This window comes from Trachypithecus francoisi, unplaced genomic scaffold (assembly GCF_009764315.1).
Source record: "Trachypithecus francoisi isolate TF-2019V2 unplaced genomic scaffold, Tfra_2.0 Lachesis_group15, whole genome shotgun sequence".
NCBI lineage: Eukaryota > Metazoa > Chordata > Mammalia > Primates > Cercopithecidae > Trachypithecus > Trachypithecus francoisi.
In genome coordinates this window covers 111,165,954-111,409,746 of record NW_022681460.1, presented here as the reverse complement: position 1 = coordinate 111,409,746, position 243,793 = coordinate 111,165,954, and the positions used below count along the sequence as shown (strand labels likewise).

Here is a 243,793-nt window from a genome sequence, read left to right as displayed (position 1 = left end):
CTCCTTAATGAAAAGGTGTTTTTCATTTTTTAAAAGTTTATTTTGCCATGTAATGCTCAAAGCATGTTTTAGTTCAAATACAATTTTTTATTCCATTTTATAGTAATCAAAAGGACCGGGCATGGTTGCTCATGCCTGTAATCCCAGAACTTTGGGAGGCCAAAGCAGGTGGATCACTTGAGGTCGGGAGTTCAAGACCCAGCCTGGCCAACATGGCGAAACCCTGACTCTACTAAAAATACAAAAATTAGCTGGGCATAGTGGCACATGCCTCTAGTCTCAGTTATTTGGGAGGCTGAGATAGGAGAATCACTTGAACCCGGAAGGCAGAGGTTGCAGTGAGCCGAGATCATGCCACTCCACTCCAGCCAGGGTGACGGAGGGAGACACTGTCTCAAAAAGAAAAAAGGAAGACAGTTAACATGTTTGCAACATGAGATTTTTTTTTTTTTTTTTTGAGTTGGAGTCTTGCTCTGTCACCCAGGCTGGAGTGCAGTGGCCAGCTCTCAGCTCACTGCAACCTCCGCCTCCCAGGTTCAAGCAATTCTCCTGCCTCAGCCTCCCGAGTAGCTGGGACTACAGGCGCTCGCTGCCACGCCCGGCTAAGTTTTTGTATTTTAGTAGACGGGGTTTCACCGTGTTGCCCAGGGTGACTGTGAACTCCTGAGCTCTGGTAGTCTGCCCACCTTGGCCTCCCAAAGTGTTGGGATTACAGGCGTGAGCTACTGTGCTCAGCCCAACTTGAGATCTTAGAAGCAGAAACCTCTCCGTGGCACATTATCCAGGGACAGCTCATTCTATGGTAACATGCTAGAATTTCAGAGATAGCATCAAACACATGCTCTGTGGAGAAAAACTCCACTAAGCAACTGCAATTTTTTTTTTTTTTTTTTTTTTGAGACGAAGTCTTACTCTGTTGCCCAGGATGGAGTGCAATGGCATGATCTTGGCTCACTGTAACCTCCACCTCCTGGGTTTAACTGATTTTCCTGCCTTAGCTCCCTTAGTAGCTAGGACTACAGGTGGGTACCACCACGCCCAGCTAAGTTTTTCTTTTCTTTTCGTTTGAGACAGTGTTTCGCTCTGTTGCCCAGGCCGGAGTGCAGTGGTGCAATTTGGCTCACTGCAACCTCTGCCTCCTGGGTTTAAGTGGTTCTCCTGCCTCAGCCTCCTGAGTAGCTGGGATTACAGGGGTGCGCTATCACGCCCAGCTAATTTTTGTATTTTTAGAAGAGACAGGGTTTCACCAAGCTGGTCAGACTGGTCTCAAACTCCTGACCTCGTGATCCGCCTGCCTTGGCCTCCCGAAATGCTGGGATTACAGGCGTGAGCCACCGCACCCCAGTCAATTTTTTGTAGTTTTTTACTAGGGACAGGGTTTCACCATATTGGCCAGGCTCATCTCAAACTCCTGACCATGTGATCCACCCGCCTCAGCCTCCCAAAGTGCTGGGATTATAGGCATGAGCCACCAAGCTCAACCAGCACCTACAATCTTTTTTTTTTTTTTTTTTTGAGATGAAGTCTCGCTGCCGCCCAGGCTGTAGTGCAGTGGTGCGATCTCGGCCCACTGTCACTGTAACCTCCGCCTCCTGGGTTCAAGCGATTCTCTACCTCAGCCTCCTGAGTAGCTACGATTCTAGGCGCCCACCACCACGCCCGGCTAATTTTTTTGTATTTTAATAAAGACCGGGTTTCACCACCTTGGCCAGGCTGGTCTTGAACTCCTGACTTCACGATCCACCCGCCTTGGCCTCCCAAAGTGCTGGGATTACAGGCGTGAGCCACCGCGCCCGGCCCGCATCTGCAATCCTATAATGACGAGCTGTTGAGCTAACTCTAAGTCATTAGCCAATCTGAACCATCTTTGAATCCAAGTAGTTTTACCATCTTTTATTATAAACACCATCACATTCCAAGTTTCCTCTTTTTGATCACAAATATAGGACTTTTTCTTCTCCTCTTAAGTATACAGCATGAGACACAGCGTTGGGGCTTTCCAGCTTTCTTACAGAAATTTCCTTACGACAAGCTTAGGGTTAGCATCCACAGACCATGCTCTCGGTCACATCCTTCGACATCTGGATTGCCCAAGACGGTTGCACAGGATGCAGACTCCAAAGAGGATGAGGTTGGTACATAAAGTTTTGAATGCCAGGATAACCTGAAACAGAGGCCCCTCCACTGCCCACATTAAAAGGCTGCACAACCAGGAGGGTGCCACTTTCTGGGCGTGAGCTTAGAGCTACTGCTCCCAGGCTCTAGCCCCACCTCGTTTGAACACATGGCTCAAGGCTTCCCTATGGCTGGAAAAGGTGAAGAGGACGGTGGAGGTGTAAGAACCCAGCAGGCCGAGCAGGGGCAGCAATCACGGGAGGCCCGGCCTGTGCTTCCCCTCCTGGGATGGGGTGAACCGGGGGCTGGTCGGGGGTGCCAGATGGTGGTCTTATTTTCACTTCGCTTAATTATTCTACATTTTATAACTCAAGGTTCAAAGCTCTGTGCTAAAACTAGATTGGATGTTTCCAATTTCTCAGACCGTTTCCTCGAATTTAGATTCCCAAACCAAGTATTCAAGTATTTAAAAAAAATACCTGAGAATGTAAAGGGCCCAAATGGAAGCTATTTGGGCCATGATTTCTAAATTTACCATCACCCCCCACCAAGACCAGCCTTTGCTGGAGGACTAGGGATAAAGTGATTCTCTGGGTATTGGGGGCGGTAGGCTAGGGGATGAACTTCAGCTCCCCCACCGATGGTCCTCCTCTGCTTTTATGATTTTTGTGAACTTGTCTCACCCACTCAGTAAGGGAGCCTGGAACTGGACTCCAAGGGAGGCAGACCATGTGCCTAAATGCAAGTATCCTCCGAAGTGGGGGCCTTTCTCACTGCAACAGGGACTGGAGCCAGTGCTCCAAGGTGTCTGTCCCTCAGCATTTCCTCAAAGGCCACACGGGACATGCTGTGTGGCAGCCGCAGGATGTGGGGGGAAGTCAGGAAGCACCTCGCGAGCCTGGAGCACCCTTTGCCTCAGATTCTGGGAGCTGTGTATGTGGGGAGCCACCTGAACACGGGAAGCGGCCCTGCCTCTGGGGGTGGCAGCTGTGCTGGACAGGGAGGATGGAGGAGTGGGCCACGTGCAGTTCCAGACCAACTGACGACCCTAACTGTGTGAGCAACATCCACCTGTGAGCCTCGAATGTGTGGGGCCAACGCTGAGCCACCCACCTCAGTCTCTGGGAAGAAAAGCCTCCAGGCAGCCACTAAGTCTGGGCCACAGTTCCCAGCCACCACCCACGCCGCCACAACCACAACCGCAGCCCCGGCCTCTCCGCTATGAGCGAACAACCAGAACCATATCTTACAAAGAACAGACTCAAAAAATATATATAAATAAATAAAAACCTTAAACATTCTTACAGGGATCTTAAAGAACAGAATACATGTTAAAAACCTCAGTAATTTATATCAATTTTAAGCGGTACTTTATATACAATGGGGAGAAAAACACATGCATAGTCCAAATACAATGTTGAAAACAGCATTTTCATAACAAAAAACCCCGAACACTAAGTGTTAATACCATGTACATGAATTCAAGAAGGACCACCCTTTTTGTCTGTTGCACACAGTTTATTTAACAATATGATATAAGAAATGAGTTGGTATTTTACCATTCTATACAGTGATTGAATCTTCTCGAGTTTCGTATTTATAGTAATTAGAGCGCTTGCATGATTTACACTAGAATTGCTTTTCCTCATTTCAAGTTTCACATAGAAGAAAGAAAAGAAGGCTTCTTCTCTAGTAACATTAGCATGGTCTAAGAGTGATCATCCCTATTTTTTGTCTAAAACCAGTTTTATCAGAGAAACAAAGCAACAATTTCTACATCTGCAAGACAAGAGTTTGGCTTCAGCCATTATGTATAGATAGATGTGTGTGGGTGTGTGTACGTGTGTGTGCACGCCGGAGTCAATTCCTATCGTCCAGGGGTAATACTGGGAGACGCCCACAGAGTTCACTATAGAAAAAAATCTTCCCGAAACATTAGAAAGTTAACGGGATACATTATAAGCTTGCATTATTTCAGGAATCAGTTCTGAATATTATTTTTCTTCTTACTTTTAAACATAAATGTTTAAAGTCTTGAAAATACAAATAAAAAATATGAATATAATGAACTTGTTTTTCTCGTTAAAAAAAGGCATGAGTCACCAGTAATGACGACAAAAAGAATCCAAACAAAACCCCCCTCCCCCCAAACAAAAACAAAACGGAAAAAAAAGAACCCCCCCCAAAAAAAAAGCAAAAAGAGAGAGAGAGACCAGATATTTAAATCAACTGGTTTTTAACAAAAAAATATATTCTTTGTATTGTCTCTTTAAACATCAATCCACCCTTCCATGGCTTGGAAGTCGCAGTTCCATCTAGGAATAAAAAGAACCTAGATGCCTGGATTTTCAGTACAAAAGGTCCAAGAACATGAAAGGGAAAAAAAGTGATGCTCTCACAATGCTACAAGCCCTCCACAAACTTCTCTAGCGTGTCCCCCGTGGTGTCCCCGACCAGGGACAGTTCGCTGGACAGCGCACTCCTGCTGGGGGTGTTCAGCTGGGGGAGCATTGCACTCTGTTCGGGGTTCCCCAAGTGTCCCTGATCTATGGAGCTGGCCATGGTGACTGCGAGTCCGGGGTGGGGGGAACCAGTCTGGGGTGAGACGTGGTGTGGCGAAGGCTGGGGCTGTATCCGTGGTGATGGGCTGGAATGTGGAGGCTGGGACTGGGGCCGTGGAGACTGGACAGGGGCTGGAGACCGCACCTGGTTACTAAGGGATGTGGCGATCTGCTGGCCAGGGAGATGCGAGGCCTGTGGCTGTCCTGAGAGCATGTGTTGCTGGGGGCTCATGGGGTTTGGCTGGCCTGGGGACCCAATCTGCTGCTTCATCTGCTGTTGCTGCAGAATCCGCTGCTGCAGGGCTTGCTGGATGTTGGGGGTGCTGTCTGCCCCCAGCCCCGGCTGCCCCATCTGGCCAAGCTGTCCCATCTGAGCCGCCATCTGGCCCATGGAGCTGCCCTGGAGGGGCAGATGCTGCTGCATGCGCTGCTGCTGCTGCATGGCTGGTGGGTAGCCTCCGGGTCCTTGAGGCTGCTGGAACTGGCCGTGCCCCGCCATGCCCCCAGCCATGCCAGCACTCCCTTGCTGCTGCTGCTGCTGTTGCTGCTGTTGCTGCTGCTGTTGCTGCTGCTGCTGCAGCAGCTGCCTCCGTAGCATTTCTCGGTACTGTGGATTCATACTCGCCATGTTGGGGTTGTGTCCTGGGTTCATGATGTTCAAGGCCTGGCCCTGGGGGTTCAGGCCTCCCATCGCCTGCTGCTGTGGAGGCACACCAGGCCGCGGCACACCAGCCTGCATGGCATTCAGGTTCTGCAGGCTGGGCTGCTGGTGCATGCCAGGCTGGGGTTGCATGCCGGGCTGGGACTGGAGGCCAGGCTGGGGCTGCATGCCGGGCTGATTGGCCACGTACTTGGCTGTGCGCTGTTTAATGAAAGCTGCCATTAGCTGCGGGTTTGATTTGAGAATGTTCAGCACCTGCTGTTGCTGTTGAGGGGAGCTGGGCGACTTCAGGGTCCGCAGCAGGTCTTGGAGAGCGCTGGGTGAGATGCTCCTGGGCGGCTGCACGCTGGGCATCCGGGGCCCAGCCACGGCAGCCTGGGCCTGCATGGAGATCACAGGCCTGGGCAAGCCTGGCATGGGCTGCTGCTGGGGAAGGGGTGCCTGCTGCCACTGCCCGGGAGGCATGCTGGGCATGACGGGCCCGCTCACCTGGTTGGGTCGGGGCACATTCAGGCTCACGGGGGCCATCTGGCTCCCCGGGGTCCCCATGCCCGTGCGTCCTGGGGGCATGCCGTTGTTGATGTTCACCCGGTATAGGTGCTGCTGCTGCTGGGCCTCACGCTCGATCTGCCGAGCCGCTTCCACCGCTGCAGGAGGGGGCTGGGCCGGGGGCGGGGGGGCCGGCACCTGGCTGGTAGGCTTCCCTGTGGACACCGTGGTGGGGGGCTGAGTCCGGGCCACGCTGGGGAAGCCAGCTGGTGACATGCTCACGGGTGAGGGCTGGGGCTGGGCGGGGGGCTGCGGCGTCTGGGGCGTGCTGGGCTGCTGCGTGGGGGTCCCGGGCGGTGCTGAGGTAGGAGAAGGCAGACTCTGCTGAGGCACGTTGCGGGTGTTCATGGTGGCCATCCGCCGGCGCATGAGCTGGGCCTGCTGCAGGCGGTGCTGGATCTGCTGCTGGCGGAGCTTGTGTTTAATGTTGAGGCAGAAGGGCACGGGGCATTTGTTTTCTTGGCAGTGCTTGGCGTGGTAGCAGCAGAGGGCGATGAGTTGCTTGCACACCGGGCAGCCCCCGTTGGTCTTGCGCTTGCAGCCCTTGGTGTGCTGCACCACCCGCTTCATCTTCTGGCAGGATGGCAACGAGCAGTTGGCGTTGCGGCACTGGCACGCATGCACCAGTGACTGGATGCAGCGCTGGATGCTCAGCCGGCGCGACTCCTGGGGGCTCTTTGACTGTGGCTCACCCTGGCTGCTGCCCTCGTCGTCCAGGCCCAGCCCCCACTTCACCATCTTATGGGCATGGCTCTTCGTGTTATAGCAGTTGATGCAGAGGTCGTAGTCCTGCAAGCAAGGAAAGGGGACAGGCCGGTGTCAGCATGGGGCCCAGTCCCACCAGGCACCCTGGTTGCTTCCCTACACCTCTAAGTCTGGGTCTGTGCCAGGAGACCCAGGCAGGATAGGAGACCCAGACAGGATGGGAGCACGGAAAGGACGGGAGCATGGACAGGACAGGAGCAAGGACAGGATAGGAGACATGGACAAGATGGGAGCACAGACATGACGGAAGACCCGGACAGGACGGGAGCACAGACAGGTGGGAGACCCAGACAGGATGGGAGCGTGGACAGGTGAGCAACTCGGACAGGAAGGGAGCACGGACAGGACAGGAGCACTGACAGGTGGGAGACCCACACAGGAAGGGTGCATGGACAGGACGGGAATACAGACAGGATGGGAGCACGCAGGACGGGGCACAGTCAGGATGGGAGCGTGGACAGGACGGGGGCATGGACCATCTATGTGTTGCTCCCAAGGACCTTCACTCCTGGGAACAGCCCTGAAGGCTCAAAGATAACCTGACCTATGCCCTGAGAAGTCCCGGCCTGTGAGCTCATGGACAGTAGACCCCAGCCCCCGTTCCTTCTGACTTCCTCTGCCCTAGGAGTCACATCGGCCCCTGCCACAGCCTGTTCAGCTGCTGTACTCAAACTATGAAGCCTGACACTGAAAGGCTGAGGGAGGCCGGTCCCTCCCAAAGCGCCAATAGCTGCCAGGAAGTGCCTCTGGGAAGGCCTGGGCTATCCAGAGCGCATCAGTGGGCCTTCCCCAATGCGCAAGCCCAAGTTACTGAAAACTGCTTGCACCTAGCAACCTGATGGAGTCCTAGGACCAGGTACGATGACTGTGTTCACAGAAAGATATGAAAACTGCCGTATTCAGAAACTAGAAAGAGGACAAAGGAGACTGGAGAAAGGTGGAAAGCAGGAGAGGTATGTGAGGGTGGGGAGAGAAGAAAGGCTCTCACTCTGGTGAGGACCTGTTCTGCCTCCCTACAGACGCCACAGCAAGTAAGTGGGCTCCGGGTTGGCAAGTGATGGTGACTGTTCTGGGAGGGATGGTGGGATCTGTCACCTGCCTGCCCTGCACAGCCTGACTCAGCCCATGCAAGGGACACCCGCGCCATTTTGCAGTGGGGTTAAAATTCCTAGAGGGGAGTGAGGGAGCACGACGGTGGGGTCTGTCGGGAACAAGCGACCAGAGGGGCCCAAGCTGCCAACAGGACAGTGGGTGTTTCCAGTCGTTTAGCAAGACTGTAACTGGGCACAGCCAGGCCAGACTTCCCAGCAGAGCCTCCCTCTGGCTGTCCCCAGGGTCAGGCCTGTGGCTGTGGCTACACAGAGCAGGTTTAGGAAACACACACACACGGCAGCGCCTTCTGCCTTGTGACACCGTCCTACTTCTGGAGGAGTCAGTGCGACCGCCGTGTGGCACAGACACCAACCCTAGCACCCATGCAAAGGGATAGGATGCTTCGTCAGACCCCAGGCCAGCTTCGGGGGTGGGGAAGGGGGCGGCACAGGGCCTACCTCGCACACAGTGCAGTGCCAGCGCGTCTCCACGTGGTGCTTGCACTCGTTGCAGGTATAGACAAAGCGGTCCTGGCCCTGGGTGTGCAGCTCCACCAGCATGCAGAGCGTGGACCACTTGGAGCGGCGCAAGGAGGAGAACTCCCAGTGCTTGTCTCTGGCGAGGGTGAGGAAGGCATCGCGCCCATCCATGAGGTCACAGCTGAGCAGGGGGTCGGGGTCGACAATGGGGGGCAGGGTGTTGATGACAGGCCCGGCGTGCAGGTGGATCACAAAGAAGACCTGCAGGAGAGGAGGGGCTTTAGTCTCACACAAGGGATGTGGTACCTCCAGTGGTGGGCTCAGGGCAGGCGCAACCACCCAGCCTGCAGAAAAGGCAGGTGGCTGAGCCTGAGGGCCCTGATGCCTTGGGATGGAACGGAATTGGTGACATGTTGCATGATGTCACCCTAGTGGTACACTTGGCTTCCTGGAGACCAATTCCCTCTCGCCACGGACCTGCACAGGGGCCCTCGACCGCCAGCTGCAAGTCTTTCCCTCCTTTCGGCTGCAGCACGGCAGCCCACGCCTACCTCCTTGTGCTTCTCCATGGTGGCATACAGCTTCTGGGATAGGTCATTGGACACATTCGGCATGCTGGGCTTCTTCTTATTGGCGCGGCTGATGCTGCTTTTGTTCTTGTTGGTTTTCTTGTTGTTCTTCTTCTTGGCATTCTTGCTGTCGCCCTGACTGCCCTGCAACCACACACAAGGTTGTGAGACCAGGCAAGTGCCCCTCCACACTTGGTATGGATTCCCAGATCCCAGGCCGTGGGCATCAGGAAGCTGAGGCCAAAGCAGGTCACTGCCAGGCAGACCCCACACGTGCACAGCTACAGGTGGCTGTAGGTGCTGCTGCCTTTGGGACAGAGCGGGCCTGTCCTCGGCTAGGCTGGTGCCATTATCAGCTTTATGCCACGTCACCTCTAGAGCGGAAAACAGATGCAGAGTGCAAGTTCAGAAATTAACAAATTAGGGCAGTGGGCGCCGTTTCCACTGCGCCACAACCAGAGGCAGAAGATTCCACGTCACAGCTGTGGTCAGCGGCTGCCTATCTTGAGGAAGGCTCTACACACCTGAGAAAGCGTGAGCGCTCTCAGGAGACAAGAGAGCTGCTGATGGGAAAAGCAGCTGCCCCATCAAGAGCAGGGACTCCAAGGTTCCTGCAGGGTCTACCCAAGGCCTGCTGAGAGCAGGCTGGCTCCCTGCCGGGGCCCATTAGTGCTGCACCTGACTGGCTGAAGGTGGGCTTGCTCTCAGCCCACAGGCTCCTCCTCTGGAAAGAACGCAGGCTTGTCACTCATTTACACTTCAACAGAGAGCTTTATTTTTTTTGAGAGATGGAGTTTCCCTCTTGTTACCAAGCTGGAGTGCAGTGGTGCGATCTCGGGTTCAAGTGATTCTCCTGCCTCAGCCTCCTGAGTAGCTGGGATTACAGGCACCCCTCACCATACCCGGCTACTTATTATTTTTTTGAGACAGAGTCTCGTCCTTGTCACCCAAGCTGAAGTGCAATGGCGCGATCTCAGCTCACTGCAACCTCTGCCTCCAAGGTTCAAACGATTCTCCTGCCTCAGCCTCCCTAGTACCTGGGATTATAGGCGCAGCCCACTACACCCAGCTAATTTTTGTATTTTTAGTAGAGACAGGGTTTCACCATGTTGGCCAGGCTGGTCGTGAACTCCCGACCTCGGGTGATCCACCCGCCTGGGCCTCCCACAGTGCTGGGATTACAGGCGGGAGCCACCGCGCCCAGCCAGAGAGCTTAATTTTTAACAAGATGAGAGAGAGACTCTTGGTGTTCAGAGGGGTCAGTCCAGAGAGAATTCAACAATCCCGCCTCACTGACAAGGAGCCCAAGGAGCCCAAATGTCACGTGGGTCCTCCATGGGATTCGGGACAGAAAAGGGACATGAGGGGAAAACTGAGGAAATTGGAACAAAGTGTGAACTTTAGCTAGTAATAATGCATCAACATCAACAAATGGCTCAGCGTGGCAGCAAACGTGACACGCTAAGACATTAGTAACAGGAGAAACTGGCTGCTGGAATATACTGGAACTCTCTCCTCAATTTGTGTGTCAGCCTTAAAACAAAAGAAGCCTATTGTTTTTTGAGACGGAGTCTCGCTCTGTCACCAGGCTGGAGTGCAGTGGTGCAATCTTGGCTCACTGCAACCTGGGTTCAAGCGATTCTCCTGCCTCAGCCTCCCAAGTAGCTGGGACTACAGGCGTGCACCACCACACCCAGCTAATTTTTGTATTTTTAGTAGAGACAGGGTTTCACCATGTTGGCCAGGCTGGTTTCAGACTCCTGATCTCAAGTGATCTGCCTGCCTTGGCCTCCCAAAGTGCTGGGATTACAGGCACGAGCCACTGCATCGGCTGGTGTCAATTTTTTTTTTTTTTGAGTTGGAGTCTTGCTCTGTCACCAGGCCAGAGTGCAGTGGCATGATTTCAGTTCACTGCAATCTCCACCTCCCAGGTTCAAGCGAGTCTCCTGCCTCAGCCTCCTGAGTAGCTGGGACTACAGGCACGCGCCACCACACCCGGCTAATTTTTGTATTTTTAGTAGAGATAGGGTTTCACCATGTTGGCCAGGCTGGTTTCAGACTCCTGACTTCAAGTGATCCACCGTCTCGGCCTCCCAAAGTGCTGGGATTACAGGCGTGAGCCACCATGCCCAGCCTGGAAGTCTATTTTAACAAAATTGTAAAATAAATATGTTCATGAAATTAAGAAAATATAGACAAGTAATTTTAAAAAGTTTTGTTTTTCTGGTCTTCCCGGGCAGCAGTGTTCTGCGTTCTGGAGCTTTCCCTGGGTACGTTTGTGTCTGTGTTTGCGACATTCCTCATGAAGCTGGGAGTACATACAGGGAGCTGGTTCCGTTTCTCACCCCACCTGACACTATCGCGGGCCTTTCCCATTTCCCAGACTCGACAGCATGATTTTTAATGGCACAGCAGTGCTCCACCCCATGCACCGGCCCTCACTAAAGGAGACCCCCCAGACCGAGCTCCTGGGGTGTTGCTGATGAAGACATGTCCCTGCCCATTGTTGTCCATGAACCAAACACACACGGGACAGCAGGGTCTACATGCCGACACCTCAGCATCCTGCCCTCCCTAGTACATGCATGTCCCCGGTGCACAGGGAAAGCTGCCCCAGCAGAAGCCCCTTTCAGGCCTGTCTTCTGGACAGCCCCGCTGCTGCCATGCCACAGGCAGGTGCCCCCTCCTGGGGTGGGACTCAGCAGTGTTCTCCCTCAGAGTCCTCTCCCTGCAGCAGCAGAGGGTGTGTCTCTGTGCTGTCGAGTGCTTCTGGGAGCTTAGTGGTCAGGGCACTGGCTCTGATGGACACTAGAGGCTTCCACGCCTGGTGGCCCAGATTCCTTCTTCTGCAGTGACCCCCGCCACCCCGTACAGGACTGCAGTAGCTCTTATCAGGCCACCTCCTGCTGCAGCATCTGGGATGCAGAGCCTGGGTTCGCAAAACCAGCTGTCACTGTCATACTAAGCACAAGCATTGCCCTCTTCAAAGCCTGTCTTGGACGCGGTATCCTCCTGTGTCACCCTCAGGAGATGGAACTCAGGCATTAACTCATCAGACACCAGTGAGGCCAGCTACACTCCAGCGGGGGCAAATCAGAAAACAACAGGCCAGGAGCTCTGCTTAGGAACCACCTGGGACGTAAACACACGCCACCCCCTGCCCGTGCCTCCTCTGTCCTGTGAATGACTGTCTGGGGTGCCGTCCAGCAGGTGGCTGCCTCTCAACCACCTGTGCAGTGAGCACGAGTGTGCCTGCCGGAAGCGGCCCAGGCCCTGCACTGAGTCTGCAGCCCACCTGGCACCCACCTCACAGACCTGCTCTCATATGCGACAAGCACCAGAGTGGCAACACGTCCCCAGCCGGCACCCGGCTGCCTCACCCTTGGCAGCGGCTCAGTCCCATGCAGGAGGCACCTCCATTCATGGTTTTTCCTCACTGGTCACAATGGCCTGTCCTGAGTTCTGGGGCTGCAGCCTTCAACATTTGTCATCGCTCTCCCTGCACCTACAGCTACAGCCCAAACCCACACACCACCATCTCTTTCCCAGACAGCCGCACAAACCCGCACATGGCGCGCCTCCTCCCAATGCCTGGAAGGTCCTCTTCCAGCACCTTCCTGTGGTGGGCGGGTCTGGCCCACACAATACCTCCCCAAGGCTCCTTCCCCTTCACAGCTCCACCACGCTCAGAGCACACGATGCTCGGGTCTGGGTTCTTTTGGTTTCACATCCTACCAGGACACAGCCACTCCCTTGGGGGCAGGGATGCGGTTTTGTTCGTTTGTTCTGAAACAGAGTCTCGCACTGTCTCCTGGCCTGGAGTGCAATGGCGAGATCTCAGCTCACTGCAACCTCCGCCTCCCGGGTTCAAGTGTTTCTCCTGCCACAGCCTCCCTAGCAGCTGGGATTACAGGCATCCGCCACCACACCTGGCTAATTTTTTGTATTTTTAGTACAGATTTCACCACGTTAGGCAGGCTAGTTTTGATTTCCTGAACTTGAGATCCGCCCACCTCGGACTCCCAAAGCGCTGGGATTACAAACGTGAGCCAACACGCCCGGCCAGGGATGGGGTTTTGTCTGGCTCACTCTGCACTGCCTGGCACTCAGGGGCAGCGCCAAGGAGAGAGGGCAGCAGGGCATGAGCACCATTTGCGAAGTGGCCACCAAACACGGGGACAAGGCCTGGCAACTCTGTGCCTCCTGACTCACTTTTTACATCAGCGAGTTGTGTCCTGACTGCCACCATGTCCCATTTTCTGTCTTCCTCTCTCTCCTCTCTGAGTCTAAGTGGACCCCCAGCTCCCCAGAGCATCCACCACGCAGAGAGTGCAGAGCCCACGCTGCTGCCCACCAACGCCCTGGGCTGCAGATGGTGTCAATATGCGTGTGTGAACGGAGACACCACCACAGAAAGGACCTAACGGTCGACATGCGCCTCCCAGCCTGCCACCTTGCAGCTCTGGCGGGACACATGGGCAGTGGGGCTCAGAGAAGCGTCTGTACCTCAGTGGTTTCACTGGCCGCAGTGCTCTCTTCCTTTTTCCTCTCCTCTTCTTCTTGTTCTAGTTCCTTAATGCTCTCTTCTAACACATTGGGCCAGAAATCACCTTCAAAATAGGGCAGTTCCTTGGCACTGGTGAGCCTATCTTCAGTTGCTTGTTTGAAAATATCCTGAGTGGGCAAAGCACAACAGTGAGATGAGGGCCATGTACGCGCGCCCCCCCCCCCCCCATGGTGCGGCAGACCCCCACGCAAGCACACCCCTCACCACGGTATGGCAGAACCCCATGCACATGTGCCCCCCCCACCACAGTGCAGCAGACCCCCACACATGTGCACCCCCCACCGCGGTGCTGGAGCCCCTATGTGTGCAACAGTGATGCACAGGCCCCAATGCCCACTGATGGAAATAGCTTCAACTGTGCTGCTCTCAGATGGCCAGGGGAAGGCCTCAATCAGCTGAAGAAAATGCTTCTAAGTTCTCACTTTAGGCTTTTATTTTTCTGCTTTCTAATCCTCATAAGTGAAGGTAATTAACAAGTTTGTAAATGCAAGAAAAAGGCAAACATCCTTCATTCAGTTGTGACAAAAACCACCACCTTCCTTCAGCACCAAGTACCTTGTAGTCATGAATGATCCGCTCTGCGAACGCCTTGTCCAGCATCTTTTTGTACCACTCCTGCAGTCGTTTTGGCTTGGGTATTTTTTGATCAGGTGGGTGGCAATGGAAGATGTAATCGTCTCCTTCACTGGGAGGACAGGCCCAGATGTGCCCTGTCACATACCTGCAGGACCCATGCATACAGGTCAGATTAAAGTGTCAGTGAAATCGGCCCTGCCTTTAAGGAGTTATAGCAGAGGAGCAAGGACTAAAGCCAGAGCAGAAGTAACCTGAGAGACCAGAGAGAACGAATGCCCACAAGGCTGGGTGTGGTGGGGGCAAGGCTGGAACTTTATCTCAAGCAAATGCAAGCCTGCAAATTGGCCCGGAAACACTTCTCCCTCGGGGTGCACACACAAGGCCGGGCCAAGGCTGCAAAGGAAACCTGAGGCCTCATTAAAGAACCAGGGAATATGATGGCTCATGAATGCAATGCCATCCCCTTCCTCCTGTGCACTGTAAAGGCAGTTCAGTTATCTATTTCTCTCCAAGGGTCAGTATCAACATAAATCTCATTCATTCTGTTCAAGACACTTTGATCAAATGCCCCTAACCTTTTCAGGTTTCAGAAGGGAATGGGGCAGGTCTAGAATACAGAAACCAAGTGCTAGAGAAGGAAGCCAGACCCAAGACAGCACACACTGCAGGGTTCTGTTTGCACAAAGGGTTCACAAAAGACAAGTTCAGAGAGACAAAGTAGATTAGTGGTCGCCTGGGGCAGAGATGGATTAACAGCAAGGAGCAGGAGGAAATTTTCTTTCTTTTTTTCTTTTTGAGACGAAATTTCATTCTTGTTGCCCAGGGTGGAGTGCAATGGCATCATCTCGACTCACCGCAACCTTGTCAACCCGGTTCCAGCGATTCTCCTGCCCCCGCCTCCCGAGTAGCTGGGATTAGAGGTGCCTGCCACCACACCCGGCTAATTTTTTGTATTTTTAGTAGAGACAGGGTTTCACCATGTTGGTCAGGCTGGTCTTGAACTCCTGATCTCAGGTGATCTACCTGCCTTGGCCTCCCAAAGTGCTGGGATTACACACTGGGTGAGCCACCACACCCAGCCAATTTTTGTTTGTATTTTTCTTTTATTTCTTTTTTTTTTTTGGGATGGAGTCTTGCTCTGTCGCCCGGGCTGGAGTGCAGTGGCACAATCTCAGCTCACTGCAACCCCTACCTCCCGGGTTCAAGCAATTCTCCTGCCTCAGTCTCTTGAGTAGCTGGGATTACAGGCTCACGCCACTATGCCTGGCTATCTTTTGTATTTTTAATAGAGATGAGGTTTCACCATGTTGGTCAGGCCAGTCTCAAACTCCTGACCTCGTGATCCGCCCGCCTCGGCCTCCTAAAGTGCTGGAATTACAGGCGTGAGCCACTGCGCCTGGCCTTTTAAAAAATTTTTAGTAGAGGTGGGGTTTCACCATGTTGGTCACGTTGGTTTTAAACTCCTGACTTCAGGTGATCCACTGCAGCAGGAGGGATCTTATAGGCCAGTAACAATGTTCTGAAACTGACTTGTGATACTTGCACTAATGGGTAAAGTTACTAAAAAACCACTGAATCATACATCCGAAAAAGGGGAATTCTATGATATATAAATTCTGCCTCAATAAAGGTTAAAAAAAAAAAAAAAAAAAGGAATGAAAAGAAGGTAAAGGTAGGGAAAGAGCTTGCTACGTGCCCAGGAGCCAGATCTGTGAGGCTCCGGGAGCATCTGGAAAGGGGCGCTTTGGAGATTCTGAATTGATCTTAGGATGTAAAAATAAAAACATATAAAACTTAAAACACCCATTGTTCCACAGAATAAACATACAGCAAAAAATAGTTTTTACTAGTTCCAAATAATTTAATCCAAACTCACCCCAATTTCTTCACATACTCTAGATATCCAATAAGGATCTCATGGTAAACAGCTGTGCGGAGGCAACGTGGCCGGAAGAAATGAATACTATCCAGATAAGAAATGTACACACGCCTGTGGGAAGGAGGCACATGTTTAACTCAGGGTATCCCTCAAATTTGAAATCAAATACAAGCAACAAAAAACACCCTGGAAGTTTAATTTTTAGACAGGGTCTCACTCTGCCATTCAGGCTGCAATGCGGTGGTGCGGTCACAGCTCACTGCAGTGTCAACGTCACGGGCTCAAGCAATCCTCCTGCCTCAGACTCCCACGTAGTTAGGATGACAAAGTATGAACCACCATGCCCAGATAATTTATTTTTTGTAGAGATAGGGTCTCACTTTGTTGCCCAGACTTATCTCAAACTCCTGTGCTCCAGTGATCCTCCCACCTAGGCCTCCCACACTGCTGTGATTATAGGTGTGAGCCACTGCCCATGGCTAGTTTTTGTTTTGATGGTATTTACACTGGCCACAAAAAGGATGTGATAAACAAACAAAACAATAAAAAAAAAAACAAAAAAAACCAAAAACCAAACAAACAAAAAAAACTGGTCACCAACCCTGCTGCCAACGAGTTAAATGGAATTCAGTTTTCGTCACTGAACAAAAGGATGAATGGCATCACTCGGCACAGAGAGCCACAGTTGCGGCAAACTGAGAAAAGCTACTTTTAGTTCCCTCTTGCCCAGATTCCTGATGGCACATGAAGTCCCTCATGGCAGAGCTGCTTCCTCTCTGCAGGTGCCAGGCTGCCCCATCCCAACTCCCCACGTTTACCTGCCTTAGATAAGAGCGGGACTCACACAGACTTACCACACAAAACACGCTTATTGCAGTCATCTCAACAGTTCATTTCCCACTAGTTTGATGGCAAACAAAACTAACTACTTTAGTTAGTTAATTGTGGTTTGATTTACTTTAATCCCCTATGAAGGCTCACAGGCTCCTCTGGGACACTTAAGAGCCTTGGTCTATCCTAACACAGCTCACTGAATGACACGCCCCGGAAGGAGCTGGAAAACTACCTCGTGTTTGGAGGGGGGCAATCAGAGCCGTATTCTTGAACGTGCATTCCAAAAAAGCAGACATCCACGCCGTCAATTTCCTCAAAAGCAAACAGCGCTTTGGTTCGATATGGGAAAGATTCAGACATCTCCCCAGAATCCACAAACCTGAAACAAAAGTCAGAGTCCGACATTTACAAAGGCTGTTGCTGACAAAGTGCTTCTGCACACCAGGTCTGCTCCTCTAACTCTGGCCACTGCAGATGAGCGGAGGCATGTCTACCTCCTCAGACCGTGGCCTGGAGTCCTCGCTATGGGCCAGTCAGCCCTGGAGCGGGGAGTGCCTGCTTTCTGACCAGTTTCCCTCACTAGAGACTGCACCACTGTGAATGAAATACGGGATTCTGAGTAGGACTGGCTATATACAGCAGTCCCCCTTATCCATGGGGTGTATGTTCCAAGACCACCAGTGGATGCTGGATGCTGGAAACCATGGACAGTATCAACCTCTGTGTTTTTTCTTATGCATCTGTACTGGTGACAAAATTTTAATTTATAAATTAGGCACAGCAAGAGATTAATAAGTAATAATAAAACGACAATTATAAAAACAGTATACTGTAATATGCTATGTGGTCTCTCTCTCTTGAAAGAGCTTACTGCACTGTATCGCGTAACTGAAACCCAAACAGGACAACCGCGATTGAGGGAGCTACTACTGTACACGTTTGCTGCTGCAAAGTCTTTGAAGGATGACATCAAATTCAAGAGCTTTGCAGACAGCAGACTCTGGCATGCGGGAGTGGGGACTGCTCGCAGAGCACTGTAGAGAGCAGGCACACTGACCGTGACTTCATCCCGGGCTTGACCTCCACCGTCTTGTCTGAGCTGGCCACCACTCGGACAAAAACCTCCCCGGCTTCAGGGTGATTCTGGCGCCGCAAAAATTTGTTCACTCGGTCTTCCAAGTGGTTTCCCAGTCTCGTGGTCTGTAGCCCTAGGAAGTCCAGAAGGAGCAGGTGAGAAGGCTTCAGCAGCACTGCTGAGACAGTGACTGAGACTACAGAATCCATCCCACTTTGCAGCACAGGCTGATATTTTAAAGGACTAATGTTCTCCAAACATGGAAGAAATCTGATCTGGCCTGTGACAGGAGTGTTACAGAAGGGAAAGGTGGACTCTGGGATCTCAGGCACTTCACTCCTGAAAACTGTTTACGTGCCCAGGTAAGCTGCATCTTTTTCTAACAGTACGGGGCAGAAGAGCTACAGAGGTGGGCCCAAAACTGACAGGGGCTCTAGGGTGGTGCAGAGGGATGTTTCCCTATTGCTATTAGAACGACATGCTTCCTGCTTTTCCTGGAGGGCAGAGACGGCACACCCTCAGTGGGCTCCTCCTGCCCAGCTCTGAGGAGAAAGTCCCTACTACAGAGTCTGACATGAGCGTGGAATGTTCTAGGGCTGACAAATCAAGCTCTGGCCACAGCCTGCCTGGTACCTCAGGAGCCGGCAAAGTATTGGCCTCCAAGCCTGCCCTGAGCCACCGCCTCGTGCGGTGCAGGAATGAAGTTTCCGATCCTTGATGAGGGCAGCCTTTCCTGGGCTCCCCTCCCCGTTGCACCCCTCCTCACCCAGGGCCAACTCTGGGTGGCTACTGTCATAGGAGCTGCCCAGTGGCAGGACATTATTTCAGTACAGAGAACTCCTCATACACAGGTTAAAAAACTATAAGGGAAAGTTGCAAAAAGGTTCTTAGTGATTACTTCTAGACAATGAGATTTTAAAAGACGTTTCTTTATTTACTGGCTTTCAAATATTTCCTATGTTAGTGAGAAAGAGGAAAATTGGGAATTTTAGAAGATGCTTTAGTGAGCTGGAAAATTTAGAGCAAACTTTTAAATTTCATTTCGCTGCAATAAACAAATCAGTGGTGCTGCTTTTTGGGTATGTTGTACCTGAATAAAAATGATTTACAAAGAAAAGTGTGGTTGGGCACAGTGGTTCACGCCTGTAATCCCAGCACTTTGGGAAGCCGAGGCAGGCAGATCACCTGAGGTAGGGAGTTCAAGACCAGTCTGACCAACATGGAGAAATCCTGTTTCTACTAAAAATACAAAATTAAGCCAGGCATGGTGGCTCATGCCTGTAACCCTAGCACTTTGGGAGGCTGAGGCGAATGGATCACTTTAGGTCAGGAGTTCGAGACCAGCCTGGCCAACATGGTGAAACCCCATCACTGCTAAAAATGAAAATTAGACTGGACGTGATGGCTTACGACTGTAATACCAGCACTTTGGGAGGCCGAGGAAGGCGGATCACCTGAGGTCAGGAGTTTGAGACCAGCCTGACCAACACGGAGAAGCCCATCTCTACTAAAAATACAAAATTAAGCTGGGTGCAGTAATCCCAGCACTTTGGGAGGCTGAGGCGAATGGATCACCTGAGGTCAGGAGTTTCAGACCAGCCTGGCCAACATGGTGAAACCCCGTCTTCACTAAACATGTAAAATTAGGCCAGGCGCGATGGCTCACACCTTTAATTACAGCATTTTGGGAGGCTGAGACAGGCGGATCACCTGAGGTCGGGAGTTTAAGACCAGCCTGACCAACATGGAGAAACCCTGTCTCTACTAATAATACAAAATTAGCCGCGCGTGGTGGTGCATGCCTGTAATCCCAGCTACTTGGCAGGCTGAGGGAGAAGAATCGCTTGAACCAGGGAGGCGGAGGTTGCAGTGAGCAGAGATCGCACCACTGCACTCTACCCTGTGCAACAAGGGCAAAATTCTGTCTCTGTCTCAAAAAAAAAAAAAAAAAGTACAGTGGCAAAGAAATAAAAACTCTACAAAAATGTAAAAGTTGGCAAAACTATAAAAATAAGGGGAGGGTGGGCTGGGCGTGGTGGCTTGCGCCTGTAATCCCAACACTTTGGGAGGCTGAGGTGGGCGGATCATGAGGTAAGGAGATTGAGACCATCCTGGCTAACATGGTGAAACCCCGTCTCTACTAAAAATACCAAAAAACTAGCCGGGCGACGTGGCGGGCGCCTGTAGTCCCAGCTGCTCGGGAGGCTGAGGCAGGAGAATGGCGTGAACCCGGGAGGCGGAGCTTGCAGTGAGCTGAGATCCGGCCACTGCACTCCAGCCTGGGCGGCAGAGCGAGACTCCGTCTCAAAAAAAAAAAAAAAAAAAAAAAAAAAAAAAAAAAAAAAAAAAATACAAAGGAAAGGCCGGGCGCGGTGGCTCAAGCCTGTAATCCCAGCACTTTGGGAGGCCGAGACGGGTGGATCACGATGTCAGGAGATCGAGACCATCCTGGCTAACACGGTGAAACCCCGTCTCTACTAAAAAATACAAAAAACTAGCCGGGTGAGGTGGCGGGCACCTGTAGTCCCAGCTACTCGGGAGGGTGAGGCAGGAGAATGGCGTGAACCCGGGAGGCGGAGCTTGCAGTGAGCTGAGATCCGGCCGCTGCACTCCAGCCTGGGCGACAGAGCGAGACTCCGTCTCAAAAAAAAAAAAAAAAAAAAAAAAAAAAAAAAAAACAAAGGAAAAAAAAAGTTAGGTGTGGTGGCGGACGCCTGTAGTCCCAGCTACCTGGGAGGCTGAGGCAGGAGAATGGCGTGAACCCGGGAGGTGGAGCTTGCAGTGAGCCGAGATGGCGCCACTGCACTTCAGCCTGGGTGACAGAATGAGACTCCGTCTCAGAAAAAAAACAAAGGTGGGGGAGGGTGGACTGAGACGTTTCACACTCCACGAAGGTTGCGAGTCCTGCTCCGAGCTCTGTGCTCAGCAGTCCCGTGGCTGAGATGACCATTCTGAGAAACACAGACTTCAGGAACTCACAGCTGTGCTACCTATTCTCAGTGAAGCCCCTGAAGAACATTATTGCGTTCTTCTCCTTGTGCAACTGCTGACCAGTTTTGCTCCCAAACGAAGTGGCTTCCAGCTGAGAAAGTTAGACACGGCTAAGAAGGGCCACATTGCAGCAAAACACCAATATGTTGTCTCTTTCCCCATGTAAAAGGGTGGCCCCACACACTACCATTTTCAAACAGCAAACAGAAGGAATTGACCTTTTTTTTTTTTTTTTTTTTTTGAGACAGGGTCTTGTTCTGTCACCCAGGCTGGAGTGCAGTGACACGATCTTAGTTCACTGTAGCCTCGACATCCTGGGCTCCAGTGATCCTCTCGCCTCAGCCTCCCAAAGTGCTGGGATTATAGGCGTAAGCCACCATGCGTGGCCAGAATCAACCTTTTACATTAGGTCTTTACTTTTTTCTTCAAATCACCTAAATTAACTGTACTATATAAAGAGACATTTAAACGGCTGCCAAGAACCAACAACATGTTGTTTGCAGGAAGGCACACGTAGGGGGTAGAGGAGCCAGCACACTCAGAAATAAAAATTTTAACGATACACCTTCTCATGGGGAAAATACATATTTTCATATGTATATATATTAAAACAAAACACAGTCTGGCTGGTAATGGTGGCTCACACCTGTAAATCCCAGTACTTTGGGAGGCCGAGGTGGGCGGATTATGAGGTCAGGAGATCGAGACCATCCCGGCTACTATGGTGAAACCTCGCCTCTACTAAAAATACAAAAAAAAAAAAAAAAATTAGCCAGGTGTGTTGGTGGACGCCTGTAGTCCCAGCTACTCGGGAGGCTGAGGCAGGAGAATGGCGTGAACCCGGGAGGTAGAGCTTGCAGTGAACTGAGATCGCGCCACTGCACTCCAGTCTGTGCGACAGAGCGAGACTCTGTCTCAAAAAACAAACAAACACTCTTCCATAGTAACTTCGCTATTTGACACCTGTGATCCATATATGGCTGCATACTCCAGAGGTGGCCTCAGACAGCACAGGGGTCTAGGGGCAGGCCTGTGTACACCTGCAGTGCACACAGCGCCACCTTCCTCACGGTGCTACCTCCCTTTCTGTTATCACTTGATTTGGCCGCTGTCCTACTTTTTCATCACTCCTTGCCACTGCTGCAGTCATGTCCTTGTATGTGCCTTATTATGCATATGTGCAAATATTTTTATAGGATACATGTGTGAAAGCAGACTTGCTAAATCTAAAAATGAACACTTTAAATTCTGCCCCTCGCTTTCTGGCATTCAACTTACATTTTCATCCATGGCGCATGACGAGCCTTTTGTGCCTTTTCCTTTCTCATCTCTGGGTTGTATCTTTTTAAGGAAGGCTTTTCATAACTCAACACAGTAAAATTATTATCTTACTTTTATCCTGAATGCATGTGTAGTATGGTTTACTTTTCTCGCTTTTAATCTACCTGAATGTGATTTTGCATATGGTGTGTGCGAAGGAGGTGGTTTTCAATGCAAGATTAAGGAAGCATACCTTCACTCTGTGACCACACACAGCACAACCCCTGTGCTGACACAAGCCCACACCGACAGAGTAGAGCTACCTCTAGTCTCCTAGGCCCTTTTCTCCTGTAACGTTCCATTTCTAGATCTTGGGCTCATCCACCGAATGCCCATGGGTCTTTCTGGATGCTGGGGTGGGAGTGGGACCGGACCCACTCTGGGGCCACTTGTGTCATTCCCCCCAGTCACCTCCTGCCTCTTCCAGGCAATGACTGTTCTATGGAGGTCTAGCTCTCTGGGTAATTCTGTTTTGGCTACTGAGCCTCTGGTCCAGAGAAGAACTTCCAATGTGCTCAAATGCATTAGTGAACTCATTCAGAATGAATCCTCTGAAGCAGGGCCTCTCAAATGGAGGCAAGTGTGCTCTTCCTCCAGGGGACACCTGGCAACGTCTGGAGACATTTTTGACAGACATAATGAATTTGTTGGTCATTTCATTATGTGAGGAAGGTGTTACTGGCACTGAGTGAGTAGAGGCCAGAGATGCTGCTAAAATCCTATAATGCACAAAACATAGGATTGCCTGGCCTGAAATGTCAATAGTGGCTCAGTTGAGAAACTGAGCTAAGTATTACGATAGTTTATCAATGAGTGGTATTTCAAAAAATTTTAACAGAGGCAGTGTAAGCTATAGGATAACTTTGGATGTTGGTTAACAACAGAGTTTGAATTTTAATTAGGACTCAGTCTCAAGTCTACAGGTAGCTTCCTCCTCCCCTTCCCCCAGTGTATGGTCCATCCCAGCATTTCCATCTCTCTTCTACTCTGAGCTCCCCAAATGACCCTGGTTCTGTTGGGGATCTCCTGAGCAACATGCCAGTCACCTGTCCTGCCATAGAAAGGTGACAGCTGTAGGGAGCAGCAGGCAAGTGAACGTTAGAACGCTGCTGCAGGCCGGGCGCGGTGGCTCAAGCCTGTAATCCCAGCACTTTGGGAGGCCGAGACGGGTGGATCGCGAGGTCAGGAGATCGAGACCATCCTGGCTAACACGGCGAAACCCCGTCTCTACTAAAAAATAGAAAAAAAAAACTAGCCGGGCGAGTTGGCGGGCGCCTGTAGTCCCAGCTACTCGGGAGGCTGAGGCAGGAGAATGGCGTAAACCCGGGAGGCGGAGCTTGCAGTGAGCTGAGATCCGGCCACTGCACTCCAGCCTGGGCGACTGCGAGACTCCGTCTCAAAAAAAAAAAAAAAAAAAAAAAGAACGCTGCTGCAGTTGCCTTTCTTGTGTGGTTTTGCTGGTTAACTCAGCAAAAGGACAGCCTGGCACGTCAAGCTACAGAAGGCCATCCCAAGACTTGAGAACTGACTCTATTATAAAGATTAAATAATCATAAACTTTTGAAAACAATGCGGTCTTAAAAAAAAAAAAAAGCGAGCCGGGTACGGTAGCTAACGGCTGTAATCCCAGTACTTGGGGAGGCCGAGGCGGGCAGATCACAAGGTCAAGAGATTCAGACCATCCTGGCCAACCCAACATGGTGAAACTCCGTCTCTACTAAAAAATACAAAAAACTAGCCAGGCGAGGTGGCGGGCGCCTGTAGTCCCAGCTACTCGGGAGGCTGAGGTAGGAGAATCGCTTGAACCCGGGAGGCGGAAGTTGCAGTGAGCTGAGATTGCACCACTGCACTCCAGCCTGGCGACAGAGCAAGACTGTCTCAAATTAAAAAAATGAAAGTCTACTCATGCAAAGTTACTTCTAGCACTAACAGGTTGTTCTATTTCTGCACAGACACCACCAGCTGCAGTAACATGTCCAGCCAAGTCTACATGCAGGCCAGGATCCTACTCCCAGGGTGGCAGCTGGTTCCCAGGGGCCATGGCTCATGCTCCACTGTAGCAGAACCCAGCACCCACGGGACGGACCCATGACAGCCCACAAAGGGCCCAGGGTTAGAGAGTGCTGGCCAACACTACCCCAGTGTGTACACATGCACGCACGAGGGGTGAGGGGTCTTAGGTCTAAGCCACTTGAGAATCATCTGTTGACAAATTTTCTCTGAGAATTTACAAAGTTCACTGTACACCTAACCTTTCATCTAAAACATGCACTGGATCATAAAAGCTGAATAACAATCAGGCTAAAGATTCCCTTTAAGGGTGGACTGAGAGGTTTTACACTCGATGAAGATCCACAGCCCAAGGCTGCCAGTCCTGCTCCAAGCCCCGTGCTCAGCAGTCCCGTGGCTGAGATGACCATTCTGAGACACACAGACTTCAGGGACTCACAGCTGTGCTGCCTATTCTCAGTGAAGCCCCTGAAGAACATTCGTGCGTTCTCACCCTCATGACTGGCCTGGCTCTCCTTAAGGATGAGACAAGAAAACTACAAAGTACTGGGGAAAAAACTCACAAAAATCTTTGACAACCAAACGTCAAAACCATGTGTTGAGAGGAACCAAAGGACAATGGGGACAATTTCTACAAGTTTCTAAAATGTGTAGTCCAGGAAACAGAAAGCTTCCCCAAACTTACTCTTAGCACTGAATTTGTTTTCTTTTCGAGGTCTGCCAGTTTTCTTCAAGCAGTTGTCGCACACAAAACTGCAAAAATAATGGTGGTATGATGAGACTGTATATAATGATGTAAATTGTCAAACCAACAAAATGCAGCATTCAGATATTTTGTTGGCAGTTTAAATCACATTATTATTATAAAATTAAAGAGTGAAGAGGCAGACTGCTTTGATGCCACAATTCCTAAAGCAGACAAACACTTAGAACTTAAATTTAGAACCAACTGCCATCTCTCTTAATTGTTGAATTCTTGCTAACAACAATGAATGAGATGCAGTAGCGACCGCAACTGCCCCACCATTGGCTCTGTGTAGAACTGCCTTCTAGGCCAGGGGAAACTACGTACCCTGAAGGCCAAATGATGTCATAGTGCAGAACACAAATCTGATGCATCTTCCGGCCACACTCCTTGCAATCAACGAAACTAGGAGACAAAGAAGGCGCACTGTTAAAGCACATGGAACCACACGACCGGAGGCACTTGTAGATGTCTGTGTGTGCATCCACACCTTGTTCTCTGGGTTACTTTGAGTAATGCTGACATTAATGCATGTGCTGGCTGATTCAGCTATATTTTACAATGCATCCATATGATATCTTCTATAGGAAAAAGCTTTCTTCTTTTCTTTGTACAAGTGCTTCATTCCTCTTTTCTCCCAATCTCCCTTTGCAACCAGAAAGGAAACTATTTTTAAAAACTGCTGTGACAAATACGTGTATCTCACAGGCTGATATTTCTGACACTACTACACATTTTCAAGAACAATGCCTTCTCTAGGTGATTTCACATGCCTAAACTGACTTAAAAAATAGAGAACAATACTTTTACCGTTCTAAACACGTGCTCTTAAGTCTAAAATTGTTTAGGATACTAATGGGAAACATGGCCAGTTCAGAGCAGCCATGCTAGGCCGGAGGCACAAAAAAACACCAGTTCTGAGTCAGTTACAAAAGGTGGAACATGTCAGGCCTACGGGTAAGTTGACAGGGGTTTATTCAAGTAAACACTGGTGAACCGAGAGGATAGACCACCCATTCCCCACAAATCCTCCACACTGTTCTACGGCAGCCCACAACCACGGCTCACCGGAGCTCCGTCACCTCCAGGAACTGGCTTACCCAGGAATCTTCAATGCCAAGATGCCTTGAGGTCAAGGCCTTGGGTTTTTGTCAGCTCCCTCCCTTGCTGCCTCCACAATGCATACCTCCGAGGAGGGGCTGAAGGGACTGGTGAGTAATGTGACTCCCTGTGTGCTCCTGAGCTCTGAGCTATGGCTCCTCTACAGTGTGCCCCTGCCCTTGTCCCCTTAATCTGTCCATTGCATGTGCTATGCAAGCCCTCTACCCTCATCAAGCTTCTCTGCACAGTTTGCTAAAGGGAAAGAAAAGACACACACACAAAACTGTGAAACCATGGTGGCACCCGTTCACAGTCCCGTGGCACTCTCTGACAACCCAACTCCGTCTGGCTCCCTCTCCCTTCCACGTGGCAGCTGCTCTGAATCTGCACTCCTTTCCTCCAGTGCTGTCCTCCAAAAGCCCTGTCTCTGAAAACCCAGTCACTGAGCTCATCCCCTATGCTAAGAATTTCAAAGGTTGGGGCCAAGAACGTCGTCAATTCCTGTGCCGTCTCCAAAGGTCCCCTGCTCTCAACTATTCCCTCCCATGTCAGGGAAAAGGAGTGCCCCCCAAAACTACACTTGGGCCAGGTACAGTGGCTCACACCTGTAATTCTAGCATGTGGAGAGGCTGAGGTGGAAGGATTGTTTTACTGGGAGTTTAAGACTAGCCTGGGTAAAATATGGAGACCCCATCTTTACAAAAAATTAAAAAATTAGCTGGGCATGGTGGTATGTGCCTGTAGTCCCAGTAACTTAGGAGGCTGAGCTGGGAGGATGCTTGAGTCTGGGAGGTTGTGGCTGCAGTGAGCTATGATTGCACCACTGCACTCCAGCCTGGGTGACACAGCAAAACCCTGTTTCAAAAACAACAAACAAAATCCAAGCAAAACACTGCGTATTCTAGACATCCATTTTGAATTTCCCCCTTTCTCTCACTCCCAATTATTATTGGCCAACTAGGTGGCTCCCCTTCCCTCAGCCCAACAAGCCCCTCTGCCTGGCTCCAAAAGCTCTTGCTTTAATTGGGGTTTCAGTTTCTCCCTGCTGCTGCTTTGTGTCTCTTAACTAATTTCTCTACTAGAGAACAATGTCTTTCCTCTTCTGATCAATTCACCTCATAGACCAAGGGTGACCTTCCTACATTAGAACCAATGCTATTCTTCAAAACCTCCTCAGCACATTATAGGATAAAGTTTATTGTCAAGAGACAGTGAAATGGCCCTTCATGAAGTTAATCTCTGCCTACCAACCACCCACTCTAGGGGACTTGTAGTTTTATTGAGCAACCTGTGTTCTTTCATGCCTTTGTTTCTAGAATGCTCTGCAGTTTCAACACAAGTATCACCTTGTCCAGGAAACCAGGCCCAACTGTGATGATGCAGCTCTGCCCAGGCGGGGTCCCTTCTGTCCGGGACTCACTTGCACTGTCTCCTGCTGCAGGCTGTGCCATTACCCAGCTGTCTCTCTAGACTACAACCAGCATGAAGAAGGAGACCCCTTCACCCATCCATGTATTCCCTCTGCCTGGCACCTACTACTTGAATGTAATATATTTTGAAATTAAAAAGTAGATGTAAGTCGGCCAGGCACGGTGGCTTACGCCTGTAATCCCAGCACTCTGGCAGGCCGAGGTGGGTGGATCACGAGGTCAGGAGTTCAAGACCAGCCTGGTCAAGATGGTGAAACCCCGTCTCTACTAAAAGCACAAAAAAATTAGCTGGGCTGGTAATCCCAGCCACTCATGAGACCGAGGCAGAGAACTGCTTGAACCCGGGAGGCGGAGGTTGCAGTGAGCCGAGATCGTGCCACTGCTCTACAGCCTGGGGGAGAGAGCAAGACTCATCTTGGTGGGGGGGCGGGAGGGGGGAGGAGAAGTAGATATAAATCATAATGAAACTATAAAGCCACGGAGAGAAAGACACAATGTGAAAAGAAAGGTGGAAAGCCAGGAAAAACGATCTGCTGGTCACGAGAGGGGTGGGTGCTCTGCCCTACCATCTCGCCAAGACTACAGCTCTAAGATTTCACATCATCGTCCTGTCTGTGTACCAGGTGCTAGTAGAGATGAAATAACCTGCTGAAAGTCAAGCTAGGTTTCCAGAGGTGGCCTGGGTAGAAATCTGTGCCTGCCACTCTAGCCACTGGCTTCCCTGGAGTGAGAGGGTCAGGATAGGGAGAGCAGGATCTGTTTCTTGCTTTGGCTGAGTCACAGTCCACATTTCCCAAGCAGCCAATACTCCTGGAGCCTGTGCTCACTGTGGGGACAAAAAATAGCAGTATCACCATGCCAATTTGGAGTGCCCTCAGAACTTTACACTGGGGACCTGGGAAGAGGCTACCACACTGAAGAAATTCTGGCATCTCTTTAGGGGCTGTTATGAAGCAAGGTTAGCAAATGCAACCCTCTCATTCATCACTGTAGAAAGTGCTTAACAATGGCAAGAACATGCGCCAAACTTTACATTATTTGAGAAAGCAGTTTCCAACAGATTTTCTTTCTGGTATTTCCCTTTAAACGATACTACTAGTACTATCCCACCAAATACTCCTATCTTTGGTCTCTAAAGATTCATACTAAATGGCTTCTTAAAGACATCCATGACCAAATTATTAGAAAGGTTTTCATAGAACTGAAACATCCATTTAATTTTATCATTGTTAAAATCCAGTAATTAGAGAACACGTTACAGAGACATACATATTCTGTTTAAGTTTAAAAAGAATCTATATACAGGCCAGGCGCGGTGGCTCAAACCTGTAATCCCAGCACTTTGGGAGGCCGAGACGGGCGGATCACGAGGTCAGAAGATCAAGACCATCCTGGCTAACACGGTGAAACCCCGTCTCTACTAAAAAATACAAAAATCTAGCCGGGTGAGGTGGCGGGTGCCTGTAGTCCCAGCTACTCGGGAGGCTGAGGCAGGAGAATGGCGTGAACCCGGAAGGCGGAGCTTGCAGTGAGCTGAGATCCGGCCACTGCACTCCAGCCTGGGCGACAGAGTGAGACTCCGCCTCAAAAAAAAAAAAAAGAAAAAAAAAAAAAAGAAAAAAAAAATCTGTATCTAAAAGATAACCTCACACCAGAAATTCCACTTATTGCAACATATTTCCAATGTTTTTACCCACAACCCACTCCATAAGGAGTAACTTTACCAATTTCAAACCAAAATTAAAAATAAAAAAGAAATAGCTGTATACTTACGGTTCGGGGTCTAAGGTATCATTTTTCTTCTTTTCAAACTGATCCTTTGAAATTGTCCTTGTTTTAAAAAAAAGAAAACATGTTGTATTAACTAAAGTTTATCTGCTGAGTATAAACTATAGGGTCTCTGGAATGTGATTTTGTAACTAGTTCTTCAAACAAAAAGACATGATGGCCCTTTAAAATCTCAAGTACACGTAATAACGGAATGAACAGAAAATTTAATTTCGCAGAACACTACAATTTCTTTTTCCACATATTCCACTACCATTTCTTTTCTTTCTTTTTTTTCAGAGACAGGGTCTCGCTCTGCTGCTCAGGCTGGAGTGCAGTGGTGCGATCATGGCTCACTGCAGCCTTAACCTCCCAGGCTCAAGTGATCCCCCTGGGTAGCTGGGACTATGGGAATGCGCCACCACAACTGGCTAATTTTTTGATTTTTTGTGGAGATGGGGGTCTCATTATGTTGCCCAGGCTGAACTCAAACTCACCCCGGTTCTGAGTAGCTGGGACTACAGATACAAACCACCACGCCCTGTTAAGTTTTTTTCATTTTTTGTAGAGATGGGGGTCTCACTATGTTGCTCAAGCAACAGTCCAATTATTAATCACACAACTAAAGAGAATTAGGATGACAAGGGAAATAAATTGAAAATGTAGAATTTCAGTCACTTTGGTTTGTATGTCTTACAAGTTAGGTTTTTTTCTGCATTTGAACAAAGAAAATGGTAGAGCGTAAGTGCCTACACTGCTGGAAACCGCTCCTGTGGCAAAGCCTTCCTTTCTGTTGGGGGAAGTCACACTGTGGGTAGGGTGGTAGGAATCATGGAAGACTGGGGAACTCACTCTGACGAAAAGAGGGAACGGCAGACCTGGGCAGATGCGGTGGGTGGCTGGCAGGTTTTTAGATATTTCAAGCATAGAAATGAGTTGATAACACAATTTGTGCATTTGCTTTTTCTTGCCACACACTGGCCATTCTATCACTCGAAGGTAACTCTGCTGGATAATAAATACTGGAAATAAAAGTTTAACCCTGTGCAGGAATGAACTAACAAAGTCATACCTGTCCACTTTGGAGCTGATAAACAATAGGTAAAGCACTACTGAGGGAAGGAGACACATTTTGGCCACTTTAGGCCAAAAAATGGGGTACTGGAATCCATTAATCTGCATTAGAGCTCAGCAACTGCAAGGATGGAGGTTTAAGTGGAGATAAACTAAATGTAAAGGGCAGGGCATGTACACCAAACTCATTTTTAGCTACTGCCAGTTCTGTAAATGGGGCTACCTGGTTTCTCAGGCATAACTGAAAATTTACATGGTCGGGAATGGTGGTCCCAGCACTTTGGAAGGCCAAGGCAGGAGGACCGCTTGAGGCCAAGAGTTCGAGACCAGCCTGGGTAACACAGTGAGACGCCATTAAAAAAAAAAAAATTAAAATAAAGAAAATTTATAATTCCCCCAAATGGAAGTTAACAACAACTAGGGAAAAACCAATTATTTTAGAAGAAAAGACAGACCAAGGTCAAGAGAGAGCAGTGGTCTACAGTGGTAGGCCACAGTACCACCGCCTTGAATGATAAAGGCAGAGGTGGCACTGTGGTTCAGCCAAAAACACATTTTTCAGTGTAAATGTGTATGTGTACACATATTCAAATTAAACGTGAGCAAAATTAATAAGAAACAAACCCCACAACACTACACACTGTAATCTCAGCACTTTAGAAGGCCCAGGCAGGTGGACTGTGCTTCAGTCTAGCAGTTTGAGACCAGACTGGGCAACATGGCGAGACCTCGTCTCTACAAAAAATACAAAAAATTAGCTGTGTATAGTGGCGTGCCCCTGTAATCCCAGTTACTTGAGAGGCTGAGAAAGGAGGATCGCTTGAACGAGTCGAGATAGTGCCACTGCACACCACTCAGGTGACAGAATGAAAACCTGTCTCAAAAACAAAAAACCAAAAACCACTGCATGAAAGTCAAAATGGCAGTGGTACTTTCCTTACAGTCACTGGTAAGAGGAAAAAAGAATTTAAGGTCACCCTCCCTCACCCCAGAAAAAACGACAGGACGGTACTTACGTCTGGGGCTGTGAAGGGTCGTCACCCAGGGTCACATTCTCGCCCTGGATCTCTGTGAAACACTTCTCACAGAAATGATACCTGTCAGCAAGAAGGCCATACTTGGGTGAACTGGTCCATCATAACACACAGCCACCCAAGCAACGAAGCCACCAATCAGAGCAGGGCAGAGCACCACGACGAAGGGGGGGCGTTGTTGGTTGATTGATGGGTCAGTGAGGACAATGAAAGGAACAGGGGGCAGGTGGGGAAAGGTAGGATTAGAGAACAAGGAAGGGAACAAACAGCACAGACACAGAGGTAAGACGCAGACACCAAGACAACACAGAGCAGAAAGCCAAGGCAAAGCATTGATTAGCATTCGGTCTCATTGCACACATCACAGGCCATCATCACTAACAACGACAGGCTCGGTCCGGCTCCAAGAGGCAAATGTTTTCAAGGAGTTGTTAATACTAGAATTGCATGGAGCCCAAATTTAGGAATCTGAATTTTGTTCTTACTCAGAGAAAGTCAAATATAACTCTAGGGTTTGAGATGGAAAAATTTACTTGAACAAAACAGTCTGACAAAAGGCCTTAAAAAAGCAATTTAAACTGAAATAGCTTTATTTTTCAAAATGGAAAATTTATGCTTGACAGCAATTCAGAGATTTTATTTCCGGTATTAAGCCAGATCTTTAAATGCATGAAAATGCTGAGCACCCAGAACTGATTTTAATTTTTTCCTGTTTTTTTTTTTCATGTTAATCATTCAGTTAATTGCGTTACAATACAAATGAAACCAAATCCATATTCTAGACAAACATTTAACATAAATGCATTCAGGGTCAAAGACTTTCCACCCATTTATCAATATGAATATACAGAGTAAGAAATGTGATATATTGTATAAGAAATACAATATATGTAAATCCATGAACAATCTTTGAAAATTCAATTCTAAGCTTTGATGTGACATTTTTGGTACTGGGACCAATCATCCATCAATCGGAGAGACTTAGCCAATGACTGTTCTGACTTGGGGGCAATCCACGTTAAGTGAATTTAGAGTTAATCTTTAAAGAACAATCTGCATTTGAGAAATTATCCATCACCCCAATTTCTTGTAAGACAATCTAGAGCCTGGGCTCAAGCTATCAAATACGAACAATTAAAATAAAAACTACTAAATGTTTGGAAAGAACATAAATGAGAAATCAACAGAAATGCAGGCTGATGCTGCATAAAACGACACGAGTACACAAGAATACCGTAAAAATAAACAAGCGGGCGGAGGTGGGTCACACAAGCGAGAAGAATGAGTGTCAGGTAGCAACGGCAGCACGAATGCGGTTTAGTGCTCAAAACTATGTCTACGAGATGCCAGGAAGGATTAGTATTAAAAACAGTGCGACAGGACTCAAGCGCCAGGCTGAACCACCAAGTGCAGAATGGGACATGGCAGCTGCAGTCTCACTCACTTGCACACTCACATGGCTGCAGGAGACAGAGGTGTGGGCCATCGTGTGGCCAGTTCACTACCACTAGCACAGGTCCCCCACAAGTCCCAAATCTAATCTTAATTCAATACACTGAGCATTTTGTCTGCTGTATTTCACTAACCCCACACACCGAGCACATTTTAAAGCATACAACTTCAGAGCATGCACAACATCTCAAGATGAGCCATTTTTTTTGCGTTTGGTTGATGAGGAACATGACGGATTCACTGGATTAATGAAGGTTTCTTGCTGGGACTAATTTATGTGGGACTAACTCAATTAATAAATTATGTCAGGATTTAAAACTCTGACAGGGAACAGGCAAATTAATGTTTTTCTTTAAATATGTATTTTTTTTTTTCCTGAATGAACTACAGCAATATTCTGGCCATTCACTATTTTGTAAATATCCTAAAATTCTGTGTGGAGAAGAACTTCCATGTGCAGGAGGGCATGGTCATCACTGGCAAGAAGGAATTAAAGTACAGAAACTATAAACCAATTCAGTGGCAACCAAAACGATATGCAAAAAAGACATTCCCTCAATCCCCAATACTTCCCTTTTATAAGTAAAACGCCAAATTGAGTGCTCCATTCATGTTACAATCAAACACACAGCACTATGGCCAGCAAGAAGGGACCGTTCAAGACATTCTGAAATGAAACTCCCACCGTAATCACAGGTGAGTCTAAATGGTTTTAAAATCCTGGAGAAATTCTTTGCTTCTATTCAAGGACAGCAAGCCCAGCAACATCCAGGAAACAAGAACCATAAACCCATCTTTTCCCACCAAGGAAAGTGACACAGAGGGAGACACTGGTGGTGTAACAGCAACCCTTGCAGTGGCTGGGAAACTGAGGCTCCTCCTCTATGACTGACTCCCATCCTGGAAAATCCAAGGATCAGAACCGCGGAGGCAAAGCATGTCAACAGACTCCTTGTCTGACCCAAAACTGCTGGAGAAATGGACAATTTAGCCTGTTCATGTTTAAGAAGGGGAGGAAGAGGAGGCCGTGGCTTCACTTTATTACTGTTCTGAGAGATGAAGAAAGCACACAGAACAGACAGCAGTCACCCCCAACTAGTAAAATCAGCTAAAGCAACCCTGGCAGTCAGTGAATGCTAGATGTTATTGCCAGACTGCCCCTACCTTCTTACCTAGTCCACACTTCATTCTCCCTGGAAACACATAAAGCTTTAGAAATTTGCTTCTCAACTTAAGCACCCAGATGACATTTTGCCTGATGTGAAGGAAGTAGCTTGATGAATATGGAATTGCAAAGGAGAAATACTTCACATAATCCAGTAATGATGCATTTCAGGGTTGCTAAAGTTAGTACAATGTAACTGCATAGTTTATCTGTAAGGGTAATTTAATATATGGAGTAAGTTTTCAAATGCAGATTGTTTTCAGTACCGTATCAGTACATATGAATAACTGGGATATCTACAGATAATATTTTATTATCTATAGATACTAACTGGGAAAGCTAAAGAACAGTTTTTCCAACATGAGTTACTTTCAAATTTGCAAAGTATGAAAACAAGTGAAAACGTAACCATACGCTCACTTATATATTAGGGTTTCACTTGTTTAAATGGTCTGTAGGACTTTTTATTGTTCTAAGTGCCCAGTTTAGGACTACAAGTGCCAAGACAATTATTCTTGAGAACACTGCAGTGTTCATAAATAGTTAAAGTTGAAAATAAAAACATAAGCAGTTAAAGTATTTGTTACAGAATCAGGCCACTGCTTTCTTAGGATGGTAACATGCTAACCTACTCAGACACACTGTTCTAGCGAGCATGCCTGTGATTACCTGAGGAATGCTACGCCTACACTTTAAAAATTATTACTAATAACAAGGAACTCCTTTATTTGCATTTCCACTCTTCAAAATACATTACTTTTGTTTAGTCAAAATGAAGTTCTATACAGAAAAAAAATAAGACGTTTCAGAACTTTCAAGATGGTCCTATGTTTATACGCCATCAATGACTCTTCGATCCTACCAATTCCATTTAACTTTAATTGCTCTCAATGTAAAAGACCAAAATCTGTGCAAATCAGCAAAGGCAGGGTCCCAGCAGACCCAGGAACAGGCCCCATAACACTTTAGAGAGAGTGGTAAACAATCTACCTTCCTTACAGACCAAAACTCTGTTGGGCAACGTAGCAGGGGTGGCATTTTTCTGGGTACAGTTAATATTAACCTTTCTCTTAAGATATCATTAACTTTATTTTGCTTGGCACAAATGGTTTTTAAAGCACATTCCTATTCATTATTTCATCATTGGGGACTTGACAAAATGAGGCTGCGAGGGAAGACGCTATTGTCTGTATCACGGACAAAGCTAAGCTTAATACATTAATACATCATAGCGTGTGCTGAAGTCATGGTGCTAAAACTGTAAAAGGAGTGGCCAGAACTTCCAGAAGAGCATCAAGTCACTATGGGAGAGATTCCATTAGGAAGGGGCTATGGTATCATTTTAAACTTGATCACAAAATGTTTCTATTGATAAAGGGGAAGTTGAGATGGAAATCAGACTCCGAATGTTAAACTATTTTCAGCAGGACAATTGCACAGGCTGCACTTCCAGCAGAGATGCAGTTTAGGGTCTGTCCTTCCCCCTTGCACTGGTGTTTCCCTACACTGAACAGTATTAGGAATAAGCAGGCCAGGCCTATTCCTAATAGAAAAGGCTTAGGAACCTTTTTTCGAGACATTTTTGTGTCAAAAGGATTTTTTAAAATACAGGATTTTGATGGGAGTTATTACTTATCTTGAATATGGTTTTTTAAAAAACACAGAAGAATTAAAACAACCACAAAATTCCAAAATTTTCAGGCCTGTGAACAAATAACAAAAAGGCTTCTGTCTTCTTTGAAGTATAGGACATAATTACTGCATCCAAACGAGAGTGAAATAATAAAAAACGCCAAACTTCAGTGTTGACAGTTAATACTTGAACCTAAAGACAAAGAACAGGCACAAAGCTCTATGTTGGCCACGGAGAATCCAGCTGCTGGCTCATAAAATGGAGGCAACGTCACAGTTTCAGCAAGATTCCTGACCTGTGCCTCCACGCATGGTGTGCTTACACTGCAGCCGCACATGGACACTTACACGCTGCGGTACAGATAAGCTGACTTCTCAAACAACCTCAAAACTACGCAAGGTGTGTTTGTGTGGGAAACCACAACAAAAAATACTATTTTCACTCTCCATCTATTTTAAGACAGGAGATCTATTCTTTAGCCATCTTCATATTCCAAAAGAATGGCAAGTATTTCTTAAGCAGATCCACCACTTACAAAACCCTGAAATGGCCATCTTATAACAGGAGGGTGATTCTTGAACTCAATTAAAACACCAGATCTCATTTTGTATCATGCTGCTAGTGTCAAATTTAAAAATAAACATCATGGACCCTTTTCCTCTGCCTCAAAGGAAGTAGCACTCGTGCAAGTCTTTCCATGAGATTGACCTGGCCAAATTACCCAGGCAAATATTTGCAGGCAGAATAGTAAAATCCACATTTTCTACTCTATGAACATCTTAAAAAAGGCATGCCAACCTTTATCAGAGTTACTCTCAACTTCAGACGCTTGTTTCTAGGGTTGCGTTTTAGAACAGGCATGGCTGAAGAAAGAACGTACCTAATTAAGTAGTACGGCAAGACGTGACTCAGAGGTTACAGTTTTTATACTATAAAAGTATGCTTTATAACTAAGAGGCCATGGGCCTATCCGTGTGACTAACAAGACACTGAAATTGAGCTACTTTTCTTTTTCTCAAATAGAGATGGGGGTCTCACTATGTTGCCAAGGCTGATAATGTAACTCCTGGGCTCAAGCGATCCTCCCACCTCAGCCTCCCAAAGTGCTAGGATTACAGGCGTGAGCCACCACACCCGGCCTGAAATTGGGCCACTTTTTATTGGAACTTCAGGAAAGAAATAATGTACACAGACTATAACCAGATGAACATGCCTTGCCCTAAGACACAATGCAGGATGCTGCTTGACGCTTACCTATTCTGATAGCTGTAGTAGGCAGCATCGCGAGGAATGGTACACAGCTGCTTCCCATAGCAGCACAAAGTCTGTGGGGAAAACTCATACTGCAAAAATAAAGGAGAAATACTTTTATATAAAAATACATTCCATTTACTGTCCTATAACGTTCTAGTCTACTATAGAGACTAGTAAATTATCTCTGTGAGTATATTAGATAGTTTTCTAACAATTTTAGTAGCTTTAAAGACATTTTGGGATAGCATGTGATACAACTGGCTCTAAGAGACATTTATTACAGACAGGTACCATGGGCAGAGGGGCAGCCAGAAATGCTTCCTCATGGCCTCCCTCAGTAAGCGCCTGTACACCCAGCTCTGATCACCCATCACATCACTTTAGGCATCCACTGTGTCACCAGACAGCAGACTGCACATATGCACTCCCAGTACACAGGTGTGGTCTCGTATTAGCGTAACACCCCTCTGGCTGGATTAACTAGGAAAATTCACTTTCTGGAAAAACTTAAAACTGCACCTTGCGTCCACAGCAATATCCAAGGGACTGCATGACTGGGTCAATTTCCTGCTCAAAGACCTCTGCAAGCTTACTGCAGAACTTATAGACTCGGGATGTCTTGCGATTATAGAGCCAGGCATTGTTGAACATGAGCCAGACGTCGTCCACGTACTGCCAGGGCTCTTGGTATTGCCCTGTGTCCAGCTTCCGCTTGATGGTGGAGAGGTCCATGGGATTCTTTACGATGTCAAAATAATCCTTTTAAAAAAAACAATGGTCTCAGGGAATCCCCCAACATCCAAATGCCAGTCATATCTGGCAGCTTTGTTTTAAAATAATAGAAACAGAAGTACTAAAATAACTTCCATTCCCAACAGTAAGAAATGGGAAATGAAAAGAAAATAACCTCTGACGCAACTGATTTTACTCACTAAAAGCATAATTAGTATTTTCAGGTATGATCACATTATAATACTTCAAAGGCAAAGATAAAGAAAAATTGTTAAAAGATACTTCTAACAGAAAATTTTTAAAATAGATCTTTAATCCACGGAATTAAAATAGTGAGCCAGTTTATCAAACAGTGTGTATTTCTAGATATTCACTCTTGATCCTGGCAAGCAAAATGAAATTCCAAGATAAATATAAACACAAAGCTAGTAATTACTGCTACATAGAATCTGCTGGGTCCCCATGGCCTTTGCAAGACTCTCCAGGAATATAAAAGAGAGAAGCCTAAGTATTTTTTTACAGTTGATGTTCACAAATCCTTTCAGACAAAAGTGACACAAGGATCCAAATATAAAATGAAGTCTCAGGGGCGTGTGCTTCCCTTGCTTCAGTGCACCCCTCCAAGGACCGGGGCTTCATGAACAAGTGAAATCAAACAAAATAAACACTTTCATTGATAACTGTTAACAGACAACAGTTTTTTATATTACAAGGACAATCTTCAAGGCAGGGGGATTATTTAATCTAATTTCAAGAGATAAAACAATGGACACTCAAAAGTCACACCGGCAAAGTTATAATCTAATTTTATGAATTAACTTACTGGAATTCCAAGGAGCTGGGGATCTACAGGCTGCCGGAAAGGTAATGACTCTGGGTCCTGTCGATACAGTGCTTCTAGGGTCGGCATCAGGGCCTGGCGTAATTCCTCTGGTTTAAAGACTGCAGAGAAAACATCAAGAAAAGATACTCTGTAAAAGGTGCTCAGATCCCTCCTACCTCACATTTAAAACGGAATCCTGGTTGCTGTGACGTCCCAACCACGATGCTCCTAAGGCATTCGAGGGGCTCTCATCCACCACCATAAGGACTAAAGCTTCTGAAAACGCACTAGTGTCAGAACTGCGTTTAGGTTGAGAGGCAAAATATGAGAAGTATGCATCTTCTATGAAAGGTTTCCAACATTTAAAACCTTGCTGAAAAAGAAAGTAAAGCTAACTCTCAAATCTGTCTCATTCATCAAACTGGGTGGCAAATAAAGCCATTTCAAGCTGGGCATGGTGGCTCACATCTGTAATCCCAGCACTTTTGAGAGACTGAGGCGGGCAGATCACCTGAGGTCAGGAGTTCAAGACCAGCCTGACCAATGTAGTGAAACCCTGTATTTACTAAAAACACAAAATTAGCTGTGTGTGTGGGAGGGGCCTATAAGCCCAGCTACTCGAGAGGCTGAGACAGGAGAATCGCTTCAACCCAGGAGATGGAGGTTGCAGTGAGCTGAGATCGCGCCACTGTACTCCAGCCTGGGCAACGAGAGTAAAACTCTGTCTCAAAAAAAAAAAAAAAAAAAAAAAAAAAAGTCATTTCATTGGAAGGGACCTTAAAAGATCCTCTGAGGAAAGTTTTTTTATTCTTGGCTAAATTAAATTCAGGCCACTAGAGACAAATGGTTTTGAATTTCATAAATGTAAACAGTAATAGAGATACAAAAAAAAGCATTTTAATAAAAACTTCCATATTGCTTACTCCCACATTTACTAATGCCAATTTCTCCAACCCCTCAGCCACCTCACTGCCTACTACACTTTCTTTTTTTTTTTTGAGACAGAGTCTCGCTCTGTCGCCCAAGCTGGAGTGCAGTGGCCGGATCTCAGCTCACTGCAGTCTCCGCCACCCGGGTTCACGCCATTCTCCTGCCTCAGCCTCCCGAGTAGCTGGGACTACAGGCGCCCGCCACCTCGCCCGGCTAGTTTTTTGTACTTTTTAGTAGAGACGGGGTTTCACCGTGTTAGCCAGGATGGTCTCGATCTCCTGACCTTGTGATCCGCCCGCCTCGGCCTCCCAAAGTGCTGGGATTACAGGCTTGAGCCACCGCGCCCGGCCCCTACTACACTTTCTGTTGTCACTAATACAAACATAAATACTGGCTGCCAAATACATTCAAGATGGTACATTCATACAAACCCTCAGTGAGTATGGGAACAGGTGCTGGGGAAGCTGTTCGGTGTGGGAGACCGGCCAGTCAGCAGTCAGCGTGTCATGACCCCACCTGGCTCATGTTCACTCACACAGAGAAGAAACTGGAGGCAAAGTTGTCTCAAGCGTTCTGATGCCTTAGCTTATAAGTGACACGTATTTTTTTGTGTTCTTGTAATTTTTAATTTATTATTTTTGAGACAAAGTCTCACTCTGTTGCCCAGGTTGGGGGACACTGGCATCATCTCAGCTCACTGCAGCTTCAACCTCCCAGGTTCAAGTCATCCTCCTGCCTCAGTCTCAGGAGTAACTGGGACTACAGGTGTGTGCTACCATGCCTGACTCATTTTTAAATTTTTTTTTTTTTTTTTTTTTTTTTTTTTTGTTGAGACGGAGTCTCGCTCTGTCGCCCAGACTGGACTGCAGTGGCCAGATCTCAGCTCACTGCAAGCTCCGCCTCCCGGGTTTACGCCATTCTCCTGCCTCAGCCTCCTGAGTAGCTGGGACTACAGGCGCCCGCCACCTCACCCGGCTAGTTTTTGTATTTTTAGTAGAGACGGGGTTTCACCGTGTTAGCCAGGATGGTCTCGATCTCCTGACCTCGTGATCCGCTCGTCTCGGCCTCCCAAAGTGCTGGGATTACAGGTTTGAGCCACTGCGCCCGGCCTTTAAATTTTTTTTGTGGAGATGAGGTCTCACTATGTTGTCCAGGCTGGTCTTGAACTCCTGAGCTCAAGCATTTCCCCCTGCCTCAGCCTTCCAAAGTGCTGAGGTTACAGGCATTGAGCTATCACACCCAGGTTTTTTTGAGACAGAGTTTTGCTCTCTCACCCAGGCTGGAGTGCAGTGGTACGACCTTGGCTCACAGCAACCTCTGCCTCCTGGGTCCAAGTGATTCTCCTGCGTCAGCCTCCCGAGTAGCTGGAATTACAGGTGCCCACCACCACGCCCAGCTGATTTTTGTATTTTTAGTAGAGATGGGATTTCACCATGTTGGCCAGGCTGGTCTCAAACTCCTGACCTCAAATGATCCACCTGCCCTGGCCTTCTAAAGTGCTGGGATTACAGGCACGAGCCACTGTGCCTAGTCATCATGGCCAGCTCATTTTATATTTTCAGAGACAGAGTCCTGCTCCGTCGCCCAGGCTGGAGTGCAATGTGGCGCCATCATAGCCACTGCATCCACTAACTCCTGGGCTCAAGTGATCTCGTGGTATCACTATGTTGCCCAGGTTGGTGGTATTGAACTCTCAGCCTCAAGTGATTCCAGCCTCTCAAAGCAATAAGATTATAAGTGTGAGCCACTGGGGCCTGGTCTGTTTTTTGTATCTTGAAAAGACTTTTTAGGCCAGGTGCGGCGGCTCAAGCCTGTAATCCCAGCACTTTGGGAGGCCGAGGCGGGCGGATCACAAGGTCAGGAGATCGAGACCATCCTGGCTAACACCGTGAAACCCCGTCTCTACTAAAAAATACAAAAAAAAAACTAGCCGGGCGAGGTGGCGGGCGCCTGTAGTCCCAGCTACTCGGGAGGCCGAGGCAGGAGAATGGCGTAAACCCAGGAGGCAGAGCTTGCAGTGAGCAGAGATCTGGCCACCGCACTCCAGCCTGGGCGACAGAGCGAGACTCCGTCTCAAAAAAAAAAAAAAAAAAAAAAGAAAGGACTTTTTTTTTTTTTTTTTTTTTTTGAAATGGAGTTTTGCTCTTGTTGCCTAGGCTGGAATGCAATGGCGCGAACTCAGTTCACTGCAACCTCCGCCTCCCGGGTTCAAGCAATTCTCCTGCCTCGGCCTTCTGAGTAGTTGGCATTACAGGCGTGTGCCACCACACCCAGCTAATTTTGTATTTTTAGTAGAGACTGGGTTTCTCCATGTTGGTCAGCCTGGTCTCGAACTCCCGACCTCAGGTGATCTGCTCTCCTCAGCCTCCCAAAGTGCTGGGATTACAGGTGTGAGCCACCGCCCCTGGCTGAAAAGATTTCTTACAACAGGTAAGTGGGAAACTGTAATTTAAAAATCAGATTAAAATATGGTAAACATTTAAAGTTCCAGTTGGGAAGGGGCAAGTATCAGGTACATGGGTCTGCCATCAATTTTGTGTGGGGTGGAGATGGTCTAACTTGACAAATTCTGGAAAGCGCCATCTGATTCCTAACTGGTGAAAGCAAAAGTTAAAATTTGAAGGAAAAACCCATTTGTTTAACAGGCTCACTTTAGAGATGAAAACAGGCGCACCAAGAACGTGCCTCAGGGCTCATTCCCATCAGAGCCCAGGATCCAGACTCTTGACCAACCTCCGCAGACACCACCTCCTCTCTAGGGCACCTGGCTGCTTCAGACCTCCAACAGCGGCTTGAGGTCTGGGCAACCAGGTAAAAACCCCGAGATGCAGCACACCCCAAGCACACGGTCCCCAGCACTTGAAAGTGCAAAGGCCTGGTCGAGGGTGCAGATGTGCCCTTCAGAAGCAACAGAAACACACATCCTTGCTTTACACTAACTCCTTTCTTCTGTTTTACACAGAGATGAAGTAGCATTTGGTAGTCTTTGAATAACTCTTCATAAGAAAACAATTATGTAACGAATAGCCTTTTGATTTCTCTAAATGAGGGGTTGGCAAACTATGACCAACAGGCCAAATGTGGCCAGCTGCTTGCTTTTCTGTATGGCCCCAGAACTAACAATGGATTTCACATTCTTTAACGTTTGGCAGAAAAAAAAGAAAAGAATACTATTTCATGACATGTGAAAATCACACAAAATTCAAGTGTTAGTCTCCAAAAATACAGCTTTATTGGTGCATAGCTATGCTTATTTGTTCATATAGATCTGTAGCTGCCTCCGCGCCACAGTGGCAGCACTGAGGAGTGGTAACAGAGGCCTCAGGATGCACAAAGCCCACAGCATGGACCACTAGGCCTCTGCATGGAGAAGGCCTGCAGACCCTGTTCTAGACCCTATCACCGCCCCACTGGTAATCGGGAGTGATAGGGCCTGAAACAAGTGTCACTTTGGTTGACCATTTATTCATTCATTAAATAACCATTCAAATTCCCTGCAGAGGAGAACATTTTCTCTTTTTTTTTTTTTTTTTTTTTTTGAGACGGAGTCTGCCTCTGTCGCCTAGGCTGGAGTGCAGTGGCCGGATCTCAGCTCACTGCAAGCTCCGCCTCCCGGGTTTACGCCATTCTCCTGCCTCAGCCTCCTGAGTAGCTGGGACTACAGGTGCCCGCCACTTCGCCTGGCTAGTTTTTTGTATTTTTTAGTAGAGACGGGGTTTCACCGTGTTAGCCAGGATGGTCTCGATCTCCTGACCTCGTCATCCACCCGTCTCGGCCTCCCAAAGTGCTGGGATTACAGGCTTGAGCCACCGCACCCGGCCTCTTTTTTTTGAGACGGAGTCTCACCCTTGCCCAGGCTGGAGCACAGTGGTGCGATCTCGTACAGGCGTGAGCCACCGCACCCGGCCGAGGAGAGCATTTTCAAACTCCTGTCTTTACCACCACCTTTCTGTAAGAAGATCCCATATGTGCAGAAGTGAAGTCAGGAGTGTGTGTGAACTGCACCGCTCCCCTCCTCTAGCCCGAGGACCTGCTCCACGCGGCAGGGTTGCTGCAGCGCACCAGAAGCTCCCAAAAGCGCGTCTCTCAAGCACTTGGAGGCTGCTGTCTCATATCCCAGTCCCCAGCCCCTGTGACTACTGAAATTTCACCAAATGAGTAACATTACAGAAAATAAAAACTCAGTTCCTCGGTCGCTCTCGTCACTTTTTTTTTTTTTTGAGACAGAGTCTTGCTCTGTTGCCCAGGCTGGAGTGCAGTGGCACGATGTTGGCTCACTGCAACCTCTGCCTCCTAGGTTCGCGCCATTCTCCTGCCTCAGCCTCCCGAGTAGCTGGGACCACAAGCGCCCGCCACCACGCCTGGCTAATTTTTTGTATTTTTAGTAGAGACGGGGTTTCACCGTGTTAGCCAGGATGGTCTTGATATCCTGACCTCGGGATCCGCCTACCTTGGCCTCCCAAAGTGCTGGGATTATGGGCATGAGCCAACACGCCCGGCCACCCTGGTCACATTTTAGGTGCTCAAGTTATCTATGTACTGTAAGATGAAAATTATTTCATCAAAACTGAAACCACTTTTTTTTTTTTTTTGAGACGAGATTATATTGGACTACAGCAGTATAATCACAGCTCAATGCAACCTTGACCTTCTAGGCTCAAGTAACTCTCCTAACTTTACCTCATGAGTAGCAAGGACTATAAGCACGTACCACCACAACCAGCTATATTTTTATTTTTTCTCTAGACACAGGGTCTCACCATGTTGCCCAGGGTGGTCTTGAACTCTGGGCCTCAAGTGATCCTCCAAAAGTGCTGGAATTGCAGGTATGACCCCCAATGCCCAGCTTGAAACAATTTTGTTTTGTTTTGAGATGAAGTTTCTCTCTTGTTGCCCAGCCTGGAGTGCAATGGCACCATCTCGGCTCACTGCAACCTCCGCCTCCCGGGTTCAAGTGATTCTTCTGCCTCAGCCTCCCAAGTAGCTGGGATTACAGGCATGCGCCACCATGCCCAACTAATTTTTGTATTTTTAGTAGAGACAGGGTTTCGCCATGCTGGCCAGGCTGGTCTGGAATGCCTGAGCTCAGGTGATCTGCCCGCCTCGGCCTCCCAAAGTGCTGAGGTTACCGGTATGAGCCCTGCGCCCGGCCTGAAGCAACTTCTACAACACTAGATCATCATTTGCCTTTTGCACTACGTCAGACATCTGCACAGATGGGAAAAAGCAATCTTTTTTTTTTTTTGAGATGGAGTCTCACTCCACTGCCCAGGCTGCAGTGCAGTGGCGTGACCTCGGCTCACTGCAATCTCGGCCTCCTGGGTTCAAGTGGTTCTCCTGCCTCAGACTCCTGAGTAGCTGGGACTATAGGTGAATGCTGCCACACCCGGCTAAAAAGCAAAAGCAAAGGAAAACAAAGCCAACATCATCAAACTCTATTGTTATCATACACTGCTGCTGCTGTACAGTCCCAAGAAAAAAATACCAGCCATGCTTAAGAAAATTTGTTTAAAAAAAAATTTTTTTTTTTTGTAGAGATGGGTTCTTGCTATGTTGCCCAGGATGGTTTGAACTCCTGGCCTCAAGTATCCCTCCTGCCTTAGCCTCCCAAAGTCCTTGGATTATAGGCATGAGCCACTGCTTCCGGCCAAGAAAAAGTATTCTTTATTTTTGAGACAGGGTCTCACTCTCTCATCCAGGCTAGAATGCACTGGCACAATCATGGTTCACTGCAGCCTCAACCTCCTGGGCTCAAGCAATCCTCCCACCTCAGCCTCCTGAGCCACTGGGACCACAGGTGCACTACCACACCTGGCTAGTTTTTAAATTGTTTTATAGAGACAGGGTCTTACTACATTGCCCAGGCTGGTCTTGAACTCGTGGCTGTAAGTGATCCTCCTGTCTTGGCCTCCCAAAGAGCTGGGATTATAGGTGGGAGCCACTGTGCCCACTCATTTCTTAGTTAACTTATTTCTGAGATAGGGCCTTGCTCTGTTGTCCAGGTTGGAGTCCAACAGTGCCATCACAGTTTGCTGCAGCCTTGGATCCCTGAGCTCAAGTGATCCTGCTGCCTCAGCCTCCTAAGTAGCCAGGACTACAGGCATGCACCACCACACACTTGGCTAATTTTTAATTTTTTGCAGACACAGGGTCTTACTATGTTGCTCAGGCTGGTCTTGAACTCCTGGCTTCAAGTGATCCTCCCACTTTGGCCTTCCAAAGTGCTGAGATTACAGACGTGAGCTACCACACCTGGCCGAAAAAACATTCTTGATGAGGTGGTAAGAAGTATTCCTTGTATTAAAGCTCAGCCTTTGGTACATCTTTTTTTTTTTTTTTTTTTTGAAATGGAGTCTCACTCTGTAGCCCAGGCTGGAGTGCAGTGGCGCGATCTCGGCTCACCGCAAGCTCTGCCTCACGGTTTCACGCCATTCTCCTGCTTCAGTCTCCCGAGTAGCTGGGACTACAGGCGCCCGCCACCACACCTGGCTAATTTTTTGTATTTTGTTTAGTAGAGACGTGGTTACACCGTGTTAACCAGGATGGTCTTGATCTCCTGACCTCGTGATCCGCCCACCTTGGCCTCCCAAAATGCTGGCATTACAGGCGTGAGCCACCGCGCCCGGCCTCCTGGTACATGTCTTTTAGTCTGTGTGATGAAATATTCAGTGTATCTCATCATACAGAATAAAAGATGTCTGCTGCATATGCACAGTGGCCACATGAGGAGGCAGTACTTGTGCAAGTGTCGGAATTTACAGCTGAAGTAGCTGCTTGCCCTCGTGGACCCCTTAAAACTTTCAAGAATGACTGAGAGATAAGCTATAGTTACTAACTCTAGTTATATATCAGACATTTTCTCAGAAATGAAAAAAGAGGGCCAGTTACTTCAAGGACAACTGACAATATTCGATGCCAATGATAAAATTTGGACTCTCATTAAAAAATCAAATGTTTTGGAAAACTTGTACACGGGCTTGACATCGTCTCAAAATTTATTTTACTATTCCTTTTTGAGACAGGGCCTCACTCTGTCACCCAGGCTGCAGTACAGTGGCATGATCATGGCTCACTGCGTCTTTGACCTCCCAGGCTCAGGTGATTCTCCCACCTCAACATCTTGAGTAGCTGAAGCTACAGGCATGCACTACCCATGCCCAGCTAATTTTTTTTTTTTTTTTATAGAGATTAGGTTTCACCATGTTGCCTAGGCTGGTCTTGAACTCCTGAGCTCCAGGCTAGAGTGCAGTGGTGCAATCATAGACCCTGAATTCCTGGGCTCAAGCAAACTTTCCCCCTCAGCCTCCCAAAATGCTGAGATGACAAGCGTGAACCACCATGCACGCCCTGCTTTTCAAAGTTGGTAAGACTTGTTTGAAGAGACTGATGGTGGTATTAACAAATGTGACTGTTTTTTGACACTGTATAGTGAAATATGTTAACATATGGAAAATCTGCAGAACTTAGTGTCAATTGAAAAAAAAAATAATGCAAGCACAAACCATCCATTCCAAGTACAAAATGGATCAACGGATTCTAATGTCACAGAGTATGAAAAATCCAGTGCTACAGATTCTGGTTCAATGTCGTAACGAACCTTTAAGAACCTTTCACTGGCTTAATATGGTATAGTATCAAAGACTATCCATAATCAGCTGAAAGGCTATGAAAATACTTCTCCCTTTACCAACTACAGGATTTTCTTCATACACTTCAACCAAAATGACCAAACACAACACAGTAAATGCAAAGGCAGATGCCCTTAATAACATCATTATTCTTACTTATTTTTGTTTTGGAAAAATTATTTTTCATATAAATGTTTTCTATGGGTGCCATGTAACAGACTATTTTAAATGAACTAAATATTTAAAATTTTTTCTCTTTTTTTTGAGACAAGAATCTTACTTTGTCTCCTAGGCTAGAGTGCAGTGATATGATCTGGGCTCACTGCAGCCTCAAACTCATAGGCTCAGGTGATCCTGCCGCTTCCGCTTCTCAAGTAGCGTGCACCACCACACTTAGCTAATTTTATTTTATTTTTGTAGAGATGGAGTCTTGCTATGTTGTTCAGGCTGGTTTTGAATTCCCGGCAACAAGCAAACCTCCCATCAAGGCCTCCCAAAGTGCTGGGATTACAGGTGTGAGCCACTGTACTCAAATTTCTCAATTTTAATTTCCAATAGAGTAAGCAATGATAGATAAGCCACACAAACAACAGCTCTCTGGGGCCCTCAATTCTAAGAGCATAAAGAGCCCTCAGATTCACTGTACTCCACACTCTCGAGGGTCCCTTCCAGCTGCAGAGTGACATGGTCTCAGTCTCTACCAGTTCTCTGCAATCTTTCCCAAAAGTGTCATCTGCAGTCTTGGACTTGCTGAGTCCCAACTCCCATTTCTAAGGTTCACTTGACAATTTTCTGATACCTTGTTATCTCTTTACTTTGGATACATCTCAAATGGATTCCATCCAACTTCCACTGGGAGGCGGGCTTATCCCACACATCTCAGACCCCTAAAGTTGCCTAACCTACCCCTCCCCATGTCTCCCTACACAGGGTCCCTAGGCGCCACCCTGTCCCTCACTCTGCATGCTCAGCTTCCTCACTGCACCAGCAGAAAACTGCCTCCAGCTCACCCCTTTGCTGTCATAATGATCATTTTCCTTAAATTATAGCTTTTTTGGTTATTTTTCTACTCACATACATCACTGGTTCTTTATACCTTTATGAGTAAAGCCAAGCTCCTTAGCCTGCTCAAGGACCCAGACCCATTTCAACCCCGGCCACTGCCAGTACCATCTCAGAAGACAGCTCTGCAGCCAGGGTGGCCTCAGAGCCGTAGCTCATCTCTCACTCCTACCATGAACCCCACAGGCACAGGGCTGGGGTCCTGCTCAGCCTCAGTATTTCTGCAAGGGGAAGTCTGCGGAATGGCAGGCAAAAAAGGTAAAAGGGCAGACAGAATTATGTTTCTACTTTAGCTTCTAATCCTCCACGTGGAATCCCAAAACCGTGGAAAAGCAGCATGGTTTAATAAGGTAATGAATAAACAGCCTACTTTTTTTGCGTGGCTGCGAAGGAGATGTTGACTGAGAGGCTGTGCCGTTAGTGCTACTCTCTTCTTCCTCTTTAACTTCTACTTTCACTTCAGGTTTCTTTTCATCCACTTCCATTGATTCTGATTTCTGCTCTGCTGGGTCTGTTTCTTCTTTAACTTGGGAAGCTCCATGCAAATCCTCCTCCATTATCTTGAGAAAAACATTACAGATAACATAAGAATATTAAACACTTTTATGTTACCTCAGCCTCACTGGAAGGCTCTTACAAGCCTAAGATGGGTTTGTTAAAACTTTCCTCTAGTCAGAGTTGCATTTATGATTCCTCTTCTCTTTCAGAAGAAGAAATAAAGTACTTGGTGTTCATTAAGTCACTTCAATACAGAGTCAGTGCAATTATGGTCCTATATTTAAAAGTGATTTTTTTTTTTTTTTTTTTTGAGATGGAGTCTGACACCCAGGCTGGAGTGCAGTGGCATGATCTTGGCTCACTGCAACCTCCGCCTCCTGGCTTCAAGCAATTCTCCTGCCCCAGCGTCCCGAGTAGCTGGGATTACAGGTGCGTGTCAACACGCTTGGCTAATTTTTTGTATTTTTGGTAGAGATGGGGTTTCATCATGTTGTCCAGGCTGGTCTCAAACTCCTGACCTCAAGTGATCCACCCGCCTTGGCCTCCCAAAGTCCTGGGATTACAGGCGTGAGCCACAATGCCCAGTCTAATTTAAAAGTTTTTTTTTTTTTTTTGAGACGGAGTCTCGCTCTATCACCCAGGCTGGAGTGCAGTGCCAGGATCTCAGCGCACTGCAAGCTCCGCCTTCCAGGTTTACGCCATTCTCCTGCCTCAGCCTCCCGAGTAGCTGGGACTACAGGCGCCCGCCACCTCGCCCGGCTAGTTTTTTGTATTTTTTAGTAGAGACGGGGTTTCACGGTGTTAGCCAGGATGGTCTCGATCTCCTGACCTCGTGGTCCACCTGTCTCGGCCTCCCAAAGTGCTGGGATTACAGGCTTGAGCTACCGCGCCCGGCCTAATTTAAAAGTTTTTAAATGTAAAAGTGCTTTAAAAATTGCACATACTCAGATTTTTCACATACAGATATTTCTTAATTTGGAATAAGAATCTCCTTGAAAGCTGGGGCAGGGACCAAAAGTCCTTTTTAGAGGCAGGAGGTGTGGTATGAGACAGGAAGGAGCACTGGGGACTGTGGCTAACTGGAGAGCCCACCACGGTTGGTGTTTACAACCAGACTGTTGTCACACAGGGATGCAGGCACAATGCTGAAAGCATCTCATTTTTCAAGAAAAGCCAGAAATTTAGAGTTTTATTTGCAATTTCCTGATTTTTAAGGTATTGTGTGGGCCAAACACATTTACAGGCTGGATCCAGCCCACGGTCTGCCAGTTTTCAGCTTCTGCCATAGGTTAATTAGTAAATGAATCCACCACCCCTTCTGTAGTCTACCTCTGCAGAACTAGAAATGAACGGAGGACATCAAATAAAAGGCTGTTGGATGATTCAAATATTTCAAATATAGGCCAGTATTCTTCATTTCTGGCAAAATAAACCCACCTCTCACATTTAAAAATGAAAAAACCAAGCAGTTTTAAATCAGTTTCCTACATGCTGAACCCTGAACCCACATTCAACCAGAATATTTTAACTAAAGTCAGGGATACCCATGGCAGGCTCCAAGCCTCGCCCAAGGACACCTGGCGGCAGTTGCGACACACAGCCATCAACACATTCCTAGGGAGCGGCACCCACCTCAGACCTGGGCTCCCCTTTGGATTCACCAGGATCAGGTTCAGTGTCCTCCGTCTGGGTCTCCGCCTTCATTTCCAGCACAGGTACGTCAGGTCCTGGCTGCTGGGAATTGGTTTCTGCACTGGCCACCGAGGAGGGGGTAGGGACCCTGTTATCAATGCTGGCTGCTGCCTGGGAAAGCTGTGAAAAAACCAAAAGCACTGACTTCAGTAAGCAAGGCCATAAATGATCTTCAACTATGCTGCTCATGCAACCTACAATTTCCCGTGAAGACTTCTCAATACTGATCCAGCAGGTACCCTTCGGTGAAACCGAAGAACGGAGGTTAAAGTACGAACAAGTTCTAGAGGGAGGTAACAGCAGCCAGAGGCACAACTCAGGTCTTGCCACAAAGGCAGAGGAAACAGCAGAGCTTTTCAAACTTTGAGATAGAATTATTTTCACGAAGTTTTCTAGATAAATCATGAAACTTCATATTTTGAAATTAATTCCCTTCAATACGGTGGTTAACGTGTATGGTAAAAGGCTGAATTATGAATGTCTAAGCACATCTGAAGGGAGGGAAATCAAGCGCCTACCCAAAGCCAGAGTGTTACCCAACCTGTGTGAACGATAGAAACACGGGTGCTGGGGGAGTAAATGAACATTACAAGAAGGAACCACTAAAAGAATTCCTAACTTGCAAATTCTCACTCAATGGAGTTGTTTTTTTTTTTTGAGATGGAGTCTCACTCACTCTGTCATCTAGGCTGGAGTGCAATGGCATGATCTCGGCTCAATATAATTCCTGCCTCCTAGGCTCAGGCGATTCTCCCGCCTCAGCCTCCCGAGTAGCTGGGAATACAGGCACCCGCCATCATGCCTGGCTAATTTTTGTGGAGACAAGGTTTCACAATTTTGGCCAGGCTGGTCTCGAACTCCTGACCTCCGGTGATCCACCCGCCTCAACCTCCCAAAGTGGTGGGATTACAGGCGTGAACCACCGTGCCCAGCCTCAATGGAGTTTTAAGTAAACAAACAAAAAATGACAATGCCTCGCTCTGTAGCCCAGGCTGGAGTACAGTGGTGCGATCTTGGCTCACTGTAACCTGCACCTGCTAGGCTCAAGTGATCTTCCCACCCAAGCCTTCTGAGTGGCTAGGAATACAGGTACACACCACCATGCTTGTCTAGTTAAATTTTTTTTTTTTTTGTAGAGACAAGGTCTCACTATGTTGCCCAGGCTGGTCTTGAATTCATGGGCTCAAGCGATTCTCCCACCTTGTCCTCCCAAGGTGCTGAAATTGCAGGTGTGAACCACTGCACCTGGACTGACAGACAATTTTTATGGGAAAATTATCTTCTAAGAGTCTTGACCCAAAACCAGCAGACAGAGAGAGCCTTACCGGTGTGCCAGGAGGCTGGGCGTGCACAGGCGTCGGCTGTTGCTGCGACGACTGAGGGGTAGCCACAGACGGGGGCTGAACTGGGGTTTGAGGCTGCGGGGTCACCTGGGCCTGGGCTGCTGCTTGGACTGTAGGGGTGCTCTGCGTTTGGGTAGCACTGGGCACTGAGCCAGGAGTCGGGGTGGGAGTCTGCCCGGAAGACGACACAGGAGTTGATGGCTGAGTGGGAGCTGCTGGCTGGGGAGGAGTCATCCCAGGTGGTGTTGTGTGCTGGAGAGATGGCATGCCAGCAGCCGTGGAAGCAGGAGGCGGTGTTGGGTGCAATGGTGACTGTGTCACTGGAGGGCAAGGCAGCTGGCTGGCCTGAGGCCCCAGCATGTTGAGAGGGTTAGGAAGAGCAGCACCAGGCACCTGTCCCTACCAGAAATGGACAGAGTATGTTAAAGTTATTTCCCACGTTTGGAAATGTGACAAAACATTTGAAAACTTAAATGTATGACTTTTTTTTTGTTTTTTTTGAGACAGAGTTTCGTTCTTGTCACCAGGCTGGAATACAATGGTGCTATCTTGGCTCACTGCAGCCTCTATCTCCCAGTTTCAAGCAATTCTCCTTTCTCGGCTTTTTGAGTAGCAGGGATTACAGGTGCCCACCACCATGCCCAGCTAATTTTTGTATGTGTATTTTTATTTTAAAATATTTATTTATTTATTTATTTTTTGAGACTCCGCTCTGTCATCCAGGCTGGAGTGCAGTGGTGCAATCTCGGCTCACTGCAAGCTCCACCTCCTGGGTTCACGCCATTCTCCTGCCTCAGCCTCTCGAGTAGCTGGGACTACAGGCATCCGCCACCACACCCGGATAATTTTTTGTATTTTTAGTAGAGACGGGGTTTCCCATGTTAGCCAGGATGATCCTGATCTCCTGACCTCGTGATCCGCCCGCCTTGGCCTCCCAAAGTGCTGGGATTACAGGTGTGAGCCACTGCGCCCAGCCAAATGTATACGAATTTAATCACATTTTCTTGGGAGTATTCTGTTTGTGAAAATTCACTGAGCTATACACTTGTAACGTGCACTCCTCAACAATGATAAAACTATACACATTTCTTATAGTCTGATTTATATAATTAAAATAACCATTGAAACTTATGGCTTAAACAAATACATCTACAGCAGTCCCCTCATATCCACTTGGATACATTCCAAGACCTCCATTCTTGGAATGCCTGAAACTGCATATAGTACGGAACCCAGTATTTACCAAGATTTTTTGGATCTGACAACCAAGGTGGACACTCAGTGACTAACAGGCGGGTAGTGTCTACAGTGTGGAAATGCTGGACAAATAAATGATTCATATCTCTGGTAGCACAGAGTGGATGGTGAGGCAGTTCATCATGCAACTTAGAATGGCATTCAACTTAAAATCTTTTTTTTTTTTTTTTTTGAGACGGAGTCTCGCTCTGCCGCCCAGGCTGGAGTGCTGTGGCTGGATCTCAGCTCACTGCAAGCTCCGCCTCCCGGGTTCACGCCATTCTCCTGCCTCAGCCTCCCGAGTAGCTGGGACTACAGGTGCCCGCCACCTCGCCCGGCTAGTTTTTTGTATTTTTTAGTAGAGACGGGGTTTCACCGTGTTAGCCAGGATGGTCTCGATCTCCTGACCTCATGATCCGCCCGTCTCGGCCTCCCAAAGTGCTGGGATTACAGGCTTCAGCCACCGCGCCCGGCCCAAAATCTTTTTTTTTTAAAGACAGAATATCTCTCTGTCAGCCAGGCTGGAGTGCAATGGCATGATCTTGGCTCACTGCAACCTCCACCTTCCAGGTTCAAACGATTCTCCTGCCTCAGCCTCTTCAGCAGCTGGGATTATAGGCATGCACCATCATGCCTGGCTAATTAATTTAACACGTATGAATTATTTATTCCCAGAATTTTCTATTTAATATTTTTGGACCACAGTTGATCCCAGGTAACTGAAACCTCAGAAAGTGAAAAGGCAGATCAGGGGGCTACCGTACATTGACCCAGCCTGTAAGCTTCATGTTCTGTAACATGTACCAAGTATTCTTTAACATTTTCTAAGCTTAGCTTAGAAAAACGTATTTTTTTTTTAAGTTGCTTCTTCCCTGGGGACTATAAAATAAATAAAAATAAGAAAAAGTTATTGACCATAAATATATACATCCATAAGTACCCTTAACAATTAAAAATTAAAAAACATTCTCTCTGAAACACACAGACACACACACACACACGCACACACACACACACACACACTTAGTTACTGAAAGAGAACTGTTCCAGTGTAGTGGTTCTATACTGGGAAGACACTTCAGAATTATTTGTGAACATTTTAAAAACGATTCTGAATCACTGTTCTAGAGCAGGGGTTGGCAAAATACCAGGGCCAAACACACCGAGCTGTTTCTGTAAATAAAGCTTTATTGGCACACAGCCAGCTCATTTATGTACCATGGCAGCTTCTGCACTGCAAGAACAGAAGTAAATGAAAACCAAGACTGAATGGCCTGCAAAGCTGAAAATATTTAGTATCTGGCCCTTTACATGATGTTTGCTGATCCTTGTTCTAGAGCAATGAAATGTTACGGAAAATTAAGATTATTTAGTGAGGAAATCTAATATATAATAATGACTTATGCTGCATTATTTCACATTAAAAACTCAAAACAAGGCTGGGTGCAGCAGCTTACGCCTGTAATCCCAGCACTTTGGGAGGCAATTAGCTGGGTGTGGTGGCACGCGTCTGTAATCCCAGGCACTTGGCAGCCTTAGGCAGGAGAATCACTTGAACCTGCGGCTCTGAATCTGTGGAGATTGCAAAGCTGAGACCGCACCACTGCACCCCAGCCTGGACAACAGAGCGAGACCCTGTCTCAAACAAAACAAAACAAAACAAAACAACAAACTTAAAACAACAATTTTATCTTTTAGGGAGGATTTGGTCTGTTTTATTTATTTATTTATTTATTTTGAGACGGAGTCTTGCTCTGTGGCCCAGGCTGGAAGTGCAGTGGCCGGATCTCAGCTCACTGCAAGCTCCGCCTCCTGGGTTTACGCCATTCTCCTGCCTCAGCCTCCGGAGTAGCTGGGACTACAGGGGCCCGCCACCTCGCCCGGCTAGTTTTTTGTATTTTTTAGTAGAGACAGGGTTTCACCGTGTTAGCCAGGATGGTCTCATCTCCTGACCTCGTGATCCCCCCATCTCGGCCTCCCAAAGTGCTGGGATTACAGGCTTGAGCCACCGCGCCCAGCCTGGTCTGTTTTAAATATGTGTATATTTTGTATACAGTAGCAATCATATGCACTACAACAAAAAAGGAAAAAAAGGAATAAATGGAAAATCATTTTCTTCAGCTCTAGATTGAGAAATTTAAAACATTCAACAGGAAGAGAACTACTGAAATGATTCTATTAGCTTGACTTCACCTGGCAGTGGAGACAGGGCAAAAGATACGAAAGCCACATCACCAAAAGTGAATTCATGGATCCTTCTCACTCCCTTTTTAAAATTCTCATGTCGGCTGGGCGCGGTGGCTCAAGCCTGTAATCCCAGCACTTTGGGAGGCCGAGACGGGTGGATCATGAGGTCAGGAGATCGAGACCACCCTGGCTAACATGGTGAAACCCCGTCTCTACTAAAAAATACAAAAAACTAGCCGGGTGAGGTGGTGGGCGCCTGTAGTCCGAGCTACTTGGGAGGCTGAGGCAGGAGAATGGCGTAAACCCGGGAGGTGGAGCTTGCAGTGAGCTGAGATCCGGCCACTGCAGTCCAGCCTGGGTGACAGAGAGAGACTCTGTCTCAACAACAACAACAACACAAAAATCCTCATGTCTCTCAGAGTCACATTAAACTTAGAATTTAAAATACACAAACAAAAAATAGGAAAACAAAAACCCCAAGATCAAAACACAAAAGCATACAAACCAAAAAAAGTAAATCCATTACCACTTTTGCATATAGTTAACTCAGAGAGGATAAGAGAAAGTCCAAACAAGGTAAGGACTATAAGACAAAGGTGGGGAAAATAAAGAGATGCTGATACACAGAAATGAAATGTGCATTCTGGAATTTTAATTTCCCCGAAGGAAGACAGGAAAAAAAAAACAAAAAACAAAACAAAACAAAACAAAAAACCTTAAAACGAGAATTTTATCTTTTAGGGAGCACGGTTCCCAATGGGGCACAGTACCTGTGACACGCCTGTTTGGGCTGGCGGCTGCCCCATGCCCACACTCATCGCCCCGCTGGATGGCGGGAACTGGTTCTGTGGCAGAAACTGGCTCTGAGCAGGCGCCTGGGCCATCATGTTGTTGCTGTGTGCACCCATCATGTTTGGAGGCTGAGGCATTCGGGAAGGAGAAATGGCCATCTACAAGACAACAAGCACCACCAGAGCTGTAGTTCCAAAGCTAACAGCCAGAGTTTTCAAGGTGAGCCAGAATGATCCAAGGCCTCACAACCCCAGAGATGCCAAGCACAGGGCTCACATCCTGCCCTTCCTCATGGGAGGAGATCACCACTTGCTAAGAACTCCCGGGCTCCTGGGTACTTTACACACTTTCTCAGGCAATCTCTCAAATGAGCCAGCTTCAAAATGTCCTCTGAATAGAAATCAATAGCAGACTATAATTTAAAATTTAAGACATGCCTACGTATGAGTTCTCTAAAGTGTTTAGAAAGCAGCCTCGGAGGAGCGAGCTCTCAGTCAACAGATGCTGACAATTCCCTGCTGGCCACATATCTGAGGCTGCCTTCTCCAGCCTTGGAACTCCCACATTCTCACAAAGCCACACATTCCTATGAATTTGTTATTCCAATAAAATAACTAACAGTCGGCCGGGTGCGGTGGCTCAAGCCTGTAATCCCAGCACTTTGGGAGGCCGAGAAGGGTGGATCACGAGGTCAGGAGATCGAGACCATCCTGGCTAACACGGTGAAACCCCGTCTCTACTAAAAAAACACAAAAAACTAGCCGGGTGAGGTGGCGGGCGCCTGTAGTCCCAGCTACTCGGGAGGCTGAGGCAGGAGAATGGTGTAAACCTGGGAGGCGGAGCTTGCAGTGAGCTGAGATCCGGCCACTGCACTCCAGCCTGGGCGACAGAGCGAGCCTCCGTCTCAAAAAAAAAAAAAAAAAAAAAACAACAACAACAACAACAAACAAACAAAAAAACAGTCAAATAATTCTGTGTAGTAATGAAGATATTCTTTAAAGGAGAGATGAAAGAAATAAAGCAAAACCCAAATTCAAAGGAAGAACCACAGGATTCTCAACTGACATGGATTCTGCTGCTCAGATAATGTTCCATGTGAGAGGGAGGGCTATCTGCAGCACAGCTAAAGAGAACACTTACCCCTGGCACTGAGCCCATGCTGTTCATCTGGACAGAGTGGTTCATTGGGGAGGCTGCACGAGGTCCCATGGGTGCTTGTGGCAACTGGACGTTCCCCAAGGACATGGGGTTAAACGAATTCATCCCTGTAAATGTACCCACAATAGTTCATTAGGAAAAGCACCCACAGGAAAACAGAATTGCAACTTGCTAAATAAACTCTAAGTAAAATAAGATGGAACACATAGGCAACAGAAAACTGAAAAGAAATCACCCAATTAATCAATGAAGATGATGAAGGAACAAACTTCTCTACATCCAGAGAAAATGGCATCAATGTGGGTGTGGTGAGAGTGGCACAGTGAGGAGTTCGAGGGAAGGACAAGGACATGAAGGCATAAGGTTGGGTAAGACAGGAACAAGTAAGCGAGACATTAAATGAGGCTGAGGTAGAGCTGAGCCAGAGGGCAGAGGGCAGAGGGCAGAGTACCGAACAAAGTATCATAGCAACAAAGAGGGTGAGGAGGTGCCCTGAAACGACAGCACCCCCACAGTCTACAGAAGAGATGTTTCCAGAGGCCAGGGCAAGCTTCTGTGCACACCCATACCTAATGCCTGGGGCAGCTGGTGCCCATAACCGAGGCTTCCCAGCTCTCTGCTGGGTTTACATTCATTGTTTGAATCTGTGCTAAGACTCCAAACATTCTTTTAATTTTGCAAGCACTTTAAGCATTAAGAAGTGCCCAAGGGTCAGCCGTCCTCAACCCTAGCCTTGTGTAGTTTACAGGAGCACCACATCACTGAAAGACACTCCACAGCCAGTAAGTGTCTCCAGACTGTGGTATCTAGTTCCTTCCAATTTATAACAATACTCTGTAAACTCTGAGTCTAAAGAAGCACCAGTTCAAATGAGTCTTAGGACCAACACTAAAATCTGACAGAACCATTTAGAGAATTTCTGGAAGGTGTTACCTTAGCGCTGCTGTAGTCATAAGAAGGCCCAAAGGATGACTCTCACGGAACACTACCTTCAACGACTACCTAGAAATTGTACCTTCAAATAACTGAGTGCCAATGCAGACCAGGAAGACTTTCCAGGGAGTCTGTAATGTAAGCTTCCCCTCTCCTTGAGAATTTTTTTAAACAAAATGAAAAACAATTACTAAGGAACAGCATTTAAAGAAATCTGTATTTACCCAGATGTGCTGGTAGGGAGGTTGCTAAGTGCATAACCAGAAAACATCTATTCTAATATTCTGCTGGTAAACAGCAGGCTCATCATACCCCACACCAGCAGCATCCTCCTATTTAGGCCCAAGTCCTGGACCAATCCCCAATACAGCATCCAGCCACTTTCCTGAGACTCAATTTCTCTGACTCCTTGATTTCTTTCTTTTTTTTTTTGAGATGGGGTTTCACTCTTGTTGCTCTCGCTGGAGTGCAGTGATACAATCTCAACTCACTGCAGCCTCTGCCTTCTGGGTTCAAGTGATTCTCCTGCCTCAGCCTCCTGAGTAGCTGGGATTACAGATGTGCACCGCCATGACCAGCTAATTTTTGTATTTTTAATAGAGATGGGGTTTCACCATGTTGGCCAGGCTGGTCTCGAACTCCTGACCTCAAGTGATCCTCCTGCTTTGACCTCCAAAGTGCTGGGATTACAGGTGTGAGCCACTGCGCCTAGCCTGACTCCTTGATTTCTTTCACCCCTCAAATCTAGTCCATCAAAACAAGTCCCTGATAAATTTTTTTCCATATCAGCTTATCTACCATGTCTTTTCCAGGATGCAATACAAATACAACTTTTTTTTTTTTTTTTTTTTGAGACGGAGTCTCGCTCTGTCGCCCGGGATGGAGTTCAGTGGCCGGATCTCAGCTCACTGCAAGCTCCGCCTCCTGGGTTTACGCCATTCTCCTGCCTCAGCCTCCCGAGTAGCTGGGACTACAGGCGCCCGCCACCATGCCCGGCTAGTTTTTTGTATTTTTTAGTAGAGACGGGGTTTCACCGTGTTAGCCAGGATGGTCTCGATCTGCTGACCTCGTGATCCGCCTGTCTCGGCCTCCCAAAGTGCTGGGATTACAGGCTTGAGCCACCGCGCCCAGCCCGAATACAACTTTTAAAATGATCTCTTCTACCTTCCCTCCGAAACTACTCTGTAAACCACAATAAAGCCTCTTTCCTCAGAGTCTTCTGGAAAATGTCACCACCTTGTTTCACAACCTGGAAAAATGTCCTCCTCCTTGGGTCTCAGTAGTCAAGACCTACAAGGTTTTCAAATGCTCCCTGTCCCAAAATAAAAATCAGTGCTTCAATCAACCAAAAACCATAGGCTCTCTCCTTTTTTTTTTTTGGAGATGGAGTCTCGCTCTGTCGCCCAGGCTGGAGTACAATGGCCGGATCTCAGCTCACTGCAAGCTCCGACTCCCAGGTTCACGCCATTCTTCTGCCTCAGCCTCCTGAGCAGCTGGGACTACAGGTGTCCGTCACCTCGCCCGGCTAGTTTTTTTTTTTTTTTTTAGTAGAGACGGGGTTTCAGCGTGTTAGCCAGGATGGTCTCGATCTCCTGACCTCGTGATCCGCCCGTCTCGGCCACTCAAAGTGCTGGGATTACAGGCTTGAGCCACCGTACCCGGCCTAGGCTCTCTACTTAAGAAACTTTCAAGGTTGTTGAGACAGCTGCTGCCACCCCAACCTGGCACAGGACCTGTGTGTACACACTCTCCAGAAGGTGACATCCAGCCAGCTAGGCTTAACCCCTATGGCCAGGAGCAGCCTGTGATGTCCCCACGTCAGCCTCTGCAAGTGCTCAGCAGTCTAGGAGTGTCTTGCATGCCTCTCCTTCTCAGCATTTAGAAGCACTCCCTCCCCACATCTAGAGTGCTTCTTTCTCAGACTCTTCCTAAGAGTAATGTACCATGCCCCCTTCACCATCCATTAAAAAAATAAAAAGCTGGGCTGGGAGCAGTGGCTCACAACTGCAATCCCAGCACTTTGGGAGGCCGAGGCAGGCAGATCACAAGGTCAGGAGATCAAGACCATCCTGGCCAACACGGTGAAACCGTGTCTCTACTAAAAATACAAAAAATTAGCCGGACGTGGTGGCGGGCACCTATAGTCGTAGCTACTTGGGAGGCTGAGGCAGGAAAATGGCATGAACCCAGGAGGCAGAGCGTGCAGTGAGCTGAGATCGCGCCACTGCACTCCAGCCTGGGCAACAGAGTGAGACTCCATCTCAAAATAAAATAAAATATAAAATAAAATAAAATAAAATAAATAAATAAAATAAAAAGCTAAGGCTGGGTGCAGGGGCTCTCATGTCTGTAATCCCAGCACTGTGGGAGGCTGAGGCAGGTGGATCACGAGGTCAGGAGATCAAGACCATCCTGTCTAACACAGTGAAACGCCATCTCTATTACAAATACAAAAAATTAGCTGGGCATGGTGGCGGGTGCCTGTAGTCCCAGCTGCTGGGGAGGCTGAAGCAGGAGAATGGCGTGAACCCAGGAGGCAGAGCTTGCAGTGATCCAAGATCACATCACTGCACTCCAGCCTGGGCCACAGAGCAAGACTCCATCTCAAAAAAATAAAAATAAAAATAAACAAAATAAAATAAATAGCTAAATACTGCTTATCTCTTGGAAGATCTTTCCTATAATCTCCAAACTTCATACTATAAACAGATCCATACTACCTACAGAACTGAATTCTGCTCATCAGCAAAAAGGAATGGAAAGAAGAAAGGACTAGAAAGAAATATACAGGGGGAGAGGAAAAAAACAGTGAAAGTTATGGCTGTTGAATGTTAAACTAAAATATGATTCACAGCAAATAGTTCAATACCTTGAGAAACTTGCATGCGATTCACTGGCAGGGACAGAGGTCCATCTGTGGTGGCAAAACAAAAACAAAAACAAAACCACCCTAGTTATTTAATATAATCCTTGATTCAGGAATACGAAATTTCTTATTAGGACTTCAAACTTAAAAGGGAAAACAGCCAATAGGTCCAAAGGCACGTGTGTTCCAATGCCAGAGCACCCTGTAAAGGGCCTTCCCGAGAGAGAAACTCAGTGTCCCAACACGGCCTGAGGCAGGTGGTCAGGGCCACTGCCACATCAACAGCTTCTGCAGTGCACGCATCAGAGATTCTAATTCTCTGTTCTTAGAAATACACCCCAAACACGAAGGAAAACCAAGGAAACAGGCTAAGGGATGGCAGAAGGAAATAAAATGCTTACTTGGAGGTCTCACAGGTTGGGCCTGTGGAATCACAGGGGGCTGAGCCCCCGGGGCTGGTAAGGCTGGCTGGTTCCCCAAGATGCCTTGTTTATGTAAACGTGACCTCCGTTTTTCTTCTAGTTCTTTTTGTATCTTGTAGATTTTCTCTGCTAATAAGTGATAATATTCATCCTAAAAAGCAGTAATATTCAATATGAAACAGTTAAAACTGTAAAAAGCAACTGAATGATCTGTGTTGTAGGTTCTAACTAATGAACTTCTTCATTGAGTACACTGGCAAAAGTAAGTATGCAAACACTTGATATACCAGAAGCCCACATTCTTGCTAAATTCCCTATGACTTTATAGGACATACCAAATAGTAGGTACTAAATACACGTTCCATTTCATTCAAATGAACTTTTGAATATTCACTGATGCTAGCAATATTACACCACCACCTACTGTGAAAAATATATCCCACGGACATAATGTAAATTTATATATTCCATGCACTAATGTAACTAACCAAGAGAGCTCTGCAGGAAATTTGTGTCTTATCTGGGAAGTCTCCTTGGCCAGTGGCCTCAAGGTGAGGAGTTTCTCCCAACTACACAGACTCCACAATTTCTAGATAACAAAGCAGACAAATGCAATGCTGTCTAACTACAGATGCTGTAGAGGCCAGAGCACGGTAAGCAGCAACCTACCCTGCTGTTGGCAGACTCGTACATGTCCCCTTCCACTTTCTTAGCATAGGCTACCAGGTTTTCCATGCGGCGATCCTTTAGAGCTGCGGGATCAGGTGTTGGGAAGATGGCTTGGACGCTGAAAGGATAACACATCTATCAGACTACTTTTTTCTCCTTTCTTTTTTTAAAGACATGGGGTTTCGGCCAGGCGTGCTGGCTCATGCTTGTAATCTCAGCCGTTTGGGAGGTTGAGGCGGGAGAATCACCTGAGGTCAGGAGTTTGAGATCAGCCTGGCTAACGTGGTGAAATCCTGTCTCTACTAAAAATACAAAAATTACCTGGGCCTGGTGGTGGATGCCTGTAATCTCAGCTATTTGGGAGGCTGAGGCAAGAGAACTGCTTGAACCCGGGAGGCAGATGTTGCAGTGAGCTGAGTGCCATTGCACTCCAGCCTGGGCGATAGAGCGAGACTCCGTATCCAAAAAAAAAAAAAAAAGACATAGGGTCTCGCTCTGTCGCCCAACCTGGAGTACAGTGGCATGATCATAGCTCACTGCACCCTTGAACTCCTGGGCTCAAGTGATCTTCCCACCTCAGCCTCTCAAGAAGGGAGGTACAGGTGCACACCACCATGCCTGGTTAATTTTTAAATTTTCTGTAGAGATAGAGTTTTGTTATATTGCCCCGGCTGGCCTGAACTCCTGGGCTCAAGCAATCCTCCCGCCTCAGCCTCCCAACGCACTGGGATTATAGGGGGGAGCTGCTGCACCTGGCCTGAAGCTACTCCCAATGCTGTCAAATGAGCACTACAAAATCAGGATCATGTATCTCTGGTGGCAATACACTGTGGGAATGCCAAGCCTCTCTTGCCCAGCATATCAATACATGAATGAAGTAACTCCCTGGAGACAATCCTGACCTATCAACGTATCTACACATCAAACACATTAATATTTTGCTATTAACAAGTATGTGCTGGGTCATTCCAGAATAACACGATTTTTAAATTCCTGATTTTTAAACTACTTACTACTAAAAAAATTTGATCAAAATAGGAATGGAAAAAACTCAGGGAATATAAGTCTAGTTCATTTAAAATAACTAGCTCAACAAAGTTAGGCTTGGTGTGATGGCTCATGCCACCCAGCAGTTTGGGAGGCCAAGGCAAGAGGATTACTTTTTTTTTTTTTTTTTTTTGAGGCGGAGTCTCGCTCTGTCGCCCGGACTGGAGTGCAGTGGCCGGATCTCAGCTCACTGCAAGCTCCGCCTCCCGGGTTTTTACGCCATTCTCCTGCCTCAGCCTCCCGAGTAGCTGGGACTACAGACGCCCGCCACCTCGCCCGGCTAGTTTTTGTATTTTTTAGTAGAGACGGGGTTTCACTGTGTTAGCCAGGATGGTCTCGATCTCCTGACCTCGTGATCCGCCCGTCTCGGCCTAAGAGGATTACTTGAGGCCAGGAGTTTGAGACCAGCCTGGACAACATGGCAAGACTCTGTCTCTCTTTAAGTAAGAAAGAACGAAAAAAAAGAAAAAAGAAAAGAAGGGCCGGGTGCAGTGGCTCATAATCCCAGCACTTTGGGAGGCTGAGGTGGGCAGATCACTTGAGGTCAGGAGTTTGAGCCCAGCCTGGCCAACATGGTGAAACCCTGTCTCTACTAAAAATACAAAAACTAGCTAGGGGTGGTAGCACCCACTTGTAATCCCAGCTACTCGGGAGGCTGAGGCAGGATAATCGCTTGAACCTGGGAGGCAGAGGTTGCAGTGAGCTAAGATTGCGCTCTGCACTCCAGTCTAGAGGACAGAGCGAGACTCTGTCTCCCCCCCTCAAAAAAAGTTAACTTTCTATTACGTTAACTAACTGTAAGGTGATAATGACATGCCATCTATACTCTAAACTCATCCAATTTTGAGGGGTCTCCACAACTAGAATCTGGAACTACAAAATAAGGTGAGGTTCTTGAGCCAACCCCAGCCGCCTCATGCAGCATTAAGGCCAGGCTGCACTGAGGGTCTTTGCCTCTGTGACAGGGGCTGTAAGTCAGTGCCCCTCGGCAATATAGAGCCACCAATGCTCTCTGTCACCCCCGCTCACCGAGGACATGAAGTGCGGGAATCTCTGGCCTGCCGAGGGCTGCCAGGGTCCTACCAGCAGTGAGAGCGGCTCTCTAAGTAAGCACGTGACTTGCATAGGCTCCTAGGGTACTGTCATCTGGTAGCCAATGGGCAACGCAGCAACAAAATCAAACATCTATGAAACTGCAAAACTGTTACGTACAGTTTATGCACTAGATGGCTCCGCAGGTCCTGAGTGACATGTTCGTGCCAGCCTTTCCTTACACCAGTGCTGGAAGGAGGAGCTGCTGTTGGTATAGTGCTGAGGGTTCCAATGTTACCAGAGTTGGAGCCATCGTTCATCAGTGGGCTAAGGAGGAAATAAGGACACTTCAACCATCTACTGAAGCGACTCAAACATACTTTGTCTAATAAGGTTCTTCTACCACCACATGTGACTTCTAAAAGTTTACGTCAGGAGAGCCAAGTAATGTATATAAATAAAACTTAAACTATGTTTAATCTATTATCTGCTCTACACTTACAATTAAAGAAAAAAAGGAAAACAGCATTCACCCCTCACCACCCCATTTAAACTATTTTCTCTGCCACACATTTAGAAAGAATCAGTTTTGTGTGGTTCTCAGTCCACGCTCTTGTTGGACTGTCACTCAGAACTGAAACAGGGTCTTACTTTGTGGCTCCCAGGGAAGTCGGAAGAGCTGATTCTGAAATCAAGTTTGGGGGCTGCTGATCTGTTGTTATTCCTCCTGCTGGAATGTTCATTGGATTATTTCCTTTAAAGACAGAAAGAAATCAATCAACTCTTAAATTTTAATATATACTTCAAAGTTTTGACGACAGATAACCAACATGTCACCACATAAACAATTGGTGATTATTTAAACAAGTGATTCTGGTCAGTTATAATAAGCACTGAGGCAGGAACTCCAAGTGTCATATTTTCAGTAACGGTAATCAACGTGCACAAATAATCAGTAGACACCTCCCCACTCTACTATGTAACCAAAATAAGGTGTGTTTATGGAGATTAGCTGGTATCTAAGTTAAAAAGTTATAAATGACCCATATGGAGCCTCTGACTTTCATTCTGCTTCATTAGTATCATTCCTGAGTGACTCAGCTGCACTGACATATACCTCTGTGTCTCCACCTCCAATATCAGAAAATAAAATCATAAAATTAAGCTCATGAAAAAAATACAGAGGTCAATTTGTCTACAATCTTCGTATTAAAGGAAAGGAAGGCCGAGATTAATAAAGGTTAAGTTTGTCCTAAATCATACCGTCAACAGGAGAGGAGTTAGATTAAGACTTGGGTCTCAGGACTCTAACCCAGTCTCCTGGCCAGTATTAGTTAGACATTCATTGGGGCAGTTGTTTTCCAAAAAGCAACAAATAAGACGACTTTAGCTGGGCATATTTTAAGGAGTAATTTTTAACTGTAAAATACTTATTCTATTAGGAAAAGAACAAAACTAGCACAACCAGTCAGCTAGTTTCGACTTCACAGACATCACTGCTTAGCTTAAGCCTAAATGTAAAGGGACTGTGTCCACTTAAAGAAAAATATTAAGGAAACCTTACGCAGAAATGGCAAAAATCATGGGTATATGTGAGCAAATGACCAAAGGTTGGCAAATAATGGGCTGGGGTGACAAAAGAAATGCTGACATGGTGTCCAGCAGCCTGGGAAAAGAGTTTCCAGGGCTCCTGTCATTAACCTGCCGAAGTCCAGGCTGGTCACTTCCAATTGTGGGGTAGACCCTAACCAAGATGTGTGAGGAAGTGGCAAACGCAAGTTCTCCATCAAAGAAATGACAACAGTCAGAACGCGGGGTCCAGTCAGCATCCTGACTTGTGAGATCTGCATTCTGAGCCACATGGCACATTCTTTATGAAAACTGTCCAGAGAGAAATGGCACAGCAAGCAACAAAAACATTGCTTCATTTGCAAATGCTGCTCTTTTTATAAGCATATAACATTTTCCTTGCATTAGACACTTCAGCTTTTTCCTGGGAGATTTTAATTTCAACCACTGTAGTAAAAACACAAAACAAACTGAAAACTGTCTTGGGTTCCATCACTCCATTCTCTTTGCTACATTTGGACAAGTAAGAATGAAGTTGAGAGTTCCTTCACCTACCCAGGGGGTTGAGTGTCCTCATCTGCTGGTGGGTTTGAGGCTGTGCTGGTTGCTGGCCAGGAACCTGAGGCTGCAGCTGCGTCTGAGGCTGGTTCATGTAGGGGAGTCCGAGAGCAGCATAGGCTCGCTGCATGGAGCTGGGGTCTATGGGATTTGGGTTACTTAAAGAAGTGGCATTCTGTTGCCCTGTGCCAACAGAACCAATTGTGTTTTGAATTCCACTAGCTGGAGACCCCAGGATGGCTATAACGACAAACAGACAGACAAACAAGAAAGGTAAGTAAAAGGGAGAAGCCCACAAATGATTTAAAAACTATTGAGAAGCAAATACATTTCATCAAGATACTACACATGAATATCATAAAGCAGTAAAACAAGGCTAGGGAGAAAGGAACTGTGCTGAAGGACTCATGTATTCTGCCTAGCAGTAAGTGAGGAACAAAAAGTTAAAGAAAAGTCAAGTTTCTATCTTAGCATGCAACAGATCATAAAATCTCACAGATAACACCTGAAAAAAATTAGTATGTTTTAAAACCTAGAGACTCCTCAAGAAGTCAGTTCCAGGGAGTGGCAAATGTATGAAAGGGGAAACGTCTGATTCTCTGGTGGCCAGCAGACACCTCTGAGATACACAGAGGAGCCCCCGCCTGCTGTTGACCCCAACCCTGTCCTTCACTGCTCACCTGCACAGGTACAGAGGGCTTAAGAGAAGGAGCGGAGATGATACCTCGTTGGTCAGTTTTGATTAATAAATCTATGATGTGATCTTCTAAATCACATAATTGCAAGTCCTTGAAACTTACACAAGCAAAGACAGCATGAACACATCCTTCTGACGGGATTCCTATGCAGCAGAGCACCATGCTGAGCTCTCTGGCTATATGAAGCTGTTTAAGAAATACTCAACTTGATTGATTGATTGATTTGTTTGAAATTAAGGTTGGAGTGAGGCTTCGCAATTCTGCATGGGTCTTGTTATCCGGGGCCACCTCAGCACCTCTAATATTCAGGATGTGGCTCTGCCTCACATGGCCAACATGAGATTCTGCTACCCAGGCCCACTGCTGGCTGGCAGGGAAGCTGCCCCATTCAGCTAGCTAACCCCAGGAGACTAAAGGAAAAACTGGTGTCAACATAAGAAGCTCCATCCCAAAGGGCTTCCAAGGTAATGGAGAGACTACTCCAAACTTGCATCAACTTGGGCATTTCAAGGTCAATTCATCTACCCACCTACCTACCCACCTGCTTGCCTGCCCACTCATCCGTCCCAACAACCCAAATGTTGTGTGAAAATTTATCATATGGCAGAAGTTCTATATCATACTATTTATTCTTATTTTTGAGTTCCTTTCTAACTTCCACAAATTTTACAGTCATGTTAAAAATAGCATCTTATAATGTTGCTACTATAACACACCATTTTTTGATACATAAAACACAATCACAAAGCCTTTCTTTCAAATTTCAACCATTATGTGTAACAGTAATATTCTCACATTCAACCATCAGTGCACCTATAGTAACCCCAATACTTACCCAGAGCGACCTAATTAAACTAAAATGTGTGAAAAGAAAATTCCTGGTAATTATACATTCCATACTATTAACTTTTCTAATAAGGATACTCAGATCAACTCATTAACACTCATCAGACACAATTACACACACCAAGCACTCATTATCATAAATGAAAAGCAACTCCCAAGGTGCACTTTATGACAAGTGTGTAGCTGAAGTAAGTCATGCACAATACCTTTAAAAGTATTCTAATACTACTCCCCAAAACTTTAAACATGTGTCCACCATACTTCTGAAACCGACATCTTACATTTTTAAGAAGCACTATGGTATAGAAATCAAAGTTACCAGTGACAGGATAGTTTTATTTTTCTATGACCTTGCGATGTAAGGAAGAACAGGGCTACACTATATTTAACACACATGGTGATGCACTGTGGAGAGGAACTTAAAAGAAACAAAGTATGCAGTCTTCCACTTTCCAGTGAATGCTTTATTGACTTCTTCCTACAATATTTCCCTTTTATCGACACCTCCCCAAGTGCCACCTACTTAACTAAAATGCACCACCTTTCAGTGAATGCTACTCCTAAGCCCACAGCCACTTACAGGGCAGCCAATGCCTCATACTCACACAGGCCTCCCATGCAAGCTGCTGACATGGTCACTGCATTTTGTGTTAAAATCATTCATTTTCTAAAAGTAAAAATTATTATATTTTTATTTTAAAAGAAAATATACCCATGAGAAGCATTTGCAACTCACCATTTCTAAAGTTCAGAAGCAAAGGAAATTACGAACAAATAGAGAAGGTCTCTGCCATTTAAGCATGGCTGAATTCGAAGTCCAAATGATGCTATTAGATGAAATGACACAAATACTGAAGGGTAAGGGTGCTCAGGCATTCACTGTGGGGTGATGGCTGACTGAAAGGAGAGTCATTATGTACAAGCCACCATCAACCGTACTGTCACCTCAAGGTGCTCTGCGTGCTCCATGGTGGTATTCCCGATCCCTCTCTGAAATCCCACAGTGCCTCCTGTACCGCTGCTTGTCTTTCGACACTGACCCTTCGTGTATTCACTCACTCACATGACAGACTCAGTGAGTACACTCTGCCAGGCTCCCAGATATAGTGCGGGCACAATCTCTGCATTCCCTGAGCCTAGAATCTGTTGGGAGGGACAAAAGATTATCTAATAATCACCTAACGCACTCAAACTGCACCTTGGAACCCTGGGACAGGGAAAATCAGGCTCATCTCACGTTCCCTGTGCATCCCTGAAAGGTGGGATTAACGTGAAACTCGGTTTTACTCTTCACCACTTGCCACATGGGCCACGTAACCTGCTGTGCAGCGTCCAGAGGATGTGTGAGGTATAGCGCAGCGGTCAGCACACCGTGGGCCCTCCCAGCGCAACCCATGGAGCGCCTTGGAACTGAACACAAACGCAGGGAGAGCTACAGACAGCACTGCTCCATCTACCTGGCATCCCTAAGAATGAAGTTGCTCTCTACTCATCCTTTCCACATTATTGCCACTTACCTCTTCTAATGTCAAGGCCGTGTGCTCATTTGGCCATTTTTACATCTTTTTTCCTTGCTAGAGCATAAAGCTCTAACTTTTAGGAAGCCACAACACACCTGCAGTGCACTAACACACCGGCTGGACTCCCTCTTTAAAGCTCCCCAGCGCCCTCAGCCTCACCACCTTCTGATGTAGCCAAGAAGGAGCCTATGGCCTATGAAAAAAAGGCCAAGTTTTGTAGCAGGCTCTTTCTTGGACTCACCTGCCATTCTTCATGCACAAAGAATGTTCCACTAAGACGCCGGGTGCGGCCAGGTGCAGTGGTTCACGCCTGAAATTCCAACACTTTGGATCACTTGAGGTCAGGAGTTCGAGACCAGCCTGGCTAGTAACATGGTGAAACCCTGTCTCTATTAAAAATACAAAAATTAGCTGGACGTGGTGGTGCGCACCTGTAATCTAAGCTACTTGGGAAGCTGAGGCAGGAGAATTGCTTGAACCTAGGAGGTGGAAGCTGCAGTGAGCTGAGATCGCACCACTACACTCCAGCCTAGGCAAGACAGACTCTGTCTCAAAAAAAAAAAAAAAAAAAGAATGTTCCACTAAGAGGTTCCCTGTACAGTCTATGTCGCCGATGCAAAGCACTCAAGTTACTCAGACAACTTCAGCCCCTAATCATTCTTAATAAAACTGAACTCCATTTGGAAATTCAGTTAAAACGGACATGAATTAAATGTCCAAACTTTGTCAGGGTAGGGTGAGATACACCATGAAGCAGAGCAGTAGCTGCTATAGCTGATCTGTCAGCAGCACAACAGTGAGCCGAGGGGCCACCCAACGCAGGCCAGAAACACAGTGCTTGTGGAAGGCGAAACTTGCGTATGGGGAGGGCCAGCTGCGGGGCTTGAGTCCGCCTGGTTTCAGTGTACCTGGGGGGTCCTGGAACCAGTTTCCCGAGGATACCAACACACTTAGATTTCTACTAAAAAAGCAATGCTAGAATTTATTCAGGTGGCTCACACCTGTAATCCAATCACTTTGGGAGGCTGAGGTGGGGGAATCACCTGAGGTCAGGAGTTCAAGACCAGCTTGAACATGGTGAAAATCCATCTCTACTAAAACTACATAAAGTAGCCAAGAATCACTTGAACTAGGGAGACGGAGGCTGCAGTGAGCTGAGATCGCACCACTGCACTCCAGCCTGGGTGACAGAGTGAGACTTCGTCTCAAAAAAAAAAAAAAAAAGAGAGAGAGAATTTATCCAGACCTGCAGACATCTCTACAAAGTTGCTGGTGGCACCACCTTGTGTGGGGGCTGGAGACTCAGACTCCCATGAGGCACAGCCACAAGCCCTCAAGCAAAAGGCTTTCTTCAGACGCCAAGTGACATTGGCGCAGCGACATTCTCCTTGCTATCAAGGAGCAAAGTTGTTCAGATGTAACACATCACTCACGACCCTCTGGTACTTAAGTCAGGGTCAATCAAGGCCACTATTCTCTCTATAACCTTCAGATTCTGCTCCTTGCTGTTCCCCATCCCACCACAGTCTGTCAAAAGAGGTGAAAATCTCTGAAGGGCCCTCAAGTCAACAAAGGGCCTGCTCCACACACACTCACTGGGCACCTGATGGGCTATTCGATGAGTGGCAGTTCAAAGGAGGGAGATCTTGACTCCATATAATGAAAGGAGGTTTTTTTTGGTTTTGGTTTTGTTTTTTTGAGACGGAGTCTTGCTCTGTTGCCCAGGCTGCAGCGCACTGGTGCGATCTTGGCTCACTGCAACCTCTGCCTCCTGGGTTCATCAAATGATTCTCCTGCCTCAGCCTCCCGCCTCAGGATACCGAGTAGCTGGGACTACAGGTGCATGCCACCACATCCAGCTGATTATTCGTATTTTAGTAGAGACGGGGTTTCACTGTTGCTCAGGCTGGTCTTGAACCTGAGCTCAGGCAATCCGCCTGCCTCAGCCTCCCAAAGTGCAAGGATTACAGGTGTGATCCACCGAGCCTGGCCGAAAGGAGGTGTTTTAAACAATCTGAGGCACCTACAAATGCAACATGTTGCCAGATGAAGCAGTGGGTGCTACACTCATGGAGATGTCTGGCAGCAGCTGGGGCCATGGCTGACACAGCCGGGGCAGTGCATGCATTAGGCTGGCTCTGGGACCAACCCTGTGCACTTGCTTCAACAGTCCCTGGGGGCACTCTGGGTTGGAAAACCCGTGGTCTTTCTCAGAGAATGACTCAAACCCTCTCACCAGCACTGGCCCAGACACCTGGTCTTTCAAGGCATCCAGAGCAGTCCATCTTGGATTTTAATGTGCACACCAATCACCCGGGAATTTTGTAAAAATGTAGGTTTTAATATAAGAGGTCTGAAATAGGGCCCCAATTTCTTTACTGCTTACAAGCAACCTGGGAGTGCCTCTATAGCTTGCCTGAGGCCTACACTTTGAGCAGCCAGAACTTCACAAATGAGGCAACATGAGCCCCAAGAAGGGAACCTGGTCACAGGTCCCACAGCCCAGTCCTCTATGCCACTCTGTGCACTGAATTTACTGGAGGTCAGATGCCAGCACTGACATAAGGTACATATCTTGGAAAGTCCTAATAATTCAACAAAAACTAAATAATGCTATAAGGGATGGTTAATTCGAGATCAGTGATTATAGAATCTTTAAAAAACAATTCAAAGAAAAATTAAATGAGGCTAGGCGCAATGGCTCATGCCTGTAATCCCAGGACTTTTGGGAGGCCGAGGTGGGAAGATCACTTGAGCTGAGGAGTTCGAGACAAGCCTGGGCAACATGGTGAAACCCCATCTCCACAAAAAATACAAAAATTAGCCAGGTGTGGTGGCAGATGCCTGCAGTCCCAGGTACTCAGGAGGCTGAAGTGGAATGACTGCTTGAGCCCAAGAGGTTGAGGCTGCCATGAGACGTGGCTACGCCACTACAAGCCAGTCTGGGTGACAGAGCAAGACTCTGTCTCAAAACCAACCAACCAACCAAACAAAACTCAACATAGGCCAAAAAGGTAATCAATGGTCTCAGCTTCATTTCAAAGAACCTCAGATTAGCTCCACAGGTGATTCTGGAAGGTTCTCTCAGTAGAGACATTAATCACAGAAGTTAGAGAGTGCAGCATGTGCTAACCAAGGAAGTGTGCATCAGTTAAGACCAGCGCTGGCCTGTGGGAAACACTGCCTAAAAAGCAGAGTCCTGGGGCCCCTAAGGCGGTCGCCATAGAGCGAGCACAGGTGGGTCTTGGCAGAGTCCCTGAGGCTTCCAGCAGCTCACCACAGTCCACCTTTCGGCTCACCTTGTTTGCACAGGAACCCCAGTCCAGTCAAATGCATGCCTCACAACCTGTGCACTGTGCAGACACTGTCCCCACTGTCTGAAATGTTCTTCCTTCGTTATTTTGTTTGCACTGGGCTCCACCAAGTCTCACCTTTCTCTATAAAGTAGTCAGGTGCACTCCAATTCTCCTCAAAAAGAATGTTGATTGCACTGACTCCTGGGTTCATCAAATGATTCTCCTGCCTCAGCCTCCCGCCTCAGGATACCGAGTAGCTGGGACTACAGGTGCATGCCACCACATCCAGCTGATTATTCGTATTTTAAAACCTACATTTTTAGACTCTACCTCAGTCCTTTGAGGGAGGTCACTCTTACATTATTTTTAACATATATATTGTCTTCAAAACCCAACCTTAAGCCAAAGTAGGGTCAGATTCACATTTTCCTCTCTGGGTTCTTAACTCAAGAGTTCACACACCGTAAGCATAATTTGCTTTGGGAGAAGAGAAAAAAACAACAAAATGTACAGAAAGGATACTGCTGAAACCCCGTCAATCATACTTTTGTAAAAAACTACCAAAACCCTGCAGCAAGTTAATCTAAATCTTCCTTGTGACTTTATAAAATCATCCTGGTAATATCTTACATTATGACTAGTAGAAAACCTGTGGTTTACCACTTGAGAGAGCAGGCACACAATCAATTTTCACAACACTCCGGCAGTTATAAGGATGGTTAAAAAAAAAAAAAACCACATACACTTCTTTTTTCTTTTAAAACAAAAACCACATAAGCGTTTCTTAAAAAGAGAAATCACAAAAGTTTACAACTGTCATGGTAGTATGTACTAAAAACAAAAGATCCCCAAAAAGCCACACCCTCAGATTAAAAGTTAAGAATAAAATTCTAGCTCATTATTCATGGAATATTGTATAACTACAAACTTGACAACGAATATTTTGGTACTTAAAGAGCCTATTACTGAAATGTGCCCTAAAACACAAGAAATTTAGCCATCACAATATACTAAAGAAAAAAGTTTTACAGTAATGTGGGAGGAAAAACAGACTCTATTCCATTAGAACAACTGTCCCAAATAGCTGGTTCTAGAAGACCCAGGATTCCAGAATGTCACTTTATATAAGAGATGTCCAGGGAAATTGTTTATTAATTCAAATTTTAGTCAATCAAAGAATAATTTAATTGACTTTTAGGTACGTGGTTTTTTTTTTTGGAGACGGAGTTTTGCCCTTGTTGCCCAGGCTGGAGTGCACTGGCGAGATCTTGGCTCACCACAATCTCCGCCTCCCAGGTTCAAGCGATTCTCCTGCCTCAGCCTCCCAAGTAGCTGGAATTACAGGCATGCGCCACCATGCCTGGCTAATTTTGTGTTTTTAGTAGAGACTAGTCTCGAACTCCCGATCTCAGGTGATCTGCCCACCTCGCACCTGGTCAGGAAACTGGTTTTTAAAGGAAACTCGTTGTGGTTCTTCTGTAGGAAGGCAGATAACAGGCCCCATTACCCTGGCATTTCTCTTCTGTGTGACAGGGACACCCTGCTTTAAATGAAGCAGGGTCAGCGTCAGCTCGCTGCCTATTCCCTTGTCGCCAGAGGGAGGTGGGTTAGACTCAGTAAAAGGAAAACCACAGGGGCTGTCACTGGCACGCCACTCCACAGTACTCTTAGGAACAAAGCACTTTTTCTATCTTTACCTGGGCCACTCGGAAACAACCAGAAGGAAAAGCAGCACATATTCTCTAGGCAGCTGCGGGGTCTTAAGGAAGGATGATCAAGAAGAATGAGAGGAATGAACACAGAAAACACAAAACAGGGGAGGGTGGCAAGATGGCACAGACGAGATGGAGGAAGATGAGGAAGACTGTACTGTGCTGGAAGGGTCGCTAAGGGAGCACCTCCAGCCAGAGGGGACAGGAGATTGAAGGGCACTTCCTAGCTGTCCAAAACTGACGGACACACCCAAAGACCACGGTTTTACCTCTAAAATGACAGGAAGAGGGTTGAAAAACGGGAGGGAGGTTCATCCTTCTTACTGCCTGAAGCCTACAAATGGCAGGGAGCCCCAGAGCCCCAGGCAGGCCTCCCAACAAGCAGGGACTGCTGCATAAGCAGTCTTGCCAAGGGCTACAGACAACCTAGACAATGGCAAAACTACCGGGATGACCAGGATGCAGCAGCCCTAGGCAGAGGCTCTCACTGCCAAGCAGAGTGAATGGTTAGTTATACAAAGAGGTCTGGGGACCACAGATCCACGCAGAGGGAAACCTTCAAAAATGTTCGTGTGGGATTTTATACTGACCCAGCCTGACTGACGGAGCCTTCAAAATTTACTTCAGGATAAGGGCTTTCCAGTTCCAAAAGAAGTGCCCCTCTCCCCTCCCCAAGACGCCACCGCCATTATAGCGACATGGAATTTAAATTCTCACATATGGAGTAACTGTCAGGAAATACCATGTCTTCATGTGGGCTCAGTGAACAAAGTGACTCTGCCGTTCCATGCTGCTTCAAGTGCGTGTATGCAGGGGGCAGGGAGAGGGAGGGGCAGTGAGTGAGTCAGGGTCCAACATTATCACAGCAGTTCCTGACAGAGAGCCTGCCTGCCCTCTGAGCTTGGCTGCACCTTGGGCCACTGTCCGCCCTACCTCACCCTGCACTCCGTGGCTCATAACCCCTGCCCACTCCCTACCTACTCTCTGAATTTTCTTTAGAAACAACTTCTATTCTCATCTCCAAGCTTCTCTGCCCCCGTGCTCACTTACTTTGTTGGTTTCGCTTGTCACTGGCATTTTTCAAAGGGAGGCAAACAGGACAGTCATGTCGTGTGCAGTTCTTCCAATGAGAGATGATTTGTCGTGAAGATGCACAATGGGCAACTATGACCAGAAAAACAACGAGATGTTATTTTTCTATCCAAATCGTCACACTTTCAATTATACCTAAATTATAATGCCAGATTCCATAAGAAAATGGTAACAAGTGTAACCATAACACAGTATAGGCAGTCCTCAACTTACAAACAGGCTGTTTTCCAAAAAGTTTGTAAGTTGACTGTTGAGAAATCCAAACAAAACTTCCCCTAGAAGCAATGTTATGAAGGATGGGTGATTAAGGGCAGCCCACAAAACAAAACAAACACTATTCAATCTGGAATACCAAACAACTGCAATGAAAGGTAGAACATATAATAGTTCCGTGATGTAACTATTTAAAATAAAAATGTTCAATTACATTTCAAGATGAAACCACCTAAATACTACAGTGAAGAAATACAGACAGAGAAGCACATGAGAAGCCTGCAGAGATTCTGAAAGGGACTGTGGGCACCTGGTGAACAAGTACTCGAGAGGGTAACTGACCCTGGTTATTCCGGCTTCAGCTTCTAAAGGTCTAACCTTACCCTTCTCTGCTTCTCTGTTACGACAGGGTTACTCTGGGGACTCACAAATGTCACAACGAGAGACAGGGAGACCAGGGGGAGATTCCCCCAAGGTTTATGAGCATAAGAAGAGAAGGAAAGAGAATAAAGATTAAAGGAAAGTATAGCTGTTAATAGGAAACACTTCCTTCGGTAGAAAAGAGGTGTCTGCAGTAAAAGGGGAGACAGAGGGCACGTGAAGTGCCTAGTTCACCACCTCCCCTGGGATGATACAGTGCGTAGTTCCCCATGTCATTGCCAGTCACCCAGGACAACTTCACTGCCATCTGGACTTGCCTCAAGACACAGGACAGAGGAGCAAGGCCGCAGGCCACCAAGACAGATGCTGGGGTGCAGGAAGGGCGTGTGCCTGCACGTGCGTGTGCTATATTCATTGCCCAAAAGAAAACCACGATCTAGACATTCACAACAAAGACAGTGCTCAAGAAGTGACCAACATCTTCCATGACAGAGGAAGGAGGAAAAGAACAAATACGGGGCACAGCTTCAAGCAGCAGAAGTTCACAGAGTATCAGAAAACCAAATCGCCTTTCTCTTCAGCAGATAAGACTTCCTAGAGCACCTGACTTGTCATTGTGTGGGGAACGTGAGCGCAACATGTTTTGCCACACCAAATGGAAGGTAGCACTCAGGCTGCCAGAGCCTTATGAACCAGAGAGCTGCTGTAAGAACAACAGAGAAAAATTCTTCCTGACCTCTGCCACTAGGAGTTCCAAAAACAGCACTTACCTTGGCAGGCTTTCCCAGCCTGACAATGCGTCATGTGATTCAAAACGTTTTTCATGGTTCGACAATGTGGGAGCGAGCAGGCCCGAACCTCTCCGTTTGCTTGCTCTCGTCTCTGACACTTATGAGCATGAAGCAGTAGAACCAGCTGCTGCTGTATCAGTTTGCGTTTTTCAGGATCTGCAGTGGGGCCCGTTGCAATTGCTTGTGTGGGTACAATTCCCACTGATGTTTGCATCTGAGACTAAAATAAAGCAAAATAATAAAAATACTTTAACCTCTCAGAGTTCCAACTCATATTCATTAATTATTTCTCAAACAAAAGCAAAAGTTGATGGATAATACTGACCACAGAGACAAGAAGGCTGGTGTAGTTCTCTAATCCACTGACAACTTTAAGAAGATTCAGAACCACAGAAATCAACCCAACTCAGCAGCAAGACTGATTCAAGTTCACTTGTATACAATTATCATCCAAGCAAGACAATGGCTGGCTCTTCACTGCAGCAACCAAAACCCAACTCACTCTACGATGTACACAACTACAGGAAAAGCTGTGTATTATATCAGCTGGACCATATGAAACTGCTGTTTCTGTATGTCCCAAATGGCCAAACACCAGCAATTTCATAGGGTTCAACATAATTAAAAAGATTGCCAAGGCCCGGCCGGTGCGTTGGCTCACGCCTGTAAGCCCAGCACTTTGGCAGGCCAAGAGTGGATCACGAGGTCAGGAGATCGAGACCATCCTGGCTAACACGGTGAAACCCCATCTCTACTAAAAAATAGAAAAAATTAGCCAGGCGTGGTGGCAGGCGCCTGTAGTCTCAGCTACTCTGGAGGCTGAGGCAGAAGAAAATGGTGTGAACCTGGGAGGCAGAGCTTGCAGTGAGCTGAGATCGCGCAACTGCACTCCAGCCTGGGTGACAGAGACTCCGTTTCAAAAAAAAAAAAAGATTGCCAAGGCCTGACCAATTGCAGTGTACTGCAAACATCTGATGTAGCAAAAAGAATCAGAGCTACCTTTTGGATTTCATTATCACATGACTAGAAGGGCAATGCCTGCAGCTTGATTTCACAGCAAACATTACCTCTCCTAAAGACTAATGACACTTAGCCTTAATACAACCACCCAGTACAATGGGAAATGCATTCTTGTCCTATGCTTTGTTTCTCATTAAAATTTCCACTCAGACAGTTGATAATTTTTAAAGATTTGGTGATCTGCTAAAGGTACAGAAAGAGTTTGCTTTCAGTTGCCTGAAATAAGAAGCCAAACCAAACAAACCGTTTAATAGCAAGGAAAATGGAAAAGGGGACCCGCAGAGTCTTACTCTTCACAAACTACAAGCATTCTTCAGATGAACTTAATAAAAAAGACTTAGGCAATAAGAGAAGCGTTCCTAATGTGCAACAGTATCAACCACAGTTCCAGGACTTCCAATTTTCTCTAGTACTCTGATATTTCCAGCTTGCTTCCACAACCCTCATTACCTCCCCTAAAGTACGCCACTCTGATTTTTAAAAAATGTATGAATCAAAACTGCACATTCACGAAGAGAGAAAACTATGAAAATAATTTTTAATGAATCAAAGCTCATTTTTAAAAGGTTATAGAGTTTTGTTTCAGGTTTTACTGTTATGAGAACTAGAAAATAAGTGTGTAGAAAAGCTGGGTGGCTGGGCATGGTAGTAAAATCCTTGGAAGTTTGAGAAGGACCCAAAGCAATTCTGAGAAGGACCCAAAGCAAAATCAGCATCCTAGCTGAGAAGCAGAACACCATGAATGCAGGGCTCAACTCCTAAAAGAAAATAGCCTCTTTCCCTTACGTTTATTTTTTCTTGATTATGAAAGTATATATATACCCTGCAGGAATTTTGGAAAGCTAGAGAACTACTACAGAAATAATTAACAACAATTAAAATCCCATTATCCAGGAGTCCACTATTAAAGCATTGATAGGTTTTTTTCCCCTTCCTTTTTCTATATAAATGCTTATGTGGCCGGGCGCGGTGGCTCAAGCCTGTAATCCCAGCACTTTGGGAGGCCGAGACGGGCGGATCACGAGGTCAGGAGATCGAGACCATCCTGGCTAACATGGTGAAACCCCGTCTCTACTAAAAATACAAAAAACTAGCCGGGCGAGGTGGCGGGCGCCTGTAGTCCCAGCTACTCGGGAGGCTGAGGCAGGAGAATGGCGTGAACCCGGGAGGCGGAGCTTGCAGTGAGCCGAGGTTGCGCCACTGCACTCCAGTCTGGGCGACAGAGCGAGACTCCGCCTCAAAAAAAAAAAAAAAAAAAAATGCTTATGTATGAACCATAATCAATAAAGCCTCATATCTCCCCTGCTACACACATGTTTTGCTTAGTGTTTTTCCATGTTCTGCCCCATACCACTAAACTGTCTCAGACAGTGGCTGGGACGACTTGGAACGAACGGCATGTTACTCTACAACTTTACACTCATTGAACTAGTTCTTGTTATGGGGCATAAACTGGAATCCCCGGCCCCCTCCTTTAATTTTTATAATTGTAAATAAAGCTTCAGTAAGCAAACAGCCAGCCCTTAAGCTGCCCCTGCAAGCATGCAATACTGGCGTTAAGTCCAATGCTCGAGTGGCTTATTCCTGTGGATTGGAAGGTCCATCCAGAAATCAACAGGAATGGAGATACAGAAGAATGGGAGAAACACAAAATGAGCCTCATTTAGGTCTCTTTCTTTTACATTTATGAAAATTTCAAACATACAGAAAAATGGAAAGGAAAGGATATCATCATTAAACCTAAGAAAAAGAACAATCCTTCTTGGGTATCAGCTAATACCGAGTCATATCCCAATTTCTCTGGTTGTCCAAAACACATCTTTCACAGCTGGTTTGCACAAATCAGGACTCCATGAAGGCCCACATCCTGTATTTGGTTGTTCTTAAGGTTCTTAATCTATTACGTCTTCCATTCTTTTACTCCTGACACTACCTTTGCTGAAGAGACTACACAGTTGTCCTCGCACTGTTTCTTAAAGTACAGAAATATCACCAAAAAAATTACATAACAATTAGGCAAACATTTTAGCTCTACAAGTAAATTATAAGCAGGCTGTTCTTAATTCACCAAAAATTAACACACTGCTTTTCATTTGGGATTTAAAAAGATTTTTTTTTTTTTTTTAAATTTCAGAGACAAGGTCTTGCTATGTTGCCCAGGCTGGCTTCCAGGGCTCAAGTGATCTTCCCACTTCAGCCTCCCATGTAGCTGGGATCACAGACGTGTGGTGGCACCCAGCTGGCCTGTATTTATTTATTTATTTTTTGAGACAGAGTCTCACTCTGTTGCCTAGGCTGGAGTGCAGTGGCACCATCTCAGCTCACTGCAACCTCTGCCTCCTGGATTCAAGCGATTCTCCCGCCTCAGCTTCCCAAGTAGCTGGGATTACAGGTGCCCACCACACCTGCCTACTTTTTGTATTTTTAGTAGAGATGGGGTTTCACCATGTTGGCCAAGCTGGTCTCGAACTCCTGACCTCAAGTGACCGGCACGCCTCAGCCTCCCAAAAGGCTGGGATTACAGGCGTGAGCCACCATGCGAGGCCTGGAATGTATTTTTAATAGTGTCTTTTGCACTACACCTGACCATATGTCAAAATAGTATGGTTGGAAACTATATGTCAAATTTAAAACTTGGTCTGTTATTTGTCTACCTCTGGATGGAGGACAAATGTACAGTTTAATGAGCTCTACATACTGTTTACAACATGCATCTCAAAAGCCATTCTGAGGGTGAAGCTCAGTCAATGGTGGAATGGAAAATGTCTTATGACCCTGTGTCTGGCCCTCCCCATGGAATTCTGTGTATTTGTCTGGGACTAGCTTAGTTTTGCAAAGTAGTTACAAATACAGGGGCACACTTACTTTCCTCCTCTCCCAGACTGGTGTTCAATGAGCCATGAGAGTTAGATGTGAACTGCAGGTGGCCCCCAAATCTTTCAGAAGCATCCTTCAGACTTCCCCAACCTCCCTGCCCAGTTCCCACTGGCAAGCAGGCACTAAGGATGGAGGGAGAGTACTTCGAACCCCCTTTATAGCCCAGAACAAAGCCATCGTCGTGGAAGCTGCCCCAAAAGTAATCTACATTTTGTGTGATTTTGTTTTTCTAAGAGCCAAGAAAATTTTGAAAAACAGTAAAAATAAAGGGGCACTCTGTATTGCCAGATACTGAAACATACTATAAAGCTAATTTTTTTACATAAGTCCAGAAACAGACATATGTATACATCAAATTAGCATACAGAAGTCCCCGCTTATCCTCAGGGGACAGGTTGCAAGAACCCCAATGGGTGCCTGAAACTTCAGATAGTACTGAATCCTATATATACTGTATTACGTCCTATACACACACACCTATGCTAAAGTTTAATTTATAAATTAGGTATAGTAAGATTAACAGTAACTAATAATGAAATAGAACCATTATAACAATACACTGTAATAAAAGCTACATGAATGTGGTCTCTCTCTCTCTCTCAACACCTTATTGTACTGCACTCACTTATTTTGGGATTGCTGGTAAGAGAAACCCCAGAAAGTGAAACCCCCGATAAGAGAGGATGACTGCTCCTAAAGGTGGTGCTTTATATTCAAGAGTGGTGAGGCATCTTTGGATCCTTATCTTCTATTTAAAAAAAAAAAAACAAAAACACTTCATATGGACTAAAGTGAATAAAAAGGGATTAAAATGGAGACAAAAATTTAAAATACTTTTAGGACATGAGGATGAGAAAGCCTTCTTAACATAAACACATAATAAAGTTTAAAAAGTGAAAAACTGAGAGCAAATTTGTTGGTTTTCTTTTATGCACATAGTCTCAATAAAGAAAGGATACTATCCCACTAAAAAGTTGGGCAAAGAAAATGCACAGATACCTCACAAAACGCAAAGAAACAACAAATACAAAAATGTTCTACACCTTGGTGCCGAGGCAACACAAGGGAGAGAGGGATCATTTCCCAATGAAGAGGAGCGCAAGCACTGGACAGCCCAGGCAGAGGGCTGCAGGCAGACTCCTCTCTACCTCCTACTCAAAAATGAACTCAAGGTGGAGCAAAGACTTCAACGTAAGAGTGACAATCATACCATTCACAGAAGAAAACCAGGAATAAATCTTCACGACCTTGGATTAGGCAGTTTCTTAGTATGTCACCAAAAGCACAAGTGATAAAAGAAAAATAAACTGATTTCATAAAAAATTAGAAAGTTTTATGCTTCAAAGGATACCATTACAAAATAATGAACTGTGAAAACGGAAAGTGAAAGAGAAAATATTTGCAAATCACAGGTAAAGCACTTGCATCTAGAACATATTTTAAAAACTCTTACGACTCAGTTAATAAAAAGACAAATAGCCCAATTAAAAAATGAGTGGAAGCTCTGAATAGATATTTATCCAAAGAAGATACATGAATGGCCAATAAGCACATGAAAAGATGGTGAACCTTATTAGCCACTAGGGAAATGCAAGTTAAGACTATAGTGAGCTACCACTTCACACCCACCACATGGCTATAATAAAAAGCCAAACGCTAACCAATAGCAACAGGGTGGCCAGAACGTGGAGAACTTGGAATCCACATACACTGGTGTGGGAATGTAGAAGTCTGGCAATTCCTCAAAAGGTCAAACATAAAATTACCATATGACCTCTGCAATTCCTATTTTAGGTATATAACCAAAAGAACTGAAAATGCATGTTCACACAAAAACTGTAAAAAATGTTCACAACAGCCTTTTACAAATAACCAAAAAGTGGATACAATTCAAATGCCCATCAAGTGATGAAGGGAAAAACATGGTATATATCCAAAATGGAATATTATTCAACCATAAAAAGGGAAGTAACCACACATACCACAACGCGAACTCTGAAAACATGCTTCGTCAAAGAAGCCAGTCACAAAAGACCACATATTGTGTGCTTCAATTTCTAGGAAATGCCCAGAATAGACACAGCCATGGGGGTAGACAGACTAGTGGTTGGCTGGAGATGGGGGTTCAGGGGAAATGGGGAATAACTGCTAATGGTACTGGGTTTCTTTTTGGAGTGGAGAAATTGTTTCAGAATTGATTGTGGTGATGGTTACACAATACACCACCACTGAACTGCACACTTTAAAGCAAGGACTAGTTTTTTTTTTTTTTTTTTGAGACGGAGTCTCGCTCTGTCACCCAGGCTGGAGCACAGTGGCCGGATCTCAGCTCACTGCAAGCTCCGCCTCCCGAGTTCATGCCATTCTCCTGTCTCAGCCTCCCGGGTAGCTGGGACTACAGGCGCCCGCCACCTCGCTGGGCTAGTTTTTTGTATTTTTTAGTAGAGACGGGGTTTCACCGTGTTAGCCAGGATGGTCTCGATCTCCTGACCTCATGATCCGCCCGTCTCGGCCTCCCAAAGTGCTGGGATTACAGGCTTGAGCTGCCGCGCCCGGCCTAAAGCAAGGACTATATGGTACATGAATTATATCTTAAAAAGCTGTTTTTAAAAAGTTCTTACTAATCATTAAAGAAATAGAAATAAAACAATGAGGCATTTTTAATCTATCAATATGGCCAAGATTTTAAAACTGCTAAATGGTATTGATGAAGATATAAAGAAATGGCAATTCTCAAGTACTCTGGCAATTCAGTATAATTTTGGAAAGCAACATGTATCAAAAAGAAAAAGATGCATTTCTTTTGACAGTAATTCCACTTCTCATTATTTATTATTAAGGAAGTAACTGGACAAGTATGTTAAAATATGTGTGCAGGCCGGGCACGGTGGCTCAAGCCTGTAATCCCAGCACTTTGGGAGGCCGAGATGGGCGGATCACGAGGTCAGGAGATCGAGACCATCCTGGCTAATACGGTGAAACCCCGTCTCTACTAAAAAAATACAAAAAATTAGCCGGGCGAGATGGCGGGTGCCTGTAGTCCCAGCTACTCGGGAGGCTGAGGCGAGAGAATGGCGTAAACCCGGGAGGCGGAGCTTGCAGTGAGCTGAGATCCGGCCACTGCACTCCAGCCTGGGCGACAGAGCGAGACTCCGTCTCAACAACAACAACAAAAAAAATATGTGTGCAAAGATAATGCATCACATTCTGATTCAATATTAAAAACTGGAAAAATTATCAATGCCTATGAAAGGTGGACTAATTAAACATCCTATGGCTACAGACCTATAATGAAATAAGAGGCAGCCATGAAAAATAAGGCAGACCTCAAATAACCCCTGTCAAAGCCATGTGGAGCAGGGGAATGGGCCAACCAAGCCCTGCCTGAATTCGTGGGAGAGAACATCCAATGACTGTTATTTAAGGCAACAAGTTAGTAACAACAATAAGGTAGACCTTTATGCTTTAACAAAAAACTTTTTAAGTGACTACTATTTTTATACCAAAAAGCATTCCATTCTGGGGGAAAATTCCTGAGAAAACAAAATCAGAAGAATCAATAAGAAAATGATGAGGAATTAAATATAAAAAATTAAATTGTAAAAGTATTGGAAGGTAATTAAGGTGAGTGCTTTGTTATGCAAAGGTAGTAAAGGCTTTAGTCACAGAACATAAAGCAGTGTTCCTCACTATTTCCAGTAAAAATTATTTTTATTTTGGGAGACAGGGTCTCACTGTTACCCGGGCTGAAGTAAAGTAGTGCAGTCACGGCTCACACAGCCTCACCCTCCTGGGCTCAAGCGAACCTCTCACCTCAGCCTCCTGAGTAGCTGAGATCACAGAAGTGTGTATCACAACGCCCAGCTAAGTTTTAAAAGTTTTTGTAGAGGAGTCTTGCCATGTTGTTCGAGCTGGTCTTGAACTCCTGGGCAGAAGCAATTCTCTCGCCTTGGCCTCCCAAAGTGCTGGGATTATAGCTATGAGCCATTGTGCCCAGCCTTCCAGTAAAAATTCTCAAAATACAGATCCTCCCATTTTCCCCTAAGAGACAAGGCTGCCTTTTTTTTTTTTTTAATTTAGACTTTTCCCAATTTTTCTAAAACTAACATATATGTACCTTTACAATGAGAATAAAGACATTTAAGAAGCCAGGAGTGGTGGTACACCTGTAGTCCCAGCTACTCAGGAGGCGAAGGTGGGAGAACTGCTGGAGACCAGGAGATCAAGGCTATAGTGTTCCATGATTGTGTCTGTGAATTGCCACTGTACCCCAGCCTGGGCAACAAAGCAAGACCCTGTTGCTAAAAAAAGACAAAAACAATACCAAAACCATTGAGAAAAGAGAGAAAAAAGAACAAAAGCTCCAAGGGCAATTCCAATGCAGAAGACTGTATGTACCATTGAATAGGTGTGAGAGGCTAGATTACATAAAGACTGGCATTGTTTCTACGACTAAAACCACTAGGAACAAGTGTAAAGGCCATTGATGAACCAGGAAAAATTAAATCTGAAAGACACAAGACAAAACAAATCATGATGGAGCTATTATTTCTTCTTCTCCCAGTCCATCTTTATTCCTCACTCTGTGCCAGGCTCTGTGTTCAGGGTCCAAGGTACAGCAGCTCATTGAAGACACACACATCACCGAGGAAGGAGTGCTCTGGGAACTAGCCACACATGACAGGTGAAGTAACCGAGGCCCCAAGGAAAGGGCCTTTCCTGGGTGATGAGCCAGCCACTTAGCAGTAGAGCCACAATCCTGCAGCTCTCTGTGTTCCTCCTGCACAGAGGGCTGACCACCTTGCTTTATAAAGTGTTCTAAGATAATGTGACAGGAAAACTGGTGAAGAACAGGACCGAAGCAACTCAAATAAATGCCTATGTCTCTAAACATAAGCACTTCAAATCTTACTCGTGAGAGAAATGCTCATCAAAATAAGATGACATCATTTTCTCCTATTAAAGGATAAGGTGGGCTGGGAACAAGTGGCTCACGCCTGGAATCTCGGCACTTTAGGAGGCCGAGGTGGGCAGATCACCTGAGGTCAGCAGTTTGAGACCAGCCTAACTAACATGGTGAAACCCCATTTCTACTAAAAATAGAAAAAATTAGCCAGGTGTGGTGGCACACGCCTGTAATCCCAGCTACTCAGGAATTTGAGGCAAAAGAATAGCTAGAACCCAGGAAGCAGAGGTGTCAGTGAGCAGAGATTGCGCCATTGCACTCCAGCTTGCGCAACAAGTGCAACACTCCATCTAAAAAAAAAAAAAACAAAAGGACGGGGTGACAGTCCCTAGCCTTGAGAAGATGGTGTGATGCTGGTAACTGGGTACATGGCTTTTGTTGGAAGGCACTAGAAAGCTATCTGTCAAAAGCCTTAAAATATATGCAATGTATGTTTCTGGAGCAAGGATCATTTCACACGAAATTTGTAATGTGGAAGGAGGAGGTGAGTATGGTGTGAGAGCCATACTAGTTTAAACCTTAGTCTCCCCTTCCTATTATTTTGAGCCACTGAGTAACAGCAGGTAAACACAAAGTTCACTGAGCCCACTCACCCCACTCATCATCTGCACTGGGTTTAGCTACAGGCTCTTTGCATGTGTTGCTTATTACATAATTGGCAGCCTCAACCACTGTGTATACTCCACTGTCAAACTACCTTTTTTTTCCTCCCCCAAGACGGAGTCTCGCTCTGTCCCCCAGGCTGGAGTGCAGTGGCGCGATCTTGGCTCAGTGCAGGCTCCGCCTCCCGCGTTCACACCATTCTCCTGCCTCAGGCTCCTGAGTAGCTGGGACTATAGGCGCCCGCCACCTCGCCCAGCTAATTTTTTATATTTTTAGTAGAGATGGGGTTTCACCATGTTAGCCAGGACGGTCTCGATCTCCTGACCTTGTGATCCACCCGCCTCCGCCTCCCAAAGTGCTGGGATTACAGGTGTGAACCACTGCGCCCAGCTGTCAAACTACCTTTAAAAACAAACTCTTTACATTTATTCTGGTATTCCTTAAATTTTTTTTATTGTTTTATTTTTATTTTTTTTGTGATGGAGTCTCGCTCTGTCGCCCAGGCTGGAGTGCAATGGCATGATCTCGGCTCACTGCAACCTCTGCCTCTCTGATTCAAGCAATTCTCCTGTCTCACCCTCCCAAGTAGCTGGGCTTACAGACGTGTGCCACCACACCTGACTACTTTTTGTATTTTTAGTAGAGATGGGGCTTCACCGTGTTAACCAGACTGGTCTCGAACTCCTAACTTCAAGTGATCTGCCCGCCTCAGCCTCCCATAGTGCTGCGATTACAGGAGTGAGCCACAGTGCCCAGCCTATTCCTTAATTTTCAAAAGACTCTAACATGCATTTTTACTAGGATTGTTATTGCTACATAGGTTTTGGGTAATTTAGCCCCAATGCCATTTTTCCTATAGTGCCTGTATTCTATGCTAAGAACATAACAGAGATGTGCATACACAATGTGGATAATAACATTTATCCTCACATTCCTCACAGAAAAATAAGTCATTTTATACTGTGTGTCCAAGAGTAGGTTATCACGTCTTCAAAAGACCCTGTGTTCCAAACAGTGAGAGACTGACCGCGAAAGAACAAGGAAGGACAGCGTCACCCCTCTGTGCCACCACTGCCCCGGATCCACACCGGGCTGGGATTCCCGCTGCTCATCCCCAACCTTCCACATCCCAACAGGGTCCAAACCCATGCTCCTTGGATGCTCCCCCACCCAACTGGAAACCTGTCTCCTCCATAACCTCCACCTAGAATCAGAAAACGACACCAAAGTGAACATCAGGCAGAATGAAGGCTGGCTCTGCAATAACTGCTTCCTCAGGTTCCCTCATAAGGACCTACAACAGCTGGGTATGCAAAGCTGTGGCGCCATAAAACAAAGAAAATGCTCATTAAATGTACACGCTGCCAACCTGGGAAGAAGTGATGATCACCTCTGAGGTGATAAACTGGTAAGAAACACAACATAGCTATTTTCATAGACAAAACGTTTCTTGTGTTTTCTTCTTTTTGCTTTGTGTTTATTGATTTTTAAAAAATAAGATTATCTTAAAATTTAAGATCTAAATTCAGGCCGGGCACAGTGGCTCATGCCTATAATTCCAGCACTTTGGGAGGCTGAGGTGGGTGGATCACGAGGTCAGGAGTTCCAGACCAGCCTGGCCAACATGGTGAAACCCCATCTCCACTAAAAATACAAAAATTAGCCAGGTGCAGTGGCGGGTGCCTGTAATTCCAACTACTCAGAAGGCTGAGGCAGAAGAATAGCTTGAACCTGGGAGGCGGAGGTTGCAGTGAGCCAAGACAGCGCCACTGCAGTCTAGCCTGGGTGACAGATAGAGACTTTGTCTCAACAACAACAACAACAACAACAAAACGAAACGAAACAAAACATCTAAATTCAATAGGGGAATAATCCAGAATGATTTATAAGTAATCTTAAAGCTGTGATTTAAAGTAGAAAGCAAATGGCCAAGGGAAGCAAGAGAGCCCGAGCCCAAGGCCAAGGCTCGGTGTAAGAAATGCGGCCAAGCGCGGCGGACCTGCCACTCCCTCCCCACTCTCTTTCTGGACCCACAGCCACAGCCTTCAGAACCCAGCAGTCTACCTAGAAGGGGTGGGAGTTAGTTGTTACAGCACAAAGAAACCCTATAAGGTGGCCGGGAGAGGTGGCTCACACCTGTGATGCTAGCACTTTGGGAGGCCCAGGTGGGTGGATCTCCTGAGCTCAGGAATTTGAGACCAGCCTCAGCAACACGGCAAAACCTGTCTCTACCAAAAAATACAAAAAATTTGCTGTGTATGGTGGCACATGCCTGTGGTCCAAGCTACTCGGGAGGCTGAGGTGGGAAGATCGCTTGAGCCTGGGAGGAAGAGGTTGCAGTGAACTGAGACCACACCACTGCACTCCAACTGGGGTGACAGTGAGATCCCATCTCAAAAAAAACACCCAACCAACCAAAGAAACAACAAAAAAGACAACCTGCAAGGTAGAAGGCACTGGATCTATTCCTATGGTCAAAGGGACAGGTGGACCAGACTAGGAGCCGAATGACCAAGTTCAACAGAATTACCAATTTACTAAAAACATAAAGTTTTTAGAATACTCTTCTTCAATACTGTTGATATATATATTCTTCAAGAATACTTATGACATTGATAGGTTGTAAGGATTAGAGGAAAAAAGGAACACAAACAAAAATTTACACAATAATTTTTTGATAACTTGGCAAATTAGTTACTGGACAGACTGTCTTTTTGGTGACTTGAACCTCAGGGCCATCTCCAAAGGTTGTGGAAAAGGTAAAAGGAAGTTAGGGTGATTTGGGCTGTGTAGAGACTGATGTAGTTCACACCACTCCAGAGGAAGTGAGGTATTATATTCGCATTACTGCTAGCTACGACTCACCTCACCCAGACCCATGACCTGTGCTGCTTACTGAGTTGTTGCTTCTTGCAGGACTACTGTGGTGTATTTACTTGATTCTTCTAAAAGTCACTTCATTTCTCAGAAATGCCTGCTATCCTTATTATATACTTCCAGCAGGCAGGCAGAGGCTGCAATGCTGGTTGTTAGTAAGTATGCAGTACATCTTGTGTAGACAAAAAACAAAACAAAAAAACGTTCTGGGTGAGCCTCCACTTTACATGACTATCTCTGAGATGATTTATGCTTACACCTAGGAGGTTTTGTTGAAGAATGGGTTATGCTAATCAGACTCTAGAAAAGATACTGCTGGTTACTGGGAAACCCATACTGGAAAAGTTAAACGACCTTGATTGAGCACCCGTAACGTGGGGGCCTGATACCAAAGGACTGGCTACTTTTTCTCAATTTCTAGTTTCTTGCTATTTGTAACACATCACATATCATTATTTTGTGCTTAAATTATGTTTCCCAGCTGATTCTTATTGCCAAAACCAATGGGGATAAGTTTGAACGGAAGATTTATACTTGGTGGCATTTGAAGGCCCTCCATACATGTTTTCTCAGCGATCTTCAAGACACAGATGGAGGCAATAGATGTAAACTCTTAAGAATACACAAACACTTAAATCACTAATAATTATGGACAAGGGGTTACTTCCAAACCTTCCCCACGTTTTCCAATTCAGTTAGTGAAACACAATTCATAATCATGGTGTAATTTTTCTATAGACACTGTTATGGTGAAGAGATGACAAGACTATTCATTCACTTGCCGTCTCCAGAGAACTCTATATGGACTCTCGTTAGTCCTAGGCTAGAGGGAGGTATTAGACAAGCAGTGATTTTACAATTTCTACTTGTGCAGTGAAAGGAGCTTGTGCATAATGTCAGGGAACACAGGCATCCGTGCAAGGAAACCAAAACTCAGAGGAGTTCATCAAAGATGACAACAAAGAGAGAGACCCCGGCGCTCACAAAGCTTAACCCTTCAACTGTGCAGCCAGTTTAAGTCTTGCTCCTCAACGATCACAATCTAGACACAGGACAGAAAATTATGAAAATATGACAAACAAGGTTGGGGGGTGAAGGAAGATTAGTGAAGTCTTCCGAAGTACTAACGTGGACATGAAGACCAACAAAGGAAGTCCACTCCACAGTGGGACAGCTGGTCACGCCGCCAATGGCTCACGGTGTCAGTGGACAGTGGCTTTCACGGTCTTTATTCCAGATCAGAATCACTGGAGCAGCTCATGTAAAACCACGAGTTCCAGCAAAACACCAAGAACCGCAAGCCCATGTGTTCAGGAATTATCTCAGTTGTATCAGAGGGAATTAGGTGGTATTAATCGGGAAACTGAGAAAGAATAAAGCTGAACTTTCACAAGAGTGACTACAAAATACAGATTCTGCACCTTTGTCCTAAGAGATTGTGAATCAGGAGGACTGGGTGAGGCCCAGAAACTGCAAGTCACTCAGATGCAGGTGGGGCCATGGACAGGTGCTGAGACACAGCAATGGAATGAACCCCTGGACATAGGGGGCCCTGGAGGGCATCCCAGCACATGGCTTGCCACTCAGGAGCTACCAGTGTCACTGCCGCAGCTGTGATATTCTGGCAGGACACAGAAGACCACTCTCCCATCCTCCTGTCTACACAGTCTTCCAGCCGCACCGCCCTTCTGTTCAGAGATGTAAATCAGCAGCTGCTGTGGGCCCCGTCCACAACCTCAACTCCAAAATTCTGACACTCCATCACAACAAATAGTAATACCACTCTCATGAGCAATTTTAAATAAGCAGCACTCCTGATGAATCTCCTGCATCTCAACTTTAACAATGGTGAAGTTAAAATAAAATTAAAAAAAAAAAGAACGATGAAGTTTCCATAATGCAGTTCTTTAAAAAAAAAAAAAAAAAAAAAAAAACTCACATTAGAAATAACTCTTATAGGAGACCACGTGGGAGAACCTGAAGATGAGGCCCCTCTGGTCACTGAATGTTCTCAGTCCAAGACGTGTCCCACTTCTACACGGCGTTTTGTGAAAAATGTCAGAAAGCCCAATCCAAAGCTTAAGCAAGACGTCACTAAGAATCAGCTGGGTTCCGCTTCCAAAAGGACCGCCCTTGAACTTCTCCTCACTCAACTAAAGTGGCTTCAACTTCCTGCATCACAACCTACCCTGTAAGCCGATGGCCCACCTTCCCTCCAAGGCCTCCTGAACTGGTTCCCGCTCAGGCCCCAACTTCCACTCACGCCGTGCTCCCTTCCCTCATGGTGGCCTTTCTGGACTTCTACCAGTTCCTACACAAGCCAGTGCTCTCCCAGTACCATGGGGTCTCTATGGCTTCTTCTCAACTTTCCAGTCTTGCCTTTAAATCTCCTTCTTCAATGTGGCCTTCTCTGATGGCTCCATCTAAAGAGATCCCTGTGTCAATCTGAACCGCTGAGTGCTACTCAGACCTCTTGGAGCAGTTTGTAATGATATATTTTCCGTGGCCACTACACCCTCCATTTCATGAAAGTGGAGCGAGCTCTGGGCACTCCCAGTTGCCTTCTGGGGAGCCGACTCTAGCACGTGAGCCCACAAAAGGCTTTTAACACGTGACAAATTAATTGAATAATCATATCCTTCCCGTCTTCAATTCTACCCAATGATGCTGAACTCCTATAGAAATTAGGAGGGGAGAGGAACAAGAGCTCCCTGGCCCAAGACCACGTGGCTGAATCACTCCAGGAAAGAGCTGCAGAGGGCACCAGGTGACTGGGTACTGGAGTGCTGACTGGGATTGCTTGGGACACCAAATTTAGTTGGATACCCCCAAAGCATGACAATAAATGCAAATATGTTCGACACCTCTTATTTTTATTTTTTCACTAAATAGATCTAGATTTCTTTCTTTTTTTTTTTTTTGAGACGGAGTCTCGCTCTGTCACACGGGCTGGAGTGCAGTGGCCGGATCTCAGCTCACTGCAAGCTCCGCCTCCCGGGTTTACGCCATTCTCCTGCCTCAGCCTCCCAAGTAGCTGGGACTACAGGCGCCCACCACCTCGCCCGGCTAGTTTTTTTTGTATTTTTTTAGCAGAGATGGGGTTTCACTGTGTTAGCCAGGATGGTCTCGGTCTCCTGACCTCGTGATCTGCCCGTCTCGGCCTCCCAAAGTGCTGGGATTACAGGCTTGAGCCACCGCGCCCGGCCTCTAGATTTCTTTTTAAGTGTTTACCCTCAGTGTGCAAAAGTCTGTGGGTTTTGAGGCCAGATACAATTTTGAAAATTCAAAAAGACTACAACACGCATCTGAGGAACTGCAGACAAACTGTAAGCACGGGCTGGTGAAGCATTCCTGGCAGGCTCAGGGCTACAAAAACATGACCTCAGAACATAACTGAGGAGTTTTAGGCTTTGCAAACAGGAAGCTACATAGCTTTGAATAACCCAAACCACTCAGAGTCTCAACTTGCTCAGTTGTAAAATGGGACCTGGAATGATGTCTCTCAAGAGGCTATTGCAGGAATAGGGTAAAAATTACCTAGAAAGATGTCGGGGAGACCATGTGTGCTGGTACCCCACTTTTCCACCAGTTCCCTCTGGTTCCTACCACTATGTGGAGCACTGAAGGCTGTTCCTGGGTCAGGCTGCCTCACAAAGGCACATGTGGGCACAGCCCCATCTGTTCTGTGCCCTCCAGGATCAGTGGTGTCAGTTTATCCCCAAGAGGCATCTATCGATCTGTCTCAAAGTCCACAGGGGTTCCTGTGAGACAGTGGCCACCAGGCAAGCAATGCAGTTTCCATGGACAAAAATGCTTTCTCAGTTTACCCTGAGAAGACCAGAGAGAGAAGCACAAACAGAAGAGAGGGAGAGAGAAAGACAGGGGGTGGGGAGAGAAGGGGAGAAGGAGGGATGAAAGAAGGGAAAGGCAGGGCGGAGGGGAGAAAGAGAGACAGGCAGAGATGAAGAGAAGTGGTTCTACTTCTGTCAGACGACTCGAAGACAGGCAAAAGGATGAGATACTGTTGCTACTGCTTCTCCTAATTACTCTCCAGAGCAGGAGTTTTTACCTGGGGGAGACTATGCCCTGGGGAACATATGTCGGTGCCTAGAGCCATTTTTGATTGTCATGGCTTAGGGGAGAAGGTCATAAGCACCCAATGGGTAGGGACAGGGATGCTGCCCAACATCCTCTGGGGCAGAACCGGTTCACAGCAGAGAACTGCCATCAGTGCAGAGGCAGAGGGGGGCCTGCCCCGGGCCAAAGGGCTCCAGCCCTCCTGCAGGTGAAGCGAATGAGTAGCCTCTTCGCCTTCTCGGCCCAACCTGCCCTTGACAAGCATACCACATCTGCCAAGTTCAGCCCTCTGGAGCAGTAGTGGAGACAGCAGAGGGGCCCAGAGCACAGATTCTGTCACTAAGTTGTGGATCAAGGAGAGGGGATGAGGAAGTGGGGCTGGTGAATATTTTAAAAGAGAAAAGGGAGGAAAATGTTAGGTCAGCGTTTCCCTGACTGTAAAACACAGGAAGTCTTGGAAAAGCAAACGCTTTCACTATGAAGCCAAATGTGCTCCTGGTTACTGAGCAGGCATAATCGATGACAGCCAACCCCACAGTCCACACTGCTGTCCTTTCAGTGAAGACTGGAAAAGGAAGCCCAGGAGAGAAAAGGATTTGTGTGGAGACAGAGCCCAGCATTATGCAGGTCAGTACTGTTCCCTGAACTTGAGGGGCTGACCTAGGGTCCTCTGGGCTCTGTTTCGGGTTCTGGACCTGTACTATCAGGAACAGGGCAATCCTGGTAACAAAAAGTTGATTAGAAAGAAAGCAGCATATCAAGGAAAGTTACAAGGAGATGGTCAGAAGAAATAAAGAAGTCCTAAGAACTTCAGGTTGTTTTCATAGTTTTGAGAGCAAGTTTTGTTACTTACTCTCTTGCTCTCTAACCCAGGTTAGAGTGCAGTGGTGCGATCTCAGCTCACTACAACCTCCCCCTCCTGGGTCGAGCAATTCTCCCACCTCAGCCTCCTGAGTAACTGGGATTACAGGTGTCTGCCACCACACCCGGCTAATTTTTGTATTTTTAGTACACACGTGGTTTCATCATCTTGGCCAGCCTGGTCTCGAATTCCTGACCTCATGATCCACCCGCCTCAGCCTCCCAAAGTGCTGGGATTACAGGTGTGAGCCACCATGCCCAGCCTCAACCACCTTTTTAAATGGAGGTACCATACAGCAGGGAGCCAGCACCTGACAGGACACCCCATTATTCCCATTTCCTGATTTTATCAAACAAGAAGAGAAAGAGATCTGGCTCTCTCTGCTTCCCAATAGCCTCAAAACTTCTAAGCACTGTAAGCAATGTTAATTACTTAGTTTTGAGGAACGACCAAGGTTATATGAGACACATCAGAGGAAGCTGGGTGAGGTGAAAGATATACAGAAATTCTCTGTACTATCTTTACAACAAATACTTCAAAATAAAAAGTATAAAAACCTGAAAGACAAAAAGCAACTTTTTCTTTTTTTTTTTTTTTTGAGACGGAGTCTCGCTCTGTCGCCCAGGCTGAAGTGCAGTGGCCGGATCTCCACTCACTGCAAGCTCCGCCTCCCGGGTTCATGCCATTCTCCTGCCTCAGCCTCCCGTGCAGCTGGGACTACAGGCGCCCGCCACCGCGCCCGGCTAGTTTTTGTATTTTTTTAGTAGAGACGGGGTTTCAGCGTGTTAGCCAGGATGGTCTCGATCTCCTGACCTCGTGATCCGCCCGTCTCGGCCTCCCAAAATTTTTTGTATTTTTAGTAGAGACGGGGTTTCACCGTGTTAGCCAGGATGGTCTCGATCTCCTGACTTCGTGATCCGCCCGTCTCGGCCTCCCAAAGTGCTGGGATTACAGGCTTGAGCCACCGTGCCCGGCCAAAAAGCAACTTTTTCTAAACATAGTCCTCTCACTTTCTTGTGATCTTCCCAAATCACTACGGCAGCTGGGAAGGCCAGGCTCCCAGCAACAAGTACACGGGGGAGAGATGGCTGCTTGTGGTCTTCACCTACCACCAAGTGCACACCAGACATGCAGCAGCTGGGGTGAGCAAGACAGGCTGGACAAAAGAACGCACTACCCCTCAGTGTTTTGAAATAAAAGAGATTCTATTATTTTGTGGCACAAAAGGAGATATTTTCCCATTAATATCTTGATTCATCAGGTTGAGAAGAGATAAGGATAGTTCCTATTTCATAGATTTCCCAGCTATAAAATCCCTTCAAACCTCAGGGAGGATGAAGACACGTGGAACCATCTATCGTGTCGTATATAATACACAAGTCATCAACAGAGTATTGTCCTTGGAAGATAAATGCCCTTCATCTGACGGTAATACAAATCAGTGGGCTTCTACTGATACCATGAAGCCACTAACAAACAGGAAGTGTAAGAAAAGCCAGTCTCTCTGGTTCTCATGATTCTGGAGAGAAAGGTAAAGTGATTCGTGTACATGGATTTTCTCCATCAACAAAAGGAGCCTGGGAGGAGCGGCTGAATCATCCTCACCTCTCCTGTTGCTAGCTCATCACAGAAAATGTTAAAACTCATTTAGAGAGCTACTCATGAGAAATCTGGGTTCTCTTCCTATCACCTACTGACACACTTTTAGTTACAGATTTTCACTGTGAGCATGATAAAAATCCATAGATCACGGCACCCACTGGAGAGCCACAGCACTGAGAGCCAAGGGTAACTTACCATATTTGGCACATTGGTGACTGAAGTATTCTTGATGTCTGTAGGGAAGGTGGGTAAACTGTTGACCATGCTCTGTTTGCTGGCTAACTGGGGGTTCACTCCAGTGGCTCCCATTGGCTGCCCTCCAGCTTGACTAAAGGGCTGTCCAAACGGACTTGTGTTCCCAGTTATTCCCATCTGAAACAAAAAGAGGTAACATCAGCTGTGGTGACGCAGTCACATATAAAAGGAAGGGCCTGGGAAATGCTCACATGGTTTTCTATGAAATACTCATTGCAATCATAAATTCAAGGTTCATTATCAGGTTCACATGCTCCAAGCACAAGGCTCATGAAGCTGCTACTAGCAGCCACTCTCTCCTCACCCTACAACCCCATCCCAGAAGAAGCCTAGCTGTTTCCCCCCACCCTCAGCCGCTCTCCTCACTTAACCCCTCCTGCCCCAACAACGGCACCAACACCTGAAGAAAGTCATTTGGAAAACAAAACTTTCCGAAGTTGCTACCCAAGGGGAACTCTTTCAGTTTAATCCTTAATCACTCTATAAGTATCTAGTTTCTGTTAGGTTCCCCATCAAATTGGAACTAAGTTTCCATTAGTTCAAAACAGGCAGTGGAAATATTGCAATGAAATGATACAACACCTGAGATCTGCTTTAAAATACACTTGACCCATGAGCAACATGGGTCTGAACTGTGTGAGTCTACATATATGGACATAGTTTTTAATCTCTCCTGCTCCCCTTCAACCTCCTCAGCCTCTGCCACCCAAGAGATCAAGACCAGCCCCTCCTCACCCTCCTCAGCCTACTCAATGTGAAGACCACAAGGATGAAGACCGTGGTGATGACCCACTTTCACTTGGTGAATGGTACGTATTTTCTTTTCCTTAATGGCTTTTTCTTTCTTTTTTTTTTAATCGAGACGGCGTCTCGCTCTGTCACCTGTCGCCTAGGCTGGAGTGCAGTGGAACAGTCTCGGTTCACTGCCAACCTCTGCCGCCTGGGTTCAAGCGAGTCCTCTTGCCTCAGCCTCCTGAAAAGCTGGGACTACAGGAACACGCCACCACATTTGGCTAATTTTTTTGTATTTTTAGTAGAGACGCAGTTTCATCATGTCGGCCAGGCTGTTCTCAAACTCCTGACCTTAGGTGATCTGCCCACCTTGGCCTCCCAAAGTGCTCGAATTACAGGCATGAGCCACCGCGCCCAGCCCCTTACAGTTTTCCAGTAACATTTTCTTTTCTCTAGCTTACTTCACTGTAACAATACAGTATATAAGATATAAAACACGAAATTTGTGTTAAGCAACTGTGTATGTTATTGGTAAGGCTTCCGATCAACAGCAGGGGATTAGTAGTAGTTAAGCTTTTTTTTTTTTTTTTGAGACGGAGTCTCGCTCTGCCGCCCAGGCTGGAGTGCAGTGGCTGGATCTCAGCTCACTGCAAGCTCTGCCTCCCGGGTTTACGCCATTCTCCTGCCTCAGCCTCCCGAGTAGCTGGGACTACAGGCGCCCGCCACCTCCCCCGGCTAGTTTTTTTCTATTTTTTAGTAGAGATGGGGTTTCACCGTGTTAGCCAGGATGGTCTCGATCTCCTGACCTTGTGATCCGCCCGTCTCGGCCTCCCAAAGTGCTGGGATTACAGGCTTGAGCCACCGCGCCCAGCCAGTAGTTAAGCTTTTATGCAGTCAAAAGGTTATAAGCAGATTTTCGACTGGCAGGGTCAGCACCCTTAACCCCTGAGTTGCTCAAGGGTCACCTCTAATCCACTGGGCAGGTCCTCCAGCAGGAAAAGGGCACAGATGGAGAGAGCCTGATAAGGTACTGATCATCACTAACCAAGCAGTAGGCGATGGGTACACAGAGGTTATAGTATCCTACCACTGTACGTGTGTAAAATTTATTTATTTATTTATTTTTTCAGAGTGTCTCACTCTGTCACCTAGGCTGGAGTGCAGCGGCATGATCTTGGCTCACTGAAACCTCCACCTCCCAGGTTCAAGCAATTATCCTGCCCTAGCCTCCTGAGTAGCTGGGGTTATGGGCTCGTGCCACCACACCTAGCTAATTTTTGTATTTTTAGTAGAGACAAGGTTTCATCATGTTGGCCAGGTTGGCCTCGAACTCCTGACCTCAGGTGATGTGCCCACTTCGGCCTCCCAACATACTGGGATTACAGGTGTAAGCCACTGCACCCGGCCTAAAATTTTCCATAATAAAGTTTTTTATAAAATTAAAGTGAACTGAAATCAAATATATAGTAGATAAAGGCGGGACAGGGAAAGAGGAACCCTCAGCTATGCTTCCGTGAGGGCCAGCAACCAACTGGGATTCCTTCCATCAACAGACATGGGCCAAGTTCCCTGATGACCCCCAGCTCCAGCCTCCACAGGTCAATTCAGGAATTGCCATGGCAATATCCCAGTGCCTACCTTTCTCTCTGTGGAGGAACAAAGGCTAATTAAGAAACCAGATGCTTGGGCTGCCTGTCTTTGTTTTTTCGCAAAGCTCTAATATTCCACCTTCTGCACTATTGTGTGCTCTGCATTTCTGGTGTAGTGGTCAGTTTGATGGACTGCAAAAGGTCCCCACATACGGAAAACCTCCCAGGGGTGAGTTTCCAGTCAAGAAATCATTGCTTAGTTCTCTCGATCAGCCTCACCTGGTGACTGTCACACCAGCATGTCCACTCTGGGTAACTTACATTCCTTCTATGGACTTCAATCTCCTCGCCTGTAAGATGAGTGTCTTCAACAAGAAGGATCGCGTTATTTCTTTCAGCTCTAAAAGTCTAGGCTACAAACAAATCAACACTCAACACAACTGGCCGTTTCTGCTGAAATGCTCGTACAAAAACACAAATAAAAACTAAAGGAGTAAAACCAGAAAGTTCTAGCTCTATGCATTTTATACACAGGTGATTTCCTTCCACATGTAGTCCTCCTAGGTGACATTTCTCACCTTTTTGAAAGCAATCACATTCTAGCCACCACTAGGCACTCTACTTACGTGAACTGAGACACTAATTGTTCACCAAATCCACAAACCAGACTCAATTTCGAATTCAAGTGACTTAATCAAGGCAAGATGGTAGCTCAATAAATATTAAGCACATTTCTGATTTGCAAGAAGCTTCCTTCAACTGTCACCTGAAACTTAATTGAAGCAGGAATTTATATTTTCAGAAACTACTACACTAAATTAATTCCATGGGACAATTACTACTCTCAGAATTTGTCTTATTACATATAATAAAACTGCTGAAACATTGTTCTCAGAAGCCTAGAATTTGAATACAATAACACGAACAACAACAAAAAATACAGTTGTTGTTTTTTTCCACTTCCTAAATTTCTCACTTTGGACAAAATATGACAGAACACATGTACTCATCTTCCCTCAATCAATTCATCCTCAAAGTCAACTGGTATTCACCAAGTGCCTGCTATGAGCCAACCCCAGTTCTGAGGTTGTGTAGATGCATCTCCCACTTATCATGGAGCTTGCACCTTGTGTCCACCAATTTGACAAACAACAACAAAAAATCAACGTCTTTTGGAAGTTTCTAATTAATTAGGCCCAGCATTGACAAACCAAAGTGGGTGACAGCTGATGGGGTGGGGAAGAGGACAGGTAACCATCTTCTTTCCACACCAAATGCCCAGGTACCCTGGCTCCAGAGAAAAGGGGACAGTACCAAGAGGCCAGCGTGCTCTGAAAGGGGTCCCATGGACCTCAAACTTCACCTGACTTGCTTCAGAAAGTTTATTTCCAAAACTTCCCAGATATTTTGACAATTTTCCTAAGATAGCCCTGCCAGGGTGAGTATGAGGTGTATGTGTGTGATCAGGTGGGTAATACTTGCCTGGCCTGGGGCCCTTTTCTAGTTGGTCAATGTTGTTTATTTTGTGTGTGTGTGTTTTTGTTTTTGAGACACAAGTCTCGTTCTGTTGCCTAGGCTGGAGCGCAATGGCATGATTTCAGCTCACCGCAACCTCTGCCTCCCAGATTCAAGCAATTCTCGCGTCTCAGCCTCCTAAATAGTTGGGTTTACAGGCAGACGCAACTACATCCAGCAAATTTTTGTATGTTTTAGTAGAGACAGGGTTTTGCCATGTTGGCTCACACTGGCCTCGAACTCCTGGCCTCAAGTGATCCATGCACCTCAAGCCTCCCCAAGTGTTGGGATTACAGGCATAAGCCACCACCCCCGGCCATAACTGGTCAGTTTCAAAGGGCAACCCAGTATTTGGAAGAGCTCTGACAGATTTCATCAGGAAACGTGTTTGTACCTTTTCTTCTTGGCCATCAAATAAGACAGCCAAAGAAATAGTCTCACCAAGTTTTTACCTTGATTCTCACAAGGTAAAGAACATGGCTAGTCAAAGATCATGAACAGTATGTAAGGAATGTCCAGCCCAAAGGGATCTACACAATTCTCAAAAATAGGGGGAAAAAATCCCGTCCTTAGCCTATAATAAAAACAAACAAAACCCAGGTTATATGCAGGAGGTTAGGATTCAAATCTCTGGCACCAGGGCCAGCCCCAGCCTCTCCTTATCAGAGCAAGTTACTAACCAGGCTAAAGAGGTCAGTTCTCCCACAGGGTATCACTGCTCATTGCCCAGGCAAGGCTACCTCCTGGTGCCAAACCATCTCCTGGCAGAACTCAAGAGCCATGAACTGGTCCTAGGCTGCAGTTATGAATAAAAACCATTTGCTTCTAGAGATTCTAGATTTCTGAATTCCTAGTCTATATCTATTCTCCATTAATCAAACTGAGCACTGTGGTCCCCAAGCCTAGGCTAACATATACTTTTTAGGACCAATGCCCAAAATGAAATACTAACATCAAGATGTCTAACTCTAATTAATGAAAATCTACATTTCTTTAAATGTCCCAACAGGTACTTGATAATAATTTGGTAGGTCAGGTGCTCATGCCTGTAATTCCAGCACTTTGAGAGGCTCAGGCGGGCGGATCATTTGAGGTCAGCAGTTCGAGACCAGTCTGTTCAACATGGTGAAACCCCATCTCTACTAAAAATACAAAAATTAGGCCGGGCGCGGTGGCTCAAGCCTGTAATCCCAGCACTTTGGGAGGCCGAGACGGGCGGATCACAAGGTCAGGAGATCGAGACCATCCTGGCTAATACGGTGAAACCCTGTCTCTACTTAAAAATACAAAAAACTAGCCGGGCGACGAGACGGGCGCCTGTAGTCCCAGCTACTCGGGAGGCTGAGGCAGGAGAATGGCGTAAACCCGGGAGGCGGAGCTTGCAGTGAGCTGAGATCGGGCCACTGCACTCCAGCCTGGGTGGCAGAGCAAGACTCCGTCTCAAAAAAAAAAAAAAAAAAAAAAAAAAAATACAACAATTAGCTAGGCATCGTGGTGCATGCCTGTAATCCCAGGATGAGACAGAATAAACTGCTTGAACCCAGGAGGCAGAAAATGCAGTGAGTCGAGATCTTGCCAATGCACTCCAGCCTGGATGACAGCAGGAGACTTTGTCTCAAAACAAAAAAAAAAAAAAAATTTTTTTTTTGTAAAGTTGGCTTTTCAACAAGTTCATCAGGATTTGGTTTAATGCTGCTAGAGAACCTCTATATAATCTTTTAAAAAGTTTTTTCATTTTTAATTTTGGGAGGTACATAGTAGGTATATATACTTAGGGGTTACATGAGATTTTTTTACAGGCATGTACTGTGTAATAATCACATCCAGGTAAATGGGGTATCCATCACCTCAAGCATTTATCCTTTGTGTTATAAACAATCCAATTACAGTCTTTCAGTTATTTTAAAATGTACAATTAAATTACTTTTGAATAGTCACCCTGTTGTGCTAGCAAATACAAAGTCTTATTCATTCTTATTTTTTGTATTCCATATACTCTTTTAAATAAAATTCAAAAAGCAGAACAGAGCAGAATAGTCAACTGTTAATACTAAAATTTATATAATATATTAACAAATTAAAACCCATAAAGTATTTATATTCTGCCTCATTCAACAACAACCCATGCCCATACATATTAGAAGCTTCTTTCTTTTTTGTTTTTTTTGAGACGGAGTCTCACTCTGTCGCCCAGGCTGGACTGCAGGGGCACGATCTCGACTCACTGCAAGCTCCACCTTCTGGGTTCAAGCCATTCTCCTGTCTCAGCCTCCCAAGTAGCTGAGAATACAGGCACCCACCACGATGCCTGGCAAATTTTTTGTATTTTTAGTAGAGATGGGGTTTCACCATGTTAGCCAGGATGGTCTCGATCTCCTGACCTCGTGATCCACCCACCTCAGCCTCCCAAAGTGCTGGGATTACAGGCATGAGCCACCGTGCCCGGCAGAAATTTCTTTTACTCTATTCTTCCTAACAGAACCCCTTTAAGCATTTAATTCAACCTTAATCTCAGAAAAAAGGAGAAGTTAACTATAGTAGTACCCCAAAAAAAGAACAAGAGCTTCCACAATGAAACTAAGTTAAATAATGCCTCACAGCTCTCCCAGGTTTCTCATGAAAAACCATTGTGACCAAGCTTATCAATCAATTAACTGTTTGAGAACCTACTTCAGTTTTCTATCACTGCATTCAGAGAGTAAAAATATGTAATCCACAGTCCTTGTGTATGATAAGAAAAATATTGAAGCCAGTCCTGAGGTTTCCCCAACTCCAACCACTGCCCCCAAGAAAGAATGGGGGTGAAACTGGATTAGCCTTAACATGACTGCAGTGTGAGCTCTGATGAGGAAATTCCTCTTTAAGCTCAGCTCAAAACCCAAGAACAATACAAAGAGGCACCTGCAGCAAATCCTGGTGCTGAGCCCAGCCCATCCATCAAATCCTGCTGCTGCAGGCCTGAGTTGTGTGGCAAGTAGGTGAGTGACCATCATCAACAAAGAGGAGGGAAAAGGCAGAATGACTGTCTGTCTACTCCAGCAGACATGGCTACCATGGAAAGTACAAAGTACCACACAGCTCTAGAGGATTATCTGTCACATAAACGCTTATAATAATCTATCCTGAACCTGTTTTGGTCACAAAACTAGGATAAAACTTCTCACCTTCCTGGAACATTCTCTGTATCCCCTGCAACATACCAGGGATGCAGCAGAAGGACCCAAATGAATGAACACGCCACGCCACGCAGCCCCTAGGAGTAGAGCCAGGAAGGTGGTGGTCAAAGAACCACGAGCAAGTCACCAAAGTCAAGGTACAAAGAGAGTCAGCACTGGCTGGAGGGGGCGTCGGAAGAGGCGGCAGGAACAGTCCCTTTTCTATCTTCAAAACTGCCAAACAAGGATCTCAGCTACTAGTTGGAGTGGACAGCTACCTTCCCATGCTGAAAAGTCAGGCAGAACGAGAACAGGCCCCTGGAGTTGGTTTTCGGAACGGTGAAACGTGTGTGTGTGATATCACAGGAGATACACAAGTCTAGTCTGGCTATAAAATGGGCCCTCTGTGCTACATCTTTGGGCCAAGAAAACCCTGGCTTTGGTACAAGGCCCCACTGATGCTCTTACCCAGAGTTTCCACTTAGACACAGAATTACTGACCCACCAGCCTCCATGGTCACTTCTGGCTGCCAACAGCCTCCTCTGTTTACCTCAGAATGTGGGACAAATACTACCATTTTCTACTTGTAATGATATGACAGCTATCAAAACATTCATAAGAAAACAAGTTCCAGGCTCAGAAAGACCAGAAAGATTCTCTCCACTCACTACCCAGGAGAATTATCTCTACTATCACGTAACTCCCCTTCTCTCAAGTGAGATCTAGTCTCGTAAAAAAGTTAGTAAACAGAAATCCAAGAAGTAATTAAGGGGTTTAAGGAGACAGAAAAGTCAGGTCAAGTCCTTCAATATCAGCAGAAAAACTCCTGATACTGAAAAGGGGTTTAGACTGAAAGGTTATAGAAGAAATCATCAAAATAGAAGTATCTCCACAGAACAGGTCTCTACAATAGTAGCAAACCAGGATCCATTTTCTTGCTCTTCTGTCGAACAAGGTCAGAGAAACACATTCTTTGCAGTTAGGGCCAACACAGGTTATAGCTCCTCTCCTGCCATCCGCAGACCAAACTCCACTGAGAGGAGGCAATGGGCCAGGTAGTCCATGGGGGTAGGGGAGGGAGCACTTGGGTGGGCACCAGTCCACAATTTTGTGTGATGTTCATTTTTGAGGGACACTCTAAGAATACTTGTCCTTGGGGGAAGAAAACTTCCTTCATGTTCTTCATTTTCAGGGAAGGGCAAGCTGGTTCCTAATCTCATACAACCCCATGCCACGTATGGGAGCCTTTGCAAATAGCCCACTTCCAGAGACATCAACCACTCTGACAAACAAACTCCCCCAGTTTTCATCTCCTAATGTCCTTTTGAAGCGCACACTCACAAGAAGGGATTGACCATAACCACTTATGAGTACGCCCCTGAGGGGCCACCAGGTGACCAATGGGGGGTCGGGGAGGAGGATGGCCAGAAACGCACTGCGACGCAGAACTTGACCTAGAGTTGGCCAGGCCATCAGAAACTCTCAGTGCAGCAAGTGCCGAGGTTTGATGTTTGGGTTTTCTTTTTTTTTTTTAGATGGAGTCTCACTCTGTCACCCAGGCTGGAGAGTAGTGGCACCGTCCCAGCTCACTGTAACCTCTGCCTCCCTGGTTCAAGTGATTCTCCCATCTCAACCTCCTGAGTAGCTGAGACTACAGGCGCATGCCACCACGCCCGGCTAAGTTTTGTATTTTTAGTAGTGATGGGGTTTCACCGTGTTGGCCAGGCTGGTCTCGAACTCCTGACCTCAAGTGATCCACCCGCCTTGGCCTCCCAAAGGGCTGGGATTACAGGCGTGAGCCACCGCACCTGGCCTTGAGGTGGTTCTGAGGAGCCCAATAAATCCGTTTTTGCAGCAGCTGACTACTTCAGCAGTTTTCCTCGCGCCTCAAGACACGCCTCAAGCCACACTGCATAGCAGAGCACTCACAGGAAGTGGGCTTTGGCCCGGGGTGGGGGGGGAGGGGGGGAGGTCACTGATGCTGGTCAGAAACACACAGAAAGGAACCAAAATACGATGTTTTGCAAAGACAAGTGGAGAAGTAAGACTAGTTAAAATCTACCACTTCATAGGTGAGGAAAGGGTCCCCAGAAAAACACAGGGACACACTAAATCAGCCTGAGAACTCAGCAGGCACTCGCCACAGCCCCCACAGAGACTTCGCCCTTGCACGGGGACTCATCACCTCCCTGCTTAATGGAACTCTGTCTCCTTCAAGCTCACCAGCCTCACACCAGTACCTGGGACAGAGACAGGAACTGTCTATGAAAACAGGGTGGCAAACTGCGGGCTGTGGGCAGCCCAATGCCTCTTTATGAAAAAACAAAATTTTTCTTATTGGAATACAGCCACAAATACAATTTCATTCATAGAGACAGTATGCCACTGTGGTCAACTATGTGGGCTCTGGGGTATCTGAATGGTAGCTCCGCCACCTGCTAGGGATTTACTTATACCTCTCTGCACCCTGGTTTTATCACCTATAAAATGGAGATCACAGCACCTCCTCTAAGGGTTGTGTGAGAACTAAACAAGTTCCTATGTGCGAAGCACTAAGATGAGCAGCTGCCACAGTGAGTACCAGGGGTGAGGAGATGAGAGACAGGTTTGGGAGGAATCATTCTACACTACATATGATTTCTTTCCTGACCACGCTTAAGCAGTAATGAAATAAAGGAATGCTTCTCAGAGAACGTGTGATGGTGGAGAGTGGTTCCAACACATAGGGCGACAGGGAGAGACCAGCTGGGATTATTGGCATTTGATTATGAGATATTTTCAGAGAAACACTTGTGACAACAACAATCTTGTGCATTTGCTATTTGTAGAAATACTATGAAGAGGCCATTATTTTCCAATTGTCCTGGTAAATCACAAGCGTTTCCAGTTTTCATTCTACATTGTTTTATAACTTTAAAAACAATAAACTCAGGGTGTTTATTTCAAACTTAAAGTAAATCATAAGCAGTAATGACATATGATCAAAAGGCCCTAGCCTAACATTCTTGGGTTGAAAGTTAAACCAAAATATAGAAGAACTGAACATGAAAGAACACTCCCATGAAAAAAGAAACTGATGCAACTACCAGTCATAAGCCAGCCACGACACAGCAACAAACTTCCATTTGATGCGGCTTCAGCCTAACTTGACATATTTTTCAAGCTGGAGTTTTTAGCATCTTTCTCCACAAGCTGGTACACATGTAAAACCACAAATTCATATAAGGTGTAAAAAAACAACTCAGGGCCGGGCGCGGTGGCTCAAGCCTGTAATCCCAGCACTTTGGGAGGCCGAGACGGGCGGATCACGAGGTCAGGAGATCGAGACCATCCTGGCTAACATGGTGAAACCCCGTCTCTACTAAAAAATACAAAAAACTAGCCGGGCGACATGGCGGGCGCCTGTAGTCCCAGCTGCTTGGGAGGCTGAGGCAGGAGAATGGCGTAAACCCAGGAGGCGGAGCTTGCAGTGAGCTGAGACCCGGCCACTGCACTCCAGCCTGGGCGGCAGAGCGAGACTCCGTCTCAAAAAAAAAAAAAAAAAAAAAAAAAAAACAACTCAGTTCAGTACACCAAGAGCAAAAGTTTGCTAAATAATTTAATAGCCAGAAATATTTATTGTTTTCAATGACATAAAGAACCAGAACTAACCCAGACTACGGCCAGATCATTTGTAAAGCCAAAAGCATTTTCTCCTGGCAACCTACCATTGTTGGAAGAAAGCCAAGAAAAGCAGTTTTCATGGAAAGACATGACTGCATTCAGTTGTCTGCTGTCACCCGCTTGCTCCTGGAATCCTTCCAGTATATCAACTTGGCAAATATAGAGTAGGGAGAAATACACCACTGATTACAGTGCCATAGACAGCACTTGGCTGTCCAGGGTGAGCCTGGGACAGGAGAGCTTGGCTAAAGCACCTGGGCAGGTAAGCAGCCCACCTTCCCCCTCAATTGAACTCTTATGTGCCGCCAACTTTGAATGCATTCAAGAAAATGTGCAGCCCCCAGGTCTGAACATTTGCCCTGGAAGGATAAGTCCTAATTGGAAGACTAGTAACAAAATATGTAGCAACTCTCAGTGTATTTCATTTGAATAATGTCTTTCCAGAAGCATTCTTCCTCTTCTTGGGTTAAGATCCTCCCAGGCATGAGGATCGCTTGAGGCCAGGAGTCTGAGCCCAACCTGGGCAACAAAGCAAAACCCTCTTCTCTACAAAAAATAATTAGCCAGGTATGATGGCATGTGCTTGTAGTCCCAGCTATTTGGGAGGCTGAGGTGGGAGGACTGCTTGAACCCAGGAGGTCGAGGATGTAGTGATCCATAATTGAGCCACTGTGTACACAAACACACAGCCACGACCAGAATGTGACTTAGAAGAAGAGTGGAAATGCAGGCCTGTATCTTAGTTAGTCACCCAACTGCTCCAGAAACTGTTGGGTTAGTCACCCAACTGCTCCAGAAACTGCCAGCAGTGAAACTGGCACCCTAATACTATTGGTACACCCTGGCAGGTCTTTACAGTTAGAGATGCTGGCTCCCCAGGGTGCAGTCCACATGAATGGGTCAAGGTCACTGGACAAACTATTTCTAATCCTGTTTCTGTCCCAATCAGCCATGTAACTGGGACAAACCTCTTGGTCCCTTAGCTTTCCTCATCTATGTAATAGTAAGCATTTAGATTATCATTAGGTGATCTTCAAAGCAAGAGACCGGAACATGAGGGATGGACCTGAATGCATTTAGTTCCCAAGTTTCCAGGGCGAGGCACACTTCTAGTCAGACAGTGCCTATTTGAGCAGCAGACCTTTCCAGCAAGGAGACCACTAGGCAGCTATCACATCACCACCCATCCCTAGCTCTCTTCAGCAGTGATGCTCTTATCTTTAGGACACTGGAAGTTGAAAAGGCTACGGCAACACACACACACATACTTATCTAGGAATGCAAAGTGTGTTAAGGTCTTCCAGAAGGGAGATACTGTGCAGTGGTGACGCACACAGGGCCATCTTCTCCCAAGCCAAAGGTAAGCGACACAAGCCACAAGGAAATCAGACATGTGCTGTTAACAGGTGTCAGCAACATTGACTGCTAAATGGAGTTTGAAGAGGGAGAGGGGTCCTGACTGGGAGGCCAGCAAGAGGGTCAAGAGCTGGGCCTGCAAAGGCGAGCTAAATGGTAACAGCCACAGTCGATGGCGGCTATGCGTCTGCAACCTCGCCATGAACAGGAATGGGGTGAAACACCTCTGGGAGGGGCCTGGATAGCCATGAATCTTGCAGTTTCAAAGTTTATCTCTAACCAAATAATCTAAATGTCCACAAAAAAAATGGTAAGATGTGCAGCCATCTGGCTGGGGGTTAACTGACAGAGCTAATGTGTTAATTAAAATGAACATGGAAACTGGAAAGCTCAGGAGAGAGCTGGTTATTCATGCTGATGGTTAGTCACAAAAGGCAAGCACTGTCTCAGAAGAGCATCACTCATAACATCGACAGACAGGAACAAACACTGCTCTGATCTCTCCACTCAAATCCTGACGGACTCAAGTCAAGAGTGACTCCCACCTCCGGCCACTCCCATCCCCACACGCCTTTGCCTCACTTGAGTCCACACGCGGCGGCAGCACACCTAGGCTGAATCACACCTGGACAACTTGGAGACTGCAACTGCCAAGCAGGCCAGTGCCTCCCGGTGTAGAGTAACTCTCTAAGTAAAATGTCCCAGCTTTTTAGGGGAGAAAACACACTCTGTCCCCTCCCTGGACTGTCCCCAATCTCTATGCCCAGTCACTCCCTGTGCCTCAACAGTGTGCCCACTCATCACTAATATATACACTCCTGTTTGCCATTTACACAGGGCCACACTAACTTCCGGTTTCTTGCTTAAATGGGACAGCACATGGGAAAATGCTCTGAAAACCACAAAGCACTGCGCAATCTTCAGGTGGCTCTAAGATCTCTTTCCAAAAATAGAGCACATAAAGTCTCTAACATGTGATAGGACTCTATAAAATAAACAGATTTTGTACAGTACTGAAAACAGGAATGCATCCTTACTACAACAATTTAAAATCAATAACTGCAAGACAATGTATAAAGTTGGCATTTCTCAGTATTATCTATCTCTTGCTTTGTTCTAGGAAGGATTTCAGATGGCTTGTTTTCCATTTCATTCTTCATTACTTGAAATGAAAAACATGAAATGAATAATATGACTCACTGCTAAGGGCATTAAATTTTTATTTAGTAAATAAAAATGCAATCCCTGCAATCCCACTACTTCAGACCATGTGCCATTTTCTGAAAGCCACAAACCACAGTGCCACATTCTTGTCCAAAAATATGTAATAATTATAAAGATGTATATCTATGGAAGTATGGCCTTGGAATTACGATTAGTTGATAAGCATTTACACTTCCTGACAAGAAAATGTCACTGACATTCAGTTCCTAGCTCTAAGTGGAGGGATCTGGACACCTGCCTTAGTAGAGCACCCAGAAAAGCGGTTCAGTCCTCTTTGGACAACAAAAAAGAAAATGAGATCTACACACAGTTACAAGGCATTTTTTATCAAGTAATCAAAGATGATTAAAGATGCTTGGTGGAACCCTAATTTGTGAGTAACTTTGCCTTTATTTTAAAAATTATTAAGACAAAATCTCTTGTTTCTGAGATTCAGCCACACCATTTGAACCTCTTATAAGAGACAAAGTTTTCATTAAAATGTCATTGTGTATCTTCAAAAGCATAGAGAAAACTGTAATAGAAAAAACTACAGGGAAGAATTCATAATCATATGAACAGGTCAGAATAAATGAATCAAATCTATATGTAGGAATTTTAATATTGTTCTTAAAAAAGCAAGATGAGACCAGGCGTGGTGGCTTACGCCTGTCATCCTAGCACTTTGGGAGTCTGAGGCAGATGAATTGCTTGAGCTCAGGAGTTTGAGAACGGCCTAGGCCACATGGCAAAACCCCATCTCTACAAAAAAAAAAAAAAAAAAAAAAAGAAAGCCAGGTGCAGTAGCATGCACCTGTAGTCCCCTTGGGAGGCTAGGGTGGGAGGATTGCTTGTGCCCCGGAGGCAGAGGTTGCAGTGAGCCAAGATAATATCACTGCATTCCAGCCTGGGTGACAGAGCCAGACTCAGTCTCAGGATGGGGGATGGGGGAAGCAAGATGAATACCTATCATGTAAAAGACACTTTCATTTTTACTGTTAAAGTTGATTTCATTTAGTAAAAAACTATGAAGAGACAGATCTCCCACAATGAAGTCCAAATTAATTATGTAGACACTTTGCCTTAAAGAAGGTAGAGTATAAACCCCCTACCCTTAAACATAGTGACTCCTTCCAAAGAGGGTAGCATGGAGGAAGGAAAAGGAGCATTATGGTGGAGAAAACTGAGAGGCACGATCTCAGCCAAGTGGCTATGGGCAGCATCAACCATAATAGTAAGTCACCATGACAGGATGTGCCCTTAAAGTGACGTGAAAATGGCCCTTGGCTGCTATGATCTTCCTTTCAAAAGTCCACAAGCTCAGTCTCCCCATGAGAAAAACATCAGACAAATCTGTACAGAGGCGCATCCTATAACACACCTGACTGGTTCTCCTCAAAACTGTCAAGGTCATTAAAAACCAAGGAAAGTCTGAGAAAATGTCACAACCAAGAGGTGCCCTAGGAGACAGGATGATTAAAAGTAATGGGGTATCATGGATGGGATCCTAAGACAGAAGGACATTAGGGAAAATTTAAGGAAATCTGATTAAAGTGTGTGGACGTCAGTTAATCACAGGTATCAATATTGCTTCATTACTTGTGACAAACATAGGAAAGGTGAGAGGCTAACAATAGTAAAGTGCGTGGGCAGAGGGGAGGAGATATAGAACCCTGTTGTACTCTCTTTCAATTCTTCTGTAAATCTAAAACTGTTCTCAACATAGAGTCTACTCAGTCAGTTGCACTACCTGTAGTTTCATCTACTCAGAAAGTTGAGGTTTGAGGATCGCTTGAACCCAGGAATTCAAGGCTATAGTACACTATAATCACGCCTGTGAACGGTCACTGCTTGGGCAACATAATAGGAAGACCTATCTCTCTAAAAAAACTTAAGTCTACTTAAAAAATGAAAAGAAAAAAAAAAACTATGAAGGAAATGTGATAAATATCAACAGGCATTAATTCTAACAAAAACGCAGGTGTTGGTTATACTATCCTTTGTCCTTGTGTTGAAAACTTTAAAAACTCAGAACATAAAAATCAAACCTTTCTCTGCTACCATAATTTAAGAAAAATATTTTTCAAAAAGTGATCTTGCTTACTTTTTATTTTATTGATTGACTGATTGAGACGGAGTCTTGCTCTGTTGCCCGGGCTGGAGTGCAGTGGCACAATCTTGGCTCACTGCAACCTCCCCCTTCCAGGTACACAAGATTCTCCTGCACTACAGGTGCCCGCCACCACGCCCGGCTAATTTTTTGTATTTTTAGTAGAGATGGGGTTTCACCGTGTTAGCCAGGATGGTCTCAAACTCCTGACCTCATGATCTACCCACCTCGGCTTCCCAAAATGCTAGGATTACAGGCGTGAGCCACCATGCCCGGTTACTTTTTATTTTTTTAGAGACAGGGTCTCACACCATCGCCCAAGCTGGAGTACAGTGGTGCAATCACAGCTCACTACAGCCCTGGCCTCCTGAGCTCAAGCGATCTTCCTACCTCAGCCTCCCGAGTAGCTGGGACTACAGGCACGTGCCATCTCACCCAGCTAATTTTTTAAATGTTTTGTAGAGATGGAGTCTCACTGTGCTGCCCACACTGGTCTCAACTTCCTTGGCTCAAGCAACCCTCCTGCCTCAACCTCCCAAAGTGTTGGAATTGCAGGTGTTAGCCACTGCACCTGGCCAAGATCACTTTAAAAAATAATGTTTAAGAAAATTAATTATGCTGGCCTCTTGCACATAGGCCAAGGTACATCTTTCTAGCCAGAAAAGCTGACTTCTTTTTTGGTTTATTTTTGAGACAGAGTCTCTCACTCTGTCACCGATGCTGGAGTGCAGTGGCGCAACCTCAGCTCACCGCAACCTCCGCCTCCAAGGTTCAAGCTATTCTCCTGCCTCAGCCTCCCGAGTAGCTCAGATTACAGGCATGTGCCACCACACCTGGCTAATTTTTAATTTTTAGTAGAGACGAGGCTTCTCCATGTTGGTCAGGCTGGTCTCAAACTTGTGACCTCAGGTGATCCACCCGCCTCGGCCTCTCAAAGTGCTGGGATTATAGGTGTGAGCCACCGCGCTTGGCCGAAGCTGACTTCTTTATGGGTCTTACAAAAATTGTTTGGCTGAATTAGTATTTCGGATTAAGAGCCATAGCCCAATAAGACCACAGGCAAAGCTTACAGCATACAAGGGTATGTTTCTAGAAAGGAATAAGCGTACATTCTTTCATTTGACAAAAATAGTCCCAGGAAATTAGACTCACTCTCCAGGTTATCTTTCTATAAATTTTGTGTATGGGGGAAAACCTGATCCACATATAGAAAATAAGGTCTTATGTGTTTCCCCACCATAGTTTGAATACAGCTATATTACAAACAAAATGATGTAGTAGAAAAAAATGCAGACTTGGAGTCAATCATAGGTGGATTTTAAGTAAAAGTCTACCACTTTCAAACATGTGTCATCTTGAATAATTTTCTGGATAGGCAGGAAAGTGGTTCAGAATATTTTACTCCTTGTTATAAAAGACGTATGGCAACCAACTCACAGGATTATTAAAAATGAGATGAAGCAAGATCATGTTTGCAAAGCACCCAGCACAGTGCCCAGTACAATAGGCATGTCCTTTTCTGCTCTTCCTCTTACTATAATTCAGGAAGAATAAATATAGTAATTGTTATCCTTGCTCATACCGGGATCACACTGAAATTTTATGCTATAGTCATATATATAATTTTGAAAAATGCAAAAAAAAAATACATGGTAATCAAAATAAAAACCCTTAGATATTTTAACTTGGTGACAGATGGACAGCAAATTACTGTCTCTGGTAATTTGTATAAATGTAACTCTTTTTAAAATACAGCAAAAATATTTTGGAAAAGTTGATCCTTGAAGTTATGATTTGGACCCATTTACATTAAGAATGTTAGATGTGGCACTTCCCAAGTCTCTACACTGAACTTAATCCTCAGACGATTCAGAAGATGAGAGATAACGTTTAAAGTGTGAAATCCACAGTCACTACGGGATAACCGTTATATACCATAATGTTATGTTCACACCATTAAAATGGAGAGTATCTCCCAGTGCGACCACACACAACAATCACATCACCAACACCTCCTAGGGCTTACCGGAGGTGTGACTAAGCGTGCAGGACTACAAAGGAATTGTGAATTGAACAGATTCCAGAGGTGGCACAGTGCTAGAGACAAAGAAGTTCTGATCAGCTAGAGTTTCAAGATCTTGCTGAACACCCCAGGAATTAAACGGAGACCCCAAAAAAGACCATGTCTAAGGAACAGGGCTTCAAGACCTGTCCTAAGTAAGTATAAAAACAAGCTTTGAAAGAATCAAACTGATCTGAGTAATTAAGTGCCTGCCAGAACAAAACACACTATTAAAGGACAATAAAACCCATATTCAGCAATGTTATCCACCATGTCCACTGCACAGTGTAAAAGTACTGAATATGCCAAGGAGCAGGAAGATGTGACACATAACCAGGAATTCTATATTTAAACAAAGAAAGACTGCAAATGCAACAGATGGAGATGACAGAGATGTTGGAATTTGCCTGTAAAAGAAGAGCAGGAAGGGAGAAAAAAAAAAAGAACAAAACGTAGAAGGGGCGAACAGAAAACAAAAAAGATCAGAAACCTAAACCCAACAATTATCAACATTAAATATAAATAAACTCAACACTACAATTAAAAGACTACGGTTATCAGAATAAATTAAAACAATATCTAATGCTATGCTGTTTACAAGAGACATACTTTAAATGTAAAGACAAAGTTAAGAGTGTGGATGTGGTGACTCATGCCTGTAATCTCGGCACTTTGGGAGGCCAAGGTGGGCAGAATGCTTGAGCTCAGGAGTTTGAGACCAGCCTGGGCAACATGGCAAGACCCTGTCTCTACTAAAAACATAAAAGAATAGCCAGACGTGGTGGTGTGTGCCTGTGGTCCCAGCTACTCAGGAGGCTGAGGTGGGAGGATCGCTTGACCCGGGGTGGGGGGCACAGGTTGCAGTAAGCCCAGATTGCGCCACTGTACTCCAGCCTAGGTGAGAGTGAAATCCTGCATCAAAACAAAACAAAAAGAGTGGAAAAAAAAATTGTGAATGCTAATCATAAGGAGGCTACATTAAACATAAGAAAAAAGAGACAAAGAATATCAGCAAAAACAAATATTTCATAATGATAAAAGGCTAAATATACCAGAGGCATAACAATCCAAAATACATATTAACCTAATAAGAGTTTCAAATCACATGAAACAAGTAGCTACATTTTGTTCTGACTAAACGAAAAACTAGACAAACCTACAATTATAATTGTAGATTTTAACAATCCTCTCTTAGTAACCAACAGAACAAAAAAAATCAATGAGGATTTGAACACCATTAACCAATTCCTTTTTTTTTTTTTTTTTTTTTTTGAGACGGAGTCTCACTCTGTGCCCCAGGCCGGAGTGCAGTGGCGCAATCTCGGCTCACTGCAAGCTCCGCTTCCCGGGTTCATGCCATTCTCCTGCCTCAGCCTCCCGAGTAGCTGGACTACAGGCGCTCGCTACCGCGCCCGGCTAATTTTTTGTATTTTTAGTAGAGACGGGGTTTCACCACGTTAGCCAGGATGGTCTCGATCTCCTGACCTCGTGATCCACCCGTCTCGGCCTCCCAAAGTGCTGGAATTACAGGCTCGAGCCACCGTGCCCGGCCCAACCAATTTATTCTAATTGACAATTATGAAACATCACGTCCCACAACTGTAAGATACGCATTCTTTTTTTTTGAGACAGTTTTTGCTCCCTGCCCAGGCTGGAGTGCAGTGGCACAATCTCAGCTCACTGCAACTTCTGCCTCCTGGGGTGAAGTGATTTTCGTATCTCAGCCCCCTCCCCAAGCAGCTGGGACTACAGATGCGCACCGTCATGCCTGGCTACTAATTTTTTTTGTATCTTTTTTTTTTTTTTTTTTTTTGAGACGGAGTCTCGCTCTGTCGCCCAAGCTGGAGTGCAGTGGCCAGATATCAGCTCACTGCAAGCTCCGCCTCCCGGGTTCACGCCATTCTCCTGACTCAGCCTCCCGAGTAGCTGGGACTACAGGCGCCCGCCACCTCACCCGGATAGTTTTTTGTATTTTTTAGTAGAGACGGGGTTTCACCGTGTTAGCCAGGATGGTCTCGATCTCCTGACCTTGCAATCCGCCCGTCTCGGCCTCCCAAAGTGCTGGGATTACAGGCGTGAGCCACCGCACCCGGCCTTTTTTTGTATCTTTAGTAGAGACAGGTTTCACCACGTTGGCCAGGCTAGTCTCAAACTCAAGTGATCTGTCCGCCTTCGCCTCCCAAAGTGCTGGGATTACAGGCATGAGCCACTGCGCCTGGTCATTCTTTTCAAGTATAGACAGAATATTTGTCAAGAAAAACCATTTGCTGGGCCGTAAGACAAGTCTCCAGTTTCAAAGGACAACAATCATACAAAGCACATTCTCTCAACACAGTGGAGTTAGAAACCTGCAACAAATTATCTGCAAAATTCCTATGCTAAATACACTTCAGCATAATTCATGGGTCAAAGAATAAATCACATGCAAAATATAAACATTTTAAACTAATTTAAAAAATGTATTAAAGTTTGAGATGCAATTAACAACAGTATTTGGGGCACTTTTTTAGGTTTATGGATTTAAAGGATTCAAGGAAATGGGAAATGAAAAAGATGCACAGGGTTTAAGGAGAAATTTATTGCCCAAATGTTAATATTGGAAAAGTCTACAATCAGTGATACAAACTTCTACCCCAAAGTAAGCAGAAGAAAATAAAGACAGAAATAAATGACATAGAAAACAAACAAGAAAAGGCTGACAAAATCAAAAGCTGGCTCTTTGAAAATATCAATAAAATGGACAAACCCCAACCTAGATCAACGCGGAAAAAACAAGAGAGTACACCAGACATTATTATAAATTCTATCCACATTAAGAAAAGCATAGAGAGGCTGGGCATGGTGGCTCACGCCTGTAATCCCAGCACTTTGGGAAGCTGAGGCAGGTGGATCACTTGAGGTCAGGAGTTCGACACCAGCCTGGCCAACATGGCGAAACGCTTCCTCTACTAAAAATACAAAACTTAGCCAGGTGTGGTGGCACACGCCTGTAATCACAGCTACTTGGGAGGCTGAAGTGGGAGAAGTGTTTGAACCCAGGAGGTGGAGGTTGCAGTGAGTGGAGATGGTGCCACTGCACTCCAGCCTGGGAAACGGAGGGAGACTCCAACTCAGCTAAAAAAAAAAAAAAAAAAAAAAAGAAAAGGAAAAGGAAAAAAAGAAAACAGTGGAGAAATGTTATGAACACCTTTATGCCAAATCAATTCAAGAACTTAAATAAAATGGATATATTACTTAAAAGTACAAATTACCAAAATGAGGAACAAGCAGCAGAAAATCTGAATAACTAATACCTATTAAAGTAATTGAATCATAATTTTAAAAGCTTCCCACAAGGAAAACTCCAGACCTGGATCGCTTCACTGGTGAATTTTATCAAATATTTAAGGAATAAATAATACTGATCTTAGATGAACTTTCAGAAGAGAGGGAACAATTCCCAGGTAACTTCATGAAGCCACTATATTATTGTTACCAAAACCAAATAAGAACACTCCAAAAAACCAGAAAGTTATAGACCCATATCACTCATGAATATACCAATCATGTTTCATCCAAAGACAAGGATATCTTCCGAGAAAAGTGTCATCAGGTGATTCTGGTCACTGTGGGAACTCACACTGTGGGTGTACTTACATAAACCTAGCTGGTGCAGCCTACTACACACCTAGGCTGTACGGTATAGCCCTCTGCTCCCAGGCTACAAACCTGTACAGCTTGTTACTATGCTGAATACTGGAGGCAACTGTAACACAACTGTAAGTATTTGTGTATCTAAACATAGAAAAGGCACAGTAAAAATATATTATAGTCTTGTGGAACCACTGTTGTATATGCAGTACTGCTGTTGACCAAAATTCGTTATGTAGCACATTACTGTGGAAGCATAAATCCTGAACGATATTCTAATAAATCAGATCCAGTAATAAAAAAGATTAACACTCCACAATCAAGTGGGTTTATCTCATAGGAATATAAGGTTGATTCAACATTCAGAAAGATGTAATTCACATTCAAATTAAAAAAAAAAAACCCTATGATTCATCTCAATAAACGAAGAAAAGACATGACAAAATTCAGTAATCACTTATGATCAAAAGACTCAGCAAACTAGTAACAGAATTCCTCACCCTAATGAATGATACCTAAAGCCTACAATAACATTATACTTAACGAAAGGCTGAATGCTTTTTTCCCACAGGTCATGAATAAGACAAGGGAAGAACACTGTCACTGCTTTTATTAAACATTGTACTGGCGGGGCACAGTGGCTTGCATTCTATAATCCCAGCACTTTGGGAGGCCGAGGTGGGCGGACCACCTGAGGTCAGGAGTTCGAGACCAGCCTGACCAACATGGTGAAACCCCATCTCTACTAAAAATACAAAATTAGCTGGGTGTGGTGGTGCATGCCTGTAGTCCCAGTTACTCAGGAGGCTGAGGCACAAGAATCGCTTGAGCCCCAGAGGTGGAGGTTGCAGTGAGTCCAGACAGCGCCACTGCACTTCAGCTTGGGCTACAGAGTGAGACTCCATCTCAAAAGAAACCCAAAACAAACAAACAAAACATTGTACTAGAGGTCCTAGGCAGAACATTAAAGCCAGAAAAATGAATAAAATGCATACAGATGAAAAAGGAAGAAACAAGTTATTTTTATTCTCAGACATGTCCCAGAAAATTCTAAGACATCTTATAGAATTAATAAGTGAGTTCAGAAGGGTTACAAGATACAACATTAATACAGGAAAATTTATTATTATACTTCTCCACACTAGCAACAAATAATTATCTAAAATCTAGGAATCAAACAGAAATGAAAATGAGAAACTAAGCAACCTGACTTTAATACTTACTGTAAAACTAAAGTACATCTACGAAAGCTTCATCTATAAAAGAAATGATTGATAAAATGGACTTCACTAAAATTAAAACTGCCCCTTCAAAGATAATGTCAAGAGAATGAGAATACAAGCCACAGACTAGGAGAAAATATGTGCAAGAGACACATCTGATAAAGATCTATTTGCAAAAATATATAAAGAACTCTCAAAACTCAACAATAACAACCTGGTTTAAAAATGGGCCAAAGACCTTAACGCACACCTCATCAAAGAAGATACACAGACGGCAAATGTATGTATGAAAAGATGATCCACAGCTTACCAGAGAAATGCAAATTAAAGCAATGAGATACCACTATTTGCCTATTAGAATAGCCAAATCCAGAACACTGTCAACACCAAATGCCGGCGAGGATGTAGTGCAATAGGAACTCTCATTCTTCACTGGTGGGAATGCAAAATGATACAGACACTTTGGAAGACATTTTTGCAGTTTCTCACAAAACTAAGCATACTCTTACAATATGATCCAGCAATTGTGCTCACTGGCATCTACCCAAAACAGGTAAAAACTTACGTCCAGACAAAAAACTGCACATGGATGTTTATGGCAGCAACCATGAAGTCTTTCAGTAGGTAAAGGGATAATTGCCATGAAAAGACCCAAAAGAACCTTAAATACTATTATTAAATGAATGAGGCCAATCAGAAAAGGCTACACACTGTATGACGGTAACTTTACAAAAAGGCAAAACTATGGAGACAATCAGTGGTTGCCAGGGTTTCGGGGGAGGAGAGAGGGATGAAGAGGTGAAATACAGAGGACTTTTAGGGCAGTGAAAATACTCTGCATGACACTATAATGATGCACATCATTATACATTTGTCCAAGTCCACAGAATGTACACCACCAAGAGTGAACTCTAATGTAAATTACAGACTTTGGGTTGATCATGATATATCAATACCAGTTTATTGATTGTGACAACTATACCGTTCTAGACAGGGGAGTTGGGGAAGATGTTGATAATGGAGAAGACTATGAACTAGGAGAACAGGGGATAGATGGAAAATCTCTGTACCTTCATTTCATTGTGACGCTCAAACTACTCTAAAAAAAATTAAATCTTTAAAAGCTTTTCTTAAAAACAAACTAAATGAATAGAAAAATAGATCAACTGAATAGACTAGAACAGAGGTACAGTGATTTTTTTTTCTGTGAAGGGCCACCAGTTAATAAATAATTTAGTCTTTGCAGATGACCTATGGTTTCCATTCCAGATTGTTTTCTTTTTAAACAATCCTTAAAAACTATAAAACCCACTCCTACATGGCACGCCATATAAAAACAGGTCATGGGGCTGGATGTGGCCTGTGGGCTATAGTTTGCTCTTGGACTACAAAGTCCAGAAACAGACACCTCCTTATACAGTCAATTTCATTCCTATTTATCTAAAAGAAATGAAAACTTCTATGCCCACAAAAAAAGTTGCACAAAAATGTCCACAGAAGATTGATTGATTGATTGATTGATTTTGAGACGGAGTCTTGCTCTGTCACCCAGGCTGGAGTGCAGTGGCGCGATCTCGGCTCCCTGTAAGCTCCACCTCCCGGATTCACGCCATTCTCCTGCCTCAGCCTCCTGAGTGGCCGGGACCACAGGCACCTGCCACCACGTCCAGCTAATTTTTTGTTTTTTAGTAGAGATGGGGGTTTCACCGTGTTAGACAGAATGGTCTTGATCTCTTGACTGCGTGATCCGCCCACCTCGGTCTCCCAAAGTGCTGGGATTACAAGCGTGAGCCACCGCGCCCAGCAGATTTATTCTTAATAGCTTCAAACTGGAAACCACCCCAACGTCCATTAATGGGAGAATGGACATGCAAATTATGCTATAGTCACAAAATAGAATACCATTTAGCAATAAAAAATAACTAGTTCATGCCAACAACATGGATGAATCTCAAAAAACAAGTTGTGAGCAAAAGAAGCCTTATAAAAAAAGCACATACTGTAAGTCACCATACTACATGATTCCATTATATGAAGTCTGAGAACAGGCAAAGCAATTCATGGTTAAAGAAATTAGCAGCCGGGCGCAGTAGCTCATGCCTGTAATCCCAACACTTTGGGAGGCTGAGGTGGCGGATCACTAGGTCAGGAGTTCAAGACCAGCCTGGGCAACGTGGTGAAACCCTGTCTCTACTAAAAAGACAAAATCTAGGGGCATGGTGGTGCAAACCTGTAGTCCCAGCTACTCTGGAGGCTGGGGTAGGAGAATTGCTTGAACCTGGGAGGTGGAGGTTGCAGTGAGCCAAGATCGTGCCACTGCACTCCAGCCTGGGTGACAGAGTAAGACTCAGTCTCAAAAAAAAAAAAAAAGAAAGAAAGAAAGAAATGAGCAGTAATTGTGCGGGAATGAGTGGGGACAGAAAAACGGAGGCATACAAAGGAACTTTCTGGGCTAAGAGAAATGTCCTGAATCTTGATAGGGGTGTGGGCTACATGGGTAAAGGGTTTTGACAAATATAAGATCTGTGCATTTCATGCTATGTAAATTACAACTCCAAAAATAATAAAAGAATAAAAATATTTTAAAAATATACGTAGGTCTTTAACTTCAGATCTTAATAGCTACTTTTAGTTGATAAAGTAACGAAGATAATGGTTTTTCATACAAGTACAGTCATGTACTGCATAACAACATTTCAGACAACTACAGACCTCATATACAGTGGTCCCATAAGATTATCATGGAACTGAAAAATTCCAATGGCTTAGTGATGTAGTAGCTGTTGAAACTGTCATAGCATAAGGCATTACTCAGGTGTCTGTGAAGATGCTGGTGTAAACAAATCTATGCACTACCAGCTGTATAAAAGCATGGCTCAATTATGTATAGTACATAATACTTGATAATGATAATAAATGACTATGTTACTGGTTTATGTATTTACTACACTTATTAGAGTATAATCCTTCTACTTTTTCATAACTGTAAAATGGCCTCAAGGCAGGTCCTTCAGGAGGTATTCCAGAAGGCAGCATTGTCATTATAGGAGATGACAGTCTCCATACATGTTACTGCTTCTGAAGACCTTCCAGTGGGACACGATGTGGAGGTCATGATCCTGACCTTGTACAGGCCTAGGCTAGTGTGTGTGTGTGTGTGTGTGTGTACAGTTATGTTTTAGTTTTTAACAAAAAAGTTTAAAAAATTAAAGAATTGGCTGGGCGCAGTGGCTCACGCCTGTAATCCCAACACTTTGAGAGGCCAAGGCGGGCGCATTGCCTGAGCTCAGGAGTTTGCAACCAGCCTGGGAAACAAGGTAAAACCTTGTTTCTACTAAAACACAAAAAATCAGGGGGGCGTGGCAACATGCGCCTGTAATCCCAGCTACTCGGGAGGCTGAGGCACAAGAATTGCTTGAATCCGGGAGGCGGAGGTTGCAGTGAGCGGAGATTGCACCACTGCACTCCAGCCCAGTAAACAGAGCGAGACTCTGTCTCAAAAAAAATAAAAATAAAAATAAAAACTTTTAAAATGGAAAAAAGCTTATAGAATAAGCACAAATACTTTTGTATAGCAGTATAGTGCGTTTGTGTTTTAAGCTAAGTGTTAACACAAAAGAATAAAAAAGTTTTTAAAAAGCTGAAGTTTATAAAGTGAAAAGTTATAGTAAGCCAAGGTTAATTTATTACTGAAATTAAAAAAATAAATAAAAAGAGTGTGGCCTAAGTGTATAGTGTTTATAAAGCCTATAGCAGTGTTCAGCAATATTCTTGGCTGTCACATTCACTCACCACTCATTCACTCATCCACAGCAACTTCCAGTCCTGCAAACACCTTTCATAGTAAACACGCCTTATACAGGTGTGTTTTACACACACACCCGCCCACCCATGCCACACACACCAGGATCTATGCTGCCCAGGCTGGTCTTCAACTCATAGGCTCAAGTGATCCTCCTGCCTCAACCTCCTGAAGTGCTGGCATTGCAGGCATGGAACTGAGCGCCTGGTCATGTGTACTATTTTAAATCTTTTACACAGTATTTTTTACTATACCATTTCTATGTATAGAAATGTTTAGGTTTATAAATATTTAGCATTGTAGCACTGTGTTACAACTGTCCACAGTATTCATTACAGTAACATGATGTACAGATTTAGAGTCTAGGAGCAACAGGGTATACTATATAGCCTAGGTGTGTAATAGGCTATGCCATCTAGGTTTGTGTAACTACTCTATAATGTACCTACAATAACATAATCACTTAAGGATGCATTTCACCCCCATCATTAAGTGACGCATGTCTACGTTACTCTTCAAGACGGTCACCTGGGAGATACGTCAAATAAAAATCTTTACTGTTGTTATCATGCCAAACATTCATTCAGTTTGTGTTACAGAAAATAATCAGCCACAAAGTTAACTGGAAATATTACTCCAACTTTCACTTTAAAAAAGATACATGATTATAGATAAAAGACTGGTAGAGAAAACACCAGGAGTATTTTTTTTTTTTTTTTTGAGACAGAGTCTCGCTCTGTCGCCCAGGCTGGAGCGCGGTGGCCGGATCTCAGCTCACTGCAAGCTCTGCCTCCCGGGTTTACGCCGTTCTCCTGCCTCAGCCTCCCGAGTAGCTGGGACTACAGGCGCCCGCCTCGTCGCCCGGCTAGTTTTTTGTATTCTTTAGTAGAGACGGGGTTTCACCGTATTAGCCAGGATGGTCTCGATCTCCTGACCTTGTGATCCGCCCGTCTCGGCCTCCCAAAGTGCTGAGATTACAGGCTTGAGCCACAGCACCCGGCCGAATATGTTTTCTTTAGTGCTAAGTATGACTGGGTGATAGGCTTATAGGCAAGATTTTCTTTTCTAGACATTTCTGTGCTAATTTTGTGTAACAAACATCAACTTTTTAAAACTTGATACAGGATTTTGATCTGTTGCCCGGGCTGGTGTCAAATTCCTGGCCTAAAGCAGTAATTCCACCTCTGCCTCCCAAGTAGCTGGATCACAGGAATGAGCCACCAAGCTCAACAGCTATTTTTACTACCAAAAAATGTTGTCAGAAAACATTTGAAAAGCAGTCTCATTATCACTTCAAATGTTTTGTGGCTATCTCAAATATTTTATGTGGCAAAGCACCTCACCAGTTCACTACTCGATATTCTCTGGAAGGTTTTCAGTAAACCTATGCATATACTAAGAATGTTACATACATCATCTAATTGGCACGCAATTCTGTAAGATAGAGATTATCATCTATTTTTAACTGATAGAACAATTCTCAATGGCAGCTACTATTATCCTCATTTAAAAGCCAAGAAGCCAGGCGCGGTGGCTCACGCCTGTAATCCCAGCACTTTGGGAGGCCGAGGTGGGCGGATCATGAGGTCAGGAGATCGAGACCATCTTGGCTAACACGGTGAAACCCCATCTCTACTAAAAACACAAAAAATTAGCCGGGCATGGTGGCAGGTGCCTGTAGTCCCAGCTACTTGGGAGGTTGAGGCAGGAGAATGGCGTGAACCCGAGAGGCGGAGCTTGCAGTGAGCCGAGATTGTGCCACTGCACTCTAGCCTGGGTGACAGAGCAAGACTCCGTCTCAAAAAAAAAAAAAAAAAAAAAAAGCCAAAAAAACTAAAACCCAGAGAAATTAAACAAGTTTCCCATAGCTAATAATTAGTGAAGCCTGGATGTGAACTGAGGCAGCGTATTTCAGAGCCCACGCCAAGCTTGAAAGCAATTAGCCACTACATCTGCAGAAGGCAGTCTGAGCTGCTGCTGTTACTACTGCTGCTGCAGTAAGTATACTAAGTACTATGTGTGTGTCAATCCATTTAATATACATATGCAATCTTAATTAAAAAGTTTAAAAAAGAAATTCGTAAGGCCAAGTGAGGTGGCTCACATCTCTAACCCTAGCACTTTGGGAGGCCGAGGCAGGCGGATCACCTGAGGTCAGGAGTTCAAGACCAGCCTGGCCAACATGTTGAAACCCCGTCTCTACTAAAAACACAAAAATTAGCCAGGCTCTGAGATGCTGATGAAGAACCTTAGTAACTTGACTATCAACCCTAGTACCAAATTCTCTTCCCCTCTACCAGAAGGCTCACCCCAACAACAGTATACTGGAGCAATGATCCTCAGGGAAATCAGAGACGACTTGCTTGACAGGAGAAGATGAAGAACACTGCTGTCTATGCAAAAAGAAAGGATGGCAAAATTGAGATACCTGTTACTTGGCAGAGTTCCCAGGCTTGAAAGAGAACTAACAAACACTGGGCTTAAGGGAGTTCAGAATGAATCAAGAAGTGGACATTTCAGATGTTGCTGCAGTTTCTGCATGTGTAACAGATGGGGTACTTTTAAGAGTGCTAGAATAGGGAATTACAACACTGAGCCACTTCAGCCATAAACCTTATTCTTGTACTTTTTTTTCTTGCTGGTAATTTTATTTAGCAGGTTGAGAAAGCTACTCTATGCTACAACACACTATATACCAAAAATTTTGATGAGTTCTAGGATGTATTTTTCTTGTATCTTTTCCTTTCTACCATGATGCTAGTGACGTATAATGGGTCTGTGTAGTTTTTTTTTTTTTTTTTTTTTTTGAGACGGAGTCTCGCTCTGCCGCCCAGGCTGGAGTGCTGTGGCCGGATCTCAGCTCACTGCAAGCTCCGCCTCCCGGGTTCACACCATTCTCCTGCCTCAGCCTCCCGACTAGCTGGGACTACAGGCGCCTGCCACCTTGCCCGGCTAATTTTTTTGTATTTTTTAGTAGAGACGGGGTTTCACCGTGTTAGCCAGGATGGTCTCGATCTCCTGACCTCGTGATCTGCCCGTCTCGGCCTCCCAAAGTGCTGGGATTCCAGGCTTGAGCCACCGCGCCCGGCCGGGTCTGTATACTTTGACCGTATCTGAGTAACTTCAGTATACTTCAGCTCTACTGTTTGACTCAAAGAAGCCAAGAGGACGTAAGTATCCCCATGTAAGTTTTAGAAGCCCAAAGTCAGTGACATGAAACCCAACATCGAGAATTTGAAGCAAAGTCATTTGTGGGTAAAGAAAGCACCGGGTAGTTTGGCTAGAGTGTAATACTAAGAAAAATTTGGGTTGCAATAAGAGGAAACTTTGTGCTCTTCTTACAATTTTCAGTACAAATAAAGGTGTATATAAGAGAATCAATTTTTTTTTTTTTTTGAGACAGACTCTCGTTCTTTCACCCAGGCTGGAGAGGCTCACTGCAAGCTCTGCCTCCTGGGTTTACGCCATTCTCCTGCCTCAGCCTCCCGAGTAGCTCAGACTACTGGCGCCCGCCACCACACCTGGCTAGTTTTTTGTATTTTTAGTAGAGACGCGGTTTCACCATGTTAGCCAGGATGGTCTCGATCTCCTGACCTCGTGATCCACCCGCCTCGGCCTCCCAAAGTGCTGGGATTACAAGCTTGAGCCACCGCGCCCAGCCGAGAATCTATTAAAAAAAAAAAAAAAAAAAATTGGCCAGGCATGATGGTGCACACCTGTAGTACCAGCTACTTAGGAGGCTGAGGCTGGAGCACTGCTTGAGCCCAGGAGTTCGAGGCTGCAGGGAGCCATGATAATGCCACTGCACTCTAACCTGGGTGACAGTGAGTCCCTGTCTCAAAATAAATAAATAAAATTAGAGATTTTCAATAATCTACCCAAAACAGAGAAGGTAGATTAGTCATTTCTTAGTCAACTTGGTTCGACTATATTCTGCTAATCTATTCCTTTAGAGCACAGATTCTCAGAGTGTGGTCCCTGACCGCCACAATTAGGGTCACCTGTGAGCTGGTTAGAAATGTAAATTCTCAGGTCCTAGCCAAAATCTGCTGAATCAGAAACTTAGAAAGTTGGAGGCAGAAATCTGTCTTGACAAGCCTGCAGTGACTCTGCTGAATGTTCAAAGTTTGGGAACCACTGCTTTACAGTATCTGACCATAATGATGGCTGACTGAGTCCTGGGAGCTGATCTAATTTAAACCCTTTACTCCAGGAATACCTCTAGTCAAAAATCAAGCCCTGTGTTTTCTGACAACTTTCTAAAAAAGACGAATATTCCAAAAACTTTATTCAAAAAATAAGCCCTAATCTGACCCCCTGTGAAGATGGATTAGCATACAAACTATTTTGGACACATTTCAGATTTGTTAGTTAAAAGAAAGTACTTAAAAGATTTCTAAGGTCACAAAAGCAAATTCTTATCAACCTTAAAATTAGAATGCCTCCGGACCCCTTGACCCGAAATTACACCTTCCTCTTTCTACCAGCTTCTGACTTCCTTCTGTCATCTCTGTGCCGAGCAACATCTCTCAACACCTGTAGGCAGGAGAGAGAGTGTCTGTACGGCTTCTAAATCCCACCTAAATTGATCTTTTTTCCTTTCTTTCTAGAGGACAAGTGTATGAGTTATTCTTAGTAGAAAACGAGCACATGCTCCCCTCGTAAGACTACATGGTAAGTTTGGCTACTGTCGAAATAGAGCAATTGTTTCATTTTGTTTTTTTCTTTAAAAAACTCTTATCATGCCTTCTATCACAAGAGTAAGCAAAAGAAAAAAACAGGCCGGGCGCGGTGGCTCAAGCCTGTATCCCAGCACTTTGGGAGGCTGAGACGGGCGGATCATGAGGTCAGGAGATCGAGACCATCCTGGCTAACACAGTGAAACCCCGTCTCTACTAAAAAAATACAAAAAACTAGCCGGGCGTGGTGGCGGGCACCTGTAGTCCCAGCTACTCGGGAGGCTGAGGCAGGAGAATGGCGTAAACCCGGGAGGCGGAGCTTGCAGTGAGCTGAGATCCGGCCACTGCACTCCAGCCTGGGCGACAGAGCGAGACTCCGTCTCAAAAAAAAAAGAAAAAAACAGTAATATCATGTATTGTTAACAGTGCCATGTTGTCAACACGGGTCGTGTTTTTCCTACTGTAAATATTTTAAGAGTCACATAAAATTAGAAATGAGATGGCCGGGCGCGGTGGCTCAGGCCTGTAATCCCAGCACTTTGGGAGGCTGAGGTGGGCAGATCACCTGAGGTCAGGAGTTCAAAACCAGCCTGGCCAACGTGGTGAAACCCCGCCTCTACTAAAAATACAAAAAATTAGCCGGGCGTGGTGGCAGGCGCCTGTAATCCCAGCTACTCAGGAGGCCGAGGCAGAAGATTCACTTGAAGCTGGGAGGCGGAGACTGCAGTGAGCCGAGATCACGCCACTGCACTCCGGCCTGGGCAAAAAGAGCGAAACTCCATCTCAAAAAAAAAAAAAAAAAAAAAATTAGGAATGAGAAAAGGAGAAATCATCACAAACATCAACAATGACAAAGAGCTGCACACATTTTTGCACAGCTTTAAGTTAACAAATTTTAAAGACTAGATGAAAAGAATTTTCTACTAAAACAGAAACTGCAAACCTCACAAAAGAACAGACTGCACTGCGTTAGTGTTAGCAGTCCCCTGGCCAGACCGTGTAGATGCAAAAAAAAAAAAAAAAAAAATAGCCTGGTTCTGCCACTCACTGGCGGCCTCCACTTCTTAATCTGTAACATGGGACTTGCCTACCTCCTATTTTTTTTTTAAAAACAAAGATTAAAAGTTAAGTATCTTTTAGTTTTTCTCAAAATCAAAGCAAATTTAGACTTTACTACATAAAAACTATATTGACCTAAGAGACTACTAAAAGCCTAAAAGAGCCAATGCCAATATTTACAGAAAATAGCAATAAAGTTGTTGTCAAAGTTTTTTTTTTTTTTGAGTCAGAGTCTCACTCTGTTGGTATGCCTGAGTATAGTGGTACGATTCTGGTCCACTGCAGCTTTGCACTCTTGGGCTCAAGCGATCCACCTGCTTCAGCCTCCGGAGTAGCTGAGATCACAGACATGTGCCACCATGACCAGCAAATTAAAAATTTTTTTTTAAAGACAGGGTCTCCCTATGTTACCAGGATGGTCTTGAACTCCTGGGCTCAAGCAATCCTCCCACCTCAGCCTCCCAAAGTGTTGGAATTGCAGGTGTGAGCCACCACGACCAGCACTGTTGTCAAAGATCTTCAGTCACTTCCTAGAAAAAAAAAAGGCTTCAGACCCACATTACTGTAAGGATGAAGTCTCAATTCTTCATGGAATAGATAATTCCAAATTAATTTAAACTGCTTCAGAGAATAAATATGAAAGACTTGCAAACTCTTTTTGACCAAGTTAACATAACACTGATATAAAAATTGACAAAGCACAAAAAGAACTATGGATCAATTTCATCACTTATAAATGAGAAACAAAATTCTAAATGAAACACTAGCAATTAAAACTCAGCAATACATTAACTTTTGATTTTAAAATTACAGACATGGTTCAATTTGATATTATAAAACCTACACAGATGATATGTCACATAAATAAACGGAAAGTGAAAAATCACAGGGTTATCAACATAGGTAGGTATCAAAAAGAAATCTGATAAAACCTAACATTTAGATTTTATCATTTACTTTATGAGGAACAGATTATGCCCCAACTTTAAAAGAAATATACTACTGACTGCAAACCAAAGCTCACATTATTCTTAATAATAAAACACTAGATACACCTCCATTTAAGTAGGATACGAGACAGTGATGCCTAAGAGCATAAACACTGGTAAAGATATTGGCAAGGAGAAGACAAGAGTATCAATAATCCAAAAGATGACTATCTCCTTGGAAAACCCAAGAGAATCTCCTGAAAGCATATTAGAATAATTAAGATAATCCCACAAAGCAGCCAGATTATCAGAGTAGCATATACATAACATCTTTCCTATATTAAAATAGCCAGTTAGATAATGAAATATAACTCATCACCAACAGCAACAAAAACCCCATGCCTCCAGAAATAAACTTAGTGAGAAAGATTACACAGACAAAGAAAACCATACTATGCTTTCAAGCAACATAAGACCCCCAGAAAAGATAATTCGCACGTATAAGAAGACTCAGGAAGTCTCAGAACTGTTAAAATGTCACATCCCTCCTAAAATTACTTATAAAGTTGCACTGATTCTTCTAAATCCAAAATCCCAAAGATTTTTTGTTTTTAAAATTTGAAAAAAAAAAAAGTCCTAAATTTATCTAACACAATGGGGTTCTCAACCCTGGCTGCCATAAAAATCATCTGAGGAAATACACACTATATGAATGCTTCTATCATATCCCCCAGATTCTAACTAATTGCTCTGCAGTGGGGTTCAGGCATCATATGTTTAAAAGCTCTCCAGATAAATCTGATAAAGTATAGACAGAGTTGAGAACCACTTGTGTGAGAAATACCTAGTGTGGTCATATACTAAAATTCATCACACAGCTAAGTTAATACATTTCTGGCACAGGAACAAGCAAAGACCAATGGAACTAAAGAAAAGAGCTCAGAAATAAGACCCAAATCCTACATATCTGAAAAGAGAATAAGGTATATACCAAAAATAGCACATCGTTATCAGTGGGAGAAAAGATGGATTATCGATATGTAAATAAATGGTACTAAGATGATTATAACATGAAAAATATATACTGCTGGATCTCTGCGTCTCACTCCTTATGCCAACACAAATTGAGTTAAAGATTCAAGGAGGCCAGGCACGGTGGCTCAGGCCTGTAATCCCAGCACTTTGGGAGGCCAAGGTGAGTGGATTGCTTGAGCTCAGGAGTTCAGGACCAGCCTGGGCAACATGGCGAAACCCTGTCTCCACAAAAAAATACAAAAATTAGTCGGGTGTGGTGTTGCGTGCCTGTAGTCCCAGACACTGGCGAGGCTGAGGCAAGTGGATCACCTGAGCCCAGGAGACGGACGCTGCAGTGAGCCGAGATCATGCCACTGCACTCCAGCCCGGGCAACAAACTGAGACCCTATCTCCAAAAAAAAAAAAAGTCAAGTAATAAAGAGAAAAATAGAGGAAAATATTTCATAATTTTTTAATAAGAAAAGTACTTCTAAAATGTGACATAAAACCTAAAAGTCATGAAGGAAATAAATGGATAAATGTGTTTCTATACAAAATGAAAACATACACTAGGTAAAAACATTGTAAACCTATGTGACCATATTCCTGGTGAAACAGACTATGGTAAATAACAAAGGGGAAACACATGTTTTAAGAGACTTAAGAATATAAATTAATGAGAAAAAAATGACAAACAATTCAAGAGAAAAATGGACAAAGATTACGAACAATTAGTAAAATACAACTGTCAGTGACTTTATGAAAAGCCACACTTAATAAAGAAGACAATTTGCTTAACAGAATGTCAAGTAAGTAAAAGGATGGTAATATTCAGTGTTGGTCAAGATCTGGATAGAGACTCACCCACTCTTGGTGAAGGTGTACTTTGCACAATATTTCTGAGGAGTATCTGAGATTATCTACGCTTATTTAAAAATCTCAGTATCTTTTAATTCAGAAATTCCACGTCCAATAAATTATCTAGCAGATATGGTCACTCAGCTGTACAAACATGTATGTACAATGTGTTCAAAGTAAAATTGTGAAAACAGACAGACACTGAGAATAACCCACATGCTCAACCTACATGGCACAAGTCCTTAAATTATGATACACCCAAATCAGGAATTCCTATTTTACCTATGAAGAATGACTGACAGCTACACGCAGCATGGAAGAATTTCCAACTTGTATTGGTAAGCCACGGGTGGGGAGGGGAACATCTACACTCACAGGAAAATGTTCTGTAATGCTACTCTTTATGTCTGGGGAGATAGCACACACATGCCCACACGCCTCTCTCTACGCTTCTATATGCATACACCATCTCTAGCGGGACAGATAAGAAATAATAGTTGCCTTTGGTGAGAATTTGGGAGAACCAAAATTCAAGAATTAAGGATTAACTCTTTGGTTCTTACCCTTACAGTATTTTTATGGTTGTTTGTTGTTAAATCATGTGCATGTTTACTTTCTAAAAACAAAACTTTTAACAAGTCTGTGACCCATTAATTTTCCTTTTCAGAATCTAATCCATGACATATGTGGACAGGCACTGTTGTACTTGTGAAAAGTCAGAAACAATCCAAACGTTCATCCTCAGAGGATTAGATCAATAAATTATGATGCATCATATAATGGAATACTTTGCTATCACTAAGAAAAAAAAAATCTCTGTGCAGTGTCACGGAAAGCCATCTAAGGTACACTGTCAAATAAAACATCAAGGTGCTTATGTAGTCCGGTTTCATTATGTATTTTAAAACTTTATCTGTAAGGAGGATGCTGTTTTTTTCCTACTATTTTATTTCATAGGATGTACTTCCTGTGTAACAGTTCTTAAAACAAAATTATCTTTTTAAAAAAGCGCCTTTTCCCTGTGCATTTTAAAATCTAGTTGGCTCTGCTATCATAAGGTTCTAGAGAGGGAATAGGTTAAAATGGACTTGTCTCTTGTTCTTACTTTCTGCCCACCACCACTTGGTCCTTCACTCCACCCAAAGGCCATGACACATCTTTAAAAAATGCACTCTACCCACCTCTAGTGGGCTGCTTTGAGATACCTATAGGAAACAAGAGACAACTGTCTCCAGCATGCTAAAGTGAGGCTCACTTTCCAGTGACATCCACGAGTTCCTGTCTGAAAGAAAGACCACTCTGTGTAAAGGAACCCCAGGATGGAATGAAAAGCCTGGGTGGACAGAGGAGCATGAAATGTTACAGGTGTAATCAGCAAAGTCCAACCCCTGGAAGACACTCCCCAGCATAAATAGCAGACAACAACCAAAACATGTTTCTTCAATAAATAAACTGTAAGGATCCCACAGACCAACAGAGAACAGATTCTTAAGAGGCATATCAACTGACTGAAATGTAGATTTTGAGTAAAAATCTGTAGATTTTTGAGTAAAAAACTAGTAAAAACTAGTTACAGGGTAGGCGCAGTGGCTCATGCCTGTAATCCCAGCACTTTGAGAGGCCGAGGCAGGCAGTTTGCCTAAGGTCAGGAGTTCGAGACCAGCTTGGTCTCAACTCTACTAAAAATATAAAAAGCCGGGTGTGGTGGCAGGCGCCTGTAATCCCAGTTACTCGGGAGGCTGAGGCAGAAGGATCACTTGAACCCAGGAGGCAGAGGTTGCAGTGAGCCCAGATGGCGCCAATGCACTCCAGAGCCTGGGCAACAGTAGTGAAACTCCATCTCCAAAAAAAAAAAACAAATTACAACATATGAGACCACTGGAAACGTGGCTATTCTGTGTATACTGTATGACATGAAGTTACTGTTAAATTTGTTAATATGTGACAACGGCTTTGTGTTTAGGTCTACAAAGTCTAACTTCTACATACATGTTATCAAAAGCTCTTGAAGTTCAGTCCAGGGTCCCAGCCCTTTCAGGGGGACCATGATGTCAAAACTATTTCCATAAAATACTAAGACATGATTTGCCTTTTCCCTCTCATTCTCTCACAAGAACACAGTAGATCTAGTTTTCTAGTTACTTTGTGATGTGTGATGCCACTGAGCTGGACGGATAATGAAATGTGTTTCAAAATTCTGTTTTACTATTTAACACAGTAAATATTGAGAGGTATACTGCACATATTAAAGAAATCTCTTTGGGGTCCTCAGTAATTGTTAAGATTATTCAGGAGTCTTGACATTAAAAAAACGTTTGGGAATCACTGTTTTATACTATTATGTCGACTTCGTGTGATTTAAAACTCTCCAGAATAGACGGAGTTTTAAAAATGGGTAGTAAGGAGTAGAGTGATGACTGAATTAGGACGAGGAACAAGGATCAGATCATATCTCCAGGAACCATAAACCCATGAGAAATTCCTTCTCAATCGACTCTAAATGACACACTCATACAGACTCTTCTTCAAATGCCAGGTACAAGTAAAATTTAAGTTCACGTTCCCCTCTACTAACATTTCAAAAGACACAAATGCAATTTAAACACTGAGAATTACTCCATCTTCATTTCTTAAGTTAAAAAAAAAATCTTCTCCTTGTTTCCGACAGTCACAGGGCTTCGGACCCATCACCCAACGCTCTCATCCCTTGTGGGGAAACTGTGTTCTACTCTTATTTCTCCCTCACTCTTACTTGGGACTAAACAAATCCAAAGAACAACCCAAATTGATTTTCTGTTCTGGGATGTGCGGAATTCCACTGCCTGAAGGCGCGCCTGGCTGCTGCTGCTGAGAAGCCTCTGGCTGCAGAGCATCCACAGTGTTTGTCACTTCAGTGGGAACAGGCGGCGATGCATTCTCTGCACACCTCCCTGTCAGCCTTGGGCTTTTCCAGCTGTCTCGCATCTCTCTAGGCACATGCCTTCCCCCTTCTCCAAGTTCAGTTCCTACTCTAGAAGGCAGCTGCAAATCCCAGTCCAGGCCTTTTCCTACCCTAGCAGAGCTCTCGGCTGTGTGTGTGTGTGTGGTGTGTGTGTGTGTGTACTGGGGGGATGTGGGTGAGCTTGGAACCATCAGGAGGCTGCTGTTGCTGCCTTTTTTTTTTTTTTTTTTAAGAGGGTTTCGCTACAGTGCCCAAGCTGGTCTTGAACTCCTAGACTTGAGCTATCCACCCACCTCAGCCTCCCAAAGTACTGGGATCACAGGCATGAGTCACTGCGTCCAGCATCCATCTGGAGGCTTCTTAAAGCTCAGGCCCCACCCCGAGTTTCTGAGTCAATAAAGAAGTATGCATTTCTAACAAGCTTCTAGGGGATGCTGCTGCTGCTGCTGCTGGTCTAGAAGACCCCACTTCAAGCACCACTGCACTAGGGTTTCCTCTGGGACCCGAATGCCCGCGCCTCTCCCTGGCTCTGCCACCTCTTGCTTGTTAACACGGCAGAGAGTGAGCTGACAACCCTGGAACACAGCTTTCTCATTCAGTGAAATGGACACTGTGACAACAGATACTTCACGGGGTAGCCATAGAGGAGCACACAGACTAACGATCCCCTCCTCAGTGGGCAGTACAGAGGCGGGAAGCAATCTTTAACAGGTTCATGGACACATTAGGCCCTGTATTTTCCAACTGCCTGACCTGCAAGCTATCCTACTTCTTTAAGAATTCTCATTTTAAAGACAGAAATGGTGCAGAGATCTTTAACCTAGAAAGAAATCTGTCTCTTCCAAGTATGAGTGGCACGTGGAGAGCCCAAGAGGAGAAACAGGAGTGGGCCACATGGTCCCATTTTACGCATTACTCAGAGGGAAAGCCCGCGGTTAGGTAGGAAGTATTGAAAGTGCATCAGCTCACTTACCTTGGCCATGCCTCCTGCCTGTGCGGTGTTCAGTCCCGCGTGACCAGTCATTTGCGGGGAAACCTGCGTTAGGGTCTCGGCCAGCACGCTGCTCGTGGCGCCCTGCATGGCTGGAGTAGGGTATGGCATTCCAGCTCCCCTTCCTCTACCAGCAGCCCCAAGAGATCCATTCATGACTTGCGCCTGCCCTTGTGAAGCCTGATTCATTAAGCTATGGCCAGAGTTACTATTGAGCAGGCCTGGGTGGGTCTGGTTAAAGTTAGCATTCATGCAGATACCAGGTCCAGTCTGTGACGTGGCAGGGCTGCTAGTCGCCAGCCCCACTTGCTTTTGTGCTTGCGGATTCAGTGCTTGGGAGGCAGGGGGGGTGGGCCCAGAGGTGCTGGCTGCCTGTTTGGGCAGGCTGGGGGCTGAAGAATCTCCCTGGCTCAGAGGGCTCTTGCCCATGGCACTGAGGCTGGCCATGTTCGCACTGTTCGGCTGCCCTTGAGCCTGGCCACCCAGGCCCTGCTGCACGGGGCTGCTGGTGCTCACATTTCCTATTCCTGGGTTGATACTAGAGCCGCTGCCTCCTCGTAGAAGCTCCGACAGTTGTTTATGTTTGGAAGCAGCATCTGGAACAAGGTTCCCACTGTTTAAAAGGCCTAATTCTCCTCCATTGGGTATCAGCTCATCAGGAAGATCATTTTCCAAGTCAAACAATGATCCAAAATCTAGAAATTAAACAGAAATGGAAATGAGAAACTAGGCAATCTTAACAGCTCTCCAACTGCCATGTTTCTATGATCTTAACCTAATGGGGCATTCAGCACGAACACTAGCATGTCTTAAGAGTCATGTCATTAGCCGGGCATGGTAGCGCATGCCTGTAATCTCAGCTACTCCGGAGGCTAAGGCAGGAGAATAGCTTGACCCCGGGAGGCGGAGGTTGCAGTGGGCCAAGATCGCACCGTTGCACTCCAACCCGGGCAGCAAGAGCAACACTCCGTCTCAAAAAAAAAAAGAGTAATGCCAAAATGATTTACAAGTTTATTGGGGAAACTAAAAAAAGAAAAAAATATCCTTCACATTCTGAAGACAGAAAAGTTAAACAGATGAGGACAGCCCTACTAGATTTACCATAATAGTGTGGTGTGAGGGCAAACTCAGATATACAAATTAAAAGAAAACAATGGGAAGACCCCAAATTCACTGAATTATAATTTTAAAATGCTTTTAAGAAGGCATGTGTGGCCGGACGCAGTGGCTCACCCTATAATCCCAGCACCGTGGGAGGCCAAGGTGGACGGATCACAAGGTCAGGAGATCGAGACCATCCTGGCTTACACGGTAAAACCCAGTCTCTACTAAAAACACAAAAAATCAGCCAGGCGAGGTGGCGGGCGCCTGTAATCCCAGCTACTCAGGAGGCTGAGGCAGGAGAATGGCGTGAACCCGGGAGGCGGAGCTTGCAGTGAGCCGAGATCACACCACTGCACTCCAGCCTGGGTGACAGAGAGACTCCGTCCCCCAAAAACAAAACAAAACAAAACAAACAAAAGAAAAAACAATGTATGTGTGTAGAAAAGTAATTGGGCACTGACTTGGATGAACAGCAATTTAGGGACAGTAAAGTCAATCTTACTTTTTTTTTTTTTTTTTTTTGAGACGGAGTCTCCCCGTCGCCCAGGCTGGAGTGCAGTGGCGCGATCTCGGCTCACTGCAAGCTCCGCCTCCCGAGTTCACGCCATTCTCCTGCCTCCGTGTCCAGAGTAGCTGGGATTACAGGCCCCCGCCACCACGCCCGGCTAATTTTTTGTATTTTCAGTAGAGACGGGGTTTCACGGTGTTAGCCAGGATGGTCTCAATCTCCTGACGTCGTGATCCACCCGCATCAGACTGTCAAAGTGCTGGGATTACTGAGCCACCGTGCCCGGCCAATTACATTATTTAAAAGTTAAAATACAAAAAATAAACTAGCTTTAATGCAAAATGAAATCAGTGATTTCTTAAAGTGTTGAAGCTGCAGGAAATGATAATAAAGACACACACAGAAAATACGAAGAGTTGAAAATAAAAGAAAATAAAGAGACTAAAAGTATTTGTAGTATATGAAAAGGGTAAATGTCAATCACACAGGAAGATGAGAAGCACACTGAGTCCCGACTATAAATGGACAAAGGACATAAGCAGGTCATCACCCCAAGGGGAGATAAAACACTAAACAAAATAATCCATCCTTCCTGATAAGGAAACAAATGGGAACTAAAACAACCCCTTTTTTCTGGTCCCTTTCAAATTAACTTTTCTCTGAAGCATGGTCTACACATGTCATCTCTACCTTCTCATCTCCCACGTACTCTAACCCACGATGGCCAGGCTATTCATGTATGTGCAAAGGAAGAGGTATGTAGAAATATGTTCATTTTAGTATTATCTGTAGCATCCCAAAAAAAAGCACAAAAAATACCCAGAGGCAGTTTTTCCTAGTGGTTACAGAATCTAGACTGGGGCTGCCCACACAGGACTCCAGCTCCCCCCATTCATTAGTGATGTGACCTTGGTAGGTTACTCAGCCTTTCTTTGCCTCAGTTTCCTCATCTGGAAACTAGGGGTAACAATGGCCCCTACACCTCATAAGGCTGTTGTGAGCACCAAATGAATAAATAAGTGTAAAACACGACTGGGAACAAACAGTGCCTGTGGGTGGTATATGCTAAGTACTGTGTATTATTGTTACTGCTATCCGTAACAGGAGGGGTAATAAGCTGCTGTATAATACTTTAAAACTTCAGGCCGGGCGCAGTGGCTCATGCCTGTAATCCCAGCACTTTGGGAGGCCAAGGTGGGCAGATCATGAGGTCAGGAGACTGAGACCATCCTGGCTAAGACAGTGAAACCCTGTCTCTACTAAAACTACAAAAAATCAGCTGGGCGTGGTGGCGGACGCCTGTAGTCCCAGCTACTCGGGAGGCTGAAGCAGAAGAAGGGTGTGAACCCGGGAGGTGGAGCTTGCAGTGAGCCAAGATCGCGCCACTGCACTCCAGCCCGGGCAACAGAGTGAGACTCCATCTCAAAAAAAACAAACAAAAAACACCATACATCAGCCAGGCACTGTGGCTTATGCCTATCATCCCAGCACTTTGGGAGGCTGAGGTAGGCAAACCATCTGAGGTCAGGAGTTCGAGACCAGCCTGGCTAACATGGCAAAGCCCTGTCTCCTCTAAAAATACAAAAAGGAGCTGGGCGTGGTGGCAGGCACCTGTAATTGCGACTACTCGGGAGGCTGAGGCAGGAGAGTCACTTGAACCTGGGAGGTGGAAGCTGCAGTGAACTGAGATATCGCCATTGCACTCCAGCCTAGGCAACAAGAGCGAAACTCCATCTCAAAAAAAAAAAAAAGAAAAAACTAAAACATTTTTTCTGCATGGTGGCAGACCCTAATGTCTGCTTAGCCAATACCCCTGCCCCCATGCTGCTGGCAACACCCACATGATCCGAGGTGGCTCCCTAGGAGGTTCCTCTGAAGAAGGGCAACACCTTTCCTGGCCACAGGAGGGGGAGTGACCAGATAAGCCCACTACCATGATCACATTCTCCTTTGCAGGTGACACAATCTCAGCTAAGGGAATCTGAAGGTACACTGAACCAGGACCATTGTGGAAAAGGTGTTCCTTCCTAACAGTAAGGGATGCTCGGAAAGAAATCTCCCTCCTCTTGTTCACTACATCTCGTCATGGGCGGGTGACAACCACCCTGTAGCCAGGAGAGCAGACACCACTTGCATGCTAAGAATGGCTGTAGCCAAAAACACAAACACCTGGGGTGGGTAGATCATCTCTGAACTGCTGAGTGATGCAACCGTGGTACTCTCCCATCTTCGAACTTCATGTTATGCGAGAAAATACACTTACTATCATTTAAGCCATTTTAGCCAGAGTTTAACCCTTACCCTAACCCTAACAGACCCATCATGTCTTTGGAAGAAGTTCAAACACCTTCTCATGGCACGTGAGGCTATCTTTTCGGCCTTCCTTTACAGGACAACACCAGATGCCTCCTACTTTCCAGCCACAACACTAAGAGCTGGCACATGCATTGGGAATCTTTCTTCTTGAATCTCTCTCTCGTTCTAAAACTCACCTCAGTTCCCACTCAGATTAGACACAGCAACTAGGAAGACTTTGGGCTGCCCCTGCCCAACCGAACAGTCCCTCTTGTCAGTCTAGAAAATCATGTCTAACACACACTTGTATCTTCCCACCTGTCTATAAGGAATGAGGTGTGATTTAGGAGTCTGTACATGCATGCAACAGTTTTTGAAGAAAAACTGAGACTGACAGTAAGCTGCAGACAAAATGACACTGTTCTCCTAAGTACTTCAGTACGTATCTCCTAAGAACATCCTCTTACATAATCACAGTATGCATGTGCAACTCAGGAAATGTAACACTGATACAATACCGAATATACTGCCCTTACTCAAATGTTGCTGGTTGTCCCAATAATGCTCTTTTCACATCTGTCTCTTCAAAATGACATGTCCTATAGCTATGAGATTACAAGATCCGAGATCTAATTCAGGATCATAGTGCATTTAATTGTCATGTCTTTGTCGCCTTGTTTAATCGAAAAAGGTTCAAAGGTTCCCTGGCCTTTGTCTTTCTAACTGACATTTTATTATTAATTAATTTATTATTATTATTATTTTAGACAGAGTCTAGCTCTGTCACCCAGGCTAGATGGAGTGCAGTGGCACAATCTAGGCTCACTGAAGCCTTTGCCTCCCGGGTTCAAGCAATTCTCCAACCTCAGCCGGAGTAGCTGGGATTACAAGTGTGCGCCACTCCATCCGCCTAACGTTTGTATTTTTAGTAGAGGCGGGGTTTCGCCATGTTGGCCAGGCTGGTCTCGAACTCCTGACCTCAGGAGATCTGCCCGCCAAGGCCTCCCAAAGTGCTAGGATTACAGGCGTGAGCCACTGCACCCAGTCATAACTCACATTTTTTAAGAATAGAGGCTAGCTGTTATTGTAGAAGGTCCTTCAATTTGGGGTACCTCCTCATGGTTATAGGACACGTCATTCTGAAGAAACAGGAATCTGATCCCGGATACAGCAGACAGCTCCATGAGGGCACAGGGCCTGTACCTGGTGAACTAGGACTCAACATGCTTCTGAGGGTCCCCATTCATAGTTTTTATGCTATTATGCTATCCTAAATTTGGAGATTCATTGAGGTGTCCAGATACAAAGACTGCACAATATAACATTTTATTAAAAAGTCCTCTCAGGCCAGGCGCGGTGGCTCACGCCTGTAATCCCAACACTTTGGGAGCCCAAGGCGGGCAGATCACGAGGTCAGGAGATAAAGACCATCCTGGCTAACACGGTGAAACCCTGTCTCTACCAAAAATACAAAAAAAAAAAAAAATTAGCCGGGCGTGGTGGCAGGTGCCTGTAGTCCCAGCTACTCGGGAGGCTGAGGCAGGAGAATGCCGTGAACCTGGGAGGCGGAGCTTGTAGTGAGCCGAGATCGCGCCACTGCACTCCAGCCTGGGTGACGGAGAGAGATTCTGTCTCAAAAAAAAAAAAAAAAAGTCCTAACATAACTACTGTTTTCTTTGTTGCCCTCCCGGCTTTGTCCACCTGCACACACACTTTTACAGTCTTCCCTAATGAATACTTTTGTCCAACCAAATGATAAATGTTTGAGGTAGTGGATATCCTAATTACTATGATTTGCTCATTGTGCATTGCATGCATGTTACAAAATATTCTGTACCCTATTAATATATACAACTGTTACATGTCAACTACAAATAAAAGAAAAAAATAAAATACGTACCCTCCAAAAATAACAACTTTTTATTTTTTATTTTATGTTTTAGAGATGGGGTCTTGCTCTGTCACCCAGGCTGGAGTGCAATGGCTCAATCACAGCTCACTGTATCCTCGAACTCCTGGACTCCACCAACTCTCCCGCTTCAGCCCCCTACAGCTGGCACCACAGGTGTACCCCATCACACACAGCTCATTTTTTATTTTATTTTTAATTAATGAATTAATTAAATAATTATTTTGACAGGGTCTTGCTCTGTCGCCCAGGCTGGAGTGCAGTCAAGTTGTAGGCTCACTGCAGCTTCTGCCTCGCACCAACACATCTACCTAATTTTTGTACTGTTTCGTGGAGACAGGGTTTTACCATGTTTCCCAGACTTGCCAGCTAATTAAAAAAATTATTTTTTTGTAGAAATGGGGTCTTGCTATGTTGCCCAGGCTGGTCTCAAATCCCTGGCCTCAAGAAATACTCCCACCTCAGTCTCCCAAAGCATTGGCATTACAGGCATGAGCCACTGCAGTCCAAAATAACTTTTAAAAATGCAGTGTTCCGCCGGGCACGTTGGCGAAAGCCTGTAATCCCAGCACTTTGGGAGGCCGAGACGGGCGGATCACAAGGTCAGGAGATCGAGACCATCCTGGCTAACACGGTGAAACCCCGTCTCTACTAAATACAAAAAAACTAGCCGGGCGAGGTGGCGGGCGCCTGTAGTCCCAGCTACTCGGGAGGCTGAGGCAGGAGAATGGCGTAAACCCGGGAGGCGGAGCTTGCAGTGAGCTGAGATCCGGCCACTGCACTCCAGCCTGGGCAGCAGAGCGAGACTCCGTCTCAAAAAAAAAAAAAAAAAAAATGCAGTGTTCCTTAACTGATGAGCATGAAAATGAAACTTCATCTAAACAAGGAAGTGGAGCCATTACATGAGAGATCAGCTTTCCTTCTTTTCTGTCCAGGGCAAGGATGAAGAGACCATGTCAAGCACTGTAACCCAGAAGCAAACAAGTGCCAAATATTTTACATTTAAGTTTGGAAAAATCTGCAAAAGGCGACCTAACTGGCTATTTCAAACATCCCTAAGCACTCTTCCTAGGAGAGGGAGGCCAGGCCACAGAAGAGCAGACAAACTCAGAGTAGTTAGTGAAACCCAGCAGGGCTGGCCTCAGTGTAGGCCAATGGGAATAGAACACCAGGAAGCTGAGCAAAGGAGTTCAAATCCTGCATCCTTGGGCAAACTGCTTCATCTCTGCATCTTCATACCCCACCTGTAAAACAAGGGTACCAACACCCCACAGTTAAAAAATTCACCTATCATCCTGCCACTCTCAGAGCTATCAGCTTTCATTTGTTGATTTATTCTAGTTCTTACCAAATTTAAATTCACAAGCAAGTTTCCAAATTGTAAGCAGGGCTTCTGTCCTGGGTAGTGTTCTTGTTTTTCACTGGTCTGCTACATTCTGACCACCCTGACCACTTTTTCATCCTATTTCAGTCCAAATACATATACCAGCTGTTTGGGTGAAGGGACAGTTGACTGATTTTTCTTCTGTAATTCACCCTATGAATATATGTAAAGCCAAATATATAGGTGTGGCTTTTTAAAAGACAAGATAGGGTGCACACATAGTCGTATCATCACCCTTCTGTTCACCAGTGTCACATTTTCATATTCCCTAGTTCAAAAACACTGACAAAGGGGAGTGAAGGAGGCAGGCCAGGATATTGCAACACAGCACAGCTTTGCTTTCTACACACCAAAGTGTCCCAACACATGGCTTGAGCAAGAGCAATCTGTATCATCGGAAGTTCCTAAGGTTCAGGACTGACAGCGATCCAGTCCCAGGTAAGCTCTCTTCTCTCTGACCGTCACCAGGGGCCCGGGAGAACGCAAAGCAAAGGAGACTGTGGGCACCCTGCACCCAGGGCGTTTGCACCTCAAGGGAGACTTCCCCAGCCGATGTCAAATAGCAAACACTGTCTGTCATACTTTCATAGCTAGGGACAGGAATTTTCTCTTTTGGAGCTTCCTGGCTGCCAACCGGGAGGCTACCCCTTTCATTAAGCTGAAATGAGAGTAAAGAGAGGCTACACACTTCCCATTTCTATCACACTCATACAAGGCTGGGAAGACCCAGTGAGGAATGAGGAAAATAGTAGGGACTTAGGAAGGAAAAAGTTACAGCCAAACTCAGGCAGCCTCAGGAAAGACAAGCAAGGTAGAGAGACATTCACTTGTATACTCGGAAACCCAAGTCGGCGGTCCGCACACAGAGACTGTTAGATGGGGATCACTCCTAAACACTGAAAGACAAATGGGACCCACATCTGTTCCAGGATCCATTCTTAATAATCATGACCAGAAATCAGCATTTCACCTTAAGCAAGGAATGAACTATTAGAATCAAACCCCAGGTGGGTGGCTAAATCAATCTGTGCAGCCAATAACATTTGAAAACAGTCTCATCTGAAAAAAATGTCAAAGGCATCAGCCAAAGTATCCACAAAACACACCTTTCTTCAGGTTTTCTACAGTCTCCTCTTTCCTAATACCTTATTTTTTTCTTCGATTTCCACTTAGAGTCCCAAACTATTTGTATGGACAGGACTGGTTTATCACACCTTCTTCTGGAAATAAGAACTATTTTATGCTCCTACAGACATAATCCATTAAAATTATGCTAACAACTTCACGTTATAACGCGTGAGTCTGTAAGCTCCCTGAAAGCAGGGATCCTGTCTTGCTTATCTACTCAGTGCCTAGCATAAAATGCTTTATATGTACTAGGCACTCAATAAACCCACGTCTGAGTACACAAATTATAGAGGATACACAGTATCAACAACCTGCCTGTCTAGTCAAAGATATAAACCAGTAATCTTAAGTAATCTTAATGTTTACCACTACTTTCTGAAAACAGAAACAATAATGAATTCTCTAGAAATATTACACTGACTCATCTTTCTCTTTAAGACTTTTTCCTATTGCCCTCTTTACCTTTTAGGGAACCACCCAAGTATATTTCAGTCTTTGACTACAAACTCAGCATCAATGAACCCCAACCCTAGAACTGATACACAGAATAAATGGCATAATGTAGAATGAGCAACAGTAGTGTGAGAAATAAGCAAGAAAGAGTTCAGATGCTATTTTGTGATGTGTTCATATTTCTCTGCTTTCCCTCCCACACATATTTTATCTTCCTCACCCACTCCTAATTTCTCTCTCACATCCCTATTTCCTGTGAAAAAGGTCTCCTTTCTTTAGATTTTTTTTTCATGGTTTCTTTAGATTGTCTTTTGCATTACTTTTGTAATACCGTGAATATGTATTTGGTCTTCCATCCTGTCTCTGGCATACAACTCCTAAAATCCTGGGAATCTCCAAAGCAGTTTTGTTTGTTTGTTTCGTTTTTTGTTTTTTGGCTCTGTCGCCTAGGCTGGAGTGCAGTGGCAAGATCTTGGCTCACTGCAGCCTCTACTTCCCGGATTCAAACGATTCTCCCACCACAGCCTCCCAAGTAGCTGGGATTACAGGCGCATACCACCACGCCTGGCTAATTTTTTGTATTTTTAGTAGAGACAGGGTTTCACCATGTTGGTCAGGCTGGTCTAGAACTCCCAATCTCAGATGATCCACCTGCCTCGGCCTCACAAAGTGCTAGGATTACAGCTGTGAGCCACGACACCCAGCCAGTAATGTCTTTTTGTACGCTCACGAATTGAATGATGGCTGGCAGCCCCTAGATAGCTTCGGATGGGAGCTGGTCACCAGGAAGAGCAAGGCATGACTGATTAGAGGACTGGGACTTTCAGCCCATCCTTAATTTCCCAGGAAGGGAGAAATGTTAAATTAAGCTGATAACCAACGGCCATTGGTTTATCAATCATGCCTATGTAATGAAGCCTCCATAAAAACCCAAAAGTAGAGGGTTCAGAGAGCTTCCAGATAGCTGAACACAAGGAGGTTCCTAAAGAGGGGCAAAAAAGGAAGGGGCAAAAAAGCTACATGGCCCTCTCACATGCCTTGCCTTATCACCTGATATTTAGTGGTATCCTTCTTAATATCTTTTACAATAAAAAAAAAAACCCGTAAATATGTTTCCTTGAGCTCTGTCAACCACTCTAGCAAATTAATTGAACCCAAGGAGGGGCTTGTGGGAACCCCATTTATAGCCAGTCAGAAGCACAGGTAAAACAACTTGGGGCTTGCAAACGGCAGGGGGTGGGAGCAGTCTTGGGAACTGAGCCCTCAACCGGGGGATCTGACACCATCTACATGTCAACTGGTGTCTACTGCAGTACCGAGTGCTTACTCAGTGTATGTGTGTGGCTGGGGGGAACCTTCACAAATCTGGTCCCAGAAGTGCTCTGTATTGACTGTTGACACTGAATATAGAAATAAATGAGTATAGGAGAAACCTGATTTTTCCCTACATCCTCAGACTTGTACTACAACCCTGACTACTCAAATGCTTCTATTAAATCTTTCAAAAGCTAAACATTTTTATTCACCTATTTACTTACCCTCGAAAAACTTACAAAAGGAAGTTTTTCTTAAGAGATGGGGTCTGTGCTGCCCAGGATGGAGTGCAGTGGTCATTCACAAGTGTGATCATGGTTCAATGCAGCTTCAAACTCCTAAACTCCTGGACTCAGACAATCCTCCTGCCTCAGCCTCCCAAGTAGCCAAGACTGCTGGCATGTGCCACTGTGGCTCCAAAAAGAATTTTTAATTTCTAAGTTAACACTAGACACAGGAAAGAGGTAATGCATATGTTACTTAGCTCAATTTAGCCAATCCACAATGTACAGATATTTCAAAACATCATGTTGTATATTATAAATACGTACAATTTTTATTTGTTAATTAAAATTTGAAGGAAAAAATCTACATACAAAAAACTTGATCCAGCAAGGGCAAAGCATCCTGGAAAAGTTCACATCTAAAGATGAGGAATCTAGAGAGTGGTGGAAGGATTCACAGCGTTATTATTATTGTTAAATGACCTGAAGGCCACACTAGACTCTCGGTGTGTTTACTGATCTCTTACTAATTAGACACTACGGACACAGGAAGTGCAGTCTGGTGTAGTGAGAAGAGTACTCAACCAAGCCCTGGTTCAGATCACAGCTGTCATCACAGCTACTGCCTCCCTGTATGCTGCTCCTTAGCTCTAAAATGGAAGGACAGTTGGGTGCAGTGACTCACGCCTATAATCCCAGCACTTTGGGAGGCCAAGACGGGTGGATCACCCATGGTCAGGAGTTCGAAACCAGCCTAGCCAACATGGTGAAACCCCGTCTCTACTAAAAATACTAAAAAATACAAAAAATTAGCTGGGCATGGTGGCAGGTGCCTATAATCCCAGCTACTCAGGAAGCTGAGGCAGGAGAATCACGGGGAGGTGGAGGCTGCAGTGAGTCAAGATTGCGCCATCGCACTCCATCCTGGGCAACAACGGCAAAACTCTGTCTCAAATAAATAAATAAAATAAAATAAAATAAAATAAAATAAAATGGAAGGACAGTAGCACCTGCTTCACAGGATCGTTGATCAAAGAATTAAACCATACAGCATTTAGCACTGAGCCTGGCACGCAGTAAGGACTCAAAAAATATTAGTCATTATTATCACTGTCCCAAGCCCATCTCCCAAGGCACCTACGAGGGCTGAACCAGCCAAAGCCGTAAGAACCTGGCCCCACAGGGCTGGTACAGAGCAGGCGCTCAACAGTCACTACTTATCAATGGTAGTAACTTGCTAATAAACTCAACCCTGGTGATCTCTGGCAATTCTAGTAGAATTAAAGGTTACTTTGCTTTGAAAGTTCTTGGGGATTATACACAAAAAAAAATAATAATGGAGTAACTCTCCATACCAAAAAAGAAAAAAAAAAAAGGAAAGAGAAAAGCTGTTTTATTAATATTTATGCCATCGTAAGTAATTTTTATCTAGGCATTTAAACAAGTTCCCAAAAGACATCTAACTTTTTTTCTTTTTTTACAATGACTATTAGGAAATAATTAAAGCAACCTCCTTCTAAAATCTTCTGTAATTTGGGCTTCTTTTATGCAGACACATCAACCCCTAATTAGAACAGAATAATGAGGTTGTACTTCACTCTGAACAGGGATCTTATCTGGACTAAGTCTTGCCCCTCCTCAGAATCAGTGATCTGCTGAAGAGCCAGAGAGCTTGGCTGGCAGTCCCCACCCTCCCCTCCCCTCCCCTACAGAAGGAAGCAAGTCACTGCTCAGCGGCCCTCACTCAGTGCAGGATTGGCTGGTTTGAGACTAGAATAGAAGTTGGCCTCCCCAGAGGACTGTACTCTAATTCAGGAAGACAGCCCATGGACATCAAGTCACAAACTTAAATTGATTAACATGTATGTCATATTTTACAGCCAAGTGGAATAAGGTAGTGAACAAAAGTAGGAAAGGCTTCAAATAAGAGGCAAATTCGGAGCAGAACTTTAGAGGGAAAGGACACTAAGAAAAGACAATTCCAAAGAGACAGGGACAGAAGACAGCAAGGCAGGCAGGCAGAGCTGGCTGCTCTGGTGTGGGGAGCTTCAAGGGAAAAGCTCCAAGATGGCAGGAACCCCAGGGTAATACGAGTTCCATACAGTGTGAAGGGCCTCACTACAGTAGGCAGTCCTGCTCTGTCGCCCAGGCTGGAGTGCAGTGACACAATCTCGGGTTATTAAATTTGGGTTTAATAAACTGAATTGTCTTAAAGCCCTCAAGACAGCACTTAACATTTATACTAGAGCCTAGAATTCGGGTTTTCTTGTTTTCCTGTCATATGCTGTGTTTTGTATGATGAACGATATTTAAGTAGACATTAACAATGATCTTCCCCAAGGAATCCATTCATCATATAGAACATTCTAGTGAGGTTCTTCCTACTGTATCAGATCCACATACCTACCAAAGTGAGGCCCTTCCCACTGTATTGAATTCGTAGCTACTGAGGGGCTCCTGCCATCTTGGAGCTTTTCCCTTGAAGCTCCCCACACCAGAGCAGCCAGCTTTGCCTGCCTGCCTTGCTGTCTTCAGTCCCTGCCTGTTTGGAATTGTCTTTTCTTAGATTCCTTTCCCTCTAAAGCTCTGTTCAGTCTTTGCCTATTATTTGAAAGTCAAGTTACAGGATATTCTTCATGTCACAGAAGGGTCCATCCAGGGGGACTCTTTAGATGTAAATCGGCCCAGTAAGTACATTTAATATGGAAACATCACGAACTTCAAAGTTTGAAGGTAGGGGAAACAAATCAAGCTACGGCATTAGGTTAAACTAACTGAAATAAAAATTACAGAACCTTAGAAACTGTGATGTAAATCAGAAGAGAAATATCTGATTTATCAAAATCACTGAACACAATTTTCAAGAATGCTACCTGGAAAAGGCAAAATCTACTTTGTGTAATTGATTATAAAATTTTAGCTTTTTTATTCATTCTCAAATGCACTTCATGGTGTATCAGGTATCAAAAACATCCTGCTTTGCTGAATGACTGCTATTTACCTTCCATTTAAAGAACCCAAGCAAGACAGGGCCACGCACAGTAGCTCATGCCTGTAATTCCAATATTTTAGGAAGTCCAGGTGGGCAGATCACCTGAGGTCAGGAGATCAAGACCAGCCTGGCCAACATGGTAAAACCTCATCTCCACTAAAAATACCAAAATTAGCCGGGCATGGTGGTGGGTGCCTGTAATCCTAGTTACCTGAGAGGGTGACACCGGAGAATTGCTGAACTCGGGAGGCAGAGGCTACCGTGAGCCGAGCTCACGACACTGCACTACAGCCTGGGTGACAGAGCAAGATTGTCTCAAAAAAAAAAAACAAACACACACACACACACACACACAAATCCCAAGACAGTCCTTATTCAAAGTTCTTTGTCACCTGGGACCCTAAACTGTCCTGGAAATGCAGCCAGTCTATTTTTACTTGGTGCACTTATAAGTCACAGGGAAGTGCCATTCCCAGACAGCCAAGACAATGTCAGTTTCCTCAACACGGTTTGTGTGCTGCCTCTCTCAGCCCTGAAGGGTGGGTACAAGGGTGGAACGGAAGGTGGCTGTCATAGCAGCCAGCTCCCACCAGAACACAGTAATGACCCAGCAGCCCCTGCACATAAGCCGAATTATCTGGGACAGGAGAGCAAAAAGGGGTTGACTGCTGACCACCACCACAGCTGAGAGGGGCACCAAACCCCGGAGAGGGGCTCTAGTCAGCCGCCTGTCCACCCTGCTTACAGGGGGAGGATTCTCCAGCCAAGAATAGACCTGGAGGAGGAAGAATGTCGGGGCCGAGCTAGGATCTAGCCTTTGCAGAAGCAGCCCCAGACCCCAGATTCCCAACCACCTCAGACTCCCCAGCCTTACCATAAGATCAAGCAAACGGACATGCAGAGACCAGGTCCTCTGCCCCAAATACTGCGAGATGTAGCTGGCGGGTGGCAACAAGAAGTCAAGAAAGGGGGAAAGAGCATATTCCAGACGTGAAAGCAGATATGCAAGTGCCAGTTCTATGTACAACGAACGCGTGGAGGCGTGCAGGCTATTTGAGAGCCACAAACAGAAAATGAATGTCTTAAGTCCAAAAAGTATGCCAGGACCAGATATAGTGGCTCACGCCTGTAATCCCAGCACTTTGGGAAGCCGAGGAGGGTGAACTGCTTGTGTCCAGGAGTTCAGGACCAGCCTGGACAACATATCAAAACCTAGTCTCTATAAAAAAAAAGTACAGGCCGGGCGCGGTGGCTCAAGCCTGTAATCCCAGCACTTTGGGAGGCCAAGACGGGTGGATCACAAGGTCAGAAGATCGAGACCATCCTGGCTAACACGGTGAAACTCCGTCTCTACTAAAAAAAAAAAATACAAAAAATTAGCCGGGCGAGGTGGCGGGCGCCTGTAGTCCCAACTAGTCGGGAGGCTGAGGCAGGAGAATGGCGTAAACCCGGGAGGCGGAGCTTGCAGTGAGCTGAGATCCGGCCACTGCACTCCAGCCTCGGTGACAGAGCGAGACTCCGTCTCAAAAAAAAAAAAAAAAAAGTACAAAAATTAGCCAGGCATGGTGGTACATGCCTATAGTCCTAGCCACTCATGAGGCTGAGGTGGGAGAACTGCTTGAGCCTGGGAGATGGAGGCTGCAGTGAGCCGAGATCACCTCACTGCACTCCAGCTTGGGTGACAGTGAGACCCTGACTCAAAATAATAATAATAAGGTACACCATAAAATGAGAGAATTCAGAAATAACTAAGAAGCACAACATGATGGAGAATCACAAGCTGAAGAACAACCTTAGTGTTACTCATCATAGACTATGCTGATAAAGAGTATCTGTGGCTGGGCACGATGGTTCAAACCTGTAATCCCAGCACTGTGGGAGGCCAAGGCAGGCAGGTCACCTGAGGTCAGGCGTTCGAGACCAGTCTGGCCAACATGGCGAAACCCCTCCTCTACTAAAAATGCAAAAATTAGCAGGGCATGGTAGCACATGCCTGTAATCCCAGGAGGCTGAGGCACCAGAATCACTTGTCGCCCAGGCTGGAGTACAGTGGCGAGATCTCGGCTCACTGCAACCTCCACCTACTGGGTTCAGGCCATCCTCCTGCTTCAGCCTCCCAAGTAGCTGGGATTACAGGCGCATGCCACCATGCCCAGCTAAATTTTTTTGTATTTTCAGTAGAGACAGGGTTTCACTGTGTTAGCCAGGATGGTCTCGATCTCCTAACCTCGTGATCCGTCTGCCTCAGCCTCCCAAGGTGCTGGGATTACAGGCATGAGCCACTGCGCCTGGCCTGCTTTTCACATTTTAAGACTCTACCAACACACAGGCTCTTGAAGGAAAATCTGCTATGATCAAAACTATAGATGCAGATGCCTTTTAATCACTAATTCCATTTCTATGAATCTGTTCCATAGATTTGCTTGCCTGCATAACTTTACAAGGCTATTCATTAAAGCTCTGTTTGTGAGAAGACAAGACTGGAAATAACCTACATGTCGATCAGTGGGGACAGGATTAAAGCAATTATAGCACAGCTCACATAATGGAATGGTAGGCAACTATAAGAAGACAATAAAGGTATGTAGCCATGTGTACACTACGCAACCTCAGTTAAGAAGAAAAAGGCAGGAAGGGGGAAGAGAGAACTATGAGACAACAGTGTCTGCCTGAATGCAGATAAACCCTGGAAGACAGCACTACTTCCAGTGGTTACCTGGGAGGAACTAGGTGGAAGGTGGCTCTCTCTACAAGTTTTGTCCTCTGAGTTTTCTGAGCCATGTGAATGAACTACTAGTTTAAGTAATTAAAGAAACTACTTTTTTTTTTTTGAGATGGGAGTCTTGACCTGTTGCCCAGGCTGGAGTGCAATGGCGCAACCTCAGCTCACTGCAACCTCCACCTCCTGGGTTCAAGCAATTCTCCTGCCTCAGCCTCCTAAGCGGCTGGGACTACAGGTGCACGCCACCATGCCCAGCTAATTTTTATATTTTAGTAGAGACGGGGTTTCACCATGTTGGCCAGGATGGTCTCGATATCCTGACCTCATGATCCACCCACCTCAGCCTCCCAAAGTGCAGGGATTACAGGCATGAGCCACCGCACCCGGCCAAGAAACTGATTTTTTTAAGGCACCCCCACTGGGGGTGTACTGGTCCAGGTGATTAACTTCAGCACCAGGTTATAACACCTGGAATGGTTCCCAGTGCTCCAGTTTCCAGTTACAGTGTTTATGATTTGAGGATAAAATCTGAAATGGGTTCACTATTAGTTTAAAATATATTTAGTGTGGGCCGGGCGCGGTGGCTCAAGCCTGTAATCCCAGCACTTTGGGAGGCCGAGACGGGCGGATCACGAGGTCAGGAGATCGAGACCATCCTGGCTAACACGGTGAAACCCCGTCTCTACTAAAAACTACAAAAAACTAGCCAGGCGAGGTGGCGGCGCCTGTAGTCCCAGCTACCCGGGAGGCTGAGGCAGGAGAATGGTGTGAACCCGGGAGGCGGAGCTTGCAGTGAGCTGAGAAACGGCCACAGCACTCCAGCCTGGGTGACAGAGCGAAACTCCGTCTCAAAAAAAAAAAAAAAAAAAAAAAAAAAAATATATATATATATATTTAGTGTACAAATAAGCTTAAAAGGCTAGAAAAGTGCCGGGCGCGGTGGCTCACGCCTGTAATCCCAGCACTTTGGGAGGCTGAGGTGGGCGGATCACAAGGTCAGGAGATCGAGACCATCCTGGCTAACATGGTGAAACCCCGTCTCTACTAAAAATACAAAAAAATTAGCCGGGCGCAGTGGCGGGCACCTGTAGTCCCAGCTACTCCGGAGGCTGAGGCAGGAGAATGGCGTGGGCCCGGGAGGCGGAGCTTGCAGTGAGCTGAGATCCGGCCACTGCACTACAGCCTGGGCGACAGAGCAAGACTCCGCCTCACAAAAAAAAAAAAGGCTAGAAAAGAAGGGCACTTTAAAGAAGAACTTTTCAAAAGTAAGTATTTTTTTCTAAAGGGATGTGACAATCGACATGTAACATTTTGTACCCAATGCTCACATAGGGAAATCTGACATTATTTCAAAATACTCAAAAATTAGTTGGCTGTCATGTCTTGTGGCTTCTAGCAAATCAATGAAGAAACCTCTAATATAAAAATGATGCTAAAAATGGAGCTTGTGACAAAGGACGTGATGATCAGATGCTACACTAAAAAAGTCACATTTTCCTATCTCTGGATGGCACCTCTTAGGGGTAATTTGTACTTTGTTGAAATAATTCTCATTACAGGTCTAAAGGTTTTGCGACAGGAATTAACCAAAACTTTGCTTGTCCCCATTTAACAGATTCTCCTAATCACAAATATAAAAATAAAACAATACAAAAACATATATACCCCCAAAATATGTTTTGTTTTGAATTTGTTTTTAACTAGTTTTTCTTTTTTCAGTATGAAAGTAATACATTTATGGTTTTTTGCTTTAATAAAAAAAAAAACAAACTCAGAAGAATATAAAATGAAAAACAGCCCCCAAAACAGCCCTAGCTCAACCCCGAAAAACAATTTCTAGAAATTTCCTATCTACACCATTAGCATATCTCTTTCTACCCCTAAAAGAGATATAATTATCATTTTTGCTCTCTATCCTTTGTTTATTGATTCTCAATCTTATCTTGGCTCCTAAGTACCCATCACTCTCCCTCAACTGGATCTGCAATGCCAGGGAACTCAGCTACTCTTCTGATGGAGCTTCAATGATTTTACCCTTTCTTTTCTAAAGGATTTCTGAGTCATATTCAGTGTTTTACAATCTCTACATTAATTAACTAAATTAATGAAAAGGTCTGGAGTTAATGAGAATGTTCTTAGAAGTCCTACCAATCAAGAAACTGTATCTGCTTGGTGTTGAAGTAGGTTGCTAACCCGCAGATATTTCTATTTCAAATACTACGTAAGGTAGGTAATAAAAACCAGAAGTTTTAAGAATCGATTCCAGGAATTGAGAGACAATAAACACAACTTCTGTGTGAGCTGGCTGCATTACATGCATTTTGATGACCGTAACAAAACCTCTAATATTCTTTGAGATGACATGGAATTAATTTAAAAACAAAAAACTTTAAGCCTAGGCAATATAGCAAGACCCTGTCTCTACAAAAATAAAAATAAAAAATTATCTGGGCTTGGTGGTGCATGCCTGTAGTCCAAGCTACTATGGAGGCTGAAGTGGGAGGATGGCTTGAGCCTAGCAGTTTGAGGCTACAGTGAGCTATAATCTCACCACTGCACTCCAGCCTAAGTGACAGACAGAGCAAGACTGTCTCAAACAAAAAACAAGAAAACTTCAATTATTCCTATTTATATAATATAGTGAAAACATTAAAATTGTTTTGTGTTATCTATCTAAGTGCAGCACCAAAACATTTTACCATTAAAAAAGAAGACTTAATTAAAAGAAAGCCTGGACCAAGCACAGTGGCTCACATCTGTAATCCTTAAACTTGGGGAGGCTGAGGTGGAAGGATTGCTTGAGCCCAGGAGCTCAAGACCAGCCTAGGCAACATAGGAAGACCCCATATCTCTACTAAAAAAAAAAAAAAAAATTAGCCAGGCACAGTGGCATGCACCTGTCATCCTAGCTACTTGGGAGGCTGAGGTGGGATTGCTTGAGTCCAGAAGGTGGACACTGCAGTGAGCTGTGATCACATAACTGCATACCAGCCTGGTGGACAGAGTGAGACCCTTTCTCAAAATAAATAAAAATAAATTTTAAAAAATAGAACAAAGCCTGCATTTCTAATACTAACATTTCTAACAGCTCTGAGATACGTATCAGTCTGAAAGGCACTGATAGTAGAATAACATATAATGGGCTACTTAGGGCAAAAAGAGTAAGAAGACACCATATTTGCCTGGCTACGCACAGTACATCTCTAGAATATGTAAGAAACAGCTAACACTGGTTGCCTATGACCAGTGACACCAGAAACAGAGAGGAGGAAGGGTTTTCACCAATTACTCCACTTTTTTGGAATTCTGAACCATATGAATATATTATCTACTCAAAAGAACTTAAAAAAACTTTTAAAAGAAAACTGTACAAAAATTTCCTAACATCTTAAATAAGAACACTAGTTCCAGTTCTTACGCTGCTTTCCATGGGGCCCTTTTCCTCCCAAAAATGGGGCTCAGGAGGGGAAAGCATTGTCTACTCTCCCTACAGACCTGAGCTTGGATGAAAAAATACACCTTGGAAAAAACTAATCTAAACTTCTGGAAAATAAATCACAAGAGTTCCCCCAATTACTCCAGACATGGTTTTTTTAAAATTTAATTGTGTTTTATAAGCCCTAAAAAAAAAAAATAAACTGGACTCATTGGTCTGACATTCAAGGCCCTTGGTGACGTTACCTCACCTTCAGATGCCCAAGCTGATGCTCTACTCACCCTCAATGAGCTCCGGTGTCCTTCCTCCAACAAGCCTCCCTGACCACCCACCCTGAGGCATCCAATTCCTTCCAGTCAGACATCGAACTCAGTGTGAAATGCTATAGGCAATGGTGGGCACCACGGGACTGCTCACTCACACCACACAACTCAGAGTTCCCTGAGGACAGAAGCAGCTTCTGCCACCACTGTTATCACCACAGCTGATACACATAAAATGTGCTTAAATATTTGCTGAATAAAAGAATGAAGTGGTAGGAGTCAAGACTGGATCCTAGGCCCGACCAACCCCTGCAGGGCAGAACCACACCTTTAGTCTCCACCCTCTCAGAAGCAAAACCATGAGGCCTCCTAAATTCTGGTAGCCCAGTGAACATAACCCAAAAACTGTCACAAGAGTCAGCCCTCCATGCCTGCTATGTGTGCTGTTCCCTCCGCCTGGAACAGTACTATCTGCCAACTCCTATTCACCCTCAGGTGTCAGTGCTAACGTCACAGCCCCCAGGGACTTCCAATACCCTTCAAAAACAGGCTCAGTCCCTGTCTGGTGCCCCAGTCAGTGCACAGTATGTCCCCTCCAAGGTCACACCTGACTGCAGTTACCCATCCAGTATCCATCACTACCCATGAGGGCAGAGAATGGGCCTGTCACGTCCCCACTGGATCGCCAGGGCCTACACCACAGCATAACAAATATTTTCTAAATTAGTGAATAATCCTGAACAGTGTGACCTAAGCCGTGAATATTTTTGAAGGAGTCTTTCATCATGTGTTTTTTTTGGAGTCTTGCATCTGTAAAAAATGATCGTTTTAAAGGAACTTTGTCATAAATATCTAGGTGATACATATCTTAAAGAAAATTCTAGACAAACAGGATAAGTAAATGTACTTACAGTTGTGTGGTCCAATACCGTAGCGACTAACCAGATGTTGCTATCTTCATTTACTTAAATCAAATAACATTTAAAATTTAGTTCCTAAGTCACACTAATCACAATTCAAGTACTCAACAGCCACACATGGCTCGTGGTTCCAGTACCGTGTCATACAGATACAACATAGAGCTACCCTCCCAAAAAGGACCACTGGACAGCGATGGCTTGGAGGGCATCCTGAGAACAAAGGCATTCCAGAAAAAGGAAACATCTCAATCCACCCTCTTCCTGCTGGGAAAGAATCCATTCTCCCCTAAGTTTCAGTGACTGAGAAAGCCATCAGTGAAAGCAAAACACTTGATTCTCTCGCCATCATTCAAATGATTCCCTCAGAGACTTTTCAACAGAAGTTCAACTATGGGCAGGTATGCTCTTCAAACAAAAACCGATTCCCACAGTAGCAGAGGAACCACCACAATGACACAGAAAATCTATCAATATTTTATGTCTTTTGTTATTTTCAATAAAGGTGACTTACTGAATATGTAAATCAGATTTAAGTAAAGATATCTACAAATTACGGGAAAAATTCTTTGTCCATCACGGGGTAACTTTTACTTCAAAAAAATAATCACACTGAATCTAGGAGAACAGTAAAACAGTAACCTCCATTAAAAGAATTTCCTATTATGAATCTGCAGTAAGAGAAAAGTCTTACAGTACAGCACAGAGCTGAGTCTGTTCCTTTCAAGATCTGTGTAGCTGAGCCCGGGAGGAAATTGAGTTTCACTGGTATTCCTTTCAACCAACCTGACTAAACTGGACAGTGATCCAAGGCCATTTTCTCTCCAACTCTGTTTTCAATAAAATACTATGTTTATAATTTCTCTGCATTCACTTTTCCCTTTTCTCTAAGTCCTAATCTAAATCAAGCCCTTGTTCTGAAGCAATAACTAGAAACACAGTTCCATTTAATTAAGAGTTCAATTTTCCAATAAAGAACAGTTGAACTGCAAACACAGACGCAGTAAAATGAGTCAAACGATTACCCATTTTGTAAGATTCTCGAATCTTAGCTCTTAATTCATTTTCTTACAAACTGGTTCCCAAACTGCACTAGAGCTGGTACTGGAAGCCAAATAGGTAGGGGCAGAAGCTTCCCATGTACTCAGTAAGAAGCCTCCTGATTCTGGGTCAGGCTACATCAACTCAGTCCTCACTGGCCGAAGAAGTAGGTGATGGCTCATATTTTCCCATACAATTAAACAATAATAACAGCTGCCTCAACCTGCTATATGCCAGGCACCCTAGTAGCCCAATGTACCAAGCTAATCAAAGTAAGCAGAAACAGAGCCAGGCACAGTGACTCCATCCCACACCTGTAATCCCAGCTACTCAGGAGGCTGAGGCAGGAGGACTGCTGGAGGCTGGGAGTTCAAGACCAGCTTGGACAAGCAACACCCCATTGGAAAGAAGAAGAGTAGAGTACAGTAGAGAAGAGAAAAGAAAGAAAAGAAAAGAGAAAAGAAAAGAAAAGAAAGAAGAAGTGAGGGAGGAAAAGAAAAGAAAGACAGAAAGGATGGAACGAAAGAAGGAAGGAAGGAGAGGAGAGGAGAGGAGAGGAGAGAAATGGAATATTGCATGGTAAAAAGTCCCTTTTAGAGATCTCTCTCTCTGTGTGTCTCTCTCTCTCACACACACATACACCCCACCCTGCAAAACTCAAATGTGACGTCACCAGTCCAAGTCACAGCGTTGATGAGCTGGGAGCTGGGACTCAAGAGCCCACTCTGAGCAGGAGCCAGAGCTCCCTCCTCAGCACCACACTGCCTCCCAGTATAAAAAGCTCTGACATTTCCTTCAACTGTGACTCACGGTTAGAAGGTTCTACTTTTAATCAGGTGACAAATACTCAAAATATTTTAATCCAAAGCAAATGGGTCAAACTCGTAGAGTCCATAATTGTCTAAGCAAATCCTAATTACCTGATAAATTTCTATAGCTCCTGAATGTCCTGATTCAGTTTGTAATCAAATACCCAAATCTCCTTATTTAAATGTCGTACAAGCCTTCTCTACAGGTTATCATAGAGAACAGTGATTTATTTTTCTATTTCACTGGTTATTTTAACCATAAAGTTAAAACATGCTTAGGTGGTGCAGTTTTAATAAGAAAAATCCAAACTAGGGGGAGGAGAAGCAGCTTCTGAATTATAAAAAGATTTGCTTTGCAACAGAATTGTACAACTCCACTACACAGCTAGTTTTCTCTCCTTATCATAGATTATTCAAATTCGAAAGGCTGAATTAGGTGCAACTGGAAGATACACCTACTGTATACAGCATAGTACAGGCATATTAGAAAGGCAAATTAAGACATTTTCAAACAACAGCAGACAGGACACCTAGAAATGGGAAAGTAAAGTCAGATTTAATCATGTAGAATTATTTTCCCCATTAGATTTTACTATTCTTAGCGATGGTTCAACTAAACAGTCTTTTGATTAATGGAAATGAAACACGGGGGAAAATGTCACACGGGATAATATCCAAATCTTTCTTAAGGGTAAGTTTTAAAAGGAATTCAACTTTTGGAGACAGAGCTCAAAAATAGCCTTGCTTCCTAAATTTAGAACCAGAAAACACCCTAAAGGCAGTATTTTAAATACAGCCACAGTCACTGCCTATACTGTCTAGGAAATTAATTTAAAAAACTTTAAAAAGAGAGGGGCCACTTTTGTTTACTTCTATGCCTTTCACACAGCCTTCCCCAATTTGATTTGTGTGCCCATGCTCAAATCTCTTCAAGTCCTGACCACTCCAGGACGCCCCAGGGACTCTGCTCATGGCCTATTGTGGCACCCCTGTCAGCAGAGCACAGCCCCAGGGAAAGGAAAACAGGCAAAAGCCCCCACAGGCACTGCTCCCAAGGCTTACATTTCTGCATCAAAGACTCATGCAATGGGAGAATTTTCCTGAAAGCCAAGTTTGAGCCTGACTGGGAAGAGCAGCATCCTTTGCCAGTTAAAGCAAGGAGTGTATCTGGAGGGATGCACTGCAAGGAAAAGGCCTCAGAGAGGACTAAACGGAATGCTGGGCACATGTGCTAAAAAGGAGACGGCATGGCCAGGAGTTTCAGAGCTTAGGAGAGACTGTCTGGGGACAACCAGAAGAGGACTCAGATGCAAGCAAGCCATGGGCCTACAACGATACCCCAGGAAACAAACTGTCATGGTCAGGGTGCTTTCCCCAACAAGCAGGGATGCATGGAAACAGGCAGGTTCCCCAGCTCCTGGCTCTGTGCTGACTCGGCAGGACGGCTGTCACACGAGCCCAAGGCTCCTCAACCATGCCAGGGTCTGCCTCCCACTGGGGCATGCAGTCCTGGACTTCCGCACATGGGGACACTCAGGAAACAGGGGAGGGAGCAAATGAAGACTTATTCAGATCACCCTTTCTGGTTCCAGAGTTTTGGCACTTAACTGCATTTCTGTATTCTTTCCTTAAGTTTTGCCTCGAGGTTTCATCTTATCAAGATGGTTCTAAGTTACTCACAGGCATCCATCTATCAGAATCCTGTGTACACTGCTACTGTTTAACAGGTACCTCAAGATAAATTACACACAGTAAAGAAACAGAATCACATACTTGTTTCCTGCTTAATCGGTCCATGAAATATGCTTCAAAATTATCAATTTTCAGTGTACATCCTGATCTGATTTAAAAGAAAAATTTCAGAACACACACCATTTAAGTTCTCATAATTTTAAAATTTCATGGCCATCATGTTCCTATTTTTAAAAATACAATAAAAAATGGAGACAGAATCAATGGTATAGATGACAGAATTCCCGGCTATGTATGTGGTACACTACCACACGCGTGCCTGCACACTGGTTTCTGGGGATACGAGCACATGGCTTCTGTCCTTTCCAGAACTGCTGAGAAACAGGTCTTGGTCCAATCAGACTAGCACCCCCAGTAAGTCCTAGGACTACAAGGTATAACAACGTCCCTGGTTAACGCCAGTGTCAATTCTCATTGAGCGTAGATGCCAGACACACATCATCTCAGGCTACCCTCATAACCACCCTCAGATGGGAACTGTTATTACCTCCATGTTACAGATGAGGAGACTCTGAGCTCAGAGAGCTGATATAACTTGCCCCAAACATGCTCTAGCCCCAGCACTCCTAAGGCCAGCTGGTTTGGTGGTCAGGTGGGAGCCCATGGGTATGGAACTTGGATTATGGAAGCAAATAACAGACACAACTTGAAGATAGGTGGCAATTTGCTTAAAAGTAAAATCTTAACAAGAAAATGATGAGAACTTTAAGGGACAAATATCATATAACTCTTTCACCAATTCCCTCAAGTATTTCCTGAGGGCTTACTATCTGTCAGGTGCTGTCCCTGGGGAGGGAAGCACTGGGAAAAGGGCTGTGGAAAGGCTCTAGAGTTCTTACTGACCCTCACCTTCTGGTGTCACAGGAAGGGGAGGAAGCCCAGAGCCTGAGATGACAAAGAGGGATGAGAAATACCATGTGGGCCACCGGGGTTGACACAAAGCAAAAGAACAAAGAAAAATGCACTGGGCCACCTGGCTTTCTGATCAACTCGTCTGATTTGAAATCAAGTCATCCACAGAACAAAAAAGACAGAGGGAGAGGACCCTGCTAAGCTCTGAAGTGCTCCAAGACAGGAGACCCGTGCAAGCCTGCTGCTTACCTGGGCTCTCCTGGCTCCACCTCATGTAGCTGGGGAAACTTGCCCTGCTGCTGTTTTCCTTAAAGCTGTCTGTGCAGCCGCGGCAGGCCAGTGCTCCCCAAGGGGTGCTCAGAGAATGAAGTCCCACGTTATATCAGAGTCACCAAATTGCAGCCCATGGGTCAAGTACTCAGACACCAGTCTTTACAACTAAAGTTTTACTGGAACACAGCCATGCCCACCCGCCTATGGCTACTTTCTTGCTGAAATGGCAGCCTTAAGTAGTTGCAACAAGAGACCTTATGGCTCACAAAGCCACACACGTGCTCTCTGGCCCTTTACAGAGAAAGTCTGCAGACCCATAAATAGGCTACAAAGAGTTCTAGGGTCAAACAGGATTGAGAGTGGTCCAACTGCAGCCCTTCGCTCAGTGCCCCATTAGCACACCAAGGCTCTGGGAAAGCGCGCAGTCAAATTCCTCAGCTACAACCAACCGCATCTGAGCACAAACCCTTTGTTGAGAAACACCTCTTAGCATGCCCTCTAGTTTCTTGGAATACATGTGAAGAGCTGATTTGAGTGAGGTAAAGAGGGGTGCCCTCACCAATGGGACCCCAAAAACTAAACTGACAAGCTTTTGCAATCTTCAGAAACTCACAATAAGGTACATTTCATCTTAACTAAGGTAAGACACACTTTGGCAAAAATCATTTTCCTGTGTTCAAATACATCAAGTAAAAAACCCAAGCAATTATGGACCCCCCAAGTAATCACATACTTTGCCACACAATTACAACGCACAACTTAGAAGCTGTGAAAACACAGGCTACTAATCTAAGCATCAACTAACGACTGCAGGACTCATTCTCTTTGTAAGTTATGTTCAATTCTGTTTACAGAATCAAATCTGAATGTTCAGCCAGGAGCCACTTTCCATCTTCTGAAGGCCCTCTAAGGTGCCCTGCACAGGACTTGTCCTTGCCTACCTTCATCCCTGAGGACCTCTGAATGGGGTCACCGCTGTCACCCCTCTGTTATTCAAAAGTGAAGCACGGTCATAAAATGTCCTAGCCCTAAAGGTTTCTATGACAACTTTTATTCCTATTTAGACAGAACTCACTGATGGGGTAACATAACTGTTTCTCATTCTCCCTGAGGTAAACAGGAACATGAGCCCACACACTTCACGCTGAGGATAACACCAGAACCAGAGGGAAAAAAGGGGGAGCCCCTAACCCAGGAGGAAGAATACACTCCTGGCTGCCCCCACCACAGGTGGTTACAAACCTCCCCCCAGCGATCTCATTTCGGTGCGGGAGGGCCGCTACTGAAACTTACCAAGCATGGGAGGTTCCTGGGTCCTCCGTTCAAGTAAGTGCATTGTTTACAGATAGAGACTTAGCAAACAAATACATAGAACCATTGACTTTAACAATCTAGGTTGGATCTGGTTTTGACCCTGTATCACCTCTCAAGTCCAGTTCCTCACCTAGAAAATAGCAGTAACAGCATCTTCCCTTCCTCACAGGACGCTGTAAGGAACAAACTGAGGTGATGTGGAGAAAAGCACTCTGATACATAATACATACATACCAGACATACATACCAGATCATTTGGTTGACAACTGTATTCGCCACCGCTTTCTTTAAATAAGCTTCCCTATTGCATTTAAAAGGATTCACGTCATAAAATGTAATCACAACTGCTTAGAGCCACTTATACAGCACAAGATGAAATAGCTATGTTCAGTCTTCAGAATGTAGCTTTTCTTTTCCTCTTTCCCCCAGAGACAGGGTCTCACTCTATCACCCAGGCCAGAGTGCAGTGGCATGATCACAGCTCACTGCAGCCTCAACCTCCTGGGCTTAAGCGATCCTCCTGCCACAGCCTCCTGAATAGCTGGGATTAAAGGATTGTACTATTACACCCAACTAATTTAAATTTTTTTTATAGAGATGGGGTCTCACTATGTTAGCCAGGCTGGTCTCCAACTCCTGGCCTTAAGCAATCCTCCTGTCTCAGTCTCCCTACGCATTGGGATTATAGGCATGAGCCACCACCCTGGCCTGCAATTTCAAAAAACTTCATAAATAGTCTGTTGTGTGCAAATTTTGCGATAAAGCTGACCAAAAAAACCCTAGAAAACAGAAAGCAAAACAAAAACAAAGTCTACTGCTTGCCTGGATATTTGTCTTATACTGTTAAATCATGAATCTCTGCTGTTGAAAGACACAATATACTATTTTAACTTGGACATACTAAATACAGAAGTTTCCAAAACACCCAACTAACTATATACTGGAAACATGAAGTCCCCACTTTTTGTAACGGTGCCAAGTAAAGGAAGACCTCATCTAGGAGAAAGTGTTAAGGCTTCAACATAATATAAGAAAATGCTACTTTAACATCTGAGGCCATCAAATCCTGTGCCTCTCCGGGGCTGCTGCTTCAGCGGGGTGAAAGGTACTGTTTTTCCTTCTTCCTCTTGCTACCCTCCTTCGCAGCACATTCCCTATTTCTGCATCACATCTGCGTAAGCTTCCCAGCCTTCAGCGACTTCTGTTTGTCATCAGTGGCAGTGACATTTAATTCACTCTGAGGTGCTGCCTGACCTTAGGGAGTGCTGTCTGCAACATCCATGCCCCCGATGAGCAGCACCCTGGCTGAGCAGCTCCCCAGTGTCGGGGGCACTCTTCTCTCAGTTCACTGCCACTCTGCACAGAAACATCTACGTGACACTGGTGGCCCCACAGGCCAGTCTCTACAGACAAGCACTGCAGTCCAAGTAGCTCCTGTTTCTCAGGCTGCCAAGGCCTCTTCCTCCTTTCAACCCCTCAGCTCCCAGACAGAGGACCCCTCCCTCAAATTTGATCTCATGCACGGGGCATACGTCCTGCTCCCCTAGGCCCAATTTTCCCCTGGGAGCCTCAGAGACACATCCTCTCGCTAAAATAAGATTGAGTCTCTCAAGAATGTTATTCTCAGGTCTGTCCCACCCAACCAAATGCCTTCAGTCCTTTGAATGTATTTAATATAAAAACTCAAGCCATTTATTTGTTTAATATACATCCCTAAGATCTCTGTCCATCTCATTACTCAATTTCTTAGACTAGTAGTTACACCAGACAAGGTGTCCCTTGTCTTTTTTGGAGACAGTGTCTCACTCAGTCACCCAGGCTGGAGTGCAGCAGCGCGATCTTGGCTCACTACAACCTCTGCCTCCCGAGTTCAAGCTATTCCCATGCCTCAGCCTCCCAAGTAGCTGGAATTACAGGTGCATGTCACCATGCCTGGCTATTTTTTTGTATTTTTAGTACAGATGGGGTTTCACCATGTTGGCCAGGCGGGTCTCCAACTCCTGACTTCAAGTTGATCCACCAGCCTCCCCCTCCCAAGTGCTGGGATTACAGGCATCAGCCATGGCATCCAGCCCCTTGTTTAATGTGCCTGACAATGATCCCTTCCTTGGTCCCCCACACTAACAGACCCTTTCACAATAGTGTGATGGTGATGAATGTGTAACCCAGGACCCAACTTAAGTATGATGTCGACTTTCTACTTTGGATTAAATCGGAGTCATTTAAAGCTGACTTTTGGTCCCACAAAAGAGCCCCTGTGCTTTACAAGGATCAAAACTGGAAAGGAAGAGGGAAAAGTTGGTTAAGTGTGGAAAATCCTTTCTGATCAACTTGTTATTAAGCATCTGATCATCCAATAATGGAAACTACTATGGAAAAAGCTATCCTTTGGGCTCCATTTTGGAAACAGCTGGATGTACACAGTAGGACAAGCCTTTTTGTTAAGTCTTGCGTTACTAATTGTCCTCCTTTTTCAGACAAAATCTACAACAAATTCATTCAACAATAGCAAAGCTACAAAGCCACCCAGGTTACCAGTTTCAGAAGACAAGCTTCAAAGCTGAACTCGCCTCGTATGATCTACGTCTCACAGAACTGAAGACTACTCAAACACAGCAAGATTAACGAAGCAACGGAGATCTGCTTTGCAGTACAACGGCAATTAAACTACTGTTTCCAAATTTCTCACTTCAGTAAGTTCGTTTCATAAGATTAATGTCAAACTCAACTTTTATCAGCTAAAAAGAAAAGCATTATTAGTGATTTTTACATACCATGAGCATCATTTACTCCTCCCCACTGTTTAAGAAATTTTAACTAAATAAGAATCTCCTTATGATTGATTTTTAAAAACGGTTTTTCTCTTCCACGTTAATATTAAATGTCGCTTATCATAACTTGATTCCAGGAATTGTATTCAAACTTAAGCCACAAAATTCAAGTTTTGTTTCGACAGCAATAGCAGTTTTTTGAATATGCTAGTGGTCGCTCACAGAACTATTTCCACAAGTTGAACAGCTGTGTCTAGCGCAAATCTGAAGGCAGCAATGTAGTTCAATTTGGACTCATTCATTAGAAACTGATTTTCAGATGCTGCCACTACAAGACTACTGGAGAAATGCAAGCTGCGCTGGAGACGGAATTGTTCGCAGCGGCACACAAGTTTTTGCTGCAAAGGAGAGAGCTCTAAAAGAGGAAATACAACTAGTTCATGTTACCATGAACCAGCGCAGTAGAACCCAGAATTACTGAATGAACAGAAAACTAAATACTTCTCTTAAGCAGCAAAGATTACTTAAGTTTCCAGGGAAGCTGTTTAATGAGAGGAAACAAACAAACAAAAGATGATTTATTCAGTATCCTGCTACATTTTTTTGAAAAATTGAAATTCCTACATGCCTTAAAATAATTTTTTGTACATCTACACTGTGAAAGCAACACAAACTCAAATGGAGATGACAGCCCAAATGAACTTAAATCTGCTGTTTAACTTTCTTTTGAAGTTACACATGGAAATGAAACACACCACAGCAACTTTAATGACATCTTGCTAACGAAGTTTAGGTTTTGAAAAATGGAATGACCAGTTGACTAAAAAAAACCAAAAAAACAAACAAACAAAAAAAAAAAACAAGGAGTTTTGAAAATAAGCACTAAGCATCTTTCCAAGGAACTCACTCATTCCAAGAAACTTCGGTTCTAACTCGCAAGCTGGTGGCTGCTGTGAGTATCCTCTGACTGCAGCCTGGTCAATGTGTCGCCAATCCAGAAAATACACTGCGCTACCTTTGGCCGCGATCTTGCTTTCTGTAAGCATCAAAGGTACCCTCCGCTGTCATTCCTCTAGACGGCCACGCGTGTGGACACGGCCGCCGATGGATGCGTAGGACATTACCAAACAAACCCACACGCTGCACTTTACTTCTTCCCTCCTGGAGTGCCACTCGGGTCCCCGCGAGGAGGGCTGACGGGTGCGGGGACGCCGAGTGCACCGGGCGTGTGCTGCCCAACTCGGGCCCAGTGACAGTCCTGCGACGAACTTCCACCCTCCGGCGCGGGGCGAAGGGAACGGGCTGCGGGGCCTGCTCCGGGCTCCCGGCTCGGTCGGTATCCGCGACCACCACCGCCGGACACGCTCTTTCAGGTGGGGGTGACAGCGCGCCCCGGGCCCCCGCCGCCCCGGACCCCCTCCTCACCTGTGCTGTCATTCGCCGAGAAGCCGGGCGAGCTGAGTTTGGCTCGTTTGGGGTTGGGCGGTCCGTCCAGCAAGTTCTCGGCCATTTTCACCTGCTCGCGAAAACAGCCCCGGGAGCGGGCGGCCGGGCCGGCGAAGGCCCGGACGGGGGTCGGGGGCCCTGCCGGCTGCGAGGGAGAGGAGCGAGCGCGGCCGCGAGCGGGCGGGCGGGCGCCGAGGGAGAGGGAGGGCGCAGGCCGGGTGGGGGAGGCGGCGGCCAAATCTCAGCCACAGCAACAGCGCCCCGCAGCGCTCACCGCCCGCCCCCGGCCGCCGCCGCCGCCGCCGCCGGCCGCGGCCCCCTCATCCCCTGCCCGCCTCCCGAGCGCGACACTCCGCGGCGGGGGCGCCCCGGCGGCCCGGCCGCCCCCCCGGGCCCGGCTGGCAGCGACGGCGCCCGGCCGGGCGGCTCAGGCAGTCCCCGGGAACATGGTGCCGCCGCCGCCGCCTCGCTCCCCCCCCCCGCGCCCCACTTAATGAATTCGCTCGCGGCCCGACGACGAGGGGGCTCCGGGCTCCGCTTCCCGCCCGCGGCCCGCCGCCGCCGCCGCCGTGAGGAAAAACAATGCGCCGAGCGGGGTCGCCGCCGCCGCCGCGGCCCCCCCACCCCCCGTTCCGCCGCCGCTGCCGCCGCCGCCGCCGCCGCCGCCGGGCTCCGGGAGGCCGAGCCGAGAGGCGAGCGGGGCCGCCGGGGCGGGCGCCGAGGGCCGGGCGGAGCGGGCCGGCCGGGCGGAGCGGGGTGCGCGGGCGGTTGTGGGGCCCGGGACCGGCGGGGCCGAGTAGATCGCGCTCGAAGCCCCGGTCGGGTCCGCGACAAGATGGCGGCTGTTGATTCCTCAATTAAAAAAAAAAGAAAGTTTTTTTTCTTCTCTTTCCAGAGCCTGAACGGGGAGGGGGTGGGGGCGGGGCACGCCGGTGCGTCACCCCCCCGCGGCGTCACCACGCACGGCCCCCGCCCCGCCCCCTCCACCTGCGCCGGCCGTGGCGGAAAGAGCCGAGCGTGCTCGGGCCGAAGGGGCGGCCGCGAAGCGCAGGGCGCCGGGCTGCCGGGCGCGGGCCAGGCCTGCGGGGCGCCCGGGCTCCGGGCTGAGCCGCGGCTTTTGTTCTGATGGCGACGAGGCGGCGAGGGCCGGGGCTCCGGGCCCCAGCGGGCTCCGTGAGCGGCGGCCTGGCCACGGGCTGGGCTCTCCAGCGCGGATCCGACGCCAGCCCAGGCCCGCCCGTCCCGCTGGGGCGGCGCTGCGTGTTCCCAGCTCCTCGCGTCCCTGCCCGATACCCTCCTCGGTGGCGTCGGGCGGGGACGGGCGGGCCGACCCCAGCCCAAGCCGCACCACTAGCCTTCGCAGCCGGCCAGGGAAGTGGAATGGCCCTGCAGGTTACAGACCGCCTTCAGGTCTGCCGACGAGGTGGGCGGAAGGGGAAACTGAGGCAGGAGGGGGGAGAGCAACTTCTCCAAAGTCATCGAGGCAGGAAGTGTCAGGGCCGGGATTCGGGTCCCGCCCGACACTAGGGAGTGACACTAGGGAGTAAGGGGGCCTCACGCCTGTTCACAGCCCGAGGCGGTGGGGCCGACATCCTCACCTGGGAGAGCGGAGTGGCCGGCCTGGGCGGAGAAGGGCCCGCGCATCGGGGCTTAAGCCTGGACACCCAGGCCGCACTCCCCGCCCCAGGCAACTCGCCTGGCGCCTCGCAGGTGCCCCAGACAGGGGTGCGGGCTTGGGGAGTCCCCCACGCGAGACCACAGCCCGCAGGACGCTTTCACGAACACCCGAGGTGTTCCCATCCAAGTTACTTATCTGCCCCTCCAAACTAGCCCGGCTTCCTCATAAGGGTATCAGCAGCACCGCTGTTTCCTAAGCCAGAAACCCTGAGTCAGCGCAGACTCCTCCCTCTCACCCGCCAGGTGCCCCTCTACCCACAGTCTTTACCTGGGAGACGGCTCTTCCCGCACTGTCCCGGTGGCTATGGTGGCAGCTGCTCACTTAACTGTTCTTTGCTTGCCACGTTTCTCCCCACCCAGCACCAAAGTTAACATCCCGAGAAGAGAGGGAAAAACATCTGTTTAAAACAACTCCCTGGCTAGGCGTCATGGCAGATCACCTGAGGTCAGGAGTTCAAGACCAGCCTGGCCAACTTGGTGAAACCCCGTCTCTACTAAAAATACAAAAATTAGCTGGGCGTGGTGGCGTGGGCCTGTAATCTCAGCCTACTCAGGAGGCTGAGACGGGAGAATCCCTTGAACACAGGAGGCCAGTAAGCCGGGATCTCGCCATTGCACTGCATCCTGGGCTTCAAGAGTGAAACTCCGTCTCAAAAACAAAACGAAACAGAACTCCCTGACACCGAAAAAGAAAACACTGCATATGTAGTCTTTCTTTTAAAAAGAACATGTATGAATTCTCTTAAAAACATAGGTATATGTACATATGGTGACTGTCCTTGAGTGTCAAGATTGAGTGAACTTTCTGGTTTTCTCTGTTTATCTGTACTGCTCAAAACCTTGCACCGTGACACCCCTCTTGAATCTGTCTCTTCCACTTTACATGCCTCACTTCACCATCATCATCCTATACCCACTTGGCCAGTAGGCAATTCTCATCATTCAGGCTTTTTTTTTTTTTTTAATCAAATGCTGTTCCCTGTGCTAAGAGTACATGCCTGGCAAATTCTAACTCATCCTCCAGGACCCAGTTCAAATGTCACCTACTCCAGAAAGCCCTCCTAACCCACTCCTCGGCTCCCATATCACTTCTGGGCTCTGTGAGAGAACACATAACACACCTTGCCCCATCTTCCTGCCCTCCACTGTCCCTGAAGTAGTTCACGTTTTTACTTATGCCTCAAATAGCTCTTGAAAATCCCAAGGGCATTGAGGCTGTGCTAATCCCCTTTGCCAAACATAAAGAGATCCCCATATATTCAAGGAGTTAAAATAGCATACCCTGGAAACCATAAATGGATGCATTCAAAAAGTCAATTTGCACAGGAAAGGCAAGAAGTTTATCAGTGGCACAGGGCAGGCCACACCGTGTATCTGAATGTCCATCTCACCAAGGGTCTTTGAGCTCCTTGGAGGCAAAGGTGGTGTCTTAGTCACAGAAACAGTGCTCTGCAAGAAGAAGTAGGTTTGTAAAATTGAATAAATGAGTGATGAGCTGTGTCAGGTGCCCTGAGTCCTAGAGGCCTTCAGGTCACTGAAAAGGGTGGGCCCCAGCCTGAGGTGGCTCCAGGCCACTCCTCAAAAGGGACAAGGTGTCCAGCCACGTAGAGGCCTTAGGGCCTGCTCTGGGGCACTGCAGACACCATGCAGCCCCCCAGGGTTCCCTTGCTAAGTGGTTTACACAGAAGTGTGCACAGGAACTTCAACCATTGCCTGACAGGTTTCCATTTTACAGAGGAAAGCAAGGGAACCCAGTTGCAAGGACTCAGAAGTAAATGACCTAGACATGGCAAGGCTGGGCCTGGAACCCAGGTCCTCACTCTCCAAAGCCCCTAGTCTTCCTGTCTCTCCATGCTCCACCCTCAAAATGTACCTGCTCTGCAGTCCATTTTTCTGTCTCATTGTTCTCTCCTGTTTCAATGTCTTCTCCCTTCAGTCTGACTCAAAGAACCCTGAGCTCAGACACTGATGGGAGAAGAGCAAGGAGGGAAACGTGGCTCTGGCCTGCACTCACTTCGCTGGGGATCACCACTGACAAGTGAGTGCCTTGGGGATACCAGACCGCTCTGCCATGTATCCCATGGATAGCACTTCCTACAATCCTGGAAGGAAAAATTGTCCTCATTTCACAGATGAGGAAATAAGGCCCAAAGGAGGACAAGTCACCCAGCCACTAAGGGGCTTCACTCCAGTGCACACCTAAGGCTTCCTGCTGTTTCCACAAACCTCACTTTCTCCAGTCTCAGAGACCACATTAAAAAACAACCAAGGGACTGGGCACGATGGCTCACGCCTGTAATCCCAGCACTTTAGGAGGCCAAGGTGGAAGGATCTCTAGAGCCCAGGAGTTTGAGACCAGCCTAGGCAACAGTGAGAACCTCATCTCTACAATAAAATGTTAGAAAAAATTAACTGGGTGTGGTGGCGTGCACCTGTAGTCCCAGCTGCCTGGGAGGCCAAGGCAATAGGATCACCAGAGCTCAGAAAGTTGAGGCTGCAGTGAGTTATGATCAAAGCACTGCACTCCAGTCTGGGCAACAGTGAGATACTGTCTAAAAAATAAAAACAAAGAGAAAGAAATGGAATTGTTGGCCAGGACCGGTGGCTCACGCATGTAATCCTAGGACTTTGGGAGGCTGAGATTGGTGGATCACCTGAGGTCAGGAGTTCAAGATCAGCCTGGCCAATATGGTGAAACCCTATCTCTACTAAAAATACAAATAAATGGCTGGGCATGGTGGCGGGCGACTGTCATCCCAGCTACTTGGGAGGCTGAGGCAGGAGAATTGCTTGAACCCGGTAGGCGGAGGTTGCAGCGAGCCAAGATCGTGCTCCAGCCTAGGCAACAAGAGTGAAACTTCGTCTCAAAAAAAAAAAAAAAAGAAAAAGAAATGGAATTGATGCAATTTGATATTGATTGTCCCTTTCTAGGCTTAAATAGATTAAAAGATAGCATCAGGTTTGGACTTTGCCTTCAAGCGATGCAGAACAGCATTGGGGAGAAAAACACAAACACAACACACATTGAAAAGATAAGCAGAGAATCCAAGTCAGAAGAGCACACAACCGTAACTGATCCCCCAGGGGTGGAAGTCCAGGGGGTTGCGGGGCAGAGGCCTGGGGGAATAGTCCCAAGAGGGCAGGATTCCAGCCAGTTCCTTGTGGACGAAAGGCAGAATGTGGTCTGGTGGTGTGGAGAGATCCAGACAGAGCTGGGTTCAAGTCCCAAACCTACTGCTTTTTCTTAGCTGTGCTGAAAACAAATACCCCGGCCGGGTGCGGTAGCTCACGCCTGTAATCCCGGCACTTTAGGAGGCCGAGGCAGGCGGATCACCCGAGGTCAGGAGTTCGAGACCAGCCTGACCAACATGGAGAAACCCTGTCTCCACTAAAAATGCAAAATCGGCCGGGCTTGGAGGTGCATGCCTGTAACCCCAGCTACTTGGGAGGCTGAGACAGGAGAATTGCTTGAACCCAGGAGGCGGAAGTTGTGGTGAGCCAAGATAGCATCATTGCACTCCAGCCTGGGTAACAGGAGCAAAACTCCGTCTCAATAAAAGGAAAAAAAAAAAAAAAAGAAAGAAAAAAGAAAAAAACCAAATACCTCCTCACCTGCTGAGAGAGTTGAGGTGCGGTGGAAATGAGATGGAGGGTGCATGGGGTCCCTGGCACACCAAGGCACCATACAAGGCAGCTGCTATTTGGGGCAGTGGGAAGCAAGTGCTCAAAGGGGAGAGGCCCCTCCCCTCTCTCTGCCTTCCACATGGGAGGCCGCACCCGCCTCTCTCGCTGTTGCTTTTTACCATCACTTCCCCTAAATCTTTTCTCCCTCACCTACCCCAGTGCCTCCTTCTCCTCAAACACATTGGCAGTCAGCTCCAGCTTCAGCCCTGATTCCACCCTGTCTCTTCCATCCCCAGCCAAGGAAACTTGAACAAGTTGTCTACAAAGGCTGGGCTCATCTCCTCTTCTCCCATGCCCTGTGTTTATTTTTATTTTTATTTTTGTTTTATTATTATTGTTATTATTTTGAGATGGAGTCTCGCTTTGTCCCCCTGGCTGGAGTGCAGTGACATGATCTCAGTTCACCACAACCTCTGCCTCCCCAGTTCAAGCAATTCTTCTTTCTCAAGTAGCTGGGACTACAGGCACCCGCCACCATGTCCAGCTAATTTTTTGTATTTTTAGTAGAGATGGGGGTTTCACCATGTTGGCCAGGCTGGTCTCGAACTCCTGAACTCAGGTGATCTGCCCGCCTCGGCCTCCCAAAGTGCTGGGATTATAGGCGTGAGCCATCGTGCTTGGCCTATTTTTATTTCTGAGACAGGGTGTCGCTCTGTCATCCAGGCTGGAGTGCAGTAGTGCAGTCATGGCTCAATGCAGCCTTGACATCTCCTGCTCAAGTGATCCTCCTGCCTCAGCCTCCCGAGTAACTAAGACCACAGGTGTGCACCACCATGCCCAGCTAATTTTTTTTATGGAGTCTTGCTATGTTGGCCAGACTGATCTTGAGCTCCTGGCTTCATGTGATCCTCCTGCCTCAATTTCCCAAAGTGTTGGGTTTACAGATGTGAGCCACCGTGCCAATAGAGAATTTCCTTCCTTATGAACGATGAATACTAGGTCGTATGGATAGACCACAGTTTGCTTAACCATTCATCTGTTGATGGACACGGAACTGCTTCCACCATGTAGCTATCATGATTAATGCTGCGGTGAACATGGGTGTATTTCTTTTCTTCCAGACCACGCTTTCAATTTTTTTTTTTCTTTTTTAGATGGAGTCTTGCTCTGTCACCAGGATCGAGTACAGGGACGTGATCTTGGCTTACTGCAACCTCTGCCTCTGGGGTTCAAGCGATTCCCGTGTTTCAGCCTCCAGAGTAGCTGGGACTACAGGTGCCCACCACCATGCCCGGCTCATTTTTGTATTTTAGTAGAGATGGGGTTTTGCCATGTTACTCAGGCTGGTCTCAAACTCCTGGGCTCAAGTGATCCTCCCACCTCAGCCTCCCAAAGTGCTAGGATTACAGGTGTGAGCCACCACACCCGGCCTGCTTTCAGTTCTTTTGGGTATATACCCAGAAGTGGGATAATTGCTGTCTCATACGGTCATTCTACTTTTGATTCTATGAGGAACTCCCATACTGTTTTCCATAGCAGCTGCATCATTTTACATTCCCACCAGCAGTGCACAGGGGTTCCAGTTTCTCCACATGTTCACCAACACTTATGCTGTTTTGTTCTTTTCTTTTCTGATAATAGTCATTCCGATAGGTGTGAGGTGCTATCTTTCAGCTCATTCCTTTTAGCCACTGTCTTGTATTCTATTGCAGGAACAAAGCACATTTTATTTATCTATTCTCCTCCTAAGGGACTGGTTTGTTCCCACTTTTTTCCTGTTACAAACAGGGCCGCAATTAATGTACTTGTACAGGTTTCCTTGTGCACCTAAGAGTATCACCGGATGAACACTGAGAAGTGGATTTACTGGGTTTAAGGTTATATCAGGCAGAGCCCCAGTAGAAGGAGATGGCACACTTAAAATCAGCCAACTTATGGAAGGTTTCATAGAGGAACTGCGTACACAGTTAGGGCAGGTTGCAAGGAAACCATAAGGGATAGAGCAGCAACCTAGGGCTTGTAGCAGCTGAGCTGTTAACTGCCACAAGGCCGAAAGAGATACAGAAGGGAAAGCCTCCCAGACCCGGAAAGAAAAGAATTGTGTAGAGATGGTCATCTTGAGAGGGGTGATCTTTTGCAGAGGGACTCAGCTGACTTGAGGTGACCAAATACTGTAACCACTCTTTCTCTCTCTCTTTTTTTCCTTCCTTTCCTTTCCTTCTTCCTTCATTCCTTCCTTCCATCCTTCCATCCTTCCTTCTCTCCTTCTTTCTTCTTCTCTCCCCCTCTCCTCCCCTCCCTTCCCTTCCCCTTCCCCTTCCCCCCTTCCTTTCCCTTCCCCTTCCCCTTCCCCTTCTCCTTCCTTCCTTCCTTTCAATTCTCATTCTGTTGCCCAAGCTTAAGTGCAGTAGCACGATCTTGGTTCACTGTCACCCCACTTCTTGGGTTCAAGCGATTCTCCTGTCTCAGCCTCCCAAGTAGCTGAGATTACAAGCACATGCCACCATGCCTGGCTAATTTTTGTATTTTTAGTAGAGAGAGGGTTTCACCATGTTGGCCAGACTGGTCTCGAACTCCTGGCCTCAGGTGATCTGCCCACCTCGCCTCCCAAAGTGCAGGGATTACAGGCGTGAGCCACCATGCCTAGCTTTCCTTCTTCCTTCTTTCCTGTCTTTCTCTCTCTTTCTCTCTCTCTCTCTGTCTCTCTCTTGCTTTCTTTCTAACAGGGTCTCAGGTTGTAGTGCAGTGGCACAATCATAGCTCACTGCAGCCTTGACCACCCAGGCAGTTCTCCCACCTCAGCCCATGGAGTTGCTGGGACTATAGGCATGTGCCACCACACCTGGCTTTTTTTTTTTACACTCTGTAGAGACAGGGTCTCACTATGTTGCCCAGGCTGGTCTCAAACTTCAGGGCTCAAGCAATCCTCCTACCTCAGCTGCCCAAAGTGCAGACATGACAGGTGTGAGCCACCGTGCCCAGCCTTTCCTTCCTTCTGATCTCCCACGAGGCTGCCCACTAGGAACCCAGGCCCGAGACATGGCAACCTGTCCAAGTCAGCCTCCTGAGGCCAGGACAACGGGGAAAGGGGTGAAGGGATCGATTGGAAGGCTATCCAGAAGATGTCTGGCACATAGAGTATAGCCATCCTCAACTGTAGGGGGAATTTCCAATTTGCTTGTATTTATTTATTTATTTATTTATTTAGACGGAGTCTTGCTCTGTCGCCCAGGCTGGAGGGCAGTGGTGCGATCTTGACTCACTGCAAGCCCCACCTCCTGGGTTCACGCCATTCTCCTGCCTCAGCCTCCCTAATAGCTGAGATTACAGGTGTGCACCCCCATGCCCAGCTCAGTTGTTTTGTATTTTTAGTAGAGATAGATTTTCGCCATTTTGGCCAGGCTGGTCTTGAACTACTGACCTCAGGTGATCCACCTGCCTCAGCCTCTCAAAGTGCTGGGATTACAGGCATGAGCCACTGCACTAGGCCCAATTTGCTTTCCAAAATGATTTTATCCATTTACATTCCCACCAGCAACTTATGCTATCCATATACCCACATCTTTCCTGACATTTGCTGTTATTTACCAGACGTAATTTTCATTAATTTGAGTTGTTTTCCAGCCTTTGGGGATGAAATGGTACCTCCTAATTTTTTTTTTTTTTTTTTTTTTTTGAGATGGAGTCTCGCTTTGTCGCCCAGGCTGGAGTGCAGTGGCCAGATCTCAGCTCACTGCAAGCTCCGCCTCCCGGGTTCACGCCATTCTCCTGCCTCAGTCTCCCGAGTAGCTGGGACTACAGGCGCCCGCCACCACGCCCTGCTAGTTTTTTGTATTTTTTACTAGAGACGGGGTTTCACCGTGTTAGCCAGGATAGTCTCGATCTCCTGACCTCATGATCTGCCAGTCTCGGCCTCCCAAAGTGCTGGGATTACGGGCTTGAGCCATCGTGCCCGACCAGTGCCTCCTAATTTTAATATGCTCTTCCCTAATTACTAATGAGGCTGAGTATTTTCACATACTTATTTGCTTAGGGGAGGTTTTATGTACTGTGGATTGCCTTATCCTTTGCTCTTTTGCTGTTGGGTTGTTTATCTTTCTCTGATTCATTAATAAGTTTCTTTTTAAATTTTGGATGCTAATCCTTCATAAATAAATTGTAACTGTTTGGTCAGGCGCAGTGGCCCACACCTTTAATTCCAGCATTTTGGGAGGCTGAGGCAGGAGGATCACTTGAGAGCAGGAGTTTGAGATGTACTTGGGCAACACAGTGAGACCCCATCTCTACAAAATATAAATAAATAAATAAAAATTGACTGGGCGTAATGGCAAGCACCTGTAGCCCCAGCTACTCAGGAGGCCAAGGTGGGAGGATCTCTTGAGCCCAGGACCTGGAGGCTGAAGTGAACTATAATGGCACCACTGCACTCCAGTCTCAGCAATACAGTGAGACCCCATCTCAAAAACAAACAAAAAACTTGTAGCTATTCTCTTCTGTCTGTGACTTATCTTTTCCCTTGCAGTATTTTTTGTTATACAGAACTTTTACATTTTCTTTTCTTTTTTTTTTTTTTTTGAGACAGGGTCTTGCTTTGTTGCCCAGGCTGGAGTGCAGTGGCACGATCTCAGCTCACTGCAATCCCCATCCCGGGTTCAAGTGATTTTCGTTCCTCAGCCTCCCAGGTAGCTGGGATTATAGGTGCTTGCCACCATGCCCAGCTAATTTTTGTATATTTAGTAGAGATGGGGTTTCACCACGTTGGCCAGGCTGGTCTTGAACTCCCGACCTCAGGTGATCCACCTGCCTTGGCCTCCCAAAGTGCTGGGATTACAGGCTTGAGTCACCGCACCTGGCTGGATGTGTACATTTTCATCTCTTCAAATTGATTACTCTTGCCCTTCATGGTATGTATCTGTGGCTTAGATCTCCTTCCCTACTCTGATGTTATAAAGATGGTCTCCCATGTTTTCTTCTAGAAATTTTAGTTTTGCTTTTTCACATTTGGGTGTTCAGTGGATTCTGGGACTGTGCATGTGAGCATGCACATGTTCATTGTTTGAGGTAGGGATTTACTTCTTTTTCCTTATAGATAGCTGGTTCCCTTTATGAAATACTCCATCTTTGTGTCTTTGATTTCTAATGTCAACTCTTTTCTTGTTTTTTGAGATGGAGTCTCCCTCTGTCGCCCAGACTGGAGTGCAGTGGCGCGATATTGGCTCACTGCAAGCTCTGCCTCCCAGGTTCATGCCATTCTCCTGCCTCAGCCTCCCGAGTAGCTGGGACTACAGGCACCTGCCACCACACCCAGCTAATTTTTTGTATTTTTAGTAGAGATGAGGTTTCACCGTGTTAGCCAGGATGGTCTCGATCTTCTGACCTCGTGATCCGCCTGCCTTGGCCTCCCAAAGTGCTGGAATTACAGGCGTGACCCACCGCGCCTAGCCAATGTCAACTCTTTTCTTATACAAGATCCTCTTTCTTTCTCTTTTTTCTTCTTTCCTTTTCTTTTTTCTTTCCCTCCCTTCCCTCCTTCCTTCCTTCCTTCCTTTTCTTTCTTCTCTTTCTCCCTCATCTCTCCCTCCCTCCCTCATGCTCTTCCTTTCCCTTTCCCTTTCCTTTTCCTTTTCCCTTTCCTTTCCTTTTTCTTTCTTTTGAGGCAGAGTCTCGCTCTGTTGCCCAGGCTAAAGTACAATGGCACAATCTTGACTCACTGCAACCTACGTTTCCTGTGTTGAAGTGATTCTCCTGCCTGAGCTTCCCGAGTTGCTGGGATTATAAGCACGTGCCACCACACCCAGCTAATTTTTGTATTTGTAGTAGATATGGGTTTTCACCATGTTGGCCAGCCAGGCTGGTCTCAAACTCATCCCTGACCTCAAGTGATCTGCCCGCCTCGGCCTCCGTAAGTACTAGAATTACAGGCATCAGACACAGAGCCTGGCCCCAAGATCCTCTTTCTTCTGTCATTTGGCCTATTTGTATTCCCCTGTGCCAATATTACAATGTATAAAATCTTTCCAGGTAAGGGTAACTCCTGGTCTCTGGAGAGGAGAGTTTCCCCCACCCCTCTTCCCTTTCAAAGTTGTCTTGACTATTATTCTTGACTATTTTGGTCTTCCATGTGAATTTCAATTATTCAAGGAGTGTGAAGAAAAAGTTGGGATTTTCATTGGAATTGCTTTGAATTTGTAAATTAATTTGAGGAAAACTGCCATTTAAAAAATAGTGTGTCTTGGCCAGGGGCGGTGGCTCATGCCTGTAATCTCAGCACTTTGGGAGGCCAAGGTAGGTGGATCACTTGAGGTCAGGAATTCAAGACCAGCCTGGCCAACATGGTAAAACCCCATCTCTACTAAAAATACAAAAATTAGCCAGCTGTGGTGGTGGGTGCCTGTAATCCCACCTACTTAGGAGGCTGAGGCAGGAGAATCGCTTGAACTTGGGAGGCAGAGGGTGCAGTGTGCCGAGATCATGCCACTGAACTGCAGCCTGGGGGACAGAGCAAGACTCCATCTCAAAAAAAAAAAAAGAAAGCAATTGAAACAATGACTGATATGGAATGACACTAAGCAGTTACCATTATTTTTTTGTTATATTTTAATTTTTGTAGAGGTGGGTCTTGCTGTATTGCCTGGACTCAAGCAATCCACCTGCCTTGGCCTCTGAAATTGCTGGGATTACAGGTGTGGGCCACTGCCCCCAGCCAATTATTTAAAGTGTGATGGTAACATTGTGATTGTGTATTTTTAAATAGTTCTTCTCTTTAGAGGCATAGGCTGAAATATTTATAATCTAAAAACAATACAACAGATATAAATGTATATAAAATATAGTATGATAATAGGATGCCTGGGAGTAGGTGGAATAATCAATGAAAATAGATTGGTCAGGAATAGATAGTTATTGAAACTGAGTGATAGGTACCTGAGAATTCATTACATTATTCTGCATACTTTTGTGTATTTCAAAAATTCCCATAATAAAAGGTTTTAAAATATGAGGGCCAGGTGTGGTGGCTCCTGCCTATAATCTCAGCACTTTGGGAGGCTGGGGTAGGAGGACTGCTTGAGGCTAGGAAGTCAAGACCAGCCTGGGCAACACAGCAAGACCCCATCTCTACAATAAATTAAAAAATTAGCCAGGCATGGTGATGTACACTTGTAGTCTTAGCTACTTGGGAGGCTGAGGAAGGAGGATCACTTGAGCCAAGGAGTTTGAGGCTGCATGAGCTGTGATTGTGCCACTTTACTCCGGCCTGGGCAACAGAGTGATTATTATTAAACAGTGTATTATTATACAGTGTATTATTATAGTATAATACTATAATAACATTAGCATTATAGTATAACAATAAAAACATTGAAATATTGAGTCTTTCCATCCACAGACATGATATAGCTATTCATTTATTTACATTTTCTTCTGTCTTGCAATAAAGTTTTATAATTTTCTGCATAAGGGCCTGCCCATCTTTTGGCTGATCCAACAAATTTCCCAGACTATCCTATTAGTTCCAATCATATTAATATTTTTTTTTCTCCAGGATGTCTTGTATTTTTTGTGTAGGCCTTTGAATCATATGTTAAAAAATAAAATAAAGGCCGGGTGAGGTGGCTCACGCCTGTAATCCCAGCACTTTGGGAGGCTGAAGTGGGAGGATCACTTGAGGTCAGGAGTTCGAGTCCAGCCTGGCCAACATGATAAAACCCGTCTCTACTAAAAATAGGAAAATTAGCCAGGTGTGGTGTTGGGTGCCTGTAATCCCAGCTACTCAGGAGGCTGAGGCACAAGAGTTTCTTGAACCCAGGGAGTGGAGGTTGCAGTGAGCCAAGATCATGCCATGGCACTCTAGCCTGGGAGACAAAGCGAGACTCCATCTCGAATGCAAAACAAAACAAAACTGTAGTTTTGTATGTGTACTGTTCCTTTTCTATGTTTAGACCTGTTTAGATACATAAATACAACGAGGTTATAATTGCCATAGTACTCAGTGCAGTAACAAGCTGCATAGGTTTGTAGCCCAGGAACAATGGGCTGTACCATGTATCCTGGGTGTGTGGTAGGCTGTACCGTCTAGGATTGTGTAAGGGCACCCTGGGATGTTCACACAATGACAAAATTGCCTAATGATGCATTTCTCAGAACATATCGCTGTTGCTAAGTGACACTTGGCTCCATTGCTAAGGGCAGTGACAAGTGTCCATATAAAAAGAAGGTAGAAGGACACTTGACACAGAAAGAGGAGACAGACACACAGAGAAGAAAATATGAAGACAGAGGCAGAGATTTCAGTGATGCAGTCACAAGCCAAGGAATGCCAACAGCCACCAAAAACCAGAGGCAAGTGACAGATTCCTCCCCCAGAGCCTTCAGGTTAAGTGTGGCCCTGATGACACCTTAATTTCAGACTTCCAGCCTCCAGAACTGTTAGATAATAGACTTCTGTTGTTTGGTTTGTTTGTTGTTGTTGTTGTTGTTGTTTGAGACAGAGTCTCGCTCTGCTGTTCAGGCTGTAGGGCGGTGGCACACGATCTCAGCTCACTGCAATCTCTGCCTCCCGGGTTCAAGGGATTCTTGTGCCTCAGCCTCCTGAGTAGGTGGAATTATAGGCGTGTGCCCCCACATCTGGCTAATTTTTGTATTTTTAGTAGAGACAGGGTTTCACCATGTTGGCCAGGCTGGTCTCAAACTCCTGACCTCTAGTGATCCGCCTGCCTCACCATGCCAAAATGCTGGGATCACAAGCATGAACTACCACATCTGGTCTGAGTTTCGTTGTTTGAAGCCACCAAGTTTGTGGCAATTTCTTACAGCAGCTTCAGCTAGCAAATACATGATTAAATTAGAAAAATCTCATAATCATCTCTTTTGATGAAAAAAAACCCATCTGACAAAATTCAATACCTATTCATAAATTTTTTTTTTTTTTTTTTGAGACAGAGTCTCGCTCTGTCGCCCAGGCTGGAGTGCAGTGGCCGGATCTCAGCTCACTGCAAGCTCCGCCTCCCGGGTTCCCGCCGTTCTCCTGCCTCAGCCTCCCGAGTAGCTGGGACTACAGGCGCCTGCCACCTCGCCCGGCTAGTTTTTTGTATTTTTTAGTAGAGACGGGGTTTCACCGTGTCAGCCAGGATGGTCTCCATCTCCTGACCTGGTGATTCGCCCGTCTCGGCCTCCCAAAGTGCTGGGATTACAGGCTTGAGCCACCATGCCCGGCCCATAATTTTTTTAAAAAAAGAAAAAGAAGAAAAAAAAACCTCTCAGCAAACTAAAATAGGAGAGGTCTTCTTTGACCTGATAACAGGCATCCGCAGAAAACCTACAACAGGGCCCGGCGTGGTGGCTCAAGCCTGTAATCCCAGCACTTTGGGGGGCCGAGACGGGCGAATCACCAGGTCAGGAGATGGAGACCATCCTGGCTGACACGGTGAAACCCCGTCTCTACTAAAAAATACAAAAAACTAGCCGGGCGAGGTGGCGGGCGCCTGTAGTCCCAGCTACTCGGGAGGCTGAGGCAGGAGAATGGCATAAACCTGGGAGGCGGAGCTTGCAGTGAGCTGAGATCCAGCCACTGCACTCCAGCCTGGGCAACACAGCAAGACTCTGTCTCAAAAAAAAAAAAAAAAAAAAAGCAAACCTACAACAAAAGTGCAATACATTTTTAAAAATTGATCAGTTGGGGCCAGGTGCGGTGGCTCATGCCTGTAATCCCAGCACTTTGGGAGGCCGAGGCAGGCAAATCATGTGAGGTCAGGAGTTTGAGATCAGCCTTACCAACATGGTGAAACCCCGTCTCTACCATAAATACAAAAATTAGCCAGGCATGGTGGTGCATGCCTGCAATCCCAGCTACTCCGGAGGCTGAGGCAGGAAAATCGCTTGAACCTAGGAGGTGGAAGTTGCAGTGAGCCGACATCACTCCATTGCACTCCAGCCTGGGTGACAAGAGTAAAACTCCACCTCAAAAAAAAAAAAAAAAAATTGATCAATTGGACCTCATCAAAATGCAAATCTTCTATTATTCAAAAGATACCATTAAAAAAATGGCAAAGTAAGCAATTCATGGGGAGAAAATATTTCCAAAACACTTACTCATTAAAGCACATGTATCCAGAATACACAAAGAATTCTTACAATGAAATAAGAAAACAACCCAACAAATCAATCGAAAAAGGTTTGATTAGACATTTTACCAAAAAAACAAAAAAGGTACACATAGCAAATAGGTATATGAAAAGATCCTCAAGCCCGGGTGCAGTGGCTCACATCTCTATTCCCAGCACTCTGGGAGGCTGAGGCAGGCAGACCACTTGAGGCCAGGAGTTTGAAACTAGCCTGGCCAATATGGCGAAACCTCATCTCTACTAAAAGTACAAAAATTAGCCGGCACAGTGGTGGGCATCTGTAACTGCAGCTACTGGGGAGGTTGAGGCACAAGAATCTCTGACACCCAGGAGGCAGAGGTTACAGTGAGTCAAGATTATGCCACTGCATTCCAGCCTGGGTAACAGAGTGAGACTGTCTCCAAAAAAAAAAAAAAAGAGACAAGAAAAGATCCTTAAAATTACTGATCATTTGGAAAGTGCAATTTGAAACCACAATGAGGTAATTCTTTTTTTTTTTTTTGAGACAGAGTTTTATTCTTGTCGCCCAGACTGGAGGGCAATGGTGTGCCGGCTCACTGCAACCTCCGCCTCCCGGGTTGAAGCAATTCTCCTGCCTCAGCCTCCTGAGTAGCTGGGATTACAGGTGGCTGCCACCACGCATGGCTAATTTTTGTATTTTTAGTAGAGAAGCGGTTTCACCATGTTGGCCAGGCTGGTCTCAAATTCCTGACCTCAGGTGACCTGCCCACATTGGCCTCCCAAAGTGCTGGGATTATGGGCGTAAGCCACCTCGCCCAGCTGAGATAATACTTAACCACCACCAGGAATGGCTATAGTAAAAATAAATAAATAAATAAATAACAAGTGTTGGCGAGCAGAAACAAAATCGCTCATACATTGCTGGTGGGTGTGTAAAATGGCGCTCTTCGGAACAAATAGTTCAGCAATTCTTTTTTTTTTTTTTTTTTTTATTTTTTATTTTTTATTATACTTTAAGTTCTAGGGTACATGTGCATAACGTTTATATCATGTATAACTCCCCAATGCAATCCCTCCCTCCTCCCCCCTCCCCATGATAGGCCCCAGTGTGTGATGTTCCCCTTCCCGAGTCCAAGTGATCTCATTGTTCAGTTCCCACCTATGAGTGAGAACATGCGGTGTTTGGTTTTCTCTTCTTGTGATAGTTTGCTAAGAATGATGGTTTCCAGCTGCATCCATGTCCCTCCAAAGGACGCAAACTCATCCTTTTTGATGGCTGCATAGTATTCCATGGTGTATATGTGCCACATTTTCTTAATCCAGTCTGTCACAGATGGACATTTGGGTTGATTCCAAGTCTTTGCTATTGTGAATAGTGCCGCAATAAACATACGTGTGCATGTGTCTTTGTAGTAGAGTAATTTATAATCCTTTGGGTATATACCCAGTAGTGGGATGGCTGGGTCATATGGTACATCTAGTTCTAGATCCTTGAGGAATCGCCATACTGTTTTCCATAATGGTTGAACTAGTTTACAATCCCACCAACAGTGTAAAAGTGTTCCTATTTCTCCACATCCTCTCCAACATCTATTGTTTCCTGACTTCTTAATGATTGCCATTCTAAGTGGTGTGAGATGGTATCTCATTGTGGTTTTGATTTGCATTTCTCTGATGGCGAGTGATGACGAGCATTTTTTCATGTGTCTGTTGGCTGTATGGATGTCTTCTTTTGAGAAATGTCTGTTCATATCCTTTCCCCACTTTTTGATGGGGTTGTTTGTTTTTTTCTTGTATATTTGTTTGAGTTCTTTGTAGATTGTTCAGCAATTCTTTAAGAAGTTTAATGTAGGCGGCCGGGCGCGGTGGCTCAAGCCTGTAATCCCAGCACTTTGGGAGGCCGAGACGGGCGGATCACAAGGTCAGGAGATCGAGACCATCCTGGCGAACACGGTGAAACCCCGTCTCTACTAAAAAATACAAAAAACTAGCCGGGCGAGGTGGCGGGCGCCTGTAGTCCCAGCTACTCGGGAGGCTGAGGCAGGAGAATGGCGTGAACCCGGGAGGCGGAGCTTGCTGTGAGCTGAGATCAGGCCACTGCACTCCAGCCCCGGCGACAGAGCAAGACTCCGTCTCAAAAAAAAAAAAAAAAAAAAAAAAAAAAAGAAGTTTAATGTAGGCAAGTGCATGCCTGAAGCCTCAGTTACTTGGGAGGCTAAGTCAGGAGGATCCCTTGAGCCCAGGAGATCAAGACCAGCCTACCCAACACAGTGAGACTTCATCTCCATAAATAAGTAAATACATACACATTTAATGTATGACACCAGAAGTACAGGGCAACAAAAGAAAAAAAAAAAAAGATAAATTGTGCTGGCCACGGTGGCTCATACCTGTAATCCCAGCACTTTGGGAGTCCAAGGCTGGTGGATTACTTGACATCAGGAGTTTGAGACCAGCCTGGCCAACATGGTGAAACCCCGTCTCTACTAAAAATACAAAAATTAGCTGGGCCTGGTGATGCCCAGCTGTAATGCCAGCTACTCAGGAGGCCAAGGCAGGAGAAACACTTGAACCCGGGAGGCAGAGGTTGCAGTGAGCCAAGATCGCGCCAGTGCACTCCAGCCTGGGTGACACAGTGAGCCTCTGTCTCAAAAATACACACACACAGACACAAAACCTATAATGAGATACCACTTCACACCCACCAGGATGGGTATTATCAAAAAAAAACCCCAGAAAATAACAACTATGTATATTGCAGGTGGGAACATAAAACAGTACAGTTGCTGTGGAAACAATATGGTGGTTCATCAAACATTAACATAAAATTACCATATGATCCAGCAACGCCATATCAAGGTGAATGCCTTAAAGAAGTCAAAGCAGAGACTTGGAGATATATTTTTACAGCCGTGTTCACAGCAGCATTATTCACAATTGCCAAAATGTGGAAGCAACCCAAGTGTTCTTCCATGGATAAATGGAGAAACAAACTATGGTCCATTCATACAATGAGCTGTGAGTCAGCCTTCAACAGGAAGTGCGCTCTGACACTTGCTACAACATGGACAACATGGCCGGACCTTGAAGACTCGCTAATAAGCCAAATGCAAAAGGGCCAGTATTGCATGATTCCACTTATATGTTGTACCACCTACAAGTAGAAGAGTCAAAGGGAATAGGTGAATTCAGAGGCCAGGTACAGTGGCTCACGCCTGTAAACTCAGCACTTTGGGAGGCTAAGGCGGGTGGATCACTTGAGGTCAGGAGTTTGAGACCAGCCTAGCCAACATGGTGAAACCCCATTTCTACCAAAAAATTAAAAAATTAGCCAGGCGTGGTGGCGTGTGCCTGTGGCCCCAGCTACTCGGGAGGCTGAAGCAGGTGAATCACTTGAACCCGGGAGGCAGAGGTTGCGTGAGCCAAGATCACACCACTGCACTCTAGCCTGGATGACAGAGCAAGACTCTATCTCAAAAAAAAAAAAAAGTTGAATTCAGAGACAAAAACTAGAATAGTGGTTACAGTAGGTGGGAGGAGGGGAATATGGCAAGTTCGTGTTTAATGGGGATGGAGTTTCACTTTAGGAAGATGAAAAAGTTCTGGAGAAAAATAGCAGTGATGGTCACACAACAATGTGAATATGGCTAATGCCACTGAACTGCATGCTTAAAGAATGGTTAAGATTGGCTGGGCACTGTGGCTCACACCTTTAGTGCCAGGACTTTGGGAGGCTGAGGCGGGTGGATCACTTGAGGTCAGGAGTTTGAGACCAGCCTGGCCAACATGGTGAAACCCCCTGTCTACCAAAAATTCAAAAATTAGCTGGACGTGGTGGCACGTGCCTGTAGCCCAGCTACTTGGGAGCCTGAGGCAGGAGAATCGCTTGAACCCGGGAGGTGGAGCTTGCAATGAACCAAGATGGTGGCATTGTACTCCAGCCTGGGTGACAGAGTGAGACTCCGTCTCAAACAAAAACAAAAACCCAAATTTTCAGACATGACACCAAAAACACAAGTAGCAATAAATAAATAAATAAAACAATTTGACTTCATCAGCATTTAAAACTTGTATTTCAAAGGCACTGTCAAGAAAGTGAAAATAATGGGGAAAATATTTGTAAATCATATGTCTATCAGAGAACTGTATTTAGAATATACAAATAACTCTTACAAGTCAATAATAAAAAGACGGCTGGGAGTGGTGGTTCACGCCTGTAATACCAACACTTTGGGAAACCGAGGCAGGTGGATCACCTGAGGTCAACAGTTCAAGACCAGCCTGGCCAACATGGCAAAACCCCGTCTCTGCTAAAAATACTAAAAATTAGCCGGGCTTGGTCGTGGGTGCCTATAATCCCAGCTACTCGGGAGGCTGAGGCAGAAGAATTTCTTGAACCTGGGAAGTGAAGGTTGCAGTGAGCCAAAATTGCGCCATTGTACTCCAGCTGGGTAACAAGAGCAACACTCCGTTTCTATAATACTACTACAATAATAATAATTAAAAGACAACCCAGTTAAAAATGAACAAAAGGGCCGGGCGTCGTGGCTTCCACCTATAATCCCAGCACTTTGGGAGGCCAAGGCAGGTACATCACCTGGGGTCCAGAGTTCAAAACCAGCATGGCCGAAGAGGTGAAAAGAAACCCCGTCTCTACTAAAAATACAAAAGTCAGCCGGGCATGGTTGCGTGCCTTTAATCCCAGCTACTCGAGAGGCTGAGGCAGGAGAATCGCTTGAGCCCAGGAGGCAGAGGTTGCAGTGAACCAAGATCACGCCACTGCACTCCAGCCTGGGCGACAGAGCAAGACTCCGTCTCAAAAACAAAAAACAGAAACAAAAATAAAAACAGGACAAAATATCTAAATGGGCATTTCTCTGAAGAAAGTATACAAATAGTCAAAAAGCCCACAAAAACATATAAACATCATTAGTCACCAGGGAAAGGCAAATCAAAACCACAGTGAGGTACCACTTCACACCCACTAGGGTCGCTATAATAAAAAAAAACAGAAAAAAAGTAATAGGTGTTGGCAAGGATGTAGAGATACTGCAACCCTTGTGGACTGCTGATGGAAATGTAAAATGCTGTAGCCTCTGTGGAAAACAGTCTGGCAGTTCCTCAAAATGTTAAACGTTTGATCCACAAATTCTACTTCTAGATATATACTGAAGAGAAATAAAAACTTATGTCTACGAAAAACTTGTACACAAACATTCTTACCAGTATCACTCATGATGGTCAAAAGGTAGAAACATGCCATATGTCCATTAACTAATGAATGGATGAAGAAAATGTGATCTATCCATGCAACGGAATATTATCCAACTATAGAAAGGAATCGACTATTGATACATACTACAACATGGAGGAACTTTGAAAACATTCTGTTAGGAGAAAAAACCAAACACAAAAGCCACATGTTACATGATTCCATTGATATAAAATATCTATAATAGGCAAATCCGCAGAAACAGGAATTAGATTAATGTTGCTCAGGGTGGAGGGTGAGGATAAGGGTAGGGGGAAGGGAAATGATAAAGGGTATAGGACTTCTTTTTGCCATAATGAAAACGTTCAAAAACTGATTGCGGCAATGGTGCCAAACTCTGTGAGTATATCAAAACCATTCAATTGTAAAAAAAAAAAAAAAAAAAAAAATGTAAAATTTACCCTATGATGCAGAAATTCCACAGAAATTAGGTATCTACACAAGAAAAATGAAGCATGTATCTGCACACAGACTTGCACACAAAGTTCTTAGCATCATTCTTCTTTTTTCTGAGACAGGATCTCACTCTGTCACTCAGCCTGGAGCGCACTGGCATGATCACAGCTCACTGCTCCCTCCTGGGCTCGAGCAATCCTCTTGCCTCAGCCTCCCAAATAGTTGGGACCAAAGGTGCAGCCTCCATCTCCCAGGCTCAAACCATTCTCCTGCCTCAGCCTCTTGAGTAGCTGGAACTACAGGCATGTGCCACCACACTTGGCTAATTTGTTTTTTTTTTTTTTTTTTTAGTAGAGACGAGGTCTCATTATTTTACCCAGGCTGGTCTCAAACTCCTGGCCTCAAGGAATCCTCCTGCCTCAGCCTCCCAAAGGGCTGGGATTACAGATGCAGGCCACTGTGCCTGGCCAGTTTCATTATTCTTTTTTTGGTTGTTTAAGTCCTGTTGCCCAGGCTGCAGTGCAGTGGTGCAGTCTTGGCTCACTGCAGTCTCCACCTCCCAGGCTCAAGCAATCCTCTTGCCTCAGCTTCCCAAATAGTTGAGAGCAAAGGTGTGCATCACTATGCCTAGTTTATTTGCCTAGCTACAGTGTTTTTTGTTTTTTGTTTTTTGAGACAGAGTCTTACTCTGTTGCCCAGGCTGGAGTGCAGTGGTGCAATCTTGGCTCACTGCAACCTCTGCCTCCTAGGTTCAAGTGATTCTCATGCCTCAGACTCCTGAGTAGCTGGGATTACAGGCATGTGCCACAGTGCCCAGATAATTATATATATATGTGTGTGTGTGTGTGTGTGTATATACATATATATATATATATATATTTTTTTTTTTTTTTTTTTTTGAGACAGTCTCACTCTGTCACCCAGGCTGGAGTGCAGTGGCATGATCATGGCTCACTGCAGCCTCAACTTTTCAGGCTCAGGCGATCTTCTCACTTCAGCTTCTAAAGTAGCTGGGACTACAGGCACTTGCCACCACACCCAGCTAATTTTTGTATTTTTTGTAGATACGGGGTCTTGCCATGTTGCCCAGGCTAGTCTCGAATCCTTGGGCTCAAGTGATCCTCCCACCTCAGCCTCCCAAAATGCTAGGATTACAGATGTGAGCCACTGCACCCAGCTAGCCCAGCTAATTTTTATATTTTTAGTAGAGACAGTGTTCGCCATCTTGGCCAAGCTGGTCTTGAACTCCTGGGCTCAAGTGATCCATCTGCCTTGGCCTCTCAAAGTGCTGGGATTAACCTGCTTTTTGAACAAGAGGCCCTGCATTTTCATTTTGCACTGGCCCCTGCAAATGATATCGCCAGGCCTGAGGCCATGAGGAGGTCCTGCTTCAGACACCCAGGCTTCAGGGTTTCAGATGACAAAATCCAAACTTGACTTCTCTCCACACCTCAGCCTTGGCCTCCTTTTGTTGGCTTCAATCTCAGGCCTCCTGCAGAGGCGGAATAGAGACGGTAGCCCCAGAACCAGCAGCAGCAGCAGCAGCAGCTAAAGTATTTCCTGCAAACCCCAGCAAGGCCTCCTCCTTGAGTTTCAAGGAGCCTTGTGTCCTTCCTGGATCTATTGCTCCTATTGGGGGTGTGATGCCGGAATAGCTTTCGTCCTAATTCACTTACTCAGCCTATCTGAGCTGAGACTGGAGGAGATGTGGACCTCCAAGTGAAAAGCAGGGGACAGTAGCCAGAGATGAGCAAAGGGGTACTTGGGCAATCACAACAATGCCTATGCCTTCCTGGATGCCCAATAGCCACAAATACCCTCCTTCCTTACTCACAGCCACAGAGACACATCTGCTCACACTGACCATGCATTTACTTCCTCTTTGGAGGAGCAAACTCAGTTTTTCTTTCTTTTATTTTCTTCTTCTTCTTCTTTTTTTTTTTTTTTTGAGACAGAGTCTCACTCTGTCACCCAGGCTAGAGTGCAATGGCACGATCTCGGCGGCTCACTGCAACCTCCGCCTGCAGGGTTCAACCAATTCTCCTGCCTCAGCCTCCTGAGTAGCTGGGACTTATAGGCATGCGTTACTATTGCCTGGCTAATTTTTGTATTTTTAGTAGAGATGGGGTTGGTCTTGAACCAGACTAGTCTTGAATTCCTAACCTCAAATGATCCACCTGCCTGGGCCTCCCAAAGTGCTGGGATCACAGGCATGAGCCACTGTACCCAGTCCCAAACCAGTTTTATCCAGCCACAGTTTCCCACTCTAGGACTGGAATCTCTCTCTCTCTCTTTTTTTTTTTTTTTTTTTGTGACAGAGTCTCACTCTGTCACCCAGGCTGGAGTGTAGTGGCACAATCTCGGCTTACAGCAACCTCAGTCTCCCAGGTTCAAGTGATTCTCCTACCTCAGCATCCCAAGTAGCTGGGATCACAGGCATGGTGCCAACACACCTGGCTATTTTTTTTTTGTATTTTTAGTAGAGATGGAGTTTCACCATGCTGGCCAGACTAGTCTCGAACTCCTGACCTCAGGTGATCCTCCTGTCTTAGCCTCCTAAATCTAGGACTGGAATCTTTGGTGACTTGGCCTTTCTGCTAAGTCTAGGATGTGGGTCCTCATAGTCTGGCCACCTATGGCTGACTGAGGAATTTGACCAACCCAGCCCACGAAGGGGGTATTCTAGAAAGAGACCTATAAAACCATCCAAAACCCAGGCCAGGTGTGGTGGCTCACGCCTGTAATCCCAGCACTTTGGGAGGCCGAGGTGGGTGGATCACTTGAGGTCAGGAGTTCAAGACCAGCCTGGCCAATGTGGTAAAAGCCTGTCTCTACTAAAAATACAAAAAGTAGCCAGGCATGGTGGTGGGCACCTCTAATCCCAGCTACTCGGGAGGCTGAGGCAGGAGAATTGCTTGAACCTGGGAGGTGGAGATTTCTGTGAGCTGAGATTGTGCCACTGCATTCCAGCCCGAGCAACAGAGCAAGACTCCATCTTGGAAAAACAAAACCAAAAAAAACAAAAAAAACCACAACAGAAAGCATCCAAAACCCCCCTTCTGTGGAGAGGGGAGACTAGGAGGGCGGTCACCTGCCCATGGCATGTACATTCTGATGTCCGGGGTAGTAAGAGGTCCTTGTCCTGATGGTGGAGCGAGTTATTTGGTCAGTAGATCTGGCCTCACCTCCACTGCCCACCATCCAGCCCTCCACCAGGATCTGCCACGTCCTTTGCCCCCTCCAACCCTGTTATGAGGTCACAGTGGAAACACCTGCACTGGACATTGGGGAGAATGTCCCTTCTGGAGGGTCTGCAGTATCTTTGGTAGCCCACTGCCTGATGGCATGAAAGAGAACCCAGAAAATGAATGATCACCACTTTCGGTTTGCTGGATTTTCTGGCTTCACACATCCCCTGAAAGCCTTCCTCAGCCTTCTAACTTATTTATTTATTTATCAAGAAGAGATAGGATCTCATTCTGTTGTCCAGGCTGGAGCACAGTGGCACAATCATAGCTCACTGTAGGCTCCAACTCCTAGGCTCAAGTGGTCCTCCTGCTTCAGCCTCCCAAAGTGCTGGATTACCGGTGTGAGCCACCATGCATGGCCCAGTGATGTCTTTCTTTTTTTAAAAAAAATTTAATTAGGCCAGGCACGGTGGCTCACACCTGTAATCCCAGCACTTTGGGAGGCTGAGGCAGGTGGATCACCTGAGGTTGGGAGTTTGAGACCAGCCTGATCAACATGGAGAAACCCTGTCTCTACTAAAAATACAAAATTAGCCAGGCATGGTGGCAGGAGCCTGTAATCCCAGCTACTCGGGAGGCTGAGGCAGAACAATGGCTTGAACCCAGGAGGCAGAGGTTGCAGAGAGCCGAGATTGTGCCATTGCACTCCAGCATGGGCAACAAAAGTGAAACTCTGTCTCAAAAAAAAAAAAAAAGAAAGTAATTAAACATTTAAAATAGAGACAAGTTCTCCCTATGTTGCCCAGCCTGATCTCAAACTCCTGGCCTAAAGCGATTCTCCCACCTTGGCCTCCCAAAGTGCCCTTTTGGACAGTTCCACAGGTGAGAGTAACTGAAGCCAAACACTGGTCAAGTCAGGGTCTCTGGATAGAAACTCTGCCATGGGAATTCCTGTTCTTAGCAACAGGCCTCCAGCTTGCCTCTGCTGCCAGCGCCACACCACGGCTACCCTCTGAGTCCGTGCTGCCATCTTGGCCACCACCCCCCTGGGGTTTCTGTCCTCAGGCTGCATGCCAGCTACGCTTTACAAAAGAAAAGAGAGGCTTTGCACAGTCTGACGTGAATCATGAACCAAGAGGTGAATCACTCAATGCTTGGTGCCTGGGGTCAAAAAACAGAGGAAAAAAGGAAAAAAAAAAGGCTAAAAGCAAACATATTTATTCATGTATCACTTCCAACAGTTTTCAAAATGTAAAGCTTTCAAATCGTATATATATTATATTATTTTATGTCCTGGGGTACACGTGCAGGACATGCAGGTTTGTTACACAGGTAAACATGTGCCATGGTTCTTTGCTGCAGCTATAAACCCATCACCTAGATATTAAGCTCCACATGCATTAGCTATTTATCCTGATGCTCTTCCTTCTCCCGCCACCTCCAAAATTAAGTTTTTAAAAAATTATGAGAAAAACTCAAGAACCAAAGAAAAAAAAAGACAAATTAAACTTCATGAAAAAAAAAATTTTTTTTTTTTTTTTTGAGACAGGATCCCTCTCTGTCATCCAGGCTAGAATGGGGTGCCACAATCATGGCTCACTGCAGCCTTGATCTACCAGGCTCAACTGGTCCTACTGCCTCAGCCCCTCAAGTAGCTGAGACTACAGGTGCATGCCACCACATATGGCTAATTTTTTAATTTTTTATTGAGACAGGGTCTTGCTACGTTGCCCAGGATGGTCGTAACTTCCTGGCCTCAAGTGATCCTTCTGCCTCAGCTCCCAAAGTGCTGAGATTACAGGGGTGAGCCACCATGCCCAGCTAGCTGTTCATGAAAAAATTTAAAATTTGTGCATAAAAAGACACTATGAATACAGTAATAAAACAATCCACAGAATGGGAGAAATATTTGCAAATCATATATCTGATGAGGGATTGACATCCAGAATATATAGACACTTCCTAAAACTCGACAACAAAAAACAAACAACCTGATTCAAATACGGGCAAAGGACTTGAATAGACACTTATCCAAAGAAGGCATACAGAGAACCAAAAGCACATGAAAAGATGTTCAACATCCCTGATCATTAGGGAAATGCAAGTTGAAACCACCATGAGATACCATCTGACACCCCTTAGGATGGCTACTATCCAAAACCCAGAAAATAACAAGTGTAGGTGAGGATGTGAGAAATCGGAATCCTTGCGCACTGCTGGTGGGAATGTAAGCTGGTGCAACCACTATGGAAAACGGTAGGGCAATTCCTTAAAAAATTAAAAATAGAATTACCCTATGATTCAGCAATTCCATTTCTGGCTTCATACCCAGAAGAACCAAAAGCAGGGTCTAGAAGAAATATCTGTACACTATGTCCATAGCAGCATTTTTCACAGTGGCCAAAATGTAGAAACAACCCAACTGTCCAATGACAGATAAACAGCTAAACTAAATACAGGCCATGCCTGCAATGGAATAGTATTCAGCCTTGAAAAGGATGGAAATTCTGACACATGCTATAATATGGATAAACCTTAGACTAAGTGAAAGAAGCCAGGCATAAAAAGACAGATACTATTAATCTATTATTCCATTTACATGAGGTACCTAGAGGAGTCAAATCCATAGAGACAGAAAGTAGAATGGTAGGCTGAGCATGGTAGCTCACACCTGTAATCTCAGTGCTTCGGGAGGCCAAGGTGGAAGGATCACGTGAGTCCAGGAGGTCGAGACCAGCTTGGGCAACAAAGAGAGACCCCTGTCTCTCTATGTGCCTGGAGTCCCAGCTACGTGGGAGGCTGAGTTGAGAGGATCGCTTGAGCTCAGGAGATGAAGGTTACAGTTAGCTATAATTGTGCCACTGCACTCCAGCCTGGGCAACTGAGACCCTGTTTTTAAAACAAAAAACAAACAAACAAACAAACAAAAAACTCAGCCGGGTACAGTGGCTCATGCCTGTAATCCCAGCACATTAGGAGGCCGAGGCGAGAGGACTGCTTGTGCCCAGGAGTTTCAGACTGCAGTGAGCTGTGATTGTGACTTACACTCCAGCCTGGGCAGCAGAGCAAGACCCCATCTCAAAAAAAAAAAAAAACCCACAATGCTTAAGGAGGGAAAAATAATATAAATGACTAAGATGATCAATTTTATGTTATATGTATTTTACCACGATAAAAAAAAGTAGTAAAGTCGCCGGGCACGGTGGCTCACGCCTGTAATCCCAGCACTTTGGGAGGCCGAGGCGGGCGGATCACAAGGTCAGGAGATCGAGACCACGGTGAAACCCTGTCTCTACTAAAAATACAAAAAAAAGTTAGCCGGGCGCCGTGGTGGGCACCTGTAGTCCCAGCTACTCGGGAGGCTGAGGCAGGAGAATGGTGGGAACCCGGGAGGCAGAGCTTGCAGTGAGCCGAGATAGCACCACTGCACTCCAGCCTGGTGGACAGAGTGAGACTCCGTCTCAAAAAAAAAAAAAAAAGTAGTAAAGTCATTAAAAAAAATCATAAGAGTCTGGGCACAGTGGCTCATGCCTATCATCCCAGCACTTTGGGAGGCCAAGGCGGGCAAAATCATGAGGTCAGGAGTTCGAGACCAGACTGGCTAACATGGTGGAACCCTGTCTCTACTAAAAACACAAAAATTTGCCTGGCGTGGTGGTGCACACCTGTAGTCCCAGCTACTCAGGAGGCTGTGGCAGGAGAATCGCTTGAACCTGGGAGGTGGATGTTTCAGTGAGCTGAGATCACACCACTGCACTCCAACCTGGGGACAGGGCAAGACTCCATCTAAACAACAACAACAAAAAAATTGTGAGAACAATCCAGGGACTAGAGGAACCATTTTCAGTTGAGGATTAAAAGGTGTCACCAGTTTTAAGGAGGAGCCAAGGGAGTTGCCTGGATACCTACATGGAACTGGGGTGTGGGCAGGGCCTGTAGAGGGCTGAGTAAAGAGGCTGGGGTGGAGCTCAGGTCTGTTTGGCCACTGCGTGAGTCCCCAGGTCCCTCAGAGCCATCAACAGAAGCCCAGGAGACAGAATGCTTTCTCTTATGGAGGTTGAGAGTGGACAACCACAGCACGGGAGGGAGACTGAGTGGCAAGAACTGAGATGTTGGCAAACACGACTGCAACAAGGTCTGCCCTACCTGTCCTGGGCAACATCGTGGAACACAGCAATCAGGCATCCGCGGCAAGCTTGTGCAAAGGAACCCCCCTGTCTTTTTTTTTTTTTTGAGACAGCGTCTCACTCTGTCGCCCAGGCTGGAGTACAGCAGTACAATCTCGGCTCACTGCAAGCTCTGCCTCCCAGGTTGATGCCATTCTCCTGCCTCCCGAGTAGCTAGGACTACAGGCACCTGCCACCATGCCCAGCTAAGTTTTTTTATTTTTTTTTAGTAGAAATGGGGTTTCACCGTGTTACCAGGACGGTCTCGATCTCCTGACCTCGTGATCTTCCCGCCTTGGCCTCCCAAAGTCCTGGGATTACAGGCATGAGCCACTGCGCCTGGCTTTTTTTTTTTGAGATGGAGTCTCACTCTGTAGCCCAGGCTGGAGTGCAATTGCATGATCTCAGCTCACTGCAACCTCCGCCTCCAGGGTTCAAGTGATTATCCTGCCTCAGCCTCCCAAGGAGCTGGGACTACAGGTGCGTACCACCACACCTGGCTAATTTTTGCATTTTTAGTAGAGACGGTGTTTCACCATGTTGGCCGGGCTGGTCTGGAACTCCTGACCTCAAGTGATCCTCCTTCTTCAGCCTCCCAAAGTTCTGGGATTACAGGTGTGAGCCACTGCATCTGGCTTTTTTTTTTTTTTTTTTTTAAGACTGGGTCTGGTTCTGTTGCCCAGGCTGGAGTGCAGTGGTATGATCACGGCTCACTGCAACCTCTGTCTCCTGGGCTCAAGCAATCCTCCCACGTCAGCCTCCTGAGTAGCGGGGACTACAGACATATGCCACCGTGCCTGTGGAGGCCCCACTTAAGTCCCTGCAGTAATAACCCAGTATGACTCAGGCCTGGCCTCTCCCAGCCCCTCACAGGGATACCCACAAATGGTGGCGTGCTTCACGCAGGCTGCTGGGCTGGAACAAGCTACATGATGGATGCTGAGTTCCAGGTGACACTTGAATCGGGGCAGCCCTGTTCCCCCGAAGCAGGGGATTCCTCTGCCCGCTGTTGGCATAAAAGTAATTGGGGCTGTAGGGCCAGCATGATCACCCTCCGCCCTCCCTTCTGGACTGAACGACTTGGGCTCCCTCTGACTGCTGGAATGCCCTGTGAATTGCCCGTGACTGAGGAGAGTTGCCTTCTTGAAGGTCACATCCCCTTTCTGGGGTCTGCTTTGAGGTGGCTGAGGCAGGGGGAGAATCTCAGTCCACTCCCTGAAGCCTGGTCTGAAGCAGAGGTCAGGCTGCTGAGGCCATGCTCCAGCCTGTGATGCAGCCCAGCGTCTCCCGGCCTGCCCAGCTTCCACACTTCCCCACATGAGCTGACCCCGAGCACCCCTGAGAAATCTCTGCATGCTCTCTCCATCTCAGAGCATGCGTCCTGGGGAGCCCCGTCTTCGACGGTAGCCGCCCTTACATTCTTTGTTTCTTTTCTTTTCTTTCTTTCCTTCTTTCTTTCTCTTTCTTTCTTTCTTTCTTTTTCTTTCTTTCTTTCTTTCTTTCTTTCTTTCTTTCTTTCTTTCTTTCTTTCTTTCTTTCTTTCTTTCTTCTCTCTCTCTCTCTTTCTTTCTCTTTCTTTCTTTCTTTCTTTCTTCTTCTTTCTTTCTTTCTTCTTTCTTTCTTTCTTTCTTTCTTCTTTCTTTCTTTCTTTCTTTCTTCTTTCTTTCTTCTCTCTCTCTCTCTTTCTTCTCTTTCTTTCTTTCTTCTTTCTTCTTTCTTTCTTTCTTTTTTTTTTTTTTTTTTTTGACAGAGTCTCACTCTGTTGCCCAGGCTGCAGTGCAGGGGTACATCTCTGTTCACAGTAACCTCTGCCTCCTGGGTTCAGGTGATTCTCCTGCCTCGGCCTCCTGAGTAGCTGGGATTACAGGCATGTGCCACTACACCTGGCTAGTTTTTGTATTTTTAGTAGAGACAGGGTTTCACCATGTTGGCCAGGCTGGTCTCAAACTCTTGACCTCAGGTGATTCACCCGCCCCAGCCTCCCAAATTGCTGGGATTACAGGTATGAGCCAGTGAGCCTGGCCGCCTTGTATTCTTTTTGGAGGCTGCCAAAACAAATGACCACAAACTGGGTGGCTTAAACCACAGAAATTTATTCTTACACAGTTCTGAAGGCCTGAAGTCCAAAATCAAGGCGTGAGCAGGCCACACGGCCTGCAGAGGCTCTAGGGGAGGACCTGTCCTGCCTCTCCCAGCTCCAGGCCTTCCTGGGCTTGTGGCTGCATCTCTCCAGTCTCTGCCTCCATCTTCACATGGCCTTCTCCTCGGAGCCTCTGTATCTGCTTCCCCTTCTCTTCTAAGGACTTGTCATAGGGCCCACTGTAATCCAGGATGATCTCATCTCGAGAGCCTCAGCGTAATCACATCTGTCAAGATCCTTACTCCAATAGGATCGCATCCTGGAGGTTCCAGGTGGACGTATCTTTTAGGGGAGGCCACAACTGAGTCCTCGGCCGCCGTCCAGGCTTCCGTTTCTATGGCAACACTAAGAGCAACCGGTGAGCTCCAGGAAGGGCAGCGTCTTGGTTGCATTTGTCTCTGGGCCTCCAGGAGCTCCTCAGAAAGGGTGGCAGCATGAATAGCCCTACCTGCCACCGCCGTGAACTGTCCGCTCTTGATGGTACTGAGAGCAACATGTGGTGTGCAGGTGAGACACAGACCCCACCCCCACGTCAGCACCCCCAGTGCTGCAGCCAAGAGAGTTTCCCCTCAGCCCTGCCCCTCTAGGGTGAGCAGGTGAGCAGGCCAGCTTAGGAGAGAAAGCAGGCCTGATGGCTTGGTTGGATGTCTTTTGAAACTTTTCTTTTTTTGTTTTGTTTTGTTTTGTTTTGTGCGTTTTTTGTTTTTGCTATCAGGAGGTTTTTTTTTTTTTTAATTATACTTTAAGTTCTAGGGTACATGTGCATAACGTGAAGGTTTGTTACATATGTATACTTGTGCCATGTTGGTGTGCTGCACCCATCAACTCGTCAGCACCCATCAATTTGTCATATATCAGGTATAACTCCCAATGCAATCCCTCCCCGCTTCCCCCTCCCCATGATAGGCCCCAGTGTGTGATGTTCCCCTTCCCGAGTCCAAGTGATCTCATTGTTCAGTTCCACCCATGAGTGAGAACATGTGGTGTTTGGTTTTCTGTTCTTGTGATAGTTTGCTAAGAATGATGGTTTCCAGCTGCATCCATGTCCCTACAAAGGATGCAAACTCATCCTTTTTTATGGCTGCATAGTATTCCACGGTGTATATGTGCCACATTTTCTTAATCCAGTCTGTCACAGATGGACATTTGGGTGATTCCAAGTCTTTGCTATTGTGAATAGTGCCGCAATAAACATACGTGTGCATGTGTCTTTATAGCAGCATGATTTATAATCCTTTGGGTATATACCCAGTAGTGGGATGGCTGGGTCATATGGTACATCTAGTTCTAGATCCTTGAGGAATTGCCATACTGTTTTCCATAATGGTTGAAATAGTTTACAAACCCACCAACAGTGTAAAAGTGTTCCTGTTTCTCAATCTTTTCTTTTTTTAAGACAGAGTCTTGCTCTCTTGCTCAGGCTGGGTTGCAGTGGCTCAATCACCGCTCACTGAAGCTTCAACCTCCTAGGCTCAAGCAGTCCTCCCACATTAGCCTCCTGAGTGGCTGGGACTACAGACATACGCCACCACATCTGGCTAATTAAAAACAAACAAACAAACAAAAATCCTGTAGAGATGGGATCTCACTGTGTTGCCCAGGCTGGTCTCAAACTCCTGGACTCAAGTGATCCTTCAGCCTTGACCTCCCAAAGCACTGGGATTACAGTTGTGAGCTACCATATCTGGCTGTCTTTTGAAACTTTCCACCGAGGATAAAGGGAAGCGGTCAAGGTTGAAGTTTTAAGTGCTTCTGTGTGGGCCAAGCCAGTCAAAGGTACCTTCCCAGGAATTTAGGGCCCCGAGATATCAACTGGGAGACGGCATGTATGAGTCAGGGTTCTCCAGAGAAACAGAGCCATTGGGATGTAGATAGATACACAGAAAGAGGTTGAGTATGAGGAACTGGCTCACGTGGTTATGGAGGCAGAGAAGTCCCAAGATGTTCCATCTGCAGGCTGGAGGTGTGGTTCCAATCCAAACTCAAATGACTGGGAATTGGGGGTCCCATGAGTTAAGTCCTTGTCTGAGTCCAAAGGCCTGAGAACCAGAAGCACCAATGTTAGAGAGCGGGAAAAGAAGGACGTCCCAGTTCGAGCCGAGAGAATTCACCTCTCCTCAACCCTTTTGTGCTATTCAGGATTGTACACGCCCACCTGCACTCGTGAGGCTGATCTTCTATACGGACTCTACCCCAATTCAAATGCTAAGCTCTGCCGGACTCCGAGGGTCACACCTGCAATCCCAGCACTTTCAGAGGCCGAGTTGGGCAGATCACTTGAGGCTAGGACTTTGAGACCAGCCTGGCCAACATGGTGAAACTCCATCTCTACTAAAAATACAAAAACTAGCCGGGTGTGGTGGTGCACGCCTGTCATCCCAGTGACTGGGGGAAGGTGAGACATGAGAATTGCTTGAACTCAGGAGGTGGAGGCTGCAGTGAGCCGAGATCCCACCACTGTACCCCAGCCTACGTGACAGAGAAAGACTCTCTCTCAAAAATGAAAAACAAAACAAAATTAAAAAAAAAAAAATGCGGCCGGGCGCGGTGGCTCAAGCCTGTAATCCCAGCACTTTGGGAGGCCGAGACGGGCGGATCACGAGGTCAGGAGTTTGAGACCACCCTGGCTAACACGGTGAAACCCCGTCTCTACTAAAAATACAAAAACTAGCCGGGCGAGGTGGCGGGCCCTGTAGTCCCAGCTACTCGGGAGGCTGAGGCAGGAGAATGGCGTAAACCCGGGAGGCGGAGCTTGCAGTGAGCTGAGATCCGGCCACTGCACTCCAGCCTGCGCGACAGAGAAAGACTCTCTCTCAAAAATGAAAAACAAAACAAAATTTAAAAAAAAATGCGCATCTCTTCCAGAACCACCTTCACAGACACACCCAGAAATAGCTTCCCTAGCTCTCTGGGCGCCCTCAGCCCTGGCAAGTTGCCACATAAAAATAATAGTCACACTGCACCTGGTGACACCAGGCTCCTCCGCTGGTAAACTCAACCACGAAGCGGGGAACTGTACGAGCCTCATAGTGTTCTTTCTTATCATCCATATCTTGATATTGTACAAAGGGGCCCCGTTTGGGCCTGCACTTGGAGTCTGTCCATTCCGCTCTGCTCTAGGGATCACAGAGTACTCAGGGGAAACTCAGCCACGACTGGAGGTGCCCTCAGTGTCCTCTTGACTCTGTACCTTCCAGGAAGCCAAAGGATGTTTCCCGGGGCAACCAAAGGGACAATGGCCACTGGACATGAAATCTCAAAAGGCAGTGACTGGCCAGGCATCGTGGTTCATGCCTGTAATCCCAATGTTTCAGACGCCAAGGCAGGAGGATTGCTTGTGCCCAGGAATTTGAGACTAGCCTGGGCAACATAGCAAGATCCGTCTCTTAAAATGTTTTTTTTTTTTTGAGGCGGAGTCTCGCTTTGTCACCCGGACTGGAGTGCACTGGCCGGATCTCAGCTCACTGCAAGCTCCGCCTCCCGGGTTTACACCATTCTCCTGCCTCAGCCTCCCGAGTAGCTGGGACTACAGGCGCCCGCCACCTCGCCCAGCTAGTTTTTGTATTTTTAGTAGAGACGGGGTTTCACCGTGTTAGCCAGGATGGTCTCGATCTCCTGACCTCGTGATCCGCCCGTCTCGGCCTCCCAAAGTGCTGGGATTACAGGCTTGAGCCACCGCGCCTGGCCAAAATGTTTTTTTATTAAAAAAAAATTTAGCTGGATAGATGTAGTGGCTTATGCCTATAATTCCAGCACTTTGGGAAGCCCAGGTGGGTGGATCACTTGAGGCCAGGAGTTTGAGTCCAGTGCAGCCGACATGGTGAAACTGCATTTCTACTAAAAATACAAAAATTAGCTGGGCATGGTGGTATGTGCCTGTAGTCCCAGCTATCCAGGAGGCTGAGGCACAAGAATCGCTTGAGCCTGGAGGCAGAGGTTGCAGTGAGCTGAGATCGTGCCACTGCACTCCAGCCTGGGTGACAGAGCAATACACTGTCTCGAAAAAAAAAAAAAATTAGCTGGGTGTGATGGCTCATACTTATAGTCTCAGCTACTTGGGAGGCTGAAGTTGGAGGATCACTTGAGCTCGGGAGGTCGAGGCTGCAGTGAGCTGTGATTGCATCCAGCCTTGGCAACAGAGCAAGACCCTATCTCTAAAGTCAAATCAGGCTGGGCGCAGGAGCTCATGCCTGTAATCCCAGCACTTTGGGAGGCGGAGGTGGGCAGATCACCTGAGGTCAGGAGTTCAAGACCAGCCTGGCCAACATGGTGAAACCCCATCTCTCCAAAAATACAAAACTTAGCTGGGCATGGTGGCAAGTGCCTGTAATCCCAGCTACTTGGGAGGCTGAGGCAGGAGAATCGCTTGAACTTGGGAGGCAGGGGTTGCGGTGAGCCGAGATTGCACTGGTGACAGAGCAAGACTCCGTCTCAAAAAAAAAAAAAAAAGTCAAATCAAATCAAAAGGCAGCAACTGAGAAAGACGTTCACCTTCAAGGAGGACGCGGGTGGCTGCTGACAGAGAGGCGTGTTTCCGCACATGGCCACGTGGGCCTCCTCATGGTGGTTCCCCAGAAGACCTTTGTTCTTAGAAGTGATGAGGCTGTGATGTCATTTGTGTGGTGCTTTCTCTCTTTGCTCCAGGCCCCCCTCTCTCCTCTGTGATGTCCATGGGCATGAGGGGCCTTGGAAGAACCGGGGAATGAGGCCGAGTCCCAGCCTGGAGCCTGCATCTCATTGCCTATAGAACGAGGCTGATCTCGTCACCTACTGCCAGTTGTCATGAGGCTCAGATGAGGTGATGGGGAGAGAGGATGCAGCACAGCAAACTGGGCTTTCGACTCAGGAGGAGCCGGGTGGCTCATCTACAGGCTTTGCCACCACTAGCAGGCAACTCTGGGCAAGCTGGGTTCTCAGAACCTGGATTTCCTCTTGCTAAGATGTCGTGAGCATCTGAGGAGCGTAGGCGTTGCACAGCAAATGGTGGTTACCAGATCATGGAAAGCAATGAGCTCAGTGCCTAGTGCATAGTGGGAGCCCCGCGTGTGGATCCTTTCCCTCCCTTAGGCCCACTCAGTGGTACATGAAGAAGCCGTGAGAGCAGGGATGAGGCTGCCTTTGAGTGACCTGGGCTGGGTGGCCACAGGGTAGACTGCAGGGGCCCAGGTGGGGATCGGCATCCGGTATCCATGAGCTGTGTCTTGGTCACCAACTTGCTGTGAACGTACGGCTTCTACTAACTTTGAGGCACATGGATGTTTAGTGACTTGCTCAAGCCCAGCCCCAGCTGAAACCGCAGCGTCCTGTCTACTGTGGGCTCTAAATGATGATGAAATCATGTTTGCTCCATGTGACTCATGATCCTTACAATCCCTTAAACTGCTGCATGCATGGTCCTGTGCATCCATGATCTGTGCACAGATGCGTGGACTGTCTAATAGTTCTCTTTTTGGGATAATTTTTTTTTTTCGAGACAGTCTCGTTCTGTCACCCAGGCTGGAGTGCAATGGCGCAATCTCGGCTCACTGCAACCTCTACCTTTCAGGCTTAAGCGATTCTTGTGCCTCAGCCCCCTGAGTAGCTGGGACTACAGACATACACCACCACACCCAGATAATTTATATATATATATATATTTTAGTAGAGACGTGGTTTTGCCGTGTTGGCCAGGCTGGTCTTGAACATCTGGCCTCAAGTGATTCACCTGCCTCAGCCTCTCCCAAAGTGCTTGGATTATAGGCATGAGCCACTGTGCCCAGCCTGGGATAATATTAAAAAAAAAAAAAAAAAAAAAAAAAAAAAAGGTAAGACTAGTCATTTGCAGCAGTAAGATTTTTTTTTTTTTTTTTGAGAAGGAGTCTCACTCTGTAGCCCAGGCTGGAGTACAGTGGCATGATCTCGGGTCACTGCAAGCTCCGCCTCCTGGGTTCAAGCGATTCTCCTGCCTCAGCCTCCCAAGTAGCTGGGTTTACAGGTGCGTGCCACCTCGCCCAGCTAATTTTTGTATTTTTAGTAGAGACAGGCTTTTGCTAGGTTGGCCAGGCTGATCTCGAACTCCTGACCTCAGGTGATCCACCTGCCTTAGCCTCCCAAATTCCTGGGATTACAGGCATGAACCACCACGCCCGACCAAGATTTTTATTTATTTATTTGATTTTTTTTTTTTTTTTTGAGACGGAGTCTCGCTCTGTCGCCCAGGCTGGAGTGCAGTGGTGCTATCTCGGCTCACTGCAAGCTCCGCCTCCCGGGTTCACCCCATTCTCCTGCCTCAGCCTCCCGAGTAGCTGGGACCACAGGCACCCGCCACCTCGCCCGGCTGGTTTTTTGTATTTTCTAGTAGAGACGGGGTTTCACAGTGTTAGCCAGGATGGTCTCGATCTCCTGACCTCGTGATCCGCCCGTCTCGGCCTCCCAAAGTGCTGGGATTACAGGCTTGAGCCACCGCGCCCGGCCTATTTGATTATTTTTAGAGACAGAGTTTCTCTTGGTCATCCAGCCTGGGGTGCAGTGGCATGACCATAGCTCACTGCAGCCTTGAACCCCTGGGCTCAAGCAATCCTCCTGCTGCAGCTCCCTGACTAGCCGTGACTATACATGTGGACCACCATGCCGGGGTGGTTCTAATTTTTTTCTTGTAGAGATTGGGCACTAAGTTGCCCAGGCTGGTCTCGAACTTCCAGCCTCAAGCAATCCTCCCACCTCTTCTTTCCAAAGTGCTGGGATGACAAGCGTGACCCACTGTGCCTGGCCAAAATAAATACTGAATGCTTAGTGCCAAACAGCAGATGAATAAGGAAGGCTGATGTCTGCAGGGTTTACCCCATTGCATTGTACAACAGACCTAGGCACCCCTAAAATAAGCAGACGGGTTGTTTGTCACCAGGATCAGGAGACAGCAGAGCTTTGTCAAGCTGTCTTGCTGGGGTGAGCTGCAGTGGGAGTTGGACTCCCCCAGGACACAGAGACAGACGCAGGATCCAGGACTCGCGCCTCCTTGGTGCTCTCCTGCTACCTGGTGGCCTCTTCTTTCCTTTAAGTCCTCTGTCCCTCTTTCACTTCTCTCTGTCTCCTCCACCTGTTCCTGCAGGTGTCTGGCCATGACCTTCGATGGGTGCTTCTGTTCCTCTTAACCACTCTGAACCCTCCAAAATAGCCCCTATGCAAACCAGGACATATATGACCTCCCACGGGCAACAGCAACAGCGGACTTTACCTACTTCAATTGCAAGATGCTCCTTGGAGGGTAGAAACAGTTCTGGGACAAACGCATTTGATATGAATGGGCCCAGCTCTCTCCTGACCCACAAAGCTTCTCATCCTGCGCTCTTGAGGGCCCTTCCCTGGGAGTCCAGCCCCTCTCGGGAGTCTGACTTGTATGATGCAAATTGAAGGCCCGTGTAGAGTAAGAGTGGTTCTTGATGGCGTCACAGCACTCCTGGACTGACGGCGAGCAGTCCCGTCCTGTAGAAGCAGTCCTAGGGCCACACCATGGCAATGAATGTGCAAAATGCAGCCACCCCTCTGAATGGTGACAAAGGTGGCCACCCCTCTAACGGTGACAATGGTGACAATAGTTGGACCATCCTCCAACAGCAGACACCCACTGAGCGCTTACCCTGCCAGGAGGGCTGAGTCAAGCGCTCTCTGTGCACGATCTTGTTGACTCCTCACAACTGTTCTGGGAAGTAGATGCCCCTATTCCCCTTTTACAAATGGATCACCCTAAGCTCAGGAACATACTTAAGGACAGCAGGACACCAAGGCTCATCCGAGCTCACAGTGACAGCATTGAGTCCCACACCGCACAGAGGGCGGGTCTGGCGCACTCCCCACCGCATGGGGAATCTGCCCTTAATTGCATAGCAGGGAGTGATCAAACAAGTTCTATCACATACCAACACTGCAGGTCCCTCTGGCTCTTCCATCATGAAGCACCTCCTGGTGACGGATGCAGGGCAGGGAAAGGAGGAGAGAGGAGACCGCGGGTTGTGCCTTCCCAAGCCCCTCTCTGCTGGGCACATGGAGATCCACCTGGCGGTTGGCCCCTCTGGGCCTTGAGCCAGCCTGGCACAGGCAATATACTGTTCAGTAGCATCTGGGTCCATGTTTGTGCCTTAAGCATGACAGGTGGCCCTGGCTCAAACCTCCTGGGCTCCCTCCCCTTGTTTCCTGATGGGGGAAACCCTAGTTTCGGGCCCAGGCTGGGACCTGGGATGGACTCAGATGTTTTGGAAATGCATGTTGGGCCAGTGGGTCGGGCCTCACCAGAAGCTTGTGCAGAGGACAAGGAGCTTCCAGGAAATCACTCACCCGTGGAAGGGAGGAGCTAGGCCCAGTGAGCTGACCTGGAATAGTTATATGGCCTATCACATACCAACACCGCAGGCCCCTCTGGTTCTTCAGACCCTGTGGCATACATAGCCAGAGAGCAGGAGGAACCTGGGGGTGTATATATGCCATAAGTAAAGATGAGCTGATTTACCCTACAAAACAGGGCACAGGCACTGCTTTGGTGATGATAGTAGCCACCAGTAGTCCAGAGAGAGAAGATGCAGCCTGGTGAAGCCGTAGCGGCCAATTTGTCTGAGTGTACACATAGACACAGCCTTCAGTGACATCTTCTCAGAGGCTGTAGGTAGCAAGGTCAAGGTGAGAACTGGCTGGGTTGTGACTGCTTCTTCCCATGAGGGCAGCGCGCACCAGAGGAAGGACATGGGCTCTGGGGAGCTGGGTTTTTTTGAGACAGTCTTACTCCCATCAGTCGGGCAGGAGTGCAATAGCACAATCATGGCTCATTGCAGTCTTGACCTCCTGGTATCAAGCAATCTTCCTGTCTCATTTTTTGATTGTTGGTAGAGACAAGGCCTAACTATGTTACCCAGGCTGGTTTCAAACTCTTGGACTCAAGTGATCCTCCTGCCTCAGCCTCCCAAAGTGCTGAGATGACAGGCATGCGTCCCTATGCCTGGCTATGAGCTGGATTCTGATCTCATTCTCACCACTTCCTTGTGTGTGATCTGGGGCAAGTTATTTAAAGACTCTTAAACTGGGATGCGAATGCTGCTGCCCACTGTGGTTTAAAATATATCCACAACAAACTCTTTGATATTCCTCCCTTTAAGAGGTGGAGCCTCATCCCCTGCCCTTGAATGTGGGACGGAATTAGTGGCTCACTTCTAAATAATAAGGCAGGGGTGACACTGTGTGACCTTAGGGACTGGTCATAAAAGGCCTGCGGGTTCCTACTTGTTCCCTCCCTTGCGCTCAGATCCCTCCTCTGGGGAAAACCAGCTGCTATGTCATTAAAACACCACTGTGGGCCGGGAGCAGTGGCTCAAGCCTGTAGTCCCAGCACTTTGGGAGGCCGAGACGGGCGGATCACGAGGTCAGGAGATAGATACCATCCTGGCTAACATGGTGAAACCCCGTCTCTACTAAAAAATACAAAAAAAAAACTAGCCGGGCGTGGTGGCAGGTGCCTGTAGTCCCAGCTACTCAGAGGCTGAGGCAGGAGAATGGCATAAACCCAGGAGGCAGAGCTTGCAGTGAGCTGAGATCCGGCCACTGCACTCCAGCCTGGGCCGCAGAGCGAGACTCCGTCTCAAAAAAAAAAAAAACAAAAAAAAACAGCACTGTGTTGGCCACTGGTGAAGACCGAACCCTCCAGCCAGCAGCCACATGAAGGCGCCATCTTGGAGGTGGCTCCTCCAGCCCCATTTGAGTCTTCAGATGATGGCAGCCCCAGCAGACATCCCAACTGCAACCTCACAAGAGACCCTGAGCCAGAGCCACCTGGATTAAAATGACCATGATGTTTCTGAATTCCTGACTACAGAAACTGTGAGATAATGAATTTTTGTTGCTTTAAGCTAATATGTTTTGGGGGGTAGATTGCTACACAGCAATAGATAACTGACAGACTCATCTCAAGGTATGCATGAGGATTTACTGGGCCAACATACACAAGGGGCCAGATGCACAATGGACCCTCAGTCTGATCAGCTCCTTTCCACACTGAGGTCTCAGCATCCCCTTCCTCATGGTGGCAAGGTTTGGACCGTGGTTATGCCTACAAAGGGGCCAGTCCTCCCGCCAGGTTCCTGGCTTCCTCCTCCTTTTCCCAAGGCTTGCCTTTCCCCTGGCCTTGCCCACCAGAGACCCCGTCACATTGGGGGAGGCCCATGCTCACTTCTAAACAAAGGATCAAAGAAATCAGTTTGTATGCTGTTAAACATTAAACTTTTTTTTTTTTTTGCCTAGATCATATCACTTCTTGCTTAAATCCCTTCCATGGCTTCCCTTTACCATTACAGTAAAAATCCCAACCCGTGACCATGGCTATAAGACTCCTATAATATGCCTCAAACCCCATAATGTGACCATTCATGATGTTCTTCTCCATGCCCTGCAAACTCACCAGATCACCACACTTTGTTTCTCTGACGCAAACTATTCTTCCACCTGATTTTCACAAGGCTGCCTTCTTTCCTGTTGTTCCATCTTTACTTAGTGTCACCTTCTCAGAGCATGCCCCACCCCAGGTCCTCTTGACCACATTATCTCATCATTTTTAGCACCAGCTAAAATATCCCGTCTGCATAATTATTGTCTGAAGCCAGCTGTTGCATGGAAACTCCTTCAGAGCAGAGCTCTGCTGTGCTTGCTTCAGGGGCTAGGAGAGACACACAGCAGAGACTTGTGAGATAATAAATGTGTGAGACACACCACAGACACTTGACAAATGTTTGTGGGCTGGAGAGCTTTTCAATATCAATCACATTCCCTTTTAAAAGCTTTGGAGGTGCTCCAGGTTCCAGAGGCACCATCTGGAAAACCCTTCCATGAAGGAAGTTAATCACTTTCAGCCTTTCTTCCAGTATACAGTTCTTATAACCTTTCTTACTTGCATCATGATCATTTTAATCCAGGAAAGTTCTTATTAGGGGTTTCCAAGTGCTGATGTTCTGAGGGGAGCTACATCTTTCTCTGATTTAGTTCCAGGTAACACACATGGACTGGAACACCATGATTTTTCCCCTTGGGTGGGTTTTCATGTGGGGTCTGCCAGGCCAGCCGTCCCTCTGTGTGGAGCAAGGATCCAGTGACCGCATGGCTGTAGGATGCAAACCTCTTCCCCAGGACTGCTGTGGATTTGGGGTCAGTCCAAGGCATACAGGACAGGCACAGCCAGAAATACCTGTAGGAGGACACCCTGGAGGAGTCTTCGACCCAAGGGAGCTGGTGGGACCTGAACGCCAAGTGGGACTCTGAGCAGGGGAAGGCACGGGCAGAGCTACCCAGCAGGGACCCCACCGTCACAGTGGAGCTGGGTCCAAAGGCTGCCGTGTTACCGTCTGGCTGCCGGGAAGTCCGGGGGTCCCCGGGGCGGGGGATGGAATGCCAGGGAGGCCTATGAGGCCTAGCCACATTGGAGTATTCACAGATTTCAACACCTAAACTAGCTGAACCGGGGCTCGCCGGCTGAACATCAGCCTGGCTCTTGGGAGTCACCCAGACCCTGCCTTGATCTCCCCACTGGCCAAAGACCCTGCTGTCCCCTGCCTGCCTGCTCCAGATCCAGCCGTGCTGGCCTGTGATCCACTCCTCGAAGACGCTGTGCTCCCTCGGGGCTTCACACAGTGGCTGTTTTCCCTAGGAGCTGCCTGACCTGAAAACATCCCCCTCTTCCTTCTGAAGACAGTTCCTCGTTCCCTTTCTCAAGCTTTCCCTGAGCCCTAGACAGGTCCAGGAACCCTGCTCCCCACTCTGGGGTCTGGCCTTCCTAGCGTATGCCCAGTTCATTGTTTTGTTTTGTTTGAGAGAGGGTCACACTCTGTTGCCAGGCTGGAGTGCAGTGGTGCGATCTCAGCTCACTGTAACCTCTGCCTCCTGGGTTCAAGTGATTCTCCTGCCTCAGCCTCCTGAGTAGCTGGGATTACAGATATGCACCACCATGCCCGACTCATTTTTGTATTTGTAGTAGAGATGGGGTTTCACCAAGTTGCCCAGGCTGGTCTTGAACTCCTGAGCTCAAGTGATCTGCCCACCTCTGCCTGCCTCGGCCTCTGCCTCCCAAAGTGCTGAATGTGTCCATTTCATAATCCCACAGTGAGGAGGTTTCCCACTCAACCGACTCCAGAACTATTTTTCTCACTACTCTCTCACCACCTTCTCGTTAAACAGTTGCCGAATGAACATTTAGACGAAAGGACGGATCCAAAATTCCCGGCCTCTTGTGTATCCTGTGAATCCTTCTGTGGCTACGCCTCCCGGTAGGGAGTTTACCACTCTTGGGGTCTAGAAAAACGGGTTCTGTGTGGATGCTGGGACCTCAGGGGTCCTTCCCATAGTATGGGTCCCAGACCCATAGTGGGTCCTGCCCATAGACAGCCCACTGTCGGTGGGCTGGCTGTGCCGGGCAGGAGATTCTGCCAAAGAACATGAGGGGCCAAGCCACAAAGCCCCAGTGTGGAGGTCCCGGCTGTTGCAGGGGAAAGTTGCCCAAGACACGCTTGGTGAGCTGATGAGACCTTTTCTCCCACCAATAAGACCTCCGACGGCTCACCTTCCAGCACCCGTCTTGCAGCACAGACGTGAGAGCTACACCTGTGAAACCTTGTTGGCGTTGCCTTTACCAAACTTTGTCTCTCCATCCTGTTTGATTGTTTCACCAGGATTTTTTCCCCTATAGAAAGATTTCATCTTTCCTGAGTGGCTGGAAAGATGGTAAAACAAACAAAGTGTTAAAAGGCATTTAATGGGCCGGGCATGGTAGCTCACGTATGTAATCCCAGCACTTTGGGAAGCCAAGGCGGGTGGCTCACCTGAGGTCAGGAGTTCACGACCAGCCTGGCCAACATGGCGAAACCCCGTCTGTACTAAAAATAACAAAAATTAGCTGAGCGTGGAGGCGGGCTCCTGTAATCCCAGCAACTCGGGAGGCTGAGGTAGGAGAATTGCTTGAACCCAGGAGGCAGAGGTTGCAGTGAGCCGAAACTGCACCATTGTACTCCAGCCTGGGCAACAAGAGCAAAAAAAAAAAAAAGAAAAAAAAAAGGTGTTTAATGAAAGAGAATACACTAAATAATAAGGTTGTGCTATTTCGTCCTTTTCTCAGAGACACGGTTAAGAGGTGTAGGGGAGGAAGAGGAGAAGTGGTCTTTTCTTACTCAGTTCTTCAATCACCTAAACTGGGAAGGTATTGGCCAGATAGTTTCCAGAAAGAACTCTCCCGCCGCTGACGGCAATTCTCCCAGCCTAGGTAGCTGCTTGGAGTAACACACACACCTTCTTGGTGTTAACCTCCTTTGACTTCAGGCAAATGGCCAATACTTACCTGGCTGCAGTGGGGCCCCTGCCACGCACTGTCCCGGGCAGAGAGGCAGCTTTGGCTTGCCGGGTCCATGAGCTGCCAATTATCATGGAGGAAATCAACTCGCTGGCCAGACCTCCTGCATAAATGCCCCAGAGCAGCTACCAGAGTCCAGAACTTGGAAAGGGCAGGGAGGAAGCCGCTGGCAGAACGAGGAAAACCTGTTCTGAGGTGGGAGGTGCTGTGCTGCGCAGGGAAACTCTGTGGAGTGGTTGGGTGGTCCTGGCTCATCTTGACCCTTGCCTGTCTGGAAGGGGGATTTTTAAAAAACTGGATAGAAATTGGGTAAGATATACTTGTTTAATGGGGAAAGATAAGGTGAGTGATTTTAAGTGTTAGAGAACAATCTGGGAAAAATGCCCCTTAAAGAAAACCTGATATGGGGGAAAATTCCTGCAAAACTGGGAGGAAGCAGGTGCCAGTCTCACTGATGCAGGCTGAGAAGCACCTTTCTCTCTGCAAAATGCACTCAGGGGTTCACCATCGGTCTGTGGTTGAGGGTGAGGCAGGGAAGCTGAAAGCAACAGCAGCAGAAGGCCACCCAAAGGCAGCTGTGGTTCCAGCCCGGTCAAGAACAGCAGATCCACTCCTCAGCAGGGAACTGCAAGTCAAACCCACAATGAGGCCGGGCTCAGGGGCTCACGCCTGTAATCCCAGCACTTTGGGAGGCCCAGGCAGGTGGATCACCCCTAAAGTCAAAAGGTCGAGACCAGCCTGGCCAACACAGTGAAACCCCATCTCTACTAAAATTACAAAAATTACCCAGGCGTGGTGGTGCCCGCCTGTAATCCCAGCTACCCGGGAGGCTGAGGTAGGAGAATTGCTTGAACCGGCAGGTAGAGGTTGCACTGAGCCAAGATCGCACCACTGCACTCCAGCCTGGGTGAAAGAGCAAGACTCTGTCTGAAAACAAACAAACAAAAAACAAAGCCACATGGGATACCACCTTCTGTCCACGAGGATGCCACAGTCAAAACCATGGAGAATGAGAAGCAATGGCAGGGACATGAAGATATGGGAACCTTTACACACCTTTGATGGGAATGTAAAATAGTGCTGCCATTGCGCAAAATAGCATGGCCGTTCCCCAAAAGTTTAAACACAGGGTTACCAGCAACCCCACTCCTAGGTATATATACTCAGGAGAAATGAAAGCCACCATCCACACAAAAACGTGTGCAGGCATGCTCACAGCAGCATTGTCTTTAACGGCCCAGAGTGAAAACAATCCAGATATCCACAAACTGATGAATGAATAAACGCAATGTGGTCTATTCATACAGTGGAATATTACTCAACCATAGATAGGACTGAAGCCAGGCACAGTGGCTCACGCCTGGAATCCTAGCACTTCGGGAGGCTGAGGCGGGTGGATCACCTGAGGTCAGGAGTTCGAGACCAGCCTGGCCAACATGGTGAAACCCAGCCTCTACTAAAAATACAAAAATTAGCTGGGTGTGGTGGTGGGCATCTGTAATCCCAGCTACTTGGGAGGCTGACGCCAGAGAATCACTTGAACCCGGGAGGCAGAGGTTGCAGTGAGCTGAGATCGTGCCACTGCACACCAGCCTGGTCGACAGAGCGAGGCTCTGTCTACAAAAAAAAAAAAACAGGAAGTAGATGCGAGTGGTTGTCTGGAGTTAGGATTGGGGAATGGCTTCCCTAATAGGATTAGGGAAGTGATAGTTAAGAGATAATGGTGTTTCTTTTTGGGATAATGAAAATGTCCTCAAGTGGATCATGGTGATGGTTGTACAACTCTGTGAATATATGAAAAGTTATTGAATTGTATACTTAAAGGGGTGAGTCAGGCCAAGCACAGTGGCTCATGCCTGTAATTCTAGCACTTTGGGAGGTCACGGTGGGAGGATCATTTGAGCCCAGGAATCTGAGATCAGCCTGGGCAACATGGTGAGACCCCGTCTCTATAAAAATTAAAACTAAAAAAAAAAAAAAGAAATAGTGAATCATATGGTATGTGAATTATATCTTAGTAAAACTGTTTAAAGAAAAAGAATTTTGGCCGGGCGCGGTGGCTCAAGCCTGTAATCCCAGCACTTTGGGAGGCCGAGATGGGCGGATCACGAGGTCAGGAGATCGAGACCATCCTGGCTAACCCGGTGAAACCCCGTCTCTACTAAAAAAAAAAACAAAAAAACTAGTTGGGCGAGGTGGCGGGCGCCTGTAGTCCCAGCTACTCGGGAGGCTAAGGCAGGAGAATGGCGTGAACCCGGGAGGCGGAGCTTGCAGTGAGCTGAGATCCGGCCACTGCACTCCAGCCTGGACGACAGAGTCAGACTCTGTCTCAAAAAAAAAAAAGAAAAAGAAAAAGAATTTTGGGTCAGGGAGTCTCTTTTTAGTCTGTGTGGTAGGATCTCCTATAATCCCTCCAGCCATCTGTGAAATGATTGACCTGGACTGGATAGGGCTAACAATAAAAGAATTTCCTGTTATAGTAAGTGCATAAGATAAGGGTACAAATTCTACTCTGAGGCACCCATGAAAAGTGAGGACTAGGAAAGAAAATATCACCCTGAACATTCAAACTAAAAACAATCAATACATAATTGATGGTGCAACAATCTGCAGTAATGTAAGAGACAGCTGAAAAAGAAACCGCAATAGAGAAGAAATTGAATCAGTAATTAATAACCTTCCAAAACAGAAAGTACCAGGCCCAGATGGGCTCACTGGTGACTTCCACCAAACACTTGAGGGAGAAATTATACCAAATTCTCTACAATCTCTTTCCGAAGAGAGAAACTGAGGGTATACTTCCTAACTCATTCTATGAGGCTAGCATCACCTTAACCAGACATTTCCAGAAAGGAAAACCACAAGGCGGGGTGCAATGGCTCTTGCCTATAATCCCAGCAATTTGGGAGGCTGAGGCAGAGGACTGCTTGAGCTCAGGGAGTTTAAAACCAGCTTGGGCAACATAGTGAGAGCTTATCTCTACTAAAATTAAAAAAAAAAAAAAAAAATTAGCTGAGTGTGGTGGGGAACACCTGTAGTCCAGCTATTTGAGAGGCTGAGGTGGGAAGATTGCTTGAGCTCAGTTTAAAACCAGCCTGGGCAACATAGTGAGAGCTTGTCTCTACTAAAATTAAAAAAAAAAAAAAAAAAAGGTTGGGCATGGTGGCTCACGCCTGCAATCCCAGCACTTTGGGAGGCTGAGGCGGGCAGATCACCTGAGGTCAGGAGTTCAAAACCAGCCTGGCCAACATGGTGAAACTCCGTCTGTACAAAAAATACAAAAATTAGCTGGTCATGGTGGCCCAGGTCTGTAATCCCAGCTACTCAGGAGCCTGAGGCACAAGAATCCCTTGAACCCAGGAGGTGGAGGTTGCAGTGAGCCAAGATCGCACCACTGCACTCCAGCCGCCTGGGTGACAGAGTGAGACTCAGTTAAAAAAAAAAAAAAATTAGCTAAGTGTGGTGGGGCACACCCAAAGTCCCAGCTATTCGGTGTGGGGGGTGAGGCAGGAGGATTGTTTGAGCCTGGGAGGTTGAGCCTGCGGTAAGCCCTGATTGTGCCACTGCACTCTAGCCTCAGCAACAGAGTGAGACCCTGTCTTAATTTAAGAAAGAAAGAAAAGGAAACGAAAACTACAGACCAATCTATCTTACGAACATAGAAGCAAAAATTCCTAACAAAATATTAGCAAACAGAATCCAACAATGTATAAATAGAAGTCTACAGCACTACCAAGTGCGATTTATCCTACGTATGCAAGCCTGGTTCAACATTTGGAAATCAATTCATGTAATCCATCACATCGACAGGCTAAGGAAGAAAAATCACACGACCATATCAACAGACGTTGTTACACCCTTCACAAAAATGAATGCAAAATGGATCTCAGACTATTTTGAGTTAATGCAACACTATAAAACTCCCAGAAGATAACATAGGAGAAAATCCAGATGACCTTGGGCATAGAAGTGACTTTTAGCAAACAACAAAGAAGATAGAATCCATGAAAGAAATAACTGATAAACTGGATTTCATTAAAATTAAAAACGTCTGCTCTGTGAAAGACGCTTTCAAGAGAATGAAAAGACAAGCTACAGACTTGGAGAAAATATTTGCAAAAGACATATCTGATAAAGGACAGTTATCTAAGATATACAAAGAATTCTTAAAACTCAACAATAAGAACATGAACAGATGGATTGAAAAAATGGGCAAAAGATCTAAACAGACGCCTCACCAAAGAAGAGATACAGATGGCAAATAAGCATATGAAAAGATGCTCCATATCATATGTCATTAGGGAAATACAAATTAAAACAACAATAAGCTGGGCGCGGTGGCTCACGCCTGTAATCCCAGCACTTTGGGAGGCCAAGGCAGGAGGATCACGAGGTCAGGAGAGCGAGACCATCCTGGCTAATACGGTGAAAACCCCGTCTCTACTACAAATACAAAAAATTAGCCAGGCATGGTGGTGAGCGCCTGTAGTCCCATCTACTCCCAAGGCTGAGGCAGGAGAATGGCGTAAACCCGGGAGGCAGAGGTTGCAGTGAGTGGAGATCGTGCCACTGCACTCCAGCCTGGGCAACAGAATGAGACTATGTCTCAAAAATAAAATAAAAAATAAAATAAAATATAAAACAATAATGAGATACCACTACACACCTATTAGAATGGCCCAAATCTAGAACACTGACAACACCAAATGCTGGTGAGGATGCAGAGCAACAGAAATGTTCATTCATTGCCAGTGGAAATGCAACATGGTACAGTCTCTTTGGTAGACAGTGTCACAGGTTCTTACAAAGCTAAACATACCATATGATCCAGCCATCACATGCCTTGGTATTTACCCAGATGAGTTGAAAACTTAGTTCAACACAAGTATCTGCACATAGATGTTTATAGCAGCGTTATTCGTAATTGTTAAAACTTGGACACACCCAAGATGTCCTTCAGTAGGTGAAGGGATAACTAAACCTTGGCACATCCAGACAACGGAATATTATTCAGTACTAAAAAGAAATTCAACGGAATATTATTCAGTACTAAAAAGAAATTCAAGGAATATTATTCAGTACTAAAAAGAAATTCAATGGTATATTATTCAGTACTAAAAAGAAATTCAATGGAATATTATTCAGTACTAAAAAGAAATTCAATGGAATATTATTCAGTACTAAAAAGAAATTCAATGGAATATTATTCAGGGCTAAAAAGTTATCAAGTCATGAAAAGACACAGGGAACTTTTTTTTTTAATAAAAATTTTAGGCCGGGCGCGGTGGCTCAAGCCTGTAATCCCAGCACTTTGGGAGGCTGAGACGGGTGGATCACGAGGTCAGGAGATCGAGACCATCCTGACTAACACGGTGAAACCCCGTCTCTACTAAAAAATACAAAAAAACTAGCCGGCGAGGTGGTGGGCGCCTGTAGTCCCAGCTACTCGGGAGGCTGAGGCAGGAGAATGGCGTGAACCCGGGAGGCGGAGCTTGCAGTGAGCTGAGATCCGGCCACTGCACTCCAGCCTGGGCGACAGAGCGAGACTCCGTCTCAAAAAAAAAATAAATAAAATAAAAATAAAAATAAAAATAAAAATTTTAACTTTATTAAAACAGAGATGGGGTCTTACCATGTTGCCCAGGCTGGTCTTGAACTCCTGGGTTTAAGCAATCTTCCAGCCTCAGCCTCCTAAAGTGCTAAGATTACAGACGTGAGCCACCACACCCAGCCATTATTATTTATTTATTTATTTATTTATTTATTTATGGAGACAGAGTCTCACTGTGTTGCTCAGGCTAGAGTGCAGTGGCACGATCTCTGCTCACTGCAACCTCTGCTTCCCAGTTCAAGTGATTCTCCTGCCTCAGCCTCCCGAGTAGCTGGGATTACAGGTACGTGCCACCATGCCTGGCTAATTTTTGTATTTTAGTAGAGATGGGGTTTCACCATGTTGGTCGGGCTGGTCTCGAACTCCTGACCTCAGGGGATCTGCCCGCCTCGGCCTCCCAAAGTGCAGGGATTACAGGGGTGAGCTACTGCGCCCAGCCTTTGACGAACTATAAACACATGTCACTAAGTGAAAGACACCAACCTGAAAAGGTCACATAGTATATGATTCCAACTATATGACATTCTGGAAAAGGCAAAGCTATGCAACTATGGAGACAGTAAAAGGATCACTAGTTTCTAGGGGTTAAGGAAGAGGGAGGGATGAATAGGTGATGCACAGAGGATTTTTAGGACAGTGAAACTATTCTGTATGATACTATAGTGGTGGATTCACGTCATTATGTATTTGTCCAAACCCATAGGATGTACAACACCAAGATTGAACCCTGATGTTGACTGTGGACTTCAGGTAATGATGGCGTGTCAGTGTAGACTGATTATCTGTCTGTCTACCTACCTACCTACCTACCTACCGACAAGGTCTTGCTCTGTTGCCCAGGTTGGTCTTGAACTCCTCGGTTCAAGCAATCCTCTTGCCTTGGCCTTCCAAAGTGCTGTCCAGTGTAGATTTATTGACTGTAGCAAACATACCACTCCAGGGCGGGATACTGGTCGTCGGGAGGTTTTATGTATGTGGGGAAATGGGTGTATGAGAATTCTCTCTACTTGCTGCTCAAGTTTGCTGTGAACCTAAAACAACAACAAGAAGGAAGGAAAGAAGAAAGGAAGGGAGGAAGGGAAGGAAGGAGGGAGGAAGGGAGGGGCAGGCCAGGCATGGTGGCTCATTCTTGTAATCCCAGCACTTTGGGAGACCAAGGAGGGTGGATCACTTGAGGTCAGGAGTTCGAGACCAGCCTGGCCAACATGGTGAAACCCTGTCTCTACTAAAAATACAAAGAAATTAGCCAGGCGTGTGGTGGGCACCTGTAATCCCAGCTATTTGGGAGGCTGAGGTAGGAGAATTGGTTGAACCTGAGAGGCGGAGGTTGCAGTAAGCCAAGGTCGCACCACTGCACTCCAGCCTGGGCCACAAAGTGAGACTCCGTCTCAAAAAAAAAAAAAAAAAAAATTAGCCAGGCATGGTGGCACGTGCCTGTAATTCTAGTGCTCAGGAGGCTGAGGCAGGAGAATCACCGGAACCTGGGAGGTGGTATGAGCCGAGATTGTGCCATCACACTCCAGCCTGGGGGACAGAGCAAAACTCTGTCTAAAAAAAAAAAGAAAGTACAACTTTTGCTGACTTTTGGGCAGCAACAATGGAAGCTAGAAGTAGCAGAATAATATCTTCAATCTGTTGGAAAGAAAACTAAACAACACAAGCAAACTTGCCAAACTACAATTTTACTCAGTGGAAAAGTTCTTCAGTAAAGAGAAGTCTAGGATGTTCTTCACGCAGAAGCAAAACTTGTCCCAGAGGGGGGTTGGGGATGGAGGAAGGAATGAAAAGGGATAAAAATGTCTCACTCTGGTGCTCAGGCTGGAGTGCAGTGGCACAATCTCAGCTCACTTCAAACTCTGCCTCCTGGGTTCAAATGATCCTCCCGCCTCAGCCTCATCCAAGTAGCTGGGATTATAAGCATGTGCCACCATGCCTTACTAATTTTCATATTTTTAGTAGAGGCAGGGTTTCACCATGTTGGCCAGGCTGGTCTTGAACTCCTGACCTCAAGTGATCTGTCCGTCTTGGCCTCCTAAAGTGCTAGAATTACAGGTGTGAACCACCATGCCCAAATACTTATTGTAATTTTTAGAATAATTACTAAAAATGGTAAAAAAAAAAAAAAAAAAAAAAAACTGAATAACTCTCAAACTAAAACAGGAACAAAATGAAAATGTAAAAATTCAACCAAACTAAACAAAGGCAAAATTAGATAAAAGAACAGAGAAGGCCAGGAGCAGTGGCTAACGCCTGTAATCCCAGCACTTTGGGAGGCTGAAGCAGGCGGATCACTTGAGGTCAGGAGTTCAAGACCAGCCTGGCCAATGTGGTGAAACTCCGTCTCTACTAAAAATACAAAAATTAGCCAGGCATGGTGACAGGTGCCTGTGATCTCAGCTACTCAGGAGGCTGAGGCAGGAGAAATGCTTGAACCTGGAGGCTGAGGTTGCAGTGAGCTGAGATCGCACCATTGCACTCCAGCCTGACCACCAGAGTGAGACATTTTTATCCCTTTTCATTCCTTCCTCTATCCCCAACCTCCCCTCTGGGACAAGTTTTGCTTCTGCGTGAAGAACACCCTAGACTTCTCTTTACTGAAGAACTTTTCCACTGAGTAAAATTCTAGTTTTACTCAGAATTTTACTCAAGTTTGCTTGTATTGTTTAGTTTTCTTTCCAACAGATTGAAGATACTATTCTGCTACTTCTAGGCTGAGAGACAGAGTGAGGCTCCGTCTCAAAAAAAAAAAAAAAAAAAGGACATATTGAGAATAAGTGATGAATAGAAAACCCATTCATGGCAAACTGCATATCAATAATTACATTAAGGCCGGGCGTGGTGGCTCAAGCCTGTAATCCCAGCACTTTGGAGGCCGAGGCGGGCGGATCACGAGGTCAGGAGATCGAGACCATCCTGGCGAACACTGTGAAACCCCGTCTCTACTAAAAATACAAAAAACTAGCCGGGCGAGGTGGCGGGCGTCTGTAGTCCCAGCTACTCGGGAGGCTGAGGCAGGAGAATGGCGTGAACTCGGGAGGCGGAGCTTGCAGTGAGCTGAGATCCGGCCACTGCACTCCAGCCCCGGCGACAGAGCAAGACTCCGTCTCAAAAAAAAAAAAAAAAAAAAAAAAAAATAATTACATTAATGGTAAGTGGGTTAATGCTCCAGCTAAAACACAAAGATTATCATACTGGATAGACACCAAATCCAACACATATTAAATACAAGAGACACATGTAATACTGAGAGATAAAGCAAGACTGAAAGGAAAATAAAAAAAAATTATATAGAATTGAAATACTATTAGGTCAGCCAGTGTAGTAAATCCTAATATCAAGCAAACATACGTTTGCTTGATAAAGGAAAAAAAAAGTCTCTAGAATTAAGGAGGGTAAGGAGGGTCACTCTATAATAATAAATGATTATTCTAAATTTGTATGTACCTAATTACATGATACATAGAGCAAATGTGAACAGAATTATATGGAGAAATAGACAAGTCCATATTCACAGTGGGATGTCTGACACAGCTTTTTCAGTAATCAATGGAACAGGCAGACCAGAAATCAATAACACTGTAGAAGATTTGAAACAACATAATGAACAATCTTGTTGTATGAACATATGGAGAACTGTGCATCCAACAAGTGAAAAATATATTATTTTCAAGAAGATATCATCCATTTTAAAATATGATGATCTGCTGGGCCAAAATGCAAGTTTCAACACATTTCAAAGGATTAAAATAAAGCAGATAATGTTATCCTAACATATTGCAAATAGTTTAAGAATCGATAACAAAAATATTAAAAAGTCCCTGTATCTTTGAAAACGATACTTTCGAGTAACATGCTTCTAAAATATACTTCTAAATAATGCATGGGTTTCAGAACAAATAAAAGTGGAAATTTGAAATTACTTTGAACTATACTATATGTCATGAAAAACAAAATACAACAAACCTTATGGAGTAAAGCTAATGCAGTGCTTGGAGGGAAATTTATAGCCTTAATTGCGTATTTTAGGGAAGAAGAAAGGCTTAAAATAGAATGAGCTAAGCACATTAATTTTAAGATGTCAGGGAAAGAACAACCAAGAAACCCAACAAAGTAGACAGGAGGAAATGATTTAAATCTATAATAAGTATAAAAACAAACACACAACAGAGAGAATCAACACAGCCAAAATTGAAACCACTAATAAAATTGACTAACACCTTATGAGAATGATTAAAAGGAAATAAGTTGACAGTTATCACCAAAGGCATCTGTGAAAAGAAAAAGAAAATAGAAAAAGAAAAGGCTGGGCATGGTGGCTCACGCCTGTAATCCCAGCACTTTGGGAGCTGAGGCAGGTGGATTATCTGAGGTCAGGAGTTCGAGACCAGCCTGGCCAACATGGTGAAACCCCATCCCTACTAAAAATACAAAAATTAGCCAGGCATGGTGGCAGGCGCCTGTAATCCCAGCTACTCGGGAGGCTGAGGCAGGAGAATGGCTTGAACCTGGGAAGAGGAGGTTGCGATGAGCTGAGATCGCACCATTGCATTCTAGCCTGGGGGACAAGACTGAGACTTCGTCTCAAAAGAAAAAAAAAAAAAAAAAAAGAAAACCTTAGTCCTGTAACTATCAAAGAAACTACACTGTAATTTAAAAACATCCTATGGTAAAAACTCAGAGACAAAATTCCTTCTTTAGGGAATAAGACTAAATAAACATTGAAGAAAGAAATAAAGCTAAGTTATAACATATTTTTCTAGAAAGCAGAAAAAGAATCACCAACTAATTTTGGAAGACTAGCATAACCTTTATACTAACACCCAACAAGAACAGTTGAAAGAGAGAGAGAGAGAGAGAGAAAGAAGAAAGAAGGAAGAAAGAAGAAGGAAGAAAGAAGAAAGAATAAAGGAAAGAAAGAAGAAAGAAAAGAAAGAAAGAAAGATACAGATGATTTCACTCATTAATATAACTGCAAAAATCCTAGACAAAATATTCGCAAGTCAGATCAAGCAACATATAAAAGGATTATACATAATGACCATATTGGATTTATTCCAGGAATGCAGCTTTGGTGTAACATTAGGAAATCAGTGGATAGACCCCCCCATGGTAATAGACTGAAGGAGGAAATTCAGCTGGTGTGGTGGCTCCTGCCTGTACTTTGAGAAGCCAAACTGAAGCCAAGTGTTTTGAGAGGCCACAGTGTGAGGACAGCTTGAGGCCAGGAGTTTGAAAACAGCCTGGGCTTGGCCGGGCGCGGTGGCTCAAGCCTGTAATCCCAGCACTTTGGGAGGCCGAGACGGGCGGATCACGAGGTCAGGAGATCGAGACCATCCTGGCTAACACGGTGAAACCCTGTCTCTACTAAAAAAAAAAATACAAAAAACTAGCCGGGCGAGGTGGCGGGCGCCTGTAGTCCCAGCTACTCGGGAGGCTGAGGCAGGAGAATGGCGTAACCCGGGAGGCGGAGCTTGCAGTGAGCTGAGATCCGGCCACTGCACTCCAGCCCCGGTGACAGAGCAAGACTCCATCTCAAAAAAAAAAAAAAAAAAAAAAAGAAAACAGCCTGGGCAATGCAGTGAGACCCTGTATGTACAAAAAATTAGCTGGGCATGGTGATGGATGCCTGTAGTCCCAGCTACTCAGGAGGGTGAGGTGGGAGGATCGTTTGAGCCCAGGAGTTCAAGGTTACAGTAAGCTATGATTGTACCACTGCTCTCCAGCCTGGGTGACAAAAGAAGACCTTGTCTCTTTAAAAAAAAAAAAAAAAGTATAAAGGGTTAGGAAGTGGGGAAAAACCCACCTAAAACAATCATTATTTATTTTATTTTATTATTCTTTTTTTAAGACGGAGTTTTGCTTTTGTTACCCAGGCTGGAGGGCAATGGCACGATCTCGGCTCACTGCAACCTCCACCTCCCAGGTTCAAGCCTTTCTCCTGCCTCAGCCTCCGAAGTAGCTGGGATTACAGGCATGCGCCACCATGCCCGTTTAATTTTTGTATTTTTAGTAAAGAAGGGATTTCACCATGTTCATCAGGCTGGATAGTCTTGAACTCCTGACCTCGGGTGATCTACCTGCCTCGGCCTCCCAAAGTGCTGGGATTACAGGCGTGAGCCACTGAGCCTGGCCAAGAGCCATTATTCTTAGATAACAATTCTATATGAAGAAAATCCAAAAGAATCTACTGATAAACATTAAAGTTAAAAGATTTTGGCAAGGTTAATGGATATAGAGTCAATATACAAAAATCAAGAGCATTTAGATAGTAAACAGAAAAATACATTTAAAAGAGATTTGATTTACGATACCTTTAAAATATGTCATTGCCTAGGACTAAAACTAGCAAAAGATATGCAAAGACCTCTAAATAGGAAACAAAAAATTAAGTTATTACAAGAAATTTTAAAAAGTCCTCAAAACATGGAGAGATATAATAAAACATTCATTGATAAGAAGATTCAATAATGAAAGTACATCAATTTTCAGACTGATCTATGGATCCAATGTAACCCCAGTGAACATCCCAACAGTTCTTTTAAAAAAATACAACTTGGCAAATGGATCCCCAAAAACATAAACAATCAAAAAGTCCAGGCTGGGTGTGTGGCTCACATCTGTAATCCCAGCACTTTGGGAGGCCAAGGCAGGAAGACTGCTTGAGTCCAGGAGTTTGAGACCAGCCTGGGTAATTTAGGGAGACCTCGTCTCTACAAAAAATTTAAAAATTAGCTGGGCTTGGTGGCACACAGCTGTGGTACCAGTTACTCAGGAAGCTGAGGTGGGAGGGTGCCATGAGCCTGGAGGTTTGAGTCTACAGTGAGCCATGACCACGCTACTGCACTCCAGCCTGGGTGACAGAGTGACACCTTGCCTCAAAAAAAAAAAAAAAAAAAAGACTGGATCCATTATCTGTTTTGCTATTTTCTTTTTTTTTTTTGAGACGGAGTCTCGCTCTGCCCGCCCAGGCTGGAGTGCAGTGGCCGGTCTCAGCTCACTGCAAGCTCCGCCTCTGGGTTTACGCCATTCTCCTGCCTCAGCCTCCCAAGCAGCTGGGACTACAGGCGCCCGCCACGTCGCCCGGCTAGTTTTTTGTATTTTTAGTAGAGACGGGGTTTCACCATGTTAGCCAGGATGGTCTCGATCTCCTGACCTCGTGATCCGCCCGTCTCGGCCTCCCAAAGTGCTGGGATTACAGGCTTGAGCCACCGCGCCCGGCCTGTTTTGCTATTTTCTAACTGTGTGACCTTGAATAAGGTACTTAACATCTCTGAACTTGACTGGGGCGATCCCCGGGCATAAAGGGGGATATAGTTTTATCTCACAGAGTTTTGGGATGAGCACAGTGGCACAATAGCAATAACATGGGATTAGGCCTGCCACGGTGGCTCACACCTATAATCCCAGCACTTTGGGAGGCCAAGGCAGGCAGATTGCTTGAGTCTGCCAGTTTGAGAGCAGCCTGGGCAACACAGTGAAACACCTGTCTCTACAAAAAATTAAAAAATCATCTGGGCATAGTGGCATACACTTCAGCTACTTGGGAGGCTGAGGTGTGATCGCTTGAGCCCAGGATGTCGAGGCTACAGTGAGCCGCGATTGTGCCACTGCACTCCAGCCTGGGTGACGGAGCCAGATCCTATCTCAAAAAGCAAAAACAAAACACCAAAAATACATGGGATTAACTAGATTGTGATATGTCTGCACCACGGAATACATAAAGCAGTTAAAATGATAGGGTAACTACCTCAAAAATAAAAAGTTTTTTTTTTCTTTTTTTTTTTTTGAGACAGAGTCTCACTCTGTCACCCAAGCTGGAATGCAGTGATACCATCTTGGCTCACCGCAACCTCCGTCTCCTTGGTTCAAGCGATTCTCCTGCCTCAGCCTCCTGAGTAGCTGGGATTACAGGCACCCACCACCACACACAGCTAATTTTTGTATTTTTAGTAGAGACAGGGTTTTACCATGTTGGCCAGGCTGGTCTTGAACTCTTGACCTCAGGTGATCCGCCCATCTCGGCCTCCCAAACAGCTGGGATTACAGGCATAAGGCACCAGGCCAGGCTTCAAAAATAAAAAGTTTTTAAAAATGATAGTGTGGATCTGTATATCCGCATATAAGGAAGGAACTCCATGACACATAAGGGAATGAACAAAGCGAATCCCAATTCAGTATCAGCGTGCCTCAATCCTCACGCATCAGAATCACTGTGCAATTCGCATGTCATTGTTCTCCAGTGAGACCCAGGCACGGTATTTAAAAACAAACTAAAAACAAACAAAGAAAGCAAACAACAGTTATTGTCATACGCAGCCCTGCGCTGAGAATCCGTGGTAATAAAAACAGCTACAGCTATTACTTTGGACTTACAATGTAGCTGACATAATTCTGAACACTTGGTCTGCAGCAACTCACTGAATCCTTACAACAACTCCAGGAGGAAGGTGCGATTACCCTCCCCCCATTCACAGATAAGAAAAGTGAGGCACAGAGAGTTTACACAGCTTGTTTATAATCACGCAGCTAGTGGATAGTGGGGGTGGCACTTACGGGATCCAGGCAGAGCAGCTCTAAAAATCTAGCAGAATTCCATGCAGTGGTGGGGAGGGAAGAGGAGAGCAGAATTTAGGGATTTTCAATGTGAGTCAGCAGGGGAGGGGGCGCAGGAATCTAATGATCCCCAGATCTGGAAACCTGGGGCACTGGCTCCCAACTCCCTGATAATAACCGCCTGGGGCATTCTTTAACTCTAGGATTCCAGGGCATCTCGGAGATTCTACTTCCTGGGTCTGAGGCAGGACCCAGGAACCAGCAAGGGTCCCAGGCGGGCCCAGCTTCGCAGACCTGGGCAGCCACTGACAGCTCACCCTCGAGGGGCCATGCTTGCTTCAAACCTCAGCAGTCAACAGCCTGAAATTCTTTTTTTTTTTTTTTTGAGACAGTCTCACTCTGTTGCCCAGGCCGTGGTACAGTGGCGCAATCTTGGCTCACTGTAACTTGTGCCTCCCAGGTTCAAGTGAGTCTCGTGCCTCAGCCTCCCGAGTAGCTGGGACTACAGGCACGTGCCACCATGGCGAGTTAATTTTTGTATTTTTAGTAGAGATGGGATTTCACCGTGTTGGCCAGGCTGGCCTCAAACTCCTGACCTCAAGTGATCCGCCCCGCTTGGCCTCCCGAAGTGCTGGATTACAGGTGTAAGCCACCGCGTGGGCTGAAATTCTTAATAATATAATCTTCAAATGTGTGTTTTGTAAGTGATGGGACAGTGTGATGTGCACCAGGGGCTCGGGCTCTATGCACCTGTGATCTCACCCCCGACCCACTCTCTGCCTCCCTGGGAAGGCTCTCCCTGGAGTCCCCCCACACCTGGATGCCCCAGGCTTGGTTCCACTACCTGCCCCTGCCTCGTGCACTGCCATGCTCTGCCCTTTATCCTTTGTCCCCAGAGGGCCTGGGCACAAGTGTGGGAAGGACTGGAGTCGGGTGTGCTGCCTGCAACATTGTGGGGTTGCGGCCATTCCTGCCCCGGGCTGACAGTGCCCGGCACATCTGTCTTGGTGGGTTTGGTGAGCCCCGCACCTCTTGGCACAGATGTTTAAAATCCCTGAGGGTCCCTGTCTGCAATGCAATGGGGCAGTGAGCATATGGGAGAAGAGGTGCCTGGCTCGACCTCCGCAGAGGGTCCCCACGTGCCCTGCCTGAGCTCCATATCTGGGGACCCCCTCTTCCTCCTTCCACCCTCTCTGAGTCAGGCCTGCATTGGTCTCTTTCAGCACGCCCAAGGACAAAAGCACAACACAAATGGTGTAATTTCTGTGATTCTGCACGCAAGTTAAACGCTCTCATATTTGCACTTAAAACTGGCATTGCACAATATACTGATGAACAGTAAAGTTCATGCTGATAATTTACAATTTTATTTTTCTTTACGTAGAATGACATTAAACAGAAATAAAAAAATACACCGTGACGAGTCAAGGGAGAGAGACCATGGAAGAAAGGAAGAAAGTTTACACGTTAACAACTTTCATAGCACTTTGTTCTACCTTAAAAAAAAATTTTTTTTTAAGATGGCATCTCCCTCGGTTGCCCAGGCTAGAGTGAGGTGGCGTGATCATAGCTCACTGCAGCCTCAACTGCCAGGGCTCAAGTGATCCTCCCACCTCAGCCTTCTAAGTAGCTGGGACTACAGGCACACATCACTATGCCTGGCTAATTTAAAATTTTTTTGTAGAGACAGGGGTCTCCCTATGTTGCCCAGGCTGGTCTCGAACTCCTGGGCTCAAGCAATCCTCCTGCCTCATCCTTCCAAAGTGCTGGGATTATAGGTTTGAGCCATTGCACGTAGCCTGATCCCAACTTTTTGAACAAGGGGTCCTTCATTTTCGTTTAGAACTGGGCCCTAAAAGTTATGCAACTGGCTCCAATCTCAGGGATTCTTATTGTCAGGGAAGTTCAAGAAACTGTTCAGGAATATGGCCGGGCATGGTGGCTCACGCCTGTAATCCCAGCACTTTCACTGGCCGAGGTGGACAGACCCCTTGAGTTCAGGAGTTTGAGACCAGCATAGTCAATGTGGTGAGGCAAAAAATACAAAAATCAGCTGGGTGTGGTGGTGTACATCTGTAGTCTTAGTCCCAGCGGCTTGAGAGGCTGAAGCAGGAGGATGGATAGCTTGAACCCAGGAGGCAGGGGTGGCAGTGAGCTGAGATCACTTCATTGAGTTCTAACCTGGGCGACAAAGCCAGACTCTGTTTCAAAGAAATAAAAAAAAAGAAGAAAGAAACTAGAGGAATATGGATTGGATAAAACTCTAAACTTGTGTCGTTATGTTGCCAGTAGCTGGCCCGTTTTGCTGAGCATTTTAGTTAAGGACACTGCTGTAGACATCTCAGCTTCCCTGGGCTCCCCAGCTACAAGGGCATGTCCAAGAAGACACCACAGGCTCCAGCCACCTTCCTTACGGTCCATGGGTAGCAAGCCAGGCTCTCCAGGCAGAGCTGGGGTGGAGGTGTCTCAGGCTAGTGGGGAAGCACTCTCGAAGGGCCAGCCAGGGGTACTCAGTATTTGGCATGGGTGGACACCGGCCTGGAGAGAAGGGTAGCTGCTGGCCCTGGATAAAAGGCACTGGGCAATTTTTAACCAGCTGTATTATTTACATATGTGTAAATGGATAGACATAGATGTAATTTTGCCTGAAAAAACAGTATAGCCTATTAAATTTATTTATTTTATTTTTATTTTTTTTCTTTGAGGCAGACTCTCACTCTGTCATCCAGACTGGAGTGCAGTGGTACCATCTCGGCTCACAGCAACCTCCACCTCCCAGGTTCAAGAGATTCTCCTGCCTCAGCCTCCCAAGTAGCTGGGATCACAAGCATGTGCCACCATGACTGGTTAATTTATGTATTTTCAGTAGAGACGGGGTTTCACCATGTTGGCCAGGCTGGTCTCAAACTCCTGACCTCAAGTGATCCTCCTGCCTCAGCCTCCCAAAGTGCTGGGATTACAGGCGTGGGCCAGTGCGCCTGGCCTAAATTTGAATTTCAAATAATTTCAAATGTCAAATTATTTTTTAAATGTAAGTATATCCCAACTCATGCATATTTGGGATACGCTTATACCAAAAAAGTATTCATTGTTGATCTGACCCTCACAGTTACGTGTATACCCTGTATTTTTATTTGCTAAATCTGGAAACATTCACTGTACACAAAGTTCAAAGATCCAGATTCTAGTCCTGGCTTTGCGCTAACCAGGAGTTAGCGCAAAGCCTAACTCCTTTGGAGCAAAGAAGGTACTGCTTCTCAGGCCTCTGGTTAAAAGAAGCCCCTCTCCAACTCCCCCACTGCGTCCACCATCCAGGCTGAGAGAGAGGTTCGGTCAGACACACCAGAGCTAAATCCCAAGCGGATGCTTTCCAGGGCAAGGTGAGATTTTGCAGGAAAGGAGTGCATGGGCGTGCACAGGGGACGCAGGCTAAGCCTAAGGCGGCGTTCTCAACGCTTAGCAGAGCATTGGGATCGCCTGGTGAACGGGAAGAATACTGACGTCCAGCGCCCCCACCCCCAGTTCGACTGGTCTAAAGTAGGGCCCAGATATTTGTCTTTTTTTTTAAAGTTTCACAGTGACTCCAATGTGACCCGCACAGTTAAGAAATTGCAGGAGTCTGGGCGGCTTCCAAGGATGGGTCAGGGGCTGGAGGCGGTCTGTGCAACTGGTCCCGGGCTTGCAGAGCTGGAAGAGCCCCTGAGTGGCACCGGGGCCACTTCCGCCTGCATGAAGAAAGGGGTGCCGGGAGGACTGAGGAGGGACTAGGACCCCATCCCCGTTCCTGAGCCAGCGCCCGTCCCACTCCTGGCACGGCGCCTCCAGAAACCCAACAGGGAGAGCGCCTGGACCCCAGGCAGGACGCCGCGTGGGGGACGCTGGCTGCGGACGCCTGTCCCAAGGGCGCCCAGAGGCTGGCTCTGAATCCCAGGATGCCCAGGCCACGCTCGCTCGGTCCCGGAGCCTGGGGCTCCTGAAGCCGCGGGGCCTCTTTTGGGGTTTGGGGTCTCAAGTCTGAGCGCTCCGGCTCTGGCTGGCGCTAGGTGGCGCCCGAGAGCGCGCCAGGCTCTCCCTGGGGAGACCTGGAGCCCGCGGGGGTCTCCCTGCTCTGGCGCAGGCAGATCATCAACCCCCTGCGTGGCCCAGTTATAGGATCCTTGGGCGGTGCCATGCAATGCCTTTTCAAGGCCCAGCACTCGGCCCAGCCCATGGGAGGGATGGATAGTCGTGCACCCCATAGAGGTGTGGGTCAACAGCCTGCGTATAGCACCTTGGTCCCATAAGATTTTCATGGAGCTGAAAAATTCTTAACATTCTTATGGCCTAGAGATTTCATAGGGGAACGCATTCCTCACGAGTTTGTGGTGATGCTGGTGTAAACCAACCTACCGTGCTGCCAGTCATATAAAAGTCTAGCACATGTAATTATGCACCATACATAATACTCGGTAATGATAATAACTGTGTTACTGGCTTAGGTATTTACTACACTATGCTTTTTTCATTTCATTTTGTTTTGTTTTTATAGAGACAGAGTCTCGCTCTGTTGCCTAGGCTGGAGTGCACTGGTGCGACCATAGCTCTCTGTAGCCGTGGCCTCTGGAGCTCAAATGACCCTTCTGTCTCAGCCTCCCGAGTAGCTGAGACTACAGGTGTGCGCTACCACTCCTGGCTATTTTTTAAAAATTTTTAGTAGAGACAAGGTTTCACTAAGTTGCCCAGGCTGGCCTTGAACTCCTGGGCTCAAGCGATCCTCCGACCTTGAGCCTCCCAAAGGGCTGGGATTACAGGCCTGAGCCACAGGGCCTGGCCCTTATTGTTACTTAGAGGGCACTCATATTTTTTTAAAGTTACCTGTAAAACAGCCTCGGGCAGGCCTTGCAGGAGGTATTCTAGAAGAAAACATTATTATCATAGGAGATGACAGTCTCCATACACGTTGCCTCTGAAGACCTTCCAGTGGGATAAGATGTGGAGGTGGAAGACACTGACATTCATGATCCTGAATCTGGGTAGGCCTAGGCTAATGTGTAAGTGTGTCTTAGTTTTTAATAAAAAAGTTTAAAAAGTTTAAAAAAAATTGATAGGAAAGGCCGTCCGGGTACAGTGGCTCACATCTGTAATCCCAACACTTTGGGAGGCAGACAGACCACCTGAGGTCAGGAGTTAGAGACCAGCCTGGCCAACATAGTGAAACCCCATCTCCATTAAAAAATACAAAAATTAGCCAGGCATGGTAGTGGGCGCCTGTAATCCCAGCTACGTGGGAGGCTGAGGCAGGAAGAATTAATTGCTTGAACTCAGGAGATAGAGGTTGCAGTGAGCGGAGATCATGCCACTGCACTCCAGCCTGGGCAACAGAATGAGACTCTGTCTAGAAGAAGAAGAAAAAAGTTAATAGGGCCAGGTGCAGTGGCTCACGCCTGTAATCCCAGCACTTTGGGAGGCAGCATTGGGTGGACTACTTGAGCTCAGGAGTTTGAGACCAGCCTGGGTAAGGTGGCGAAACCCTGTCTCTACAAAAAAATACAAAAATTAGCCGGGGGTGGTGATGTGCATGTGTAGTCCCAGCTATTTGAGAGGCTGAGATGGGAAGATCGCTTGAGCCCGGGAGGTCAAGGCCGCAGAGAGCCAAGATTGTGCCACTGCACTCCAGCCTGGGTGACAGAGTAAGACCCTATCTAAAAAAAAAAAAAAAAAAAAAAAAAGCTAGTAGAATAAAGACATAAAATACATTTTTGTACAATGTGTTTGATGTGTTTGTGTTTTAAGCTAAGTGTTATTACAAAAAAGTTAAAAAGTTAACAAAATTAAAAAGTTTATAAAGTAAAAAAGTTCTAGTAAGCTAAGGTTAATTTATTATTGAAGAGGAAAGAACCAAATTTTAAATAAATTGAATGTGGTCTCAGTGTGCAGTGTCTATAGAGTCCACAATGGTGCAAAGTCACGTCCCAGGCCTTCACATCCACTCACCACACAGAGCAACTTCCAGTCCTGCAAGCTCCATTTATGGTAAGTGCCCTATACAGGTGTGTCATTTTTAATCTTTTTTTTTCTGAGATGGAGTCTCACTCTGTTGCCCAGGCTGGAGTGCAGTGGCACAGTCTTGGCTCACTGCAACCTCCGCCTCCCAGGTTTAAGTGATTCTCTTGCCTCAGCCTCCCAAGTAGCTGGGATTACAGGTGCCCACCACCATGCCCGGCTAATTTTTGTATTTTCAGTAGAGACAGGGTTTTGCTATGTTGGCCAGGCTGGTCTCGAACTCCTGACCTTAGGTGATCCACCTGCGTTGGCCTCCCAAGGTGCTGGGATTACAGGCATGAGCCACCGTGCAGCCCATTTTAAATCTTTTATACTGTATTTGTGCTGTGCATTTTTTGTGTTTAGAAGTGTTTGATCATCAGAGAAATGCAAATCAAAACCATAATGAGATACCATCTCACACCAGTTAGAATGGCGATCATTAAAAAGTCAGGAGGCCGGGCGCGGTGGCTCAAGCCTGTAATCCCAGCACTTTGGGAGGCCGAGACGGGCGGATCACAAGGTCAGGAGATCGAGACCATCCTGGCTAACACGGTGAAACCCCGTCTCTACTAAAAATACAAAAACTAGCCGGGCGAGGTGGCGGGCGCCTGTAGTCCCAGCTACTCGGGAGGCTGAGGCAGGAGAATGGCGTAAACCCGGGAGGCGGAGCTTGCAGTGAGCTGAGATCTGGCCACTGCACTCCAGTCCGGGCGACAGAGCAAGACTCCGCCTCAAAAAAAAAAAATAAATAAAAATAAATAAAAATAAATAAAAATAAAAAAAAATAAAAAGTCAGGAAACGGCTGGGCGCGGTGGCTCAAGCCTCTAATCCCAGCACTTTGGGAGGCCGAGACAGGCGGATCACAAGGTCAGGAGATCGAGACCATCCTGGCTAACCCGGTGAAACCCCGTCTCTACTAAAAATACAAAAAAAACTAGCCGGGCGAGGTGGCGGGCGCCTGTAGTCCCAGCTACTGGGGAGGCTGAGGCAGGAGAATGGCGTTAACCCGGGAGACGGAGCTTGCAGTGAGCCAAGATCCGGCCACTGCACTCCAGCCTGGGCGACAGAGCGAGACTCCGTCTCAAAAAAAAAAAAAAAAAAGTCAGGAAACAACAGATGCTGGAGAGGATGTGGAGAAACAGGAATGCTTTTACACTGTTGGTGGGAGTGTAAACTAGTTCAATCATTGAGGAAGACAGTGTGGCGATTCCTCAAGGATCTAGAATGAGAAATATCATTTGACCCAGTGATCCCATTACTGGGTATATACCCAAAATATTATAAATCATGCTGCTATACAGACACATGCACATGTATGTTTATTGCGGCACTATTCACAATAGCAAAAACTTGGAACCCAAATGTCCATCAACGATAGAATGGATAAAGAAAATGTGGCACATATACACCATGGAATACTACGCAGCCATGAAAAAGGAGGAGTTCATGTCCTTTGCAGGGACATGGATGAAGCTGGAAACCATCATTCTGAGCAAACTATCACAAGGACAGAAAACCAAACACCGCATGTTCTCACCCATAGGTGGGAATCCAACATTAAGAACACTTGGATACAGGGTGGGGAACATCACACACCGGGACCTGTTGTGGGGTGGGGAGCAGGGGGAGGGATAGTATTAGGAGAAATACCTAATGTAAATGACGAGTTAATGGGTGCAGCAAACCAACATGGCACATGTATGCTTATGTAACAAACCTGCATGTTGTGCACATGTACCCTAGAACTTAAGGTACAATAATAACAATAAAAAAGAAGTGTTTAGATACACAATCACTTACCCTTTTGTTGCAGTTGCCTACAGTCTTCAGTAGGGTAACAAGCTGTACAGGTTGGTAGTGTAGGAGCAATAGGTTACACCATGTGGCCTAGGTGTGTGGTAGGCTGTGACATCTAGGTCTGTGTAGGTGCACCTGTGATGTTCACACAATGACGGAATTGCCTTATGTCGACGTTCTCAGGTGTGTCCGTCAATAAGCAACACACAGGTTGGGCGTGGTGGCTCATGCCTGTAATCTCAGCACTTTGGGAGTCCGAGGTGGGCAGATCACCTGAGGTCAGGAGTTCAAGACCAGCCTGGCCAACATAGTGAAACCCTGTCCTTACTAAAAATACAAAATTAGCCAGGCATGGTGGCATGTGCCTATAGTCCCAGCTACTTGGGAGGCTGAGGCAGGAGAATCACTTGAACCCGGGAGGCAGAGGTTGCAGTGAGCTGAGACTGTACCACTGCACTCCAGCTTGGGTGACAGAGCAAGACTCCACCTCAAAATAAAATAAAAAATAAAAAATAAAGCCACCCACATCTGTAATTGATCCATGTCACCCCCCTTCCCACCGGTCTGCTCTTGAAAGGGTCCAAGTGGCACATCTATCTTGTCATGCGCATCTCTGTTAGCCACATCTGGAAGATTCTTCAAAGTTTTCCTGTGCCTCTCTGTCAATTGGCAAGAAAAAATCACGTATTTTAAAAAACAGGAAATTTATCAGAACAGACTCAAATAAGTGTATTTTCTATGCTAATGTTGATACAGGGCAGGTGAGCCCCCAAACTGGGGCTTAGCCCGGGAGGGTTTTTGGCCTCACCCAGGAAAGAATTCAAGGGCGAGCCAGCGGTGTTATACAGCAACTTATATTGGAGCAGCAGTGTCCAGCAGCAGCAGAGGGACTGCTCCCTGCCATACAGGGCTACCCCATAGGCGGTGTGCCCAGAGTAGCAGCTCAGAGGCAGTGCTGCTGTCATATTTATACCCACTTTTAATTACATGCAAATTAAGGGGCAGATTATGCAGAATCTAGGAAAAGGGTGGCAACTTCTTGGTGCTGGGTCGTTACCATGGAAAGGGGTGGTAACTCCCAGGTGTTGCCATGGCAATGGTAAACCAACCCGTGCACTGGTGGGTGGGTCTTGTGAAAATCTGCTTACACCCAATCCCTGTTTTAGCTAGTCCTCAATTTGGTCTCCATCAGGAATCAAGTTCCGCTTCCTATCTCAATGTAATGGGAAAAGAGACTTCCAATAAGGACTTTGAGACATTACAAAATGTTGGCCAGGAGTGATGGCTCACATCTGTAATCCCAGCACTTTGGGAGGCCACGGCAGGTGGATCACTTGAGGTCAGCAGTTCAAGACCGGCCTGGGCAACATGGTGAAACCCCATCTCTACTAAAAATACAAAAATTAGCCAGGCATGGTGGCGCATGCCTCAAGTCCCAGCTACTTGGGAGGCTGAGGCAGGAGAATCACTTGAACCCGGGAGGCAGAGGTTGCAGTGAGCCGAGATCGTGCCACTACACTCCAGCCTGGGCAACAGAGTGAAACTCCGTCTCAGGAAAAAAAAAAAAAAAATTAATCAAGAAGAATCCAGGCTAGGTGCCGTGGCTCCTGCCTGTAATCCCAACACTTTGGGAAGCTGAGGAGGATGGATCACCTGAGGTCAGGAGTTTGAGATCAGCCTGGCCAACATGGTGAAACCCCATCTCTACTAGAAAAAAAAAATTAGTTAGGCGTGGTGGTGCCCACCTGTAATCCTACCTACACAGGAGGCCGAGGCAGGAGAATTGCTTGAACCTGGGAGGCGGAGGTTGCAGTGAGCTGAGATCACTCATACCATTGCACCCACAGCCTGGGGGACAAGAGTAAAACTCAATCTCAAAAAAAAAAAGAATCCAATTTTGTTCAGCATTATCTTCATTTAGAGTGCTTTAATTTTTTTTTTTTTTTTTTTTTTTTTGAGACGGAGTCTCGCTCTGTCACCCAGGCTGGAGTGCGGTGGCGCAATCTCCACTCACTGCAAGCTCCGCCTCCCGGGTTCACGCCATTCTGCTGCCTCAGCCTCCCGTGTAGCTGGGACTACAGGCGCCCGCCACCGCGCCCGGCTAACTTTTGTATTTTTTTTTTTTTTTTGAGATGGAGTCTCGCTCTGTCACCGGGGCTGGAGTGCAGTGGCCGGATCTCAGCTCACTGCAAGCTCCGCCTCCCGGGTTTACGCCATTCTCCTGCCTCAGCCTCCCGAGTAGCTGGGACTACAGGCGCCCGCCACCTCGCCCGGCTAGATTTTTGTACTTTTTAGTAGAGACGGGGTTTCACTGGGTTAGCCAGGATGGTCTTGATCTCCTGACCTCGTGATCCACCCGTCTCGGCCTCCCAAAGTGCTGGGATTACAGGCGTGAGCCACCGCGCCCGGCCAATAATTTTTTAAAAAATAGAACAAGGAATCCATCCCTCATGCTTCTACTGATCGCAGCTCTCCCTAAAGCAGGACACTCCAAAAACAAACAAAAAGGCAACAGCCAAACATACATGAAAGTAAGATGGTCTCTGGAAGCTCTGAGAATTGGAAAGATTTCCTTTCAAGAAACTTGAGTTAGCTTTTGGAAAATGATCTTTTCTATGTTACCAGATATTTCTCTTTTTTTCTCTCCTCATTTTACCTAAATAACTTATTCAATTAACATCTATTTGCCAGCCTTCAAAGTCAGATCCTGGAAATACAAAAAAAGGAGCAAATAATGGGAAAGCATCCTGGTCTGTAGGAAACTCACTAACTAACTCGGTGGAAAGGAAGGTGTAAATGATGCCAATACAGTGTGCTTGCGATTTCATGGGATTGCATGTATTTTGGTGTTTGGAAGCACAGAGGAGCAAGTATTAATTTCTTAAACTTAGTATAATGAAAATTTTCAAACATAAACAAAAATAATAGTATAATGAATCCTGTTACCCATTACCCAACTTACAAAATGATTATCCTATTGCCAATTGTTTCATCTAGGCCTTACTACCTTGCAGGTTACTTTCTTTTATTTTTACAGTGTTATTTAGATATAGTTACATATAGTAAAATTCACCCACTCTCAATGTATAAGCAATGCTTTTTAATAGAGTCATGTAACCAACATGATCCAATTTTTAGAACATCCCTATACATCCTAAAAATTTTACTCTCAACTTGTGACAGTTCTCCTCCCTTGCCCCAGCAACCATTGATCTTTCTGTCTCTATAGATTTGCCTTTTCTGGACATTTCTTTTTTTTTTTTTTTGAGACAGAATCTCACTCTGTCACCCAAGCTGGAGTGCAGTGGCACCATGTTGGCTCACTGCAACCTCCCCCTCCTGGGTTCAAGCGATTCTCCTGCCTCAGCCTCCCGAGTAGCTGGGACTACAGGTACCTGACACCATGCCCAACTACTTTTTGTATTTTTAGTAGAGACGGGGTTTCACCATGTTGCCCAGGCTGGTCTCGAACTCCTGATCTCAGGTGATCCACCCAACTCAGCCTCCTAAAAGTGCTGGGATTACAGGTGTGGGCTACTGTGCCTGGCCTCTTTTTTTCTTTTTTCTTTTTGAGATAGGGTCTCACTTTGTCACCCAGGCTGGAGTGCAGCATCACAAACATGGCTCATGGAAGCCTCACCTTCCTGGGCTCAAGTGACCCTCCTACCTTAGACTCCTGAGTAGCAAGGACTACAGGCACATGACACCCTGCCTGGCTAATTTTTTAGTTTTTGTACAGATGGGGTCTCACTGTGTTGCCCAAGCTGGTCTCAAACTCCTGGACTCAAGCAATCTTCCCATCTCAGCCTCCGAAAGTGCTGGGATTACAGGCATGAGCCACTGTACCCGGCCTCACCTTAATTTTTTTTTTTTTTTTTTTGTTTGAGACGGAGTCTCGCTGTGTCGCCCAGGCTGGAGTGCAGTGGCCGGATCTCGGCTCACTGCAAGTTCCGCCTCCCGGGTTTACGCCATTGTCCTGCCTCAGCCTCCCGAGTAGCTGGGACTACAGACGCCCGCCACCTCGCCCGGCTAGTTTTTGTATTTTTTAGTGGAGACGGGGTTTCACCTTGTTAGCCAGGATGGTCTGGATCTCCTGACCTCGTGATCCGCCCGTCTCGGCCTCCCAAAGTGCTGGGATTAGAGGCTTGAGCCACTGCGCCCAGCCGAGCCTGGCCAATTTTTTAAAATATTCATGGTGGGCCAGGCGTGGTGGCTCAGGCCTGTAATCCCAGCACTTTGGGAGGCCTAGACGGGCGGATCACGAGGTCAGGATATCGAGACCATCCTGGCTAACACGGTGAAACCCTGTCTCTACTAAAAATACAAAAAAAAAATTAGTCCAGGCGTAGTGGCTGGTGTCTGTAGTCCCAGCTACTCGGGAGGCTGAGGCAGGAGAATGGCATGAACCCGGGAGGCGGAGCTTGCAGTGAGCCGAGATCGTGCCACTGCACTCCAGCCTGGGCGACAGAGCGAGACTCCGTTTCAAAAAAAAAAAAAAAAAATTCATGGTGGAGGAAGGCGCAGGAACATCCACCAGCACCAGCCAGGGTTCTCTGAAAAAGGCGCTGAATATTTTGCTCAGCTCTGTGCTTCTGTGCTTGAGCCAACCACGTATACTTGAACATGAAGGAATGTGCTTGAGCATTAAGGAATGTAAGCCACAAGCTCATGCCTGGCTGCCTTCCAAGGAGCCATAATAGTCACGGATATCTGCTTCCAGAGGCAGACGCGGCTTGAGCCCTCCCCGAGAAGTGGGTTGTGGGAAGAGGACCCTGTTTCTGCTGCAAGTTCTGGAGCTGAGGTGGATTCTCTACCAAGGCACAGAGAGGAAAGAAAGCTTAGTCTAATTCCCAGGTTGGCCGTCACTCCCTGTGTGCCTTACATATGCCTGAGCCTTTGTTTGCCTTCTTGTAAAATGGGATTCCTTGCATTTTACTGAATTTTAAAACACTTTATTATAATTAATATACTCGTTGCTGAGGGGTTGTTGGAACCCCAGGAATCCATCATAGTGAGAGATTTATTCCTTGCAGTTCTAGCACATTTTGATTTAATGACTATTACCTGGTGCTTGAGATGAGGTCTGACGCGGGAGGCCGCTTGTGTCTCTGGATGGAGGAGGCACCAGGACCAGGAGCTGCGGTAGGAGGAGCCTGGCCTGGGCCCTCGGGGACACCCCTGCAGCAGGGGAGGCAGTGCAGACGTAGGGAGGCCAAGCTGCAGTCTCCACTCGGGGTGCAGCGCCTACAGGAATCTTCAGAGGCTCAGCACAGGTTGGGGCTGCCCCAGTCAGGGTCCCCAAAGCCCTAAGTCTGTGTGAAGAAACCCGGAGGGCTTCCAAGCCAGCACGGATGGCTGAAGATTCGCCAGGGCCTGCGGCCGCTGCAGTTCCATCTGCCTGTGCAGCTCCCACCTCTAACTATGGCCACCGTCTTCCCAATGCCCCACAGTTTGCTCATGGAGAGATTCCTGGCGATCCTAGGCCCTCTGCAGCTCTCTGAAGGATGAACTGATGAATGAATAGACGGATGAATGGATGATGACCACGACAGTTTCTGGAGGGCCACAGGTTGGGCTGGGCTGGGCTGGGCACCTTGAGAACAAGTGGGTTCTTGTTTCTCCCTGAAGTCTGGCGTTCTCTGGTAGCATCCAGAAGGCCGAACGCACCTGAGTGCTCTGCCTTCCCTGTTAGTCTAAGCCTTACTATGTATCTAATTATTTATTATTATTATTATAATATATTTTAGAGACAGGCTCTCACTCTGTCGCCCAGGCTGGAATGTCGTGGCACCATCATAGCTCACTTCAGCTTCAAACTCCCAGGCTCAAGTGATCCTCCCACCTCAGCCTCCTGAGCAGCTGGGACTACAAATGTGCTCAAGCTGGTCCTGAACTCTTGGGCTTAAGCGATTCTCCTGCATCGGCCTCCCAAAATGTTGGAATTACATGTGTGAGCCTCCACATGTAATTCCCTAAAGCCTAAGCTTTTTTAAATGTAACTTTTTTTTTTTTGAGACAGTGTCTTGCTCTGTCGCCCAGGCTGGAGTGCAGTGGTGTGATCTGGGTTCACTGCAACCTCTGCCTCCTCCCAGGGTCAAGTGATTCTCCTGACTTGGCCACCTGAGTACCTGGGATTACAAGTGAACCCCCCACCATACCCAGCTCATTTTTGTATTTTAGTAGAGACAGGGTTTCACCATGTTGGCCAGGCTGGTCTCAAACCCCTGACTTCAAGTGATCCACCTGCCTCGGACTCCCAAAGTGCTGGGATTATAGGCATGAGCCACCGCGCCCAGCCTCAATATACATTTTTCATTGAGATCTAAATCATATACCATAGAATTTTAATGTGTACAGTTCAGTGGTTTTTAGTCTTTTCACAATAAATTGAGTTTTTGAGTAGACAGTGCATTCATATGGCTTAAAATTCAATGACTACAAAGGAATATACATGGAAACATCTTCCTTCCCCCCTGTCCCGCATACATATATCATATTATCTATTTTTTGAGTATACTCATAGATATTTTATGCAAATACAAGCAAATATATTCCATCCCTTTTTAATCTACATGGTAGAGAACTATATGTACTGCTCAGCATCTTGCTTTTTTACTTAACTTGGAGGTCCTGCTGGTACTGAGCTTTCTCGTTCCTTCTGGTGGCTGCCTAGTATTCTAGTCTACAGATGGATAAATATTTATTGATGGATATTTAGGTTGTCTCTACGCCTCACCTTTTGCAAATAAATGCTGCAAAGAAGAACCTGGTGCATGAGACATTTTGCACGTTTGGGCAGATCTGTAGAATTAATTCCCAGAAGGGCACGTGTTTTTTAAATTTTGACAGCTCTTGCTAAGTTGCCCTTTATAGAGGTTACACCAGTTTTAATTCCCATCAGAATTTATTTCCCAGCCTACCATGAGATACGCCAGCACTGACAAGAATGCTCACTGCAGCATTGTTCATAACGCCCCAAACTGGAAACAGCTCAGGTGATCCTCAGTGGAACGGAGAAATCATGGCCTCTTCACACAATGAAATATTACGCTGCAATGAAAAGAAACAAAATGCTGCTGCACATGGCAGGGAGGGATCTCCTAGGCGGACTGATGATTGAAAGGAGCCAGACACAGAACGGTCCTTACTGCATGATTTCTGTGACATGACTCAACCTCGAAGTCAAAAGGAAGATGTAATCTAGGATGACAGTGATGGAAACAGAGGTGGCCCTTGGGTGTCAGAGGGAGTCTGCTGAGCTTCTAAAAATGTCATCCATCTTGTTCGGAGTGATAGTTGTATGGGTGCATCAGTGTGTGAAAACTCACTGAGCTATGTGCACTTTACTGATGGAAGTTGCACCCCAACAAAAAGTTAAAGGGTTTTTAAAAAATGCCTACACTGACGTGCAAATGACACGGCCGCCCCAGCGGGAGACTCCTCCAATGCAAAAGTTCAGGTGACAGGCTCTTTCTTTTGTCCAGTCCTAAGCCAGGTGTGGGTTCTGGGCACAAAGAGGTGAAGCACGAGGCTCCCTCCACTGCCTCCAGAGCTGCCCAGGGTTCCCCTCTGCGCCTCCAAAAGTGCAGAGTCACACCTGAGGGGGAGGAAGGACCAGAACGACTCCACCCCTCGCCCCACCACCTCCTTCTCTACTCTCTGACCGGTGACCAGTGCGGTTTCATTGTTCCCTTCCTGGATGCGTCCCCTGGTCCAGACAGTTCCCTGCACCTGCTGCTGAGCAACTGCCTGGCTATTTATAGCCTGGGTCATCAGTCCCTTCCTCCCACCCTTGGCCCCACCCCTGGGACCACTCTCCCCACCCCCACCCACTTTCGGAGAGTCTGGCTGTGTCCAGCCAACCAGGAGAAGAGTGAGGATAGTGGAGGCTGAATTCGTTGACAAATATCATAGAACACAATTTTTAAAATGTTTCTGGAACATTCCAGGACCCATTGTTGTGGGGAGGGGCCTGCCCCTGCTGAGCGGATCCCTGGGTTTCCTGAGGTGACCTCAACTGTCTCCATGGCTTTTGGACAAGGTGAGACGAACTTAATGCTTTTTCTTCTTCTTCTTTTTTTTTGGAGACAGAGTCTTGCTCTGTCGCCCAGGCTGGAGTACAGTGGCATGATCTCAGCTCACTGCAACATCTGCCTCCTGGGTTCAAGCGATTCCCGTGCCTCAGCCTCCTGAGCAGCTAGGACTACAGGTGTGTGCCACCACGCCCCGCCAGTTTTTGTATTTTTCAGTAGAGGTGGGATTTCACCATGTTGGCCAGGCTGCTCTTGAAGTCCTGACCTCAAATCTATCCCCCTTGGCTCCCCAACGTGCTGGGATTACAGATGTGCACCACCGCGCCTGGCCTGTAATCCTACCGCCCATCAAATCCACTTTAAAAGCAGTAAAGGCATTTGACTCTTTCCTCTTTCTTGTTCTTTCTCACCCCGCTCAGTCCATCTCCCTTCCCCCCTCTCTCCTTCCTTCCTGCACCCACCTTTCTTCCTTCCTTTCTTGGTGAAGTGAAGGGTCACCTCTCATTGTGGAGGAAGGACCAGTAAAGCCAGCTTTAAACGAACATTACTGGGTTGGCCTATGCCAGGCAGGCATGAGGTCTCCAGACAATCAAGCTGGGTGCGTTCATGCCCGGGATGCTGGGGTTGCCCCACCTCTAGGTTTGGAGTGGGACGAGGAGGAGAAGCAATTTGTTCAGGAGCAGAGAAAGTTCACTTGGCTGTGACTCATCGCGTCTCCATTGGGAGTCTTCGGCGGGTCCATGATCATCGGACACGTTCATGATCCGTCCTCAGGCCCTGACTGTGCAGAGTGTGCGGAGGCCAAGGAGTTACTGGCAGAAAAGCAAGAGCGGAATGAGCTTGCGTACTTGAAGACTGTGGCCGTCTGCCAACATCTCCTTCAAATATGAACATTCTTATTTTCGCTCTCGAAGTTTTTGTCAGGTTTATTGCAAATGCAAGGGTGGTGAGCAGACAGAAACAAAACGGTATTTGCCGAGCTGGAAGGACTGTTTTCTCAACCGTTTCTCAAGAGCACACAAGTAGACGTGCACTTTCCTGGGTGACATCAGGCTCTCCATGGGGATTTTAATCCAAATCAGATATGGCCTTGTTTTACGATGGACCGTCTTGGGTCTCACGGTGTGAGTGTTCATAATAAGTACATGTCCATCCAGTACATGGTGAAGACTGTTGTAAACCACCCCTGGAAACACATACAAGACAGATGGGCATGCAGTTCACAGGATCGTGCACAATTCTAAAGAATTTCATTGGCATCAAATGTTATGTTCCTATAAACTGAGAGCCATGAAATTAGAATGAGTGCCTAAAAGTGACTCAATTGAAGAAACGTCTCAGAATCATAAATTGGTAAATCAAAACTAAAACTAGTATCCTTTAAAAAAATTGAGAATGATGTCCCTAAGTGTTTTTTTTTTTTTTTTTTTGAGAGAGTTTCATTCTTGTTGCCCAGGCTGGAGTGCAGTGGTGCGATCTCGGGTCACTGCAACCTCCACCTCCTGGGTTCAGGTGATTGTCCTGCCTCAGTCTCCCAAGTTACTGGAATTACAGGCACCCACCACCACTCCCAGCTAATTTTTGTTATTTTTAGTAAAGACAGCCAGACTGGTCTCAAACTCCTGGCCTCAAGCAGTCTTCCTGCCTTGGCCTCCCAAAGTGCTGGGATTACAGGCATAATCCACTGTGCCTGGCTGGGATGACTATTTTCATCTCAGGAGAGCCATCTGGGTCCCTTCCAGGGCACAATTCTATTTAAGGATATACTTTCTTATTTTTACACAAACTTGATAACTGGATAAAAGACAAGACCAACTTTTTTTTTTTTTTTTGCATGGATCAAAAATGTAGCCAGAAGAACATTTTTTTTTTAGATGGAATCTCGCCGTGTCGCCCAGGCTGGAGTGCAGTGGCGTGATCTCGGCTCACTGCAAGCTCCGCCTCCCGGGTTCATGCCATTCTCCTGCCTCAGCCTCCCAAGTAGCTGGGACTACAGGCACCCGCCAACACGCCCGGTTAATTTTTGTATTTTGTTTTTTTTAGTAGAGACGGGGTTTCACTCTGTTAGCCAGGATGGTCTCGATTTCCTGACCTAGTGATCTGCCCACCTCAGCCTCCCAAAGTGCTGGGATTACAGGTGTGAGCCACCGCGCCTGGCCCATAAGAGCATTTGTTAATATGCATGTCTAAAATCGTTCTTCCCACCTTCCTGTGCAGCACAAAGTGGTAAAGAGAGCAAGAATTTTCTTTCTAAACAGTTGGGCTGAAATGAAAAAACAACAACAAAAACCAAAATGCCCATTCTCCTCCCAGCGGAAGTGCAACTTCTCTTTGTATTCTGTTACTAATCTGCTTCACACACCTGTTCACCCAACAACAGCCAACAAAAGTCAAACTCAGAGTCAGGAGTCGCACACATCACAGTTTGTGCTGGAAATCTGATCCAAGCACGTGGACAAACTTTCTGTGATTCCCAGCGCCTAAGCTTGGCAGCTTGTTTTCAGCCTATTCTTAAAAACCTAGGAAACTGGCAATCACACTTCTAAGTTAAAAGATTGGGAAATCAGGCCAGTGAAGAAATACTTACTTTGGATCTGCACTATTGATGAAAAATAAAAAAAATCACTGGAGAAAAATGAGCCCCTTTCTTCTATTTTTGCTCAAAGTACTCCAAAGAAAACAAGTGTTGGTTCACTCCTGTCTGTGAGCTCAGTGTTGAACAAACTCCAGCAAAATCACAGAGAAAGTTGGAAACAGATTTGCAGCGCTGTATCTCACACATGTTTCTTCTTTTTTTTTTAAGAGATAGCGTCTCGCTCTATTGCCCAGGCCGGAGTGCAGCGGCACAGTCACAGTTCACCGCAGTCTCGAACTCCTGGGCTCAAGCAATCCTCCTGCCTCAGTCTTCTGAATAGCTGGTATATATTTCAGCACCACCACCCCCAGCTGCTTTTATATTATTTGTAGAAATGGGGTCTCACTATGTTGCCCAGGGTGGAGTGCAGTGGCACGATCATAGCTCACTGCAGCCTCCAACTCCTGGGCTGAAGTGATCCTCCCACTTTGGCCTCCTAAAGCACTGGGATTATAGACGTGAACCACTGGACCTGCCGCAGGTTCTTAAAAAGGGATCTTCTTAAAAAGGATGCTTTGGCCGGGCACGGTGGCTCCAGCCTATAATCCCAGCACCTTGGGAGGCCAAGACGGGTGAATCACGAGGCCAGGAGATTGAGACCATCCTGGCGAACACGGTGAAACCCCGTCTCTACTAAAAAATACAAGAAACTAGCTGGGCGAGGTGGTGGGCGCCTATAGTCCCAGCTACTCGGGAGGCTGAGGCAGGAGAATGGCGTCAACCCGGGAGGCGGAGCTTGCAGTGAGCTGAGATCTGGCCACTGTACTCCAGCCTGGGCGACAGAGCGAGACTCTGTTTCAAAAAAAAAAAAAAGGATGCTTCACCCTCCTTTTTGGTGTCAGGGAGATAGACCGTCAGGGAGAGGGCACTTTGTTCCTCTAATTGCCTTTCTGCAGAAGTTCCTGCTCAAGGAATGGGATGCGTAAACCTCAGTCCCCAGTGGCATTCAAGGCTGCTCGCAGCCACAGGGCGTGTTCTGGCCAATCCTGTTCAAGCAAGGGGAGCTGACGGTGGCCCAGCACAGGCAGGCTGCACAGAGCTGCAGCCCGTTCTTCCTGGAAGCGCCTATGTCAGAGCCAAGCACAGGCCACCTAGTAGTAGTGCCCTTGGAGCCTGGTGCTTGGCTTGGCAGATTAAAATGCAACAATCAGGCCGGTCATGGGAGCTCACGCCTGTAATCCCAGCACTTTGGGAGGCTGAGGCAGGCGGATCATAAGGCCAGGAGTTCGAGACCAGCCTGGCCAACATGGTGAAACCCCATCTCTACTAAAAATACAAAAATTAGCTGGGCGTGGTGGTATATGCCTATAGTCCCAGCTACTTGGGAGGCTGAGGCAAGAGAATCACCTGAACCTGGGAGGCGGAGGTTGCAGTGAGCCAAGATCACATCACCACATTCCAGCCTGGGCGACACAGTGAGACTCCGTCTCAAAAAATATGTATGTATTTCACAGATACAGTCCTTCCTGGTTTTGTTTACTGACAGAGCATAAGCAAGTTTTAATTTTTTCAAATTTACAATTAGACTCCTGAACAGCAACTCTCTTCCCGTGAACTGAAGGGAAAGTTGACGTCTCCCCTCTCCACAGGGTTTTTGTCTTCTGGAAAAGAGAAGATGGGAAAATGCGGATAAGAAGAGGGTTGGAGGGGAGGAAAGAAAGAAAAACCGAGCAATTTCTAGAATACATGATGATTAAGAAAAAACTATCCATGCTTTTGGAATGGACAGATTCTTTAAAATCTGTGATTTCCTTGTTTTTTGATGAGCGAGGTGCCATGCCCACAGGTAGGAAGCTTCAGCCAGTGTGTGTGGAAAAAGTGCCAGTTTTGGGATATGACGGACAAGTCAGAAGCCTGCTTGAACCTCTGTCACCCCTTTGCAGCCATCCAACACCACGAACAGCAAAAACCTCAGGTCCTGGCAACCCGTCGGGACAAAGTGACCATCAACATGGGGAGGTTGCTGTCAGAGCCGTGTCACAGCTCTTACGCCTCCCAGAATTGCTTTTGGTGTGAGGATTGCTGCATGGGTTGAGAAAATGGAATTTGATTGTAATCACTGGATCATCTCAGGGATGGCTAAATCCTAAAATGCCTACAAAGCATGAAACTGACTCAGGATTTCACAGAGGATGTTAAGGTTCTGATTTTTCCACTTGGCGCTCATCTGGGTATTATTATTAGCACTTTGGTTTAATGCTGCAGGGTGAGGAGGATGTGCCCAGAAGCCCCACTGCCGCACCCCGTCCGATGGCTTCTGACAT

General features: G+C 46.2%; 1 protein-coding gene across 2 annotated transcripts; it reads right to left on the bottom strand.

Moving 5' to 3' along the window:
• Positions 1 to 1,878: 1,878 nt before the first annotated feature.
• CREBBP (CREB binding protein) lies at positions 1,879 to 165,844 on the bottom strand. 2 transcript variants are annotated; one of them, XM_033235916.1, is made up of 31 exons: positions 164,962 to 165,844; positions 134,058 to 134,770; positions 95,504 to 95,680; positions 76,404 to 76,644; positions 74,998 to 75,111; positions 65,873 to 66,115; positions 64,400 to 64,502; positions 63,929 to 64,075; positions 61,670 to 61,787; positions 60,980 to 61,151; positions 60,582 to 60,626; positions 56,762 to 56,886; positions 55,600 to 55,779; positions 51,389 to 51,805; positions 50,004 to 50,183; positions 48,244 to 48,433; positions 38,254 to 38,372; positions 37,218 to 37,457; positions 36,699 to 36,787; positions 31,177 to 31,257; positions 29,093 to 29,149; positions 25,116 to 25,193; positions 24,729 to 24,796; positions 17,705 to 17,855; positions 16,880 to 17,026; positions 15,811 to 15,924; positions 13,914 to 14,079; positions 13,298 to 13,465; positions 8,774 to 8,935; positions 8,202 to 8,483; positions 1,879 to 6,675 (listed from the first exon to the last, which is right to left on the bottom strand). In XM_033235916.1, exons 1-31 carry the CDS (start codon positions 165,044 to 165,046, stop codon positions 4,519 to 4,521), a joined length of 7,329 nt encoding a protein of 2,442 aa, XP_033091807.1. In that variant the 5' UTR covers positions 165,047 to 165,844; the 3' UTR covers positions 1,879 to 4,518. The 2 variants fall into 2 exon arrangements, with proteins under 2 accessions (XP_033091807.1, XP_033091808.1); XM_033235917.1 differs by having other exon boundaries at positions 51,389 to 51,799; positions 164,962 to 165,089.
• Between the last annotated feature and the right edge of the window lie 77,949 nt (positions 165,845 to 243,793).

What these genes read in the sequence shown, in the direction of transcription:
- CREBBP (XM_033235916.1), bottom strand. Translation starts at nt 165,046, where the DNA reads ATGGCCGAGAACTTGCTGGACGGACCGCCCAACCCCAAACGAGCCAAA. An exon ending in GAGGACACTCAACCCCCTGG is followed by an intron (nt 64,503 to 65,872) that starts GTAGGTGAAGGA and finishes CTGTCTTTAAAG; the next exon opens with GAAATAATCCAATGAACATT. An exon ending in ACTTCCCTGGGAGCCACAAA is followed by an intron (nt 64,076 to 64,399) that starts GTAAGACCCTGT and finishes TTTCCTCCTTAG; the next exon opens with CCCACTGATGAACGATGGCT.